General features: G+C 39.2%; 9 protein-coding genes across 17 annotated transcripts; 3 read left to right on the top strand and 6 right to left on the bottom strand.

Annotated features, from left to right (window-relative positions):
- Window positions 1–29,089: 29,089 nt before the first annotated feature.
- On the top strand, window positions 29,090–59,434 carry LOC121516994 (vasopressin V2 receptor-like). The gene is made up of 8 exons (XM_041798469.1): window positions 29,090–29,196; window positions 29,325–29,456; window positions 30,451–30,513; window positions 48,350–48,729; window positions 52,391–52,636; window positions 52,875–53,021; window positions 54,011–54,590; window positions 57,544–59,434. The coding sequence occupies exons 4-8, from the start codon at window positions 48,352–48,354 to the stop codon at window positions 57,741–57,743; spliced, it is 1,551 nt and encodes a 516-aa protein (XP_041654403.1). The 5' UTR covers window positions 29,090–29,196; window positions 29,325–29,456; window positions 30,451–30,513; window positions 48,350–48,351; the 3' UTR covers window positions 57,744–59,434.
- A 9,890-nt stretch (window positions 59,435–69,324) lies between these two features.
- On the bottom strand, window positions 69,325–72,594 carry ssr4 (signal sequence receptor, delta). Its single transcript, XM_041799455.1, has 6 exons — window positions 72,426–72,594; window positions 72,099–72,217; window positions 71,927–72,001; window positions 71,368–71,457; window positions 71,189–71,254; window positions 69,325–69,970 (listed from the first exon to the last, which is right to left on the bottom strand). Exons 1-6 carry the CDS (start codon window positions 72,472–72,474, stop codon window positions 69,866–69,868), a joined length of 504 nt encoding a protein of 167 aa, XP_041655389.1. The 5' UTR covers window positions 72,475–72,594; the 3' UTR covers window positions 69,325–69,865.
- Window positions 72,595–74,975: 2,381 nt separating this feature from the next.
- LOC121517762 (rho GTPase-activating protein 4-like) lies at window positions 74,976–92,090 on the bottom strand. Of its 2 annotated transcripts, none has more exons than XM_041799773.1 (22): window positions 91,773–92,090; window positions 90,286–90,375; window positions 89,934–90,105; window positions 89,652–89,814; window positions 89,365–89,427; window positions 89,152–89,280; window positions 88,940–89,068; window positions 86,677–86,898; window positions 86,497–86,598; window positions 84,040–84,213; window positions 83,760–83,844; window positions 83,607–83,634; window positions 83,362–83,461; window positions 83,176–83,236; window positions 81,343–81,420; window positions 81,122–81,250; window positions 80,925–81,030; window positions 78,151–78,378; window positions 77,999–78,054; window positions 76,366–76,579; window positions 76,236–76,284; window positions 74,976–75,687 (listed from the first exon to the last, which is right to left on the bottom strand). In XM_041799773.1, exons 2-22 carry the CDS (start codon window positions 90,350–90,352, stop codon window positions 75,553–75,555), a joined length of 2,490 nt encoding a protein of 829 aa, XP_041655707.1. In that variant the 5' UTR covers window positions 90,353–90,375; window positions 91,773–92,090; the 3' UTR covers window positions 74,976–75,552. The 2 variants fall into 2 exon arrangements, with proteins under 2 accessions (XP_041655707.1, XP_041655708.1); XM_041799774.1 differs by having other exon boundaries at window positions 76,366–76,540.
- A 3,258-nt stretch (window positions 92,091–95,348) lies between these two features.
- naa10 (N-alpha-acetyltransferase 10, NatA catalytic subuni) lies at window positions 95,349–98,201 on the bottom strand. The gene is made up of 8 exons (XM_041799468.1): window positions 98,014–98,201; window positions 97,763–97,861; window positions 97,581–97,639; window positions 97,456–97,501; window positions 97,230–97,345; window positions 97,103–97,147; window positions 95,961–96,045; window positions 95,349–95,875 (listed from the first exon to the last, which is right to left on the bottom strand). Exons 1-8 carry the CDS (start codon window positions 98,032–98,034, stop codon window positions 95,693–95,695), a joined length of 654 nt encoding a protein of 217 aa, XP_041655402.1. The 5' UTR covers window positions 98,035–98,201; the 3' UTR covers window positions 95,349–95,692.
- Window positions 98,202–105,908: 7,707 nt separating this feature from the next.
- On the top strand, window positions 105,909–118,394 carry zgc:158263 (ceramide kinase family protein). The gene is made up of 13 exons (XM_041799150.1): window positions 105,909–106,261; window positions 108,102–108,197; window positions 109,755–109,892; window positions 109,984–110,112; window positions 110,211–110,274; window positions 110,385–110,530; window positions 110,612–110,686; window positions 110,820–110,972; window positions 113,884–113,989; window positions 114,491–114,594; window positions 116,742–116,938; window positions 117,018–117,334; window positions 118,021–118,394. The coding sequence occupies exons 1-13, from the start codon at window positions 106,102–106,104 to the stop codon at window positions 118,148–118,150; spliced, it is 1,815 nt and encodes a 604-aa protein (XP_041655084.1). The 5' UTR covers window positions 105,909–106,101; the 3' UTR covers window positions 118,151–118,394.
- A 142-nt stretch (window positions 118,395–118,536) lies between these two features.
- LOC121517415 (glucose-6-phosphate 1-dehydrogenase-like) lies at window positions 118,537–127,522 on the bottom strand. Of its 4 annotated transcripts, none has more exons than XM_041799154.1 (13): window positions 127,094–127,522; window positions 126,442–126,479; window positions 126,209–126,317; window positions 125,903–126,120; window positions 125,653–125,811; window positions 123,514–123,639; window positions 123,336–123,429; window positions 123,053–123,239; window positions 122,726–122,961; window positions 119,804–119,880; window positions 119,626–119,718; window positions 119,474–119,539; window positions 118,537–118,802 (listed from the first exon to the last, which is right to left on the bottom strand). In XM_041799154.1, the coding sequence occupies exons 1-13, from the start codon at window positions 127,208–127,210 to the stop codon at window positions 118,790–118,792; spliced, it is 1,533 nt and encodes a 510-aa protein (XP_041655088.1). In that variant the 5' UTR covers window positions 127,211–127,522; the 3' UTR covers window positions 118,537–118,789. The 4 variants fall into 4 exon arrangements, with proteins under 4 accessions (XP_041655088.1, XP_041655086.1, XP_041655087.1 ...); XM_041799152.1 differs by lacking the exon at window positions 118,537–118,802 and having other exon boundaries at window positions 119,359–119,539; window positions 127,094–127,257; window positions 127,340–127,522; XM_041799153.1 differs by lacking the exon at window positions 118,537–118,802 and having other exon boundaries at window positions 119,359–119,539; window positions 127,094–127,257; window positions 127,359–127,517.
- A 527-nt stretch (window positions 127,523–128,049) lies between these two features.
- galnt6 (UDP-N-acetyl-alpha-D-galactosamine:polypeptide N-acetylgalactosaminyltransferase 6 (GalNAc-T6)) lies at window positions 128,050–141,125 on the bottom strand. 4 transcript variants are annotated; one of them, XM_041799146.1, is made up of 12 exons: window positions 141,043–141,124; window positions 140,640–140,924; window positions 138,876–139,383; window positions 138,205–138,377; window positions 133,766–133,915; window positions 133,374–133,608; window positions 133,166–133,283; window positions 132,858–133,058; window positions 132,547–132,678; window positions 132,343–132,444; window positions 132,082–132,240; window positions 128,050–128,606 (listed from the first exon to the last, which is right to left on the bottom strand). In XM_041799146.1, the coding sequence occupies exons 3-12, from the start codon at window positions 139,355–139,357 to the stop codon at window positions 128,493–128,495; spliced, it is 1,866 nt and encodes a 621-aa protein (XP_041655080.1). In that variant the 5' UTR covers window positions 139,358–139,383; window positions 140,640–140,924; window positions 141,043–141,124; the 3' UTR covers window positions 128,050–128,492. The 4 variants fall into 4 exon arrangements, with proteins under 4 accessions (XP_041655080.1, XP_041655081.1, XP_041655082.1 ...); XM_041799147.1 differs by having other exon boundaries at window positions 140,668–140,924; XM_041799148.1 differs by lacking the exon at window positions 128,050–128,606 and having other exon boundaries at window positions 132,144–132,240; window positions 132,351–132,444; window positions 141,043–141,125.
- Window positions 141,126–144,115: 2,990 nt separating this feature from the next.
- LOC121517296 (adenylate cyclase type 6-like) lies at window positions 144,116–201,370 on the bottom strand. 2 transcript variants are annotated; one of them, XM_041798981.1, is made up of 24 exons: window positions 201,116–201,370; window positions 198,887–199,081; window positions 197,856–198,762; window positions 166,365–166,514; window positions 165,874–165,995; window positions 162,258–162,369; window positions 161,890–162,017; window positions 161,553–161,711; window positions 161,319–161,460; window positions 161,065–161,193; window positions 157,815–157,843; window positions 157,425–157,572; window positions 157,236–157,333; window positions 157,007–157,094; window positions 156,756–156,872; window positions 153,307–153,456; window positions 152,992–153,167; window positions 150,518–150,550; window positions 150,402–150,431; window positions 150,167–150,299; window positions 149,626–149,889; window positions 149,260–149,464; window positions 148,961–149,085; window positions 144,116–146,036 (listed from the first exon to the last, which is right to left on the bottom strand). In XM_041798981.1, exons 3-24 carry the CDS (start codon window positions 198,759–198,761, stop codon window positions 145,908–145,910), a joined length of 3,573 nt encoding a protein of 1,190 aa, XP_041654915.1. In that variant the 5' UTR covers window position 198,762; window positions 198,887–199,081; window positions 201,116–201,370; the 3' UTR covers window positions 144,116–145,907. The 2 variants fall into 2 exon arrangements, with proteins under 2 accessions (XP_041654915.1, XP_041654916.1); XM_041798982.1 differs by lacking the exon at window positions 201,116–201,370 and adding an exon at window positions 200,404–200,837.
- A 5,186-nt stretch (window positions 201,371–206,556) lies between these two features.
- On the top strand, window positions 206,557–252,265 carry cacnb3b (calcium channel, voltage-dependent, beta 3b). Its single transcript, XM_041798312.1, has 14 exons — window positions 206,557–207,028; window positions 235,491–235,610; window positions 238,427–238,549; window positions 238,658–238,779; window positions 239,022–239,074; window positions 239,369–239,388; window positions 239,568–239,648; window positions 244,786–244,844; window positions 245,065–245,165; window positions 245,331–245,482; window positions 245,595–245,690; window positions 245,781–245,951; window positions 246,046–246,093; window positions 249,357–252,265. Exons 1-13 carry the CDS (start codon window positions 206,990–206,992, stop codon window positions 246,073–246,075), a joined length of 1,167 nt encoding a protein of 388 aa, XP_041654246.1. The 5' UTR covers window positions 206,557–206,989; the 3' UTR covers window positions 246,076–246,093; window positions 249,357–252,265.
- Window positions 252,266–254,723: the final 2,458 nt, after the last annotated feature.

The raw sequence follows: 254,723 nt of genomic DNA, 5'->3' as shown, positions 1-254,723 counted from the left end.
ATGTGGAAAGAAGGTCAAGAGGGGTGGCATGTAGAGAAATGTCAAGGATATAGTGTAGGGGAAGGGGGGACATGCAGGGTAGTGAGGGGTTTGGGGTGGTTAGTTTTGGTTGGGAGTGGGAGGAAGGACAGTATGACAGAAAGCTAATTTAGTTTTGACAAGGAGGGAGTTTTCTTGGCTTTGAAACACTTCATCACCATCTTATCTCTGGAAGTTAAAGGAGCGAATGCATCTGACTTTATCAGGAGCTGCACTCTACATTTCACGGGGCTACTTTAAAACACCTTGTTAGATCATAACTTAAAAATCCACACTGCTCTGCTATAAGGAAAGGGATCCTTTCTTGATATCCATGAGAACATTTTATTTTTCTAGTATCTGTTTTCTTTCATCCACTGGGGTTGCACTACTTGACATAAGGGCACTCTGGAGAACTTATGCAGGCCAACATGGTGCTTGAACCTTGGATACCACTCTAAGCCCTACATAGTAACAGTGTGCTCCCGACTCAGAGCTCATAGCCAAAACATAGTTACATATTTGAAAGGAAACATGCACACTTGTCAAGTAACTGAACCACTTATCTAGTGCCTTGTTAAAGAAATTTATAGTTCACAGGACTTCTTATTTTATCCCCAGGGGAGGAAATCTGAATCTGCAGGCATTCCTAGCGGTCTATATGTATGTATATGCAGGTATGTATATGATTTATATGATTATATACCTGCATGGCCTATATAGTGCACATCTGCATAAGCTTTCACCAGAGCAATGTTCTTCACTGCATGCACAGAAACTGATTCCACCTTTGCTACACAAGCAAGCCGTTTTCATGGTCCTGCCCTGGTATTCTGCGCTGTCACAGGTCCAGCATGCTAAAATGTTGCATGTGGTGGGGGTAGTCAGCATTGCATGTGGGGTTGCTTTATTGCATTGTGTCTAAATAGGAACCTGTCTGTCTTGCTCACTTTTCCTCAACCACGTAACACAATTTTTCCTTCCTCTCTGCGGCTCTCAAAACCTCTTGGCCAAGTATGAGTGAGGAAAGCTTGTGGGCTATTTCTGTTTGGTTTTATGTTTATGATGAATTAGCTCGTGTTGCTGGCTGGGTCTCCTGAGTAGTGTTGTCTCTTGCAGGCACAGTGCAGTGCTTTGGACGGATGTTTGCTGGAAAGGGAAAGGTAAAAGCAATGATTGATTTGTCATTGATGAGCTATTTGTTCCATCTGAAACCGTTCTTCCAGCCTGTTCAGTGTTTCCCTGCTACTCTCTCTCTATTTTCAATCTATCTCTAATGCCATTAAATGTTTTACCGTCTGTGCCCTTGCTGTGAGTTCAGGTGGCACTGCCAGAGTTACATTACATCAAGACAAGCATGCTGCACTCATGACAACCTGCATTACACTGGCCTGATGTCATTACAACTCTGCGCCCCTGAAATTGGAGCTCTTTGGCGCTTTGACAGTTCAGCAACCCCCCACTTTTCCAGCTCTGTGTTCACCGGTTCAAAAACAGTGTGTTCTCTTGGTTGCCAAAGCAAAACATATTTCCCAGCGACACTCGTGTAGTTTAATCTAATAAATCTCTTTGAGTCCCATCTACAGTTCAGCATGTAGGGTGTGCAATCTTCCATCTCCAACTTGTATCCAGACACTTTGTATTAAGAGAGTAAATATGTCATATGAAAAGACACATGTAATCCCTCGTAAACTCCCTAAAATGGGTAATAGGAAGTTTTATGTTACCCAAATCCAAATCTTTCCAACTATGTCCCATATCTTAAAGATAACAATAGCTGTTAAAAAAATAACCAGCCATTTTTCTTTATTTTCCCTGTTATGTCTCATATGATCTGGCACTACTTCCTGTTTTTTATCTGTCTTGACTCCCTCCCTTTTCCTGACTGTCTGCAGTTCTTTCCCATCTCTCTGGGGAAGCATCTCTAAAGAGATTTGATGAAAACAGATTTCTGCAAATCCACCAGAAAACACAACTTTGATTATACATTTATATTCACTGTGGCAGCCCAGCAGGATTCTTTATGCACTGCTCTCCGTAAACATGATCCTCAAGGTGGGAGAGAAGGGAAGAAGTGCCAATTTTCTTACACAACCAGAGTGGTGATCCAGAATACTTTGGCAGATTGTTCATAGTGTGTGATAAAGTTTTATTGAATATTTGTTCATTGAGGTGAATAAGCTGACTTCCCACCGTCAAGAAACTATATTTAGCACCTACAGAACTGGATTTGTTGTGCTCTTTATCCTGGCAAGCCCTAGGCTAGGCTGCAGACGTAAGGCATTGTGTGATTTTAAGTGGCAGCAGAAAGTCACTGAGCCTGTTGGCAGGATAAACAGAGACATATCTGATGTGACCTGCTGTAAAGCAACCAAGCCAAGGAGGTCATGAAAAAACATGTGATAGAAATTGTGATCACCTCATTCTGTCTTATGTTTTATGTAATTATTTTTAAGAAGCCAACCGGGTTTTTGGGTCAACCTCCTTAGGCAGGCATTACAGGGCACTGCAAACCAAAACAATCCAAAACAGAAACAGTCTCTTCCCCCTGGCGGGCACTCTGGTGGCCAATCAACAGTCATAAAGTTTCTAGAGTGGCCACTCATCAGTCACAGAGTTACTCTGATAAACACTCTACAGCAGCAGTGGAGTTAGGGGGTGGCTACATGGGCTTAAGTCCTGGATGTTTTCATAAAAGCCCCAAATCTATTTAGTCTCAGAGCGACTTGCTCCTCCTTTAAGTTATTGATTGTACTTAAATTGGGGATGGAGTGAGTGCTCTTGTCGTTCATATGCAATCTTTGGTAGACGTCGAGGCCGTGGAGTTGAAGGAAAGAGCAAAGAGGAGAGTGGATGTTCAATACAATACAAGTAAAGTTTCTTAAGTCAGATTTAGTAGACAGCATGTAACATACAGCACGTTCATTCAGCCTGAGCTCACAGCTCGTTAGTGTCATGTATCTGCTTGTGTCTGTGTCGTTTTAAGTCAGGGACTCTCTACTCTGATTAAAGCTAAAAACACAGACACGTCTGTCTGATCAATCAGGATGACTGAGCTTTAGCTGAGAAAATAGACCTGCATCTTCCATTTTTCAGACAACACTCCTTTAAGTTTTCCTCTGAGTTCTGACCATGTTTGATAAACAGTGATCTGATCCTGTGAGTCTGCTCAGTGATGCTGCTGATCCTGGGTCAGTCTGTCACACACACACACACACACACACACACTCAGCACAGTAGAGATGTTAAACATGAAGAGTCTCACTCGCTTTGGAAAAAGAGATAACTCTTCTGTCATTTTCAACAAACTCCTGTGCACACACTTTTACATGATTCAGACACAAATCATATAGAATAGAAGATGATCTAAAAAAGAAACCATGTTTTTGCTGAAGTATAGGCTGGAGTATTTTATGATCTCTTCAACTCTTTTTAGATATAAAGCACGACCTTATCCACTCTTTAAAATATTGGCAATCATGAACCTCTCTCAGGATTTGGTTTCTACTCTATCTTGGGTCTTAAACATAGAAAATATTTTGTGGCTTTTAGACATAGACTTTAGTCTGACCTTATTGACTCCAATAATGTGGAAACAGTTCACTTGAAAATGTTAATTTAGCCACTTCATTTTTAGTAAAAAACAAACAAACAAGCAAACAGTGCAAAACACACCACAATGTAGAAAATAAATCTTTTAAAGCTCAAAGATTTCTGGGAGAGGACACCCCACACAAGTCTGAAGAAAATCCTACATACCTGGCTGGTACCTATGGGTGTGGTTTACTTTTTAGTAGTTCTTAGTTAATGGAAGGATAAAAATAAATGAAGGTGCTGAGTGAAGGACAGTTGTAAAGAAAAGATTAGGAAAGGACAGTAACACCCCTCACAGCTGAAGAAGAAGATTCTACAGAAGAGGAGAGCTGATGAAGAGGAGGGAGAGAAACAACAGAAGTCAGGAAAAAAGGTAAGGAAATGTGTGGTGTGCCAAGAAAGGAGAATTAAAAGGCTGAGGCTGAATTCAGATTTGAGGAATCATGAAATATGAAGTGAGAGAAAATGTAAAAAATAGAGGAGAATTGTGTAGTAGAGAAGAGGAAGTGAAGTCGCTACTCAAGTGAAGACAAAGAGAGGCAGAAGATGAAACTGTTGATCAGATAATAGAGCTTTGTTACAGAAAAGACAGCAGAGGAGCCAAGAGTTGATGAGACTAAGATACAAGTAAAACTTGATCTTTTAATGGTAATGTCATGGTCATAAATCTAAAAGCTCATTGTTTTTCTATTTTCCTCTTTCAGTGGAGCAAACTTCCATCCAGGAGTAAAAGAGTGGAGCAGAGAGAGAAAGGGAGAGAATGAAAGAAGATTAGAGGAGGAAGAGAGAGCAGAAAATAGAGTGAGTCAGAAAGGAATAGATCACATAGTACCTATGGATGAGGCCAATTTTTAAATTCTGTTTTGTTATTTGCCTTTGGAAAAAACAAACAAACATACATAATTAGGGTACAGGTTATTCAACACTTTAAAACCATAAACACTGTTTCTAATAGGAACTTTAGGTTCTCCCAAATAAAACATGTGCATTCAATGAATACAAATTGCTTAAAATCAGTTAAAATAGTGTTTGTAAAGCAGGAAAAATCTCTTGGGGAGAATGCCCCTGGACCCTCTTGGGCTAAGCCCCTAATGTTGGCAAGGCCTAGCTCCGCCTCTGCTCTACAGGCACAGAGTTACTCTGATGAACACTCAACAGTCATAAAGTTTTTTGAATGGCCACTCTAAAGTCACAGAGTTGTTCTGATGATCACCCTACAGTCACCGTGTCAAAAAATGGATCCCTCATTTTATAAGCACCCTAGTCCTGAGTAATGTCAAATATCCTGCACTATCTCTTAATGTTTACTGTTTGTCTGTTGCTGTAAGAAGGCTCACTGTGGTAAAGTCTCACCTCATTGTCACTCATTAATCTATTTAACGTGATGATTACTAATTTCATCTGTTTACTGTAACTCAAATACCATAAGAAGGCTCTCTTTGGTGAAATGCTTCACCTTTTATCCACATTTGCACTATTCAACTATCTTATATGAGCTTATCTACCAAATATTAATCTGTCCACATCCTTGCATATTTTATACTTCTGATCATGTCTAGTCAGCATCCTTGAACCTTTTGCACATCTTGCAACCACACCATCACTGCACACGAACTTCTATATACTAGAAAAAAAATTCTACAAGAGCTTGTACATACAGTGCTTGACAAATTTATTAGACCACCCTAACCAAAGTAAGGTTTATGCCACAGCTGCCCTAGATTAACAGCATGGGTAATTACCAAAAATGAATTTTTTATGTTTCTGCAATGGTTAATACACCAATATGTAAAAGCTCTTTAACCCAAATGATATTTTTGATGCTGAAATATAATTATTATTGTTATCCATGAATTTTCAAAATTACTGATTTACCAAAAAAAAAAAAAAAATAGTAAAGCACATTAATATATCTTGATTAATATGTCAAATAATAGTTATTTACTTGCATTCCTGAACAGAAAAATGAGTTTTAGTGCTTGAATGTTATGCTTGATTCATTTCTGACTTCTCAGAGAAGCCCGGTGAGCCGGCTCAAATTTGGGTTAATTCAGTTTGAAATTCCTCATTCCTGTTCAAAAACATAAAATGACCAGAGCTCACTGAAAATGAAAGAGTCCGCATTAAAGCACTTCATGATGCAGGATGGTCTTTGAGACAAATGTGACAGGTGGTCTAATAAATTTGTTAAGCACTGTATTTAAATTCTATTTTTATATCTGTTTTTTAGTTTACTTTTTTTCATTTAATACTTAATTCCTGTACACTGAGAGCAAAGCTAACTGGAGTCAAAATCTTTTTTGGGTAAGCATACCAATAACGCTGATTCTGATTGTGATCTAGAGAGAATTATGCAGTAAGAAACTTCTACCATTCTCAGCTGACGGGCTGCCATCCCATTTTATTATTTTGGACTTTCTTTGCTGAAAGACAAAACAGTTGCAATACTTTACTTTCCATCCTTTGAAACAGATGTGGGAATGATAGAGGAGAGAATATAAATGGAATAATGCACCCAGCCAAGTTTGATGACATGCTTAATGTTGCACTCATCTTTCTTATATTAACTCAAACATACATAAATACACTGGCTTTTAAAATACATATGATTTTCACCATCCATATCCCCAAGTGCAGCTCTGTTGGTATTGGATCTGAGGGTAAAAGTTCGGCACTTAGTCCACTTTTTTCTTCCACATTCTTCCACTGCCACTGACCCGATGTTTCTTTCAGCAGCCCTTCAGATCCACATACCTGCCTGCCTCCATCCTTTTACCCACTTCAAAGCTCCCCCACCATCCTTATCCATGGCTTCCTATCATCTTATTGCCTAATCTTAGACAAACAACACACAGAGCTCACTGAAGATAAGCTAAGTGTTCAGCATATGGTTTCTTTTTGAGATTTTGCTCTGACCTCATGCAGTAATTGTCTGGGCAGTTACTGTATGTTACTTTTTCATGAATTCAGTGTTAACAGCTTGGTCTTTTTGGAGTAAAAACAAATCCTAGTGTCTGTTACAACTTTAGGTGTTTAGGTTTGAACGCATGTGGTTTTCTGGCTTATTTTAGTGTACTACAATCCAACAAACACATCGTCTACTTTTTTCCCTTTGTGTCAACACAAAAGGCTGAATCATTAAGGAGTTCAGTGAATTATAGGCAAAAAACTCTTTCAAAAGTGTGTTTTTTAAGACAAAGCAAAGGGTGCTTTAAAGATTTAGATGTGCAAAATACAGGAAAAGGATAAAAAAGGAATTGTTCTATTAGCAGGTTCAATTCAAGAAACTGAGACACAAAATGCCAAGCCATAAGAACAATCCTGAAACTTAAGTTTGTCTCCTTTTGTTCTTTTCTACGTCAGCTGCTCTTTTTACAATGTATCTATGCACCAGAACAGTTAAACTACTGTTTTTTATTTCGATGTCTCAGTCTGCCTCAGGATGCCTTCAATCTTGAGAGAATGTTGCGAAATCAGTGACAAATAGTAAGGTTTGTGTTAAAACCGTGGTTTTTCTCCAGCTGATACCCTGCATTATGACAAACATATGACTGTATGAACCATATGAGATGGTAGTTGATGTTATTCTCTACGTTAAATGAGTCCTATTGTGCTCAGAACATCCACTGAAGAGCCAGGGAGATCAGGGACCACCCTGGGATGGTTTACTTTCTAGTGAGACCCTCGCTTAAGCTGCCAATACAGCAGTTGATGCTTTCGTAATATTCTCCAAGTTGTGAAAGGATTAACCTGGCATGCCTTAAATAGAAGACATTCACTTCCCCACAGGATTCAATTATCATCCAAACACTGACAAAGACAGAGGAGGTCACAGAAACTGGTCAGTTATTCACTTTGACTAATTGATGCAGCATTCATTCTATTTGGGCTTTCTTATGAATTCAGAAGCTAAGGCCAATAAGAAGCAAGTGATAAACTAGCAACACCGTTAAAGTTGAATCTCTTTGTTGTTGGCGCCAGAATTACCAGTCAGTTAGAAAAAATTGTTAAAAATTGTAATCATTTCACAGTCCTGGTCAAATGTACACCTAACACTCACAGCCAGTGACTGGTGTACAGCCAACCACTAGTGGCCACTCTAGACGTGCTCAATTGCTAGTGCCTTGGTGCCATAATGCTCTTTAACCCGAATGTAAACAACCTTTGACTGATAGCATTGACAACAGCTCATTGGAACATGATTGTGTAGCACAATTTTGATCTGGGAAGTGGGGATAAAGTTGTGTGTTGGCTCTGTTAGGTTATCCTCACATATAACTGGAGCAATGAGTGATGACATTCAGCACAGTTAACCTGCAAAGAGGCTCAAAAGCTGGCTGTGCTATCAATGCTGACATCAGCTATGGCACAGTCTACAAACCAACTCTGCACCATTGTTTACCAACTCTGCAGTGTTCCTGACTTAAATAAAAAGTGCTCATTTTTGACTGTTTCCTGCATTTTTCCTCTATTTTAGACTGGTTAACCCATCAGATTATCATTTGCATTTAATCTGATGTGTAAGTATTTCAAAATTAGGCAGAGATGGCATTTCCAACTTGGCAACTGCAGTCATTTAACTTCATAATGCATCTTCAGAAACCACTGGGTGACATCACTGGCATTTCGTATACAACTCCAAAACCAAAAAAGTTGGGGGTGCTGTATGAAATGAAAGAATGCTATAAATTGCAAATCTCATAAACCCATATTTTATTCACAATAGAACATAGACAACATTTCAGATGTTGGAAATGAGACATTTTGCCATTTGATTAAAAATACTGGCTTATTTTGGACTTGATAGCAGTAACTCATATTAAAAAAAAAATTAAATGGGGTGACGAAAAGCTGGAAAAGTAAATGGTACTAATGAGAAACAGCTGGAGGAGTGTTTTGCAACTAATTAGGTTAATTGGCAACAGGTCAGTAACATGACTGGGTCTAAAAGGAGCATTTTAGAAAGGCAGGGACTAAGTCATAAAGATGAGCAGTTCAAAGAGGTTCACCAGTCTGTAAAAAATCATAAATCTAAATCTAAATCTAAAAATTGTGGAAAAATAATAGAAAAACATTCCTCAACGTAAAGTTGTGAAGATATTGAATTTCCCACCATCCCACTATCATCAAAAGATTATGAAAATCTGGGTAATTCTCTGTTCGCAATGGACAAGGCTGAAGGTTAATATTGGATGCTTGTAATGTTTGGGCCTCAAGTGACCTTGCCTTGAAAACAGGCATGATTCTGTTCTGAAAATCACTGCATGAGCTCAGGAACACTTCCAGAAATCCTTGCCTGTCAACAGTTTGCCGTTCCATCCACAAATGTAAGTTATGCTGTGTCACAGAAAGAAGAAGCCATATGTGGACCCAGTCAAATGCTGCTGTCTTCTCTGGGCCAAAGCACATTTAAAATGGACTGAGGCCAAATGGAAAACTGTTCTGTGGTCATACAAATCAAATGAAATTTTTATAGCAAAAACGCAGTTCATATCCTGTGGACTAAAGTGGAGAGGGACCATCCAGCTTGCTATCAACACACAGTTCAAAAGCCTGCATCTCTAATGGTATGGGGTTGCATTGGTGCCTATGGTGTGGGCACCTCACACAGCTGGAAAGGAAACATTGATGCTTAATAGAGGTTTTAGAGCAACGTATGCTCCCATCCAAACAACATCTCTGACAGAGAAGGCCTTGTACATTTCAGCAAGATAGTGTGAAACCAAATACCACATCCATCATAACAGCATGACTTCACAGCAGAAGAGTCTGGGTGCTGAACTTGCCTGCCTGCAGTCCAGATCTTTCACCAATAGAAAACATCTGGCGCATTATAAAACAAAACAAGACTAGGTTAAAACCTAGTATATGGCTGACCGCAACTATCTGGGATGCCTGTTGAAATGCCTAACTGGCAGAGTGATTTTGTCATTATTATTTTTTTTCAAGCCAAATTTGTTGTGGCTATGTAAATGTACATGCTGTCCTCTCTCTTTCTCTCCTCCTAATAAACCTCTTCTCTGTGTACAAAAAACTGTGGCAGGTTTCATGAACATTTCTAATTCTCCTCAGACAGGTGCATAAGGGTCTTTATATGTGTAAAATTAAGCTGAATTTCTACTTTAGTGTTCCTATTGTTTTTAATATCTGTTAATTATCTATAAACAGCACATTTATCATATTCCCCGAAATAAAGACATGCTAAACATTTAAGTTGCTTCTCTTAACAACGTAAATGTGGAGATTTTAACATTTATTTGTTCCCCATCAACATATAGCTAGTATTAAGGGAATATTTACCAAATATTTTTAACATACGCATACCCCTGGCTCATGCTGGCGACACAGACACACACAGCTGGAGCGCACACACACACAGCGCTGACGAGCTGGTCCTCCCTGGTCAGAGAGGAGCTTTAAGAGGAGAAAGTTCAGGTGTTTATCCTCCAGTATTCTGAAACTCTTCCCTCAACAGATAGAAGCCTGAGGTCTACACTTCCAACATGTTAGCATGCGTTTCAGTGTAGGTGTGTGCATGAGCATCGCATTTGTGTGTGTCATTGTTATGCAGCATGAAAGCAGACGAGGATGAGATGCGAGCAGCCAACGCTGCTGTGTAAAAGATGCACAAATGGTCAAATAGAAAGGGACGATAGGAGAAAGAGTGACAGGGGGACAGGAGCTCATGATGGAAATATTATAAAAACAAAGATTGTCCAGGAGTCTCAAATCACAAGTCCAAATCAAGCAAATGCAACTCTGTATTGTAAGGTGTTACGGCCTCTTAAAAATGCTTAATTTAAACCATGAAAATAAGGCTTGTACAAAAGATACCATAACATATAAATGGACACAATCAAAAGGGTTTGAATTTCAAAAATAATCCAAGCTTTATTTTAAATAAATAATCAATTAATTAATTTAAAAGTAAACAAATCAATGAAATAAAAAGGGCTGCAGCCGCCGGCCAAAAAGAACAAAAGAGGGGTGGTGGACGTGGCTGACCACGCAATGGGCCATTGGACCAGCCACCACCCCTAACTAAAACTATCTAACCAAAAAGAAAGTACCTATTAATCAAGAAAAGAAAACAACGAGAAAATAGGACTACCGACGACTACAGCCAAACTAAAACAACAAAACCCATCAATCTAAACATGCCTAGGGGAAAAAGAAAGAACGGGGAACCAAAACGCTTGGATAAACCGAATTAACTAAGAAACAACAAAAAGAGAAGGTTAATCAATATAAAACAAACCTCCTCATGGGTGAATGTGGCACGGTGTCTGGCTCAGCTCTGCCCTCTGCTCTCTCTGCTCCTCTGCCACTCTAAATACTCCCCCTCCTCCACCCTGAGTGCTAACAACACTCAGGTGTGCTGCAGCCCGCAGGTAGAGGGAGGAGGGAGACCAGAGAGCCAGGGAGAGAAAGGGCATGCAGCACTCCAGGACACACGTAACATAAGGCTTATAAATTAGCGTCACTCAGTCAGTCACTCACCTCCTTTCTTACTTACTTACTTACTCAGACACTGACATTGCCATATGTAGGGCTGACCTCAGCCAAAAGATTAGTAAAGAAGACCCGGGACTGTTGAGCTGCTAGAATCCTGCATCAGACAAGAATAGGACAGCATTCCTGGTCTTTCCACTTCCCAGATTCACAATAGACACAAACAACATCTGACATTTTGTTCATGCTCTCTTGTGAATAACTATAGCTTTACAAAGATTTGCAAATCATTGCATTCTGTTTTTTTCCATCAGACACAGCACCCAACTTTTTTGGAATTGAGATAGTATGTCTTGTTCTGTGCATAGTCTGTTACGCTGCTCAGCAGGACACAATTTGTTTCCACATTTTCTCTCTGCAAACTCTGAAACTGGAAAAGAGACCTCAGTACTTGGAGAGGAAGAGCATTAAATAGGTGTACCAAGTTTTATTTTTCTGTTCATCTCAATGGTCAAACTGTGGCTGGATTCCCTAAGCCTGTTTAGTTTCCTCTCCCTGACTGAAAGGTCATGCTCCTGTCCTCTGTGGGCACATTGCTATTAACACAGTCGCACTGTAATATACCCTCTACATTGTCATATTCAGTCTTTGTCTGATTTGTATCTTACCTGCTGACAGTTGATCATGATGTAACCACCATATGCATGTGTCTAGACATAGTCTAACAAAGTTACTCGATCGGCTTAGCAGCTTCAGTCAGGCTGACACCCAGAGCCTTATCAGGTGTTAAGACTCATTTTACACATGAGAGAGCTCCATTAAACAAACAGAAATAGGCTTGCTCATGACTTCCCATACACACACACGGAAAACTCTAAGAAGCAACCAGAACATCTCTGCATGGGTGCTAACCTGACACCTCGCTATTGCACAATGGTGACTGACACACTTAAAGTTTCATTGACTGTAACAAGAGATGAACACTATCCTAAACACCCTCTTTAATGTATGCAGGTTGTCTGTGCATCTCAAGTTAGATGTTTGCATCCTTTCTGCCTCCTCTTTCTGAATCATCCTCATAAGATGTTCTTCATTTTCTTCATTTTCTTTTTCATTCAGAAGATTTTCCACCACATGACTACATAATTTCCCCTGACACCCCAGCAAAAATACTAATTTCTGTTATCTTGATTTTCTGTTTCTACCTTTCTTTAACAGTCCTTCCATTCTGAAAAACCCTCTCCCTATTCCTTCACCTTTTGGTCTCTTAAATAAAAACAAACCGATTAAGCCAGCTCTGTAGAGGCTCTAAACCCAGGAAACACTCAGATATTTGCATATAACTCAGCAATTGATTTGCATCATTTGGATCATGCTTCAACAAAGTGCAGAACACCGTGTTCACCAGTGATGGGCTGTTTTCTGATAACTCCCTTGTTTAACACATTCTGTGTCTTATTAAGAAGATTGATTATAATGAATGGAGCATCCAGTACAGCTCATGAAAACGTGGACTAAGTGTACAAATACAGCTTTTTATAACATTGGATATGAATACAGTTGGGTTTTGTGGATTTATTACTTGTGGTTACATGTAATTTCCACCAAGCACTTCAAGTTTGGTCCGTTCTCCTATTAAATATGCCTCCACTGGTGTCTTTCAGTCCAAATTAGCATCTAGCCAAGCTTGGATTTACACCACCCCACCACATGTAGCTGGTTTGTAGGTTTGCGCTATGATAAATCACAATGGTGGTAACACACTCCCCCCTCTTAGCATAGACCAATGATTACTTACTGCATCCAATGAGCTTCTAAACGAAATTACATGCAAAAACATATCATTTCATGGTTCTTGATACATAACAGACATAATGGTACCACTTGAGGAAGTCTTGTCTTTCGAAGTTCATTCTGCGTCTCAGTCGCACACATGCACTCTAACACACAGATACGATCAATCAGCCGAGAAACCACACTGACATGTAAACACACCACAAGAGGCTCTCTCTTTTCTCTCGCTATGCACACAGAGAACTATTCACCCCTCTTCCCCTCTCTCCATCTTCCTCTCTCCCTCCTCTCTTCCTAGCTCAGGCTCGGCTCTCACACTGCACTCATTCAACCGCTGTCTACCTTTTTCCACTTCTGCAGATAAATAAACACCATCATCCTAATCATCATTAACACTATGACGTGAGCAGTCTTGTACACGCAACGCTGCACATGATAAGTATGTAACATGCATGGGAGGGCATTTAGCAGTACATACATATAGTGAATGCACGTGCACACAAATGCACTCAGACATACACCTCGGATTTAAACAGGCCCTTTTCCATAAGGGAACACAAGTCTCCTGGTATGACATAAACAAATGTTCATGTTGATTGAAAGCACAACCCTTTAAGGTGATACTAGTGTGTGTTGTGTATGCACTCCTGGATTTTTACTAAAATGTGTTTTCTGATTTCAGTCCTTGTTAAGGGAGATGTCCACAGATGGTGTACAAGCTTAATTTACATCTCCCTGATACTGTTTATGTTGCATTCATTCACTGAAACTCTTGGGTGGAAGGCTTGTCCTCAGGTTTCGACTTTGTCTGACTCCTTGTGTTTCCTGAGTGGAATTGATATACCTCTATTGTCAATGTTTGTTTTTTTCTTTCCAACCGCAGCTCTTCATCCATCTCTTCTAGTTTGTGTAATACAGTCTTACTCAGTCCATCTTTTGGGCTTTACAGAGTGATGTCCCATAATTCAGGGAGATCTGTCTAAACAAATAACTGTAGCTCATCTGGTGCTTATCTCCTCTCTTCTTCCATTCTTCTCCACACACTACTGCTCCTGATTGTTAAAAATCTGTACGAGGCAGCAGAGGCGCATGGCCAGAACAACTTGCTATAGGCAGCCTTGCAGCAAAATTGAGCTAATGGGCTCCTATTGACCCCTACTCCTCCCACTCTCTGTGCATTGTGTATACACACTCCCTTTCACCTCCAAGTATCAATCAAGTACAAAGCACACAACTGACCACACTTGGCAGCTTAATTATATTTTGCCTAGAGCACCAGCAAGCAACTATTACTTCTTTGTAGAAATACCACCTGACCTAAGGTTGACTGTGCGTTTAATGGTTATGTGATCAAAGACAAATCCATTCAGGAATATGCACAATGTAAGCACAATACCACCTAAAAGGCCTCATAACAAGTAACTCCAGATACAGGGTCTCAAGATTGGGTTATGGACGGTTAGATTTGAGTTTAATCTGCAGTAAAAGAATACACGTGTGTATGCATATACACGCAAAATATACAGTGAAACTAGTTACACTAGATATAAGCTTTGAGCTAACTTGGCCTTACTTTACACATGATAACTGATTTCTGGCTCTGGCTAGCAGCCATGTGGCCACAAACTGGAATGTTGCCATGTCTGGCCAAGAAATAGCCATAAAATAGCTTCATTGATGAGTTTCATAGGTGCATGCAGTTTGTAACTTTTGGATAGAACTGCCTTCCCTGTTTCCACTCTTTATCCCAAGCTAAGCTAACCAGCTTCAAGCTGTGGCGTTTTTATAACAGAAATAAGTATTTTGTCATCTGCAGAGAATAAAAACACTGAAAGCTGAAACTGTCATGTAAAGTCAAAGAGCCTATCATACACCCAGCTTAAAACGTCTTGGTGTGTAGTGTGGCCATCTTTCTTTCTTTTTTCCACCTGACACAACTAGCATTTTTATACCGAGTGCTTTCATTGTTTATATAAGTGAACTATTGTTAACCCTCAGGGCCATGTTTGTGTTTAAATGAGGAGTGATCAGGTGCCAATGTGGCATGGTCCTATCTTGAAAACACAAAAACGACTGCATCTTGGTCCACTTAAAGCCTGGTCTAAAGGCTAGTCTTTGGTGCAGTGTGGTACAGTGTGTGCTATTTAGAGGTTTCATCTCCAAAATGGGCATTGGTGTTTTCTCACTGCATTCTCACTGAACTTCTTACCTCCGCCAAGGAGGCTATGTGATCGGCAGGGTTTGTTTTTGTTGTTTGCAACATAACTCAAAAAGTTATGGATGGATTTTGATGAAATTTTCAGGAAATGTCAGAAATGGCATAAGGAAGAACTGATCAGATTTTGGAAGTGATCCAGATCACCGTATGGATCTAGGAATTTTTTAAAGGATTCTTCACCATGGGAGATAGGGCTAATGGTGGAGGTCTGCGCTCTCTGAGTGCTTTTCTAGTTAGACACTGAGTTTCTGATAAATTATGGTGAGTGAAAGTATTTGTTTCTGTTTGCTTTTGTTTCATTTGTTGTTTTGTTTTTTCTCTTGTCCCTCTCTTCTTCACGCTTTTCTCCCACCCCTACCCCTCCTTCTAACCTTTTCCAGCCCCAGTGCTGCTTCAGCATATGGCGGCTGGTTGGCTTGACTTTCTGGCCCTATAATATGTAGAGAGGTTTTTGTCGCCACTGTAACACGGCTAAATACTGCTAGTGCTGTGCTTATGGTGATTAACACTGGTCTTTATTATGATATGATTTATCAAAATAGCAACAATTAATGCTGGTCTGTTATGATAAGCCACAATGGAGAGTAGCCTATGGTGTAGAGCTGCCCTCCTTGTAAAGCATCTTGAGATAACTTCTGTTATAAATCTGCAGAGATTGATAGACTGACATGACCAGAATTCAGTCTATTGACGAATAAAGATTAAAATAAGCAGTTTTAATACCAACGTGCCAGCCTGCAGTTGCACTAGGCTCTTGAAAGCAATGAGAGCTGACTCTCTGATTTGGTTTAATTCGTGTTACTCCAACAACTATGTAAATCAAGCAACTTAATCCAACTGTGCCAATCCACTGTGCGCTCTGTGTTTCACTCTACAACCAGACTGTGTTACAGGTAACTAGCAGAGTGTAGCCGATGCGCTCTGAATCCCATGTGCTTTAGACACTACACTGTCAAAGAGCCCGACCTGATTTACCCTTATTGAACATTTTTATATCACAAATGTGATAGCTTAAGTAGCTACCTTTACAACACAGAGAATATAACACTCCATTTTAAACTCTTTTTAAATATTCAGTAAGGTCCTACAGTAAAGAACAGATCATAATGCAGGGAAAGGTCAAGGCTAAGCTGGACACCATTAATGTCTAGGAGTCTGTTAGGTCATCACAACCAGGATTAAGTCATGGCCAAGTATAAACAATAAGCACAACTCAAACGGATCTATAGGAAATCCCCTTAAAACACACAGAATTATCCATTTGTACATTGAGAGCAAAGCTATCTGGAGTGAGATTGCTTGTTTTCTGAGGCCTTTCTTGGCCAATAAAGCTGAGTCTGTTTTGACTCTGAGTTTTACTCAGTAAAAAGTTACATAATTGATCTGCAAATGTGAATCAAACTCAAACCTAGCTCTCTTGAGTAACATGCATGTGAAGGATTTTAATATGAAGAGTTTTCATGATAGTTGATAGTTATTTGTTTTTGTCTTTCTGTCATATGTCTAGTGTCTAAACACATTAGTTATCATCTTTACTTAATAGGGTCAGTCTTGTAGATGTTGATCACAAGAAAAATATTTGTTGCTTTGGAAACAATTTTACTGCACCAAGACACGGATACATTTTGAAGCAGAGAAGAAATTAAGTGATTAAAAACACAACGTGGCTTAATCTTTGTCTCAAAGAAAAAAAAATGAGTAGAAAATATGGTCAAATCCAAAAAGAAGAGACCACTGGATGTGTTTTGTTTCATGAGGCAGATGCACTATGTGTCTCTGATCTGCAAAGACAAAGAAGCACACAAACACACACTGCAGGTCACGAGTCCAAATCCTGCAGAGCGCTGTTGGCTGACATTGAGAAAAAGGAATAAATTTGGAGGGTAAAAAAACATCTTGTCACTGCCAGTTTGTCCAAAAGTCCCCCGAAGTGCACAGTGTGTTATTCACCACATCTGCATCTCCATCTCCATACTCACTTCTCACACTCACGCTACTCTAAACAAACTTCCATGTGTATGGAAACATGCGCCACACTGCGCTGATCACTCATGTACACATGCATGTGCACACACATCTTTTCCCACAACCATCACGTTGTGCTTACAGTTTGTTTTTTCTGGACCATCACGTTCAAGGCTCCATGCGCACAATACTCCTGAGTTGTGCACTTTGTTCCACTGTGACGTCACAGGTGTTCCCACTTCTTACTCTCTCCTCACACAGTGACAGCCCCCCCCCCCCAGACACACACACACACTTTACCCAGCTCTCTTCTTTTTGGCTAATCCCTCTGATTCTTTCTCCTCATGCTGCCTGTTTTTCTTTCTCCAGGTTGCACATATCTACCACCCCCTGGCCATCTATCCATCTTATATGCTCTACTTACAGAATATCCAGTTTTTCCTGTTTCCAACCACTTAGATTGCCTCAGACGGGATGCAGGATTAGGGAGGATGGATGGACAGAAAGCGTGTGCAGAGGAAAGAATGCAGGTAAACATTGCCCATGCAGAGAGCTTTCAGTGTTTGTTTTTGTTGCTGACTTGCTTGATTGACAGTTCAAAATGACCCAAATGTTACAAAACATTAAATAGTTTTAAATGAACACCGTCATTAGTTAAAAGAAGACATTTCACAAGCATCATCATGCTGAGTTAAAAACCATAAAAGTATTTTCCCCCCACTTTCTTCTCCCTCTGCTGATTTCCTTTAAATTCTTTCCTTGTTTATCTTTTGTGCATATTTATACCTGCTTCTTTCCTCTGCTGTCTCCTCTTTTCCATCAATGTATTTGCTTTGCTGTTTATCTTTCCCTCATCTGGGCCTTTTGTGTGTTTGCTGCGCACACAGAGAATCCATCATTGCCACCCAGCAGTACGGCATCTCTGACAGATTGGGCTGAAAGAAAAGACCAATAAACCACACAAGGGGCCACAAAGAAAAGGAGAAACACATGATAAAGATGAGACTAAAATGTTTGAATTCCTGACAGTTGACAGAGTATATATGTATCCTAGACTCTTCTGCAGGAGAGTCCAGTTCTCAGGACCCCTTTACACACAGAAAGTAAATTATGATACTTCAAATGTCCTGTTAAGACAATTTTAAAAGCATTTTCCCTGTCATTAACCTATGTAATTTACTCTTTATGAAAAGAGCGGAGTCCATGTGCAGTTATCCTGGTTTGTAGGTTATACAAAATATGAATCTACAGATTAAGATATCGCATTTCATTGCACTTTTGCAACAGTAGCCAAAACAGTCTGGCTGCAGACGGTACGACTAGTTCATATGAGACGCTGTCTCTGTCAGAACGGAAGCACCATTATTTTGCTAGTGCAATGTATTTCCAGTTTTAGGTTTTTTTTTTATTCAACTTTATCCACAAACAAAGTCTGGCAGCCATTAATGAAATGTGTTTATGAAATAAACACATTGCAAACATTACAGAGTGAACAGTATTTTATAAATAAAACAGAGAAAAAGGTCACAGGTCTAATCTGGGACTAAATTATTTATCAACCTGTTTTAGAAGTAGATGCATCAACGGTAGCTCACTTTAGCTTTGTTACCTTTAGTTAAAGATATAGCAAAGTTAGCAACATAATTAAAATTATGCTTCTAAGTTAGCTTTAGCAACATTAGCTTTAGCAATGTTAGTTTTTGCAAATGTAGCTAACTAACGTAGCTCCATAGATAATGTAGCTATGTATCTTACATAGCTGTTATTTGATATTAGCTTTTGCTACGTGTAACTACGTTCTCTAGTTAGTAAACAAAGCTATGTAAGCTATGCCTGTTGCATCAGAATGTTTTCATGGAGGACAAGCTTTTTCCTGTTAGCACACTGTTTACTTGTCTTCATTTAACGTTTTGTAATCAGGTTTTGCAGGTCACGCCACAATAGCAGCATTTAAAGACATGAATATTTTTGTGGTGCTGCTAGAACTGAAGAGGAAAGAGTCAGGAGACCAGACACTTTAAAAGAAGAGAGGCTTTGTCTTCTGATGGGGCCCGAACAAATAAAATATGACAGGCGTTTATAATGCCATACCTGCAGTCTGATTGAAGGGACAAACAGGCTGCAATTTCTCAGAAGAAATTAAAGTTTATCTAGGTGTACTGCAAAAAAAAAACCCCTAAAAGACAAAAATAAATGTATGTCATTTATGTTCTCTGCTGAAAGAAAGTATATAAAGATTATAAAATCCTGGCTCTCCTCTCAGCCTACTCAAAAATGACACCCATCATTTTAAATGCCATTGTAGCCATTTTTCCTTTTATAGAAGCATAACAGAAAACGGAAACTTATTCCCTTTTGAAAATTAAGTTAATGTATATAACAAACACAGGAGTTAAAAAAAACAAGGAGGAGAGAAGGAAGCACGAGACATATCAATATACAGCATGTACAAGCAAACATACCTGCATACATGTTCTCATATGTCTTTTCAGTAATAATATGAAATATATAGTAAATACATACCAACATGACATTTTATGAAAGAAAATTCTGAGCAAGATATTAGACCCAAAATACCTGTTCATTCATGGTTATAATGGATCCAGTTTAAGGATTATCACAAGTCCACTCTTGTTAGAGGAAACGTTAATATAACGTCAATATAATCTATAAATGGTTGCCAGACCTTTGCACATAAATCATGTTATGTTTTTAAGAACATATTTATTTTTTGCTAATAGCATTTAAATCTACATTTTATATATTAAGAGTTGTGAAAGTAGTGTCAGTGATTTTTTCTAACTACTAGCCAGATTCAGACTTGATGTGTTTCTGTAAAGGCAGGAGGTTGTTTATTGCTTATCTAGCTGTCTGACTATTCAAAGCGATTTTACACCGCAGGTCACATTTACCTGTTCATACCCATTCACTCCACATTCACATGCTGATGGCAAATGAGGCTAAGGAGATTGGCCATCAGTCTCGTTTCCATTAAGCGGTCTGGCTCAGTTTGATGCCGAACGGCAAGCATTTTTTTGCGTTTCTATAGAGCAAAAGTTGAGAAGGGTCCCAATAAACCGACCCATACCCTCCCACTTTTCGGCACCCTTCCGTAGGGGTGCCAATCTTACCTATCCATACCAAAAAGGTGGAGCTACACACACAACAATAGGGGCTGCACTGACATCACGCCAGCGCACAACTCAGCTGCTCGCCTTGGACTTCAAACACGTAAGTCTGCGCTGTGAGAAGTGGGTGAAAACAGGAGAAAAATGGACTAATATCTGCCTAAATGGGAAATATTTGGACTTGACAGAGATCCAAACTGTTGCCTAGTCTATGGATATTGGTATCTGGCCACTAATCAAGTTTTCTGACGTTTTTCGGACCTGATTTTAAGAACACAAAGCAGAGCCCAAAGGCTCACATCAGCCTGATCCATCTGTGATGGATGAGAAACTAAATTAATGCTTTTTTTAAATGCGTTTTGTGAATACGAAGCCTTAGAACAGTTCATTCTCATCTGTAACTTATTATTTTTTCTTACGTTAGATAACCTGTGAAAACATCGCTCTGTGGTTGTTCAACATGTTTGTAAAACTTCAGGCTGCAGACTATTTTAAAATGAGATTAGCGCACCCCGGATTTCTTATTTAATCTAGCTTGATTTTTAACACCAGCTGAACTTTTACTTTGTTTTCAATGCTGCAAATTCTCATAGTACAGCTCTAAACTTTCATATTTTGTCGTATAAACTGTTCTACACACAATATATACACATATAAACGTAGCGTTATGACTCAAACTGTCTCTGTACACATATTCCATCAGCTGAGGATCTGTACTGACAGCGGTTAAAACCATTAAAATGTAGTTATTTTTTTAAAAAGCACTTTCAGCTGAAATAAAGCTGTTTACTGCTCATTCCCGACTGATTTCTGTCACTCATCCTTTCTATAACTCTGCAGCTGGACCAGCAGACTCGCACTGTCTGTGACTTCACATGCATGCTTTTACAGCCCCGCCCACCCAAGTGAGAGCACGGGTGTCTGTGGAAACGCAAACTATTTTGGGGTTTAGCGTACCAAACCATACCAAACCGAACTGAATCAAACCGGACCCCCTGATGGAAACACAGCTTTACTCCCATTCCAATGTCTTGCCTAAGGACACCTTAGCATGCTATTGTAGGAGCTGTGAATCGAATTGAAATGAGAAGACCAACGCTACCTACTGATCCACAGTCCCGCTTTGTCACTTTTTACCCCATTCACTGCTTTCTTGAGTCAGTCAGACAGTAGCTCTATAATCAACACCACCTTGATTCACTCTCATCTCCCTTGGAGTAAACTAGACTCAAGCTTCTCAAGCATGACTGAAGAAAGGAAAATACTTAAAGGTGCAGTGTGTAATGTTTAGCCTAGTAGCATTTAGCTGAACAAACTTGGTAAAATAAAGCAAAACATTTCTAAGACGGTCTATCTAAATAAGTATTTAGTCATCTGAATTCAAAAATAGCTATTTGGAAAAAAACAACTCAGAATAAACCTTTAATTCATACATAGGGAGGGTCCCCTCCATGGATGCTGCCATCTTGGATTTTTGCATGTTTCCATGGTAACACAGAGGAAAAAAGGAAAAAAGGATAAATAAAGGTATTGTATTATATTGTATTCACATTACAGATACGCATTAAAATTCAACTGGTTGCCACAGTTTCCAGCAGAGAAATGCAATCTAGAACCCACTTCTAGATGTTGATATTCAGTTTGACACACTGCACCTTTAACATGCAAAGTTCAAGCACAATGCACATCAAACAACACAATCACCAGTCATTCCCTTTACTGCAAACAGAAAGAAGACAGTCTACATTTATGTTAAAGCAACATTGACCAAAGCAAGCCCCAAATAGCACACCTATTCACTCATATTTCTACATAAACATCAGTGACGTCAGCCATTTGCTAACTGAAGGAGGCTTTGAAGCCAATCTAATAGAAGCACACAAAGAGGTCATGCAGACCCTGACAAACAACTACACTGTGCTAGCTTGTATTCATATCAGCTATAGCCTGTATTATGCACAACTGGAGTCCGTTTCAAAACCAAAGTGGACGAGTTATTGAACCCCCCCGCCCCCCCATGTGAACCAAAACCAAAACTGTTTTTTTAACCAGGCTGTTTATTTCTTCTGGGAATTCATCAATTTTAACATTGAGTGTGTATTTTTCTTCCGGTGCTTCTGCACCAAGCCTCAAGTGGGCACTCAAGGAACTGCACTTTTTGCACTTCCCCACTGGCTACATGTTTCAAGCACAGTGGGTGCCACTTTTCCAAACATCAACATCCATTAGGAAGAAAAAGTAGGCTTTGTGATGGATTATTCAAAGACATATCAATCAACATGTCCTTTTTTAAAGAACTGTTTGTATTTTTCGTTCATTTTCTGACCAGCTGCTCCTCCTGGTTATTTCCAACATGTACAGGAACACAAAAATGCAACTAACTAACATGGCAATCATTCACAGACAGCAGAGCTGAGTGTAAAACTTTTCCTGGGATCAGATCTGTGCTCACAAGCTTTCATTTAAAGCTCCAATGAAGAATGTATTGTTTGTGTTGCTTTTGGTGCCCCCTGGGCCTTACATGTAACACTTCTGAAAAAAAATCTCATTCTATTTTAACTGTTAAATCTGTCTCATTATAAAGATTTGCTTTGGATAACATAGAAAATGCTGTAAATTTTTTTGTCTAACACTTTTTACATGGCAGTGGATAAAGTGAATAAATCATGATGGTCTTTTCTGCTTTTGTAGTTCATAAAGCGCTGCCAGTATTCATTTCTGTGTACCAGTTAAAAACTTCTCCCTGGGACTTTAACATCCAAATCAACAAATATGCGCATCTTTCATTCAGCTTATTTATCTCTGTCTCCTGCAGCCATTCGATTGACAAAGCACACAGAAATAACAGATGTACTTCTCCGTGAGAAATGTTTATGGCTGTCATTCTGTGACCATATGCAGGGATTACTATGATATGACAGATGGAGTCATCACTCCTGGCTTTGAAATAAACAAGTCGGTTTGAGATGAACGTAAAGTAAACAAGAGAGAAAAGGTCAGCCCTGACCTGCCCTGGGACTTTTGTTTACAAGGCTCTTGTATCTCAAAGAGCACAAATTTGATCCTCATTAACAGCATCCTGTCCTGCCCAAGCTATTCGTTAAAGAGAGCCATGAATTCCCAATATTAGTCCTGCAGCTCTTTTTCCTTCTTAAGATTCAGTTGGGGACAACGTGAAGCTTTTGTTTGGCTCATAGATACATCAGCTGGAAAAGACCAGGACAAATGCAATGAGGGAAACATCTTGCAAATGAAACTGTGCTGCAAAAAGATAAAACAAGTTATTTCCAGCAAATGCCCTGCAATTACATGCAAATCTTAAATGCAAGTAAATGAAAAACTGCCAATCAAGCATTCACAACAGAAGTGCTCCTAACCTGTGGGGGCGCTCAGTAAAACAGTTTACTGGAACAGTTTACTATTGATGGTGTTTTAATTTTTGCAGCTTGGCTGATGTTTGTGCAAGTGTTTCATTGTATTACTATTTGTCTTCTCAGTCCCAGGGTCTTTTCTTTGTTGTCTTTGTTTTTGGACTTGAGTTAGTGTTTTTGTATTTGCATAATTTTTGAATTTTTAGCACGTTTGCTGATTGGTTGTACTTGTCAGCCACCAAACATACAATGTATGGACTAAAGTGTTACCATAACACCAACAGCGACTTTAATGACGTTGTATTCAAATATATTTACTTTAATGTGGAGTCAAATACAGGTGAAGAATTTTACTTTTAAAGCTCAGATGTGCTCCACACAACACCCATATTCCTGTGTGTCCCTGTTTTAAAAGGATTATTTGATGAGGAGAATTAGCATGTCAATTTGCCACACATTCTTCCTCCATATAAAACACAGAATGCAAGTCAGCTGCTTACAGTTGGATTGAACATTTGAATTTGATATGCTCAGAGTGGCTAATGCAGCCTCAGCCAGCTTACACCATAAACACTTTGATGGGTAAAATTCAGTGGAACTACTTTCAACAAAGAAATAGTCCCTGTGTTAAGCGGCTTTGATAATTAGCTAGAGTACTTCGAAACGGAAACTGCTTATGGAAAGAGATGTTGCCATTGATTTTTAAAGATGTAATGTTCTTAAGTGCTGTCTATGCCACAGTCAAAATCACAGCACTGGAGGCAGAAAGGAAGGAAAGACACATGGAATTGTTCAAGCTTGATAAATAATAATAATAATAATAATAATAAGTATGTGACTGGGATAAATATACCCTCTCAACAAAGTAAATTAACTCAAATATCCTACTTTTTCCTCCTTACATAAGAGTAATAGTTTAAAGCCATAAATGTGAAAGGAATGTGCTTTTTAAACATAGGTGACAAGATCATAAAAGAGATTCATGCTTGTAGCATCCCATGGCAAACAGCTCAGGGGAAAAGGACAATAATAGGGCCTTTGACAGAAATAAAACCACTCTTTATTGGCAAAGTAATCAACCACAGAATCTTTTCCTGGTTTTAAGTGATTCACACAAGGAAAATACCAAATTCTTCATCTGTCTCTGTTATTCATGGGCCGACCGATAGTTAATGATTCCCTCAGATGTTCCTTAACTTTTCTGCGCCAACTTTGTCAAACCAGGTGTTGTTCTGTGCTTTCTGCACTCTCAAACACCATGGCCTACTTCAGGCTGTCCAGTGGGAAGATAAACAGCCCTGTTTGACTTTTTGTCCCTCTGAGTGAACATCCAGTTGGGCCTCATGTCTCTCGGCTGATGTTGATGGGAGCCATGTTTGAATCTGAAAGTAAGCCAAACACTTTGGACTGAAAAGTGGACTTGATTGGCTTGACTCTTTTTGGATTTGGTTCAGTTTATTCCAGGACATCCTCCATCTCTCTCCTCTCTTGGCAGAGGAGAACCCTTGAGTGACCACATGGTTGATTCACATAATCCCAGCACAAGATGTTTTATAATTGTCAACACCTCTGTTGGGATAAAGAGGTCCTTGGGAGGAGCCACTGAGGGTCTTTTCAGAAGAGACCACCTCTCAGAGGAAAACAGCTGTCATTTTTATTTCTGGCACAATACTAGGAGCTGGAAATAAGCCCTAACATGTGGGAGAATGTCCAGCCAGAAATCTCAGTGGGAAAGGTTGTCACAGATTGAGATATTTAAAGGTCTCAACATTCCTTTTAAACTTTAGTGCAGCTCTGGGGCCAATCGTGATGTGCAAGAGATGTTCTACCTGCTGATAGATAATGGTCATAAAATCCTGGTGAATGTGTTCCCAAATTGAATATTTCCTACTGGGTGGCCTTTCAATGTAAGGTGTGTTTTCATAACCTTAAAACCACTTAATATCATTGTCCAGCTAACGCCTTTTCTGCTTTGTTGCCACTCCTGCTCTTGTTCATGAGTCACCATGTGCAGCTGCTGAACCAACAAAGTGGATTAATTTTGCTGCATTGTCACAAACTGTTCTTTAAGACTAGAGGAGCCAAGATAATCACATTAGAGTGATTCTCAGGGATCTCACAGCTCCACTTCCACAGCAGCAGGGTAGAGTGGTTTGGCTGAGGGAGACATCTGATGTGAACCTGGCTGCACCGCTGGAGCAGAGCAGCCAGGTTTTCTGACATCATGGGACAATCCTGGCCCCGCTGGCCTGGGATCAATGGCTTTTGGCGAGACGGACAGAGAGGGTCTCATGGGTATAGCATGCTGTCTGTGTTTGTGTCTGTGTGTTTTATGAGCTGTTGGGGGGCACTAAATAAGAATTATGTAATACTTGTAAATAGAGTTATTCTTATTTTCACAGTAGTGTCAGTATTGGCTTCTAGTGCTGCCTTAAATGTGCTGGGTATTGGCAAGTATATCACAGTCAATGTTGTGATCTGTTACCACAGCTTTTTAATTAAATCAGCAGGGCCTGGTTGTTTAAAAGGTTTAGTCTGGGAAAGAATTATCATTTTTTTACTGCATTTATGATCAGGTAATCTGTGATCTGGATTTTTCAAAGACAAATTGACTTGACCAACTTTATCTAAATTAGAAACAAGCTCACCAAGTCTGGATGACTAGCTCTCTAAATGGGTCTTTTTACTTTATATAGGTCCAAATGAAAGTCTGCCTTATTTATTATGCCCTGGTGATGGGAGCAGTATACTAAAAAAACACAATCCCAGTCAGAGGTAGAGTTAGAAGTTTTAAACATCTGAAGCCTAGCCCAAACCCAAGAGGGTGCAGGGCCTCACTCTGTTACAAAATTTATCCTGACAGAAGATGATATGGTTAGAATAAAACATAGTGTAAAAAATTAAGCTCTAATATTTTAAAAGGAAATTATGTTACAGATGTATTTAACAGCAGACAATACATTTGACCATATACAGTGTATAATAAAAGTTGTCTTGCAGTGTGTAAACCTGTGCTTGGAATAAAGCTGTTTTATTATGTCAATTTTGCCACAAAATTACATTTTGGACTAATAAGGTACCTTCATTTTTTATCATCTACTTTTGTAGTTTCAGTATTAACCTGAAACATTTGGCACTTTTTGGAAAATATTGCTTAAAACCCCTGTATACCACCCTAGATCTGCCCATGCCCAGAACCCCTTCACTTTTTTCAATTTTGTGTGTTACAGCCTTATACTACAATCATTTAATTTTTTTTCTCTCATTAATCCATACTCAGTACCCCATCATGACAAAGTGAAAACAGAATTTGAAAATTTTGGAAATAAAAACTGAAATATCACATTGACATAAGTATTCAGACTCTTTACTCAGTACTTAGAGTAGTTGAAGCACCTTTGGCAGCAATTTAAGCCTTATGTCTTTTTGAAAATGATGCAACAAGCTTTTCACACTCTGATTGGGAGATTTTCTGCCATTCTTCTTTGTAAATCCTCTCAAGCTCAGATTGGGACTGTGGGTGGACAGCCATTTTCAGGTTTGTCCAGAGTTGTTGGGTTGGGTTCAAGTCAGGGGTTTTGGCTGGGCTTCTCCAGTACATTCACAGAGTTGTCCCTAAGCTACTCCTGTGTTGTCCTGGCTCTGTTCTTAAGAGCACCGGCATGTTGGAAGGTGAACCTTCAGCCTAGTCTGAGGTCCTGAGCACTGAAAACAAGTTTTCATTGAGGATATCTCTGTATTTACTCCATTCAGCTTTCCCTCCACCCTGACCAGTCTCCCTGTCCTTGCTGCTAAAACCCCCCCAACAGCATGATGCTGCCACCATCAGGGCTCACTGTTGGGATGGTGTTGGACAGGCGGTGCCTGGTTTCCTCCAGACACAACATTTAGAATTGAGGCCAACCAGTTCAATCTTGGTTTTATCAATCCAGAGAATCGTGTTAATCACAGTCTGAGAGTCCTTCAGGCGCCTTTTTTTTTTTGCAGACAACATGCAGGCTTTCATGTGTTTTGTACTAAGGAGAGGCTTCCATCTGGCTACTTTGCCACAAAGTCCAGATCAATGGAGGGCTGCAGTCTCCTTCTGGAACTTTGTCCCATCCCAACACAGGATCTCTGGAGCTCAGAGTGACCGTAAGGTTCTTGGTCACCTCTTTTATAAGGCCCTTCTCCCTTGATTCAGTTTGGCGGGGTGACCAGCTCTTGGAGGAGTTCTGTTTGTGCCAAACTTCTTCGATTTGAGAATTATGGAGGGTACTGTGCACTTGGGAACATTCAAGGCAGCAGATTTTTTTTGTAGCCATCCCCAGATCTATGCCTTGCACCAATTCTGTTTCTGAGCTCTGCTGGCAGTTCCTTTGACCTAGTGGCTTTGGCTCTAATATGCATTGTCAGCTGTGAGGCCTCTCTAGAGAGGTGTCTGGCTTTCCAAATCATGTCCAATCAATTTAATTTACCAAAGTTGGACTGCAGTCACATGCTAGCACATGGGAGAGATCCCCCCCCCCCCATCATATTTAAGATGAAATATCACTGGGTGGTTAACATCACACCTTCTGAAGGCACTGTGAATCAGTTTTCAAGCTAAGATATCAGAATCAGTATTCAGAAGGAGGGAACGGTATCAAACACCTTATGGAATGTCAATGGCCAACAGTTTGTCTTTTCATTTTTATTTATTCATTTCTTCGTAAAGGCAACACTAGGAAAATAAAAAGCTGCAGTATACTTTACAAACTAAATCTGACTTCATTGACACCATAAACCTGCTTAGAAGGATTTTTGTGTGCGTTTAAATGTTGAGCTTATGAATGCATGTGTTTATTTGAATTAATGAGTTCACTCTCTGTGTACACCTGCAGGTGTTCCTTTGCATGCCAAGTATATTTCAGTACCATCATGTGTGTGAGAGAGCAGTGCCATTAAATCTGGAAGACAGCACCATTTTTTGTTTCCTCTGCTCTAACCTTCACAGCTCTTTGTGTACACCAAGGGCGTGACCTGCTGCTGGCCTGGCTGACTCAGCCAATCGGCATTCCTGGAAAGGTAGAAGAGTGGTAGCTCTTGTCCACCAGCAACAAAGCAAATGAAAGAGCGCACAAACAGGAGAGAGGTTTGGATAAAAACACAAGCGGTGAGTATCAATGACTTACACCGGGCATTATTCATGACAGTGAGGGGATGGGCTTCTTTGTCTTGCCCCCTGCTCTTCCTTTTGTTACACACATAACAAGCACACACATGCACATAATAACTTCAGAACAAGTTTTTTTTTTGACATGAAGATTCAGATTCACACACACATCACGTGCATAAGTGGATAAAAATGAAAAGTATCTCCCTCTCACACACACCCTTCCTCCCCCTGTCTTTCACTTTATAGGTATGTATAACAATCTCCCTCCACTCCTGCCTGCACGCTCCACCCTCAGTCCTAGAGGACAGGCTGGTTGACCCAGGAGGAGGGGATAGAGGAGAGAGAGAGAGAGAGAGAGGGGGGAGGTAGGAGCATACAGAGAGCTCAGATTCATTTCTGCTTGGTGAGGGCTGGAGGGAACAGCACACTGCAGGAGCATAACGTGACGCACAAGGAGCCGGGACACACACATGGCTATCAAATGGATGACTGTGACATGCACTTGTGAACTCCGACACAGTGAGGATAATACTTCATGAAGCAGACACACCAAGGAGCTGTACAGACCTTTGTTGTCTCAGTGACAAATAAAAGAAAAACTTCCTGTTTTTTCTTTTCTTCTTCTGCATCTTTTCTGATTCACACAGGAGCGATCTGAGAGCAGGAGTTCAGATTGAACAGCGCTGAAGATGTGATTTTTTTTGTTTTATTATTTTCCTGTTTGGCCAAAATTGTGACAGCTTCTTGTCCCGCTGCTGCACCACTGAAGAGGATCATTGGTAAGTGCCTCTTATTTACTCTGTGCTGATACTGATAGTGCACACAGATCTATTTATAATCATTCATTTATTCTGATTATAAAAAAAATTAAACTAGAAAACCACTTAAGAGGTCAGTGCTCTGGAGGAGCTCAAACTTGTCTCATTGTGTGGGACTGGACTTGTTTACAGATCAATCTAGGTCATCTCTCTGCACATCTATGATGTCTGCATGAGACACTGATATACAACTCAGACTTACTACTATTATTTTATAAATTGTTTTCATTATGATGATTATCATAAAATCTGTATCATTAATCTAACTTTTATGTTTAGTTAAACACCCATGCTGTTAATATAACAGAGGTCAGTTTGTCATAAAATGATAAATTATGTAAACAAGAAGAAAAACAATACTGTAACAGTGCATTTGTTTTGAACATATAAATAGATCCATACTCTGATTAAAAAAGTATATTTGACCTTTTTTGCAAAAAAAAAAATACTTATAAACATGTATAGCATTTAAAACTAATGTAATAAATGCTCTTATGTATGTCCTGTTTTCTGCATTTTCTGCCTTTTATTCCAAATAAGAATCTCTTTAAGTTAATCTGACAAACAAATAAGCACATTTAACGAAAAAGCATATGGCCTTAATTTGCACACACAAGCCAAAGTCAAATTCCCACCTCATGCTTTTGCAAGCAGGCAACCAAGTATTGGCTTTTCTATCATAATCTACAGCTTTCTATGTGGTGTTGATGCTGACATTTTAAGTTAACCATACCGTTCAATCCTGATTTAGCTTGACAAATGTATGACAATGTCACTTACCCATGCTTGGTCAGAAATATTTAATGGCACACACTCATTGAAAATTCATGTGTCCCTCCAAGTTTTCCATGGAGTAAAACAGCTCAAGAGAACTGTCTGCTTGTTTATGTGATCTGCTCTTGTATGTAATGTTAATGGACTGTAATGGTGACAGCTCTTAATGCTTTTGTCCCAGAGTCACAAAGACACCAGGAGAAAAGGACACGCGTGAGAAAGCTTACCATGCACTGACAACAAGGTATATACACTCACCTTGGGGTGATCGTCTTTTATGTTTGTCTCTGTGTGTTCATGTGTGTGTTTGTGTCCTGCCTGTATTTTTTAATCGGTGAATCAAAGGTCTTAGGAGGATAAAAGCTGATTTATAGACCCAGAGCGGTATTTGTTTATGCTGAACACATCCTCAAAGATGATTGATTTATTGCCTGACTTTTAAAAGATCAGCACAACAGAAAAACAAAGTACCTGACTGATAAATAAAGATTAAAAAGTACCTTTTTTTAGTGAACCAATAATCAAGCTCAAACAATGCGGAGATGGCATATTTTAAAACCAGTCTATGGTTTGGCATTAGTCTGGTTTCACTGATTTAAAAGAAAGGGAAAAAATTTTTATCCAATTTTGGATCACTGCAGAAATAAAGCACTATAGCAAAGAGGTATGTTAATAACTAAGCATTTTTCTGTTTTGCTACATCATCTTTGAACACCGGTACAATTATATATCATAATTATTTTGTGGCATTAAAGCTCCTGCAAAGAACTTTCAGTTTATGTCATTTTGGTGCTTTCAAGCAGTACCGTATATATCTCTTAGCTTATAGTCTCCTGCAAAAATCTCATCCTGATTTCTTTAGACAGCAGTGTTAATTTTATCAACTTGCACTATGATTAAAAATGTGCGCCAACTACCTTTTTTGCCATGACAAAGATGAGACTAAGAATTGCCAGAAATAGATCTTTTAACCCTCTGGGACCATTCAAATATTTGTTACACTTAGGACTATAAACACATAATATGTGCTCCTCATATTGTCGCTATAAAAAACATTATTTATTTATATTTTATTCTGCTTTTATGGAGCTCATTTTATTCAGCTACATCTAACCTAAATATTGATAAAGAATATTCTTGCATTTTTAAAGATTTGACCCTTTAAATGCCAGATATTTGTCATGATGGCACCATGTTTTCAGATGGAAAAAGGGAAAATATGAAGTATTTTCAATATACTACATGCAAAGTAATTTTTTTGGTTTGGATTGTTCACTTAAACATGCTTTTTTGAGTTGGATATAAACAGAATTTTTAAGTATCGGAAAGTTTCCATAGGGCTGTTTAACTTAAAATGTTAAGTTAACCCAACATAAATGCACGAATAATGATTACTTAAAAAATCTCTTTTCAGTACTTAAAAACTTTGAAGTAATCAGTTAGAACATAATTTTTGAGCAGTTTCAACTTGTTCGGTTTTACAGTGTGCACACCAGAACTAGAAGGTAGAGTGGCAAGACCAAGCCTTGTTGTAGTTCAGTTTTTGTTTGGTTGGGTTGTGACTAAACAAGACTAGGTAAAAATCTTGTATATGGCTGACCGCAACTATCTGGGACTGTTTGTCACTCTTATGCAGCATGAAAGCAGACGAGAGGAGAGCAGCAGACGCTGCTGCATAAAAGACGCACCAACGGTCTAAGAGAAAGTGACAATAGGAGAAAGAGTGACAGGGGGCAGGAGATCATGATGGACAAATTGAAAACCGAAGATTGTGCAGGAGTTTCAAATCACTAAATATATTCTCTGCACAAGACAAGCTGTCAGTGTGGCTCTGTGCTCTGGTTTTAAGAAGAACAGCGGTCCAGGTTGGAGTAAACTGCAGCGGTCTTATGGCAATGTCCAAGCTAAGCCATGGCGAAACAGACTGGGAGTAGAGCAAGAACATTTTTTCTGTCACAGAAAGCTTTCAGTGTTGTTCTCTAGACTTGTTTGGATTTAGACACGTTGTCTGGTTCAGACAAAAGCTCCACTGCAGCTCAGTCCCACCTAGTGACAGGCCTGCTCAAGTCATTAGCTGGGACACAACAACTCATTAGCTGTTTGCAACAACTAACCCTTTCCCCATAACTATCACATAATTATGCGAAAGCGGGGTGGCAGAAGAGGGGCAACCTCGTTTTCTGTCGCAGAAAGCTTTCCGTGTTGCTCTCAGCGCTAACTGTGAAGAAGAAATATGTTAGTCTGGCTAAGGCCATGCTAATGTTCAACTGGCACAACAAGTAACCCTTACCCACTTTAACCATCACACATTCATGCTGTAGCGGGTTGGCAGAAGAGCAAAAACACCATTTATGTTACAGAAAGCTTTTAGTGTTTCTGTCTACTTTAGTTTTAATAAAGAAATGTCCAGTTTTAACTAAGTGCTGCTGTGACTTAGTCAGAGCTAATTGTTACATGAGCAGCCAGCATACACAAGTATTCACACAAGAAGTTACCTTTTCCCCCTCAACTATTACATAATCATGCCAGAGCAAGTCAGCAGAGGAGTAAAAAAACATCTATCCCAACATGAAAAGCTTATATGGTTGTTTAATTCTTTGTCATACAGAAATGTGGCCCAGTTCTGGTGAAACAGAGACTCAGTGTTGCCAACTCCTCAGTAAGGAAAGTAGCTATTGGCTGTGCTTAGAGTCGCCAGAAGTCGCTAAATCACCTAATTTGCATAATTGTCTGTATGGATTTAATTGTAAAGAATGCTGTAGGAGAGAGGATAAACATCATGAGAGAGACAAAAAGTGAGTAAAAAGACCCTTATTATGTGTAGAACAACTAATGAACTTGCTTCTGTTGATTCTTGTTTTTATTACGTCACAATTCCTCCTTTATCTGGGCTAGGCAAAATGACTCAAGAGATACCCTGGCAGAGTTAGTTTAAATTTTATTTTTGGTTTATCATTTATTTATCATTCTATTTTTCTTAGTAGTTTAGTTATCTTAAGTTTGGTTTAGTTTTAAACCTTATGGTCCACTTAAGAGTCTAAAACAAATCAATTCATTTTTTTTGTATACTGTCTTCATTAACAATCTAAATGGACCAAAAAGAGACAATAGAAGAAACTGTCAAGGTGCCTTCACAGCGCAGTTAATCTGTAGTCTGGACATGGAAGCGTGAGCATCTCCTGCTCTGACCGTGGCAGAGAGGGACTGCTGCGTGAGGAGTGGGCTGCCTGTCAGTGCTGTGGGACAGGGAGGGGCCCACTGCAGCACCTGATGCTCCCTGAGAGGTGCTATAACGATACATGCTTTCATGTCAGAGTTTTCAAAAGTCTCAAGTAATACCAGAAAAAGTCGCTAGATTTTTCGCTAGTCGCTTTTTGGAAAAAGAGTCGCTAGAGGGATCTGAAAACTCGTTAAATATAGCGACAAAATCACTAAGTTGGCAACACTGCAGAGGCTAAAGCTATATCTGAGGTATTTAGAGCAGTGGAGGCATCCATTAGAGGGCTTTTAGTCCCCCTAAACCCCGCCCATAGCGCAACTCTGTATGTATGGCTCTTGTTAACACAGTGGAGGCAGCAATTAGCAACAGCATTTAGCCCAAGCAAATGCAACTCTGTTATGTTAGGGCTTTGGAAGTAGGGTCACTCACTCAGTTATTCAGTCAGTCAGTCAGTATACGGACAGAGCCATATGTAGGGCTGACCTCAGCGGCCAGCCAAAAAAAGATTAGTTTCATTCATGCATGTGGGTTGGTTGTAGAGTCTGGTAACAAGTTGGCATCTTCTCATCCTCTCAGCGGAAACCATCTATCAGAGTCTTGTGACGTCATGTAAAGATTACACAGCAGCAGCTTCACACACACTGCTGGCATTATGCCTAGTGGCATCAACACAGCTTAACCCATTTTTATTTTCCTACATGAAAACCAGTCCATAACTAGCTACAAAACAGAAAAGAAACAGAGGAGTACCTCTATGTTGCTTATCATTCCTAACACTAAGAACTCAGACTAACAATAACATTTCAAACATCTGTCAAAATTAAAACAGACAGTTAAATGTTTCACTCACTGTAAGTCATGGCCCAGAAAATGTTAAAAAGACACGTTCAACAGCGTATAAACATCAAAAATGACAATGTAAAAAGATAAATCTATTTGGTTCTGTAGCTTTTACAGAGGCATCAGTAATCATTTGTTCCATAACGAGCCAAACAGTCCTCACTGCAAGGTCACTATTACTAAGTCATTCAAGTTCATGTGATAACATCAACAAGGGAAGCTGTGATTGTGAAAATCAGGTTGAGTACTGATGTATGAAATAAAAATTTAGCACAAAGCTAGTTCTACTACATGTCTGTTTTTAAAGCATCAATAAGATTTGATGTATTGAAGTTCCTCCTGAAACATCACTGGAACATGCCTTATTGCATGTTGTTTGTCAGGCAGGAGACTCTTTCCAATTAAAAAAGCCTTTTCTCTGAATCAGCAGTTAGGCACACTGTTTTGCCAGCATTATTTTGATGTAAGATAACAGATAAACATCAGCTACTGACATTGTTGAATGCCTTATGAGTTCCTGTTAGGCCAAAGTCTGTCAAAGGGCACACATCAGCCAGTGCTGATAGTTTTTCTTTAACAATCTATGTTGTCTTAGCCATATAAAGACACTTGAAGAGTTAAAATTATTTTAATGCAATCATTTCAAGACAAAGGTACCTGAGTTTTAAAAATTTAATTAGGTCATAAGGAAGTCAGTCCCTGCAGAAAAGATTTATCAATTATAGTAACATAATAGATGTCTATAGGTCGCAATTAAAAGTTTTTGTTTGCAATGAAAAAGGAGGTTTGTTAAATTAAACTGCATCAAAATTTGTCTTCCACTAGTCACACATTTCTTCTTTTAATCTTTAACTGAATCTCAAATAAACACTTAATGGCTTCCTTTTTTTTAGCTCCCTTCAGGAAAATCATCAGTTCCTCTGTAATTTACCGGTCAATTTAAGCGGTCCGGATGAAACAAGGATTCATTTCATATATTTCAGCTTGTGGCACAGATCATGACCATATCAGCTACAAACCTCTGGGCCAGTTTTCGCTGATGTTGTAACAACGTGGCCCACTTTCCATTCTTCAGGGGAAATGCTCCACATTTTTATATCACTTGGTTGGCATGAAAAGGGCTTTGCTTTGTTTAGGGCACATGCTTGTTGACAGTGTGCTGGTTAATGATACATAACCTGAAAAACAGTGGTCAGTGGTCTTATGAACTGGCTTTATCAGCACTGATAAAGGGACTTGGACCTTTGTCAACATCCGACTCGGTGGCTTCTGTCCGGCGGCTGGAGTATTGTGGAAATAAACTCGCAGTGATGTTTGTGAATACAAAACTCCAGTAGTGTGCCGAAGCACACACACACTGCGATGTGGGCCAGTAATGAGTGTATCAGCGTGTGCAATGAGGTGTGGTCCCACATGATTAACATTAATGGGTTGTTGACAGTAAAAGAAGAAAGTGTAAACTTACTTTTGCTGCTCATGTGGGCAGCAGTCTGCAGCAGAGACAAATGCTGAAAAAAAAAATATTTCAGGCATACAGAGCTGTAAATCTGATCTTTAATAAGAACAGCAGGTGCGTCCCTCCACAAATTGAAAATATAAATATGTGCATACTATCCACCTGTCATTGAATTCACTCATTCAGATGATGAATTTATGCCCAAGGGGATTGAATTTATGCATGTGAAGGTGCTGGTGGAGATCTAATTTACCAACATGTGGGGCCTTAAGGAGAAAGCACGGCCACATTCGCTTTCTCATGCAGATGAAATGCAGCGCTACCCAGAGTGTGGCACCACATGACTCACCCAGACCTTTATTGTGTAAGAATCTATTGATTGATATGTAAATAAACCCTCTAGCCATACTGAGAAAAGCAGCACCGAATACCAAAGCTAGAGTAAAGATCCAAAAGGCTGAATTTATGAGTTTATTTTCAAATGCAGATGTTTTAATCCCATTTCCTGCTGCCAAGAGGGTGATAATTGAAATGAAACCGAAATAATAAGCATGTTAGGAACCATTTCCTCTGCAGTTTTGATCCACTGAGATGGAATGAATGAAGGAAATTTGAGAAAATAGCAGGTGTGAGAGAAAAATAGAGAAGAGGAAGAAGAGCAGATTAAAGCGGGGAAATTAATGACAGCTTGTTTGGTGCTGCTAATGAGAACAGAGAGGTCTTCATTAATCAGATTGGGTCAAATCTGGCCAGTGTGGAGTTATCAAAGGACACAAGACAGAAAGGACATGATAGATCTTTCATTATGTTTGGATTACTGCACCTTGTTCTAACGCACCTGTCTATCTCTGGTGCTTGCTTTGTTTCATGTTGGATCTCTTTAAATTGGCCAGCCAGGTCATCCACCCTGCTAGGGCCTTAAATACAAATAAAGTTCTCCGTTCATGAGTGAGGGAGAGAGGTGTTTTCTTCTGCTACATAGGGTGAATGGTCAGGAATGTATTGACATTAAACAACAGGAGAACATGAAGACAGGAGGATTAATGACCCACTTATCATTTCTTCTCATCTAGAGTTTGTATATCAGTCAATCTATGTGTCTATCACAGGACACTTTACAGAGAGGGCAGGTCCAGACAGTACTCTTTGATGTATTATTATGAAGACTTAAAAAAATCTTTCTTTAAACTCTAACATTATGAAACCAATATGAGCCACAACCAATCAGGAAATGTTTTAACCAGTTTACCACATTTGATTTTTGTATTTGATCAGTAGTTCAAGAAATCCAATGCGTCCCTTTAATGTTCATATATTAAACTATACTTAGAACTCCAATTATAAGATTATTAATGATAACCTTTATTGCACACATCAAATTTGCATTATTTGTGTCAAAATCACATCATTTATGGTTTTAACATTTTAGAGTTTCAATGACAAACTTCTGGTTTGGTGATGCCCTGTCTCTTGCTGATTTTATCCCATACAAGAGTAGTTATTTTTTGACAAAAAATGCATTGTGCTGTCTTTTAACAGCCAAATATACAGTATAACTTATTAAGAATTTGTGCCGTAGTAAATGTGAAAATTGAGGCCGTATTGGCAGTCTGCAGCTGAACATTTCCTCTGATACCTAACCCTCAGCAGCAGTTTTAGATATTAAAAATATCCACAGAGAAGTCATCAGTCTTGCTGACAGTCTTTAGCCACATAACTATTCATTTTTGACTGTTTCATAACCAAATACAAACTCCTCTCAGTAGCATGCAACAAAAATGCTACATTTTTCACACGCACATTATGTAATGCAAGTTTCAAACAATAATGGTGGAAGAGCTAAGGGTGGATGCTGCTATGTGCCAGTTTCATCAGAACTTGACAATATTTCTTCATTACAAGAAGAACAAAGAACTGCACTGAGTTGTTTTCTTTTCAAAAACAACAGAAGTTACGTTCTGACATGTCTACAGTCCCCATGGTTCGCGTTATGTAGTTCTTGATGGAGTTTACTCCTTCGGTAGGGGCGCAGCTGGGTAGCGGCTATGTCATGTGTTTTGTTGCCCTTATTGGCCTGTAAAAGTGTGACAGACAGAACATTCATCCAATCACCCTCTGAGTTTTTTTCAAAGTCTCTGCTCTTTCCCAAACGCTGTCTATAGGTGGTTTACCAGATGGATGTGTGAAACAAATCCATTTGGCGTGCCAGGTTAGATGGTTTCCAGCTTGGTCACTTTCTCTCTCGATTGTAAAGAAAACCCCCTCATGAGCCTGGTGCAGGTGCCGTCTATTAGCGTGTGTTTGGGAGAAAAGGCAGTCTCCTCTTTGGCATGTTGGTGTGTATGTGTGATACAGGGGAAGTGTTGTAATGGGGGACAGGAATTAAACTGAGGCAATTGGAGCAATGGTGTGGCATGCAAATCGAGACAGACAGACACACCACTTTATAGTAAGATTAATGCAATTAATCTTGATGACCCTAATATAAACATGAATATTGAAAATATAAGTAATAGGGATGCATGATATTCAAATTTTTCTGATATCCATTATGCCAATATTTCCAAACTCATTTTTGCAGATACCAATATTGATAGCAATATAAATACAAGGTTCTGTTTAGAACTCCACTACCTTAGTGCTTCACTTCACTGAAAGGTGAAGCCTTAGGGCCTGTGTCCATAGACAGTGCTTTTTGTACTGGTGGAATCCACAACCTCAATTTCAGAGCCCTCCCCATCTGCTCTTGTTGCTGCTAGGTTATGAAATGTGACGTCTGCTTTCCTTGGTAATATCCGTAGGGTTCTTTTTAAAATAGCTTTGTGCTTTTCAAATAATAGCAAGAAAAAATGTAAAGAATGTAAAAGACTTGTGTCCTGGCTTTAGCAGCAGCTCTATGCCTGACGGGGTTCCCTCAAAAAGAAGAGTCAAGTCAGTTTCACCACTGCCATTGTTGATGACAAATCTGACATTAGAAGTGCCCCCCCCACGTTAATTTTGATTGGATAGTGAGGGAGACGTGTCATTTACAAGAGAGGCACTGTTTCAGATGTTGAACTTCCTTCAGCAGAGAGTGCAGTGACAAAAGGCAGCTGATGTATGGGATGTTTTTGCGCTCAGGATGCTTTGTGCTGAAAATGCTGATCTGCATTGGTTTTATTTTGAAAATAATGGATGCCAGGGTGTAAACCAGTGGCTATAAACACAGGCCTTTATAGTAGACTCATACATTTTGCCAATTTATGCAGCCCACATACATATCAGCTGTAGATAACTCCAGAATTGTTTGTTTCTTATACAAATTATTAACTTTTTAAGCAAATATCTGCCGATACCAATATCAGGCAGATAATGCTGTGTATTTCTAATAAATAATGACTAAGATAAAGAACCTCAGATAAAATGAAAAGGCTAAAAAGTAACAAATGTTCTTTAATCTTAATTGTTTTCAGTATGCTGCTTGAAAACATGAAGTGTTACTTAAAGAGATCTTTAGCTAATATATATTTATGGAAAAATACCCTCTTAGATTTGATTACTTTGTATACAGTATTTGTTATCAAAAAAAGCTACGAGTCCTTTTGCTAGAAAAACATTGAGGTGATGATTATCTCATCTTAAAAATGTTTTTCTCTTTCTTCTCTTTTGGCACTTCTTCAACTTCAAAATGGTTTCAGAGAACACATACGGTCTCAGCATAGCTGAAACATGATGTCGTTTCTGAAAGAAAATGACCAAAACATGTGTGAACAGAAAAATAGAGGAGTGAGATGCTGAAAGATATGAATTTTTGTTGGCTATAATTTTTTTTGTCACTATTTAACTACCTGTTTCTGTGCTCCCCGAGGCTCTGTGGGCCAGAGTGGAGGAACAACATATAGGACAGGGAGGGCATGAAAATGGATGGTTGTGCATTGCTTTGAATCTAGAGAGGGAAGAAGGTGGAGAATTGACTCCATCATTAATCATAGTGAAAGCTTTAAAGTTCAGGGAGGAAGTAACACCACACTAACTATACTAAAAGCAATGTCTACAGTTCGACCGGCACAGAGATGGAATCATTTAAGCTTGAACATTAAGCCAATCAGATGGATGGGAATGCTGTGCAGTGCTTGTGTTTCAAAAAAGAAAAAAACAGAATACATCTCCATAGATAGGAAATATGAATGAATACATTAAAGTACATTTCAGACAGCTCTGCAGATAAAATATACCTTCTCTATGGACCCACAGTTCAAGGAATTTCCTCTGAGGGCAGGAAAAATCAGTGCCAGAAGTTTAGAGCTATGCGTGGGTCTATTACTGTTTAGCTGTTGAGCAACTTGAAGACAATCAATCCTGATTTCTTGGAGACAGAAGTCATGCAAATGAGAGCATATTTAGAGGAAACACTGTGTCCTCGAGAAGTCCAGGAAAGCAGAGGCTAATACAGAAGTTGTCAGAAGAAACAATAAAAGATTAAACATACTGGGAGTTGTCTCTGAAGGAAATGCCTCACACATCTACATATTATTTAAAGCTCCTGTGAGGAACTTTGGGCCTCTATGGATTTTTGCGCCTGCCGTGGACAACATAGTTTGCCTCCCTTTGCTGATCATGTCCTGTACAAGCATCAGATTCTGTTGCTGTGACATAAAGTTAATGCGTAAGTACAAAAAACTGCAGTTCTTCAATTGTCCACCTCCAAAAACAAAGGAATCCCAATTAGGTCCTGTGTTTAAATTCCAGTTTTTACAACTGAGTAAAACATATACGAATGGTTCAAAAGGAAGTGTTTTAATTTACCCACTGCACAAAGACACGTTCAAACAATGTCTTTTCAACGTCATTTTTGAACCTCTATGTTGGTCCTCTGAAGGTGCAGACTGTTACTCCATGCGACATCTTTTTTCCGACGTCTAGCGAACGTCCATTAATGACGTCCACAGTACCGTATAGGAACTAATTGTTGTTCAAATGTGGTCTTTGTGGATGTCTTTTCTACATCAAATTTAAACTCATTGTGATGTTTGAGGAGAAGCGAACCCAAAATGCAGACCAGAATGATGAAGTTTAACAGATTTATTGGTTAACAATTTTAGTGAAGGGAGGGGGTTCCAAGTGGCAGGGGTAGTGAGGGCTCCAGAGCTGTGGCTGGGCTGTGGTAAGGCGTGGAGAGAGGCACAAGAAAAAAAGGAAAGAGGCAGGATTAGTGGCGAGGTCAAACAAAGCACTGGAATTAATCATCAACAAGAAGTCACAATAAATGAGAGAGAGCCTGAGAGCTGAGGTTACCAGCGGTGAGTAACTGGCAATACTGTGGAGCTGAGGTGAGTCTCTGCAGGCTTCTTAAAGGGAGCTTGATTGCAGAGCAGAGACAGGTGTGTCCAGTCAGCCTCAGCACCACTAGGGGAAGGGAGCAGCCTCAGAAGAAACACAGTGAAGTAAACAGCAGTCACCACAACACAGGAACCAGAAATACCAAAAGAAACTTAAGTGAAAAGAGAAACACTTCTAGTTTCTGTGCATAACTGTAGTCCCATTTCAGAAGGTGGCATACTGTTCCAGCTCATTTTCCCATAGCTTCACCTGATTTTCTCATCAGCAGATGGTAACTGGAAATGCATGCAAAGGCGTTATACATTTCCACTTCAAACCTGCTGCTGAGCCAAACGAAGCTGCAGGAAAATTAACTAGTACAGCAAACAGGTCCTCCACCTTCTGGACACATGGGACTACAGTCATGTTTACAATAAATCACAATCCAATCCTGACTGGTTTCTTCCCCATCTTTATTGCAAACATGTCACTCAAGAACCTCTTGAATTAAGTTGAGAAGTACTATCACTACTACTACTAAACAGTAGTCAGCGTAACCCACAGTTAAGTTTGTAAAAACAATAGTACTAAAATACAATAAATAAAATTACCTTATCTTTAGTCTGCACCACAAATATAAGAATAAAAATATAAAACAATAAACATTAAAGTGTAAACACTGAGGTAAAAATCCAACTGAACATAGAAAAAGTAAAGGGCTGACCAGATTATCCTAATGAAATTAAAAAATCAGTCCTGAGTGACTGTGAACCCCCCCCACTTCTTGGTGGCACATGCTTTAAATGCTCTGAAGCATGTGTCCTTATGAAGTCCTCAGTTGTAGTGTTATCAAATTGCATGACTCCATCCCCTCTTTTCGCTGAATCATGTTTAGATGTTCGGCTGCATGTGTTCAGACAGCATCTTCTTTTCCCTCCAAGTGAAACAAGTACAGCATCTTGTATTGCTTGATAGATTTTGTATTCTTGAGGGATGTTTTGTCCTTCTTCCCCTTCATGCTGAAGCAGGCTATTGGAGAACTTGTGAAGAGCCAGTGAAAAACTTCATGGACTCTGTCCTTATGGTCCAACATGAGCTAGCTGCTGCAGCTGTTGGGAACAAAATTTAAAAAACAAAAAAAAAAAAAAAAAGGAAAAGAAAAGCAACTTAAGGATCACAGTGCAGAAAGTAAGACTTAAACATGTTTTTTTTCATTTCAGTGTCAAAATTTTAGATGTTAGATCTCAGAATGCTTTGCAGGACATGTCAAAGTCTGTCGCTAGTAGACAAAATGACCTGCAAAACATTCTGGGATCTACGATTGTGGCTGCCATTAGAGCTAGCTGCAATATGCAATATTGCATAAAAATGGGGAAAATGCAATTACTATCGGATCTATGTCCATGAATTTAATTTAATTTTCATCCTATGATATTATGATAACAGCTAAGCACATACACTTACGTCTAGCAGGGCGTCTCGCTCTCACTGGCCAGGGAAAGGCACATGATCTGTGGGGGCGGGTATGATGAAGACTTGGTATGAAGTTGGACTCGCTGACAGCAACTTTTACACATACACACTCAGCATCGCCTTTCTCCTCAAAGCTTCCAAAGACTCTGCCATCACATCCCTGCTCTTCGTCATCTATATTGTTTTCTAGGTTAAAGTGCAGGACATTTGTTTTGATCGGTTTCCTCACTGCATGCACGCGCTCCCGACCATTTGTGTGGAGATGCCGCTACTACATTACACCAAAGCATAAAAAGCTGCTGATAGAAACACTTAACTGTGTCTCCCAGTGTGGTGTTAGTTATACTGAAGTATAAAACCTGCTTTCTGACTAAAATAATGTTAGTGGTGTCTCCCAGTTGAGAATTTCACCACACTGGCGTTCATGACTTAGTATCCGCCATTAACGTTTGAGTTTACTGTAAATTTGGCTAGCTGGGCTGAGCTAGTACTTGTTAGCGTTCACAATTTTTGTTTACTCCCACAAAATCGCAAAAGGTGGACACTGGTTTGCAACGACTGTTGTTGACATTATAGAACATAAAATGTAACCTGCAAACAAATACACTTACCTTTTACTTAATCTTCTATTTCTTTAATGGCCCGACCAAGTCTGTGTGTCTGCTGTTGGCAGGCGGCGCGAGCTTCCAGTTTAACAAAAGACATATGTCATTTTTCCTGCCGATGGTTTCACACTTGCGCAGATTAGCTTCTGTCATTCCGCTTGTGAGCAGTTACCTTGGTCGCTGAGGTTGCATGGTTGCCTGAGAAAACGTTTGTTTAATTTTCAGTAAATATATTTACATGTGTGTAAGAAGAAAAAACTTGTGTGAGCAGTATATTGAATAATGTCTATTTCATGCGCTTTTTAATTTATGTCAATATTCTGCACCTGACGTTTACGTCCACAAGATGTTGAAAAAAATGAGTACCCAAGCGTTCAAATATCGAGCTGCATATGAACGTCCAGGAGAGGTTGTACTTTGACGTCCAGATCCACTACTTGATTTGGAGGTCAGAATGACGTGCAGATTGGGTCCTGGACCAACCGACTTGATTTAGACCAGATCTACACGTCCTGTGGACGTCCAATGTTTAGTGGGTAACCTTCATTTAATCATTGAAAATAACAAGGTTGTTGTCATTAAGGATGACGCCAAGATTCAAGTAAAGATAAATTAAAACAAATTTAAGAAATGATGAGTCTTTGGAAAATCAGTTACACATTTAGATGAAATTATGGTATTCATTTTCTTTGAGAAGCTTGTGTCTTTATTGGTACTCAAAGTCAAGAGGGGATTTTTTTTTCAAAAGTCATCTGTGTTCATTTTTAGAGAGGTGTATTGCATTTAGATTTGAAATTTCTGTTTTTCTTAGTTGAATTCCCTCAGTTTTTTTGACACTGTGTCCTAAATGCATGCAACGCAAGCAAACGCCAGCATCTAAATCCGCTTAATTACATGACACTGCATAGAAAGTTAGATATCTAACTGGTAGTAAAACTGAAACCTGTGCGAGACTAAAACTTTTAGATTCACTGGATGGTACAGGCAACACAAAATACTTCCAGGAAACTCCAGGGCCTGCAGATTTTCTTGAAGTCCCCAAGCTTGAGACTCTTGGAAGTGACCCCTACCCCCTAAGTTTGATGGAGGCTTTTATGTTAAAATGAAAATGCTGTGATCTACGCAAATGCAAATCATTAGGGCAGGGGGAGCATGGATGCCCAAGAATGTTTACTAGCAGTAGGGGACTTACATTTAAAAAAACAAGTAAAGGTTTTCAAGGAATTATCTGTTATCAATCAGGCCTACTCAAATTAGTAGAGAGTATATTTCAGATCAAGTTATAAGTTTTAACTTTAGTATATCGCCTCATTTACATTAGCATGCTGTGTATTACAACATACAAAACAGGATTAAATTAATTTTAACTTTTGTATTATTTTAAGAACAGGACAATGTGGCGCAATAAAATTTCTTTCATGCAAAATAAATTGAAGTAGGATTTTTTTTTCTAAAAGATGGGGATTGTTAGTGGACAGCCATTTTCGGGATTCTCTATAGATGTTTGATAGGGTTCAAGTCAGGGCTCTGGCTGGGCCACTCTAGGACATTCACAGATAGTCCCTAAGCCACTCCTGTGTTGTCTTGGCTGTGTGCATAGGGTTATTGTCATGTTGGAAGATAAACCTTCAGCCCAGTCTCATGTTCTGAATACTTTAGATTAGGTTTCCATCAAGGATATCTCTGTACTTTGCTCCATTCAGCTTTCCCTCAAGTAGTAGTAGTAATAGTAAAATTTCATTAATTAAAACTTACTGATGTAGAAGTAAAAGTATTGGTCTATAAATCTACTCAGGTAAAAGTAAAGTAAATCATTCAAAGTTTACTCAAAGAACTATCTGATGCTGAACATCATGTGCTGTGAAAACCAAATGACTGGCCATTTTCTTTTTGTTGCTTCGAACTCCTCGTTTTGCCTTTTAGTGTTTATTTGATATTTTTTTACACAGTCCTTGGTGCTTTTTAAAATGCAATGAGGTATAATACTTCCCCCAAAATATACTTAGTTAAAAGTAACAATTTCACAAGGCACTCTAAAGTACACAAAAAGCTACTCAGTTACAGCAATTTGAGTAAATGCAGTTCCTTACTTTCCACTCCTGCCAGTCTTTCAGTCCCTGCTGCTGGAAAACACCCCCACAGCATGATGCTGCCACCATCATGCTTCACTGTTGGGATGGTACTGGGCAGGTGACGAGCAGCGTCTGGTTTTCCCCTGACATAAGGTTTAGAATTGAAGCAAAACAGCTCAATCTTGGTTTCATCAGTTTCACAATCTGAGAGTCCTTCACATGCTTTTTGTAAACTCTGAGAAGGCTTTTGTGTGTTTTGTACTGAGGAGATGCTTCCTTCTAGCTACTCTTTCATGAAGCCCAGATCAGCGAAGGGATGCAGAGATGGTTGTACTCCGGGGACTTTGTCCCGTCTCCACACAGGATCTCTGGAGCCCAGTCAGAGTGATCATCGGGTTCTTGGCACTACTCAGTTTGGCTGGGTGACCAGCGCTTGGAAGAGTCCTGAATTGTGGACGCCAGTGTGCTCTTGTGAATTTTTTTGCAGCCTTCCCCAGATATGTGCTTTGCAGCAACCCTGTCTCTGAGCTCTGCTGGCAGTTTGTTTGAGCTTGGTTATTGCTCTGATATGCTGTGTCTTCCTTCCATAGAGAGGTGCGTGCCTTTCCAAACCATGTCCAAACAGTTTAATTTAGCACAAGTGGACTCCAATCAAGGTGTAGGAACATCTCAGCAGAGCTCAAGAGAAATAGGAGGCACCTAAGCTGAACTTTGAGTGTTTTTCCAGTGGGTTTAAATACTTGTGTAAATGGGATATTTCAGGGTTTTATTTTTTAACTTTTAATACATTTGCAGAAATTGATGGGGTACTGAGTATAGATGAAAATGATGTATTTCGACTGTAGCATCAGGCTGCAACATAACAAAAATTTTTAAAAAGTGAAGGCGGTCTGAATACTTTGTGCATGCACTGCCTTAACAGTCAGTCTTGTCTCTTATGGAGTTGTTTGCTTTTGTAGCTCAAATAGAGGCATCAGTATTAATTCCAGTCTGTTTCATATCCTTCTAAAAACTCCTGATAAGAGCTTTAATCAAAAGATAAAGCCATTACAGAATATTCTCAGTGCCATTTAATAATCTCATTATTGCATCTCTGAATACAGTTTTGTTATATTAATCTGACTCTTCTCTTAGACTATAGATAATTCCTTTGGCCCCGCTGTGTCATTGCACCTCCCAAAGTCATCACACCTTATCTCTGCAAAGGCAGACATGAAAGGGAATTTCACATCAGAAATGAGTCACATGGGTAAATATACATAATGAGATTATATATTGGGCCTAAAGAAGCGCTGCGGCACAAAGAATCCTCTTATGAATTGTGCCGTAATTACAGAGAGGGGCAACGGGCTCCTCAGGTACTGACAAAGAGAGGCCGCAGATTCCTTGATGATAAAAGGCTTCGTTGTCTAACTCTACAGCGGTAATTTAAAAGAAAACTTAAAACGGTAAAATAATGAACAGATCATAAGAAGGAATATTGCTTGCTTTGATCCAGTGACCTTTTGGCGTTTGAGACGGATTCTTAAAACTGACGTTTTTGATGGATTTTAAGAGGAATTTAATTGAAGCTGGACTCTGAGATGCAGTTGTTGTTTCCAGGAGGGAAAGATTGACTCCAGGCAAAGACTCGGGCTTAAGAGGAACCGTTCCACTCAGATTCTCCTCCTTTCACCCGCAGCTTCTGCCGTCATGCTGGGTGGAGAGGTCCAGCTGGCCCGGCTTGTCATGCATTCATCTGAATACATTCCTCTGGCAAAGCCGGCATGCAACGCTTGACAATGTGCTCAGCTGTGTTATCTCACACACCCAGCAGTGAGTTGGCTATTACAGGCAAATTGGCCATTAGGTCTCTGAGGAGTAGTGGGAACAACCTTGTAATGTCATGTTAGTCACGCTCAATTGTTCAATACTATCACTGTAGTTGTACTCCTATTTTTAGTTTGTGGAAAATTTCCAAGATCCTTTTGAGTGTAACGTGTGTACCTAACCACTCCTTGCTCGTTAGTCAAAGTAAAACATCAGTATAAAATGTCAGTCAGCACAAAGTTAAGTAACAACACATGGCAGCTTTAGTGCGAGATTTGGCCTCTTTTCTTATCTTCCCATCCTTCTCCCACCTTTTTCTTGACTCTCTTTTTCTTCTCTCTCACTCTCAACCCTTTTCTCTTCACTCACTCTCTCATCTTGTTTTTTTAATCCTGGACCCTCTCTGTATGTGAGGTTTATTTGACCAGGGATGCCCCAAGCATCCCAAGACACTGTTCCTTAAAACTGACATCTCATTCCTATCGGCTTTCGTTTCCTTTTTAGACATTTATTTATAAGCAAAGAAAAATAAACGGAAAATTTATTGAGATGGAGAAAGAGTGTAGGGGAAGAGGAAGAAAAAAAGCATGTGTATATGGGAGAAAGTTGGAGAGGGCGATGGGGGGAACAAAAACAGGGGAAAAGAGGAATGTATGGGGCTAGCATGGGATGAAAGTGATTATGAGATCGGAGGTGAAGGCAAACTGTCAAATCAACCTTGAGAAAATATGAAAAGGAAAATAAACAATGCTGGATTTACGTCAAACAGATCCAAGAGCTTTGAAAGATGGACAAACACATGCGCTGATGACTTATTTAAAATGTGGAGACAACATCAAAAACACAACAGAATTAACATGCCTGCGTGATTGGTACAGAGTCTGGTGTTCTTTAGTTTCAGCCAATTTCCTTATGTTTGATCAAAAGAAGCTATTTATAGTGCATCATGTGAAAATATAATAAATGTATCCAGTAAGATAACATGCCCTGTGGTTAATCACTGCATTAATGTTTCTAAAATGAAAGGCCTGAATGTTTTGTTTTAGATTGTTGGCAGTGAGATAAGAGAAAAGTGCCGGGCTTCTCAGCTGACAAGTTTTAGGGCAATTGGAGGAAATTGAATATAAAGTACGATAAGAAACAGATATTTTGAAAAAAAAAAAAAAAAAACAGAAGTTGTTTATGATAAAATCTGTGAATGGTCTTATGATCCTGCACCAGTTTGACCCTCGAGGAAGACTCTGAGGAGGGCATTATTTATAAAAATATCAGCAGGTTCAGACTGGATTTCTTTGTTTGTCTTGCAGGAATGGAAAGCATCAACGTGGAAACGGACTGGGATGGGTTAGCCCTCTCTTCTCTGCTCACCACAGGAAGGAATGACTTCTCTTCCTCGCCTCTGTTCGTCTCTGAGCTCAACCCCCTCAACAGTTCTCACAGCGGAGGGTCCTTCTTCGGGATCTTCCCTGAGAATGGTTCCACCACTACACCTCACACGCTGCCCCAGCCCCGGGACCTGGGCCTGGCCCGGGCAGAGATCGCCGTGCTGGGGATCGTGCTGGCTCTCACCACCCTGGGAAACAGCTTTGTGTTATGGGTGCTGTTGAGGAGAAGGAAGCACAATGCGCCGATGCACGTGTTCATGGTTAACCTGTGTGTGGCTGACCTGGTGGTGGCCCTGTTCCAGGTCAGTTCAACAGTCACATGAAACCAGATCAGGAAAATGAGAGTGGGTGGACTAATTTTACAATTAGATTATTTTGTTTGCTTGATTTGTTGAAACATTCATCATGTGACCGTCAGAAATGTCTTTTCCAGTGAAATTATAGCTAAATTATGAATCATTAGAAGTCATTAGTTTTATCCTGCCACACTATGAGTCATCCTCAGTTTAGAAAGCCACATATGATTCTCATGTCACTTAGTGGTCAAATCTAACATAAAACAAAAAGGCTGGCAGAGATTAATCAGATTATTTGCAAATTTAATCGAAATATCTCATGAAAAGAATTTAATCGCAATAAATCGAATGTTTTATTGTACTTTTCAACACACTTGCATAAAGGCACGTCACGTCTCCCTGCAGCCATGATGAGATAAAAAAAGTCCATCACTGCTCCTTAATGACTTATCTCACGCAAAAAAACCTTCACAGACAGCTCAGTGGACAAGGCAGAAGTCATCTAAAAGTTTTAATGTTCACTCATTTCATTGTCAATTCATACTACGTTCCTTTTCCTGTGGTTGAGTTCAAGTTATAATCTTCCATCTATCTATGAAAGCAGGTATGTATTCAAACAGGAAGTTAGTTATCCTTAGTTTAAGTCAGTAGATGAATAAAAAATAACACAAAAACAGTTTGAAATGCAAAGTAATGAAATTTAAAATGCAGTAGAAAGGGTGCAATACATTGCAATTAACCACAGATATTCTGAGATTAATTGTGATTAAAAATGTGAAGATTTTGACATCTTTAATTAAAAATGCCAATCATGGAACTGCTTTTGTAACTTAAGTTCATCTTATTTATGCAAATGGTGGTCCAATGTTGTTGATAATGTTTTAAATAAATCCACTTATAGCCACTTAAAAGCTTTCTGCGGTGAAATATGTACCAAATCAGTATTAGATTGATTGGCCAGGTATGGACAGATGCACATTATATGGTATTTGAATTTGGTTTAACACTCCTTTTCATTTAAAATCATTAAAAATAAAACATCTTTGATATGTACAAGCCTACATTAAACAGTAACCTTGGAGAGGATTTAAAAGATGTTAAATTGAGTATGAAAAAAAAATGAAGAACAACAGGCTTTGTAATCAATTAATCAGGATTAATTGCATTTATGCAAAGTAAGTCATAGATTGCTTCACTAATTGCTTTAGTTTCAATCATAACATTTCATGCCTCTGAATGGCCTCTCAGTTTCTATTTTTATTTTTCTGGAGCTTTTGTAACACCAACATAGATTTGTATGAGATGTTAAAGATTACACACCAGTAGACTTATGACATGGTTTTAGTTTGGAGGACAAACTCTTAATGCATGTGCATTTCTTTGTCTCAAGAGGCAGACATGTTCATGAGGAGAAGAGAGCAATGCTGATTGGTCACTTCCTAGTTGATCTGGGAGAGTGTTGATCTTTTGTGATGAATACAATTCTAATAATTAAGAGCACAGGGGATTTTTAGCACGTGTTTGACATATAATTTAAAAAGCTACTTTGGACAGTGGTGTGATGACAACAGAGTGAATTAATCTACATACCTTTTTTGAGCTGTCATTGGTTAATTTAATTTAATCAAACATTTTGCAGAACTATTTAATTTACATTAACAATAATAATGCATTAATTGGGATGTGACTGAGATCCTTTATTAGTTATCACATGCTCAATCGTCTATTTCAACGCACTCTTTGGTTAAGTCACTGCAGCGTCTCCTAGCAGCCAAAGTGACGTGAAAAAATTACATTCAAATGTCTTATTTCACTTTAAAAACTCAAAACCAGTTCAATGGACAATCCAAGTGCATTTTGAAGACATTAAAGTTTTTCAAAGTAGGTAAATAACTATAAATAATAATAAATATGCTGTTCAATAAATAAGAACAGCATAAATCGTTGAAAGGAATAAAAAAGACATATAAGAAAAACATTAAAACAAAAACAAAAGCCATAAAACAAAAGATTAAGATTAAAAGCCAAAAAATAAAATTGAGTTTTAAGATGGGATTTAAAAGTTGGCGGCGCGTCTTGATATCCAGGTAACTCGTTCCACAATTTAGGAGCCACTGCAGAAATGTCTTTATAACCTTAAGTCAAAAGTAGTCTTTAACTTGTTATATAAATCATCTACCTTTTTACTGTTACCTTATTTCCTTTTTAATCCACAAGTTCCTTTTTCTATGGTGTGGTAATGTCTGAATCTTTAATTTGCCTTTTATCGACTTTTATTCCAAAATGAAAGCAGGTATTTTTCCAAATAGGAAGTCAGTAACCTTTGGTTTACAACAATACAAAAATCCCAAGTGAAATAAAAGCAATTTTACATGAAAAAAAGATACTCAAACTTCAACCTGTAAGGAGATTAATTGAAATGAACTAAAGAACCTCTTAAGTTATGCTCTCCAAAATCTTAATGACTTGACATCCCTACTTTTTACAGTATATTAGTACAGTACACATATTTTTTCTGTAAAAACATCTGTTCTTTGTACATTTACGTAAACCTTAAAAACTGTCTCTCTGATGTGTATGCATTCCTGGCCAGCAAATTTAATTAATTACTGGTTACAAATGTATTTGTATGCCTCTTTTTCAGCAAAAGTGGAGGCCAGAGGCATTATGTTTTCAGGATTTCTGTCTGCCCAGGCTAAACTTTGCTCAAAGGTCCACTCTGGTACAAGGATGAACTGAATCTATTTTGGGGATCAGAGGTCAAGGTTGCGGGGCCTCATGTACATCCCTTGTGTGTAAATGTGATACCTCCAAAGTAGTTTGAATGTTCTCTTTAAACTTTGCGCAAACATCTTCTCTTACTCAAGTATGAATTGATGAGATTCAGGAAGTCAGAAGTCAAGGTCATTAGGCATCATGTTTATCCCTTGCTTGTGAATGCAATATCTAAATGTCTTCTGTGGCTAAAGGATAAACTGAGATACGCAATATTTAAAGAATGCATGTTAGGACTTTTGTCGTATTTGCCAAACAATTCACTTGAACTAGAGATGAACAGATTAGATTATTCATAACAAGAGCCTTTATTTCATGTTCAATTTGAACCCTGAACACTTAACTAGCTCTCCAATCCAATTGTTAAAACAAAACATGCACCTACACCACTGAAGACATAAAGTTTCAACTAATTAATCATCAGACGAAGAAGAATGAATCAGAATGCTGGTTTTAATTTGAAGACAATACAGGCACACATGCAGGATAAGATCAACAAGGAGATAAAATGCTTAGCACAAACCAAAACTTCCATACAGGAGTGTTTAATATAAATCTGTCTTTTTTGTCCTTACAGCCTTCAAATGCAAAGAGATTCAAACTAAGTATCTGTCAGTCCATAAGTTAAGAATTTTCAATTTTTTAAAAGCTGTTTTTCCTAAAATAGCTGAGTGCTGTTGTCAGAAAACGTCATTCAGACTGGATGATTTGTTAGGGACTATTTTCAGGAGTGGATTGACACATTTCATACGTTAGAGAGTGTTTACAGCAACCGTAGGACTGTGTGTAGTAGGCCTGAGTCAAAATAAACCAAACAACTTCTAGGAAAACTCTTCAATGGCAGAAGAACCACTTCATATAAATAACTCTTTCTTATTTTATCTGTGTCCAGGTTCTTCCTCAGCTGATTTGGGACATCACTGAGAGGTTTCAGGGGCCCGACTTGCTCTGCCGATGCATCAAGTACTTACAGATAGTGGGCATGTTTGCTTCATCCTACATGATAGTTGCCATGACGGTAGACCGGCACCATGCTATCTGCTGCCCCTTACAGGCTTACCGTGGGGGGGCAATGTCCCGCTGGAACACCCCTGTCATGGTGGCATGGGGCTTGGCGCTTGTGCTCAGCATACCACAGGTGGGGAGGCATAAACACACACTTACACACACACACACACACACACACACACAAAAACACATGTTGATATAGGAAATGAGAGCTCAGAGGGTGTTCACATGCTGATTCCTACAGTAGAACTCAAGATGTTGGTTTATTTTTAGCCTGATGAGGTCAGCACAGTTCAGCTAATGGATGAGAAAACTGCCAGTCATGTCTGTGGGAGCGCTGACCACCCTCCTTTTGTCCATTCTGTCAGGTGTTCATCTTCTCCCGTTCTGAAGTGTATCCTGGAGAGTATGAGTGCTGGGGTCACTTTGCAGAGCCGTGGGGGCTGAAGGCCTACGTCACATGGATGACTGTTGCCGTCTTCCTCCTGCCTGCTTTGATAATCACCATCTGTCAGGTACAACTGCTTTCATTGGCTGGACTCTCAGTCTCTGGTGCCGCCCACAAAGACCACATGCTGTCGACAACATTATCCAACAACGTGGACATGAATGAAATCCTGTTTTGTTTTCACGGAGGGTGCATTTGGCAGGCATTGTTCGATAACCCGCAGGGACGACTGTGGTGGGTGTTATATAGCATCCCACGGCAAGGAGGCATTCTGGGCCGTCTCCCATCAGCCATGCTGCTCTATTTAGGGAAAGATATTTCCAGGGTCTAGCTATTTCCCCTAATTAACACACCACTTGGAGGACCACTGCTGAGACTGCTGCTCAGAAAATCTGCCCACTCTGAGAACCTCCTGCCAGGAGGAGGAATGTACCAGATCTCAGCCAAACATAGAAACCCTGACCTTTTTTCATTATCAAATTTCAAATCGAGAGCCCTCTTCAGACACCTTCACTGAAGGATGATATTGTTTCTGCAGAGGGAAGTAACTCGGAAATTGACTCAGCTGAATGAGTGCATGCACTTTACTCATTTATTCTCTACCGTGTCTTGTAAAGGAGGGTTTACATGCACCCTCCTAAAGCTACTTTTGAAAGTGAGAGGTGGTAGAAGAGCAAAAGTTGTCTGAAAGAGAAGTTAGGATAAGTAAAAATAGCTCAGAGTATGAAGCTATACTTTTTCTCGGATAATTGCTTTAGTTTCCTAGAAGAGCATCAAAATTATTATGCTGCCATAAAATTTTATGATGGATATTTTGATTCTTACAAAGTAGAGAAGTTGTGGTATTGAATGAAAATGTCTGATGCTGGCTTAAAGCTGATGATGAAGGCCAACACACACACTTTAAAAATTTCCTGACACTGTTAAAAACAAAGACAGGCATGTGATTCTGGCTTGTGCCACTCGTAAAACTGTGTCCTCAGACTCGCTAGGCTCTCATTTTTGGATATTATTTTAAACTGGTCATCTTCTTTGAAATATTTCCTGTTTTTTCAGATAAGAATCTTCAGAGAGATTCACAACAACATCTACCTGAAATCAGAGAGAATGGTGACAGCTGAGCTGAAGAAGAATGAAATCCTGTTCCGCTTCCACAGCTTCAAGAAGGATGAGGAACGGGCGAGGGAAAGAGGGAGACGGGCGTCAGGGGGAGGAGTGGGGCGGGAGGGCAGAGGAGGAGGACAGCTTTTAAAGGGTGTAAATAATAATCCTCACAATAACAGCCATAACAACCAAGCAGGAGAGTGTTATGATTACGTACCCTCTGCCGTTCAGTATAGCAGCTGTCGTGGTGAACCTGTGACGACAATGGCATCACCCACACAGCAGCAAACCACGACCAGTTCAGACTGTCAGGAGTCGTACGCCACCTATGAGCTGGCGTCAGGCTCACCTCGCTGCTCACTTGACTACGTCCCGCCTCACCCTCCCCCAACCCCGCCCCCCAGCATCACTAAAGCTATGTCCAAGACAGTGAGAATGACTCTGGTCATCGTGCTGGTCTACACCATCTGCTGGTCTCCTTTCTTCATCGTCCAACTTTGGGCAGCATGGGACCCCAACCCTCCAGTCCAAGGTCAGTCACGTCCGCACTTATGCTTATCCACAGTGCCCAGCAGAGTTCTGGTACAACACTATAACACTTACTTATCTCTGCAATTCATCCTCAGAGAAAAACAAAAGCAAACATCTGGGATGCAACTGTTGCCAGCTGATCACTTAAGTTGTTTTTCTTGGATGGATTTATCCTCCTAATCCCTTTTTAGCTTTTAATTGTACTTAATGAGCAATCCCTATTTGTTTTGCACCATAGGAAGCCAAAAACAAAAGCTAAACAAAAACATGTCTGGTTTATTACAACAGCTACGGTACTCTGCCTGGACATGATCGGAGTCATTTTTGTAATGACAGCCAGCCCCAGCCATGAGAACATGATGTCAAGAGCAATTATTATAGCTCATTATGGCACTGATTACAACACATATAAAAATGCTGATAAAAAGAGTGGTCTCATTAATGATTTTGAGTTAAAATGAAGCTGTATTGATGAAGCCAAAAAGGCCTGTGTATCCTTTGGGCATTATATATTAATTTCTGAAACCAATACTAAAAATGGCTAACATTTTTATGTAATAATTAACACTGAAATACAAAGTGATATTTTATGGTAGAAAACAGGTAAAAAAACAAACAAAAAAAAGCTTTTATTTATTTTATTTTATTTTTCATTAAAAAATGTTGATAACAAAAAGACAGGTCTGCTGTTGGAGCTGATGTTATCATTAATGAAGCAGTACAGCAAAAAGGATTGTGTTGCTTTACTTTCCAAAGTAAAATACCAACAACAGATTATATACAGTAAATGACAAAGACATTTTAACCATACATTTAAAAAAAAACTACAGTTTAAAAAAGTTGGGCTGCTTATTATTCCTAAATCTAAATTTCAATCAAAAATCTATTTTTAATACAGTGCATCCAGAAAGTATTCAGACCCCCTTCATTTTTTCCTTTTTTTCATGTTGCAGCCTGGGTACATCATGTCCTGAGTCCCTACAGTTAAAAAAAAAAAAAAAAAAGATTTTTGTTCTCATTGATCTACACTCAGTAGCCCATCATGACAAAGTGAAAACTGAATTTGAGATTTTTTTTTTGCAAACTCACAAGAAATAAAAAAATTAAATATCACATTGACAGAAGTATTCAGACCCTTTTGCAAAAACACTAGAAATCTCTCGCCCATTGACAGCAGGGATAGGCTCCGGACCCCCGCGACCCCCAACGGGATTAGCAGTACAGAAAATGGATGGATGGATGGATGAATGGACTAGGTGCTTCCCATTTCTCTTGATCTTTGCTGAGATATGTCTACACCTTGATTGGAGTCCCCCCGTGGTAAAATAAATTGAGCGTATGCCGAAAACTCCATGTGAAAGCCTTCATGTGTTTTGCACTGAGGAGAGACTTCCATCTAGCCATGCCTCCATAAACCCCTGATGGGTAAGTGATGGCTGTCCCTCTGGAACTTTGTCTCATCTGCACACAGGATCTCTGAAGCTCCATCAGAGTGACCATTGGGTTCTTTGTCACCTCTCTTACTAAGGCCTTTCTCCTGAGATTGCTCAGTTTGGCCCAGTGACCAGCTCTTGGAAGGGTCCTGGTTGTGCAGAACTTTCTCCATTTGAGAATTATGGAGGCCACTCCTTCTCTGAGCTCTGCAGGCACATTCTCTGACCTTGTGTCTTGGTTTTTGCTCTGATTTGCATTTTCAGTGCTGAGGCTTTCTATATAGAGTGGTGTGTGCCTTTCCAAATCATGTCCAATCAATTTAATTTACCACAGGTGGACTCCAATCAAGCTGCAGAAAAATCTCAGCAAAGATTCAGAGAAATCGAAGGCACCTTAGCTGGATCTTGAGTGTTTTGCAATGGGTCTCAATACTTGTGTAAATGCAATATTTCAGTTTTTTATTTTCAATAAATTTGCAAAAACTTCTAAAATTCTCCTTACTTTGTCATTATGAGGTACTGAGTGTAGATTATTGGGAATAAAAATGTTTTTTTGACTGCAGCATCAGGCTGCAACATGAAAAAACTGAAAAAGGTAAAGGGGGTTTGAATACTTTCTTATGCACTGATCATTTTGAAAATGAACCTAAGTCCAAACATTTCATTATTTTGCTGCTCAAAACAAAAATAAAGCAATCAAAACTTTATTCAGTGTGTTGATGTGCTGGTTTTGAATAATGAGGCCTGCCTGTTACAAATGTCAGGGCTTTTTTTTCTCCTCTGTCCGTCACAGTTGGTGTGTTTTGTGGCGGTGAGTGATGGAGCGAGTGAGGCAAATGTAGCCTTAAGTTGTTGCTGATAGTTGAGCTGAGTGGGTGTCCTCTGATCTGAAGCTGAAGACAAACATTAGAGGCCTGTGAATAACCTGTTTATATCCCATGCTGATTTTGCTACGCCGCCAGATGTTAACATTTCATCAACAATGATGCGTGCCAGCAGCTCACACACATAGTGGCAATCACACGCAGACACACGGAGCAGAAGCACACATATACACAATGTAGTCCCATGCAGATACAAGTATGTATACACATGAATGAGTAGTCACTGGCAGGCAGCTGCTATCCCTGCCACACACAAACACACTCAAAGAGCTGATCATTATCAGCTCTCTGTTCTGAATCAGTTTGTATGTCTTTATTGTCCTCGAGTGACCATGTTGAAATTAACATTTTCTAGTGTTTCATAGAGAGATGTTTATTTGCATTGAAAAAGTGGGGCAAAGAATGTATGTTGGGGATATTTATAGTCCTTTTGTACTCCTAAAATAAACAAATATGATCATGAATGGTTTATACTCAATAGTTTTTTCATGAGGGGAGAGAAAACAATGACACATACAGTGCGCCTATTTGTTTCCAGAAAAGAAAGAATTTGCATGCATCTATATCAGCTTGTCCCTGAATTTGCTTTTGTTTGTGCACCTGTCTGTAATCCGTGTCTGGATTTCTGTCCCTGCAGGGGTGGCCTTTACTATCCTGATGCTGCTGGCCAGTCTGAACTCCTGCACCAACCCATGGATCTATACAGCCTTCTCCAGCAGCGTGTCCAGAGAGCTGCAGAGCCTGCTGCACTGCCGGTCCAGACCCGGCCGCCGGGGCTCTCTGCCCGACGACTCCACCACTACACACACCTCTACCACCAAGGACAGCTTGTACTGACAGAGACTGATGCGACGCAGAGGGACATGTTTCTAAAAGACACGCATGGATGCACGTGCACATGCTGCAAGGACGTGCAAATCCGCAACAACCACCACCTCTGGCGTTGCATCCTGGGAGCAAAAATCACTGACCTCTACCAGATGTTTCCAACAACAAAGGACAGCTGTACTGTCAACAGGACCTCCATCTCCATAATCACCTGTCTCCTCTACACCCTGGAAAGTGAGCAAGGGTGTCATTGCAGATGTCAACACAACTTTATGAGGGCACTATGGAGTTTACAGTAACTGTCAGAGGAGAGCATCTGTAATGCAAAATGGCCTTGAAAGTTGCAGCAGAGAGGACCCTGTTTGTTTTTCTAATATGAGAAAAAGTCTTGCCCCACTCAGACAGAGCAGAGCTGCAGGAATGCAAGGGGGTGGATCAGTGCATTAATGGCCTTATGGCACGCCTCATCTACAAAGCAGCAGACGAAGCTGTGGATGGGGAGAAAACAAAGCAGCAGACTTGGAGAGCAAGACCGCTGCTGGACTGAGAACAGACAGGGGATGACATGGGTGTTACAGCTGTGGGAGCATCCCTGTTGAAATCTAATAATGTGAATAAACTTTGTTTAATCAAAGAAGGTGGATTAGAGACGGATGCTCGGGGCTGTATTTATATTTGTTCAGGAGGAATCCAGAACAATGGGGATTTGTTAGGAAGATTGATGGAGATTGGCTCATGAGGACGGTGCAGGCCGAGTCGAGAGACACTGCCCCAAAGAGGAACTGGAAGAGCATGGGTTAATGCAGACAGGAGGAGGGATTAGGTCTGGAAGAATACAAATGAACAATCCAGGTTTCCTCCACCGACTGGGACACAATTATGTGATTGTATTCTGTGCAAACACAGCATACGAGGTACACAAAAGTCTCTTCCTGTCGTGCTGTCCCGAAAGTACAAAACAAGAATATCAAGCAGATGACACAGGAAAAAAACAGATAGGAAACGCTCAACTTCATTCCATGTACAGAGAAGAAGAATGTATATTTATTACAAATGTAAGGCACATTGCTATATAGTATAAACGTGTTGAATGTAAGTCACACAATTGTAATGGTCCAATAGATGTAGTTGAACACATGGAGCTACCAGAGAAACCAAAGATTTTTAAGGCTTATTTCAAGTCTTAATTGTAGATACTCTAAAGCCTCACAGATGTGATGTATGAAGTGCAGAGAGGGTGAAAGTACTCCTAGTCAAACTAAGTGCCTATTATGTCAGAGAACATTTATATTAGGGGCCTCTCTCACTGGATTAATGTCTGCATAATGTCAGCTGTGTTATAGTAAGAGAGAGCTACCATCACAACTGAAATAATTGGATATGTAATATATATCACACAACGAGTCCCAAGTTCCTTTACCTTTTTATTTATTGTTGTATGAATGGAAATATACATATATGGGATGTATATAAATTTAAATTCCTCTTATTGCCTTACATATATGTACAGTTTTATATAACATTTTATTCTGCACAAAAATATCTATTATGCCCCTTAAAGCTCCTGCGAGGAACTTTCAGACCATGTCAGTTTTGGCACAGCATAGCCACCTGACACTTCACCTGTGACATCATTTCCAAAATAAATCATGTCACTTATGGTCTTGTTTGCTTTTTTAGCTCATAAATTGGAATCAGTATTAATTTCAGTCACTTTCATTATGACCTAAACACTTCTCACAGGAACTTTAACTACATTAAAGACATAAAATAGGAATATTTAATGATATTTTCTACAAAAAATGATGATATGCCATAAAACTTCAAATAAAAGTCCATCCCAATTAAAGTCCTAGTCCCCTCTTCTAGCCTGGAATTTCTCCGTTTGACAAATAACGGCAGTCTTGAATTATAGGCCCCTTGGCCAAAAAAATGTTGATGACAAAAAAAAATCACAGAAATATATTTTTTTATCTTGTTTGAAATAATCATGAAACGCTGATAACAAGATCAAATTAGTGATTTAATTTATGTTCTAATTTGTGTCTTTTTGGCGTTAATGAACTGTTCTACAGCCATTCCTATTTTTGCCATGCGGTGGTTTTGTTTTGAAATAATCAAAGCCCCGTCCCATATTGATGCCTGTCCCAAATAAAGGCAGGACCATTTCATAGACTGAAGAAAAAAAACAGGGCTATTAACAGAGGTTTTCTGGTGAGCTATTTTACCTCCAGTTGATACTGTATGAAGTAAGATGACTGTATATTTGGTTATACTCTTCATTTCAGACGTGTTCCTGGAAATGTTGGTGTTTTTAATGCAGTTATCCAAGCATGCGAGACAATACAGGGATGCTTTTGAAGCGTATCTCGGGAGTGCTCCTCTGGGTCAAAGGGAGACGCCTCACCTTTTCCTCTGTGTGGCCAGGGTGTTTGAGCTTTCAGCACACCGCTGTCAATTCATTCCCCAGACACCCTGCTCCACTTTGATTCACTGCCAGCTGTGAGGCTAGAGCAACAACGTCCCATGCCTCACTTTGTTATATCAGGAAATAGATGAACTTCTCCCAAAGCCTCTGGGTGTTCATGTATTTTCCTCTTCCCGTCAGGAAGTGAAGAGGCCAGAGGATGAAACTTCTCTTCCTGAAAGGACTGGACTTCAGATCCATCAGGCCTTTTTGATTGATGCCAAGACCCCAAACACGCTCAAGTAGTGCATTTAACTTTCCACACAGCCATTAGTGACCATTACAAAAGCTAAATAATAAATGGAGGAGCTGCTGACACACTGAGTAAACACCCACTAAAATTAGAGCCATCAGTGCAGAGACTTCTTCCCTGTGACGGTCTTATTTCCTAAAGACCTGACAGTAGTTATTATCACCCCGACCACCGTCATCCCCTGTTGTCAGAGTATGATAGATGCTCTATAGGGTGTGTCTCTGCTTTTTGCTCTTCCTGCAGTGAGTGTGTGTGTCAGTCACTGTTTATGCTGAATGTCTTGATGCTCATGGTATCTGAGCTGAAGCAAGGTTGATGTCTAAACTCAAGGTCACTCCTTCATTACAGTGGGGCAGAGCTCCTTGTGAAGGGGGGTATAAGGGAAATAAATGAGCCCTCTGTGTGGCTGTCACAAGGGCAGGAAAATGGGTGAACTTCCCTCTTCAAATCAATTTCGGGTCAGCGGAGGAGTGTATCTACTGGCTCTGAAGAATGACCCCCCCCCCCCCAAAACCCCCTCAGCCTTGACCAAAGTCGGCATAAATCAGATCCGGAGCCAGGAGCTTTACTGCACCGAGCAATGTGTCTGCATTGCTTAACTCAAGACCCCTCTGCAGACCTGATGACTGCTGAGGCTGCTGCTATAAGCTCATTCCAAGACACCGGGAGGTATATCTGACCTCCAGTGACTTGCACAACTAACTCCAGTGTCTGTGTAAGCAGAGAGCACTGGAACATCTTACTCCATAAACAGAGGATACTAAATATGCTTTCTCTCCTTTCTTTAAAACTCCTTTGAGAAACTTTAAAGTTTCTGCTGATTTGGCACCTCCTGTTGACAAAGCAGTGCCTTTTATCTTTTTGCTGATCTTGTCGTAAACATAATCTCACGCTGTTCTCCTTTTAACAGTATAATGCTCTCACTTGGTGCTGTCACATTGTATTTCTGCAACAATGCTGTACTGAAGCTGCACAGTCATTACACTTGGAGACTGCATATTGATGATGTGATATGCAGTGTCCCCGTCTGTCAGTTCATAGCGGCTGTGCGGGAGTGTGACGGAGCATGGCACAGAAGCTTTGTTTACATTTCACATTTATATTTTTAGGGCATTTGGATACCAAGTGAATGCACTCTAGTACCTGCATCTAAATACACGTTAACAACATGTTTTCAGTGATGGCCTGATATCAGAACTCACTTGTCTGCTGGTTTATGCAAACAACAGCCCATATATCATATCCATGGCTCTCTTTCTGTAGCTTTGTATCTCTACAAACCGTGTGCAGTGAAGTCAGTGAAAAGGCAGTGCCTCTTTTTGCTTTTAAAGGACATCTTGATATACTCTTTGTGATATACTCAGAGTCATGATGTGCCATTTACTGACTAGCTGAATATAAATCGTGGGTACTTTTGTAAAAACCAGGAGCTGGTGTTGGTTCCAGATGTGCTGGGATGTCAGATCTGCTGGGTATCCAGTGAAGTTGCATGTTATGACTGGCTGGGCATTGTTATTTTGTGGCACACCGTTATTGCTTGTATGTCAAAGAGTTTATGGAAGTGGTTTGGAAGGACTGAAACAACCCTCATGCTCTGGAATATCTTGCATATCACCAGGGATGTGGTAAAATCAGGTTAGTGTTAAAAAGAATAACAGAGTCCCCACCTTTTGCTTGAAGTAAGGGGTAGATGTGGAGAGTAAGCATAATGTAGGGTACTATCTTGGCAGGAAGTAGAGTTGTCAAAAGCCCCTGGTCATGCTGCAGATGGGATGGGCCGATGGTCTCCAGGCACATAATCATGGCTAAAAAAAGCCCAAACAAAAGAGATGCCATTGAGTTTGACCTTTACCTTTGGTATTAGGCTAACACCTCTAGCACAATAAAAAGGAGTGCAATGTATTTATATCTCAGTATTCCTTGCATTTTTATAGCTTAACTATACAAGGAGTTAACCTGACATGATGGAAAACCTTCAATACTAAGCATTTAGGAAAGGGCAGAGGCTTTGAAAAAAACTCAGAGTGATTGGATGAACATTCTGTCTGTCACATCTTTACAGGCCAATCAGAGCAACAAAACACGTGAAGTGGCCGCAACTGAGGTGCACATGCGCAGCCACCAAGGAATAACGCAAACCATGGTGACTAGACATGTCAGTGCATGACTTTTGTCGTTTTTTAAAAGAAACCAACTCACTGCTGTTCTTTGTTCTTCTTTTAACGAAGAAATGTTGTCAATTCAATTCAACTTTATTTATATAGGACTTTTCATACAGGTGTAAACTCAGTGTGCTTCAAAGAAGATTAAAAACAAACAGTAAAAGCAATCAGCAATTCAAGCACACACACACACATATACATGTACAGTGCAAGTCATGTACTCAGAGTACACAGGCAAAATGCTAATATATTGTACTTTATCTAACAGTCAAAGGCATAAGAGAAAAGCAGTGTTTTCAGACCACTCTTAAAAGAACTTAAAGTGTCGACCGACCTCAGGTCAGTTGGCAGCTTATTCCATAGAGCAGCACCATAGTGGCTAAATGCACCTTCACCTGATTTGTATTTTACTTTAGGCACATTTAGAAGGCCCATACCTGAAGATCCGAGTGACCTGGTTGGGTGATAGTGAGTGAGAATGTCAGAAATGTACTGGGTGCCATACCATTCGGTGATTTATAAACAAGAAGTAGCACTTTAAAATCAATTCTATATTGGACAGGAAGCCAGAGAAGATTTTTCAGAATGGGCGTGGTGTGTTCTATTTTCTTTGCTCCTGTTAAAATGTGGGCTGCAGCATTTTGGATGAGTTGGAGGTGATTTATTGTCTTTTTAGGAAGTCCAGCATAGAGAGCGTTACAGTAATCTAACTTGTTGGATATGAATGCATGGACCAGTTTTTCTGAATCAGATTGAGACATGTACGATCGAAGTTTGGAAATGTTTTTTAAATGATAGCAGGCTGTTGTGGTGATGGCAGTTATATGTTGTTGAAAATTTAAGTCTGCATCAATGATAACTCCAAGATTTCTGATGTGCTCACTGTACTTAAAAGGAAATGAAGATGAAACCGGAATGAATTCTTGTCTCAGTTTTTGTGGACCAACTAGCAGGATTTCTGTTTTTTCTGTGTTAGGGTGAAGAAAATTCTGTGACATCTAGTGGTTTATGTCATTGATGCATTTGACCAAGTGATTTATGGGATTGAGATTGCCAGGGGAGGGTGAGACATAAAGCCTGCGTATCATCGGCACATGAATGGTAGGAGACATTATGTTTCTGAATGACTGAACCATGTGGGAGCATGTAAAGGCTAGACAACAGTGGACCGAGAACTGATCCTTGTGGTACCCCACAGTCCAGACTGAAATTTACTGATGTGAAATTGCCGAGTGAAACTGAGAATGTTCTTTCCTTTAAATATGATTTAAACCAGTGAATGACGGATCCTGAGAGGCCTATGGAAGTTCTGATAAAAAACTGTGCTTTAGCAGCATCCACTCTAAGCTCTTCTGCCATAATTGCGCCGGCCTCTTGTTACTGCTTGCTTACGTCACGACTCCACTGCACCCGAAAGTACTGCCCCTCGTCGCTGATTGGTCCTGTCACTATCTAACAGGGCCCAAACTGTTCAGACAGGAACTTTGCAAGATGGATTCGTCAGTGAGAAACAAGGAAACAGGCGTATCCATCTGCTTTGCGAGGTTAGGAAGTAGTGTGACTTTGATAAACTCTGCTCTCTAAGTACTAACAGTTTACCTTAAATGTTTCTTAAACCAAAAACTTTAACATACAACCAGACTCTCGTGCAAAAAGCGCTGCTAAAACCACTTCTGTAAACTGTCAGATGTTTAACTGATCGCAATCCCATGTTATCATACCACAGTCAGTCATACTGTGTAATGTCACTAGCAGTTGTAGGACCCCTAGTGTATTGGTTCCCAACCTGGGATCTGGGACCCCCTTGGAGGGGCGCCAGAGATTTTAAGGGGGGCATCAGGGTCTATCTGCTCTAAAGTTGTTATACAGTAATTAGGTTCACTCATACTATCTAAAATCATGGTAAAACACTTATGAATCGCTCATACATGGCCTTTAGGAGAGAATACTGTTGTGTTATTTTGTTTGGCTTTAAATGAAAATAATAATAATTTAAATCATGATGTATTTTTGACAGCATCAGTGTCACTTTTTTCTGTGTGGGTCCTGGAGAACCTCAGCTCTTTGTAGATATGCGTAAGGGGGCTCAGTGGAAAAAAGGTTAGGAACCACTGCCCAAGTGGATCTGACACCTGAGCACATAACTGTCAATACTCCTGTAATTTTTATTTTTTTCCAATTTTTGTTGTTGTTTAGACATAAAAAGGTAAAACGGTATCAAATGTAGAGCTGTCTTAGATCTGCAAGACTGACTCTTACCACTAAACTGAGCCGAAAAATCCAGATCTCTAATGAGAGCTGAATTTCCCATCACACCAAACAAAACAGGACTGACAAACATAGAGCCATGCTTTCATTTATGAGAAGAATAGTAGTCTTTAATGCAGGACACATTGTGTCCACACATCTAATTCAGTCCAGATGAAGGCATCCTGCTGATCCCATTTTCGCCTCTATAAAGCCTCTGATTTCACCTCTGAAGTCAACAAATCGGGAAGATCACTTCGTTCCTCATTTAGTACCTCTGCAACATTCACAGTGAGGGCTAAATGCCACAGAGGCATAGATATTATGGTTTTAAACTGCACTATGAATTGGATTACTGCCAGTTTTCACCTCTGTACACAAAGGCATTTTGACAGAATGGTAAAGCAGCAGGTTTTCCCACAGAAATCATTTGGCCCCTGAAAAGTTTAGAACATGGGACCTCCCCGATTCCATTAACTAAACTATAAATGCATGCATGTTGTTTCTTTGGCGTTGGCCACCTGGTTAATCTTTTCCTCCTTCTTATGCCACAGGTCTCAACATAGCTATTACACTGACACCACTTTGCTGTAAATGTTTATATTACAAAAATGATACCTCATATCAGTGGTTCCCAACTTTTTTTCCTTTGGGCCCCCCTGCTTGTATATAAGAAAAACTAAGCCCACCGAGACCCACTTGGAGAAATAACAAATCAATTTAAAATGTTTTCATTAACAAAATTGCAGGATAATAGGCCTACATACATTTATTCTTGACAAAAGATCTATTAATAAAGTGTCCATTATTACGACAGTGTATTAGGACAACTCAAGAAAAAAAAATAATGAAGAGGATATGTTCATTTTCAAAAAACAAAATTGAAATTCTCGTGTTTAAAAAGTTGTAAGTTATAAGAATCTTTTACTTTAAAGGTTGTAAATATATGTGAACCTAAAGTAAGAAATTTTGAGATTATAAAGTTGAAAAATCAAAATTCCAACCCGTGTTTTCAATTTGGTTTCATGTAAATTTTCACTCTACACTTATGTAGATTCATCATTTGAAAACTAGAAATTTTTGTGTCTCTAATGTCAAAATTTAAGATTTTTTAAACTAAGACCTTTCTTTTTCCAATTAATCAAAGAGTTTTTAAACTGTTAAATTCTGAGTTTGTTTTTTGTAAAGTAGACTTTATACTCTCAACATTTCCATTCCTTTTTGCTTAAAAAAAAAACAAAAACACAAAAAAACAAAAGATGGACTCTTTTTTGTTAGCTTTTAGTGGTGCTTATACCTTGTCATACGTGTCAGGCCAAAACCTCATTTCTTCATTTTTTCCTGGTCTTATTATTATTATTATTATTATTATTTTATTTTATTTTATTTTTTTATAAATCATTGCTATTAGTCAACCTTTACATATGTCCATGGGTTTTAACCAATGTTAATTAAAACTGACTCTGGGCCCTAGAAAGCTTTACCCTTTTCCCCTATATGGGCAACCTTATCTGTCACCTACCTTCTTACAATATCTACAGGTGTAAAAATGACAATATAGAGATTATAAACCCTAATGCGTGATGGTTGTGTTTGTTTTTGAATCTCATAAAAAAAAGGCATCAGTTTCAACCTGTTTCACAAACTTATTAAAATTCCTCACGGGAGCTTTAAGTTCCTCCGCCTGTCTAAGCAGTTGGAAATTTACTATCAAAGAGTCTCTTTAGCTCAAGAATTTTTCCCTCTAAAAAGGTATTTGCTTTTATTTACAACAGTTTAGCTGCAGCTGTTTTCAAGGTGATTTCTTCCAAATATAGCCACATTTTTATTTTCATTGCTGGCCTTCCCTCATGCTTTAAGACAAGCTGAAGTATTTACTGATTTATTCGTCCAAGAGCCAGAGGCATCAAGGTGAGCTTTTATCGCTCTCACCCACCTTGTTTTCATTACTAAAAGCATGGTCGTCCTCACACCTCAACAAGAGCCAGCAATTTCCCCCTGCGTTGTAAAAGAAAAAGGCATGTGAACAGTGTGTGATAAAAATCCATTTCATGGCAGCTTATTCAACATGCTTTCAGGGGGTTTATGTGCAAAGAAATGGTTTGTTGTGATATGTCTGCTCCTGTTTAACCCGCGCTTTCTCATGGCCCCACACTAAAGAATGAGCGGTAAAAAGTCTTTGGTTGATTTTTCAATGTGAAATGGGAAGATATGATGGTTAAAAAGAAAGAAATTTCCCCTTATATGGCTTGTTTTTGACTGTTTGGTGAATTAGAGGATGCCCAAACAGGAGAGGAAGAGGTAGATGACACAGAGGAAATGACAAAAGCTTTGAACTGACTCTGACTCCATTCTTTCAGCAAACTGTTTCTACTCATGTATCATACCTGACTGTACTCACACATCCACCAAATAACCCCAACAATAACTGTTATTCAAGAGGTAGGAAACGTGAAAAGATACAGTCTGTTTTCTGATGATTGAGTTAAGTCCTCAGTTTGTTTTCCTCTTTAGAAGAAGAGTTTGAAACAACAGCGAGCAATGCAAACTTACTGCACAGACAGTGAAGTGTGACTTCATGTGAGAGTAGTTTGAGCGACGCCAGTTTCCACATTGCTGGATCTCACTAAGCCTATCGCAGTCTGAACCCTGAGCTGCTGTTTTATACACCCCTGTCAAAGCAGCTTTACTCTGCCTGGCAGCACACAGTCTCTCATACACACAAAGTAAAAATACTATCTTATGTAATAATGATACACTTATAATTATAAGCACATGCTCATCTCTCAAAAAAGTTAAAACCATGTGTTGTGTAATCTCATAAAACAAATCTATAAGATTTATTTGTTTGCATGACTTTGTGAATAAGCGTTTGAGGCAGAATTAAATCTGCAAAAACAAATCAGGACTGAATAACAAATTGAGACATCCTGTGAAATCCAGCATTCTTAAACAACAACATTGTATTTCATTATCATTATACAGTGTCTCTGAGTTTTTGAAAAGCACTTTATGAATAAAATGTATTATTATTATTATTATTATTAACAAGCAATTTAATACAGTTAATCCTACATCTGCAATAATCGGCCCCATTGTGAGGGTCTGCACTTTAAACATCACACAACAAAGAAGAGGAAGAGTCTTGGCCTTCTTTCTCTGTTTGTTTGTCCATTCCATTTATATCCCTCCATCTAGCCCCCCACCCACTTCCCACAGCCTTAATAGGTGACTCTGCAGGCATGGCCGAGGTCTGGATCCAATCCAGCTCGTGTCTGCTCTGAATTAACAACACTGTAATGTCTCTATTGTCTCCTCGCCAAGGTGACTGAAGACAAAAGCTGACACACCATGGGAGTGTGTGTTTGTGCTGACAACGCTGCAAGAAAAGCAGACATATGAGAAACTTCTGGTGCACTCTGAATGCTGTGCAGGGTTTTTGTGAGTGCAGGATCATGTTACTTGTATACAAAGTTTACATTAGTCCCGTGGGAGTTGGGGCGAAGCCGCAGCCGTGCTGATCTGTAGAGGCTAAAAAAGCAGCTCTCCCTCTGTGCAGCACAAACACTGACTACTGAAATAAACACACACAGTTCAAATCTTTCTTACAACCTAAGCATGAGAGTGAAGTAAGTACCTAATGTGACAAATTGAGTGAGATGGTTGTAAATCAGATCAGCAGCACAAAACTGCATTATGTAATTTACTGCATTATATTAGCAGCTGATACTGAACCAGATAAAAAATCACATGAGGTAATAGCTGGCCTCACTCATCAGCCAACCACAGCACAGAGAGGCAGCTCACAGCTGCCACAGTGTGTTCAGCTGGTGACACTGCAGCGCAGCAAAGAGAGATAACACACATAGCTCCACTGGCTGATTGTACACCTTTAACAAGCTCACTGATGTAAATTAAGAGGAAACAGGACAGGACATCAGCTGCTGGTGCTCTGCTGCAAAGGCTTTTCTCCTTGAAAATCAGGGAATGCTTCAGGGACACCGATGACTCTTCTCTGCGCACGAAAATAGCCACAATGTCCACTGAGAGCTCGGCCACAACATCAACTCTCATCATGTTCAGTAATAATGGGGTTCTTGGTCAACACAAATCTTATTAAGTAAGTACTTAGAGTAAGACATTTAAAATGAGGGCAATTATTCTCATGAGAGTAATATTAAATAGAAGAAGGCATTTTCCATGAGAACAGTAGGCTTGAATCTCCGTGTAGAAAAGTAGTTATTTTCTAAACACTTGTAGAGCAGTCTTCCTTCACTGCTAATTTAGTCTGCAAAACTTCTTTGAACTTGATCTCAGTGATAGTAAGAATTGTTAAATAATTGACAAAAACTACATAATTTATGTGTTGCTACGAAACAAGAAACCATGAAACTTGTGGTCCCTCTCAGAGAAAGAGGAATGTAAGGAGGAGGGGGTCTCACATGAAGCAAAACACAGCACTGGAGGAAAAACAAGCCATTTATTCAATTTAGTGGAAGAGACAAATACACTGGGCCTGTTCAGGCCAGCCAGAGCGGTCACATTATCAACATTTCATTTACACTGAGGTCATGACCTCGCTCTGTTTGTGTTCAGCAAAGTTCCACTCTGATCAGCGTGTCCACACACACGGACCATGTCTGATCTGGATGGAGCAACCAACTTAAACCAGGGCTGAACACCATCTCTCTCTATGTGTTTAATGCGATCCAGGTTTATTTTTTTACTTTATCTAAAAATTACAAAATTCTATCCACATCGAGGAGACAAACCAATGTAGAAATTCATCTGTAGAAGGAAAAATGTGATAACAAACAGACACAGTCTGAATAAAAACAAAATACAAAGACTGCAGCTCCTGCTTCTCATCTCAAAGCAGGGGGCCCAGGGGGCAGAATCCTGCTGGTTTGCCACTTCACTGGATTATTGTGGATCATTGGTTCAGTGCCACCAGAATTCAGTCTCTAATGATCCAGTGGTTTCAGAGTGATGGTGAGTCAGCTTATGCTTGGATGGTACTTTTAGCGCTGAAAGCCATGTAGTAGACCAGGATACCAATTAGGGCTGCCACCACCTCAGTGGACACCCAGGGGCCGCTCCATGCACCCTGAAGAGAGAGAACAAAAAGCTTAGCAGCAGAAGAGAAGTGAACAAACAGTGGCCAACTATATATCGAAGTTCCACTTTTTAGAAATATGCTGAAAAATGAAAAAAGTATCTGTGATCCAACATGAAGGGTAAAAAATAGCTGAGAACCAAACTACAACACACAGTCTAATGTCAAGCACGCCAGTGACAAGACTCTTGTTTGACTGATTCCCCTTTTGTGACATCAACTGATGAAAAATATCAAAATATGTTCTCAAAGCAAGCCTGTCATGGGAAGAAACCAAAATAAAACCAACATACCAGCACCTCTATCACCCTAGCTACTGACCTACTGAGCGTCTCTTTGGGAATCCAAAAATAAATTTTCATGAATATTGGAATTTTAATGGTACACAGCAAAATTATCCTTTCTCAATAAATCAAGTGCACTGCCAATTTGGTGTCATTAGATTTGATCGAGCTTCATTTGTCGTCCTTTGAACGACACAAAGTAGCAATAACTCACAAATAAATACGGGTTTACAAATAAAATGGAATTGAACATTACTCATCTATGCTGACACTTGAAAAAGGGAAAAATAATTGTTATAGATAGATCGTATCTAATGAAAGACTGTGTAGAATGCATCATATGTCTAATATGTTTAGTCTCTGAGTGGAATAGTTCATGAGTTTTGGGTCATAACTGACATTTTTGGCCTTAAGGAGCAGCAAACTCATGCTGTAAGCATGGCAATGAAATATTAAGGCATTTTTAAGTTGGCATGTGCTATGTGTTAGTAGACAGAGGGCACTACTTGCAATGAACATTGACTCACTTTAGTTGTTTTTGTCTTAAAAGTATCATTAGTAAAATAAATTTACCATTGTTTTCTGGCTGGTCCCTCAGAAGTATTACTCTTTGGAACTTTTGGGATATGAACAGGTCTCTCTCTCTCTCTCTATATATATATATATATATATATATTCAAATAGGTATTTGTTTAAGAAAGAAAAAAGACTGAACCTAGAAACAGGGCTCTAGGATCCAAAAAAAGGAGTTAAAGCTTTAGAAAGCTGATGGGACACTAATTCTTGCAAAATCCTCCGTCCCAGACACTTTAGCCTTATGATTGTGGGTCATTTTAAAAGAACTGATGAATGAACAAAATGTTCAACCAGTTTTGCAAAGGTTTAGGCACCCTCTTTGAGGCTCAGAAAGTCTAAAGAAACTCACCCGGTGGTCGATGTTGACAGAGAAGAGAGGCTCAATGGCATTCACATCTTCATTGTTTCTCTGCGCCTGGAGCCAAGAAGATTTACATCAGATCCAATTCAAATTTCATAACAAATACACAGCATACACCAAAACAAATAGAGCTCAATTAAAGAGCGCAATATGACTCAAACACTAACCTTACGCAGGGCACTGTAGGACTCTTCATCGAAGAATTTGACCTGATATGTACCAGAGCTGGCCTGTTTGTGAGGAAGACTCCAGGACACCTGAGGGGAGAAGTCATAAGTTTAAGTTACCAAAGTGGAATCAAAAGCCTTTACCCTCTTTGTGGTGAAGCCACTGACTGATATGGAATTGATTATGGTACTCTTGTGATTGAAAGGAAGAATTGGTAGGTACCCCACAGGAGTATACACATGAAAATGGCAATTTCTGACTGACTAGAGTTACCCCTGATGTGTATGTCAGGTCTATGTAGTAGTGTGTTTAAGCCCCAATTGAACAATCACACAAGAAGGAAGACGCCAAGAGAGAAGCACAAGTCTAGGTCAACGGCATACTTTAAAATAATCAGGGTGGTGCTCTATGAGAAAGAACTGACATATAGACATAGGCTAGGTAATAATCAAACTAAAACCAACTCTTGCTTTGTTCTTGTCATGAACTTTTCATTACAAAACACACCACAAGCATACAAAGAGAGGTACGCATGTAAGTATCTGATGAGCCCCATACCTGGTACTTGCCGACGTCCTGACCTCTGGTCACAGGGAATTGTCTTCCATTGACATCAGCATACAGTGTCACACTCTGAGGAGAACAGATACATTCAAATGCGAGTAAATCTCCGACCAACATCAATATGTGATCATGCTGCCAGTTTTAAATATTGGGGATGGTCTATTACCTGTGCACCGTTGGCACATGCCAGGCTGAGCTCAACGATGAAGACAGACTCTGAAGAGATGACGGCGTCTGACGTGGTGTAGGCCGACGGAGTGATGGCTGGGTCTGTGCAGCTCTCTCCTGTCACCACATAGAATGGAATAAATGTCAACTAAAATGCCTGAAACCAATACACCATCATTTACAGCTAGAAATCAACAAACACCACTTAAACTCAAACTAACCCAGATTATAAGTGGCTGTGATTTGATGCTACCGGCTAATGATGGTTAGCATTACAGGCTAATTAACCCAGCTGAATACCTTCCTTCTGTCCCCCCTGACTTACCCGAGCAGGCGACCAACAGCAGAGAGAGAAAAGCTGCTATCCGAATCATTGTGAGGTCTGAATAGTCGTCAGAAAGGTTTACTGTTCTTCCTGAGTTTCAGTTACTGAACTGCACTGCTCTTTCCTCACTGATAGAAAGGAAGAAGTCCACCTCAGCTCACCGTAGCAGCCCGTCTGCGCCTGCGCAACAATGACGTGTACTGTTACGCCGCAAAGCATGCTGGGGGGTTACCATGTCGACACCATGGTCGACACGTCATCTGAACCAGAGCCGTCTCTTTCAACTGCTCTTATCAGAGCCAGAAACCCAAACAAGAGTGAAAATTATTTTCCAAATATCAGCCAAAACAAAAGGATAAAATAGTCAGGGGGTAAAAAAAAAAAAAAAAAAAATCACAAATACAATTTAAAATGGAAATAGCCATTGTAAAACCTAAAGTATATTTTTTTAAACAGAAAAGACATCAGTGAATTGTTGTCATGTCACATTGTCATTGATAAATGATTTTTAAAAAGACTGCAGATGATAAAAAAAATTGGGCAATATCCTTCAATATTCACCAGTTGCATACATTTTACAGAACCTAAATTGTATTGAATAAACAAATAAAATGTATGTTATGTAAATGCTGGTGGTGAATGCAGTTCTGTCTTTTCTTGATCTTAGGAAAATTAAGGAACATATCCCCCAAATTTTGATATCTATATTAATATCAAAATAATATGGCTGACATCATTTATTTTAGCCCAATCCAGTCATATAATGGTTTGATTCATGTTTATTTGACGGAGTGCCTATAAAAAGTACTCACCCTGTTGGATGATTGACCCTTTAACTGATTTAATAAATCAATAACTGTTAATAAAATTAAGATTTTTGAAAAATAAAATAAAATAAAAAAAAAACCCTTCCTTTATGTCATAGTGAAAACAGATGTCAACAAAGTATTGTCAATTAAATAAAAATATATAATGGAAAATGAGTGAATATATAAATATTAACCCCCTTCAAGTTATCATTTAGTAGGTGCACCTTTGGCTGCCATCACAGCTCTGAGTCTGTGGATAGATCTCAGTCAGGCTTTTACATCTGGACACTGCAATTTTACTCCATTCTTCTTTGCAAAACTGCTCAAGCTCTATCAGGTTGCACAGGGATCAGGCATGAACAGCACTTTTCTAATCCAGCCAAACAATTTGTATTGGATTGAGGTCTTGGCTTTGACTTAGCCACTCCAAAAGATTTTCCTAATCTTTAAACCATTTCTATGTACCTTTCACTGTGTGCTTTGGGTCATTGTCTTGCTGGAAAATAAACCGTCTCCCAATCTGTAATTCTTTTGCAGACTGAATAAGATTGTTCTCCAGGATTTCCCTATTTTGTCGTATTCATTTTACCCTCTACTTTTACGTGCCTTCCAGGGCAGACTGCCAAGAAGCATCCTCACATCATGATGCTGCCACCACCATGCTTCATAGTGGGGATGGTGTGTTTGTGTTTACGTGCAGTTTTGGTGTCTGCCAAATGAAGCGTCTGGTCTGATGGCCAAAAAGTACCATTTTCGTCTCATAAGACCAAAGAACTTTCTTCCACTTGACCTTGGAGCCTCACATGCCATTTGGCAGACTTAATGAGTTTTCTTCAACAGTGGCGTTCTCTTTGCCACCCTCCCATGAAGCTTTGACTGGTGAAGAACACAGGCAACGGTTGTATGCAGTGTCTCTCCCATCTCAGCTGCTGAAGCTTGTAACTCCTTCAGAGTAGTCATGAGCATTTTGTTGGCCTCTCCCACCAGTCAGCTTCTTGCATGGTCACTCAGTTTGGGAGGACAGCCTGATCCATGCAGATTTACACATGTGCCATATTCCTTTAATATCTTGATGATGGATTTACCTGAACTCCAGGGGAATGGGAGTGCTTTGGATTTTTTTTGTATCATCCCCTGACTTACACTTTTCATTAACCTTTTCTCTGATTTGCTTGGATTGTTCTTTTTGTCTTCATGGTGTAATGGTAGCCATGAATACTGATTAACCATTGACTGGACCTTCCAGACACAGGTGTCTTTATACTACAATCACTTGAAACACATTCACTGTACTCAGGTGATCCCCATTTCACTGAATGTGAGACTACTAGCACCAAGTGGCTGGACCTCTGTTGAATTAGGTCAGTCTCTTTAAAGCAGGGTGAATATTTATGCACTTATTTTAACTCAATTATTTAATTGACATTACTTTGTAGAAATCTGTGTACAGTTTTTTTTTTTGGTTGTAATTTTTGTCAAAAAAAGATAGTTTACATTGATTATGATTGATTTGTACAGTTAATAGAAGGGTAACAAAATCCAGGGGGGTGAATATTTTTCATAGGCACTGTACGTTTATCTTTTTTATGTTTTGTATTGTCACATAAGAATTGAGCAGACCCCAGGAAGAATAACTGCTGCTAATGCAAAAACATAACCCACTAAACCATGAGAAATTTTTCGTCGCATTTGTCGTTAATGCAGGAATTTTCTCATGAAAAATAGTGGCTCCTGCCGCAAATGAAGATCAGAATACACAAAATATTTATTTGGCATTAGGTCCTGATATACAGACAAATTCAGACTGATCCAACTTACAAATAAGCAATATGTACAAATTCTTTACAGCAATAGTATTCACAGTTTTTTGATAAACCATGGGACTCCATCTCATTTGATAAACAGACACTGGATAATAAACATGTGCTTGTATGTAAATGTGTGCGCACTGATTAAAAACAGAATATTTCTGAAATGAAAACAGCTGAGTATCTACATAGACTAAGTCAAAAACTATGTAAATATTTTCAGCTGTAGGCATACATAACTATGTTTTTCAAGTAGTTTTAATATTATACTGCAGGTCTGCAACCACAGCAGGGATCTCATGTGCAAAACATGAATACCAAGATCTAAGTAAGAGGACAGCCCAAACAAATCACAAAGACCACAGAGAGCTAAAACAGGTTCAGTGATCTCACTTTCAGAAAAAGGTGTGCTGAAATCTGCAGTCAGAGCCCATCCCTTTCTCTTTTTCGTGTCTTTCAGTGATGTCAGGGCCCTTGGTTCAGTGGATCTGCTGCTTTGAAGAGCGCTGCTCATTTCCCCTTGCGCCCATCACGCCCTCCCTTCTTTTGTGCAGCTTGGGCAGTGGGCGAGGAGAAAGAAGGATCCTGTGTGACTTGCCGTGAGAGGAGCTCCTTGAAGACCGAGTCCATCTGGCGACAGACCTCCTGTGATTTGAAATAAACAATGGTGAGGAGCAAGAAAAAAAGAAGAAAAAGCCTTCTTTGTTCTGTGTTTTGGTATGCTCAAGAATATCCGTATATGTTTGTCATAAATTATTGTTGATTTGGTTCAGCCATTTGAAAAACCTTGCATTAAGATGAAGCTAAATCCTCAAGGTGTGATCAATAATTCACTAGTGCTCAATAAAAAAAAAACATATGGTCTTTAGCGTTTTGAAAGATCTTTGGTTGGCTTTATCTTTGGACTAAAAAAAGACTAATTGGAAATGTACCAATTGGACCAAAAAAGGAAACTACTTATCCTCTGGTGTGCTGTAGAACATCTGGACAAAATTTGCCTGTTGCAAAACATTCACAGCCACAAACTTGATTGATGGTTGTAAAATGCTACTAGAATTAGCTTACTGACTAAATCGTCCTATGACTCTGAAAACAAACACCCATATATCAGCTCTTAACTGCAACTCATAAACCCTTTATAAAAAAGGCTGATTTAACAATCTATCTGAGAAATAAATGAGAAACAGACAGACCTTGTCTACTTTAACAGGAATATCCTCAGCCGATGAGACCCCCTGACATCTGTATAATAAAAGATCAACATTAATGTGTTTCTCAGACTTAAAGGTGCAGGGCAAAGCTCTGACAATCAGTGATACTTACTCTCTGCGCACATGTCCAGGAGAGTGGAAACGCCGGGGTTTCCCCACTGGAATTTGCAACATTAGCTTTCCACCTTGAGCGACACTGCCACCTACTGGTCCAGCTGTCAACCTGGTTTGGTCGATAGCGCCACTGCTGTTGGATCTGGGACGCTGCACTTTTTTCTGTTTTGGTGCTGCAGATGAGCTTTCAGCTGAGTGACCCGTTTCTGACTCTATACACATCACATTGAGATATTTTTACAATGTTCAGGAACAAAACCAAAACCTTACAGCAGGGGCATGGCCAGATTTTGACTGGTATGGCCCAACTGGGGCACTGACTGATAAAGGTGTGGCATTTTTGTGCCCATGCACCAATGAATTTTATTCATTCTTTTCCATCTCCATTTACCATTACCAATATTAAGTAAAAAAAAAAACATATATACTTTATTGGTGCAATTCTTTAATCACTTAAAAAGAAAATGTTAAGTCACATTTTATTGTATTTAAAAATAACTGCTTGCAAATGGCTGCACATTGTCTAACTTGTAGAGTTACATATGTTGGCATATTTCACAACATGTTTCACAGCTCAGACCAGCACATTTTAATTCACATTTTACTAGAGATTTAAAAATGTGTGTTTTAAAATTATAATACCATTCTGAGAATTAAAAAAACATAAAATGTCAGTTTTAGCACACTAATTTGATCATGTGCCATTGTTCCCATACAAGGACAACAGCTCATCTCTAACTTGTGTGTTTCTGACACCAACAACTGCACTAGGCATGCAGCTGGGTCCTGTTACTGCTACTGAGACAAAATTAAGTTCTCAAATTGTCTCATAATGTCAACTATCATAATCATGATTTAGGATGATCAGACTTTTGTGATTGCTAGTGATTGAAGTTCACATTTTTTTGCTAAGGTGTCAAAAATGATTAGCTTAAGGGTTGAGCAACACATTAACTTAAAATTTTTGGTGAAATTAAACAAAATAGCAGTGGAGTGAGGTGTATGGGGAACACTGCATGTCATGAGCACAGGTGTTTGAATAATACAAAAGATATTGTGAAGGCAGAGAGGATGTCCAAGACAATGAACATTGTGTGCACATCAAAAACTTGAGGGTAGTTTTGAGGGGGAATGCTATTCAAACAATTAATGCTTATACCCATGCCTCAAGAGTGCAGCCTGTATGATCTATCAACTATCTGTACATTGACCCTCAAACCACTCCATCCCAACGGTAACTCTCCTGGTTCTCCAGATTAGCCACTCCAGGCCTAAGCAAAGTAAAAAGTACAAACAAAAGAAAACGCACTACTTTGAAAAGTAGGGAAAGCTGCTGGTGTCCTGTTGCTGTCAGTTTTTTTTGTTGTTGATTGTTTGGTGTTAATGCAGAAATAGCATTAACCCGTTTGTTCACTTGTAAATTTTCATTTTATGTGTGTAATTCAGTCTTCATGTTTAAAGTGACCGTAATAAACTAAACTAAACAAAACTAAACTAAACTAAAAAGCCCAAATAGCTGATTCTACCTTGAAGCCTGTCTCCAACAACCAATCATAAATACCCATGCCATCCCCTGGTCACGCCCCTGTTAGAGAGATAAAGGTAAAAAAAAAAAAAACACATCTTCTTACCATCTTTGTTCTGGATGTACTCGGCCTCTGCGTCTCCTTCCTCAATGATTGGCTCACTGAAGAAAAAGACCATCAGATAATCAGTCCTCTTCACATTATACCCATGCTCTGTTTACTGTATGTGTGGAAGGTGTGAAGTAATCTCCCCTCACCTGTCATCCTGTTGCAGTGTCATGCACTTCTCATACACTGGTCCTGGTACTTCAGCCTGACTGGGGAAGATGCTCTCATGCTGGAGGATGATGTTTTTCACCAGAGCGTTTATCAGAGGCTGAAGGGTCACCACATCATCGTCTTGTTCTCCTCTAACCAGGCTGGGGCCAAAACACACAGCCAGGTTGTAAGGCTGCATCATGTTCTCGTCGCTGTACTGAGACACACTGGAGGCATGGAGAACAATCAGAGCTTAGTGATTTACGGCTCTCAACTTACTTCTACTAAAATTTCTGCTTTCGCTACAACAATAAAATAACTCAAACTGGATTCATTTGGTTTTCTTTTTCTGCATTATATACAGTTGAAACCAGAAGTTTACATACACTATATAAAAAGGCACATAAACTTTTTTTTTCTCACTGTCTAACATGAAATCAGATTAAACTTTTCCTGTTTTTGGTCAATTAGGATTACCAAAATTATTTCTATTCGCTAAATGCCAGAATAATGAGAGAGATCATTTTTTAGACAATTTTTTATTATTTTCTTGAGAGTCAGAAGTTTACACACATTTCATTAGTATTTGGTAGCATTGCCTTTAAACTGTATGACTTGGGTCAAACATTTTGGATATGCTTCCACAAGCTTCTCACAATAGTTTGCAGGAATTTTGGCCCCTTCCTCCAGGCAGAACTGGTGTAACTGAGCCAAGTTTGTAGGCCGCCTTGCTCGCACATGCCTTTTCAGCTCTGCCCATAAATTTTCAATGGGATTGAGATCAGGGCTTTGTGATGGCCACTCCAAACATTGACTTTGTTATCCTTAAGCCACTTTGTAACCAGTTTGGCAGCAGGCTTAGGGTCATTGTCCATTTGGAAAACCCATTTGCACCCAAGCTTTAACTTCCTGGCTGATGTCTTGAGATGTTGCTTCAGTATTTCCACATAATGTTCTTTCCTCATGATGCCATCTATTTTGTGAAGTGCACCAGTCCCTCCAGCAGCAAAACAACCCCACAACATGATGCTGCCACCCCCATGTTTCAGAGTTGGGATGGTGTTCTCAGGCTTGCAAGCTTCCCCCTTTTTTCTTCAAATGTAACGATGGTCATTATGGCCAAAAAGTTCAATTTTAGTTTCGTCAGACCACAGAACATGTCTCCAAAAATTAAGGTCTTTGTCCCTGTGTGCATTTGCAAACTGTAATCTGGCTTTTTATGTTTCTTTTGGAGTAATGGCTTACTTCCTGGGAGAGTGGCCTTTCAGCCCATGTCGTACAGGACTCGTTTGACTGTTGATAATGACACACTCTCACCAGCTTCAGCCAGCATCTTCACAAGGTCTTTTGCTTTTGTTCTTGGGTTGAGATGCACTTTTCGGACCAAAGCACGTTCATCTCTGGGACACAGAACCCGTCTCCTTCCTGAGCGGTATGATGGCTGGACATTCCCATGGTGTTTATACTTGTGTATAATTGTTTGAACAGATGAACGTGGCACCTTCAGGCACCTGGAAATTGCACCCAAGGATGAACCAGACTTGTGCAAGTCCACAATTCTCTTCCTGATATCTTGGCTGATTTCTTTTGATTTTCCCATGATGTGACACAAAGAAGCAGTGTGTTTCAGGTGTGCCTTAAAATACATCCACAGGTGTGCCTCTAATTAACTCAAATGTTGTCAATAAACCTATCAGAGGCTTCCAAAGACATGACATCATCATCTGGGCTTTCCCAAATTGTTTAAAGGCATAGTAATCTTAGTGTATGTAAACTTCTGACTTTGAAGAAAGTAATAAAAATTGTCTTAAAAAATCCCTCTCTCATTATTCTGGCATTTAGCAAATAGAAATAATTTTGGTAATCCTAATTGACCAAAAACAGGAAAAGTTTAATCTGATTTCATGTTAGACGGTGAGAAAAAAAAAGTTTGTGCCTTTTTATATAGTGTATGTAAACTTCTGGTTTCAACTGTATGTGCATAAGAGAAATAACATCCTAGCTGTTTAAACATTTAAAGCAGAACAAAATAGTTTGTGTTTGGTGTTTAAGCTTCATCACTCCTCATGGATCTATTTTCATGCAGACTTTAAGGAGTGTTGAGATTGTATCTTAAAACCCCCATCCAAGCCTACAAGCAGATATTGGTTGAGGGGAGGGGGGCCGGGATTACAGCAAAAGCATCGTTCTGATGCAGGGCACAGCTGGCAATGACACTGCCGACTTAGAGGCCGTTCATCAAGTGAGTGGACAATGAAACATGTTGGGTGTACAATCAGCACAGCTCAGGTTGTCTGCCTGAACTAGTTTGGCATCCCTTTATTCCCTTGCCTATTTTTTCATGTTTTGAGTCAATCTTCATCTGTGAAATTTTGCAAGTCTTTTTGTAGTAAAGTAATCCTATTGTATTGTATAAGAAATCTATCCTAAACAAAAGAAACCATTTTCACCAAACTATGTAACAAGCCCCCCACCCCCCACCCACCCCCCCAAGAAGGGGAGATTTGTGACATAGTTTAAACAAAAGATGATTATTGAATGATGTTAAACACCAAAGTTCCTGTTTCCCATCAGTCACTGTTAGACATGAATGTCTGCACGATTTGCTTGTTTAAACAGTTGGGGCCAGTTTGTCATCTCTGACTTAAACATTGGGTCCTGGTATATTTTGTCATGCTAATGTTGAGCTCCTCACATCCAAAAAGAAAATTTGGTGTGAATGCTTGTTTAGCATGTCTATTTCTATAGACAGGTGATGAGTTAATGTACTTACTGATGAAGGAATGCAAAGAGGTATCTCATAACAATAATGACAGGCTCCGGGTATGAAGAGATGAGTATTTTAAGCTGAGCTGCTCTCTCTGCGTCGTTCTTTATTTCTAAAATGAGTAATGAAAGCAGAGATGAGCTGTCGCTATATGCTCTCAGCCACACTCATCCAACATGTCAGCACCAACAAAACACACTTACGTGCGTGCTCCAGGAGCTGGCTGGTGCTGTTGATGGGGAAAAGGGGATTCTCCAGACCTCTGAAGTAGAGCTTCAGCACCCCAGCAACAGAGTCCAGATCATATCTCTGCTCAGCCAGGGGGTTCTCTCCTGCAGGAGAAGCCCACAGCACACTTCCTCACATTATTAATGCTCCAATATGAACAGACTTGAAGCTTTACACACAAAAGATGCAAGCCTACCTCGCTCAAATGCATCCCTCAGGTTGTTGACCTCCATCTGAGACCCTGGAACTCTGAATATGCCCTCATGATGGAGACCTGATTGACAGAATATTTAACAAACAGAACTTTTATACTGTAAGAAAATACAGAAAATTTAAAGCCCACTGTTTTGTAACTTTTACAGCAGTGGTTCTAAACTAATGGGTCAGAACCCAAAAGTAGGTCATGGAAAAGTTTTTAGTGTGCATGGAAGAAAACATGGCAAAGTCTATGATGAATCAAAGACTTACATGGACATAAATCCAAAAACATTTTTTAGATACATTTTTTGTGATAATGAGTATATTTTGGTCATCTTCTCAAGATTTTGATTAATGTGTGTGCAGATAATAATACTTATTTTTGTGTTAATTTCTCAAGATCACTAGAAAACAACCAAAATGTCCATTTTATAATAGAAAATAAAGTTAAAGAAAATGTGTGCATGCATTTCTTTCCAGGACTTCTGTATCTTAGCATGTTTTCTTTATCCTGGCTCTGTGTCCAGAGACATAAAAAGGTTCAAATTGCAAAAAAAATTTCATAAATCAATTTGAGTAGGATCATTTTTAGAAATCTGGGTTGCAATTTCCTATGAAGGAAGGAAGTTGAGAACCACTGCCTTAAAGGACATACAGTACATCTATGCATGTTTTTTTGCTCCATCTTTCCATGATAATAAAAAAAAAAACCTGCATTAGCAATAACATAGATAAGCAAAGATCAAGAAATCAACCAGAAATCCCTTGTCTTCAAAGGAGAAATTGAGCATGTACCGATGCTTCAGGCAGGCCAGGGGGTCGAGTCCTGCCATATAACTGAGATCACCTGATCTCACACGTGCCCTCAGCTGACGGCCAACTGATTCGCTTCAAAGCACGCTGTTGGCTAAATGACTTGCATTCTTGCTGCTCCGTCTGCAAGAAGCTTTTTGCAACCCTCCACCACCCCAGCTCCTCCTTTTTTCTGCATCTGAATAAATCAGTGTCATTCTGTCATCACTGATGCCTGCTCCGCTCTGGGTTTTTGCTGCTTTCCTTCCTGCCTTGGGCTTCGCTTGCAGGCACAGGGAGCAAGTTAATAACTATTGATAAAATAAATATTTATAACTGTAAATTATGTGTGTTTTTGACAAAGTGGTTCTGACTGATCTATACATTTATTTTATTCAATTTATTTAAATAAAATAATACATTTAATTTATCTAAGACCACTTGGGGCTTCCATAATTTTTTGCAAACCTCCTTCACCCAAGCTCCTCCTTTTTTTCCAGCATCCGACTTAATGCCATTCTGTTATTATCAAAGCTGCTCTGCTCTGGATTTTTGTTGCTCCTCTCCCTAGCTTAGGCTTTTCTTGTAGGCACAGGGAGGGAAGGACTAGACACTCTACCAATTAAAGATAACAATAAATGCAAATTAATAACTGATAATAAAAGACAAATATTTATATCCACATATCATATGTGTTGCCCCAACAAAGTGATTCTGACTGATCTTTACATTTTATTTTACTTCATTTCAAAGCCCACATGGAGCCTCCAAAAATTTGTATACCATTAAAACATCTTTATAGTTCTACCAAATGTCATGTTTTTGCTGTGGAAATACAGACTTTTATTAAAAAAAAAAGAAAAAAAAAAAGAAAAAAGGGACAAGAAACTGACAGAGTCTGAGTTTTAAAGCTGAGAGTTTTAAATCCACGATGGGGGATTTTATTTAAACTGTAATCATGTTATACTTTGATTTATAGTTTATTTTCAAACAAGACCTGCAAATGTCCCCCTGCTGTTTTGCTGCCCTCAGTACTCACCATTGAGGTTGATGTAGCGAATGCAGCTTTCCACAATGATTGGAATCTGTTGGCCTGATGCCTGAATGAAACAAATTTTGCTCAGAATTTCACAACTTCAATATTTCTGTCATGACAAATACTTTGCCAGAACGATAAATTCTGCAGAAAAAGTGGTAATATAGTGATGTCATGATGTGAGCTCACCTCTATGAAGGACAGCATATCTCCATTGAAAAGTTTGTGGTTGTGCAGCAAATGTGTACCAGAGTGATTTCGTCTCACACGCACTGACTGTCCATTAAGTCTGTAGAGTCACATATTATAATGTCAGACACAGTCAACTGCCCTTTGTGACAGCAGAATGCATACACATTTCTGAATTATGTAAATTCCACATTTAAATCAGGAAGTGAAAAGGGCTGAGCTTTAAAAAAAATTGAAACCTGTACCTTGGCTGGTGTGCATTTGATGCTTCAGCTAGAAGAAAAAGAACCCGATTAAAAAACAACTTTGTGGGAAATAACCCAAAATGTTTTTAAATGAAACTTCTGATCAGCAATGTGTCCTCTGACTGTATTGTGTGAGAAATGCAGAAGTGATACCTTTTTCCACCGCCACTTTAAGCATATCATGTTTCGCCTGCAGTTTGGACTCCAGAGAGCTGCTTACAAGATACTCTTTAACTCTCTGTAAACAAAATCAGATGATATATAAAGCCATTATTATCACATTGACACCATCAGATGTTGTGATCATTATCATAAATGTACATTTTCAACCAAACTCTGCCGTTCAATCCTAAAACCACACATACTCATTCACCACTTGTTGATTATCTAAATATGATTGCTTTCCTAATTTGCAGCCTAAAATGAGACTCACAGTGAAGAAAAGGTTTTCTATTTCCTGTAGGTTGGCTCTGCGGCGCGCCACACTGGGTTTGACTGTCAGGTTTTCAGTGCTGCCCTCTTGAGAAGACATGTTGCCTGGCTCCAGATCATCATCACTGATGTTCTCCAGCAGGGAAGACTTGGATACTGTCATGCTCTTATTAGCCTGTATAACAGAGGCAGGGGAAATAACTGAAAAGTAATGTTTTGACTATACTGTATATGCTAACAACATTGCAAGGGGAATGTTATGCAGAGGGAGCCACAGCTTGCAGATATAACCATGACGCTACAGTTGCCCCAGTAAGATATTTTCTACAGTAATTAGGAAGAGGTGACAGTGTTGGGGACCAGCATAACAGCATAATAGACAAAGCAAAGGACTCATCATCTCAGGAGCCATTGCAGCACTTCACACAATGTTGTGAAAAGGACACATCTCTGTCTCTCATTGGAGGAGATGGAGGGAAAACCAAAAGGGTCCTTATGATGTGGCACGGGTAACAAAAGCCTCTGTGACCCACCATACCAATGCCTTCCCATTGCCTGTGGCAGCCTTGCATAGCAGCTGCCCTCCAACGTGTGCTTTTGTGCTCCAAGCTTCATCTAAAAGTCTGTACTCAACCAGCAGGTTGCTGGCTGTGCCAAAAAGTTTTCTTTCCTTCCTTCAACTGGACCGAGTCAGGAGTGATACAGAAAGCCCACCAGTATCTAAAGGAGATGCAACTCTTCTTCTGCTGGCAGAAGGATCATACCAGCCCTGCTCTAGCTAGAAAGATGATTCCTGCTGCCACAAGACATTTCACTTGCTGGAGAAGCACCCAACCCTGGTAGAAATATTAATGGACTCAACTCTGCTCACTTCTTAATCTAGTAGGACAGCATACTTTAATTACAAGTAAGAGGAAAAGTTGTAGAAGTATTGTGCATTCGTTGAAAGCTGCATTTCTTGTCTTGCTTTGGCTTATGTGTTGGTAATTAACTTTGCTGTGTACATTTATATCTACCTCAGTGCCTTCACTTGCACAAACAGTAGTATGACTGGGGTAGAATCAAAGTCTGGCCACTGGGTTTCTGTGTGGTGAAGTTACCATACAGAGTTTGTAGGTAAAAGCTAAAGTTTCTTTCCTTGCCACTCAGCTCCACCTATTGTTCACGGTCCACCATCTTTAAAGCCACATGAACGCATGTAGACACATGTGATTGTGCTGCATTGTCTCCCTCTCTCTTAAACGGACGTAGATAGTATATTTTGCTGTAGTTTGGTTTTGTTAGTTATTTCTTTGGTAAGTGCCACTGATGATAATTGCTGCTGCTTTGTTGAATAAATTTTATTCCAAATTTAAAGAGAAGTTAACACAGTATTACACATACACACTAATTGTGTGGGTGGAAGGGTCAGTGTACAATTTCATACCCATTTATTTGAATATCAATATTCATAAAATATTAATACTATACATTATCTATATTTTATTATTAGCATGATAATTTTAACTCAGAGTAATTTTTGCTTCTTTTATGTTGTTATCCCCCGCTTTCAGAGTGGCACCCAGTTATTTTTTTAATATTGATTCATAACTTTGCAAATTTTCAACCAAACATAAAAGAGGCAATATGATCAACTTAACATTTGACTGAATTTTGAATTAATGCAAACTGTCCATTTTTGTGTACACTTGTCCTATCTAGTGACCTGAGGGTGTATTTGCAAGATTTGATTCTTTTAAAGTTTGCACACAAATTTTTAAAGTTTTAAAAAGGTAACGCCTTAAGGCAGATATGTGGCGTTTACCTTACACGTACAAGCTGATCTTCACTAGACTTAAATGTACAATATATATATAAAAATTTTGCTGCCAGGGAACTTTCAATCAAAACAATATAAGATGACCCTACTTTGCCTAGTTGGGCCAAATGTTAAGAAGGAACATTAGGAGGGAAGCAATGGGGGCTGAACCCTCAGTCAGTGGCAGAAAATAGTCCATCACAAGTAAGCAGCACAAAACACAAATAAGACAAAGCAAGATAACTGAAGCTTCCTGTAGCTGTTCACACATCCTTGTAAAGCAGTCTTTCACAGAGCATACATATTCACAGCAACAGTAAATATACTGTGGTTGTCATGGCAATTCTGCTTTAGCAGCTGCTGTGACAAGACACACCCAGATATATATAGAAAATAAAAATTTACTTCACTTTACAAACTTTTGGAAATACTTGAGGAAATGTCAGCGCTCAATAAATATAAAATATGAGAAGTCGTTTTGATGGTATAGACATCTCAGTTGTAAAATTCTGTATGGATACCATCCCTTCACAGTAGAATCAAGAACACAAACAAGGAAACTGTTAAATTTACACATGGCTAAAACCATGGGTGGTGCATAAGACCCACATAAAATCTGATAGTGGTGTAATGTGGTAAGGGTTATGTTATGTACTCTACCTCCTCTGCTTCCTGGGTGACAGCTTTAAGTCTTGTTTGTATCTGCTTGAATCTGGTCTCCAGCTCACATCTCATCTCACTCTCTGCGCTGACCTCAGACACCTGAGAGACATAAGGAAGCTTAGAGTAAAAGTCAAACAGCCACATAATCTTTCACAAATATGACCCAGAAATTCTGACCTGGTCTCCATCATGGGGCTGATAGGGGAAGCGTAGCGGCATACAGAAGGTGTTATAGTGGTCCTGCAGGAGGGTGTCTCTGTCGTGGCTCTGGTCTAGACCTGACACTGTGCCCTGGAGCTGCTGCAAACCTGTGCCAAGATTCTGCTGGGCCCGCCACCGACTTGACAGGTAGGACTGCATCACCCGGCTCAAAGACAAGTGGTAGCCTGCATCTGCACACTGAGGAGAACAAGATAACTGGCATCATTTGCATCTTTCAGATCCCAGTGACATCTGTAAACATGTTTTGAAGTGCCAATCTAAATTGTAAATCTTGCACATATTATATCCTCCATTAGCCAGTGTTCTTTTGTCCAATTCCCATTTAGGAAGCTTGAAGGATGTTTTTGAAGGATAAGCATCAGGAATCAGAGAGTCCATGTCATTTTAGCCACTTTCTACTCCCTTTTCCCCTTCAAGTCAACAAATGAAGGTAATAAACAGAAAAAATGGTGAGGCAATGAGCAACAATCATACTTTAAGATAAACCAACATTGAACTTTTTAGCCATGAGACAAGTTTAGAATGTGGCAACATCCTAGCTAACATTGCCACATTACTGAGGTACATCATTCAACAGGAAATGCATCAAATACTAGTCACAGTAACATTAGTAATTAATTTGCCAGGATGTTGATGTTAGTTGTGATCAAGGCCACCCATAAGGGAGTATTACGGGGAGAGCTTTCTGAGGTCCGGCCAAACTGGGGGCCAATGGAGGTCAGGAAAATCACAGTCCAATGTAAAGTTAAGCTCTGATAACCATATTTTATTTCTAACATAAACACTAACATAACCCCTCTTATCTAAGCAACAAAAAAAAGGAATTTTTTTTTTCTGTTTTAGTACAATACAGCTTTTTTTCAAATTGTAAACCCTTCTTCTTAAACCAGAAGTACTTTTTTGGATAATGTCAACAATGTGGATCAGCACACTGATGTAAATGATTAGGAAAGTAGGGTCAGACTTCAGAGATGAGCACCGATAGGCACAACCACCTGGACACCAGAAAAGTAGAAGAAACTGAGACAGCTTTAATGGAAAATAACTGAACCGTGAAAAGAGACAAGAAGTGACTAAAAAGTGATGAAAATGTACCAAAAATGACACATAGCAGAAAAAAAGTATTTTTCCAAAAATACGTTACAGATAGGTTAAAGGTGATGAAAAGAAATGGCAAAAATGGGTTTAAAGTAGCAAATGAGGGCAATAAGCAGTAAATATGGAGTAAAAGTGGCAAAGACAAGTGACAAAAACGGGTTAAAAGAGGTAAAAAAAGTGAGGATAAGGGCAAAAAGCAGCAGCAATTAGTTAAAGGGGCAAAAAAAGTGTCAAATGAGGGCAAAAAGCAATGAAAATTCATTAACTGGTAAAAAAGAAGTACCCAAAATTATCAAAGTGTCAAAAAGTGGTAAATAGGGGCAAAAAGCAGCAAATATCGGTAAAAGAGGCAAAAACCAACATATATTGGTTTAAAGTGTCAAAAAAAGGGGCATAAAGCAGTGAATATCTGTAAAGTTGAAGATATATTCACAGAAGACCTGATGCTATTGAAAATTAATACCATTTCATTATGTATTGAAAGTGACTACTTTACTGCCCTAAATGTGCTGTGATCCACAGTGGCACAGACTAGACTAGGGGGGGTTAGCACCATTTTTACTCTCCTCTCTCCTGCATAGGTCATAATCCTGCATATCAAGAAAATGAGTGTACTGACAAATATATCAACCTTGTGGAGCACTACTTTGAGTGAAAGACTTCAATTACCGACAAGAAGTAAGCAGTGGCAGTACAATGTGCTGATTGTGTGTCTGTCATCATTGTCAAACAATCACCACAGGCTGAGAGCTTAACTACTGTATTATTGCAGGCAGAGGTGCAAACTTGATAGCAAACACAAATGGTACTGAAAGAGCCACACAGCTGCACAGAAACCACACAATGAGGACTTTTCTGAATACGATAGAAATCATCATGCAGGATGGCAATTTGAATCTTTACCCCCGGCCCAAAAATGGACTGCAGCTTATATAAAAGTGCATCTTATAATGCAGATCTTACAGTAACTGTCAAAAGGAAAAGAATTAAAAGCTACTGATGCAATTAAAGCCACCCTTTGCATCAGTCAGCATTCAGATGAGACAACTCTACAGGCACATGGTATTTGCAGAAGTTTGACCGATGAAAGCAGACACATCAGCAGACCTGATGCACTCACATCTATGAGAGTAGAGATGTCTTGGAGGTAGTACTTGTTCATGGAGGCGTTTGCTGCAGCCAAGTTAAGGAGGTACTCGTTTCGGGCCTTGCTGCACTTCAGATAGATCTCCTTGACCTTACCTTGTCTCTACAAAAACAGAAACAATCAGAATTAGAGATTGCAATATAAAAATATAGACACCATAATAGTACACAGAGTGTTTTTTTTACTTTTTCTATCAACCTCTCCAGCTTCTTAGCAGCACTCTGCTTCTGCTTTTCTTCTTGTTTCTCTGCTTCCTTCAGCTTCCCTTCTGCAAGAACAAAGTCTGAGTGGTACTGGTAGTAGGTTCGCCATGCCTGCACACAGACAAAGAAACGGATGGCAGTTTGTGTCAGTTTAACGAATGGAACATGTTTATGGGTGCTATGTTTCTCACTTACAGTCTGCAGCTCTGTGGTAACCTTGAGCAGGCCGTCTTGTAGCTGAGTGCAGATATCTTTACTCTGGAAAGTCAAAATACCACAAAATCAGATGGCACAACACGGAAGGAACAAAGTGAGCCACAAAATGTCACTCCTTTAGAGTGTGACAAGAGTTCATAAGAATATCATCAGAGAAAGTCAGGTCAAAGAGGTTGTCATTTATACTGCAACTTACAGGTGTGGACTTGTTCTACATTCATAATGAAAGACTTTGCTTTGATTGATGCCAGTGATGTTATCAATACCTTTTTTGCAAGACGTTGAGTGTATTCCAAGCAGTGTGTGAGGGGCTGGATGAGGAGGCTACTGCAGCTTTCACTTAGTCTATTGTGGTCCTTACTCTCTTGGCGGGTCTGGGACAGCAGAGCTATCCAGACCTGGGCTACAGAGTTACTGCTGGGCTCCTTCCTGAGCAAATGAGAAGAAAATGAGGAAGTGGGACAACAAATTCTGCACTAAAGTGTCTTTAAATAATTTGCTTGTTTAGTGCAATACATGTGTTGTCAAAGGCAGGATTTAGTCTCTACCTCTTGATCCTGGAGGTGAATCTTTCAGCAAGTTTATCCAGGGAGCGTGCATACTCGCTTTCAATCTCACTCCGTCGTCGAAGGTAGTCTGTCAGATCTTGCAGCTGCTGACTCTTCTGTTCCAGTTGCAGGTCCAAAACCTTCAACTGATCCACAAGCTGGCAACGCACCTCTGAAAAGAAAAGAAAAGAAAAATAAAGGAGAATTAGTCGTTGTGAAAGTCTTGTGGTGAGGGACAAACAGATCTAGCCGTTTCCTACAAAAAGGTTGCCTGCTGATCAGAGTTCAAATAGGTGTGATAAAAAGAGAGGGTTTGGAAAAAAAAAAAAGCAAATAAAAATGTATCTCTGACCTTTGATTTGTGTGTCATAATCCACAACGCCAACTCTCTCTTTCCGAAGTTTTACATGGGAAGTCATTGTTGCTCCAACTGGGTGAAATTCTGGAAAAAGGAAGTGAGTACTCACTAAAAAAAATCACCAAAAAGAATTAAAACCAGCAGCTCTGCTCTGTTGTATATTTCCAGCAGAATCGGTGTTGTTTATGTTCATGCAAGCTATTTTGATCTCCTTCACTGGACAAAGTCTACCCATAATAAAGGCCTCTGAGTCACTGTTGCACCAAAGCATGGCTTCAACACCCTGTCACACTCTTAGTGTTGCAACACACACCCCTCCAAGGGTCATGCTAACATCCTTGTGGCAGAAAAAGAGTGTAAAAAAGAGCATGTTCATCTTACTGTAACACATCTCTTCAAACTGGTCACCCTCTGCTGATCGGCAGACGACTTAGAAAACCAGTTGGCATGTGTTGCCTGCCTGCTGCACCGGTCACGCTGCAGAACTGCATGAGGTGCAAAAATAGTTCAAGCAACATCTCAGCTGCCCTAAAAATAGGGTGAACCACAAGCCGTACAACTCTGCAGGGATGTTTGCTCTGAACACTACAGGTTGGTGAACTCATGAATTAAGTTTACTAATGTTTGCCTGAGGCTGAAGATGTCACTGTGACCAGGCTCAAGAGGTTTCGTTTTCTTGCATTATGTTCATGTTGTGAGTACTATTTTGGCCTGATCTCAGCAGAATGAAGATTAAATCTTGCAAAAGAATGAATAGAGCATCTTAATGCATGACAATTGTTTAAAACCAGGATCATCTGACAGATTTTCACAACTTAGCCTCCTATGTGTGCTAAATTTCACTTATTGGGACGTTATTTAGAGCACAGAAAAAAAAAGGGAAGAGCTGTTTCTTGCTTGATCATAGCCCTTTGTACACAACCACTGCACACATTCTCTCTCTTTACCCTTTAACTTCCCCTTTTTTAAAAGCCAAACATCCCTCATCAGCATTTTGTTCTTCTGTAACATTTACCAAAAGACCTGCTGCTAAATTGAGCCTGCTAGGTTACAGAAAACCAAACACTCCCTGAAAAAAGGAGAGTGTCTCTCATTTTTCCAGCCTATGTCACCCTTTTCCATGAGTCCTTTCATTCTTGCAGAAGTGAATCACCAGCTCCCGTCATCACACAGTGCTGCAATATTTCATTAAAGCTGATCTTAACCTTAAAGTAACTGCTCTTTTCAGCATCTATTACAGTGATTGTGCATTTTTTAACTCTGGGTATACAAGTACAAACACATAGATGCTGCCTGAGTTATGAAACGGTTATGACCTGAGGGGTTTGGAGCCAACAAGAACATAACTGAAATAATAAACTTAATGGTCTATCAAAGCAGCACTTTATGAAATAAAGATGTGCTTTAGGAAGGTATAAAGTGGACAATCTGCCCATTTCAAGTGTTGATTAAAGTCTGTAAAAGTTTAAAAAGAGTCTTACCTGATGAGGAGTCTTGACTAGTCTCGTCTCCTGAGTGAAGCAACTAAATAATGCCAGTTAACAGCACAGTAAGCTCTCAACTGTTTCACCTCCCCCTCACATTGGACACGGATGGATGTGGGTGGAGAGGAACTCATCTCTCTGACTCTCTCACTCTTTTGCACACACTCACTGCTCTCTCTTTCTCACCCGTCATCTCACTCACACATTCAGTTTGAGCCATCAGTGCAAGCATTGTATGAGTAAGATGAGTGTAAACCTTTTCGAGTTTCTCTTTCATGCCTGCCTCTTGAACTCCTCACAAGTGTCTTGGTCCAATCAGACAGCAGCTGTTTCCACTGATTGGTCCCTCTGCTCAGGTTATTCACAGGCTGCTGAGTGAAATCAGCTGCTTGAGGAGAAAAAGGACAAATGAATGTTCCTATGGAGCAAGACTGCAGGATACTATAATCCAAAATTGGCTAAGATGATTAGTTCATGGTGAGTCAAGTGTCTGTAGTAATCTTGTATGCCTCAGATTAGGTCAGGATCACACAGAGGTGTCTGACCATAGAAATTGTCCCAGATATGTCCATCTCATGTTCTTTGTTAAAAGTTGCACCAGATCTCACCCACTGGTTTTGATAACAGTGGTAAACTTGTGTTGAACAGCAGCAGTGCTTTTGTCTTTCTCACCTCAGACTGAAAAGTGTTACATGGCAGCAAGGTGTGAACCTTTAAAGCAAACAGGCTAACTTTATAAAAGGTCGATCTGCATTTTCATCCGTCATGCACTTCTCTCTCACTCCTGCTTCCTTCCTCAAAAACATGATCAAATGTTTAACTAGCTTGATTTTTTTTCTATATTACTTTGATTTATTTCAAAGCTTTTTTTTTTTTTTTTTTTACCTATGATTCAATTTTAGAGCTTTTTTAAAATTACAAAAAGGGTCAAACTGTGTCAAAATAGAAGCTGCTCTCAAAGGTTATCCAAATCTTGGTCAAAGGAGACAACTGGACCTGACTGAGGAGTCCAGTTGCCCCCTTTGACTAAGATTTAAATTACCATGACCTGGATGAACGAGAGCCTAAACAGACAGCTTTCAGGGGTTGAAAATGTATAACATGTTCTACCACTGTCTTAATGCCAACACAAGGGGTCGCCAAAGTTGGAAAACTTACAATCCTTCACACGAGTAGTACTACACTTGTGGATCTGGACCCAGTAGTGAGTTGCTTTTTTCCAGTGGGTCTTCAGTGGAAAAAAATTGTTGCAAGAAGTGGAACATATACTTAAGCTGCCATACATCAATGTATTTTTAATTAAATTGTGTTTTCTACTTCCTTATGTTGTGATCCTGGAATAATGAAGCTGGTTAATACTGCTAATTTCTCGACTTCTAGAAAACAGCCAAAGTTTCTCTTTTATTATTTGGGGGTAAGCTGGCGTATTAATATGTATATCATGGCTTTTGTAATAATTTCTCTTTTATTTATTTATTTTTTAAGGTTTATTTTTTGGCATTTTGTGCCTTTGTTTGATGGGGAGGGGGACGGTGGATGGGGTTGGGGGTGGGGAGGGGAGCGGGGGGGTGCGTGTGGTGGGGGGGCCTCGGGCTGGGTTTGGGCCCGGGCCGCCCGCATACACGGGGCGTGCGCCTTATCCATTCTGCCACCTGCGCCCCAATAATTTCCCTTTAAAAATCTCTTTAATGTTTTTTTCATTAAAGCTCTGAATTGTAGCATCTTAAATGAATTTCTTAAGTTGACATTTTTCACAAATTTGGGTTGCAATTTCTTCGTGTGAAGTTTTAAAAAAGTGTTTTTTATAGGTTTGTTGTATGACAGGCCACTGATATGAACAACCAGGCCAAATTTCAGTCATGAAAAACATCTCTTAATGAAATTAAGCTTCAAAATCATGACGAATGAGGCAGTAAAATCTGCTCTGGGATGGTGTGGATATGTCATGGGCTGAAGCCACGCCCACTCACAAATTTAAAAAAAAATGCTTCTGATCTAATCTAGAAAAGGGAAAGAAGTTGTGGGTTAAGTTTACTGTTTCCTGGTACAAATCTCTCCATTATGATAATTGAATGACCTGTAGGCTACTGTTGCTGATAGATTTGAGGAATTAACCTCACAATGAACAAAAACACAGCATGTAGCCCACTGTTAACTTTCAATGAAGACAGTAACATCAGCTAACAACAGCCTGAACTGAGATGAACTGCTTTGTGATCTACTGGTGCATCTCAAAAAATTAGAATATCATGAAAAAGTTCAATATTTTTTGTCACTTGTTTCTGAAAGTGAAACCAATACATAGACCTGTTACACATAAAGTGAAGTATTTCAAGCCTTTATTTCTTGAAATGTTGATGATTATGGCTTACAGATAAGAAAACCCAAAATTCAGTGTCTCAAAAAAAAAAATTAGAATATTACATAAGATCAATAAAAAAGGATATTTTAAACAGAAATGTCAGGCTTCTGAAAAGTATGTTGATTTCTATGCCTTCAGTACTTGGTTGGGCCTCCTTTTGCATGAATTACTGCATCAATGCGGCATGGCATGGAGGCGATCAGCCTGTGGCACTGCTCAGGTGTAATGGAAGCCCAGGTTGCTTACTTTGGACTTCAGAAAACACAGTGGACCAACACCAGCAGATGCCATGGCAGCCCAAATCATCACTGACTGTGGAAACTTCACACTGGACTTCAAGCAACTTGGATTCAAGGTCCCAGAGTCTGGAGGAAGAGTGGAGAGGTACAGAATCCAAGTTGCTTGAAGTCCAGTGTGAAGTTTCCACAGTCAATGTAGCCATCTACCAGGAAATTTTGGAGCATTTCATGCTTCCTTCTGCTGACAAGCTTTATGGAGATGCTGATTTCATTTCCAGCAGGACTTGCCACCTGCCCACACTGCAGAAGGTACCAAAAGCTGGTTCAATGACCGTGGTGTTACTGTGCTTGATTGGCCAGCAAACTGGCCTGACCTGAACCCCATAGAGAATTATGAGGTATTGTTAAGAGGAAGATGAGAGACACCAGACCCAACAATGCAGATGACCAGAAGGCCGCTATCGAAGCAACCTGGGCTTCCATTACACCTGAGCAATGCCACAGGCTGATCGCCTCCATGCCACGCCGCATTGATGCAGTAATTCATGCAAAAGGAGGCCCAACCGAGTACTGAAGGCATAGAAATCAACATACTTTTCAGAAGCCTGACATTTCTGTTGAAAATATCCTTTTTTTATTGATCTTATGTAATATTCTATTTTTTTTGAGACACTGAATTTTGGGTTGTCTTATCTGTAAGCCATAATCATCAACATTTCAAGAAATAAAGGCTTGAAATATTTAACTTTATGTGTAACAGGTCTATATATTGGTTTCACTTTCAGAAAAAAGTTACAAAAAATATTGAACTATTTCATGATATTCTAATTTTTTGAGATGCACAAGTAGATCATTGCAGTGTTAGGGGGGGCATTTTTGACATTTCCCACTTAAAAACAAAGCTATAAGCAAGTAAAATCAGAAGTAAAAAATAAGCTCCTTTTGTCTAACAATGAAAGCGCAATACCAAAATTATTATTTGAAAGGTTTATTTGCAGCAAAGGTATTAAATAAAGTGAAGACTGAATCAAGAACTGAGAAACAGAGTTGCTTTCAGTTCTGCAAAAAAACAGAATATTTTGGGCCCTAACAGTAATCCAATAAAAACAATGAAACCTGTTTTTTTTGTTTGTTTCTTTTAGGTAACTTTCAGATACATGTCATCATCAAGCACTTTTGTTCACCACTGCAGTGAAACAGAGATTGAGAAAAGGAGTAAATTGACTTTGTTGAGATTTGTAAAGGCAGCGTTTCTGTCAAATACAGATAAAAAGTGGAACTGAATGATGAATTTAAAAATGTCTACTACTGCAGGGTCATTGTGAATCAGAAGAAGAATCTTTAACGTCTGTGCTTTCTGTCGCCTCGCTGACTTCACTCAGCTCTTTGCTCTCTCCTCCACTGTCTCGCTCGCTCTCTCTCTCCTGGTCGCCAGACCCTGACAGGCTCTGGCCGGATGGTGCCTCCTGACCCGACACACGAACCCCGGGCTTCCTCAGCTGCAGGGTAAAGAGAAACATTTACAATAAAAATCTTTCAATATAGAGAAAAGATTTGTAAATACGAAGTACAAAAATATGACACCTCATCGGCCATGTGGGCGAGGTCTCTCTTCATGGCGTAGGCATCCTCACCATCTGCATAGTATTTAGGCTCTACCTCGCTAATCCTGAGCAGAAAACAACAAAACACCAGACAACACATCAAAACAACTCTTAACATTAGAGACATGCCTAAACATTGGTGGAGTATCACAGTGGCTGATACTTGTTATTTCAACAAATATCAGCCTATCAGGAAAAAAATGTACCTACTGAAGAAGCAAATAAATAACTGTCTACATTTTAAAATAGTAACTGAATAATCATCACCTATTGCCATTTACTAAATAGTTTAAGCTGTTGGAAACAAGTGCTAAATAAAAAAATGTCAGTCTGATTTGTGTCTGTTATTATTGTAATTCGAGTTGTAAAGTTTCTTTCTTTCTTTCTCTTTACAATGGTGCAATAAATGCCTGAATGACTTTGGGAACAACAATTCATTTTAGAGAAACACTTGCATCTCTATCAGCCCCAATTTTCCCAATCTGTGCATCCCTAATTAACATACGACAGTGGCTTTACTGATACGAAAAATTTTAGGCAAATATTAATCTAAATCTGCAAACCATAAGAGCCAACACAGAACAAAAGGATCCCTTCAAAATAACCAGAAAAAATGAACTTGTCAGTACTCCCTAACAGACAATAACAAACACATTTTCTAAATGGCCTTAAAGATATGAATAGTAAACAACAAATAGTGTTGTGGGCAGTGCAGTGCTTCCTGCTCTATTCAAAAATAATTGAATACTGAGCCTGATCAAAGGGCTTTTTTTGAGAGTCAAAAAAAGATGCTTGCTCAGATATTTTTACATGATGGGTGTGCATTCACTTCCACTAAGTCTTGTGGTTTATTTATTCTTTCAACCACATAAGATATCTTTGGCACTTCAGTGCTGTAACTTCTTGTAACTCATTGGTCAGTATTTACCATATATACACTAATAGCAGTACATCTTCAGTCAGGTTATACAGTACATTAATATGTCAGCCTAGCCAGTGTACTGGTCTGCTTTACTGTGACCTCTTTCTCATGATTCAACTTAGGTACCTGTGCAATAACGAACATTGAGGAAACTGTGCAGTATTACTAATGCAATTCTTAAAACAGGAAATGAGCCTTACTGGAATTTGAGTGTGTTTGAGTACAGGTGGAGGGCTGCTCGGTTGCTGAAATGGAAAGAAAATGATTAAATGTTTTGAAAAGGTTCACAACGAGCTCACAATTCACTGTCTCAGTAGTTAGTGGTACCTTTTGCGAACATGAAGAGAGACATATTTAGCATTAAAATTTTCTATCATGGCCCTGCTAGCCTGGTCCATAAGCTTCTGAGCCAAGCCAAGACGTCTGTGGGAGCGCTTCACCGCCTGGAAGACACAAAGTAGGGTTTATGTTGTAGAGGAGAATATCTCAGATATAAAAACATGTCGATTTAATAATGTCAGACGTGTAAGACAAGTGCGTTGCTCAGACTTACAAGGGATGTGATGTGTCCATGGGGTACATCATCCGGGTCCTCCTCCCTAGAATAATTAAAAATCATGTTTTTAACATATTATAGCCTACATCTCACGCCAGCTTGAAACTACAGAGAAAACTCACATTTTTGCCAACACATATCCCACGATTTTTCCATTTTCATCCTCAGCAATGTATGAGAGCTGCAACAATGAAAACATGTGTCAAACAAATGCACTGATATGATGATAGGATAGCTGATAGGAGCTGATAGGCACACTTATACCAACACAAACAGGATAAAGGTAACCTGTGCAGGGACTTACCTGAGGCCAGGACAACCCGTGATAGAAATAGTATTTCATCTGGTAGTTTTCAGGAAGACACAGCAGGTTACAGTGCTGCATGTTCATAAGGTCTTCCGGCTGGAGAAAAGATAACAGGTTGTCAAAAAGGTGCCTGTTATGATGCTGTTATTTTAGCCGGCGACATTTGGTCAGCTAGTCGTCGGCTTTAGCAGTTAGCTTAGCCACCAGTTAGAAACAGCATGGCTGTCGAGGAGATGAAACACACTTACCCTCGCGTTTCGTATGTTCATTTTGTAGGCTGGTGTGTTACTGTCTGTGAAAATCAAAATCAAATATAATATAGCAATCAATTAATTCATAATAATAGCTCTTTAAAGCTTTCAACTCTATCTGGCTAGCTAGCTAAACCGACTCGCTAGCAATGGAGGGAGGGGAGGAAGGAACGTGCTGAAACAACGAATAGAGCTTCCGGTAAGAGGAATTCAAAATAAAATATTCTCCTTCTGCATGAATAACTGAACACACCAATTATTACTTTTATTTTGTAGAAATTATTCAACTTGTTCGGAAGTCGGATAAAGTGTGTTTGAGTGTTATTGCATTCTTTATAAATTTAAAGGAACCAGCCTGAGTTGTTCAAATAGGGATTTGATTATTCCTGCAGGCCCTGATCCTGGTCCCCTAAGGTTCCGGTCGGGTATGATACCTTCCAAAAAAACAAAGAAAAATTTTCTAATGCATTCAAATGCATTTTTTCTACAAATGTACGTATAAAATGACTTAATTTTAAATCAAAATCATAGTCATTAGGCAAAACTGTTGAAATTAAAGTAATATGGTCAAAAATATTTGAATTAAAGTTTTCACATTGCAACAACAATCTACATTAGATTGTTTTTTCCTACTTTAATACCTTCAAGGTGTCAGATATGAAAGTGGCCCCGCCATCTTTACATATAGACATTATTTATATTCCGCATCCAGCATTTTAAACAATAAATTGTATGTAAAATAGTCATGTTTTTAGGCTGTTTGCCCTTTTTGTGTTGTACATTATTTCGGTTCAGCCTATTGTCCCCACATAAACAATGTCATGGTATAAGCTGTGCCACCAGATGAGTATCACAAACTCATTTTTATAAGCAACTGCACAGTCAGAATTAGTCAAAGAAAAGAGCATTGGTTTCACTATAATGATGATATGGTTTGTATTGATGGAAGTTGAGGGTTTGGGGAACACACTGATTTTGTCAGTTTTGGCAAAAAAGCACAATTTGCCCTGATCTTTTGTGACCTCACTCAGACCGTCACTACGGTCTAACCATGAATGAAGCCGTCCTTGTACCTATCTATGACACCATAATAGAGTGGCGCAGACATGACGTAATTTTGTAGGCAAACCCGGAAGTTAGCGTCACATGGGTTTCCTCGGCATTGAGCCTATCGGGTTTGTCAATGGGTTTCTGGATTATTGCTGAAAATTAGATCTGTGTCCAATAAAATTTTATGAAATTTACACAATTTGCTCTTAAAGAAAATCTTAACAAATTGGTAATATAGGCATCTTATCTTGTTTGTTCATCTAACTGACAAAATAAAAAAGCTAACTTCATGCTATATTGAACTAGAACATGGTCAACTGAATTTAGTGTCATTACCTGCAGATACAAGTGAACAGCAGGCTCAGTTGCCGCGCTGTGGATGATGACATATAGTCTTCCCAACAAATACTGTCGTCCTTGTTAGCTGTTTTTTAGCAACCGCCTTTGTTAAGATATGAAGAGATACACAATTCAAAGGTGGGGCACGTTTCAGATGTATTTTATGTTGTAGGATAAACGTAAAACTCACTTGAACTTGTGCTCACCACAGACCTTGTTTCAGGCATTTAACCGAAAACTCATTGACAAACCCCATAGACTTTCAGACGAGGGAACCGGAAGTGCTAAAATGCTAACTCGCTTCCGTGTTTTAGGACTTATTCCTGCACCACTCTATAGCAACAAAGTCACGTGACTGACCTTAGAGAGTATATAGTGCATCCGCGGCAGACGCCTCCTTCTCTCTGCCTTTCTCGCCTCATCTGAGACCGGTAAATTGATTCTTTCGGACCAGTAATCCGTCACATTAATTGTGCACGTGCCTCATGTCCCTGAGGATTGTTAGCTGGTTGTTTATTGTACTGAAATCATTGCTGGCGGAGTTTTAAGTTTGGCTCCACAGCAGTTCAGTTTAACTCTGTTAAACTCTATTGTTAATTTTCCTTAGATTCCATGCGTGGAAGCTGGAATTGCCTTTTCCCCCTCGTAGGTCCCCGTACTAAGAGTGGGTGTTTTGTCTATTACCTGGCCAGAGTTTATCATTTATATCTCTTTGTGTGTGCCCCTTGTGCGCTGTTTGCAGTGCATGGGGCCTTTTTTCATGGCAGCTCAGACAAAGTATTGCCTTCTGCCCTTGTATAGTATGGCTCCCCAGGCCTGCCATTTTTGTGGGGTCACCATGGACCCACGTGATGGCCATCATGAGTGTCCTTCTTGTTTGAGAAGAGCTCATCTCCTAGATGATGTTGAAAACCCTTGCCCGGCAGCAGTTGATTTGCCCCTGGAAGAGAGGCTCAGAGGGCCAGGCTAGGGGGGCATTCCCCCCAAGCTGTAGCTCCTTTCTCTCCTACGTATAGTTGGAGAAAGGGGTGTAAACCTCAACACCAGAGGCCATTCACGCAAACATCTTGATGGGCATTCCCACGAGCATGATAAGAAACAATCCCGTGTGAATACAACTCCTCCACATTCAGCCCTGCCTGTCCCCCTGAGGATGCGCAGGATACACAGCTGCAGATACTGGCTGCCATCCAGGGCCTGACTGACAGAGTGGCCAGAATTGAGGCTCGCTCTCAGAACGCAGCCCCAGCTGAAGCGGGTCATTCTGAGGGGGTTTCCCCTGCACGCCTGCATGCATATCAAGAACAATCTGCGGTCCACCTAGATTCCATATCCCTCTATGCCCAAGGTTATTTTCTGGAGGAAAGACATCCAGACCCTATTGAGGACATGCAGGGTCATAACTCATCTCACCAGGAAGGGTCAGTGTCTGTAGATGATGGTATGAAGAATCTAGTCCCTCTGATGTGGTTTCAAGAGTTCTTAGCACTGCTAAGATTGTGGGATTGACAACCCCAGTGGAAGCCCCAAGTCCAACAGAGGGCAGGACAGGAATTTTACAAGCCAGGCCCTCAGTGGCTATCCCAGCAGCGGGGGACTATTGTCAGATGTTGAAGCGGGTCTGGGATGTGCATAGCAGTGCACCTCAGTTTAAGGCAGCTTGCAGGAAGCTGGCTAAAGCTCAGTACCCAGCTGAGACTGGACTGGGTGATATGCCACCAATGGAGAAGGAAATGGCATCCCTGACTTCTCTTGGTCCTGACAGGGTAACCTGGCCCTCATTGCCCTCGGAGGGAGTGTGATAAGACAGACCATTTGGTTTGTAAGGCCTACAATTCTGCTGCCTGTGCAGCTCGAGCTGGAAATGCTTTTGCTATTTTGTTAGCAGCTATTAGAAGGACTGCAAACACAAATGATCAGGACACAATGAATTTAACTGATGCTGCCCCCTCCACTCACTCCCAACTTACTGGGGATGTTGGTTCAGCTATGTCATCAGCCATGCTGACCCGCAGACAGACCTGGCTGGCTCAGACAACCCTCCAAGAGAACATTCGGAGGGAACTGGTCAACATGCCAGTGGAAGCGTGTGCTGGACAAAGCAGAACAAGATCATGCCATATCTCGACGATTGGCTGATCTGCGCTGCTTCTCGCGAACAAGTCATACAGGACACAGAGAGGGTTCTGGCCCACATTCAGTCACTCTGCTTCAAGGTGAACTTTGAGAAGGGCAACCTAGAGCCACGGCAGGAAACAGCCTTTCTGGGTTTGTGTCTGAATTCAGTCACAATGAAGGCATCTCTCACCCCCAGAGGGTAAGCAAGATTCTGGGGACCCTTTGCTCATTGCATGCAGACACACGCATAGAACTGGTTAGTTTTCAGAGACTGCTTGAGCTGATCTCAGCAGCAGTGGTGGTTGTTACACTAGGTCTGGCGCTTCTTCACCTTGTGTATGGCAAACCCTGCCTTCTGCCACTCAGGGCAGATCTTCTCTGTCAGGCAGCAGGACAAATCTGGCATCCAAACCCAGCTATCTTACAGCTGTGGGCCTGGCCCCTTTTCAGTCTGCCACTCAGGATCTTAATGAGTCTGTCTTGGAGACCATAAACAACGCCAGGGCACCTTCCATACGAGCTAATTACCAACAGAGATGGTAGCTGTTCTCTTCTTGGCGCCAGAACAGAGAACTGGACCCTGTCACCTGCCCTCTGGCCTCTGTGCTCCACTTTCTCCAGTCTCTCCTGGAGTCAGGGAGGGCGGCTGACACCCTGAGGGTTGTTGCAGCCATCTCTGTTTCATGAGTGGGTAGGGGGTTTTTCTGTAGGGAAGCACCCTCTAGTGTCCCAGTTCCTCAAGGGGGCCAGCCGTTTACGACCTGGTAGGTGTCTGAGAACACCATCATGGGACCTCCCTCTGGTGTTGAGGTCATTAGCTGGAGCTCCATATGAACCACTAGAGCAGACGGCTTATAAACTTCTGTTACATAAGACAGCTTTTCTCTTAGCTATGTGCTCAGCTAAGAGGGTGGGGGAACTACATGCACTCTCTGTGAGGGATGAATGTTTAGGGTGGAAACCTGAGAACCTCTCTGGCAAAATCAGTTCTTCCTACCAAAGGTAGTGAGTCATCAGACTGTGAATCGGGCTATTGATTTGGAGGCTTTTCATCCTGAACCAGACTGCCAAGGGGGAATAGCTCTCCACACCCTGTGCCTAGTACGGGCATTGAGGGCATATGTTGAGTGGATACAACAGCTGAGACAGGCACATACTCAGCTGTTTGTGTGTTATGGTGGTAGGCGCTTGGGACACCCACTTTCTAAGCAGTGCCTGTCCCACTGGCTAATTGAAACTATTTCCCAGGCCTGTACTTTTCAGGGGCTCCCAGTCCCTGAGAGCCTTGTGGCACACTACACGCAGTATGGTCACTTCATGGGCAGGTCTGAGGGGGGTGGCCCCCGGTGACATGTGTGCAGCAGCATCATGGCGCACGCCATGCACTTTTGCCAGATTTTACAGAGTCAATATGACGTCTGCAGCAATCAGCTCCACTGTTCTCATGTTGACTGCTGAACATAATGACAAGGTGGAATCTTAAGTTCCTTGCGACCTTGTTGCCATGATTCATCCATGGTTAGACCGTGGTGACGCTCTGAGTGAGGTTGAAATAGATCGTAAGCTATGTCCATAACTATGGATCTATGAGACCTAACGATGATTGTCACCATCTCTTGTCACTAGGGTTAGGGTTAGGGTACTGGAACTGGCTGAGGAGTTCCAGGCAAGAGGAAGAGGCGTCTGCCCTGGATGCATTATATGCTCTTGGGCCAGCCTCCTAAGGTCAGTCACGTGACTTTGTTGCTATTATGGTCTCGAAGATAGGTAGAAGGAAGGCTTCATTCATGGTTAGACTGTTGTGACGGTCATCGTTCGGTCGCATAGATCTATAATTATGGACATAACTTACGGCACCTGTTGACAAAGGCAATCACTCCCCAATGTGTTGCTATAGCATATTTATTTTCTTACAGCAGTGGCAGTGGTGATGTGTCATTAGTGAATGAGTTGGTTCAAATAGCCAGCTCTTTTACATGAGCGATAAGATCAGATCCTGTCTGGGAGCTGTATTTTTTTTAAAAATTGTATGTCTGTTATGTGATTGATTGATAGGTATGATCTTTTCCCCACAGGTAAAATGTACTTTGCCTAAAAATTACATATTTTAATTAATTTTAAAAAATTATGCATAATACCGACTAAATAACAGTCTAACGTCATGACATTGCTGAAGTTGGTGGGTCAAATGAAGCCAAAATGGTACCAAATGAGTCATTTGAGGAGTCCCAAAGAGCTGTTTCTTCTCAGTCTGATTGGAGCCAAATGATCCTGATCACTCAAAAGAGCTAAACTTGCCATCACTAGATGGCAGGCTGAGCACTGTGTTCCGAACAAGCTGAAAATACAGAAAATGTTGGCAGTAAATGATTATGTTAAAGTTTTTAAGCAGTGGAAATACATTTTCTGAGTATGACTCAAGTTAAAATATAACATTTACATGACTGTCATTCAAAAATTTTAAATTTTGTCAATAATGGAACCGAGTGATGTATTGTTTGTGAATGAGCTGGTACAAAGAGTTGGCACTTTTATGCTAAAGATAAGATCTGGATCCCATTTGAAAGTTGTTTCATATTATTTATCTTCTTCTTCTCCTTCTTTTTATTTCTATTATTATTATTATTGTATATGTTGTGAGTGTCTGTGTGTTATTTGATTGATTAGTAGGGACAATGTTTTCCCCACACTGCTCCACCAAAAGCACACCAGGCATTAGGGAAACAAGCGCTACGGTGAAACATTGTTTTGTATCAGGTGTGCCAAGTAGCCCAGCCAGTGAGCAGATTTTATCTAACCCACAATGTGTTTTCAGAGGACAACATATTTTGAAAAATAATTACATGATATTGTCATTAATAAAAAATTAAGCATTATTGGATTACAATACCAGCATAAATATCTATCATGTCATGACATTTCTAAATTTGGCAGGTCAAATGAAGCCATACTGGTTTCCAAATGAAGAGCTGGCTTCTCTTGGTGAGCTGAGCCAAATGACCCAGATCACTAAAACAAGCCAGAGGTCCCATCTTCAATAGCACCCAAAATAAACTACTTGGATATACTTCTAAATAACAAAGACTGAGAGCTGCACTTTCATCCGGGGAAGAGCTCTTTGACAGGTTGAAGTACATCATATCTACTATTGCTCCCCACAGTCTTTCCAAACTGATAGGGTAACTTTACTCATGATGCAAAAGTGTCTAATACCCAGTGCCATTCTGGGAAAATGTTGCATATTAAGGGATGATTATCAAATAATTTGAGTATGATGAGAAAAATGTGTAGCGTGATGGAGTGCTGGTTACTGAAAACCAAAAATGTGTTCTATCAGCTCAGAAAAATAGAGCTGATATAGCTATTTCGAGTTTTTAAGTTAAAACAACCCATTTTTTAAACACTATTTTTCTGTTCAGTCTTGCAGTGTGCTACATAGCTTAAAAAAGCATGCTCAATGGCCCTGCGATTTTCCGACATTCACCCCCCATTAAATGTATACCTTTCTGTGACAGCATTTATTATTTAGACTTAATTCACTTCAAATCAGTTTTAAACAGGTAACATTTGCACATTATTTCAAGGGATGAATCAGGTCAAGTATAAAAGTTTGGTGGCCTGGAGTGCAATACAAAATCACAAAGTCTGAAATATTTCCAAAATGTTTGAAAAATGTTAACATTAAAAAAACCTTTTTCGATTTCATAAAAAAGGTTTGCATAAGCAAACATTTCCAAAACAAAATTCCAGCCTGAGAGGCTTAACCAAAACTTAAAACAAATGTTACAGTCCAATACAAAATAAAAAACTTTAAAACAATTTTTCATAACTTGAAACAAATTACAGAAGTCCAAGACCAAATCGCAAATTTTGAGACAATTTTACAAAACTTGAAAACATTTACAGAAAGTTCAATCAAAAAATTACAAAAACTGAAACACTTACAAAATTTCTAAAAAATATTATCATTGGTATGTGACTTTTTACAAGTTTGTATGGTGAAATGTAAATGTCTTTCGTTAATGCAAATTTGTGTCAACCTTTGTAAAAGTGTTTTGGATTTTGTAATTTTGTATTGCATTTCCAGGTCACCGCAATAAGAGACAGAACCTAAAAGATGTTTCACAACAACCAAGCATAATGGTAAACGTTTACTGATATGCAACTGCAAGTGGTACCTCTGGACTTCCATCCCTCCAGTGTCAAACAATGAGCAGGTCTCGGAATCTACAAAGATGTTAAACGTCACTTTCAGTAAATGTAAGCAGGTTGTCTGGTGGCATCCAATCAATGGAGGAACATGCAAATGCAGCAGGTGTCACCAGGGAGGAACTGAAGAGGAAACGAATATTTTTAGAATAAAAACCCGTGCGCCTGACGCCGTCTGCATCACTTCACAGGGCTTATGCCATGAAAGTGTGTCATTTTAAAGATGTATCATTAAGTGTGCTCTGAGAAAGATGTAAACTTTCACTTGTGAGATAAGTACTCCGGCTTGTTGACTGATGGCGAGACCAGATTGCGAGCCCGCTACAACCTCTCGGCGATGTAGTAGTTTTTAGCTTAAAATGTGATCCTATGAGTTTCCTGAGAACCGGTAAGAGACATTTCCAGATGGAGACAGACCTGAGACTGGAGTCCAGTTTGTGGGTCGACAAGAAAAGATACCGGGCTGTCCTGACGGGCTGGTATTTCAACTGGACAGAGTTAGACAAGAAGAATCGCGCCAAGAAAACAAGTAGGTGACTTTTAAGTGTCCTAAACACCAGCTACATAAAACCCTCGTATCAGTAGTACATTACATTGTTCTTGCGTTCAGTTAGCTTGTCTGCGTGTTAAACTGGGGGAAATGATACTCACACATGAACACAGGGAAATAGAATCACACCTGTTTAAGGTCACAGCCTGCTTCATATCTGCATTTACACAAACATCCTGATAACAAACTAGATAATGTCCAGTATTCATGAATACACCTTTAACTGCACTACCATTAATACATGTGAATGTAAGTTTGGACTTATAAAGGAGGACACCATTTAATTAAGCCTATAGCTGCTTGTAGAGAACATGAAGAACAAGTTAAACAGCATTAACATGAAACACAACCCTCAGAGACAGTTTACTGAAAACACAGAGGGATCACACCAGGTGGCACAGACTAGCCTTTATCTTTATATATATTTGTGTTAATGGTCATGAAAATATGAATCATATGTCATACACAAGCTATACATTTCTCCTCTTTCCTACTCAGTGACAGTAACTTTTATTTTATTTTGCTTTTTTATGTTATTACTTGACAACAGGTTTAACTGGTGGTATAAAGAATGTCCCTGCTCCCTTTAGGAGTGCCAGCCAAACAACATGAACAATAATGATGATTCACAACACCCTTTTTGACTTGTATGAGCAGGAAATGCCCAGTGTTACAAATAGGAGTGTCTAAGGATGTACACAGTCAAATCTGATTAGTCAGATTTTACCTGCAGTCAGCTAATTTTCAAATGTCTTCTTTTGATCCATTTTTTTATTTTCCATATCAGAGATAAACCATGTAGTTATAGTGTCATAGTACTATTACACATGCTCATTTACAATTCAGAAGACTCAGCGCTAAATGAGCTCCATCATATTTGTCTGTTTTTATAAGCCATGTTACTTATAGTCAAGTTGTGTGCCAAAAGCTGTTGGCCCAGCTTATATTTGACTTTTTTGGGATCATCTTTAACTTGTTTAAAATGCCCCCACATTGATTAAGTTTCTTTTTTGTCCCTGACATTGTGAGTTATGGAAAACTAAAAAAATTTGACGACTAGCTGAGGTACTGCTGCTCTAAAAGGGTAGTCTACCTTGGATATGTTAATGCACACATTAACATACCATGTTTTCTCCAAATACATCATGATTCATGATCCACAGTATAAATATCAACCATGATGTATTTGGAGAAAACAGGCAACTCTATGAAAAAATAGACATTTAGCATCCTAATATACATGTATAAAAATGTATTCTGATTGATTGCACTCTGATGCCATCACACAACTGGCTTTGTAACCATGATTGGAACATGTAAATATTCTCTGTGCTCTTAATTTTCATCATTTTATGATAAATCCATATTTTACTGAGTAGCTAGTGGACAGTCTGCCCTAAGTCTCCACTTCTCCCATTTAAAAAGCTAGCAGAAAGGTTTGATACCATTTAGAAGCTTGTCCTTTCTGATTCTTTTGTTAAATTAGCTTTAAATCTACATGCACTCCTTCTCACATTATCAATATATGTGATTAATTGCAACTAATTTATTACAAGGCCAATAAATAATTAGATACATTTTTAATCAAATGACAGCACATTTTATTTTGTGTGTGTGTGTAAGAGTGTCAAAAAGCCTTAATAAAGATTGGAAATGTACTCTAGATGTGAGGCTTATCTTGTTTTTTTAATAGCTACATCTGTGCTCAGATAACTTAAATAGAAGTATCTTCCGGGAGTATATATCTATATGAGCGATACATTCGAATGTATGCAAAGAAGCATGTACACTGAGGTTTGTGCTGTGTGTGTGATTAAAGTTTCAGTACCTGTGGCGGAGGTGGTTGGAGTGCAGGAGGGTCGGGTAGAGATCCTGCCCAAGAAGTCAGTTGAGGATACAGACAAAGACTTCACAGGTGGGTTCTCGCGGTAGACTCTCATGTGTCACAGACTTAAGGGCACAGTAAATAAACTTCCTCATGTTGTCTTTTCACACCACACTAAATGAAAAGACTACATGAAGCAGTTTTTATCTTTGAAATGAGATGAGAGTATGGATATTTTATGTACAAGTGTATCACTTTACAGTGTATGCAACAAACAATCTTGTTGTGATATGATAAGATTTATTTGACCTTTTTCTTAATTATGCTGTGTGTCATGCAGATCCATGCAAATGTTTAATGTGCAATATGTTGTTGTGTTTGCAGTTAGATGTGCATCCTGTTTTTATGTGGATTGAGTTTATTTCTGTTATTTGTATTTTCATATTCTTCAGCAAAGGCAAAGAAATGTGTGCAGCACTTGGAGTCCAAAAAATTTTACAAATTTTACTATGGGAATGTTAAAGTGCATTGCATTGTATCATATTGTGTTGTGTTGTATCGTATCGTATCATGTTATATCGTACTTTGTCATATGCTTTTGTATCGTATCATTGGATCATATCTTATCATATCTTATTATACATATCTGTTCGTGTTGTGTCCTGTCATGTTGTGTTGTTTTATTGTATAGTATCTTACGCTACTGTTTTTTATCGTACCGTATCATATCACATTGTATCATTAGATGTGTTTTATCCTACTGAATAGTTACGTATGATACCATGTCATGTTGTGGCATAGCATCAATCGACATCAATCACAGCTTTTCATATCTAATGTATCATGTTGTATCGTACTGCATCGCATTGTATTTATTGTATTGTATTTATCTATGGTGTCGTATCTTATCATATCACACATCATATTGTATTGTATTGTGTGATATCAAATCTTATCATATCGTATTGTATCATATCTTATCCCAATAGGATGGTTTCGTATTGTGTTGAGTAGTGTACAGCCATGTTGTGTCATATGTTATTGTATCGTATTGTTTCAAATTAAATCTTATTGTTTCATGTTGTGTCATATCTTAGAGCAGTGGTTCCCAAAGCGCGGGTCAGGGCCCCCAGGGGGGTTGTGAGACAGTAAAGGAGGGTTGCGGGATGCTTTTCAAAAAAACAAAAAGAAATTTAAAATGAGTTAAAATCAATTTTTTTTTGTATTATTGTAAAGATGTTTTTAAAAGAGTTCATTTTAAATTAAAACTTAGATATCAAGTGATATTTGTGCTTAGAGTAAGTTACCAAAACTACCTAAAATTCAAATTTTATATATGATGCTTTGTGCAACATCATGCACTTTATCACCCTCAAGAGAAGGGGCGTCCCTGATCTCTGATACTGTCATTTTGGGGGTCACCGTCCCAAAAGTTTGGGAACCCCTGTCTTAGGGTATTATATTGTATTGTATCGTATCATAGTGTATTATGTCATGTCATGTCATGGTGTCTTGGATCGTGTTGTTTTGTGTTGTGTCGTGTGGCGTCCTTTCATATGGTGTCGTATCATAAAAACAATAAAACTCACGCTGTGGTTGTGATTCCACAGCATGATTTTATTTTCATTATCTGTCTTCCACCACTAGTTTTCTATGTGAAGCGCAGCAGTAGTGGAGGCTCTTATGGGCTGCTATGGAGACTGGGCCGGATCCAGTTCAGCTGCCTGAGTCGAGTCCTGCGAGATCAGTGGATAAAACACCTAAAAACTGCTCTTAAAACTCACAGTAAGGATATATGATTAGACACAGAGCTTGGCCAAAATTATGTCTGTCTTGTCCTAATGACTGTTAAAGAAGAATTTTTCCCATTTTTCAGGTCCAATGCGGCCGCACAGGTTGTTGGTGTTTATTAACCCTTTTGGAGGGAAGAAGAAAGGAAGAGAAATCTACCACTCTCTGGTTGCTCCTCTGTTTGAGCTGGCTGGTATCAGCTCTCATGTGATAGGTAAGAAACAACTGAACTTTATTTAACTGCATTCATATTCTTTGAGAAAGTAAAAGTGCACATCTTAAAGATTGCCTGAATTGTTTTTATCTGATTAGTGACAGAGCGGGCAAACCAGGCCCGAGACCACCTCCTGAAGAAAGATTTGACAGGCTTTGATGGGTGAGAGCTGTCAGTGCCGCAGTGCAAACATTGTGGTATGAGGGCATTGTCACAGCTAAGCCTGCTGGGAGGAGCTCTACTGACAGATCTCTTGTGTATGTTAATAACAGTGTGGTGTCTGTGGGTGGCGATGGCATGTTCAGCGAAATACTTCATGGTTTGATTGGGCGGACACAACAAGAGGCAGGCCTGTGTGAGAATGATCCTGTTGTCACTCTGCAGCCGTGTCCGTTGCATATCGGCATCATCCCTGCAGGTAACGCTGATAAGAAGCAACGGATGGTGGTAGATTAAGAGCCATGATAACACACTTCCTGTCACTGTGTGCCTATTACAGGTTCTACAGACTGTGTGTGCTTTGCCACAGTCGGAGTAATCGACCCTGTTACTTCAGCTTTGCACATTGTCATTGGTGAGGAACATTATCGCTCTTATCATTGTTCATTTTGGAATCAACAACATCTTAAATTGCCTGGACAATTTGTTAATTTTTAGCTCTTTGTATAAGTTTGCATGGCTTTTTTATTTCCCACAATATCTTGCAGGTGACTCTCAGCCCTTGGATGTTTGTTCAGTCCATCAAGCCTCTGCACTTGTCCGCTACTCTGTGTCTCTGCTGGGTTATGGCTTCTACGGGGATGTACTTGCTGAGAGTGAGAAACACCGCTGGATGGGACCTCTCAGATATGACTATTCAGGTATGAATGAAACTTATTTTTACTTTTGCAGAGACTGTGACTCAGATTAGATAAGACTCAGGCAGATTGTCTCACAATTATTGTAGAAGATACCCAGCTGCTGCACTCACATGTTAATGTTATATAGCAAGACACTTGGCTCCCACTAAATGGCATGTAATTCTGTATGAACGGGATCAGTTGATGCAGATGGCCACTTTTCAAAGCAGTGCTACTGTCAAAAAATATCACAGTTGTCCCCAAACACTTTGAAAGGTACACTATGTAGAATTTTTTCACTCAGATGTCTACATTAATATCTACAGAATGACTAATCCTATTACATATTGTTGAGTTGAGTACTTCCGCTACATCAGACATGATATATTTATTGTTGCTATGGAAATGCTGTATGCTACCACAGACACTACATCTATGGAAGCATGACCTACTACAGGAAGCTGCTGTCCTGTTGCTGTATCTCATTCATGTTTTGAGCCGCTTACTTGTGTTGGACCATGACCACTCTACTGAGCCAGAGGTGCTCAGTAGTCTATCGCTCAGTGCTGCTTCGCCCCCTACCCCATAATGTCGTGGCCCCACTGGAGAAAAGCTGTTAAAAGTGGCCCTCTTGGTTTGTGCCCTGAGCTACTCACAAAGCACTCAGGGATCATTTGAAGTGTTTACCAGGAAGGCCACGTTTAACTGCTTTTCTCCCTGAAACAAAAACAGTGGTTAACTGTTAAGTAAACTTAATGTACCTTATGGAGCACAGTTTTTATTGAACAGAGACCTCAATTCAGAACGAGAAGATAGCAGTGGAGGTGAGCGAAGCTGTTTAGTAGATCTGTACTTGTCATCTTTTGTTACTGTTTTTATTGAGAGCCATCTGGCTGCAGAATTTACATTCAGTGTGTTGTAGTTTCATATGATGTTCTTGTTTATTCTGTAAAATATAGTCCAAATTGTCTTGTCCAAATACGGGCACTTCTGGCTCCAAACAAAGTCTGATTTGGCAATCAAGTTGAACTTGAAGCGTAAGCGTAAGCCTAAAACAGTGAGATAGTTATTTAAACACAGGGTTCCCGCAGGTCCTTAAAAAGTCATAAATTGAACATTTGAAATTTGAAGCCAATAAAAAGTCTTAAAAATGCTTAAATTTTAGAAGGCTCTTTGACTGATCTTTGTTTGCTAGCCAATTTATTTTTATCAGTATTTTTTTGCATATATGCATATTCCCATGACAATAAATGGCATTTAGGGCAGGGCAGGCTATACATAGTCTATCTGTATTAACCATTTAGAACCAGCTTAGCACACCTGCTGAAATGTGTTATGATAATATGGTATATTCAGTGCTTTAAGTGGAAAAAAATAAGTGCCGGTACTCTGTTCTCACACAATCCCAGAACTAATTTGGGTGGTATGGAGCAAAAATCATTTCATAGTAGTAATTTAACTGAATGGCAATACATGATTCACTTGAATATTTTTAATCTAGAAAGACATGACAAAAATATTCCCCTATAAGTCAAATCCACATGGATCAAATATCCTGCTGTCACTTTTATTAACAGGAAGCTGATCATTGTCAACCTAGAAATGGAAAATTACATAAGAATAAACTGCTATTAACAATAAAGCCCCTTAAATAAAATAAGAAAAATGAAATGCTATTTACCCACTAGACTCAGCATTTGAAATAGATTATTTTGTGGTCAGTAAGCCTATTACTGTTTGTGATTCATAGTCCTTGTATTCCTGACTTTCTCTGCTTGATTCCCTCCACCATCCATTGTCCTGTCTACATGCCCTAAAATAAATCTTTAAAAAACATATGAAATAACAACTTGAAAAATAAAACAAAATCATGTACTGGGCATAAAAAGTACAAAGGCTCTTTAGTAAAATATAATATCAAATGCAGTGAATTTAATAGTTGTTCTTTGTCACCAAATGTAGAGGTTAATCAGCCCCTCCCCTCACTGACACCTGGGGTCTCTGCTTCGTCTGTGAGCTGACTTTGCCACCATATATCCAGGCCTTTTGCCTTTGTCAGTGAGTCGGCTGTTTTTTAAGCAAAACTACAGCCCTTGATCCTTTCACCAACAGTCTGCTCGGTCATTTTAAATACTGTTATTGAATGTTGTTAGTGCTGATGTCTCGTTCAGCGGCAGTACGAACAGGTGTCAGTGGAGCATCAAGCTCCTTGGCGGAGGAGGTGCTGCGCTCGCACCCGTGTGCTGTGTCACTGTCCAGGAGAGGTGAACGATTTAATCTCTGGTTTCCCTCAAACAGTGACGGGTGAGCTCACCTGGATTCGTTGTACAGATATAAACGTCACGGTACACAGTGGGAAGAGCACCGTGCGCCACAGAATGCATCTTTTTAGATGCTGTCATGAATAATCCATTAAAGCTTTCAGCTGTGGAGAGGACAGGAGATCATACCGGCAACTGAAAAAGTCCCGGTACGCTGGAGGAAGTCCCGGTGCCCAAGAGGCAAAATAAAGAAGTGCCGGTACTGTGTACCGGTGCATACAGGCCCACTTAAAGCACTGGTTATATTCATTAAATAGAGCCCTAACATATGGCCAAAATCGACAAACTTGGGCATTTGTGACCAACCTTTTTTTTGTCCTACAACATGATAAATTTGAGTTTTAAAAGTGTGTAGGAACCCTGTACATACTTCCAAAATTAGTTTTGTAATTAAATAATTAGCTATACTTTTTTATTCTGGCCTTTGCATCTAAAAGATGAGAACTGTATGTTGAAAGAAATGTCACATTGCGGCAGGTCCCCTTCTGGATAATCAGTGCTCTTTCTAACTCAATTTATGAGCCAAAGCCACATTTCCTGCATCTCCTTTTAATAAATGCAGTATAAACATGTTGTTTCTACATTAAAAAATCTATCTGTTCTCTTTCTAGGCACAGTGGTGTACCTGAGCAACAGGAGCTATGCAGGCATAGTTCAGTATCTACCAGCAGACCCTGTGCTCTCCAACCCCAGAGACAGAACACGCTGCCTTGCAGGGTAAAACTCTAATCATTGCTAACAATAAAAGTACTCTCCTGTATCTCAGAGGAGACTGGGGGATCAGTGTTCAGTACTTTAATTCACCCCTTGAGCTTTCTTATCTAAGCAACATCAGAGAATTTAACCTTGTGAACATTAAACCTATTTGGCAACAAAGAGAAAGTGTCCTAAGAGTATCGCCATTATTATTTAAAAAGTGGTTGAAATGGTTCAAATGTACTGTGTGAGGCACTGTAACTGCCACCATCTGCAGCAGGGACTCAGGTGTTGGGTGCACCTTAAGGAGGGTATAAACCAGGGCAGGAAGAACTTGATCTAGCTGAAAGGTGAGCTTTGGTGTCCTGTTAGAGTGAACAATACTTTGCTCTTTGTCTACAGTAGTTGCCTCTGGCTGTCAGCTGAAGGGCTTATAATACTCGTATGAAAAGGTGTCAAGGTCAAGGAACATGATGTTTCACAGATGTCTAACAAAAGTGAAAATTCTTTTTGTGTGTTCAGATGCAGTGTGTGCTCCAGAAGCACTGAAAGACTTTTCCCCAACTCTTCAGACTCAGGATCCCTGTACAGCTCTCACTACAGCCAGTTCAATAGTGAGTCAGAAGGTAAGAGTAAAGCTGTACACAGGAAGTAATTTCTTTGTTTTTTAAATATATTTAAACCCTTCTTACACAAACAATTTATACTTTAAATCTCCTGACAGGTTTTAGTTGCCCATGATACAGATAGAACCTAACACTTATTCCTTCTCATGAGCTACAAAAGCAAACAAGACCTTCACTAGTTAGGACAGATTATTTATATAAAGAGGGTATGCACTGACGCCACTTTTCCACCAGACTCTGACCCCTCAGTCAAACTTAGAGTTAAAACATTAATGACTGTCTGCATCATGGTAAACTGATGACAGCAGGAGTAAAACAGACTCATTCTGCTTAAATGAAGGACATCTGGACTTAACACAGATCCATGTTCACAAAAGACATAGTGGTCTAAGGATGTTGGTATGAAGCCAGAAATCAGGTTTCCTTATATTTATATGTACCTGACTTAAGATACACAAAGCAGAACCTGAAAGCATGCATATGCCTGGTTTGATCAGTGATGGATGTAAGACTGAATTAACATTGCAGTAATAGGTTGATCAGCTGTTTCTCCATATTTCATGATCCATCGATGAGTCAAATGCTAATCCATTTGCTTATTTTTCCAGTATTTTTCAGTAGTCTGTAACAAGATCGCTCTGTGTTTGTTTTAGTTGTTTGCACAGATTCAGGATGTATTTAAATTGAGATCAACTTACCCAGGTGTTCTTCAAGTATGACGCTTGTGGCACTTTTGTAACCTGATAACTGTCAATGTGACAACTACACACAGCACAACTAAATAAAAAATATGTGGAATCCCCTAAGTTTTTGGACAAATAGAGGCCAAGTCAATGTAATGATTTGTTATATTTATAACATGTTTATGGACTCTTTAACTAAACACTATCACTCTGATCATGATAGGGGTATGATGGAGGCTCCGCCCACACATCCCTCCTGATTTGAAATCTCAGTGGGCAGAACTTAGTGGAACACAGTTGACCTAACACTGACAGAATATTACAGCTTCAAATGTTTCTATAGGCATACTTTAGCTAAAGATCTATGTAGTGAACATAGTCAAGAAATAACCTCTGAAAAGATGGCACTTAAGCTAAATAAAGGTGTGCTTTTCAGGTTTAGTTGGGCTGATTCCTGTCACCAGTGTGTCATTTTTGCCATTACACTGACTAAAATTCCAGTGCCTCACCCACTGTGACATCAAGTGCATACCCTTTATAGTTAATATTAATGTCTCAAACCACTGACAGATGTCTGATACGAATGGATAGCTTGCTGTCAAAAGATTGTTTTGTACTTCTTCAATGATTAACTGTACATTTGACTGTTAAAGAAAGCAGTTTGACTTTTTTTGTTACAAAACACACCGACACATGTACAGGGCAAAAGCAGCAAAGAGATGGTTTTCTACCCTTTGATTCACCATGTAAACTCAAACTTAGAATAAAGCAAAATAAGCAAAGTATTGGAAAATGGAAGGAAATATGGAATTTGTTTTGATTAATTTCCTTGATTTTATGTATCACCTTGTGGCTCCTTTTGGCCTCTTAGATTAATCTTGTGCCCCCCTCTAGACAACCAGATCCAACCCATAGGTTTGGAAAAAATCTTTTACAATAGATGTTTTTATTCTTTTGTAAACTGCAAATGAAGTTGCAAGAATAACAGCCTTTAAATTTTATTGATATAGTTTTGTTTGTTAATTTGTAGATTATTTTAGTTAAAAATTTCTCTTTACCCAAAAAAGTTAATGAAATTTTAAAATAAATATAAAGAGACAAATATGTTTAGGGATTAAACTTTTAATTGGTATTGTTTATTATCTTTCTTTTAGACAACAGATCACAATTGATGTTTTATTCTTTTAAGAGGGAATTCTTTAGCATTTTTTGTATTTTAGTTGACGTGACAAAATGTATGGATTGCTTAAGGAAGTAATCACAGCAGTGTAAACACAACCTATTGTTTGTCTGATCCATTCAATAATCCAGAAACAGGCTGACCCAGTTTTGAAATGGGGTCTGTCAGTAAAGCATGCACGATGAGCTAAAACATGTTAAAGCAGCAGCACAGATCTCTAATTTTCACATGCTTTATGGTCGAGATAGAGCATGTGTTGAATGTCTCTTTGTCCGTCTCTTCAGGTGAGTGGGTGAGCGTGGAGGGCAGGTTCAAGTGTGTGTCTCTCACTTGTATGTCAAGCTCGTGTCCCAAGAGTCCTCTTGGCCTCTCGCCCTCTGCTCATTTGGCAGATGGCACAGGAGACCTCATCCTGGTGTGGGACACTCACCCATTGGGATTCCTGAAGTTCCTCTACAGGCACACAAGCTCCCAGGACCAGGTGTGGGCCTTTTTACATCATGACAAAGCTGCTCTCGTAATATCAGACTCTCACCAATATGATTTCTCTCCTGTTGTAGTTTGACCTCCCTTTTGTTGAGGTTCATCGTGTAAAGGCTGTCCGTTTCTTCCTCCCCCCTGGAAAAGAGGAGGACTCTTTTGATGAGATTGGGGGGAAGAACGATGGGGTTGATGATGAAGAGAGAGCCTACTCTGAGGCTGTAGGCAAGAATGGATCCCAGCAGCACCTGGCAGAGAGAGGGGCAGGAGAAGACTTGAAAAAAAAGCAGAAACCAGGAAACCCTTTTTTGTGTGGTGTGTGCTGCAGCAAAGCTCCCGCTGTGTCGGTGTGGAACTGTGATGGAGAGATTCTTACCTCCACTGAGATCCTCAGCAGGTGAGAAGATACAGCCATCCATGCTGTGCTTTGGGTATTTTCTGCTTTAGTCACCCTGCTGTTGTAATGTATCTAAGGTTTGGATGTAAAGGGCCAGTTCAGTTATCTTTAGTGAGGTTGTATGAAGTTTAACCATCTATTATCTACACCAGTGGGTCTCTAATGGTGTGGCCCTTGCCAGGTTCTACTAATCCCAAATAAGTGAGAAGAACTAAAAATACATTTCAAATCAAAGCTCAGTTCTCAGGAGGTTAAAAAAAACACAACTGACCCCCTTTTTTTAACTAAATTTTGTTGTATGTTAGCAGTAAAATGAAAGAAAGCCCCTCCATACATTACAATAACTTTGATTTCCTCTGATAACAAATAATACCTTGCTGTTTTCTCAACTCTTAAGTTACAGGTTATAAGTACTGTAAAGACATCTATTTCCAGAATAATTGTTAAATTTGTCTCACTATTTCAAGATAAAAAAAACTTGTTTTCTTAGGATCACATTATCATTTTCTGGAAATCCAGAAAACAAATCAGTAATAACATGCCATACTTCCCCATTACCCATACCAATGAGTTGTTTCATGCTTCTGCAACTACACTCTATCACAAGAAAATGGTTTAAATAAATGTATAATTGTCTGCTTAAGGCCTCCATAGAAAAAAGTTTTGAACTGTTATCCTCCTCTCAGGGTTCATGGCCAGTTGGTGCGTCTATACGCGAGGGGCATCGAGGACGGAGCAGCCGTGTTGAACTCCACTGAAGAAAATGACAAACGTGAAAGGACATCTTACACAAAAAGTCTAACGAATGTTGGATAATGGAAGAAAAGAGACAAGTCTGAGAGGCGTGACTGCTTTGTGAAAGAGATTAACCAGGCTTCCACTCTCTTCTGGCCAAAAAGCTCCAAATATTTCAGGCACTTTTAAAAGTTTTCTTATTGTGAGATAAAAATATATACATATATTTATTCTTCTATGAGTGAAAAACTGCTTCTTTAAAAATATTAAAAGCACTATTATATTGTTATATGTGCATGTTTTTCTGTACAAAACATACTTGCATTTATTGTTTGTAGGCAGGTTTTGGTGTGCTCTTTATTTTCACTTCAGTATCCAGAGATTAAATCATAGGTAGATTCAACAGAGATTATAACACAGAAAACATCATTTTGCAATAAAAAGGATGAAGCACAGTGTAATATGCTTTATTGCAGGATTTTCTCAAGTGTGCTCTCAAAGTATACACTTCCTGTCTTTCATGGAGAAGATAATGTGACTTTTACTAATAAACTCTGACATTATGACAGCACAGGGTAAGTTATAAAACAGGACAGAACAAACACGACAGCCCCAGAGTAGAAGTTGTTCTTCTATGGTGCACTTTATGTGACCCTCCTGGCAGGATCATGACATAGGAGTGTGTGTTTGTGTGTATATTTGTCGATGGCAGGTCCCAACTTAAGCCAAACACCTGGTAGAGACAGACAAAGGAATCATCAGCAGTTTAAATTAATCAAACATTATATGATAAGGTTGTGATGTTAAAAATAATTCATGTATCTTCAGAGACGAACCATTTCAGTCATTTGCTGTTTTTATACAAGCTTAAAACACCTACCTGGGAGCCATTTGTACACAAATGTTTCTCCTTTGTGAATGTTACAAAAGGAGTCACCTCATCTTACAAACCAGACCAACAAGCCCTCCCAGTATAAAATGGTACGGCATTGTTTGTGTGCATCAGTGTTGTCATGATTTAGTGATGACTGTAAGAGCAAAGAGCACACTCACATTCTTAGCATTCAACAATCATGTCCAGACAGATTTTCTAGCTCTACAAATCTCACAAATCTGACAGTGTTAGCAGGAGTCTAGTGTGTTAGAAAGGAAAGAAGTGCAGGGAGAGGAGTGAATGATTATTTTGACATTTGAACACAGGTGAACACTCACTGTTATTTCATCTCTTGTGTGATATTATATAAAACAGTTTTTTAACATGCAGACAAAATCACACAATGACACAGCAGTGAAAAATTTACATTAAGCTTTATTTTGTAAACTTGCCTACAACAGTGTGTTTGTGCATTCACAAGCCTGTTAGTGTGGGATAAAAAATATCACAACACGTGGGGCAGCACCCACTTGTATGTCCCCTTATAGCGGAATCCCACCCTCTTCACAAGATCGTCTGCCTCTTTTGGACCCCGGCTGTGGATGTAATGAGGGAAGAGAAAAAGTCAATGAAATGAAAATGTGTGCCTTGTTTGTTAAAATCTCATGAAACATGGCTATACCTTCCGTATGTGTAAGGGATGGGGTTCTTCTTCTCTGCCTCTATTTGGTGGAGGAGCGGGGTGAAGATCCTCCAGGCCTCCTGCAGCTCATCACTGACAGAAATAGGAGCAGTTACAATATACAATATCTAAAGGAAAGACCTGGGCGATTAAAGTGAGATAAAGTGGTGAAACCAACCTGCGCACAAAATGCATCTGATTCCCACAGAAGACATCCAGGATCAGACGCTCATAAGCATCTGGGAGCTTCACATTCTAGAAGTAAAACACGGATGGAAAGATTTTTACTGGTACAAAAGTGGACAATCTTTATTTTTGAGAGTATATAACTCACAAAGAGTTAGATTCTGTTCCATTATAATACAATACTTCAAACTTCCACATTTTTTACGAGACTCCTTTTTTCCTGTTACATCAAAATCTGGTAATGTTGTTCAGTTATAAAAACTTAAATAATCCCTTTAGGGGAAATTAGCTTGGAGCTGCTTGTAAAACATAGACATAAATACATAGATAGCTCAGTGACATGGCAACATTATGTGAAAGCTAAAAATATAAAACAAAACCTAAACATATTTCTGTAAAAAAAAAAAAAAGCTTATAAATAAATAATTAGACTGAGAACCAATGATTAAGTATCGGTTGATTTAAAGGATAAGAATAAGCTGAGGATAAAAAGAGTAATTTCATGTTGATTATGCCAAAGTCTGATACTCTCATCTGAATGTCACAGCAGAAATCATGCCATATCACACTAGGTAATATTTTTCCAATATTATATTTGCCAGTTTTGGTAAGCCAGTGGGAATTTTAGCCTCACTCTCTTGTTCTTAGCTGATGGGAGCGGCATCGGCTTCTATAGCCCATTTCTTTTGAGTCATTTCAGTTATTCCTGCCTTTTTATCAGTTAAATTAGTTATGCAATCTTTATTTGACCTCTGTGAACAGCAAGGCACTGCCGCTCACTTGATATTTTCTCTTTTTCAGACCATTCTCTGTAAACCCTAGAGATTGGCACCAACCACGGCACGTTCAAAGTAACTTAAATCCAGTGTTGCGGGTAACCCATTACAAAGTAATCTGTTAGAGTACTCAGATTACTTTTTTGGAGTAACGAGTAAGATAATGCGTTAGTTTTACAATTCAAGTAATCCGGTTATTAGTTACATTTTCACAAAAAGTAATCCGTTACTGAAAGAAAAATCCCAAATTTCCTCTCTCTTCCATGGCTTCAAAAAGAGAGAAATAAAGAAGCTCCTTGAAGCATCTGCTCTGTTTGTCCTTCTCTCTTCCTGTAGTCACGTTGGCACGTGCCAGTGGAAGGTAAACATTCTGTGCCATTACGCGCACATTGTTAGCTTGCTGAGCCAGTGAGATATCAAAGAGGACAGCAGGCCAATGTGGAATTATCCCCATTACGATGGATTTTTGGATAAAAGGGACAAGAACAGCATCCTGGTGAAATGTAAGTTTAAAAGCTCCGTTTGCTTTCATTGAATCAGCCGTTCCAGTTACGCGTGGTTATTACATACAACATTGGAGTGATTCTGTCTGCCTCTGCTCAGCTTGTTGTCAGATTGTGAGCATGTTAAAGAGTGTAAAGGTTTTCCTGTCTGTTAGCGGTGTTCTCAGGCTTCAGAGATACAGATTATGGGCTGTAAATTAGGCTGTACATTGGCATTAGAGTCTGCACATTCAAATGCAGATGTGCGGTTGTTATCTGTCATTTTTACAACTGCCGAGTGGAGCGAGTGGCTAAAGGGTTTTAACATTTGGTAACGCAAGAGTAATCTAACGAGTTAGTTTTAGAAGTAGTTAAAGCAATAATGTAACAAATTACTTTCCTAAGTATATAACGCAGTAATCTAACGAGTTAGTTTCAAAAGTAACGCTACCCAACACTGCTTAAATCACCTTTCTTGACCACTCTGAGGCTCAGTTTCAACTTCAGGACACTATCTTGACCATGTCTGCACGCCGAAATGCTTCGGTTGCTGCCATGTAGTTGGCTAAATTAGATTTCTATGTTAATGTAATAAAATTCACAATACTTGGGCAGGCCATCCAGGTTTATTTAAAAGCACCTCAGTATAATTGCAAACCACTGATTTTTTCCTTTTTTTTTTAAGAAGTCGTATAGCAGAGGTGGAAAAAGTACACGACTGTTGTACTTGAATTAAACCATAATTAGTCTGGTTAAATTTTACTCAAGTAAAAGTAAAAGTACTGCTCAAGTTAAAGTTAAAAGCAGTTGACTAAAAGTTAACTTTAAGTTCTGAGTAGCTACTGAGGAGTTGTACAGTAAAATAGGATCTTGGCAAGAACAAAAAGAAAACAGATCTCCAGCTGGGTTGTTCAAGTAAAGTCTCACCTCTATAATACAGTAAAACACACAGCAAAGTCAACAGAGTTAATTGAAATAGTTTAGAGTTAAATTTAAAACTTTAAAGGTGTCTATATTGGTCCATGCTACATATAGTTAAACTACTGTATATTTTTGAAAGTTCTGAATATTTTACAGTGCGGCAGAGCTGCAGTAACTACTGAAAATTTGTGGTAAGGTGAGTCTCCACTGGCAAGAACAAAACAGACAGTCAACCTCAAGGCAATGCACACTGATGAAGAATATGCTCTATGCATCCTTTACGTCCATAGCACATCTTAAGTCACAGAAGGGACACCTAACGCAGTGGATAACTTCAACCATGGTGCAAATCCACACGAAAAATGACCAAAAGAACCCCAGCAGAGATCACTGTACAACAGGAAACATCCAAGCACAACTAAACGCATATGATATACAACTGAACACTCTGCCCAAGGGCATGATGGGAAACTCTGCCCACAAATTCCCCCAGATTTGAAATTGATCAGTTGACTCTTTACAGGTTTGATCAACACTGTTAGATCAATACTGTCAAATACACTGACAACCATTTCACTCAGAATGGAGTTAAATTACACTTCTGAAGCTAAAATCAAATCAGAAATGTTTAACCCTGAGATATCAATACTTCAGTTTTTGCACAAGACTTAATGGACATTGTTGTGCTACATATAGCCTAAAGCAAAGATGCAAGCTGATGTAAGCGTGCAGCACCTTGTATCTGCTCTTGTAGGTGAGGTCCAGCTCGGTCTCCTCTGGACTAAAGTAAACCCCCGGTCTCTTGGTCATCATCTTCAGGTAGATCGCCTCGTCAGGCTGCACCCGCACCACCAGCTCGTTTCGGTGGCAGCGTTCATTAAAGATGTCTCCTGGTACATCAGTGAACTGCAGACGCACTTCTGCCTTTCGTTCGTTCAGAGCTTTACCACATCGGAGGATGAAAGGAACTCCTGGTGATGAGGTGGCAGACATAAAGGATGAAAAACATATCAAGATGGAAAAAGTAGAAGGAATGTTCTGAAGTGTGAAAAAGATGCACACCATCCCATCTTTCATTGTGAACGTAGAGCACTGCGGTGGCAAATGTTGGTGTGCAGGAGCCTTTGGGGACTGTGGGGTCATCAAGATAACCCAGCTTAGAGTGATCTTTACCCTCAGGGTCTCCCACATACTGACCAAGCACCACATCTGACACAGTCACAGGAGCTATACTCTTTAACACCTTCACCTACAGCACAGCAATAATTACAAAACAAAAGCATTTTAGTGACAGGGATCTAATTAATTATTGACAGAAAATGTTCTCAAAGGTCAAAGGTTTCACCTTCTCATCTCTCACATCATCAGGGCTGGTGGATGCAGGCTTCTCCATGGCAACCAAACAGAGCATCTGTAGGAGATGGTTCTGCATGACATCCCTACAGCAAACCATAAAGACCAGGAGTCAGGGAACAAAGCCTAGACTTTGATACTGATATTCTATTAAGTTACTTATCTCTAACCTAATGATGCCAAAGTCATCAAAGTATCCTCCCCGGCCCTGCGTACCATAAGGCTCCTTGAAGGTAAGGACCACACAGGCAACACTGTTCCTGTTCCATATGGGTCCAAAGATACGATTTCCAAATCTGGAATTAGGAGAATGAAATAAGTATAAAGTGAACACAAGAGCACAGAAAAGAGTTAATATTTACACAGTATGTGACAAGAGGGTTGCAGATGAACGAGGTGGAAAAGCAGAAAAAATATATAAAGAACTAAGAACATCATTTTTGGCAATTACATCTAAACACATGGCTTTTGATATATATTTTGTACAAAAAAATCTAACAAAATATATGCTTGCTGTTGTCATAGATTCAAAAAGACTCTAGCAAGACGATTATTGATAGTTAATAAAAACTAAGGAAACATTTTAGAAGCTGTGTATTTAATCTTATGTATTTGTTATCGTAATCCAAATGAAAATAAGAAATTTTGCAAGAAAGCGGCCCCTGCCAGATGCTGATGCTGTATGGAAGTTCTTAATCTGATATATTTTAGGAGCCTCTGGGTTAAAAGGAAACAAAATATTTTTGTTACAGGAAGTAAACTAGTTGGACTGCTGCCAACTAGGAGAGAGGGGAATTACATGCACATCAATCAAGTGCAAGGCTATAAAAAAGCATTAACAAGGACAAGATAACATTTCAGTCATATTTTGATCTTCATCTGGTCCCACTATTCACACAATAGGAATCTCACCCCTGTATTCTCTGCCAAGCAGACTAACAAGCTGCTCCTTTGCAGGTGTGGTAATCACTCAAACCTTGTATACAAAAACTAATAACTCCATAAATTGTAACACAATTTTAATTTAAGCAATAAAGACTACAGTAATACAAAAATACAGAAAATATCAAAACATTAAACTGTATGCAAAATAACAAATGCACAAATTTTCAGAAGAAAAATTCAAAGTTATTCTAAGCATTTTTATTCCCCTTTAAAATGGTGCCACATTTGTAAGGAACATGCTTTTGTGTGATGAGCTGCAGAGCTGAGCATGTGGGTTGGCATCTCCCTCACTGGAAAAATGAGACTTGTCATCACTGGAGGCCATCTCAATGCAGATGGAGACCCAGATGAGATTCTGCAAGCAGTGGAAATCCCATATCTCCACAGTCTGGGACAGAACTCCAGGATGACAACGCTCACCTCCACAGAGCAGGGTTTATCAGAGACGAACTCCAGAATTTGGGAGTGGAGAGGATGGAATGGCCTCCATGAGTCCTGACCTTAACCCCAGTGAACACTTGTGGGATCAGCTTGGGTATGCTGTTTGTGCCAGAGTGACCAACACTACCACATTGGCTGACTTTGGACAAATGCTGGTTAAAAAATGGGATGCCATCCTGCAGCAGTGCGTGACCAGGCTGGTGACCAGCATGAGGAGGAGGTGCTACTGTTGTTGCTTTGTATGGTTCTTTGAGATACTCCTGAGGCTCCTGTTTGTTGAATGAATAGATTGTTAAATTGCAATTATGTCTTGTTTCTTCAGACTCTAATCATCTAATCCTCGAAAGAACCCCAAACAAGAGTCAATTGCGAAATAAGCTGTTTGGCATTGGCAGAGAAGATTTGCCAAATTTTTCATGGACACAACCCACATACTCTGCACCACATGTTTAGGTTCCAGTGCTGAGACCAGAGCAAACAGGCCTAACAGTGAAGGGCAGTCATGGCGTTCCCCCGGCAGCCCTATGAAACCAGAGATTGGCTGCATGCAGTCTTTTCTAGATGGTCTGGGCAGAGAACTGCAGGCCGTATTGTCCTGCAAACCTTGACTGTAAAGCTACAGAACAGCCTATGATTTCTTAGTGCTGACAAGTCAGTAGCAACAGCAAAATAAGCTGTTTGGCATTGGTTGTGAAGGCATGACAAATTTTTCATAGGTGCAACCCCAACCTCAGCTCTGCTGCTCATCCCACAAATGCATGTTCCTTACAAATATGGTACTGTTTAATAGAGAAATTAATAGGCTTTCCAACTGTATAAGATTTATTGCCAAGAAGCAATAAAGCAACAAAGAAATAATCTACCAAACACAGAATCCCTTTGTTATTAGCATCAAAGAATTGACTGGATTTGAATATTGTTACCTGAGCACCATGAGGTTCTGGACCATCTCTTTGCCCAGGTAGTGGTCTATGCGATAGATCTGGTCCTCTGTGAACATGGAGGACAGATGGGCTGACAGCTCCTGTGAACTCTGGAGGTCACGACCAAAGGGTTTCTCAACTATCACCCTGTTCCAGCCTCTGTTTTTTAAACACAGCTGATAAGAATTATGTGATGAAAAAGCTAGAGAATGATTGTTTCCGTGAACATGTGAGAATTACAGATACTGACCGAGGACCCATGCAGTGGGCTCTGATGTTTCTGCTGACTTGGTGGTAGACAGTAGGTGGCAGAGCAAGGTAGAAGAGCCTGTTGGCGTCTGCCCCACCAGGCAGTGTTGAAAGATGAGCGTTGAGCTGAGAGAAGGAGCTGTCGTTGTCATACTGGCCTCTGTGGTAGGAGTTCTTACTGAAGAAGGCTGAGAGGCTCTCACTCTCTTCATCACTGACCTTATAGAAATGTGAAACAACTATTCCTTAATACACACCCTAAACAACAAGGAATCAGAAAGCAATCATGGAGCCTCAGATCTTCTACCTTCATATGGGGCAGACATGCCGTCTTGATGTCTTCGACAGTCAGATTAGATCGGGCAAAACCCACAAAGTAGGTGTCATCTGGGAGCAGCCCATCTCTGAATAACCACCTACAGAGGGTCGAGTCAGCAGTGATGGAGAAAACAGGCCAAAGGTTAAACTCCTTAGAGTACAAAGTGACCAAACAACTCAAGAGTGAGCAGACACAAGTTTCAGCAGCAATTTCCTACTCACCATAAAGTTGGGTAGATCTTCTTTTTAGCAAGATCACCCTGAGCAAAACAATGCAAACAGAGTGATCAGGAACCTCTTGTGATAAGTATTAACATGAATCAATCAAGAGTCCAAAGAGCAGATTAGCTCTGAAAATAAGCAGTCCCAGTCGAGTGGAGTGGGGAGATATGAGTGCTTTGAACACACCCTTTTTGAGGGACTCTGAGACTTAAAGATACATTAAATAAATGGATTTATTAAAAAGGCAAAGACATGTTAACACTCAAAAAGTATCCCTTTCTTTCAACAGCTGACAAAAGAAAAAGTAGATGCAGCACATGTTCACCTGACATTCCCTCAGCTCTTACACTCAGATTACCACAAAGAGATTTCCCCCAGTGAACTATGTCATTGTGTCAACTCTGTGAGGTCAACGCCACATTCAGGTCTGGTTTAACCAACCTTAGTCTGCTTTTATTTTGGTAAAAATAGAAAACTTCATAAATCAATCTGACATTAGCTAACAGGGCAGTTTGTGGACTTTTGATTGGTTCTTTAACATCTGGAACAGACTCAACACCAGGATTTTTGTTTGATTCTGTTAAGGTAAGAGTATGAGTAAGGAAAATATTTGTTAATGCCATGCTGTCAGAACTTCAGCAGTTGTACTCACAGAGGCTCCAAAGATGATGAATATGTGTGTGCTGGAGTGGCTGGACTGCCGCTCTCCATAGAGCTCCCTCCTGAGCTGTCCAAACACCTCAGAGCGACTCAGAGGATCACTGCTCATCTTCTGCTCTCACTCTGTCCTTCCTGTTCACACTCTTTTCCTTTTTACTAGTACACACAGCATGGGGGAAATTTCAACAGTCATCCTTGCGTTGCAAAAATACCGAAACAGGTAAATGCTGCCACCTACTGTTCTGAAGAGGAATTACACGAAATTCACTGCTTCCTTTTGCTGTGTAATGTACAGTAAACTCCGCTCTCCAGTCCAGCAGGTTGAATTAACAGCGCAACAAACTCAAATCTTCACCCATCAGGTTTAGATACTTAAGAGAAATCCTGCTTTTTTGACCCATACTCACATTTCAGGTCCGAGCAGACGAAGCTGAAACTAAGTGGCAGGAATGTTCTGTTACTAAACCACTCCCTCGACACGTGTTGCGCAAACATTTACACACTTCCCTCTGACTGACAAAGTTTTTTGGCTTTGTTGCAGGGCCAGCTCTATCAGTGTATTACCTTTGAGACTATAACTTTCACAGGGTAATAAAATAAGCTGTAAAAAATTCAGTGCAGAAACTTCTTGGTGATTTCATCTCTGTAGAATCAGTAACCACAACAGAGTCCGAGTTAATCATCCCTTCAGGATGTTGTACACCATGTAAATTATTATAGACCATTACTTCTTTTCTGTTTAACCAGCAGGCTAGAAAAAAATCCAGCAACAATTAAGATGTGCTCAATGCACATATTAGTGTAATTATATCAGGAGAAATATGAAGTATTTGGTTCAAACTGAAATACAACCAAGAACCCAGCTGATTCTCATGCTGTCTTATGACATCAAGTGAAATTAATTTATTCAATGATGCGACGATCGTTAGCAACAAAGAATAATTTTTATTTAAAAAACAGAAATAATTTACTCTTTTTGCACAATTTCATATTTTGACATTCATTGTCTGACAATAAAATCATAACGCATCGACTTTCCAAGCAGAGTGTCATTTCCCTGATTAAGATTTCTGCAGGTGAAAGCTTTTGATCACCGTCGATCTGTCCCACCTAGACGTAAAAGTCCACATGCCGCCTGGTAATCCCCAACCACCTTTAAATGTCTGTTCCCCAGTTTCCATAAATAAATGTAAAACAAGTCGAGGTCAACCCAAGCATCTTCAGCAGATGTCTGTCTTCACTCTGTCCTCCATCTTTATGTATCCACTCAGCATCACCCAACACCCCGAGCTCCAAGGTATGAAGCCGTCTGGATCGTTGCTCTGTTGGTTCCTCAGAGTCGAGTTTGAGGAGGGGGCACAAAGTACCTGAAGTGACCTGACAGAAAGAGATCAGCTCCAGCTCCAGTGCTGGAAAGTGTTAGCAGTATTGCAGTCGTCCATGTTAATCTGTCCTCCATTTAGTCGTAAACATTTTCCACTACTGGGATTCTGGAGAAGATTTTCCTGCAGAGACAGGTCAGAGAAACTTGAATTAACACAAATTCAGAATGACAACACTTGAACTTTAACATCTCGGTGATAAATAAATGGAAAAAAAACCCAGAGAAATACATTTACTATATATTTTTAAGCTTTCCTCATTCACAGAGATGTGATGCATCTTCTCTAACTAGCAAAATCAAAATCCTAAAATAATGACTTTTCTAATAAATTTCAGAAAACATAGAAACAACTTGCGACCTATATTAAAGTTAAACCAAATGTACCACCACACTGAACTTTGATTAATCAGACCTATGTAACATCATATATTCATTAATGTAATTGTTTTACACTTACAGTGAAAATAAACTTATTTTATACAACTAACTTTGAGTCTATTTCTTTTTTAGTTTAGTGTTATTGAATGTCAGGTACCATTTAAGCAAAAAACAATAAAATATGTTAGTCATTTCACTTCTTATGCTCAACATGTCTAGGCTGTCTCCTGGTGGTTGTGCTGGTAAACCAGGGTTTCTGTGAGCATGTACACAAAAAGGGACAGTGTTTTTTTTAGCTAATAACCAGTACAAACTTAAATAAGTCTACCAGCAGCAGATCACTTGATTTCATACACCCAGAGAAATTTATATCTAAAATATATATGCCCTCTAAGGGGGTAGGACTAGATGCAAGTCCAACATGTAGCACATTTTATGTATGTCACTCTCTCTGTCCCTCATTTCCAACTAGGGCTGGGCAATTAATTAAAATTTAGATTACATCGCATTGTACGGTGGCGTATTGCATTCACTTGAAAATAAAAAAAGAAATCCTCCTGTTTTTACGGCATAACTATCTCATAAAAACAGGATTTTTAAAATTAGTTTTTAATTTTCTAGTTTTTACGAGGTACTATCTTGTAAAAACAGGATTCCCCCTGACGCTCTCCTGCATGACTGGTTGCTGCATTTATCAGCCAGTAATTAGAGGTGTGGGGTCAATACAGGTGAGGTAGGCTTTTTAATGTGTTTTAGGTAACAGTTACAAGTTTCACGCCAAATTGTGTCAGTTAACTGTTCACTTGACCTGTTCTCTTTATGCTTGATGGTAACAGAGAAGGTAGTATCTCGTAAAAACAGGAACATCCAAAATAAATAAATTCCTGTTTTTACGAGATTGTATCTCATAAAAACAGGAGGATTTTTTATTTTCAAGTGAATACATTACGCCATTGTAGCAATGGAACCTACTGCAATATTAAAATCACAGAAGGTGCAATATTTCTTTGACCTGAAATGTGGATCATTACACAAGTTAGATATGTTTCTTTCTCAGCAGAGATGTCATGCTCTACACCAGTGGTTCTCAAATCATGGCCTTGAGGCAAGTCTTGATGTGCCGTGGGAATTGTGACACCATGCTTGATTACTACAATAATACAAAAACTCAAGATACTTATACTTTGTGTTTTCACAAGTATTTTCAACACTGTAATTTTGGTTTAAAACTTTCAATTTCTCACAAATACAAGATATCAAAAAATTGGACAACTTTTTTTGCTGGTAGTCTCATATGTACTGACTGTGCTTTTGTTTCAAAAGTACATTTTTGGATAATGTAGTGTAAAAATTACAAATAACAGGTACAACAAAGTTTTGAATTTGCTACATCAGATTACTTTGATTAACAACTGTGAATAAGGCTGATGTACCTTAAAAAATGCACATTTTAGCATGTTTTTGTATAAATCTGTTGTTCACAAAATGCACAAGAAATGTCTAGGTGTGCGTTGTGCATTTAAACAACCGTGCATTATTACTACAACAAAACATCAAGTAAAGATGACACGTTAAAGATGCCATTTACTATGTTTATATGCAGGGTTTGCCTTGAGGTTTTAGCTTGAACTTGGATGCGCCTTTGGGCAAAAAAAAAAAAAAAAAAAAAAAGAAAATCACAGCTAAGCAAATCTTGCAAACATTCAACTGTCAATTTCGAATTAGCAATATGAGTTAAAGTGACTGAAATTAGATTTTTTTTCAAAACTGTTCAGCTCTGGTTTAATCTATCTAACACTATATTGGCTAGAATATAAAATCATTTATTGCTTGTGTTTGCTGAAAAATATGCAAAATAAAGAGCTTAAAAAATAATAACATGTTAAAATGTAATTTCAATATGGGGGGGTGGTAACAATTGCATTTATATTATTTTCCTTTTTTGTAAGGGCACTGCAATATTTCTCAGTGTTTCTCATTTTAATTTGAAAAGCAGCTAAGTGGACAAGTCAGAAATCTGCTACACCTTGTGTTATAAAACAGTCACCTTTTTCTGTTCTCTTTTTTGCTTTTCAGTCATTAACAAGTTCTTTTCTTGTGGTTAAGTACATGTCATAATCTTAAATATACCTCGAGTTCCTTGTTATCATTCAAAATAAAAGCAAGTCTGTTTCCAAAAAGGAATTCAAATACCCTTAAAGTTTAAAATGGTGCAAACATCTAAAATGACACAAAACTGTTTTAAATGCAAAAAAGTGGAATTTTAAAATGTAACAAATAGGTTTGAATAATCATTATTTACTGCAGAAATTTTGAGATTAAACATCCAACTGTTTGACAGCCCTACTTTAGAAAAATATATGAAGATATTATACAAATATGAAGATTAAATTAACCCTGCTGCAATTTGCCAAATGTAGAAACAAAGACTTGCAAATATAAAAATTCACCGATTGTGTTTATGTGCAAACTAAGTCTTAATAAACTCTTCATATTATCACTTTCTAGTTATTAGTGTGAGATAGATGTGACCACTGTTCTTTCATCCAAATCTTTGTATTGTATTTACAGAAAGCCAGAGCTGAAACTGTACTTGGCTTTCTCATTACAGATACTAGTACAGGCCTCTGTGATTGGCTCTTTCTCATATAAAGACTGAAGCAGAGGCTTCAAAGCTTACCATATCCTGTCATAAAAGTACCTCAAAAGCTTGAGTGTTAGTTGTTGTTTCCATACTTGTTGCAGTACCTTCCCGGAGTTGATACTGCTTGCAACCATATTTTTGCATGTTTGCTTGAGTTGTGCTTCTGTTGAAGCTCAGTCAGCATTTCATATGTTGCCTTATGCAAATTTTATATTGCTTGTTTTAAGATTAATATTAACCGTCTACATAATGCTACTATTTGTACAATGCTGTGAAATGTTGTCCTGCTGTCTGCATGTTACTTACTTTGGTAACCTGCTTGCATGCTTTACTTATATCTGTTAATGTTTCTCAGTTTGCTTATGTCGCTCTATTTTCCTAATGCTTTCTTTTGTTTGTTTTGGATGCTTTATATGATTTTAAATTCTCTCTTCATGCTGCTTCACGTTTGTACTTCATGTAGATTTTTTCATATTTACAGAAATGTTGACTAATATGCACTGTCCCTTTGAAATAAATTAAATTAAAATGAATAACTGAATTTCCCGTCTATCCAGCCTGGAGTGTTCCTTACCTCTGTAAAGACCCACACCTGTTGTGGAGACAGGCTGGTGCCCTTTCCCTTCAGGTGACAGAGCTCTAGCTTCACCTGCTCAGGCTGAGGCGAGGCATGAAGACACAACTGTTTGCCTATATTATGACGCAGCTCTTTGTGAGATGTGTACTCAAAGTACTGAAAAGAAAAATCATCCAATCAAAAACCTGACTATCTCAGAGAACATAAAACTTTAGCATCATTTATTGATCTGATAAGAGTGAGTCAGAATTAATGTACCTGGTTACCTCCCATGTTGTGACACTGGTACATGATGACAGGTTTACCCCCCTCATTTTTCTCTCCAACATCCAGGCAGGTTCCTGATCCTTTATTTCTTAGCTTGTGCAAACACAAACACAGAATAGCATTCAGATACGTTGTAAGTCAGAATTGTGTAATGTTTGTGATATCTACATTCAGACAAAGGAAAATGTGACTCACTGCTCCAAATTTTACTGGGTTTAAATCAGGCACATACATCTCTGGGTAGATATTTTGCAAGTACCAGGTGAAATTCTTGCACTTAAGATTCTCTCTCAGATTTAGACGCTCAGAGATGTCTCCATATTTATGCTGTAAAAATTAAGGGTCTGTATTTAAAACCATGAAACAGTCAATGGCACTTTGAATTGACTAAAATATGAAGAGGATAGGATGTAAACTGCTGTCAAAAATATAGTACAATAGACATAAACAGTGATAAATCCATGTGCATTTGATATTTAAAGACTAGCACTCCCGGTCATACTGACCAGTTGTGCCATGGTTGCAGCATTCTTGTTGCGACGATAGTAGATTTTCTTGTAGTCATCCAACCAGACCTCAGCCAGGCGAACCTGGTTGCGAGTGATGACTTCTGTGCCTTTGGGGAAAGTGTGGGGGCTCTTGGTACGGAAGACATGGCCAACCACAGAACATGGGATGATCTCTAGCTGACCCCCACACTGCCACACCTGTGAAAATGCATTTAAAACCAGGAGAAATTCAGGCTCTAACTTGGTAAGGACTGAAAAACTTATCAGATAACATTGAGTTTGAAGTATAGATTAAAAAAACAAACCCTTAGAGACATCTCCACATTTTCACCACCCCAGATCTCCATCTTGTCATCGTATGTTCCAATGTGCTCAAAGTATTTTTTTGAGATCGAGAAGAGACCTCCAGCAAAAGCAGGAGTTCTGAAATAATCACAGCCAGGTTTAAAAACAGCTTCAGACACTTACTATGGTTCATAATTCTCCAGGTACAATCAACAGCTTATTTCTTACTTCACAGGGTATGTTTCATCCTTGCGCAGCTTCTTTGCGTCATCTGGGATTGGCTCCCAGCCGAAGGTGAGGCCCCAGTCAAAGTTACCTCGGTTGTAAGCACGGTTGGTGGCAACAGGCTTGCCGAAGTGAAAGTTCTCAAGGTTAATGGAGGAAATCTCTGGACTGACCACAGCGGTCGGTTCCTCAACAATGCGGGCTAACAGGGGCTCAAGCCAACCGTGGAAACATTCACCTAGAAATGAAGGACAGAGGTCAGCTGTAGACTCTTATGTTGGGTCAGAGCAAAGCTTCATCATCAAGCTGTAAAAATAAGATTAAAACTAAAATTTGACTCCTTTTAAAAAGTTGCCATTGTGTACTTTGTATTTGTTGCATGTGTGTTTTCTCACAGTGTGCATCCAGAAAGGTCAGGACCTCGCCCTGAGCAACACTGGCACCCAGCAGCCTGGCTGTGATGAGACCCTTCCTCTGCGGCTGCCTCACTACCTTCACAATCTTCAGCTGACGAACATATTCCTCAAGCTGGGTCTTGAGATGGTCTGGGGGAAATAAAATAAACATCTTCATATATTTTCTTATTTGAAACCTTGTTACACTAATAATATTTTCACTCCAGTGATTAAAAGTCTTATTGTATTGAATTCGAGTAACACATCAGGATTTACTCTGACATTATGTCTCTACAACAAACCACATCCTCCCAGCCTTATGAGTTCAGAGACGCCCTAGATTAACCACAGCAGTCAGTTAACAAATATGTTCAGACCGTTTTTTCACACCAGCAGCTAGGCTAACCCAGGGAACAAAAAGTGAAACAGTGATCATATTCATAAATATGAAACCATGGTGGGAAGAGCAGCAACCTAAAGGGAAACTGTCTTGTAAAACTGGGTCACACTTCCTTTCAACAATCATTGGCCCAGCACATGCTGTACGTCTGTCAGAAGTTTCGGTCTTAGTAAATCCACCAACTGTAAGCTTTATGAAAGCTGCTCCTGTGGTTGCAAAAAGGGAAGTTTTGGTTGAGAAAGAACTTGTAAATTTCGCTAACAGTGCATTCGTGCAGAGATAACTGACGTAGATGTAGTTCCTAGCTCAGGCAGTAAGTCATAAATTACAAACCTAGTAGTGTTTGGAGGCACCCATAACACCTTTAATACTCGTCATTAAGGTCAAATAATAGTGAATGTGTATTTAAGTAGTCAAAATGCTTTCAGCTGATAAAATATTATAAATATATAAGAAGATGGTATCTTCTCCTGAAAAAAAGATAAAAAAAAAAAAAAGATAAAACTAACGACATAATCAAAACTAAAATAAAACGTTAAATTCATTAAGTGAAACTAAAATAAAAACAAGGCTTGGAAAAACAAAACCAGCTGAAACTGTGCTTTGTGCTTACAAAATTAATTTAAAATTACAGACAAAATAACCTTAGTTCTAGTCTTTGACACAAGCATACTGTCCTTTACGATTAGTCTCAGATACAGTGATTTAAATTTTGTCTATTGCAGGAGTTAGAAATGTTTTTTTTTCTTTAATAATGTTCTTTAACTTTTTTTTCTAAGAAATATGGCACACCTGAGACACTGACTTATGCACTTGTGCAGTAGCATTACATCTGTGTGCACATGAATAGTTTGTATGTTTGTTTCACTACATTTCACCAGTAATCACATCTTTTTTAACTTTTGGTATTAAAGTTAATATGCTGAGCCACCCTACCCTTTCCCTGGCAAACCAAACCTGGGGATAAATTGGTCTGATTTAATTGATCAGTACCTCACAAAATTGCATTTTTGAACTGTATTGAAAAACCAAATTTGAATAAATAAAATGAAAAGTGAAGAGTAGCCTATGCTATTTTATTTTTCTTGATTTTATAATGACATTTTTCAGGTTATTTTGGCTGTCTCCCCTGACAGTACCCTTATTACACAGAAAACTAACAATAGGACTTATAAACTAAAAATAAACTAAAAATATTAAAAAAACAACAAAAAACTAAACCAACCTAACAAACCAGCGGTTAAAACTAATTAAAAACAGGGATGCACAATATTATCAACATGTTATTGGCATCTGCAGATATTAGCTTAAAAAGTAAATTTTCAGTGTTGGCATATATGAAGTTTTCTGCTGATGATAAAGAAGTATTCTTAGAACTGAAGTTTGTTTGTTTGTTCATTTTTATATTTAAAGTGTTTATTCAAAAAGCTGAAAATTTTAGGTCTGACCTAGGATTACAGTGAGAATTAATACATTTATTAGACCACATGTCATAAAAACAAGACAATTATTCTAGAAATCTTTCAAAAACTTTTTTTAAACTGAAAATGTTGCTGTTATTAATTTGGCAAATACACTACAACAACTAAACAGTCCTTTTTTTACACATAATAACCAAAAAAAACTAATATTTTGTATGCCTCCTTTGGCCTTAATAACAGCTTGCATTCTTGCTGGCATTGTTTTTATGTATTTTTACACAGTCTCTTTTGTTATTGAGCTCCAAATCGTTTCTAGCTGGTCAGTCCATTAGTTCCAGTATTCCAGATTCCTTTTCCTTGGTCAGAGAGTCTCTGCATAGCTATGAAGTATGCTTGGGGTCAGTGTCTTGTTGGTCTATGAACCCACAGTCAATCAGATTCAGTCCAGAAGGGATTCCATGATGCACTAAGATGTTATGGTAGACGTTCTTGTTCATGATACTGTTTTCATTTTCACTTATTTTCTGATGCCATTTCCACAGTTGGAACCCCCTACCATAAAGGGATCTCTACTGTGTTTACTGTGGGTGCATCACATCTGGCATCAAAACGTTCTCCAACTTTCCTGCTGACATACACACAAGGATGTTGACTGAAGAGTTCAAACTCTGTCCAGAGTACCTTCTTCCAGTCATTAAAAGTCCAGTGGTTGTGCTCCCTGGCAAATCTGATGTTTCTGGATGTTTGCAAGCCTCAATAATGGCTTCTTAGCAGCTATTCTTCCCTTTAAGCCTTGTTCGTCTACCTACGGTCATTCTGGAGACTTTCTCAGACTCTGATCTAGAAGCATTCATCTCTGCCTGAAGATCAGCAGTGGTCTTCCTTCTGTCCATTGAGGTGTCTGACATCTGATTCAGTTAACTTTTGTTTCCTGCCTCTTTCTTGGCCATTTTGGTAGTACCAGTCTTGGTTATGAACTCCAAAGCATACTTGACCCCACTGTAAGAACACTTTATGTCTTTCCCTGTTTGTCTCAGAGACCATCCAGCATCTTGAAGTGCTTTAATGAGGTCTATTTTTCTTTTCAGTGAGCTCTCCATGTTTTACCATTCTGAACAGAAATGAGGAATTTCAAACTGAATTCACTTTTTATACCCATATTTGAGCCAGCTCACTGGGTTTTCTCTGAGAAGTCAAGAGTTCATCAAGCCTAACATTCATCCACTAAACAAGTTAATTACTATAATTTTACATCTTAATCAAAAAATAATTGTGTGCTTTATTTTTATTGTTTTTTGCTAGAAAGAGTACTGGCTAAAATGTATTTGAAAATATAAGCATATTTTGGACACCTAGCTAAAATTAAACTGAAATTAAAAACAAGTCAAAGCAAAATAAAAATAAAAACATGAAAGGTCCAAAACTATTTTATCCTCAGTTGGCTGTTCAACATGAGTCTGGCCCTGCCTGCTAGAAAGAGATGTTTCCTGCCACTGTTGGAAAATGCTACTTAGTGCTGTCATAATGGTGGATTAGTCTTGGATTTCTGTAAGTAATGTAACGAACAGTAGCATCTAGAGATTACTAAAGATTAAATGAGTGATTGAAAACTACAAAGATTCTAAAAGGTCTTATGTATTCTAGGGGAAAGAATGACAGAAATGAAGTGACATCGGAAGCATCTCCTGCATTGTTGGTGTTGCCTGAATCACTGATCTGCATTTTAGATTAGATAAGATTCAGCTGTAGGGTTGTAACACAGGGTGTACACTAGAACATGCAGAGAAAGAAAGAGTTGAGGAAATGTAGGTAAAGTGTGCATGGGTATGTACAAACTGAAAAAACGAAGAATGCTCTGGTGCTTGTTTACAGTCACAACAAGAGTCATTACTGTTTAAAGTAAAAATAAATATTTTAAACCTTTTAAAGATCAACTGTTGCACTGTGCAAATCCAAAAACAAAGATGCAGAGTTACCTGCCTTTTATAAGGCACAAAGGATTCTCAATTATTTCTTGTGCGTCTTATCAAAGCTCAACATCTCAGACATACTTACCTAAGAACTCAAAAATTCTACTTAATAAATCACTCATAAATGCCGACTATATCACCTCTGACACATATACTCTTCCACTTTACCAAACTGCTGATAAGTAACACACCAGTTTCCAGGTGATTATCTTTTGTAGTTTTGAAAAATGTCTCACTTTAACTTTATGTGACTTGCCCCTTTTAAAACCAGATACAGGTGTTTATATTTACCTTCATATCACTGAGTCTGCCAGTACTACATAAAGAGACAGCTGTTTCCAGGTCATGTCGTATAAAATACCAAAGTTCTAAACACACATTACTTTTCTACACTCCTCTGTCTATTAAGTTAACCAAATACATATCTAAGTACTTTGCTTATCTATCAAATATATAATTTGCATACATTTACATTACTTAAACTTCACCTTCCAACTACCCAACATGTACCTGCAGACCTCACCTAAGAAGAGAAATTATTTAAGAAAACTTCACTCTATTCTTAATGTCACCCCGATCTTTTGTATTTTCTTGTCAGCGTATCTTCATCTATGTTTTACCAGGAGTGTGTGTTCATATTTTTCACACCTGCGACACTGGCATCATCTACCAGGATGATCTCTTTGAGCAGGAAAGCAGGTGACGTGTGCAGGACGCTGTAGACGGTCCTGAGCAGGGTGGACCAAGCCTCATTGTGGAAGACGATAATAACACTGGTGGTCGGCAGAGGAGGGCAACGCTGAAACTTCCTGTTTACACACCTGAGCAGCGTTGAAACAAAGCGAGACAAAACACAAAAAGGTGAAAGGCACATGTAAAGAGACACAGAAACAGACTGCTGACAATCATATTCTGCAAACTATCATTGTAAAAGTTAAGTGCAGCCATAAATAATCAGCTTAAAAAAGCTTCTTAATAGCAGATATCAGGGTCTATAAAGCCTGTGACATGCACAGGTGTCAGGTTGGACAAAAATCTGTAGTGAGTGGAAGTTTTTGCAACAGCAGAGATCGAGTCTCAGTGTCAATAATCCAGAATATAGACATGTTTACACAATAGTACTATGCACTCTATTTTTATGTGGTTATATCCAGTTTAGCTTTTGACTCAGTGATTCTTTATGAATAAAGGGTTCAAAATGGAAATACATAAAAATATTCACTAATTAGAGCATGACTTCTCTGAAATACAGAGTATTTAGCCTGCTGTGTACATACCAGCAAAGCTGTTTGTAAAACATGCTTAGAATATTTTCTTACTCTGGAGGCCTTGTGTCTTCCCCAAGACTGCGACTGAGCGAGATGCGATCACTTGCAAACTGGTTGAAACAGTGCCTCTTCATTCCCTCGTCTTTTTCTTTCTGCTCCTCTGGAGACAGTTTGTCTTTCTGAAATCCTTTCCCATCAGCCCCAGGGGCGTTTGGGTCCTGAGGAGGTCTCTCCAGGAAAGGTTTAAGGTCAACCTGTGAGTAGTAACCAGAGGGGCAGTTGGGATCCTCGGTGGCCTGGACCTGAACTGGGGGAGGTTGAGGAGCTCCGATCTGAAAGCCCATGTTATTGACAGCATCTCGGACCATGACCATCACCTTATCCCCCTTGTCCACCAGCTCTTGTAACCAGGGGTCGCTCACAGGTGATGAGCCAACATCCCTCTGGAGAACAACGAGGGCTACCATGAAGAGAGTCCCTGCAAGGAGCACCAGCTTCAGGGGGGACATACGCCGACGTGGGAACCATCGCATGATCCAGAGTAGGTGTCTTTTCAAGGCTGCAGAAAACAGGAAAATAAAACGTCATCCACATGGGCTGGCTGCAAACTGTTTGTTCATTTCACATGAAGCTGTTAAGCCATTACTGAGGAACACCTCTGTCAAACCCTTACCCTTCCTAATGAAAGAAATATCCTGTAAACCGGTTTGTGCGTCTCTGCAAGTGTCATAGCAGCAGGTATTCTAGCCACCCCTGCTCCTCCCTCCCTGTCTCTTCAGGAAACAGTCCCATAGGGTGGATGGAGTGATCACGGTGAAGAGTGCGCAAACACACCACACCTCTAAGTAAACACCTGAGAGCACCTCCTCTGGACACAGTCCTCTAGGACCCACGTGGCAGCAGGTGTGCTGCAGCACGGCAGGTTCAACCTGCATCTCCCACACAGGTTAATAAGTGACACGCTGCATACACACCTGCCTCATACACACCTCACAGATATGATCACCTCTCCTCTGCAACAGTGAGTGGAGTTTAGAGCAGTAAAGGACCTTAACTTGAAAAAAGCTTTAAGGAACATTTACCTGCTTGTGAAACAGGATATGATCTCAATGTGGGACATGTCTGTGTCCTCAGGTGATCACTGTTGAGTTAGAGACTCACTCTTACTTGGTCATGATTAATTCACCCCATTTTCAAGCCAGCCTCTCTCATAAGTGATTCAACAGGACACTCTTAGTTTGTCAGAAAAGGGGAGAAAACCGAAGTACGCTGTGTCTCTAAAGGATAACCAGTTAGTCCAGTTTGCTGTCACCTCAGTAATGACAGGAGGAAGGACATATATCTGACCAGGAATCACTAAGATTATGGAAAAGCTATTTAGCGCTGAAAAAAGAAGGCTTCTGTCGGACCTACTCCACATAAGTTGTATTCGCAAATTTGAAGTGGCTGCTATAATACCACTACATTCCCTCCTGCCTTTGGTAATTAAAAAAGACCTGAGTGCGCGTCATAACCACGCTTTAACAAGTTAAACTTAGAGGTTATTAAGAGCTCGTGCTTACAGCTCGAAGTAACTTGACACAGACAATCTGCGGTAAAGGATGATAGAAACTAGTAATAGTTGTTTGTTCACTACTGCACAGAAATGAAAGAGGAAGAGCTGACTTGTTGTCATTCAAAGTGTGTGGTCTCACTCAAAGTCGAAACGACAAATGAAGAAGACACATTATCACTCTCCAGAAAAGACGCACACGACGAATGAAGAAACTTCTAAATATTAAACGGTTCCTATGTCCTAAAAATACCGCCACTCACCTTAAACTAACAAGAGGTTGTCTGTCACCTGTTCTGGTCGCTGTGATATTCTGTTTTAGTGTGGAAAGTTGCCAATGGAGCACACTGCGAGGTCCTCTCGTTTCTTGAAGTTGTCAGACAGGAGATTTTATCAAACCAGAAAGACAGCAGTTCCGTTGCGTGTTGGGTTTTTGCTATGAATCGTACAGGTGCTGTTTGTTGAAATGATTAGCTTGAGTGAGTCCCCTGCTGGCCGCGCGCGCTCGCAATTCACTGCTTCACGGTTCGTCATCAGAGGTGGCTTTCCTTTAAGAAAAAAATAGAAACATACAGTTAAAAATTAACTAAAGTTTGTGTGAATATGGTACGAAATAAAAAAATAGACATACAAAAAAGGAATAGAAATATATCAACGGTTTCCTACCTATGTTGAAGCTACCAAAAAAGATGCCATAACATACAAATGTAGAGTAGATAAAAGTATTCTGGCGTGTGTTATGGACACGGCAGGCCTATCCGGTTGTATCATCGAGGATTAGGAGGAATTTACGTCGCTTAATTAATGTTCAGCATAAAGTGTTGTAAGTGAACACAGACACGCCCTCAACAGAAATCCATTATTCATGAGCAAGCAATTAAATACTCGCTCCTATGCCCCTGTCTTGTAACTGTAGACTGTTTTATTCAGAAAAGGAGAAGGAGGCATGTCTCAAGTTACTGTCACAGGGAGAAATCTTGATTGCACGTTGTTGATAGACATGCATGCAAAATTAAATCCAAACAATAAGAGCACCTGTAAGTAGGCTAAAACTGTACTTCATAGCACAATAAACTACAGAAAAAAATAATTAATAAAAGCTTTTTGAGTTCTACCAGTACAGTTCCCACACATAATACAAGTGCTTATGTGTTTGTCAAAAGCAGTGTTTTTCAACCTGGGGGTCGGGACCCCTTGGGGATCGCGAGACACCGACAGGGAGTAGCCAGATGTCATCCAAAAACAGAAAATATTTTAAATGATTTAAAGTTGTATATCTTACCCATTTTTAGAAAATAATTATACATACAATTAGTTAAAGAGGCTATATGTAACTTTTAGAAAAAAAAAAATCAGTGTAGAGACATGGCAGGCCATTAGAGAAACTACAGCAGTGTTGTGTTGCTTGTCCACAAAATGACTCAACAAGCTTAAACAGGCAAACAAGGAAGAAAAACAGAGCCTTGTTCTTCACATCGGGATAAAGTGCACACCAATATATACTCAACTAGAAGAAGCACTAGGAGGGCGCAGACCTCCGCCATAGCTCTATCTCCCGATGGTAAAGAATCCTTTAAAAAATTCCTTGATCCAGACGGTGATCCAGGTCACTCAGCTCTAATCACTTCTTCCTTATGCCATTTCTGACATTTCATGAAAATTTCATCAAAATCCATCCATAACTTTTTGAGTTATGTTGCTAACAAACTAACAAACTAACAAACAAACCCTGCAGGAGGTAACAATGGGAAGTGTGAAAGCAGAAATGACTTTGTTCTCTGATTTTCCTAAATAGTTGATGTAAATGACAGTCTGTGTAATTTTCAAGCCATCACTCGTTTGAGCATAATTCAGATTTTATTGAACAAACCTCCCAATGATGACTATTATTAAAAAAAATACAAAACTCAAAATGCACTGTTCCACATGATGCATAACAGAGTTTCAGAACATCTCATAGGTTGTAAAGAACTGAAAATGGTCATATGTTGAATTCGCAGCATTAGGTCATATTTACTGTAATCAAAAGCTATTTCAAAAACATCAGGCCAAGTTACATGTTAACATAGGACCCCTTCTTTGATATCACCTTCACTATTCTTGCATCCGTTGAACTTATGAGTTTTCCTTAAGTGTCTGCTTGAATTTCTTTGCAAGATGTCAGAATATCCTCCCAGAGCTGCTGTTTTGATGTAAAGTGCCTCCCACCCTCATAGATCTTTAGCTTGAGGATGCTCCAAAGGTTCTCAACAGGGTTGAGGTCAGGGGAGGATGGGGGCCACACCATGAGTTTCTCTCCTTTTATGCCCATAGCAGCCAATGACACAGAGGTATTCTTTGCAGCATGAGATGGTGCATTGTCATGCATGAAGATAATTTTGCTACAGAAGGCACTGCTCTTCTTTTTGTGCCATGGAAAGAAGTAGTTAGTCAGAAACTTTATGTACTTTGCAGAGGTCAATTTCACACCTTCAGGGACCCTAAAGGGACCTACCTGCTCTCTCCCCATGATTCCAGCCCAAAAAAGGACTCCGCCCCCTCCATGCTGACATCACAGCCTTGTTGGGACATGGTGGTCATCCACCAACCATCTACTACTCCTCCATCTGGACCATCCAGGGTTGCACGGCACTCATCAGTAGACAAGACTGTTTGAAAACGAGTCTTCATGTATTTCTGGGCCCACTGCAACCGTTTCTGCTTGTGAGCAGTGGTATTGGGTGGCTGAATAGTGGATTTATACATGACAGCAAGCCTCTGGAGATCCTACACCTTGAGGTTCATGGGACTCCAGAGGCACCAGCAGCTTCAAATACCTGTTTGCTGTTTTGTAGTGGCATTTTAGCAGCTGCTCCCTTAATCAGATGAATTTGTCTGGCAGAAACCTTCCTCGTTATGCCTTTATCCGTACAAATCCATCTGAATCAGCCACACATTTCTTCACAGTATGATGATCATGCTTAAGTTTTTGTTAAATATCTAATGTTTTCATTCCTTGTCCATGGCATTGCACTATTTGACACTTTTCAGCACTAGAGATCCCTTTTCTTTCCCATATTGCTTAAAACCTGCGGCCAGCTTAATAATGTGGAATGTCCTTCTTAAGTAGTTTTCTTTAATTGGGCTCACCTGGCAAACTAATTATCACAGGTGTCTGAGATTAATTTCAGTGATCCAAAGAGCCCTGAGCCACAATACCATCCATGAGTTTAACTGAAAAACAAAAAATTGAATGTTTATGACACTAAAATCAAATTTGCATAATAATTTGGAACAAGATGTATAAGTCTACATATGAGTATTTCTGAATATGCATGGATGTGTTAAACTATGCTTCAGCCATCTTCGGGTGTGGAGTGGACCCCTAGTCTCTAGCACCTATATTTTGGTTGTTTGAGAACCCCTGATCTAAAGAACCCATTTTTAGTTCAGCCCTCTATGTTATTGTATTTTATTTGTTATGAATATTTAAACTTTACTGTGTTCTTTACTTGCATTCTTTAGGTATCTCTGTTCTTTTCTCACTTCTCTCTTCCTTTATTTCTATCTTTAACCTGTAAAGTCTCCTATGAAAACGAATACTCTGCAATAAAAACGTACATGAAAAAAATCCATGTTAAATAAATGTAAAATAAAAAATAAAACAATAATAGTTTTTTTTAAGGTGTCACCCCTCCTTCGCAAATCCTGATGTTGAAGAGAACAATGGTAGGAGATAATAAGTCAAATGAACACAATCAATGCAAAACAGCCATTTATTAAATTATAATCCAAAGGGAAATGAAACAAATCAATTATTGAGCTTATGTTGCCATTTTTAAATAAAATGCAACAAACCTTTTTCATAAGGGGGAGAAAGGATGAGTAAAAGTGAGGATAAATATGTGGCCTATAAGGGCTGCATTGTTTTTTTAGGCTCAATGAGAAAACTGAGCATATCACCACTGGGTGTAATACCCAACTCCATATAAAATACAAGTTCACTTCTCAAACATGAAGTTCAATCAATTTGGCCTCAAGTAAAACAATTTTAACTTCCTTCTTCAGTATCTAAGGCAATGCAAAAGTGGTTTTCTTCAGTAGTAGTTTCATCATGGACAAAAATACACATTGTTACATTCATGTGGATACTGTTTAAAATATTAATTTGTGGGGTTACAAGCTTCCATGTGCCAAACACAACCATAAAGGGTCAAATACTGTTGTGTAAAGTTGTGAATATTGGTCCAGGAAGCATGTGGACCTTGGAACTGCATAATCTCAAGGCAATAAGTGTAAGCTGAAGAAGAATCCTGCATACAGAAACCAGTTTAAGTTCACACGTTCTAACACAATTGAAAATATACAGTATGTTTTTAAAGGCTTTTTTGCTTATTTAGGTCGGAATGAAATCAGTCAAAATCACAGTCCAGTAAAAGGCCCTGTAGATGTAATTCTCTTCATTTTGCCACAAGAAAAATCAGGAATGGGCACACAGCTCCAGAGAAATCATATAAAACATGCTCTGCAGCAACCAGTTTGGCAAGAAAGCACTGTTGTACAGTATCATAAAAACCTCACAGTGAAAAGTTACAGTATGCCCCCTTATAGATAAACATCAGCATCCGGCTATGTGCACACACACAATCACACACCCAAGCACCCATTCATACTGTCTACTCACACACACTTATATAAAACATGTCATAACAATTTAACAATCTCTCTTCAGTACCGTGACAATAATGCAACTCTTCATATCAGATGTCTCGTTTTTGGTGTTTTGGAACCAAAACTACATTGGAGGGAGCAGGAAGTCATTCGTACATTTCAGTGAAACATAAACAGCCTCGTAGTCTAATCACAGGCTGGAAGAAACAAACAAAAAAAGGCCCTGATAACAAACAAGGAAGTCCAAGCCAAGGTTACTGTGAGTGTTTTTTACCTGCATATGTGCGCATGTGCCTGTGTTCTCCTTCATGAGTAAGTCCACCATAAAAAAGTGTTTGTCGCTATCACTGACAGTGACATTGCCGTGGCCTTTATTGTGAAAAGATGAATAAATTAGTTAAGGTCACTGTACTTCAAACAGAATGAATAGTGTTTGTATCATATCAAACATTTGTTCTTTGGTCATTTTCATCCTTCATGTTGTCCTTGCATATTTTCTTTTAAGTAACATATTTTGCTGATATATTGATTTTTTCATCACAAAATCCATCTGAACAAAAATAAATAAGGACTCCAGAGGAAATACTTGTACTATTGCTCATAAACACAAGCATAGCCACTTCCATTCTAAGGCAACTGGGCTTCGTGATCTCTTGAGCAGCTTGGGGAGAAAAAGCCTTCACGTCATCCTACATGTGCGCGTCAGAGTCTGTGACATCATACAGACAGGCGGAGCTTCTCGCTGTTGACCTGTGTCCTCATGTCCCCGCTGTGTTCGCACTGTGCCGCGGTGCTCATAGCTGAGCTAACCGCCCAGTGTCTCTGCAGTCTCTGTCGTGTCAGTGCAGTGGGAGTCACGCTGCGGTTTTCCCCTCTCGGCGTTAACTACCTGGGGGGCCGCTGGTGAGGAAGTAAGTGGTCATCTCTCCCTTCCCCTTCACCTTGACAACACCTCTACAGTCGAGCTGGTATCCGTTGTTGACCAACACGTGGTATAAGTCCGTGGTCACCTAAGAGAGGACACGGACATTTGACACCGAGGATGTTAGACATTTTACCCTTCATTAGAAAAACACTCTAATCTATTTGACAAAGACTAATCTCCTTCAATTAACCAAGAGAAATATGTAACACAAAACATAGAATTAACTACAATTCAAAGACTTATAAAGGAGCCAGTCTGCATTAAAACAAAGAAAAAATTAAACTTTTCAACTGTAGGAACTAAAAAAAAGTCCTCCAAAATAAAACTGGATTTCTCAAATTATTTATCACCCATTGTTATTCTTATTTTAAGTGGTTTTAGCTGGATTTCTGTTTATATTACCTTGTTGAAGATTTTCTTTTGGCATACTGAGACTTAAAAATAACTTCATTGTGTTGAACTGCTTTCTCTGGATGTTCTTGTATGTTTTTTAAGACTGAATTTAATCCTGCTTTGGGTTTAAATAAAAGACAAATTATTAACTTAAAGGTGCTGCTATATACACTGGGCCTGCTTGAAAAGTAAAAAGACAATTGCATTGTCCTTCACTTTACCTCAGGGAAAAACAACAATAAATATTTTGCTCCACTTACTTTCGTAATCATGTTGAGCAACACTGCGATCACATCACAGCAATACACTATCTCTGTGTCTTGCTAACATCAGAACCCACACTGAAAAATGTCAGTGATTAAACTTCCATCACACTAACCTTTAATATCTTTAGACACCGTCACAAATGTAGTTTAAATTGCTTACTAATCGGCTAATTGGATGTTTAAATATAATAAAAAGGACACTTAGCATATGTGTGGTGAAATATTTGTTACATCTACAATATTCCTCTCCTCAGCCTCCTTTCCTCCCATTTGTCCACATGAATAAACAGTTTAACTGAATAAAAAATATTGTTTAATTCAGCAAAAAATGACATCAGTCATGTTGATTACTTGTTCTGATATGACTTGAAATAATGTTGATGCACAGAATTATGGGTTGTCTTTTCTTCTCTCTTTTCATAAAAGATGGTCCAAAATATCATCTGCTGATATTAGAGGCAGCAACTAGGCTCCTTTCCTATCTTTTAGAGCAGTTGTTCTCAACTGGTGGGTCAGGACCCAAAATTGGGTCGTGGAGCTGATTTCAGTGAGTCATGAATGTGTGCCTTGAAATAGACATTTTGGTACAAAGCCTGTGATGTATTTAATAGTAAGACACAACCATACGTTTATTTTACTCCATTGTCTTATGATAAGGAGTACATTTAGCTTGTTTTCCCAAGATTTCAACTTATTTATCTCCTTTTCTTGGATGACAAAGAGGGTGTTCCCAAAATAGTTAGGTAATTCCTCAAGAAATAATCAGATATTCCACTTTAATGGGAGAACGGAGAAAAAACAAGTGTATGGATGCTTGTCCTCCCAGGTCTTAAACTAATGTGCTTTTTAAACATTTTTGCTTTGCACTGACTTTCTCTTCAGTCATATGATGTCAAGAGTGCAAAATTTTTCAATAAATAAATATAAGTAGTTGAGAATTTTTTTTTTAATTTGGGTCACAATTTTCATTAAGCATTAAGTGGTGGGTTCTGAGGCTCAGCCAGTTCAGAACCACTGTTTAAGGAATTAAAACAGCTCTTATAATGGCCGACACTATTCAAATAAACCCACTGGGTCCGTTTGAAAGTCCTTTCTGCTTAGGAAGGTTCCCAACTGCATGAAACAATCCAGAAGTATTTCAGTGTTGGCCATGATAATGGCTGTTTGAATTCTCAAAATGATAAGGAGAGGAGCTTTACTGCTTCCTTTATAATCTCCTTTAGCATAGGAAACACTGGACCATCCTTTACCAAAGGAAAGATGAAAAGACAACCCACAATTCTTTGCGTCATCTTCATTTAAACTGACTAGCCTGTTGATCGTTCATCAAAACAAGAGATCAACATGATTGCAACATTACTCTCACTGATTTAAAAAGTGAAAATCATTGTCATACTGATTATTCATGTGATAAACGGGAGGAAATAAGGTTGAGCAGAGAAATTTTAAAGACATAACAACTACATCACTCCACACAAAATCATTTTTCTTTTCATTTTTTTTATCCAAACAGTTCATCATTCCATCAGTCAGTATTTAAAATGCATTTGTTTGGCTGTTTTGAATGTGGGGAAAGTTTATAAATCACTACCATTTCAAAGCAGGATTTCTGATGTAAGATGATGTTAAAGTCATGACGTTAAAGACTTTTCAAACAGATACCAAGTGTGTATTGTTAACTGCAATTTTATATGCAATGACTCTGTCTGTACAACAGATGGCAGCATTGTTCTGTAATCAGTCAAACAGAAAACTTCTGGATTTAATTTGGAGTAAAAAATGTCACAACCATGCTCAGCTCGTTTTGTGTTACCACAATTGTTAGCATCCATGAGTGAGATGATAAATAAAGCTGTGGAAATCATGTCCTTAACTGACCGAGTGGACTGTGATTAAAATTTCCCTTTAAAGATGGAAACAGCATGTTCAATGCAGACAGGGATTCTAGGCCGAGGGCACTCCTGCAGAGCAGATGTCTGAACCTAAATCCACTATCCAAAGGACTGTGCAGCTAGGATATGTACGTGCGTAGCAAAAGCAAATGACTCAGCCTCTTTCAGACAAAACAAACAGTTCTTGTAAATGTGCATGCTTTAGAGGGATGCACATCTGTAAGACTGGTGGAAAACATTCAGAAGTTGGGCTAGATTTGAGCAGAATTTCCTTATCACACATGGATGTTATGCCATTATATTGTGCATGCTTTTTGCACAATATAATGGCACATTCCTCACTCGGCGTACTCATTTGTTTTTTTTATTTATTCTTTTCATTTGCCAAATTGCATGACCTCAACAATAAAATACTTTTCAACGTAAAGCTGCTGAAGATGTCCTGAGCAGTATAGTACCTGGATATAGTCTGGCACTCCTGTGCTGTCCATCCGACTGGCAACATTCACTGTGTTCCCCCAGATATCATACTGGGGTTTTCTGGCGCCAATCACCCCCGCTACCACCGGCCCCATGTTTAACCCTGAGAAAACATCACCAGACTGTGTATCATTATTCCATTTTACAGATATTACCTATTGTGGATCATATCTGGTTCCCCTTTTAACTTTTTAAACAGATTTCTGCAACACATGCTAATCCATATGAGATTATAAGATAATATTTCCAGTTTATCTCAGCTATCTTTCATGCCTACCTATTTTCATCTGGAAGTTGTTGAAGGAGTGCTCATTGATGTATTTCATCTGCTCCCTGAGCCTCATGGCATAATCAGCCAGAGCCAGGATGTGTGAGCGACCCTCTCTGTCGTAGGTGGAGTCGTTGAGGCCGGAGGCTGCCATATAGGTGGAGCCGATGGTTTTGATTTTCTCCAGCTGACGGAACCGTTCCTCACTGATGATCTAGAGATGAATAATCAGCCGTGTTTTTAGAGAAAGGAATTAAGGGGAAAAAAGCAGCACTTTAAGTATAATAACTACTCAAGGAGGCCATAAACATCACATTAAAACTATGAGTAATTGTTTTACATTGATCTTTTTCTCCCAAATGTTTATGTTCTCACCTCGTCAAAATCTGCGATGATCTCGTTAAGCAGTCTCAGGCACTCCACCCCCTCGTTGTTAGCCTCCAGCTCCACGTAAAACTCTGAAAAGTTGCTGATGGAGGCGAACATGACTGCGACGCACTCACATGACTGGTAGTACAACTCGTCATTCCGACGCTCCCGTGCTAGAAAGTGGGCAGCTACGTCCTTTGGCAGGATGTTGTGAAGCAGGCGGCGATTGTACGCCTGCAGCTCCTCCATCTCCTCCTTCTCCTCTGTGGCCTAAAGTTCAACAGGAAAAATACACGGCTGTTCACGGCCTGATGTACTCAAAGCTGTTGCTAATGGCCTTCATTAAATAGATTTTCAAATGTCAGCAAGTTTTGTGTCAAAAGCACAGGTGAAAAACACATGAAAGATGGCTTAAGCAAGAGCTTATTTGGCAGGTCCATCTTCAGGGTCACTATTTCTTCTGTTTATTGCTATGAAATGGTTTTGATGGCTTTAAATGATCAGTAGTGTTAGTTTTGACTCTATTATACAGACAAATGTCCTTTACCTGCAGCTTCCAGAGGAAGTCAAGGCGTGCGGTGGACTCCACCTGTTGGCCATGCAGGTAAAGAGCCAGGACAAACACTGTCAGGATTATGGGGGTCAAGATCTTCAGGGACACCTTGGTCACGGTCTCCAGGCTGAGGAGGGAAAAGGAGAAACAGCATGAATGTCTGAGCCTTTAAGAAATAACATCTTTGAAGCCTGGACCACAAAACATGAAAAAAGTGAGAGCTACTCACCACTGTTCAGCAGTTTCATTGGAACCAGGCCTGCAAACAAAACACAAGAGGAAGTCACCAGCAGATCATATCGTTCACTGAAGTAAGGCAGTACAATACAAAACAACACAACTTACCGTGGTAGGGAGTTATTAAAGGTTGATAATTGCCTGAGGAAAAAAGGAGAACATATTTAAATTGAGAGCACGAGAAACAAGTTCTTCAAAATTATGAAAATTTTTGTCAAAAAGTAGGTCATGTTTAATGTAAACTACAGCACTGTGACAAATGAGCTTAACTTCACAGGTTGAAAACTGGGTTAACACTGGGCCTCATTCACCTATATCTTTTAAATTTTTTTCTAACATCACAAAAAAAAAAAAAAAAAAAAAAAAAATCCTAAGACAACCTATGTCGACTTCACATGTCCCTAAATGTCTGAATTGATCTCATCTGTGTCCTTCAATTGAGGAATTTTATTTGCACGTTTTTCCTAATTAGCATAGAGAATTGGCTCTTTTATGCCCATATAAGGGTATAAGACTGCAAGGCCATGTGCACACAGAAGATGCACAGTTTGGAAAGAAGAGAAGTAGAGGGATGTCAGAAGAGACAGCAAATTAAAATAGTCAAACAATAATGCAGTGATGCAAAGTTAGAAATACTGAGTTCTGAAATGGATGTAGTGCTGCTCAAAACTAAACACAAACTGGCTAATTTAATTACAGGATATTAAGTACCATAAATGTGGATACTGAGTACACTATAAACAGACACATTTGATTTTATCATGAGTTCAGACAGTACTGTCACTGGAAATGTTGTACATCACACTATTATCAGGAAAGAACTCACACCGAATCTAAGGGGGAAAATACTGCAAAACAAAAGAGTCACACTATATATATGGTAATATCTAAAATATTTTCAAAATGGATATGATTTGATGGAAACCTGCTTTCATTCTTAATGCTGACACCTAAAAAATGTAACACATTTTAAAGGCACTGAACACTTGATGGAGCAAGGAACCACACTTCCTTCGTGGCCTCCTCCAACTCTCTGTGATACAGTAGAACCAGTCTGATTTTTCTCAGCCAATCAGTGGAGGTCAGTCAACAATACAAAGAGTGACATAACAGCATCTGACCAATCAGCAACAACCTGAGCATCTCAAACTTCCTGTTTCCTCCAAAACTTTTATTAGGCCCACATTTCTTTTGGTCCTAAACAAATGGCCCAAACACCACAAATAACCATGATAAGATGATAAGATGATAAAACTCACACATTATAGAAGTGAATTGTAGTGCTTCATGTCACGATGGGTTTGGTTTGAATAGGATTTCCAGCAATTACTGAGATTTAAGCAGGAAAAATGGAGGAGCCATATTAGGGCATATGCCCGTTAAAAATGATGTCTATGTTAAAACAGCATTATTGTTAGCCTTATTTCTGCTAATATTCATTTAGAAATTCAATATTTGTGATTTTTTTGGGCTTTCTGATGGAATGATATCAACAAATAAATGGTATCAATCGCAAAGTGTATGTTATTTTGGACTGTTTACAACAATATAACAGTTTTATTAAACTAAAATTAAATAAATTATTATTTTTTTATTATTGGCCTCGTCGCTGCTATAATTAACTTAATGATTAAATATTCCGGATCATTATAACTTTCTTGTTGGAATTAGAAGATAAAACTGGTGATACCACCATGACTAGAATATTCTGAAACTAGTCATGTCTTGCCTCAAAAAGGATCAGATGCTAAAGGCAGCATCACCTACTCTAATGTCCCTGAGTCTGTCAGGAGACACTGAAGCTATCCCAGATGACTCTTGGAGGTCTAACCTGCCTCTGTTCCATGCCCCAAGTTTTATAGAAAAGCAGTATGCCCATTTGTCTTTGAAGTTTCATTATGTGCCTCAAAATAATTATGTGTATAAAATAGATACTTTGTATGTGAATATCTTTTAATGTGTGAGTAAATACTCATTTGACTTTGTGTTTATGTTTCCATAAATAAAATATCTATATGCATAAACTCTTTTTGTACCATAACCTGGCCAGCAACCACTTATGGTCACTTTGTTGACCTTGATTTTCACCATAATCATGTAAAATATATAGATAAGTGACAAAACTGTTTAAACGAGTGCCATACAAATGGTTAATGTTTTTTGTACAAAGGTGTTAAATTTAAATGAACAACTGGATCGGATTAAGATTAGCTTGCATAGCTGAAGTAAAACTTGATCAAATTCAGTCATTTATTTGAGCATGTTATTTAATATTATAAACAAAAACACAGTGAAATGAAATTCATAATTGCATGTTATTGTGGCTTTCTTCATCTAGCATATTTAACGGCTGGTAAGTGCAAAACTAATAATTTTGTCCTGTCGTATCAGATGTCAAATATGCGTAGGAGTGCTCTCAGAGTTTTTTGCCAAAAGCAAATTTCAACTAAGAAAACTTGTGTAAATGTCAGAATCTTCTTCAAAAATGCTCAGGTAGGTTTTCATTTTGTTCCTGTTGGTGACCGGGCCCCTCAGAGTATATTCGTGTTCGTGTCTGCGTCGTTGTTCCTGTAGGAACTCACAGGGTGTTGGCACGGACCAGCAAGTCTGAGTTGTTAAACAGGAAGACCTGTGGCCACTCGATCAGGAGGATGAAAGTGAGCTCGATGAGCACCATCAGAGCCAGCTTCCCGATGCTGCTGATGTGGAGGAACACGGAGCAGGCCAGCAGGGTCAGCAGTACACTGTAGCTAAAATACTGCAGCAAAGAGGGCACAGTCAGTGTGGAGGAGGAGGAGGAGGAGGAGGAGGAGGAAGAAGTTATGGCAAGTAGTCAAACATACTTTTCATGCACACAGAAACAAAATACACACATCCTTGAATGTTGTGGGACAGACCTCAGGGAAATGGCAGTGCCTGGCATCCTTGTTACACAGAATCAAACCATCCTTTGCTGTCTGGGTCAGGTTGTACAGCAGGCAGTCAGTCACTGATGTGTTCTGATTACTGACCAAACAGTCGTACAGATTCTCTCTGCTGCAGGTAAACTGGAAGACCAAGAATGATAAAGTCATTTAGCATCTTCATGTAAAACTGAGAAGCAAACACATACCACAGAAAAATAAATTTTATACATATATATATATATATATATGTATGTAGTATGCAAACAGAGAGCCACAGTTCCAAAGCATGTACATAGATTCAATTTGGCAAATTTGTTTAATTCATTGGAGTAATTGTGGCTGTTAGATACAACTTTAAAATTTTCTTTGGAAAATAGTTATTTGTACACCCCCGCAGCCTCTCTTCCCAAACAATGTTGCTTTCTTAATCTGCCAATACTATTGGTTATTACAATGTACCAACCGGTTAAATTCAAACAGTGCTTGAGAAGATCAACAATCACAGAAAACGGACTGTTTTTTAAAAATCAAAGGTTTATTCATCCTTTCTGTCTGATAAGCAGAAAATCCTTCTGTATTTTTTAACAACATCAAGTAAATCTGTCAGTCATGGCTATGGATTGGAAAATGCCACTGAGAACCCAACCAGGCTGATACTCTGCTAGCAGACAGTCCGACTGATTGATGTAAGAGCTAAAACTATGCATATAGAAAATAAGATACAAACATTCAGAAAGTATTCAGACCCCATCACTTTTTTCAGTTTTGTTATATTGCAGCATGATGGTGTAATTGTTTAAATTTATTTTTTCTCTCATTAATTCACACTCACTGTCCTGATAATGACAAGTAAGCTGGTCACCCGGCCAAACTGAGCAATCAGGGGATGCCTTAGTAAGAGAGGTGACCAAGAACCTGATGGTCACTCTTACTAAACTCCAGAGATCCTGTGCGATATGGGTCAACTTTCCAGATAGAACCAGCTAACAAAAAGGCACCTGGAGAACTTAGACCGTGAGAAACAAGATTCTCTGGTCTGATAAAACCAAGTTTGAACTGTTTGGCTTCAATTTTAACGTCATGTCTGGAGGAAGCCCTGCGCTGCTCATCACCTGCCCAATACCATCCCAACAGTGAAGCATGGTGGTGGCAGCATCACGCTGTGGGGGTGTTTTTTCAGCATCTGGTACTGGGACACTGGTCAGGGTTGTGGGAAAATGGAGTTGAGCAAAGTGCAGAGATGTCTTCAGTAAAAACCTGCAGTGCTCAGGACGTAAGACTAGGCCAAGGGTTTACCTTCCAACATGACAATGTCTCTAAGCACACAGCCAAACAACACAGGAGTGACTTAGGGACAACTTTGTAAATGTCCTAGTGGTCCACCCAGAGCTCTGACTTGGACTCTAACTGAAAAGGGTTGTCCACTGATGGTCACAATCAAACCTGACTCAGCTTAAGCAAAGTTGCTATGAAAAATGGCAGAAAATCCTCCAACCCAGGTATGAAAAGCTTGTGCAATATTCAAAAAAGACTTGAGGCAGTAATTATTACCAAAGGTGCTTCAACTAAGTACTGAGTAAAGCGTCTGAATTTTTATGTCAGCATGATGTTTCAGTTTTTCTTTTTTCAATAATTTGCAAAAAATATAATGTATAAAATTCTGTTTTCTCTTTTTTATAATTGGGTACTGGGTGTAGATTAATGAGAGAAAAAATGAACTTATTGGAAAAGTGAATGTGGGTCTGAATACTTTTTAAATGTACTGTATAAACACAAGATAACACCTGTCCAAGATCCTTTACAATCAAAGTGTTTCATTAAAATTATCTGCATTTGGTTCTATCAAAAACAGCATATAGTATAGCTTAGTATCTGTGAGTAACATTTTTCACACACTTCAACTTAAAGGTATGTATTTGTATTTTTGAAGTTAGGTTGCATAAGGTACTTGGCAATAGCAGTGCCATTAGCCTTCAGTGATTGCAGTGGCCATTGGCCCTTCAAGCAGGATGCATTTGCAGAGGCCAGCCTATGCACCATAGCAGATGGGTACAGTTTCACCCCATAATTTACCAAGTATTAAGTAAAAATGGGCCAAAAAACAATGCTGGCTAAATTTTAAACTTCTTTAAGTAAATATACATATTTTCTACCCAGGTAGCCTCTGTGTTTGGCAAAAACAGCTGTACAGATACACTGAGGCAGAAGAATACGTAGCTGGTAGCCAAAGCTTGCATTGCAAAATACGCCAAACACTGAGGCTTTCTGGGTGAAAAATAAAGCACTCCAAAATCTTTCAATATTGTGTACGATTCCTCATTGTTTTGTGGCCCATTTTTACCCAAAACTTGCTAAATTACACTGGGAAACTGTACACATCTGCTACACTGTATCACCTAGCTTCCCCAAGCACATCCTGTTTGAGAGGGTAATGCTCTCTGAAATCACTGGAGACTGATGCCACTACTACTGCCAAGTACCTCAGACAACCCAACTTTAAAAATACTGAAAAATCCCTTTAAAAAGCATGTTCTAGGATGTTGGTAGAATAAGTGAGGTTTCAGTGTTGACAAAGAGCTATGATTTAAGGATTTAATGGTTTTCAAGGCTTAAATTGGTCATTCAGTTAAGCAATAGTGGTTTTAACAAAAGACCAAATACAGACAAACATACTGTACATAATGCTAATGAGGTAAACCCTGTTTTTGTAAACCCTATTAAAACATTTAAAAGGCCAGGAATGTGCAGGTTTTTTAATATCATAAACTCTTAGTTAAAGTATGTAAGAGTTAAACAGGACATACAGTGCTTATCAAATTTTTCGTATTTGTCTCTGAGACCATCCAGCATCATGAAGTGCTTTAATGTGGACTCTTTCATTTTCAGTGAGCTCTCCACGTTTTACCATTTTGAACAGGAATGAGGGATTTCAGACTGAATTCCCCTTTATATACCCAAATTTGAGCCGGCTCACTGAGCTTCTCTGAGAAGTCAGAACTTAATCGAGCATAACATTCAACCACTAAAACTAATTTTTCTGTTCAGGAATGCAAGTAAGTAACTGTAATTTGACATATTAATCAAGAAATAATAATGTGCTTTATAATTTTTTCAGGTTTTTGTAAATCAGTAAATTTGAAAATTCATGGATAACAATAATAATTATATTTTAGCATTAAGTATATCATTTGGGTTAAAGAGCTGCTACATATTGGTGTATTAACCATTGCAGAAACATAAAAAATGATTTTGGTAATTACCAATGCTATTAATTTAGGGCAGTTGTGGCATAAACCTTACTTTGGGTGGTGGTCTAATAAATTTGTTAAGCACTTTACATAGACATTTTACTAATTTTCATTGTGAGAAAAAGTGAAAAAAAATGTTACTATATACTAGTTTTATGATACACAAATGTCAAAATAAGCTGTAGCACCTACCATGTTAGCAAAGGAGGAAATGAAGAGAAGCAGGATGGTAAGAACGCCCACCAGTGTGCTGTTTGCACGAGACTGGACGATCTTCTTGGTTAAGGTCTGCAAGGCAGCTGGGAAGATCTTAAAGCAAGACAGTGAGGAGTAGATCAGATAAGAGTGTTAATACCTTTAATGGTGCCAGTTTAAGACGTCTGCTAATGACTTTAATCTGAAATATATCTGCACAGATAGATACGAATGTATCTGTTTCTCACTTTGATGCAGGAGTAGATGGCACAGATGAAGAAAATGTTGGCAAGGATGATGAAGATGGTGATGTAAAGGCCAATCATAGGTGGTGGTCTGCAGAAGACAAGAAAAACAGACTTGTTAGGATGCACAAGTTTAATTAACTCAGCGTAAACTAATCAAATCCACATTTCCTATGCACATTTCAGAGGAACTAGGAAACTAGAGGGCAACTTATTTGAAAGAGCAACTTACAATTTGAAAATGATAATTTGGATGACACAGATGCAGCAGAAAACAAGGAGTGTGCAGGCCACATAGCCCCCAAAACGATCATCAACCTTTTTGGAGTACTGTAAATAAAAAAAACCCATGAAAAGATTCTTCTTTATAACCAACTTAAGGAGAAATCAATTCAGAATCAAATTTTGAATTAACTTTCACCTTTTTCTCAAGGTCAGCAGTCTGAAATGTGAGTAGAAACTTCTTGACATGATCCTTCCTTAGCTGGTCGATGCTACGTGCGTCTATGGCCCGTCCAAGAAACTCATCCACCTCATCCTCAGGGTTCAAGGCCTCCTGAGTGCAGCGGCTAGAGGAAAAGAGCTGATAGGTCACTGTCTGGTGAATGTTTTTATATGTGCTAATGCGTGTGAGAGAGTTGGCCTAAGCCTTGACAGGCAGGATAGCTCAGAGTTAATGTGGCATTAATTCTGCATTGGATCTGGCAGTATAAAATCAACAGTGGGCTCTAAAGTTAGACCGTAACATTGACAGTCTGCAAGTCTAATAACAAATGCTGATTTTGTAATAAGAACAGGCTAAAACCCTTACTTGTCTTTGCTTGACGCTTCATCAATGCCCTGTGAAAAAACACAGAAAGTTAAAAGTTAAAAATGTCACAAAAAACATAGAGACAAGAAGAGGGAGATTTTTGTGCAGCCACAGCTGATGTGAAAAATAGACAGAGACTCTGACATCTGCACAGCTAATCCCAAGAGCCAGTCTGATGTTTTAATTAATGCTCAGAGGCTTCAAATTACACCCTCACTGCCCCTAGGGCCAAACCCTCTGAGACTGGGGAGACAAAAGGCAGAGGAGAGGGAAAGAATGTAGGAAAGATGAGGAAATGAGACTTGAAGCTTAAAAGAGGGGAGATGTGAGAGACAGCGGGTGAGAAAGATATGGGCAGTTGCAGCCTCATCAGATTAGCTTCAGTAGTAAAGGATACACAGAGAATCCCTCAAAGTCCTGCTTGAACTCCTGTTGTTTGAATAGAATAGATCAATACTTTGCTCGCACTCTTATTATGTGTACACTAATTACTTTTGATATTTAAAAAAAGCATGTTTGTTATTCAGAAAGAAACAAGTGTATATATCCAAACTGGTCTCCATATGAGACCTATTCTGAGCAGAGTTCCTTGCACTAAAATGCATACGTGACAATAATATTTTCATGCAAAGTGTTAAGTGTGTCAACATGACAGTATTTTTATGGCAAGACATTAAGTTTAAAGGATGGTAGCTGAGGCACATCACTTAGGCACAGACAATGTTAAAAAGAATAAAAACAAACAGCAGCAAGAAAAAGATTATGCACCATGTGAAAACCTTTACAATGAACATTAGTAATGGGGCCTGTTTCCTTTTTTAATTTGACAGTTAACCTACTATATAAAGGTGCATCTTAAAAAATTAAAAAATCACGAAAGTTCATTTTTTCCAGTGATTTAATTCAAGAAGTGAAACTTTCATATAAACTAAATTATTCTCATACAAAGTGAATTGTTTGAAGACTTTTCTGTTTTAATCTGGATGATTACATCTTTCAGCTCTCAAAACTCAAAAATCTACTATCTCAAATTATTAGAATATCACAATCATTAGTCCAAGAAGCTGATTTATAATACAGAAATTATTATGTAAGTAGGTGGTTGGAGCTCCTTCTGAACAAATGACTGCATCTATGTGACATGAGATGGAGCCAATCAGTCCGTGGCACTGCTGGAGGTTATGAAGTACAGGTTACTGTGATAGCAGCCTTCAGGTCGCCTGTATTGCTGAGTCTAGTGTCTCTCATCTTCCTCTTGACAACACCTGAGAGACTCTCTACAGGGTTCAAGCCAGGCAACTTGGTTGGCCAATCAAACACAGTAATACAATGGTCAGCAAACCAGTTTCTGGTAGTTTTGGCTTCACCATTGGCAGGTGCCAAGTCTGCTGGAAAAAGATATCGGTAGCTCCATAAAGCTTCACAGCAGGTGAAAGCATGAAGCGCTCTGAAATCTCCTTTTGGACAGCTGACTGTGTTGACTCTGGACTTGATAAAGCACAGTGGGCCCGCAGCAGCAGGTGACATGGCACCTCAAACCATTACTGACTATGAAGATTGATAATAATAGATTTCAAGTACCTTGTACTCTATGCCTCTCTGATCTTCTTCCTACAGACTCTGGGACCTTGATTTCCAAATGAAAATCAAAATTTACTTTCATCTGAAATTTCCTGGACCTGTCTGTGTGGTGGATCTTGATCCAGTCACTCCAGCCTCAACCCACATCTTGTGAAGCTCCCCTAAGTTCTTGAAACTGCTTTGTTTGACAGTCCTCTAAAGGCTGAGGTCATTCCTGCTGCTGGTGCACTGTTCTTACCATACTTTTCTCTTCCAGTAAACTTTCCATAAAAATGCTTTGATACTGCCTCTAAGAACAGCCTGCCCTTTCAGCAGGGACCTGCTGTGGCTTGTTCTCCTTGAGAGGGGTGTCAGTCACTGTCTTCTGGACAATAGTCAAGTCAGGAGTTCTCCCCATGATTGTGGTTGTGTGTACCGAACCAGAGTGAGAGGATGAAGGCTCAGGAAACCTTTGCAAATTGGACTTTTCCACAATATTCTTATATTTTGACAAAATATTAGAACATTAAAAATATACAAGATTTCTGAGAAAATCATCCACGTTAAAACAAAAAAAGTTTGGGAATATTTCACTTCTTAAACTTTGCAACTTTTTGAAGTAAAGCACAGGGAAAAAAAACTTGATACTCTAATTTTTAAATTGCACTTGTAGTTGCAGATAAGCTGAAGCAATTATTGCAAAAACTACGGATTTTTACTAGACACGCATGTTGTACTCAGATTTCAAGGATTTTTAAAACACTCAAATTTAAGCCAGTGTGTTTGTCTAATTCCTGATTTAAAACTATTACATAAAGAACATCTCATGTCTTCAAATAAGATATTTATCTTGACTCACAGGGTGAATGTGTCTTAAAATAAGTAAAATCAGATATTTTTGTTTAAGGTCAAATTCATAAGCTTAAATTTGAGTTCATGCAGTTAACCCAAAAATAAATGATACAGTGTCACTAAAGGACATAAACATTATGAAACTGTATTTACTAAACTTAGTATCAACTGAGATATTACAGCCCAGACTAATTATTTGCTTATGAAATATTTATGTACTGTCTGTTCTAAGGGTCGCAACTAAACTTGGAAAAAGGGCATTTAAATATGCTGTTCCATCTGCTTGGAACAGATTACAGACCTGAAACTTAAAGACTTGTCTTATTGGATGTTATTAAGAGAATACTAAATGCCTTGGAGGCAGACACATCTGGTTGTAGATGTTCTGATTTATACTTTTAGTAACTGTAACCTAATTTTGACAAATATGTGCTTATTCAATCACATTATGTTTTTAAAAGTATTATTATGCTTGTATGTACAGTATGGCTGCTCACTGTCTCACAGTGACTGTTATTTGTAATGCCTGCTTTGGCTGAGGACACTCTTGATAAAGAGATTCTTAATCTCAATTAGATTTTCTTGGTTAAAAAAAAAACATTGCCTAAAGTAAAATAAAAAAAGATAAGAGATTGATTTAAATCTTGGTCAGAATTCTGACATAAAAACGGACCTTTGACATGCAAGGAATTGTGTATAAAAAGTTTCTTTGAGGGAATATTTTTAAAGAATATTTATGGTTTGACTTCAGAGAGAAAGAGAGAGACAAGGGCATCAGATATAGACGAGAAGAACAGGTGCCATATGCTCTACTAAGTGCTCCCTGAGCGTATCCCACCATCTGCCTGAAGACTTTGGACTCCTTAGTCCTGGAGAAGGATCTGTCGGGCACCCAGCGTGGCATCAACCCCTCAGCAGAATTTGCACGTGCTCGCTGCATCTTGGCCATCATGGCTTTCTCCTCTTTCTGAAAGGGAAAAAAAAAAAAAAACAACAGTGATAAGAGACAAGGACTTCTATGCTAGGTGACAAGAAATTACACTGCATGTGTGAAATATAGCACCAGTGTGACTTTTGGAGGAGGTCACTAACCCTCTTCTGGCTGCAGCCCAGCACCAAGAAGGTTTCAATGTTGTTCTCCTTCAGGTATGCATTCCTCTCTCCTCCGAATCCCGGCTCCACCTCGTAGTCGTCGTTCAGATATTGCAGTGTAGCTTTGGTGATGTGGATACGCCTGCGTACAAATACAGAGAAAAAAACAAAAAAACTAAACAGTTTAAAGGAGCCTACATCAGTTTGGTAGCAAGTGGAGTAGGCAGGACTTACCCCGCCTTCCCCCCGGCCTCCATTTGGTTGGCAAGCGTCACATCATTGGACCAGACATCAAACTGCCACTTGCGAAGGCCCAGCACCCCGCAGTGAACTCGCCCACTATGGATGCCCACCCGCATATTCACATTCACGCCCGTCACCTCTCTCACCAGGCTGAAAATGCACAAACACACACTGTTGTCAAAACAAGTGTCACCTTCAGCTTCACAGCATCTCTGCTACACCTGTGCTGCACAAACAAAACAATTAATCTAAACTTCACCTACACTGGTGTTACTTTTTGACTATCAGTGTTTAGATAATGTGGGTCGTTTTCATGTGTTTGACTCACGAGATAGCCTCGATCATGTCTACTCCCATCTCAACACAGCAGTGAGCGTGATCAGCCCGCGGCTCAGGCAGCCCTGACACACAATAGTAACAGTCTCCAAGGATTTTAATACGAAGGCAGTGGTTCTCCTGTGCAGAAACAACACAAACACGAACACTAAATATTAAACTTCAAATTTCACAGTTTTGTCAAGTCCAGAAGTTACAGGTTAAGATGACTTAGTCTCACTATAATCTTCCATAATGCCCAAATAAGTCATGGTGGATTTGTTATAATAACGTTAGGGCTACAGACTGTCTGTTTCATAACCAGCAGAGCTTATGTTTAAGTTGTGGTGTGAAAACAGAATGCAGAATATAAGCGCTCACCGAGGCCAACTTGTCAAAGCGGGCAAACAGCTCATTCAACGTCATGACCAGCTCCTGGGCCGTGCACTGAGACGCCAAGCTGGTGAAGCCCTCTATGTCTGCAAACAGTATGCTGCAGGAGGGGAGGAGACAAGATAGTGGAGGAGGAATGAGGGGGAAAGGAACGAAAACAGAGACACAGAATGAGATAAAGTGATGTTATAGTATTAGTAAACATGGTTAAAATCCTTCCTCTCTCCTCACCATCCAGCTGCCATGCAAAGGGAGTAAGGCAGACCTTTGTTCAACTCTGGCTCTCATAATCTAGGCCAATGTAGGTCACCTCCTCCAGCCCGCCCCCCTGAGAACACCAACACCCCACCCGTCTCCCTGTCTGCATGCCTTTCATTGCTAACTTTTGATAGTATTGAAAGGCGAGGATAAACAACACCAACAGTTCCAGTTAAGGGTGACAGATGGCACTGCTGGTCCCGGGAGGTTGTCCACTGGAGGGGGAACAAATTTTTAATTACACAAGTCCAGAGACTGACTGCATCTCCCACCCTGACTAGTGCTGTGAGCCATGATGCAACAGAGTGTCTTCAAAGGGTCATTTCACACAAATTATGAACAGCATCAGCTGGGAACAAGTGGATGTAGGTTTGGCATTCAGTTTGTGTCTTGTCATCACAGCTTTGGAGACTTTTAGCACTGACGTTGGTATTTATAGTCCTTTTAACAGTAAAAACCAATCCCAAAGAATATGGGACTATGATGTCTCTGTCTTACACAGAATGAACAGCAATTCAAATCATAAGGAATTTCATATGACATTTGTTTTTCAATGACTTGAGCTCTGAAGCAACAGAAAACAAAAGAGGCAAAATCTATCTAAACTCTCTAAATTCCCAGTTACCACAATAAGTAAGGATTCTTCCCAAAATAAAATTTTATTCATACAAAATAAAAAATAAAAAAAAAGACAAGGTCACCAACCCCCCCCCCCCCCCACACACACACACACACCCTCAAGCTGGAATCATGTTTTGATTTTGTCAATTTCATTGTTTTAAATGTATGAACTGTAGAGATACAGCTTTAGGGAAGAGGAAATAATAAGAGAAAAACTCTAGATGATTGTAAATTTGATTGTATAAGCTGCTGAAACTTATAGTTAAAACTACTTACATCAAAACTAAAGAGCTTAGTTCACACACATAATAAAATAGTAAAATGAAAAACAAAAAATAAACAAATGAGGCCCCACTTTGATGGCATAAAGCAGCAAAGCCGTCTTCATTTTCCTATCTTGCCGTCACACAGTCCAGCTGCACACCAAGGATGGATTATGTGCCTCAATTATACATGCCTGTAGTTTGGGTGTAACAACACTTAAACCAATTAAAGCATCAACTTTCATTACCTTTATGAAAGGTGTGTGCACCGGTTTGTGCATTAGCATTCACACACTGTATCTTAGTTTTTAACTGTAAAGAGACTGAACTTTGGAGAAATGCTGCTGAAGGATTTAAATTCCATTTCATGGGACTATTCTTCCAACTTTAGAAATTATCATAAAGGTGCAGTAATCACTTCTGCATTAAGCACAAACTTAATCATTATTCAAATGATCAGAACACACTGACAGGATCAGTCAGGATTTGTATACATTTTTCATCTGTGAGCTCAATGCAAACTAAAGGTAGAAATCAAACACTTACATACTGATTTTCTCTGCTAGCAATCCTTAGTATGCTCTCTTATTTCTGTGTTAAGGAAACTGGACATTCAGTATAAATATCTGTGGCATTCTGTATGTTGTAAGTAACATTTTGTTGCATAATTAAGTGACAGTTACGCGTACAATTTATCAAAAATTCACCACTACAGTGCATGACAGCGTGTGACTGCTTATGTTTCTGTGTATGTTAGATACAAAATCATAAACAAAAGCTTTACATCTTTCAGCTCTCCTAGGGATGCATGTGTTTAACCCCCTGAGCCCTGAGTTTTTTTTATTCTTTTTTTTTTACATTTTGTATCTCCTAGACTTATTGTCTTAAAAAGCTTGTAAAACATCAACCCTGTGGGGCACAGTAAAGCTCTAAACACCCTTCTTTTCAGGACAACCTGGGCTTTAAGAATATGTGTGCTTAAATTAAAAAACAAAGTTATAGGATTGTAAAGGCAAAAGAAAAAACTAAACAGAACTTAAAATTCAGAGATTATTATGTGTGACAAACAGTAAAGAATACTGACAAAGACTTATTTTTATACAAACTTGTTCTATGACAAGTCTTCAGAATACTCGCATATTTACAAAAAAGACCTTGTGCTTCTTTGTGTCAGCATTAATCATCTCATTATTCGAAGCAATTCCTCTCTAAAGTGACACACAGGGTCACATCACAGCATCTCCATTTCTCTTTCTCTCCATTATGAGCAATGAGGCTCTTAGAAAAGCTAACTTAAGGGCTACAAAGGCATGAATAGCATCATAAGAACAGCAAAAGATTTATGCTTCAAAAGTTATTTAACTTTTTGTAACCTGTCTCTCCTCTCATTGTATATGACAATGCTCTGTTATCCATTTTAAACAACCGCAAACTGCGTTAGCACTGATAGCCTCTCCAGGAACAGCTCGGTTTAGCCATATTTTGATGTAGAAAATGGGGATTAAGTTGTCCAGAGACTGTGTCAGGTTATTCCCACATAACTGAAGTACTGTCTGACTATATTCAGCTCAGGAATGAGGATGTTCACCTGAAAAGGCTGGAGATATTAGCACTGCTTATGTTACCCAGATTCTGCAATCCAACTTTGCATCATTACAGTGTGATTTTGTCACTGCTGCAGAATGAAGATGGTTTACTGAATGTATTTACTTCACTTTGCCTTTAATTGGGTAGGAGAACCATGCCTAGCAACATCACTAGTGCTGGGTAAAGTAGAATAGGAAAGACTTCTGTGCTGCGTGCTAACACCCTTTGCACCAAGTGTACAATAGGGCCTATAGAAGTAAATCTTGGTTACAATGTACACGGTGTATTTTTAGGGTCTGGGCTGTTTTAATTAAGTTTGAATCAATCACTTTAGTTGAATCCTGAATTTTGTATTCAACTTTAAACCTTGCTGAAGCACTGCAACAGTTAATCTTACTAAGTGTTTCACCAGCATCTATTCAAGTAAGTACACCTCTGAGGTAACCTTGTTTTATTCGCCTTGAACCACTTGTTCAGGCGTCAGTGTCACAGGCTGGTACGTTTAGTAGGCTAATAGATGAGGTCTTTCAATCACATTTTTGTACTGAGCAATTCCCCCCAAGGAAGTGAGATCCAGTGGTGAGGGCTGACACAGGGGGCCAGCAAACTTGAAGTTTTCCTCCTGTCATTTAGTAAAGAGAGCGCAGCAGTGGGCCTGAGTCAATATCATTACTGCAGCCACTGCTGTCAGTGTCAATAAACAACAACATGCATAATACATGCTGGCAGGGAAATAGCTGTTGGAGTGACTGTGTAACTGACACATCAGTCAGTGGAGTGAGGTCAAAGCCACTAGTGCAGAGACGAAGAGCTCCAGACATTTTCCTGAGCGTGTTTTTGTGCTGTTTTTGAGAAATGTGTTTTTCTGTATTTACCTGACATTGTCGTGTTTTTGTATGTAAATCTTGTGGAACATCATATCTTCCTTCTTGGCATTGATATCAGCCTTCATCTCCATGGCAACATGCCTTGGCAGCACAGACAGCAGTAGGCGCTCCTAAGAAATAAGGAGAAAAAGAGAAACAGAAGGAGAAATTAAAGACAGAGAGAGAGGAAGAAAGAGGGAAGCCCATTCATTTTCATTTGTTCTGTTAAGAATCTCAATGAGTCACTCTGCCTTGTTGGCATCTGCGTGGGAACGTGTTAGTCAAATAGAGAGGAGTGCAGATACGTGTTACACTTCAGAGCATATTGTTGCACTTGAAAACTGAGAGAAAAAAAGAGACCAGATGATGCAGATGCCCATTTGTTGCTCCTTTGCATTTGTGTATAGTTTTCCTACAGGACACTGGCAAGGCTGTGCCTCTTGCTTATTTGTTTGAGCATGTGTGTAAATGTGTGCAAATGTGTATGCGTGGGTGTGTACCTGCTGCTGGTTTTCCCTCTGCAGGTGCAGTCTGGCCTGGATATATCCTCTGGTCTCCTGGAAGGCTTGTCTCTGGGAGACCTCAGCAGGGTAGTGGGTGCAGATCCCGATCATGTTAGTGCACAGGAAGATCAGCACGTTGGCACTGATCTGAAAACAACAACAAACACATGACAAAGGGACCAGGAAAAAAATGAGAGTTCCACCAAACATGTCACATCACAAGCACAAAATGAACTCTGCCTGACCTGGGAGGGGTCAATAAACATAATTGATAACACTTGGTGTCCCAGGATTTACTGCGGAGAGAAAAATTCCTCAGACATCCGAGGAGCCATTAGATGTGATCTGGTTAGAGATGATGAGCGCGGCTCGTGGCTGCTCGGCAAGGGCACATTCTCGTCATGTTGCGCTCTGAGCAGCAGAAAGGAAGCCCAGAGGGTTCACTGTGATGCATGAGTGAGGACACGTGAAGCCAGTGTCCCTCATGCTTTTCGTTTTCATGAGCCTACAGTTTAATCATCTTCATGCAGCTAATCGAATCAGTTCAAAAGAGAAAACCACGGCAGATTTATCTGAAAGACAACTTAAGACTTAAAAAAACAATAAACAAATAATGTTAGCCCATGAATCACCTTTTTAGTTACATTTTATAAAAAATTACTCACATTAGCATTAGAAAATAATTATCACATCATCTTCAAAGCATTATTAACTCCTCATATGTCACTTATAAAGAGAACTTCTAATGCTTTATTAATGCACTAGCAAGGACCTGTGTCCACAGTAAGGATAAATGATTTGGGAAAACCATGTAATTTTGATATTTTTCCAACTGTTTTTCAATAGACAGCTGATGTAGTCCAGTGTTATCAGGGCTCAACACCCTAAGCATATTCTTAGTCACTAGAACAGCACTGCGCTCATCAGTGATACTTCTCTCTCACTGGCCAATCCAAATCAAGAAAGGAACTTCAACTTTTGAACCTAACCTAACAACAATAGGAGGGCTCTGAAACCAAAGCTGTGGGTGCTGCCAGCAGAAAAACAGCGACTCTGAACACAGGACCTAAAGCATTGGCTACCCTAACTCTACAGGCCCTTGCACACTGACTCAGCACTGTGATGCACAAACTTGTGAAAATACCTGAATTAAAATCTCTGTCAACTGAGTTTTATTTTTCAAGGAAGGAAAGAGTCACAGAATTATCTTCACTACTTGTTTTCTCTGCAGTTTGAGAGAATTCTTCCTAAGAGAGAATGAGAGAATGTTACAATATTTTTTTCAATGAACAGAAAAACGAACACATTGGACTCAGTGTACATTGTTTGAGTGTGTGACCTTTTTAACATTCAAATGAAAAGCCTTGTACAGGATCTTTTATTTTTAAGATATATTTTTGAGGTTTTCATGTACCAGGAGGAGGACAGTGGATAGAGTCAGAAACAGGGATATAAGATTGAGGAAGAGACATGTGGAAAAGGAGCCAGACTTGAACCCAAGCTGCCCAGTGATCCAACTTTGTCAGACATGTAAAGGCGAAAAAGCCAAACCCCCCCCTCATAGGTCATGTAGGTTTGTCTTTCTCTTGAATCCATGACGCTGAAAGTTTTCCATGTTGGTCACGGACATTGCTTTCACAAGACGCCTCTTAACTGCAGTTGAGTTTCCCTCTCTCGTCTGTTTGATCCTGAACAGTTTCTAATGCGGTTTTCGTCTGGCCATGTCAATCATGCATGCTATGCAATGATAAATTCCCTGTATTATATTTTCCAATCCATTTGATTTGCATTGGGTTTTTACTGTTGGTAAATGTGCAAAATGTACAAAATAAATCTGGTTTGAAATCTTACGGAATAGAAAGAAGAGGCATTTGTGTTAAAATGAGAAGTTGATTGAAACACTGCAGACTCAGTAAGGCACAGATGCCATAAAACTCTACCTAAATATGTCAGTGAGTTATCGTTATGTTTTCCACCTTTGAACCATGGACAGGCAGCACACAATGTCTGATACGAAACTGATAAGAAGACTTTCAATATGAACACGTACAAATATCCCCTAAGTTTGCTTACAGTTGTTTTGTTAAAATGCTCTGGAAACCCCGTACTTTCTGCAGTCATGCCAATAAAGCTTTTTCAGGCTGGTAGCATGAAACAGCAGTAGGCATTGATGTAACTTTCTGGTGCTGTAGGGTGCGCTGGTTGAACAACGAGGCTCTGAGAAAGCACACTGTAAAACAGCATTATCTGTAGCTTGAGTCACTGAGGTTTAGATATAGTGTACTGTACAATTCGCTCTGCAGGGTCATAGACCTTTAAAGCATTCCTCCACTCTGCTCCAGCAGCATTCTGTGTGTCTTTTAGATGTGTGTGGCAAGCCAGCATGTAAGTCTGTTAGAGGTTTCTCTCCTCGCTCGTTCACAGCAAAGACTGAACATCAGAAATGGAGCCCTGAGCTCTGGACTTCCCCACCCTCGGCTCACGCACACACACGCGTGCATGGACACACATCCTCTACATGCTCAGAAACACACTCCAGCCTGGGAAAGTCACTTGACCCCCGACCGGAGCACAGAGTGCTTCCTCTGAAGATGATATCATCAATAATGAGAAAAAGACATGCAGGCACAGGACACACATAAAAACTCCATTTCAATCAATCTTCTTTACAACATTTTGTCTAAAGTGAATGGCATGAAAACTCTAGTACCGGGATTTTTGAACCCTGGCTGGTATGTTGCCAAACCAGTGTGTGAATGTTTGAGTGTGTGCATGTTTGTAATGTGTTTTTTTAAAAAAGGCAGCAGAAGAGAGATGGTGGGCTGGAGATAGAGGATGACTATCTGTAATGAATATGTCAAATATTTTTCATGCTCTTGAAAACAAAAAAAAAAAACTACAAGCGTCTCATACACAAACGGATCGAAACGCTCAACAAAAGTACAAACACACCCTCAGGATTTCCACAAATGTCCCCAGAGGTTTGGACTGTATACACACAAGAACTCTCCTTATGTTGTCACAACAAAAGAGAGACAATCTCAAAGCCTTTACTTGAAACACAACATCATCAGCTTAGGGCAGAAACAGGCAAATTCCCCTGTTTACTCCAAAGAGAGACTTTGTATGGGCTTCTTATTCAATCTGAAAATAAATGTCCTAACCAGATTAGAGGCTGAGCAGTAAACAGAAATGAACACCGTGGTGTTTGCAGGTGCACACATGCTCTTGATGTATTTGGGCAAATATAAACCCCTGATGCAGAGAGAGCAACAACAGAGCATCTAAAATCCATGCTCATTTTTGGTTTCTGAGGGATACGGATCCAGCCCTCAAAGAAGTTTTTAAGAAGGAATTTTTGCTGGACTTCTTCAAGCAGGATAACAGAGAATGGTTGATGCCAACTTTCAGTCAAGATTCAAGGATTCACATCAAAGCCGTGAGATGAGACACCTGATGATCCAACTTTTCAAAACCCACATAGAATAACCAACCTTATTCCATTACTCAATTAGAGAAAAACCGGGTGTTTTAATAAATAATTGACACACCGCAGCGTTGCAATATAAGGTTGGTTATGTAGACTGTAGACCTCACACTTCTGTCTTGAGGGGCTCTGATATAACCTGATCGCATTAATCCCAAACAGATGGCTCTGAACGCAGAGCACCAGATAACTAAGTTAAGTGGCCTGTCTGAGATACATGGCCACCTGCAGTTCCCAGGACCACGCTTATATCCCCACAATACACTCAATTTACAATTCAGCCAATTCAGTTTCCCATGTGAGCGTTTAGAGATTTTAATCAGAGTAACAACTGTCCTCCATCAAATTGATTTCCAGAGTTTGGCAACAAATATAGAGCAAGCTTAATGCAGCGTAGGGCGTCACATACTTAGGATTTTCTTGCGAAATGGGAATACATACAATAGCACAGTGAAAGTATGGATACACAGCTGTTTACAAATGTGATGTAAGGGCCAATGAAGCATAATGAAACTGAGCAAAAGCCCCAAAACATGAGCAGTTACATCACATTTAGATGCTGCATTATTGCACTCAGAAACAACTGACTCTGCTGACAGGGGCAAAATAGTAATGGAAATGTTGATGCCAATGTTGAAATTCTAATTTAGCAAATTTGACCCACTGCATCAGCAAAGACCATTTATGACATAAGTGAGGGAAATGTTAAGGAAGATAATTTGCAAAATAAGAAGCTGACAGGACAACAAAGGAAAAAAAAAGACAATGAAACCATAATCTTTAAGTTTATACTTTCATATGTATTCATACATTCGTTAAGAACATGCTAGAGATGCACCATTGTATAACTGTTAAGCAATGATCATTTACTGCAGAACCCAGGTATCAAGATTTTATTTTTGTAGTGGTCCAGGTTTCATGTGCCATATAAATGCAAATTTTATTAGGGACAAGTGATGGTAAAATTTCTATGCATCCATCGATCCATCCATGCATCCATCCATCAACCCACCTATCTATCCATCCATCCATCCATCTATCCATCATCCATCCATCCATCCATCCATCTATCATCCATCCATCATCAACCCACCTATCTATCCATCCATCCATCCATCTATCCATCATCCATCCATCCATCCATCCATCATCCATCCATCATCAACCCACCTATCTATCCATCCATCCATCTATCCATCATCCATCCATCCATCCATCTATCATCCATCCATCATCAACCCACCTATCTATCATCCATCCATCCATCTATCCATCATCCATCCATCCATCCATCCATCCACCTATCCATGCATCCATCAACGCACCTATCTATCCATTGATCTATCATCCATCCATCATCAACCCACCTATCTATCTATCCATCCATCCATCCACCTATCCATGCATCCATCAACGCACCTATCCATCATCCATCAACCCATCTATCTAACAATCCATCCATCAACCCACCTATCTATTCACCCATCCATCCACCTATCCATCCATCCATCATCCATCCATCAACCCACCTATCCATCCATCCATTCATCTATCTAGATAGATAGATAGAAAATAAGACCCTAAGACAACCTAATATCTCATTTCAGTTGAAAAAATTCACAGGTAGCTCAGTTGACAAGTCAAAAGTCTTTTGCCATAATTTATTATTTTCTTTCAAAATAAAAGCACATCTGTATCCAAACAGGAAGCTAGTTATGGTTAAGACGGTACAAAAATCTAAGTATTTTTCCCAAGGGCACATTGACATGTGACTGCAGGAGCTGGCGATCACACCCATGACCTTCCATTTACAATACGTACTGACACTCAGTCGTCTCTAAAGATACGCAACACAAAGGGAGATGATCACAATTAACTACAGCATTCAGCTGTTATATACCACACTTACTGTGATAAATTCAGTATTTTACGATGTGTTTATTGTGAATGTTTTTACTGTGATAACACAATATCAATGAATTGTGCAGACCTATGTCCTACTGAACCACATCGTATCAGATTTGTGCAATAATCTACCATTTCCCATTCAAGTGTATTACATCTTAACATATTCCTTTTAACAGACTGAAAATAAACAAACTCTATTACAGGATAGAAAAGACTATTTATGAAAAATGGCTGAAAAGCCTGCCATCTGTGTTGAATGATTTTGGACAGTGCCTAAGTGACGGATTCATTTTATTCTACATTTGCAGTTACAGTGTCACAGTGACCTAAAGATGACCAAGCAAAAGAGACTTCAGCCATCCTTTAATCATTTTCAGCTGTGATTCTGACACACAACATGTCAACTTGTTAAAATGCACCCATAAAAAGCCCTGTAATTTATCACATCATGACTAACCCCTTTGAATTCAATCCTACTTACTGCATCTTGAATATTTCATTTAAAAACTGGATATCTCTGCAAAAGTGAAACGAAATGAAGTGAACACAAGCTTGTCCTACTGCTGAGGTACACTTAGTCACTGTACATTTATGGAGATTAGAAGCAGAAACTTTTGAATGGGCCTAATGTGTGTTATATGAAAGTGTGTGACTCCTTTGGACTGGCAGCTCTTTGATGTTGAAGCTGGTTCTGCCTGTTGCTGCACTCGTCTCAACCAGGCATGAAAACTAGCACAGACACCAAACAGCCATGTGGTGTAAAGACAGCAGAGGAAGCTTCTCCTCATTAGCATGCTGCTATTCTCTTTAAGCACTAAGCTAGACTTCAGAGTACTTCTACCTCTGATCATTCCTGCTGCAGATCATCTTAGCTCTGCATTTACTTATGCATGAACCTCTTGACTGCAGACTTAAGAGTCCAAACACTGGGGTATGGGCCATGGCTCTACAAAAGGTAATTCACAGAAGTTATGGCAGATGGATCACATTTGGAGGATAAATTAAAGACAGTAATGGAAAGATTTTCATTTGGCAAACATACAGAAAATATTAAAATGAGTAATGTGTTTGTAGCTAACTACAGAAGTATAAAGCACACGGTCACTTATTAGGGTTCGAGTCTCAAAGGGGGTAGAACCCTCCTGTTTTCTGTTGGTTTGTTCTCATTGTTGGAATCATGTTTATTATGCCAACGATGCTAAAATTCCAGTGAGAGTTAGCAGACAGAATTTTTGCTTTCCCTCATCAAACTCATCAAATACACAATCCAACAACTCCAAAACGCTCTCGTGGACAAGTTGTGACCTGCACATTCACCACGCTATAAAATGATCATGGAACATTATGAGACGGAGATGTTTTAAAGTTAAATGCAAAGCCGGAACTACACTCCAGACATGGCTGCTGCACTGTGTCACTCCGCCCAGTGGTTCACTCAAGAAATAGTTCCGAGTATTTGCTTCATGTATCGTAATGTTGCATAATTAGTTTAAATTAAATTATTATTAAATAGTTATTATTTGAATGTGAATGTGCAGGTCACAACTTGTTAATATCTGCCAATACTGATATCATACAGATTATATCATGCATACTAGTAAACCAACGTCATCATCAACGTCGCAGTGAGTTAAAGCATCCCTCCATGTAAACTGTTACATCTGTCAGTCAAGTGATGACACTAATTCATGGCTCTATGACTGCCTGATCTGACATAGCGATCATCATAAGAGACATTATGTGCATAAAATGCTGTTTATAGTAGTGATTTATGTGAATGTTAAATCTGGTGGTGTTGGATCTGTTTTGTTATCTTGTTCAGAAGTTGGCCTGTAAAGTTGAATCCATTTGCTCACCAAAACTAGTTCACACTCAGGGGCAAGTACTAATAAATTAATCTTATTGTAAAACACTTGGTTGATGAAAGTGGGTGTGGCCTTTCACATTTGCTTACAACTCTTCCTGCCTTTGATGAATCCTAAAGAAACTCATTTTAGACACCAAAAGTTGTATTATGAACACGAATACCACATTTTACTCTACTACAGAAAAGGGAAGACCAATGACTTAGTTTTCTTGCAGTTGATATGCTTTGAGATGAGGACATGAATGTTTGGTTGCTCTCACCCTGTCTATAAACAGAATTAAAACCTCTGAAAGCAATGCTTCTCAACTCTGTGAATTTTAAATCCCACTAGTTGTTGGTTGTGGTTTAAAGAGCAGGAACCCACAAACTGCTGCTGGAAGCAACATTTAAATAGAGGCATTTACTTGTAAGCAGTGTTTAGATTTGTCTGGGAGGATTAAAAAGCACTGCAGTGAAAGACAAATTCAGATATCAAACTAACCATCAGCTACTCTAAATCCAAAGTTAAACTTTGGAAAGGCCAGAGTTCTTCATCCCGTAAGTCAACATGCAGGCTCTGGGGACACTGACTGCTGTTGACATGGGGGCTTCTCTCCAGCTCATGACCTTTGATAGGCATCTGGAGCTTTTAAATGTCTAACAGAAAAACGTCAAACTCTGATCTTACTGATCTTACTCTGAAAACACAACATGATAGGTAAAAAATAGAAAATACAATGAGACCTTGTTGCACTTGTCCCGATCTATTTGAGTTTAATATAAAATGTAATTTCTACCACAGGAAAGAAAACATTCCTTATAAAGATAAATGTCTCACAGGGGTAGGGGTGCCTGTCGTTGCCATCTTGGGTCTCTGCCATCTGGAATCAGAGTTCTGTTTTCGTCACGGCTTGGGCCAAACCAAAATTGGTCTCAGGCGACCAGAGAGGCCCCGAAGTAATCTGTGAAACGCTGAAGTAAATTCCACAAAGCTAAATAGAGCTGGACCCAGGCCGCACATCTGTCACAAAACCAAATACTGAATTAATACTTGTCCATACATGTTTTCCAAATGTGAGGAAAATCTCCCAGCCAGCCTGGAAGTACTGACCAAAACAAACTGTAACCACTTACTAAAATTACCCACTTTGTGTCTCCAATTTGACCAGCACATTTTTCCTCAAGTAACAAGATAATAACGATCATTTATCTGTGTACTTCTGATTGTCAACCTTCAGTCCTGGATGTCTGAAGTTCAACAGTTCTAGTGAGGGCAATCTCCATCTGGCATGGTCCTTATTGTGCCACTGTGCTTCCGACCCTAACACTAAAAAGGGACTCCGAGGGCCTCAGAGAAAAGAAATGACAACAGAGGAGAAAACCTCTTTGGTCGAACAGTGCAGAGACAGAAGAGATTATTTTTTGTTGCAGTTAGACAGAAATTTGAGCTCCTTAAACATGGACACACCCCAAGTCAGAGTAGGAAAGTCTAGCAAAACTATATAATCTGTCTTTGTCCTTTCTTGTGGTGTACTTGGCTCAGCCAAATGTCTCATCCCTGTTTCACATCCGCTGCTTTTGGACATTTACCACACATCCTTTATCCCTTTCTTCACACAAATTTCCTGTCTCAGTGTAGAGAGAGACAGCCACAAAATAATCTCACAAGATTTAAAAGATTAAATCCATTTGCTTGAACTATTGCTGCTGCTCAAACCCTGTCTATTTTAATCTTTTTTCACACAGACTCTACGAGATGTTTCATTTTAATCTTGTATTGAAAACAGCTAAAATTCCCACACAGTCTTGAAACTCTATTCCTTTAAAATGTTGGTCTGATCAAGTCTTTTTATTCAGTTCATTACTATCCCGATGAATGATAAAAACTAGGGATGCACCGAAAATTCGGCCACCGAAAATTTTTGGCCAAAAATGGCCCAAAAGTGCATTTTCGTTTTTCGGCCGAAAGACTTTTATCACCGAAACAACAAGGCCAAAACACGACGTTGTGATGACGCAAGCAAAAACCGCGGCCAGCACGCGCTTGGTGCAGTGGTTCTCAAATAGGGGTATGCGTACGTGAAGGCACTCCAGGGGGTACGCGAGATTTTAAAATACATGCCGGCTATTTAAGAAAAATAGCGCCTTTCTTTGCACGTCAGGAGCAACACGTTTTTGCGAGTATATTACATACATTCTAAAATCACATTTGTGCTGCGAACGTCTGCGGTGTGTTTTCTCTGTGCTCTGACGAACAGTGATATTTATTGAAGTGGAAGATAAAAGGAGGTTTCTCCCTCTCTGTCCTTCATTCCATGCGAAACGCGGCACTTTTACGCACAGCCAGGCTGTCAGTGCCGTTTTGTTTCACTGTTTCATTCACTGTGCCAGCCAAGTTTGTAAGAGGAAGGACTGACTTTTCATTCATTCTATGTCAAATATGATCAATAAGAGTTATAATATGGCACAGCTGAGGCTCGCGGTGAGAGGAGTTAACTCTCTCCACAGCACACAGACTGGCTCACCTGTTTGTGTTCAAGACTGTCAGGAGTTATTTAGCTGGTTGATTTGGAGCTTTTATAAGTTGTATGTCTGAGGTCAGAGGAGACTGGTAGAGAGGGAGACAGGTAGCAGGCAGCCCGACATGTCCACATGAGCACAAATGCGCTACTTAAACATGCAGCAATGTCGCGCTGTGAAATGATGTTACAGGTGAGGAAGCTTGCTTTGACTCGCTACAGGTTCTAAATGTAAATATTTTGTGTAAATAATTTGCATGAAAAAAATTGCGTATAGGGTGTAAGGACCTCAAGTTTATAAAATGGAGTTAATATTTTGTATGTTATTAAATGTAATCACCCTAAAACCCCCTGAGTCTCCCCCATGGCAGAATGGTTTGACCCACACTGGAACATGCCTGTCAATCACTGTATTCACAATCACTCCATTCATAAAAAAGTTTATGATTTATTTTTTGTGAAGAAATGCTGATCTATAACTAAGTTCATGATTTCAGTTTGAGAAGAGAGAAGTCTTTTTTATAATTTGTTTATTATTTACAGGTTTTTAGTTCTTTCTAGCTCTATGTTTTTATTTCCAAATTGTTCCAGAGAGACCACTGCAGCTGAGCAGAGTTTTGCACACTTCTGGGTTTAAAGCCTTTCCAGTCACTGTTTTCAATAGCTACATTAATTTGAATTCCCACATTTAGAGATGAGAAGATGTGCCATGACTTTAGTCATGCATTTTTAACATTTAAAAATCTTTAATGTCTTTCTTTTCTCTTGCTTTGCGCTGTTTAGTGGGTACTTGGCTGAAAAAATACTTCACAGGGGGTACATGACTGAAAAAAGGTTGAGAACCACTGATTTAATGTAGACATGATTGCGGTCAAGTAAAACATTTTATTTTGTATTTTATTTTATTTTATATTGTGTATTGTTGGAATAAAGTGCTTAATAAATATTTACATAATTTTGTAATTGATTTATTCTTTGAAGCATTAATATTAATTTTTGCAATTGCAATTGATTTTAGTGAGGTTAGTACACAGTCATAGCCATAAATGCAATGGTACTAATAATTGGCATAATAATGTCTTTCGGTGTTTCAGTTTTCGGCCTTGGTTTCCTCATTTTCGGTTTTCGGTTTCGGCCAAGAATTTTCATTTCGGTGCATCCCTAATAAAAACCTCACTTTCCCAAACCTAAACCTTATCAATAATAGTCAGAGCCAGAGGCATCATGTATTCTTATTTTCTGTCCATTTGAGTGTATATGGATTAATACTGTATGTGTGTGTCTGTGTGTATATTCAGGTCATTTTTGTGAACAACATTACTCATAAACACTTTCACAACTTCTCTTTAAACTCTGGAGAAAATGTCCACTATTACTCAGTGTCAGCAATACAATGAATCAGTTTTGATGGTCAAAGGCAATGTTCATCTGTTGTTTATGAATGTGATATCTAAAAAATGCTGTGAGAGATTTTCTACAAATTTGCACAAATGTCCACTCTGATAAACAAGGATAATATTAATACCTTCTGGAGGTAAAAGGTCGTAGTCACTATGGCTTTAATCTTGTGAGCACAAGTAAAAGAAAACATTCAAAGATTTTGTCAAATTTGGCAACGACCTACACTGAGACTTTAGTTGATCTGATTAGGTTTAGGAGGTCAAAGGTCACTGCAAACTCACATACTGTGAGTTTGCTATGACCCTGTACTATATTGTAGCTTCTTAGGAGCTAAACCTTTCTTTAAACATTGTCTATTAAGTGGCCATACATTTGTCTTTTAATAAAACATGGTTCTTTTGGTTTTGTTGAGAATGTGAATGTGTACAAGAAATTTCAGTCTGTGTTTCATTGCTCTACTTTTCTTATGAACCAATTTGACCCCTATACACCTAATTGCTAACCTGACACGCCAGATGGATTTGTTTCACACATCCATCTGGGAAAGCTTTAATATGAAATGTTTGAGAAAAGGCAGAGGCTTAGGCCTATCAGGGCAACAAAACATGTGACGTAACTGCTATCGATCTGCGCATGCGCAGCTCCTGAGGAATAACACGAAACATGGTGACTATAGACATGTAAGTACTCAACATTTGTCTTTTTTGAAAAGAAAACAACTCACTGCTGTTCTTTGTCCTTCTTTTAACAAAGAAATTTTGTCAAGTTCTGATAAAACTGGCGCTTTAGCAGCTAAGCTCTTCCTCCATAACTGCACCAGCTCTTGCTGCTGCTTGTTTACGTCACGACTCTGCTGCACCTGAAAGTACTGCCCCTCTTTGCTGACTGATCCTGTCACCTTCTAACCGGGCCCAAACGGTTCAGATGGGAGCTTTGCAAGATGGATTCGCCAGTGAGAAACAAGGAAACGGGCGTATCCATCTGCTTTGCAAGGTTACCTAATTGCTCTCTAATCTAAAATTTATAATGAAACTAGGGATGTAACGATACATCACTATTGTCAACAATGATCGATGAATTCCATCGCTGACAAATTTTATTGTCGATGATTCGTTTGTTACATCCGCACACCTTTTTTTTTTTGCAGCGTATTGTTATTGTGTTTGCAAAGTTGTTTTCTCAAGCTGAGATGCATGGGAGTGAGCCATCTTTCATTTATATTATCTCTGTCGAGAGTTGCACATGCTCAACACCAGTGTTTGGAATAACGCGTTACTAAGTAACATATTACAGTCACTCCGTTACTTTTTAAGAAAATCATTAACGCCGTTACAAATACAGAGAATTTAAATCACAAGTTACTTGTTACTTTTACAGCCAACAACTCAATGATGAAGGTTAGTAAGCATCCGGTTTGGATGGTTCGTTAATATCTCCAAAAACTTCGAAGGAAACAGAAGTGGATTGCTGACATAAAATTACAAGAATAAGGGATTCATGTGAAATATGTCTGCACTTAAAGAGGCCCAGACCTATGTGCATGTTCAAACTTTTTCCATTACCCTCCTAAGTGTCACTAGTCTATGATAAACAAGAGGGTGTTTTATAAAGCAGAAATAACGATGCACTAATGTAAAAACTTTTTGTTTCTCATTGTCCTTCATATCATCATGTAAGCATTTTTGTCATCTACTTCAGGCCACAAAGCAGAGGTGAAATTTTCATCACGTCTGTTTGTCAGTGTCTTGGCTGCTCGGTGGTTGGGGTCAGTGTTTGACTGGACAGACTAAGATGGGGAGGAGGGGGCAGAGCCGGACACAACACTCTCCTCCCAGCTGTGTCCTCGCTAACCCCTCACTTCCTGCCCACTCACACCCTTGCAGGCACAGCTGCAATTACAGCGCGGCAGCTTGGAGAACACAAGATTCAGTTAATAAGCCTAACAAACCAGGCGGCCCGCCGGTCCAACACTCTGCAGGCTTGTCTCTCTGGCCAGAGCTGTGAGGGAGGACAGACCTTGAACTGTGAGACTGTGAGCTCAACATCCAGGAATTCCCATTTCAGCTGCGATTGGCTACAATTCCTTTTAAGCACAATTTACAACATGATCCTTAGGCCACCATTACACTCTGACACTGGCTGATGTAGCACAAGTCAACAACTACACAATGTGTCATTTGTTTCGAACTTGAGTGTTTTTTCTTTCTTTTACCCAGAATGACTTCAAATACGTGGAATTAGGAGAGGGAGCGTTTTACTGCATTAACAACCAAACGTGTGTGGGCCAATAAAAACACAAGAATTTTCATTCTCCACTATATAAGCATCAGCCAACATTAAAAACTCAGTTTTACCCACTGTCCTTCCCTGTTCTGACTCTTCCTGAACACAATATTGACTTTTACTACAAAGCATACAGATCAATACCCGTACAAGAACAACAGGTTATAGTTTAAACACGCACAAGCATGACAGCAGCGCGGTGGCTGCTTCAACTCAAGTTTTAGCTCCGTCAGACGATGATGAGCTCAGACTGAACTCATGTGTGTTACACATCCGCCTCCTGAGCTAACTTCAGGAAAAACGTCACATGTGACGTAGGTGTTTGTGAAGCCTGATCCATCAGCAGCATTTCATGTGGATAAAAACACACGGGTGCTGAGTTTCAACACATGGTCTAATAACTACAGCAGAGCAGAAAGTGTATATGTGACCTTTTACGTGTGATGTACCTGTTAAACTCAATACACACCAAACAAAGAGCCTTGGGAATGTGACTCAGTCACATTTAGGAAAACACACGGTCTGTTAGCTCTTTTTAAAACTTAAACATGCTCATGACACTTAATCCCAAACAAAAAAAAAACACCACATCTTCATGTCTCCTTAAAAGGAAAGGTGTTCAATTTTTATATGCAAGAGGATGAACAACACAAAACAATACGCTTTCTGAGCTAAAGGTTGTCCTTTCAGATCCCATTAAGGCAAAAGACAGAGACTAACTTCCTCTGGATTAATCAAGCGTGTGTGGAGTGTGTGAAGTTACATCATGGGACCAGAGTCTTGTTATTGTGTCTGACATCACTCACAGAAAATGTGAAAAAGGCATGCTGTGAGACACTCAGGCTGGGTGCTTAATAACTAACAGGAAAAGTGTCCACACTGACTGGTTTAAAGAAGATGGAAGGTCTGTTCTTTCCATTTAATAAGGGCGTTGAAGAAAGGTAACAAGGTTACTCAGGTTAAAGAGGGGCAAGTCATATCTGTAACGACATGGGTTGTCCCAAGAGGTGTTTGTTTCAATAGTAGGAATGTGTTTATGCGAAAGTGTCTGGAAATCACAGCTTCATTCTAGTACAAAATTGTCAAACGTTTCTGATACTATGTGTCTAGAAAAAGTACAGTACATATTAATGGTCAATAGTATTGAAAAGCACCACTGATGTCAATATTGGTATCCCACTGTGGTCAAATCTCTACCAATTTTGTCCTGTTCATACATCTTTTTATTTGGGGATTTTTTGCCCTTATTTTGATTGGACAACTGAAAAGTGACAGGAAATATGGGAAGAGAAAGTGGAGGAAACATGTATCAAGATTTAATCATGCAACTAATGTATAAAGGTCTGTAGCTTTTGTATATGGGTGCCTGCTCTAACAATTGAGCAAAGTGGCACCCATAAGTTGCGCTTTTTTGACAAAAACCTCATCCTGCTTCTTTTAACCCATTTAGACATGATGTAACATTCGTGTCCTTTTACCTTCATAATCTCATGTAGTATCAGTGTGTTTTGAATGATCTTTTAGTTTTTATGACATGTGACTGAGGAACTGCAACACAATTCAAGAAAATACATGCTGGGAGGCAGATGGGAACAAAAATATCTTGTCTTAGCCTCCATGAGAGAGAAGAGAATGATGCTCGCAGAAGAGAAGGGAGACTCTGACAGCTCATCTCCAGATTCAAACACAAAACAAACAAACTTCATGAAGCTGGCAAACGTTATAGGATTGTTGGTGCAAAAGATGATTAACATGATATGCTCTGCAATTTGCCGTTTGAACTGCCATCAGCAGCCGTCATCCATCAGTGAAGGATGGATCAAGGTATCATTTTGATCTGGGTGGGAAATATCTTTGCAATTTACAGTGTTATCTCCATTTAGCTATGGATGCACGATGTTACATTTTTGCCGATATCCGATATGCCAATATTTTAAAACTCATTTTTGCCGATACCAGTATTTAATTACTTTTTTTTTCGCCGTAAAAAACACCAATTTCATCCTGTACTAAAAATGCTTCAACTGAGGTAGTTCTCCTGATTCTGTTTTAAACAGCACAAACTAACTAAGCAACCAAGTTTAATGGGCATTTTACTGTAAACAGCTATGTGACAACACAGTGACACCCACATCTCCAGTACTGGAGACAGGACACCTACAGAGGCTGTTGATCTGGCAGTCATCAGGGTGATGGTTTTTTAGATGCAAAATTAAAGTGGTAGTGTGAAAAGCATGTTGTCAAGTCCTCCTCGTATCACATGTACTTTACAAGCGATGTTAACAACTACTTTGCTGTCTTGTTCCCACACCTCAAACTTCTCCCACACAGTCGACATGTTAAGTTTGTTGCTGGCGTATGTCTGGTGTCATCGCTTGCACTTAATTATGACGTCACATTACCGCCTGTACAGAGGTGTGTACATTTTATTATCGGCCGATTCCGATATACTGCCGATAACGTTGTGCATCCCTACATTTAATCATAATAAACACAATAAATTCCCCTTGTCAAAATGTTTGTTTACAGAATTTCCAACAGTAGCACAAGCTTGTGCTGAAACTGAGTATAAATACAGTCAATCACAAGGTTTACATTCTAATATGGGCCACATTTTGTATTTTATTTCTTTAATTTGCTCTGGGCCATTCAAAAATGGACTGTAGGCCACATTTGGCCCCAAGTTCACAGTTTGGACACCCCTGCCTGAGGGCAAAAGCAGTTTTTAACAGTTAAAACCAAAGGTCAAATCTTCCAAATGTTTTAATTTCATATCTCTATCTTCAATTTTGGCTGCTAAAGATTTTTGTAAACATCGAAATCTTGTGCAGTTGTTCAAAAAACTCTAAGGTTTACATAGGTTATTTTTGAACAATACTTGGGTTTTAGAGGGTGTGTTTTGCAGCTTTGGGTCTAAATCGGTTAACATAGAAACTAATCACACAATAAGAATATTTACAGAGCAAAACTTTGAACAAGCTGTTTTCACCAACCCTGGAGCAGCTTTTACAAGCATCAGAAATTACCTTATAGAAATAATCAATAATTCACCAATGATCTTGTTTATTTTTGCAGGTCATTTAGTGTCATCAATATTAATTACAGTCAGTTTATAAGCAGCTAAAACCTCCTTACAGAAGCACTGAAACATATTTGTAGCCTTAAATAATATTTGACTAAAAGCAGCCACAAACAAAAGAGAGCAACAGTATTAATCTTAAATTCATAGGTCAGTGATCTTACTCCAATCCATTTAGTGCCCCATAAAGATGCAAAAGCTGTGTTTATTTTTTACAGCCAGAGAGCAGTAACACAGTCAATATGTATTTGTGTAATTTAGACACTGTGCAGGAGTTTGCTTTAAAGTTTTGGTTATCAAAATAAAGAAGAAAAAAGAAACTAGCCAACATTGGGTCTATTTTTGCTGTAGTTGTATCGAAAAATATTTTGGTACTGTTTGATTTTTACTAATTTTGTATCAGGTATAGGGTTAGTAGGGACAGACCACATAATGAACATAAGTATTTAAGACAAATGTAAACATGCCTGAGTTAATAAAACTGCAAATTTACATTTGTAGTCCCTTGGCAGCTAACGCATAAAAATGACAATACAACAAAACTTACAACAGGCAAATCTCCAATTAGAAGCCAATGTAAACTCTGCTGATATAACTGCATGTTATAAATTGCTACTTTAAGTGCAAGGAGTAATTTTCCACATGTGCAGTATCATGAGGAAAAGTACTACAACGCTTGTATTATAATAACCCTTCTCTACTAATGTGTTCTCATGTAGAACAGATATATATATATATAAAGTAAATGTGATTGCAACTGGGGTAGTGGGATAACAAGACAGTTGGCTTGTCTGACTCTGACCTTTTGACAGGGAGCCATTCACCTTCCTGTCACCAGCGCTGGGATAGGGCGCTCCAAATTTAACAGGATCTCCAAAGAAAAACTGCCCTTTAAAAGCCTCTGGACTTGCGTGCTCCACAGATCAACATTTAACACCACTAATGGATTCCTAATATGTATCTCATGTCAGTTCAGCCTTAAATCCCTGTATTTACTTTTGCAGAGAGCGAAGTTGTTAGTAAACCATAAGCTTTTATTAGCAGCCTGGACTTCCTCTTCTCTGACTCACCTACTATTATTAGCCGAGCTATTATTTGCCTTATCGCCGGCTGTATTCTAAGAGCAATATTTTGCTTATCACTAATCCTAATTGCTCCCACCCATGGTGGTGGAAGCTATCTGGGTTTGTATCGTTGCCTCGGGTTGTAATACAATAAGGGGGATGAGTCACAAGCTCTCTCCCACTCTAAGTAGGAGAGGGTGGGAATAATGGGGGGATCTATTATTTGAGCTGGAGCATTGTTTGGCACCCACAGTACCTGATGATGGGTTCTCACCATTTGATAGCAGCTGAATGAGCGACTCTGATCCATGCAGACAGACGCAGATCACGCACTCCTCTTCTTGTGTCCTGTGTGTTTGGCTGGACAAAATGTGTGAACATAGGACACCAGATTCACTCAATAAAAGCCAGGCTGGGTGTCATATTAAATACTTCGAGTGCTGGGCAAAATGTGGCCGTACAATCAAATACCAATGTGAAGTAAATGTTGAATGTAGACACTGAAAGCAAATTTATCTGGTCTTTTTTTTTTTTTATCATAGTAGGCACTATTTTAATCAGGGAATAAGAAAGACCATTTTTCTTAATGCTCATCACAAATCAAAGCTAATTTTACAATTCATCTCATAAAGACTTTCTATTAGTGGTGGAACTAATAAAGACTGAACTAGAGGCTCTGATAATTCCTCAGACTGAGTTTTCTAAGCAAGATTTATGCTCGAAGATCCTTTATGGAATTTTAACGTGGTTATGAAACAGCCTAGAATTAGTTCTTAAGCTTCTTTATGAGCTACAAAAGCAACCAGGTTCATCAGCACAGAGACTGATTGCTTCAATATTGTTAATTTTAATGCCCAGTTAAAACCAAAGATCCGAGATGAGCTGAAACCCACAACTGCTGATGAGTACTCTACAACATTAAGAAAGCCTGTTAATTCACACCGCTGCAACTGGTGGCGATGACACATGTTGCAGTGACTCTCACAGTCACACGGCTTTAAGTTATTTATTTCTGAACTACCCAGTAAATGTATCACTGCCTGAAGGACAGTGCTGAACATTCACTGTTTTTTTTGTTCATTTTGTTGCCATGAAAATGCATAGCATTAAACTGTATGAGGGTGCACCAGGGTGATTTATCATTAGTTCCCCCTTTTTTTTATCACCAAAGGGTGGCAGTGCAGTTTTGCTAGCTCTGTCTGATTATGACTAAGACGAGAGCCCTGCACAGGACTCTTTTCTTAAACCTGCTCCCGCCAGATTTCTGACCATTACTGGCTACTCCAGCAGCACATGCCATCCACTCAAAAACAGGTGTGTCAATCCCACCTGCATCCTGCACGGATTTGGACTATCCATGTTAAATATTCAGAAAAAGAGACACTGTATCTAAATAAAGGCAATAACGATAAGTTCCCTTCAGCACCACCCTCATTTAAGATTCCCCCGTGAATTAAGGAAACCCTAAGAAAAAAAAACATCCTTGTCATTTCTAACTTTGCCACACATGGATTTAAAAAAGCAGCTCTGAGTCTCAGACAGATTTCACTCCTGTTATGGCTTTGTAATTACAATGTCACAATGATAATTACCACCCTTATTTACACATGACTTATCTTTAAGCCCTACATAGGTGAAACTATGTCCTGATATTTGGAAAGTTTGCACACTTCCATCAGCTCTCACAGACAGTAAGCTAATCTTTACTCCATTTATGCCATGCTTTTACCATCCTCATCATAAGATTTTTAATGCAATAAGGCCAACTTACATGGAAAGGGCCCCCCACCTAAATAACTGTACAGTAGCGCAACATTAACAGTTATCAAAACTCCCACAATTTATCTAACAAGAGAGTCTACTTTGTTCAAGTATTTGTTGCCGTTTATTGACTTTCAAAACAAGGCTTCCATTTTTCCCACCTCACATTTATCTGCTTGAAACATCCAAAAAATTGCTGTTTGCAATTTGCCAATCTGAAACCAAAAAAGCAATATCTGAAGAATTAATTTAAGCTATGACAGCTCAAATAAGATAGCTGCAACAATTGCCAGTGACACTGAATTGGTTTAATTGCATCATAAATCTTTGGTCTGAACTGAGACTGCTTCCAGTGGGGCAGATGTTGGACACAGGGATTTAACGCCCACTGCAGAAACAGCCTCTTTCATTCATTAAAACTTATCAAGTGATACAATTGACTTCTTAAAGAATAACGTTGAGTTATGTAAAAATATTAGTTATAAGCAATGCTCCACATCACTAGCAAGCCTTTGCAAACTCTGAAACAATTACATAATAAATTGCAGATTGATAATATATGAAAGATGCTATGCAGTTTTTTATTTTTCTCTACGAGAGCAGGGGGTGTCAGACACCGTAGTTTCAGAGCAAACATCATGAATAACAAAGGTCAAGGTATCCTGTGTGATTGCTTTCAGGCTCTTCCTTTCATAACACCAGTGTTCTGGCCTAAATGCATTATGCACGCATCGGACATGCCTGTAACATTTCATTGATTGGTATCTTTATCCTCCATTGTTTGTCAGAGGTCTCAGTATGTTTCCACTAGGCCCACATTCGTTGACCCCATAACAATCTGCTGAAGGAACAGGTTTTTCCTCTAGCGCCGGATCAGCACACAATAACAAAAGCACAGACATGTACCTTTGAGGCTGCACTCGTTTATTGACCTGCCTGTCAATAGCTCCTCCTCCTCCTCAGAAGACTCATTTTAGGATTTGGCTATCCAAATATATCCTGCTACGCACAAAAGGACAACTTCTGTTTGGTTCCTTGTTAATCCCTGTATGACATCTTGCACGCTGGCTGCTTCTAAATTCTTAGAACTAAACAATGACTCTGCAAGTCGCATAATCCCTGTGTAAGACATGAAGGCATATGGATACACAGCTGTTCATACTTAAGTTGGGGAAATATATATATCAAAGCAAAACTCGCTCAGCATGGTGCCAGATTCCAATCATGCTAGAGTTAGTTTTTCTCTTATCCAGCCACAGGAGAGACTGACAAACCAAAACATGAGGGACAGGTGGTCTTTCACAGGACAGCACTCAGGGGGCCAAATGATCTGTACCAAGTGATGTGCATGTGTGTGTGCTTCCCTTTGTCATATGTGTCCAAACTGCTCAGGGCTGATTTTAAATCTGATCCCAGGTAAGTGGACAAAAGTAGACCGCTGAATGGCGACACTGGTTATTGATGGCTCTTGGATGCATTAGCAAAACAACATTAAATGCTGATAATATGAGCGTGGTGTGCTTAAACTAAGGGCCATATTAGGATGATCTTACTGCCATTGAGCAGAAATGTTACTAACCCAACAAGAAAGAAATGTGACAAGAATTAACATTAACAAGCATGATGAACACTTTTTAAACCAAATGCAGTTAAAAGCTGAAGCGTGTAAAACCTCAATGAGCTAAAGGGAAGATGAGGAAAAACTGAATTGACCCCTCTGTGTTGGCAGACTGTCCAGATTTTCCAATGATTTGACCCACTTTGGAGTCAAGATGTCTCATCCAGTTCACAGTAATTCAATGAAAATATTTTAGTATTCAAATTGAAGACAGGTGCTGAAGTTTATACTACTCAAATGTACAGATCTGAATCATGCAACACAGTTTTTTTGTTTTAGGAAGATCTGCCATGTTTTCCCAGTTTAAAATCCAAAGAAAAGACTAAAAAAGGCACAGCAAGTACTGAAAGAAACAGGCCTGGAGTTGACCACAGAAAAAACTTGGTCAGCTGAGATTGAATTCACCCATCAACCAATCAATAGGTTGTTGGAGTATTAAAACCAAACTCCTTGTTATCTCTTAATCAATCTAATCATTGACATGTTAAGTGTTGTACTCAACTGGTAGTCTAAATGAACTTAAAAATAAACATAAAAAAGCTTTTCGAAGTATAATTTATTATTATATCCTCAGGTGTCTGGCTGCAGACTGTGTATCTGAGACGCCGTCTCTGTCAAAACAGAAATAGATCCTAAAAAAAAAAAAAACCTGATTAAACTTCTGCTTAGGGTAAGGGTCAGGGTTAGGATACCAAAACATAAAAGATAACAACCTGACCTTGTCTGGGTAAGCTATGGAGCTAGTAGGGGTGTAACAAACAGCAAAATAAAAAAATAATAATAAATAAAATAAAAAACAATGAAAAAAAAAGGCTAAATAAAATTCAAAGATGCATGACATAAAATCAAGTTAAAAAAACTTTTCAAGAACGCGAAGACGCAATGAGATTTGACCCTCTCGTTTGCCGTAGTAGCTTACACACCGCAGTGTTTACATGATGGAGGACGACGTGGAGATAGTGGATGCTCTGTGGACTCCTAAGTCGGTTGTGTGGAGTCATTTTGGCTTTCCAGCAATGAGGCAAGAAGATGGTGACAAGATTGTGGACTGAACTAAGACTATCAGCAAACTCTGTCGGTACAGTATGGCTTACACCGCGGCGAGCACTACGAACATGACCAACCATTTACAACGCTATCACAAAGATAAATGAATGAATTATGAATGATGAAAACGTTGATATGTTTATATTCTTAAACAAGAATATGCACTTGTTCTAGGCCAAAAATATTGCAGTTCATTTAAAGATCTAGACTGCCCAACACTTAATGAGGACATAATTTTATTTATTTTCAGGGCAATTTAATTTCTTATTTTTGTCTTTTCATTTCATGAATGGAATGGTCCTCATTGTTTACAACAAAGCACTTTTTAGTGAAGACATTGAGATTTTATGTTTGTATTTTGCATTGTAGTCTGAATAAGGAAAAAACTACAACTAATGAATTATTTCAAAGAGCATTTTATTTTGTACTGAAGACAGGCAGCAATAACTTTTGTATGTTTTATAAGTCTGCATAAGGGAGAACTAAGAAAAAAATATTTTTGCATTTACCTCTGGAGAGACAGAATTTTATGTTTGTATTTTGCAGTAGTCTTAAGTTTAACTCAAAATAACATTTTATTCTAACATCCTGCATAGGATAATGACAAAAGGTGGCAAAATACTTGCTTGTTTGTGCACATAGTTAGGAAAAGACTGAAAACCGAAAGACCAGGTTTTGTGGCCTGCCTGACTCAGGTGTTCTTTGTTTGTTTCTTAGACAATTTCTTTTTTGATGTAGTTTCAGCCTCAGCAAAGTAGTGATCTACTTGTTAAAAACAGAATTGTTGTTATGAGCTCAGAGATCTGATTTTGGTTTGTGCATTTCTAGCCAAAAGTATAAGACAGCATAAGGCCCAAAGACAAAAGCTTTCAAAACTTTTATGTTTAAGAAATGATAAAAAATAACTAGTGAGATCGGTAAATTTGTTTCCATTCTTTCTTTGTGAAGCAAAACGCTCCCTCACACTGTCTCCAACATTTGCAGTCAAATTGTTTTTCATCAACAAAAATTTGCTACACAGATCTTCACTGGGTAATTAAAAAAAAAAAAATGATCGTATCGTGAGTATTTCGTATCGTGAGCCCTATAACGTATTACGTATCGTATCGTGAGTTAACTATTTCGCTACACTCCTAATGGCTAGCATAGCTATGTAGCTAACATAGCTACCTAGCTTACATAGCTGGTTAAGGAACGTAGTTCCTCTATTAAACAGTTGCTGTTATTTTAGTATACCTCCAGATGTCACAGTTTTATTTGTTTTTAAGTTCTCTACAGCATATCTGTTGTGAAACAATCCAAAAGTATCCTATTCTACTTTAATGGTGTATATGTTTCCCTCATTCTCTCTACCTGGATATCAAACCACAGGGTTTTTGTTTTGACTGACCATTTACCAACTGATTGGAAAACGTAAGCAAAGTTTTGAACTTAATTTGGTCAGGAGAGAACACTTGTCACCGATTTCTTCCAAAACTATCAAAACTGATGCCTGCATGAAACACATTAATATTATCAGCCAGCTATAATAGCCGTATGTGTTGTTCCTTTTTGGCAGTATTAAAACCATTGAGGTTTAGTCCAAGAAAAGCCTGTGTCCAAAAAGAAAAGAAGCAAATCTTGTCTGAGAAAAATGGAATAATAGAAGTGAGATATTCTTGTTCAATGGTATAAGCTACCAGAAAAAGTTATGTTTGTTTTGTTTTTAAATAGAGTGTTTATTGAGGCTACCATGTAGTGGTCAGGAACTGAAAAAAGACCTTGTCTAATCAGAATCTTTAATTCTTACAAGATGCAGCCCATTTAGATGAATGAGCAGTGTAACTCCTGAGAACAGTTCTATCTTCATCTCTCTACGGAGCAGGGCACTGAACATGGAGATCTATGGACACAATCCCCATGAGGAGCTGAGTTTGTTGTGGAATAAAAGGCCCCTCCAAGTGAGTGGGATACTGTGAGAGTGGAATTATGACTCAGAGAAAAATTGAGGGAGAAAAAAAGAGAGAAGAGACCAGCACTTCTTGTACAGTCGGATACTTCAGCTTAGCATTATTTCACACTCTCAGTTTCTTGTCATCAATGCCCCCCCTCCACCATCGTTGCAGTCCCTCACAAAGACCCCTTTTGTCATCGCCATCATCGTTCTCACATCATCTCAGCTCTGAACCTGCATGAACGCTCCAGAGGGACGGCACAAATGAGGGAAAAAACAGACAGGCAGAGGTTGATGAGCCCCCAGAAGAAGACAAACTTTCCCAGAACAAACCAGAGTCTGGCCCTGTGACGCCATGAGGCAGAGTTTGAGTTAGCTTACATGTGTGATACAGAGGGAGTGACAGACTGAATGGAGTCCTTCTCTATTCATACAACCCTTGACCAAGCTTGGGACATATCTGTTGTGGCTGAGAGTTTACAAATGCCACATTGTTCTTCTCTTTACTTACAAAAGAAAAATGAAATACCTTCCCTCTTTTACAAGATTATCATACAGATGAGCGAAATATGGTTGATAACATCCTTTAACATAGTGTGAGGCCAACAGCCTATTATTGATTGCTCAGAGAGCTGTAAAGTACAATGCTGGGGGTCCAAACCCTCAGGCAGGGCAGCTGTCAATCATCAGAAAGCTGGCAGTCACCCCATCAAGTCTGGGGAAACTCACTACATCAGTAAAGTTATGTCAATATTGCCTCATTCACAGCACGGCTCCATATTTATCTGGTTGCTTAATAACGTTGATTGGTAGAGAAAACCAATAACAGGTCCAGACAGAGTTCAACCCATGTGTGTTCTAGGAGAAAAAACACAAAAAACTCATAGAACAAAGAATCCATGTCTAGTTTAAAACTGTGACACCATCAAGCTTTGTTATAAAGGTGAGAAGGCTACCTAGAAGCCATCATTGGATGCTAAGACTATTCAACCACAAACTTGTGAAGGTCTTGTACTGAAATACACGCTCTATGGGAGCAGGAATGATGCAGTATTCACATGAATGGCAAAAATATGTTTAGAGAGCAGCAGAGCATTCCTGTTATCCAGTGCTGTGGCTGTTATAATGAGAAGCACATGTGTAGCCAAAAGCATTAACAACACCTCAAGGATAAAAGTGCACTACCGAAGCTCCCTATTAAGCCACAACACAAGGTTAATGACAGTAAACCAGCATTAACAACACTGCGGACCCTGACATTGATGCAGCTAAGTGGAACTCAGTCATCATTGATTAATCTTATTGGTATTGCCACTGCTGCTAGTGCAGTTCCTCTGATAGCTCATAGTCTTTTTGATTAGGATCAACATTTTGAGACAGGAGTTGGGAGTCATGATTATTTTGAGTCATAATAATTTGTAAACTACTTCATTATTATCATTATTATTATTGTTGTTGTTGTTGTTGTTATTATTATACTATAGATTTGAAAGTGTCACTGAAATGATCTGTCAAAGAAATGTTCTGTTGGTTTAAATTTCTGTATAATCAGAGTTTGTAATGGAAATATTATTGGCACAAGTTAGGGCTGGGTGGTTATGGCAAAAATTAACATCACGATTAATTAAACTTTAACCTCTATTACAGCTAATGAACGATTATCCCAACCTGCCTTCCCACCACCACCCCTAACCCGGTTCTTGGTTTGTGTAATGCATAAACCTTGTGTACTTCAAGAAGAAAATTATGTGGCTAAATCTATATTATTTCAGTTTGATAAGCCAAACCGAAGTCTGGCCTGTGGCTCCTGTCCCGCATGTCTCTCCCAATCTCTCATCCATGTTTCTGAATCGATCCACAGTCCTCCCTTCTTAAAATTACAGACATAAAAAGCCAAAAATATGTGTTTAAAACAAGGGCACCAAGTCACATGACCATCTCTCACTTTAATTAAAACTAATCTTCAACAGAAGATTGTGCCACACCCTTTATTTAGCCTACTGTTGTTTATCATTTATGCTAACATGGTTTTATATTTTTAGGCCTAAGCAAAACAAAAAATATACATAAATATGTCATTATTCTGTTAATTTAGTTTCTGTGTTAAGTTTACATTCAATTGATCTAATGGTCATTATTAGCACTCTGTTCATCCCACCTTGTTAATGTAACTCATGAATAAATCAAATCATAGAAATAAAGACATTTCCTGCAGCTGTATTCTCCCTGAATCCTGAAGGAATTATGAATGATTTAAAAAATAACAAAAATCAACAACTGTTTGAACCTTTAAGGCTGGATTTGTGGTGCAAGGAGTTTTTCTTCATCATGTTTTGTATCTAATTATCAAAACTGATTTCCTGATTATAGCTCAATCCTTGTCATCACACACACTCACAAGCTGAAATTTTAGCAATTGGAGCGATTTGTGCTGCATGCAATGGCACACGTGTGTGTCTGTGCCGAGCAGGTCACTGGCCTTATAAAAATGTGACTTTATTGGGGCAAATTAGAGTGAAATATATAAGACCACAGTCAGCTCGATGGTTGAGCTTTCCTCCATGGCACTTCCATGTAGCAGACTGGATGGGGCAGTGTCACATGATTACTTCTTCTTCTTTTTAGAGGTTTCCAGGCAGGCTACATACTAGGGGTCGGAGAATTAATCGATATAGCATAGTATTATGATATTTTGTCTGGTGATATATTGCATCATCTCGCCCACCAAGTATCGATTTTTTCAAATTGATTGCTAATATGAACTAAAGTCTATGATAAAGGAAAATAAAATAAATTGTTTGGACAATTGTTTGTCCAGTGAAGTCGGCAGATGTGAAGGTCATAGAGCAGGAGAAAGTTAGTACAACAAACATGGCAGCACCAGGGGAAGGACATTAGGAATGCAAGCAGGACACGAATGAGATAGACATGACACATGAGGTTTGCAAAAGTGCTACACTGAAATAAAATACTGCGAAAATATGACAAACATGATGGCAAGACTAATGCTAAACCAACTCAACAGTTCAAAAATAGAATAGATTGCAATATAAGGTATTGCAGTACTCACTGTATTGCAAAATGTTTGAAATTGCATTAATATCAAATTGTGACCCAAGTATTGTGATAATATCGTATCCTGGGGAAACTAGTGATTCCCACCCCTACATACCTTACACCTGGCTTCCTGTCATGTGATTACAAAGCAAGAAGTGCCTTTTACGGGGATGGTGCATTAGTGGAGTGAATTTCAAGAGGGAAAAATTAAATAACTGACATGGCAGGTTTATGTCAGTTCGAGGCTCTAGATGTCAGTTTGATTATTTTTCAATAAATAGCCCAGCACTTGTGCAAACTGTTAGTAAATGCTTAAACGGATATGAAAGTGTGTGTGTGTGTGTATTAGTGGACCTAATTTCAGATTTACCAATATTTTCTTTTTGGGTTTATTTCAAGGAAAAAAATTGAGTTCACAATTTCCTGATGTTGACATGAAAATTAGCATTAACATTACACAGCTTACCTTCTTCCTACTTTTTAATTCATTTAACTGCAAATGTTTTGACTGATTAATTGCTAGACAAAACACTGATTCCAATTATGGCCCTCTAAGAGATAATTTGTTACTGTTGTTTTGGGGTGTTAGCTGATTTATGAATAGTTTTTATTCCTTAAGTAATAATCAAAAACAATCAGATATGAATCCTGTAAATGCAAAAATATTGATCAGGATAATAGTAAACAGCTGGCAATCTCACGACACTTATTAAAAAAGGATTAAAAGACAAAAGTAATGCAGAAATATTTCTATTGTGTTGAGGGCAGCTGCCATAATAAATAACTTACTCTAACTTGCTTTTATTTTTCCTACAGCCTCCAAAAAGGAGAAGTAATCATGCTGTTTTCCATCAAATTCATTGCACAATCTGAGTTTTCCACCCCACCCTGCATCACTTTACTACAATAGCCTCCTTGTTTTGAGGAATTGCGTCCTGAATGGCACCATGCTACATTATCATGATATTCCTCCACAATGCAGCTAAACGGGCTCATTCAACCCAGACGACCTTCTGCAAACCCCAACAGAAAAGCCAAAGCCACCCTACAGCACAAAAACACAGGCTCATTAAAAATCTTATTTGAAAAGCTGCTGACATCTACAACATCATCTACTTTTAGTTTAGCACCTTTGGCATAGAAAAGTGGCTGAGGAGGCCGTACAATGTTTGTCCTATATTGATGGGGAGAGAAAGTAGGGCATTTAGACGAGTGAAAACAGTGACAACATTGTGCTTGCTTGTATGGTGATAATGGTGGGCAATGATGAGCACATGTCTGAGAACTGTGTCTTGTTTTCTCATGAATGTAAATGTCCATTCTGGTTTTCAGAGATGTCGGTTTTTAAGCAGAAAGAAGGAACCAGAAAGACTTATCAACAATGAACATTTACAAAATAAAGATCTCTATGTATTAATATGTGATTTTTTTTTTATTTTTACTTCTTCTGCAGCTTATAAATGACTGATTTTTCCCTCTATCTGAACAATCCCCTATGCTAAAATGTGTATACAACTGATAGTGTATCTCTAGTCAGTGGTAGATGGGAAGAGATCTTTTCCTAATGTGACTACAGAGTGATGGGAAACTAAATCCAAAGTCCTCACTCTGTCCAAAAATGCATTATGAAGTTCAGCCAAAACTGATAAGAGGCTTCAGTGGTCTGAACTAGACTGATTAAGTGCGTATCTTCCAAAGTTTTGAACTTTTTGTGTGAATTGTGTTAAAGACCCCACACTTGAAAGAGTTCTTCTGGGGAATATTGAAGTTTCCTATCAATTTTGGCTAACTTTAGAAATATACTTTCTCACAAAATGAACTCCGTTGTTTATTTCTCCCTTCACGTATATCTAAACTGTTCCCAAAAGCAGAAAGGAGATGATAAACGATAACAACAACTCCAGCTGTATATGGCCATGTAAGATTTTTATTCAAAATTACTTGGCAAATTTGAATCATTCCTTTAAAAACTGTGGCTAGTACAACTACGTTTGCAGCTGGGTTGATTATTTGTACTTAGGTGACTGTGTACTTGATATCTCTGATTGTGTGAGAGCATTAAAAGTGATGCTGCTAATCAATAAGCAGGAATGCTTAGTGGTTATGATGGATTTTCTGCATCAGTGTTATTCAGTAATTCGATTTAATGGATGGTGAATGTGTCAAACACAGAACACGGGATAGGAATGGGACTCAAGGACTGGATCCAAATGAGAGCCGGTTCCAATTGGTTAAGTCCATCAACATAATTTACATTTAATCTTAACAATTCACTCATTGATGTCTTACTTAGGCCTTGAAAAACATGGTCTCCCAAGAGTCAAACAAAAACAGAGAAGCATGGCAGACAGTCACAAAAACAGGCTTAAAATCTGCCTTCACCTCTCAAAAAAAAAAAAAGCAAACAGCTTGACATGCGTCTGTGGAACAGTGATTTCATGCAAGGTATGCATCTTTTTGCACAAGAACCATTAATTTTGAACATTTCCATTTATTTTTAAATGTCCAGAGACCTGGGGTCCAGAGACTAGTTTTATATTTATTTTAAGGTTTTATCTTTCAAAGAAAATGAGCAGTAGTATTGTATTCTAACTGAAGTTCAATTTCATAGATTGAAGATCCATAGAGCAGTTTGTTTTCACCAAGAAATTTCCAACAAAAAGTTTTTTTTGGTATATTTTAGCATGTTCTCCTCCCGTATATTTGTCATTTAACATTATTGGTTATCAAAGCCGTTTATTAGAGCCAGTAATTGAAGTGTGGTTTTCATTGACTTTCACTGAAGGTGACATCCGTGCATCTTGTTCAGTGTTCAGAAAGAAATAGACTCCGTAGAATTTGAGTAGTTGGGGCACAGATGGCCTAGTGGTTTAAGATGACCCCATGTACGCAGATGATCTGGGTTTGAACTCGGCCTGTGGCCCTTTCCCGCATGACTCTCCCAACTCTCTCGTCCCTGTTTCCAACTCTATCCACTGTCCTCCTCTATCAATAAAAGCACAAAAAGCCCAAATTAATTCTTAAAAAAAAAAAAAAAAAAAAAAAAGAATTTGAGTTGTTAACAGTGAAACCTACATGGTCTACTTTTGGACAGGAATGATCAATTCCCATCCCTAGCACAAGACTGGTCTCACCTAGGCACCTCTGACAATTTGTGAATTACCCCCTGACATCAGTGTTTGGTGCAGTGCATTTGCACAGGATAAGTCTGTAATGTACTGAAATTTACAGAAATCTCTGAGGGTTCATACAAAAAATGCAATTTTGTGAACATCACATTCTGCAGGTGAGATTTCCTGCATATATCCTATACATAACCAGAGTGAACCAGAGTTTACAATAGACAACATGCGCTTAAGTTTTTTTCCTCTCTCTCTCTATATATTTTCAACATCATTTAGATCTGTTGCAAGCTTTCCATGACTAATGTGCTAGTGAATATCTCCTCTAACTATTCAAATAAGCATTGAGGTCGCCTAAATAACCTGTGTGTATCTGCAGCTGATCAGACAGAGGAAGAGAGAGAAAGTTGAGCATCCCTCTTATTAATGTAAGGGAAAGGGAGATGTCTGATGTTACATTTGAACCCCTTCTGTTACTTTTAACAATGTTTATGCAGTTGATGCTGTTGATGTTATTCTGTGTCACTCTAAATTTGGGATCATTACACATCCACAACAATCCTCCTTGCGGAGATTAGCTGCTGAAGCCTAATCACTGAGCAACACATTTCAAATCTTAAATTCTCTTATGCATGAAATGTACAGCTAAATGATACTAATACATGATCAGACACTTGCAAAGAAAAGCTGTAGGAAGCAGAGCAGAGGTGCTAAGCGTGTGACGAGAGCAGCAGTGCACGCACGCACATTTGGACAGCAGAATTTAAATAACTGAATTCGATTCAAATTCTTTATTTCAGACCCAGGGGGATCCATAGTTCAGGGTAAGAAAATAAGAAGAAGAAAGAAAAAAATAACACAAAGGAACAGTACTAAGTAACTAAAAATAAGTAACTAATAAATCTATTTTTACACTTAAGTTGAAATTAACTGAAAGAGAAACACTGTTTATAACCAGTATGTTTCAAAACATTGTTGACAATGTACTGCTCAGCCTCTATTATTTTTTTCAATCAGAAAAGGCCACACAGACCATAAAAAAACATAACTGCCAACCTAAACTACAGAAATGACACCCACACAGGATTAGATTTACCTGTGGACATCTGTGTGCGCTAAAATATGGTTGATAATTTTCCCTGGAATTTTTGCTCAAATTACAGACATGGTCGATTAGCTTGGGATTAGAAAATGCAGATGTCCTGCGCAATTATCACAAATTACAAGAGGTTCGTGGGTAATACTGGTCCCATGCGAATAGGACATAAGTCAGCACTTTGTATGAAGCAGAAAAAGTGTGAACAATATTTCAACAGCCAAAACTATTACTCTTTAACACTGATTTCACAATGCTGTCACTCACCTGTCTAAAAGCATATGAGTAGTCCTGGTTGCGCAGCAAGGCAGCCACTACATGTATGATGGACAGCACCGCTCCACACACCACGGCAGCTCTCATCCTGACCGGCAGCAGCGTGTAGATAATGTAGATGAAGAAAACAGTCCACCAGACACCTTCTGAGGCACTAGGGGGTTGAACTATTCGCGCGCCAAATACCTGCACCACGATAAGCACCCCGATCACCAAGTAGCTGACGATCCACATGTAGTCCTGATGGAAGCCGTTCCGATTGCACACCACCATCATCGCCAGGAAGAGAGCCATGGCAACAGAGAGTACAGAGATGTAGGCTTTATCGAGGATTGGTTCAGGGGTCGGATAGATGCAGTGAAAAGCCAGGATGACTCCACACACCACCACTAGTACCCCCATTAGCTTGGTCAGGGAGCTCTGGTTGAGCCTGAAGAAGTAGCGCTGATACAGACGCTCCAGCTTGGCAGATTGAAATTTCTTGGATTGGAAAATCCAAATGAAGCGCTTCCAGCAGTCCATGGCAGACATCACCTTACAGCCACCCTCTGCTAATTCCACCGACTCTTCGTCTTTCCTGCCTTTCAGCTCACCATCATCAAAGCCCAGGTCCACAGCCTTAAGACCCAGATCACCACCGCCACCAATCCTCTTCCCATAGTGGTCCTCCTGCCAGCCACAGCGCACACCAAAGTTCCCCCCACTGCTGCTTGCTGAGCAGTTGTAATGTTTAGAGGCCACATTAGGGGGCTCCAGGTCTTCAGGGTCCCTAAGGCAGCTCATGTAGTGTGGGTTGCAAAGTGATGAGCTGTCCTTCCTCTTTTTTCCATTTCGCTCTCCCCATGCGGTCTTTCGCTCATCCGTTCTGCCTCTGAAGAGGTCTCTGGCCCATGACATCCTGAACCGAACACATATAGAAAAACCCTTGACAGTGAAAAACTCTGGTTTTTGATCATCAAAAATCTGGTGTGGAAAAAGTCATTTTGTGAGCTAACGTTAGAGAGAACTAGGTACACTCTCACCTGTGTGGGCTTTGTTGTGTGTAGCAACACTGCGCTCTTTGGCCAGGCCACTAGTGCATCCACGCAAGCACACACCATGAGCTCAGGCGGGCCGGAGGCATCAGAGGTGCGTCTGTTTTTAAGCAGTCGTTTGTAGAAACAGTCAGCATGTCAGCCCTGTACACCGCCTGGTCCTGCCACAAACCACCTGTTTGACTGTGAAACAAGGAACAATAGAAATGAAAATGACATCACCCGGCCTAGGAAATATAGCCCCAAAACACACATCTGTAGCATCTGTTCACTGGGTTGTTTTTTTTGTTTCTGTTTGTTGTATTGTTCTCTGCTTGAAAGTTTGATGATTGGAAAATGAGATCCAGTAAATGATTAGTGCGCTTCACTTTCCCCCCAGCAGCTCAAACAACATTTCCATGGAAATTACTTTCCATTTGTTTGCAAAACACTGGATTGTGACAACAAAACCTCTTCCAGTTATTACGTCATGCAGCCGTAGGTAACAACTGCTCACTTTGCCATCAAGGCGTAAAGTTAAACACAGTCCCATTTCAACAAACTCAAAAGAGACTTTCGGCAAGAAATAACAACTGTTCTTGGTTGGACAGCGCTCTATCACTGCAATCTGTCTTGAACATCTTGAGTGGGCAGGGATGGGTGTGCTCTATTTGACAACAAAGGCCTTCTGAGTGGGCACCATCAGAGATCAAGAGCTCTCCAGTCCAGATTAAATTGTCCATGCTTCCCCCATTAGCTTTGATGACTCACTATGGCCGGCTTCTGGCAGCACATGTCAAGGACACTGCTAACCTCTAAACTTAATAAGCAAATCTCTGCTGGGCTGCCTGAGCAGAGAAAACAGCGAGAAGAGAGTGCATAAGCTGCACACATGGCCATGTTTAGGATCAACAGCAGTTTTTTAAAACACGAATTTGCCATCCACCACTTCATGAAAAGATCAGAAAAGTATTTAGGTTCTTGGAATGTTTTTTAATCCCATAAAATACTCTTGGAAAAGATTTCCTGCTTGGTTCTGGTTATAATCTGGAAACAAAGACATTGATTATGACAATAACTATGACTGACTGGGATAAAAACAAGCATTTTAACCTAAAAAGGGGGATTACTTATCATGACCCACTCTAGATATAAGTGGCCACTTCACCTCTTGCCCCAATGCTTGTCTCCTTTATCCTCGACTCACCTTTGATACATTTACGACAGGTCAGACAGCAGCATGCAGCCCTTACGTAACACAAACTGTACGTGCAAACATCCCCAATTAGAAAATTCATGTAGCCTGTAAGACACATGGGACGGATTGACTCTGCTATCCTGCACGCACTGCAACGATGGCGATGCTTTCACTTACAGTTGAACATTCCAGTGTTCTGCGTAAACCATGATGCTCTCCACCTTCATACACACACATGACACGACGTTAACCATGTTCTCCCTCTCTGTGTTCCTCTGTCACTATTGCTAACATGGACTTGATGCCAAAAAACATGTTTGGCACTTACTCGTGTAGGCCCAGGCAGGTCTTGGATGCGGGCAGTCGGCAGAAGCACATTACATAACAGGACGCTCAGAGTAGCCTACATGCGAAGTCGCTCTCATGCCTCTGTAGTCAAATGAAGCCTCCCCATAAAACACAGCACATGGACACAAAAAAAATGCACGACTTTTTACCCAGGAGTCAACATGAAGTATGCTTGCTGCAGAAAAGTGCTGCTAAACACGAACTGCCGCCTTCACCAACTTATCAGGGGTAACATTCCGTTGGGCAACTTCAGCCTTGGCAGCGGGTCTCTTCATTTATTCCACAGGGATGTTCAGACCAGCTCTCAGCTCACATACTGGGCCTGTCTTCCTCAACATAAACGTGTACGTCACTCTGTTTTTACTCCAAACAGGTCACTGGACCAGAGGGTATTGCTGAAAACAGACTTGGCTACAATGCAAACTCCAATTCAGGCAAGCTCCCTTCTCTCTGTGAAGATAAAAGCTTAATATCTGCATAGTGGCGCCGTTTAGTGTGTGGACAGTCCTGCAGAACAGTTGAGGCTCCTCAACACCGCCGCAATCATCACAGAAAAACACTGGAGAACAAACTCAGCTGCTGGCATTCAGCTGTATCCTCTTTCACTTTAGCTAGCCTGCAACAAATTAACATTGTACAGAGCAGTTTCCCAGCTCTGCCGCGGGAAGGCTGGGGGGGGGGGGTGTACTTACCATTGGACATCCTCGTTATTACAAGAGGGACTGTAAGACCGCAGTGGTGCTCCAGCTTAGCCCCGTCTTCGGTCTTCACGCAGCCGTCGTCACACGCTGCACATGCGGGTCAGTCCGACCGAGAGAGAGGGAGGCGGAGAGGCGGTTTGGTTCAAGAAGAAGCGAGGAGAAACACTGCTAATTTGGCCGGACAACCTTCGCTCCTCTCTGCCAGAGCAATACTACAATCCCACCACCTCGACCTCCCCGATACTCTGTGGCTCTCTCTCATACTCATGAGCACACAAACACACACTCTCACGAGCAGCATTCCCATTCGTCAACACATGGGTCCCCCTAGAGGTGGCGCGAGCGTGTCTCTCCCTCCCTGAGTCTGAATGATTTACACATTGCTGCAATGTTTTCCCATTGTTGTTACGCTTCTCACTCTTTCAAACCACTTAACAACATCAGAAAACTGCTAATTATAGTTACACATTAAAAAAATACTCTTTTTAAAATCCCAGGCAGCCAGGAAACAACTCGAAACACAAACATGAATATGAAACATCCCTTTCACACAGTGTAGCAGCACCACCTAGTGGAGAAAAAATATATTCACTGTTAATGTCTCCCAAAACTGTCATAAACGCACTTCTCCACATTGTTTTAATCAAGTGTTTACATTCTTTGGAAGTTACCTCTCTAATAATAGAACAAAAAGGAAAATAGCTTCAGGTTTAATGGCTGTACTTCGGCCAGACAGTAAACTGCCTGTCACACGATAATGTCACACGGTAAACCAGTAAGGCAACACTGGTGTTGACACAGACAAATCTATTTACTTTTCACGTTTTAAAACAACTACACACCCAAGCAGATCCCACTGGGGACATTAAACATTTGCTTACAGTAAGATAAAACAATTTATTGCAGAACTACTCACCTATAGTAGTTAGGTTCAAGTGTTTTTTTTTTTTTACAAGCCAAGAGTACAGGTAAATCTGAATAAAGAAACCCAGCAAAAACTGAAACAGCTGCTTATTTGAAAGAAAGGAACAAAGAAAACAAGGTGATTCTGAAGAGGTATTTATAAAAAAAATAGCTGTTCTGAGAGATAGGAGATTTTTAGCGGATTTTTTCACACAGTATCCATTCTTAAAGAGATGAATTATGCTGTTTGTCTCTATTAAGAAGAATTTGAGCAGCTTTAAAAACAGTTATTGCCCTTGAAACAGCAGTATTTTACTCATAAATAGTTCATGTATTTAGTCTAAGTATTAAAGTTCAATTAAACACTTACATATAGTCATTTTAGGGTTTGAGTGTAACTCCTTAAAGTTTTTAAAGGGCTGTCAAAATAAAGCTATTCAGAATAGAATGGATTTCAGTAGCATGATGTACGTAAATTGTATACACGATGTTCAATGTATACTGACGCTTTTTGTCGGTTTGACCAGCAGTGGGCGCCATTGTTTAAGTGGATATAACATCCAGTACTGATAGCCTATAACCACGAGCGAACAGGCCACATTAAAAGGTTTGCCATTCATCACCATTTACCTTGTTCCTATGAAGAGCTTTTAGCTGGTTATGAAAACTGGTACTGATTTAGCCTGCCAACAAAAACACAAAGTAACAAAAAAAGAAAAGAAAAGAAAAAGAAACACCAACAAGAGGAATACTTCTCTCTATCATAGTTATTTTTAATGCCTGTAGCTGCTTTGGCCTGGCAGGTATCTGATGAGACGTTTGTTAGCACTCTGCAGAAATATGCCTTTGTTTACAATTTCACAACAAAGACTCACAGTGATTGATTTGTTTGACCAATCAAAGAAAGATGGATGAAATTTATCCTTAGAAAACTCTGTTTAGACATTGAAGGACAAGACCTGAAAAGAGATAGTCCATCCACAGAGGATGCCAAAGTTGCTTCAAACATCAAGTTCTTCACAGGGTCTTTAAAGGTTGCTTGCAGTATATATGAGCTGATGGGGTTACTCAATTCTGAGAATTTACTTATGTTTTAATGTCAGCTAGCACAACGGTTCCCAACCTGGGGTCCGAGATTTTGGCTGCTCTGAGGTTGCTCAAATTAAGTTTGCATATATTAACTAAAATCATCATTAAAAAATGTTTAAATATTTTAAACAAAACTCTTTTAGTAATAAAAGTATGTTGAACTTTTCTCTTCAATTAAACAACTAAAATCGATGATATTTGATAGCAGTGGATCTTTTATGTTCTTCAGGTGAGTCAGGTTTTCTTAGGGAGGGATCAGAGATAAAAAGGCTGGGAACTACTGATTTAGCATACGCATGTGTCCAAAGTGATGTGCATGTGGGACAGGTGTTCTTTGAACTTCCCCTTGGGGGGGCCCACACGGGATACTTTTTGTGTCCTGACAGGGTTTCAAACCCACAACCCACTAAAGTAACCACTAAGCTATCCAGCCACTGCCTGTTTGAAGATCATTTTTTGGGCTTTTTTTTGCCCTCAGAGGAGAGATATGGGGAGAAATTGTGGGGAAAGACATGCACCAAGACCCAGAACTGATCCCATGACCAGCGTGTCAAGGAAAGTAGGTGGCCTCCTTAGAAACTGGTAACAAACAGTTAAACTATGTTTTTCAAACTTAAATTGATTAACTATAGCTCAAGTTAAACTAGATTTAATTGCTCATTACCAACTGGTATTACATTTTTGAAGAAGGTCCAACAGTTTTCTTTATCAATGTGCAGTTCAACTTTGTTTCAACCAGTTAACCTGTTTAGCAAGTGGATTTATCATTGGCATCATATTGTATCATACAGCCATTTTCCAGAGGACAATACTGAGGCTGCTTATACACATTGTATTAATATGTCTCCTGAATGAATGTAGCCTTTGATGCTATATGTACTGCCACGGTCGCCTATAAGGGGGATAAAGGGGAGAGCCCTCGGAGGTCTACAAAATCATGATCCATTGAAGAGTTAATCTGTGAGAACCACACTTTATTTGAACCCAAATAACCACTTTTATCATATAAAAAAAAAACAAAAACAAAAAACTTTATTAATGCTGTAGTACGATACTTTTTACACAGCCTTTTTCAAAACGTAAACCCATTTTCTTGAAACAGATTTGTCTATTTATTGGTAATGTTAACAATGTGGATGGGAACATTAAACTAAATTATTAGGAAGGTAATGTCAGACGAAAAAGCTAAGCCAAAATGTGCCAAATTTCAGGATGCTGTAAAATGAGGTAAACAACAACAACAACAACAACAAAAACGGAGACAACTTTGATAGAAATAATTGAGTAATTCTGAGAGAGGCAAAAAAGGGCAAAACTGGTATAATGGATTAAAAGAAAAAGAAGTGTCAAAATGGGCCAAAAGCAGCAAAAATTGACCTAAAGCAATAGAAATTGGTTAAAAAAAAATCTGAAAAGCAAGAAAAAAGTGGCAGTAATGTGCAAAAAAACAGCAAAAATTGGTAAAAGTAGCAATAAAGTGGGAATATGAGCAGAAAGAGGCAAAAATGGTTAAAATGTCACAAAAAACATAATAAAAATGAGCAAAAAGTGACAGTGTGCTAAGTGCCAAAAAGAAGTGGCAAAACAGTGGTAAAAATCAGTTAAAAATGGTGAAAAAAGGTGGCAAAAAGTGGTGAAATTTTGGTGGAATTGGCAAAAACTGGTTAAAAGTGACAAACAGAAGTGACAAAAATGGATGAACAGCAGTGAAAATGGGCTTAAAGCACCAAAAAAAGGGTAAAAAAGTGGCAAAAAATTATAGAAAGTGGCAATAGAGGTTAAAAGTGAAAAAATGAGTTACAAAAATGGGTAGAGAGTGGCCCTTTTATTATACTTGCAGTAGCAAAACAGTGGTAAAAATGGGCAAAAGGTGGTAACAATAGGCTAAATGTGACAAAAAGAAGTAACAAAACTGTGCAGAAAATGTGTTGAAAAGGGGTTAAAAAATAGCATGAATTAATCATTTCAACATCCTGTTAGCCAGGATGCTAGCACCAATGCTACTAAATCAACACACATGAACTGATATGATTAATAAATTACAGCTGGTGGTGGCCTATCCTCTGGGTTTTTCTGGTGCCAAGCCAACTCTGTGTGCAGGCCTGTGCACTGCACTGATAATGTATAAAGACATAAGATTAACTCACATTCAGAGGTGATCCTGATCCTGTTTACACCTTGCTTTAACATCCTCCTGTGTGACTGGATCACAAAGGGACCCTAATTTTGAATTCAGCCAGTACATCCAGGCACAAGATAAGCTATCAATCCCAATTTTAACCACTTGTGGTTGCTCAGCATGAAAATACAAAAAAGTCATGCAAAAAATCTTGAATGTCAGTGAGATATGAAAAAATATCATGCATGTTATAAAGTGGACATGGGTAAAATTCAAAGACACCAACCAAAGTGAGATCCAAACACAAGTGATTGCTGGAGACACATTGTTGATATCAAGTGTGAAGAGCCAGTCTCAAATGCTGTCCACTTGTAACCAAATTATTAAACCAGGTATTGATACCAGGTGTAGACTGGGGCTAGTATGTACTCATCCACATAAGCTGGACACTGGACAGTGTGTCCCCATAGAGGACTACCTGCAGTTTATACCCAAGGCAATGGAAGACTTATTTCTGTCGCTGTTGTCTGGTTCATTAGGAAAAGGCTTTGAACTTTGTTGAATTTCTCATGCCATATCAAGCTTTTGCAAATACTGTGCTCTATACTGGAGAATGTTTGTGTCAGGTGTGAACAGTTTCAGAACACAGTAAACTCACACAAGTTGGATGTGGAAGCATTCAGCATTATGAAAGGACTTTAAGGAGATACGTATTTCGTTCAAATGTATTTATTTATTTCTACAAAGCCTGTCTTGTCTTTTATACATCTACGCTGCCCCCATTTGTGACCCTGTCTGTGTCTATCTCTGTCTTTTTGACACTGGCAGTATACCTCTCTAGAGCGGTCGATCGTCTGTGTAAATGGAAGGAGTTTACAGGATGAGAGGGGGCCAAAGTGCTGGATCAGTGAAAACTGAGAAGACCTGCATCCCACCCCTGCCTCTCCTGTCCTCTCCTGTCCTGTGTGGACTTCTCCATCCAGCACACATGGACTTGTCCTCCTATTTTAAACTGCTTCTCTATCAAATAAACCTCAACACATGTAATAAAACACTGAGGGCTCCAATAATCATACAGTCTAAGATATTTAATTTTCTCCTCCATGTGTAATGAAATTTGGGCATAAGAAAAAGGATAATGGATTATCCCATTTCATTCATTTATTGCTAGGCAACAAATCCGGCTGAACATAGAGCTTGAGGGGCCTCATTTGTTTCAGACGTTTACTCATAAATGGGTCGAGTACACATTCAGCCGCTCTCTGAAACACTTTATATTTGTAGACAAACATCATTGCATTTAATTTATCGATACCTCAGATATGCTCAAGAGAACAGTTTACGTAAGAATTTTAAAGATGTTTGATTCCGGTTTACATGATCCAACTCGAATTTAAAAATAGAAAAGCGACAAGAAGTAGCATCAAACCTGTGCTGTGGGAAAAGTGCAGCTCGTGCATTATTTATGAAGAAAGCTGTAATCTATCCATGAGTGTGTCCGTGCGCGTGGCTTTGTGTACAGTCATTGATCATGCCGCGAGCCCACAAACGGATTTTTTGTCGGCGCAGAAGCCGCCGGAGTCCACATGAAGCGTTGAGTCTGAGCCGAGCCGTCTTCTCTCGTGTTGTAGGAATGTTTGCACGAGGCGTGGTGCTTTGCCCTTAGCTTTTATGCTTTCATGGTTAAAACTGAGCGTTTTGTTTGTATTTTACCGAAGTTGGGCTGATGTGACAGAGGTCTCCTTTAACTGCGGATGTCCCTGACCAATTCCAGCGTCTTTCTACTGAACGAGGTGGGTTGTTTACAGTTTCCCCTCTTCTGTTGCACCTCTCTTGTTGTAGTCGAGGTAATCATGACTGAACGAATTTTGACTGTCGTTTGAAACGTCGACCTGTCCTTTACGACTGTCCATGCAGACATAAACAAGCAGTACATGTAAAAGCAGCTCCTCGGTGGGATAGCACCGATGATTTAATTAGACAGGCTGACCTCATCGGGAATCTCTCACTTCGGAGTAAAGGAGTCTCAGCATGCATCGACTCTGTCAGTCTGCCAGTGGAAATTAAGAGCAGACTAAACGAAGAGGCTTTGTAATAAACATTTGGACCAAAATAAGAACAACAAGTCAGGTGGAGCAACAGATGAGAGCAATCAACCGGTCCTAAGGAACAGTGGGTGTGTTCAGTCTCCAGCTTCATATTTATCAGGGCATGAGAAAATAATTTAAAAAATCTGCTCCAGAAAAACAGTAATTGCATTGCGCACATGTATTCATGTATTCTGACTACAAGCAGCACAGCTCCCATGTTTGTTTATAACCTAGATTTAATGTCTTGAAATGTGGCACCTGCATCTTTTCTATGGTAGTTACTTCTTTCTTTCAGTTCCCTCCCTGGGATCCAAGCCTCCCAAAGAGGTGCGCCAAGGATTTGGGTGGGGGCTGAGGTGCAAGGGCAATGTCCATTCTGGGTTTGTTCATGGGGTGGTTTTTACCTTGAAATTTATTTGGTGTATCATTGAGTCAGAGTGGACATTATTACAAAGTTTGAAGAAAATCACTCCAAAAATTCTAAAGATAAAATCACAAGCAGGGGTTGGACATGAGGCCCAATAACCTTGGCATTGATCTTCTAAATCCAAAATCTAATCAGCTGTTTCCAGAGTCAGAGCAGTCATTTGGGTACAGTTTAAAGAAAATCCCTGAAATGTGATCTGATTTATAAGCAAGGGAGACACATGAGGCCCATTCTCGAGTCAGAGAGGACATTTATACGTTTGGTCCACAAACAAGAGATGAACATGAGGTCCAATGACCGTGAGTTTGACCTTGCAACTCCAAAATCCAGTCAGTTTTTTTTTTTTTTTTTTTTTTTGCTGAGTCAGATTGGACATTTGTTCAAAGTTTGAAGAAAATACCTCAGAATGATCTTAGGAAATCTTTTTCAAAAGCAAGGGATGGCCATGAGGCCCAGTGGCCATGGTCTTTTACCTACAACCTTAAGCTTCAATTAGAGTAAGAGTGGACATTTATTAAAAAAAAAATGTGAAGATTAACTCTGAAAGTTATTTGTGGATATTTTGTTTTCAAGCAAGTGATGAACATGAGGCCAAATGGCCTTGGTCTTTTACCTACAACCTTCAAGTTTATCCTTGAGTCAGAGTGGACGTTTGTAAAACATTTGAAGAAAATACTTGAAGTGATCCTTAGATATCATGGTCACAAGCAAAGGATGACATGGAGCCAAATGACTGCCAAATAATTCTTTACTGAGCCAGAGTGGACATAAATGCAAAGTTTGAAGAAAATCCCTGAAAGTGGCCGCTGGTGTGGCCCAGTGGGAGGGGTGGGTGCCCATAAACAGATGCTGTAGTCTCTAGTGCACTGGTCCAGGGATTGATTCCTGGTCTTAGCACTGTTTAGTGTACAGTATGTCTTCCCTCCACTCTTCCTCTGAATATTCCCTGTCCCTCTCTATCCATCCTATCTTAACTAGGTCAAAAAAGACCCAAAAAATCTTTTTTTTAAACCCTCAAAGTGCTCTTTAGATATTGTGTTTATAAGCAAGAAATTAACATGAGGTCCAGTGGGCTTGGTCTTTTACCTACAACCTTCAAAATCTAATCAGTACATCCTGAGAGTCAGAGTGGACATGTTTTGAAATGTTAGAAGAAGTTTTCTTAAAGTGATTTTCATATATCATGTTCTCCATTCAGTTCTTTGTCAAGTAAAAATGGTCATTTATGCAAAATTTGGAGAAAATCCATTGAAGGGATATCATAAGAGATAAGATAAGATAAGATAGGATGAGATAAGATAAGACTTTATTGATCCCCAGCAACACAACAGGTGGTAAAAATACACATCATGTTAACAAGCAGGAGTTTAACATGAGGCTTAGCGACGTTTCATTTGATCTTGTATTTCTAAAGTCTAATCAGTTTGTCCTTGAGGCAGAGTGGACATTTGTGCAAAATTTGAAGAAAATCCCTTGAAGTGATCTTAAGATATCATGCTCACAGGAATGGCCCGCACAGACATACAGTATTCAAAAAAATAGAATATCATAAAAAAAGTTCAATGTTTTTGTCACTCTTTTCTGAAAATAAAACCCATATATTGTATAGACTTCTTACAAATAGTGTGAAATATTTCAAGCCTTTGTTTCTTGAATTGTTGATGATTATGGCTTACAGATAAGAAAACCCAAAATGCAGTGTCTCAAAAAATTAGAATATTACATAAGATCAATAAAAAAAGGATATTTTAAACAGAAATGTCAGGCTTCTGAAAAGTATGTTGATTTCTATGCCTTCAGTACTCGGTTGGGCCTCCTTTTGCATGAATTACTGCATCAATGCAGCGTGGCATGGAGGCGATCAGCCTGTGGCACTGCTCAGGTGTAACGGAAGCCCAGGTTGCTTTGATAGCAGCCTTCAGGTCATCTGCATTGTTGGATCTGGTGTCTCTCATCTTCCTCTTGACAATATCCCATAGATTCTCTATGGGGTTCAGGTCAGGCCAGTTTTCCGGCCAATCAAGCACAGTAACACCATGGTCTTTGAACCAGCATTTGGTACCTATGGCAGTGTGGGCAGGTGCCAAGTCCTGCTGGAAAATGAAATTGGCATCTCCATAAAGCTTGTCAGCAGAAGGAAGCATGAAGTGCTCTAAATTTTCCTGGTAGATGGCTACATTGACTGTAAGCTTCAGAAAACACAGTGGACCAACACCATCAGATGCCATGGCAGCCCAAATCATCACTGACTGTGGAAACTTCACACTGGGCTTCAAGCAACATGGATTCTGTGCCTCTCCACTCTTCTAGGTCCCAGAGTCTGGAGGACTCCAGAATTGAATTTTGAATTTTTATCTAATTTTTTGAGACACTGAATTTTGTGTTTTCTTATCTGTAAGTCATAATCATCAACATTTCAAAAAATAAAGGCCTGAAATATGTCACTCTATGTGTAACAAGTCTATATAATATATGGGTTCCACTTTCAGAAAAGAGTGACAAAAATATTGGACTTTTTCATGATATTCTAATTTTTTGAGATGCACCTGTATTTGTACAGATGTATGGACATACAACCTGAAGACACTGTGCCATCAGGCATGGATGTAGCACAGAGGGGAAAAAGGGTATTGATTACCTGGGCCCACAGTAGGGAGGGGCCCTTGAGAAGCCTGCAATGAAAACAGTGTTTTTATTTATTTTTTTTTAGTAATAAGTGCCATTATTGAATCAAAAGCAACCAAATGAATTGGTCCACAGACTGAAATACTGGGGGGCCTCTGCTCCTCCTTTAAAAATGTTCAAATGGTGTTGTCCAGTGCTGTGAAATAATGGAAGTAAATTCAGTTTAACCATAGTAAAAATAAGGCTCATAAATGGTCAAATGATGGTTCAAAAATGCATAGATATTTGTAAAAAATTATGCAACATTTGTTGCTTGGCCAGTCGGTTAATGGCCCTGTGTGATATTCTTTCTAGGGGCCCAAAATCCCTAGCTACGCCCCTGCCTCCAGGTATAGAAATAAATATTATCTCACTTTTAAAAAATCCCTTGACTTTGTCAGCCACACTTTTAATTCAGGTAAGGATGTGATAATTTAGAATTTATGTAAATTTCAGTGATCTTTTTGTTCTGAGTGGGCTTTGTTTAAAAAATAAAAATACAGTTGGGGGCTCCTGGGACCCACTGCTATAGGCTGTTGTCAGTGCACGCAGCAACAGCAAGAGGAAAAAACATCAAACAAAAAACATCTAAAGTATAAGCAACACAACTCTCAGAGGGAAAACAAAGGGAAAAACTCAAATCTGGAATATAATTTAGTGCTGTGCTGTTAGGCCACCTTTAGATTTGGTGTTTAAGTAATACTGATATTCCAATGGTCGTATTTCATTGCATAGGAATGATCCTGAGCACATGCACTGGAGAGAAAAAGTGTCAAAGCCACCATGGAGTTCAAACCTGAATAACATTTAGACAATATGGAGTAAAACTGTCAACAGTTTCTATAATATAACATTTCCACATGCTTGAAAAAGATCAAATCTCTGTTATATGAAGAAGCAATGGTTTCTTAAGTACCAAAACTTCCAAAAGCTGCATCTGTTTCACAAGACAGAGCACACACAAACAATAGCAACATTTAAGTAAGTAAGCAGACTTCAGTTTTTGTAGCTGTGGTACTGAAACCAGCATCGACATTGCTGAATTGTTACCAGCATCATATAAAAGTCAAAAAGTGGAATAATGGGACGACTCTAGTGTGGGATTACCTGGACAGAAGATTACTCAAGAAAACCTCGAGACTGTTCCCACCTTGACCAGCTCATGAAAAAGTTAGATCACACTACCTGTAGAAGTTATTGTGGTATTATTTTATGAACTTATTTTCTGGTTGTGTGTTGATGAAGAGACTGGGTATTGCACATGTATGGTCAATAAATCTTTTCTAAAACAGCACTGCCAATTGTGGCCTGAGATTTTTGCACAGTGCTATACATTATTACATGTTTGATGGTATAAAAGCTGCAAATTATTTTGCAATATGCAATTACATGATGTCATAATACTCATCTAAATAATGCACAAGTGTTATTTTAATGTTCACAAATGCAATGATTCTGCATAATGCAAGTGGGTGAATAGAGAATAGAGATTTCCATTTTACTAAGAAGAAATGTGATGAAATATCAATGCAACAGTTCACAGAGTCTCAAACCCGTCATCTTTGATTTTCTTAGGTTGTTTTTGTGTCTTTTTGGCTGCTGTTTTGGCTGACTTTTGACCACTGATGCAGAAATGTTCTAAGACCAGAGGATGACAATCTGTTTACTGGATTTCTTTTAGAAAACATAGATTGATGATTTTCCCATACTTAATGATTAAGGTTTAAAATCTGTTGCTAATTTATGAGAGAACCGCAATCCACCCTTTGGGAGTCAATCTGCATCTCTTTGAGCTTGTCTCCCTACCAGAGGATCTAGACGCTGTTAAAGGTGCTTTAAAAGTCAAAAGTTATCATTCTGAGTATACTTCCAGCCTTTTTCCGGCTGGTAAAAGTTCCTCTGGAGGAGCAGGATGATTGCATCATTTGCTTCAGTGTGTGTCTAGCAGGCAAACTACAGGGGGTCCGGTCGGTCTCTCGGCTGTGGATTCATGCTGAGTGAAGGTTCTGCCCTTCAAATTAAACTTCTGCTCTTTGAAAGTCAGCTGCAAATAACTTGTCATGACATTCATGCCGTACATTTTTTAGAGCATATTAAGGTTTCTAAGAGGAGTTTTTTCTGGTTATGAAACAGACTGAAATTAATTTTGATGTCTCTTTATAAGCTGGAAAGCAAACAGCTTTAAGATTTTCTGCCTCTGTATAATTATTGTTAATGTCTGAACTGAAAGGTAGGGGACAGAATGACTTACAGACTTTTTTACACAGTAAAGATCGTAGTGTTACATTTGACCATAACTAAAAAGCAGATTGACATTTTGTCTGTCGAAAAATATTTCTATGTAAGATGGACAAGGAGATAAAATACACCATTTGTCCAAAGAGGGCGCCAAAATTTAAAATTTCTCACAAGAGCTTTAATAGGGTTTTAGGCTCAGATTACCCTAAATGAAAGTGAGCAGCCCAGGTAGCGTCCCCAAAAACGTTGTTGGAGCTGTACTTTTTCAGCTCACAAATAAAAACAGATGTAACGTCTGCTCAGACAGGATTTCACCTTTATTCTTTTCCTTGTTTTTTTTTTCTTTGCTCGGAAACCAATCAACATCCTTGATTGCCCTCCACATTTGTTTTTTTTCTTCTGAAGTTATGTTTGCCCACCTGAGCTTCCATCTCAGATCTCACGTCTGTCAAATCTCCACTGTGAAGTCGTCACAGGCGGCAGGTATGTGGTCTTACAGTCTGACAGAATCATCAGGACTGTGTTTGGAGGATTATAATTGAAAAATCAGTTGAAATTATCCTGATGAAATTGGCTGTGGTCTCCCACATTTTTAAAATCTTTTAAGATTTAAAAATCATCTTGTGTGTGGCCAGCCTTAGACAGGAGCTTTGGACTGTGATTTTTTTAGGAATATATTTTTTTAATGTAATTACCTTTTAAATGTCATTTTACGTGCATAACCCCTGATGTTTAGTGTCAAATACACACACACACACACAATATTTATCATACACTTCATGCAAATGAGATTTCCTTGAAAGGAATTATCACAGCCTTGATTATGTTACAAAAGAGCAAAAACTTTGATCTGTATCCATTTCAGTTTGGTGTAATGTAAAGATTTAAAATGAAGGTGGTCAAAAATGGATGCAATACATATAAATATATATGAATTAAAGATACACTTAAAATTAAATCTACCTTTTCAATTAGTTTTTAAATCAAATCATTTTTAAGGCATGTAAGACCTCAAATTCCATTTTGAGTGCAAAGAATCTGGATTCGTGTATTGCAAAAAAAAAAAAAAAACAACAACAAAAAATAAAATATTTATCATATACTACATGTAAACTTGATTTCCTTGAAGGGATTTATCACAACCTTGACTATGTTAATGATGAGCAAAAACTTTGATTTCATACATTATTATGTTTTTATGCAATTCTAAGACTTTAATATATGTTTACATTCACGTGGCAAAAATGGACGGCATACATTAAAATTAAATCCACTTTTTAAATTTTGTTTTTAAATACAAACCTGACTTTACCATAAGTATCAAATATTGATTTTTTTTTTAATTTAATGCCTTAAATTCCAGTTTAAGTGCACCCCCCCCCCCCCCCCAGTATTTTTGTCATTTACAAAACATAAAATATTTTTCATATACTACATGTATATTGGAATTCCTTGAAAGGAATTATCACAGTATTTTTTCTTTATTTTTTTGTAATTTTAAGATTTCAACAAATTGTTACATTTTAGTGGCCAAAAATGGCCGCCATTCATACACAGAAACAAAAAATACTTCGCATAGTTTTTAAATCCACTGTTTCCCATTAAGTTTTAGATCAAGATCAGACCTGATCATAAATATCATATATATATAATTTTGTTAGGTATTTAGTGTCTTAAATACCAGTTGAAGTGCATAAATCTGGATTCTTTTTAATGTATTTATCATGTACTACATGTACTTTGGATTTCCTTGATGGGGATTGTCACACCTTTGAGTATATTAATAATTAGTAAAAACTTTGATTTTAGTTTTTTTTTGTACCTTTTTAATTTTTTGGTGAATTTTAACACATTGTTAATTTTAATATATTGTTATAGTAACCCTATAGAAAACCAGGAAAGACACATGAAATTTTTCCTCATGCTCAAGTGGGGAAATGGCTAACATGTGGTCATGAAAAGGAAAAATGGCAAATTTGAAGCAAATACTCCAGAATAAAAGGCTTATATCATAAAACTCATGTTCTTTTACTGCAATGGCCAGTGGATCTAAATTGTGTTTATATGGGTTATTTTGGTCCAAACACCTGAAGTGTCCATGGCCAAAAAGTGTACAGAGCTTAAAATTGACCCATTACTGGTTCTGATAGCTCAGATTTTTAATTCAAAAGACTCTTTAAAAAAAAAAACTTACCTTCCAAAATGTATGTTGTTAGCATTAACAGTAAAAAAATAATATAGAAATAAAAGTGACCAAAGACACACAAAACAGCTTAAAAAAAACTGTAGGTAAAATAAAATGTAGAGATGCTTTTTAACTCCGATCACCAGAATGGAGACTGTCTATTTTTTTATCCTTTCAACTGTGATGGCCAGGAGAGTAATTTTGCCTTTATCAGACTCAGAATGGCATTATTATCAGTGCACAGATGTGCAGCAAAACATGGCGCTACTCCTAAGTGGTGCACACAATAAGAAGCATTTTCATAACATGGAAATTAAAAAAGATGGCTCTCTAAAGTCAGCATTGCATTTCACATTCTTACTGTTGATATTTTACTTCAACCTTTTAGGACTGCTTTAGGGCTGTTATAGCATGGGCATAGAAACATCAGTCTGAGATGTGGCTCTTAATTTTCATTTTCATTCACTGAACTTTCACATTAGGACTTTTGAGTTCAACTTAATGACAGTTTGAAGCTTGCAGCATGGATGAGCAAATCAATGACAAAATTCTGCAGTACACATCACACATCACTAGTTTTTTGTATCTTTTTAACACATCAGTCATTGCTTGTTTTTCATAAAACCTAAACTAAAGTTTATTCTTTCTTTTTGACGAGATTTATGTTTGTTGATACTCAGCTGTCAGCTGACAACATCCCTCTTTGATTTGGTCAAAGTTCTTTTCAGTGTTTTTACTAACAGCCCCACCAGACTGTAAGATCCTCCATGCATGTGTGTGTGCTTAAATAGGACATGAGGTACGGTGTCTGTGTATAAAGCTGCTCAGTGACACTCACTTCAGTGTGGTCCCCTCCAGTCTGTTTACATCCCCCTAGTCTTGAAGTTTACACTTCAAACAGTGCTCATCTCTGAGCTGGAACACAAGCTGTACCTGCATGTCTGAACCCATCAGGTAATCGTACGAACCTGGTGGAAGGATTTGGCAGCAGCCAGGTGTCATCTTCCTCCTCTCAAAAATCAAAACGCAGCATCCCCGCTGCCTTAAAATAGCCCCTCATCCATAATGCACCAGCAGCAGCAGCAGCAGCAGCAGCAGCAGTGGTTCTGCTTCATACGGGACACACTGAGACGTCTGCACTCTGTGCTTGGGTGCAGCTCTCTGGTCTCCCTGCAGAGCACCACGGAGTTTAACTTTCAAACCTCCATCCATTCATGTTTTATTCACTCTTACTGCTCATGCTGAATTCTAAAGCATGGTTCCTCCATCTTTCACTCTCCCTCCTTCTTCTTCTTTTTCTCCTCCGCCTCACTGTTTTCTGCAACCTATCCTATGAATTATAAATCTCAGCTTTGCAGGAGATTTTCACATCAGCCATTGTGGTGGTTTTATGGTGTCACAGTGGTCTGTCTTCTGATGCTTGAAGTTAATCTCTCCCTGTATCTTTTTGGGGGCTTTCTACAAACAAATTACCACTCAAAGCAGAAACATACATCTTCTTTTGAGAGGTTTAGATGGACTCTGACACCCGTAGATATCCACAATACACAGAGACTCGGAGCAGGTGTCAGAGCACAGCCAGCCATGACATCCTCCGAGAACACAGTGAAGAGAGCGCTACACTGGGGACGCCTCCACATGTCGAATAGAGACAAGTTGTACGGCTCCCATAGCTCCCATCAATACAAGACTTTCCCCAGTTTCTAAACTTTTGGTGTTTGACACACTGAAGTCCACTGAGGCTGAAAAACAGTGTGATAGGACTGTAGAAATGGAAAATTTCCCCCTTTGTGAGTTTCTCTTTGTATTTGTAACCCTAGAACACAGTTGTGTAAATCTCTTCCATACTTGTGTGCAGATTTATAGTTACTTTTCAAGGTCTGGGCTTGGTATTTAGATCAAGTGAGGGGCTGTTCTAATACTGCAGCATCTAATACTGTGATGTGTTCTGCATAAAAAATAGTCCCTTTGATTTTTATATGGAATGATTTCTGTTCAGAAGCTTTACATTTTAATCATTAATCAGACATTAACCCACAACTTTTGAACCAATAATTCTAATCTGGCTGACTGAGAATCTCTGCAGCCAGAATCTTGCATACAGTGCCTATAGAAAGTATTCACCCCCTTCCCTTTCATTGGTTTTTTAAATCAGCTATGGTCCAAATAATTTGCCTTTTTTGAAAAAATGTCAAGTAAAAACAGATTATTTTAAAGTAATGTAAATTAAATAATAATATGTAAGGTAAAATAAGACACTGCATAAATATACACCCCTGACCTAGTTCAACAGAGGGCCAGCCAATTGTTGTTAGCAGTCTCACAGTTAGTGAAATGGAGATCCCCTGAGGGCATTGAATGTATCTAAAGTGTTTGTAGTATGAAGATATCTGTGTCTTAAAGGTGTAGTCACAAGTTAACCAGTATTCATGGCTACCATTACACCATGAAGTCAAAAGAACACTCCAAGCAACAAGATTATTGAAAAGTATAAGTCAAGGGAATTAATTGATACAAATACATTTCCCAGATTTCAGTTCAATCCATCATGAAGAAATGGAAGGATTATGGCACATGTGTGAATCTGCCTGGATCAGGCCGTCCTCACAAACTGAGTTACAATGCAAGAAGAAGACTAGTGAGTGAGGCCACCAAGACACCTATGACTGCTCTGAAGGATTTACAAATTTAAGCAGCTGTGATGGGAGAGACACTGTTGTCTGGGTTCTCCAACAGCCAAAAGCTTAATGGGAGAGTTGTAAAGAGAAGCCACTGTTGAAGAAAACTCATATTAAGTTCACCAAAAGGCATGTGAGAGACTCCAAGGTCAAGTGGAAGAAAGTTCTTTGGTCTGATGAGATGAAAATGGTGCTTTTTGGCCATCAGACCAGACACTTTGTATGGCGGACACCAAACACTTCACATAACCACATACACACCATCCCCACTGTGAAGCACGGTGGTGGTGGCAGCATCATGCTGTGGGGATGCTTCTTGGCAGTCTGACCTGGAAGGCTTGTAAAGGTAGAGGGTAAAATGAATGCTTACTACATATTGAATGATTAATTCAATAAGTAATTAACTTACTTCAGTTTAAATATTGTTGTCAAATTGGCATTACCTTGTAGAAACTTTCTACTTTCTACTTTGTAGAGACCTGTTTTCACTTTGACAAAGAGGCAGCATATCTATACATGTGGTTGTGGTGTTAGACATTTGACAGTTCAAATAGGTGATGCTCTAATGTCTCAGTTTATTTTAGTCCATTTAATCTATTCAAGAATTCATAGATGTGGTAAAAATCTGAGTATGATGCAATTTTCTTAAATCATATGATCTGATTATGTGTGCTGCAACATGCAAAAACAGCAATTTTCTGTCATGTCAGAGTCCCGATAAACTTTACATGCAGTTGCAATCCAGAGTCCCACTGGACCCCTGCGAGGTGGAGATGAAGGAAAGAGATGGAGAACAGCAGCAGAGAGGGCGGGAAGGCAGGAGAGAGAGCCTCTGTGACGTAGACGAGGGTTGTGCACCGAGAGTGGTGGAGAGTCAGAGAGGAGGAGGATGAGGAGGAGGGAGGAGGGAGGGGGGTGTGGAGAAAAAGAGAGAGGGATAGACTGCTTACAAGCACACTACAGTACACTTCAGTGTTACCCAGGAGAGAGAGCACACCATGGCTGAGTAGCAGAGAGGGCAAGCAAGAGAGACGGGGAGTTTGCTCTCCTACCTCCAACTGAGTAAGTAACTTCTGCTTCACATCTGTGCTGAAAAATGCCTTGAAAAACCTTAAAAAAGATCTTCACATGGATTTAGACTGATACCATATTGGATGGAGATGAAAGATGGAGGTTAACTCTGTAGAAACAGGAACATCTTTCAACTCTGCCTTGAATTTTGCAGAAAAAGTTGCACATTTGTCTAGAAAAGTTATATTTTTTCTGTCTTTTTCCCCTCTTAATTTGACCTTTTTTCTTTTTCTTTAACAAATCTGCTCCATTGCCAAACTCCACTCCCTCTGCGCTGACATTTCTGTGCAAAGTCTGAGTTGCACTAAAGCAGAAAATGCCATTTAGCACTCATGTTTTGTGCTGATGTTGTGCGATGGAGGAGTGGTGGTGGGAAGCTGTGGGCATCCTTGCAGGCGTTCATGCTCTCTCTGTTGGTGGGGGGAAGGAGTGCATTTGGGACCGCTAGGCTTCCTGTGTGGGGTCAATTAAATACTGCATGAGACAGAGCACTAAAAGCCTGTCCCGTAAGGAGCCGAGTGCTTTGTGTGTTTGTGTGCGTGCATGCATGTGATTGTGTGTTGGAGCATCAGTGTGCAATGTCTTGATTAAATTTGATGAAGCAGCTATGTTGAGAAGGCAGATGATTGTGGCAAAAATTTACTTTTTAATGATTTAACTTAGAAAAAAGGAGCATTATTCTATTTCTTTATTTGTGGCTTTCATGGATCTTCTGTAGGATGCCTTTCTGTTTTCTTCAGCTGTTTCTAGCTGCTACATCTAACATCTGCATGACTTTTAACTCCCTTATCTGGCACTATTTTGTCAAGCACAGTGTTAACATCCCAAACTTTAGAAAGGAAAAACTTCTTCAGATGTAAAGCTGATCTTTGCAAATATGTAGGGCACCATTACATATTGATAAGTCTGACATTTCCTCAGTAAACTCATCCCACAAGTCAAGAAGCACCAATTAGGCCCCGACTCAAACCCCCAGCTTAAATCAGGTCATCTTCTGACAAACACTTCTAGTTTAATAAAGGATGCAGCAGCACTGTGCCATTCTGCGCTGCACTGAAGGTACACAGCTTTATGTGGGTTAGCTCCAGCTGCTCCACACTTTGAAGCAGTTTGGTGAAGTCAGGTTGAGGGACCCCTGGGGGCAAGAAGAGAGCCTAAGTATGCACGGCGTAGCTGGCTGGGCCGAGTCGGCAGCAAGGAAGAAAGATCCTCTTGGTCGAGCTGCTCCTCTTCCTCTGCTGTATGTCACGACACTGTCAACCCATAAGCCGATGATTCACTTCACTACATACGAGATGCCCCCCCCCCCCCTATTTTTAAACCTTCATACAGCCAGCTGTTACTGTGAGGACTTGGTGTCTTTGGTGGGGCAGCAGTAACGTGCAGCATGCTTTGAAATGACTCGATGTGCTTATTTATAGGGCTCATTAGAGGCAGGGAGAAAGTATCCTGAGGTAACATTAGAGCATGAGGAGGGTGGAGCTGCTCGGGACAGGATGGAGTATCAATCTGGGTAGCTCTCTTATTGATCCTATCTGGCCTACTCTGGTTGCACTGTCAGGAGACCTTCTCCTCTGTTTCTGCATGATCCTCCTCAGCCTGTTAATGCTGCCTCAGCTCTCACTGCGCACAGTATGAAAGGTGCCTCTCCTCATGAGTCAAAAGGTTGGAGATGAGGGCAGGTGTGTGCACAGATTTTGTGCTTAAATGTCCAGATTTGTTGGGGGCATCTGGAACTTTGTGAAACGCCCTTTTCACAAGTCACCGAGTTCCCGGAGTTTCTCAGGCGTTAGTTTGTCTCTGTGGTGCTCAGCAGAAATAAAAACAAAGGCCTCAGTTTGAAACCTTTATGGTTTTGTAGCTGCAGCTGAAATGTAGCTTTAGCAGCAGAACTGTCAAATAGTAAAGGTTAGCAATGAATGTTAACTCCATCATTAATATTAGATTAGATAGTTACTAATAGAACACATCTGCGAGATTTAAATTGGTGATTTTAGTCATGCTTGCATTGAAATTGCATTTGAAGAAAAATGGTGCCTACTCTTTAGGGCACTGAATTATGGGAGGATGTGTTGTTAGTAATATGAAATGATGATTCTTTATGAGGACTGGCATGTACTTTATCCATTTTTGTCCACATCTTCTTTGTGCACCTGCTTCCTTCTTTTTATCTCAAACCTGAAAGCTGGTGTGAACTTTGAAGAAAAGAGCTAAAAAAAGAAACCTTATGAAGTACACCTGCATCATATTACCAGGAGGATTCAACAACGCCGGCTGTAATATTACCCTGTTTAGAAGAAGAGGAAAAACATCGCTGCATAGACTGAATTCATACTAAACAGACGCCTCAGTGTCTGTTTTCTTCTTGTTGTCCGTACAGGCGCTTAGTTCACATTCAGATGGGCATATCTAGCATCAGAGAATATAGCTGAGCCAGTCTCAAATCTGCTTTGCTCTTTCTTGGGGGAATTCATCAAAACTCAGTGAACTTTGACAATCCTCCGCTCCCCTCTCCCCACTGCCAGCCCCAGTCTGTGATGGGGAGAGGGTGGGGAGCTATATTTAGACTCACTGAACTGCGAAAAATAACAAAAAGAGAAAAGATTCTGCTGTTAATCTCTGGTCCTATTCTTTCATTTTAGCAGCTCCTCATTTTTTCCTCTTAGCTGCTCTGTTTTGTCTTTTACCTTCTTCACTTGTCCTTGTATTTAGTCTTAGCTGCAGATAGAATCTGCTATGTGGGTATGCTTCCTCTCGCTCTGTCTCCAACTCTATGAATTTCATCCCCTCCCTCTCCATCTTTGGTTCCTCTCCCACTGTTTGAAAAGGCTGCAGCTTATTGGCTGCCTCATGCGCCGCACTAATGAAGAAAATAGTCCCCCTATCTTCTCTGCTTTACTGGCATCTGAGGGTTCTAGTCATTCCAGCAATATGTATGTGTGTCTTTAGTCTTAAAAAGCACAGAAACATAGCCCCGAGACATTTGTTGCTAAAAGCCCCCGCTGGAGTGCACTTAATTCTTCAGCAGCCAAAGTTGAATGAGGGTGAGCGAGCGCATGCTGCCAGTATAATGGCTGTTATAGTAGGGTCCTCTGTGCCCTGAGGGTGACTTTGAGAAGACCCGGCCTCGCATGCCAGGAACAGCCAGGCTGTCTGCCACAATGGAGACCATCTCCATCTGCTTATTATGAAGACATCTGATGGACTCTTGATGGCTGCCTGCTGACTCACTGCTGCATCTCTGGTTTGTGGGCTCATGCATCACCTTCCTGTCAGGAGGGATGGTGCAGGGGCAGCGAGACAGCCCTGCCATCCTCTAAACTCTTCCCTTCTTCATCCTTTCATCCCACTCCTCCTGCTCTGGTGTCTAACATTGAGTATTGGAAAGTTACCTGTAAGGCACGAGAAAGCCCCTAATTTGGAGCAGTTGTCTCCCAGCATTCATCTCTTCATTATTATCACTTAGCATGACTTATATAACTGCTTAGCCTTTGTTCTGTCTTATTTATAGTCAATCTGGTGAAAAATATAGTCTTAAGCATCAGCGTTAACAAGTAAATACCACTTTTAAAGATGTGTTTTGGGGAAAAAAGCCTTATTGTGATGCTAAAGAAGGATATTTTAGATTTGTGGTGGTAGTGGGAGGACTAGGAAGAGGGAAGAGAATGTAGAGAATCTCCAGTGCATGAAACCGGAGAAAAGCTTCTTTTTGAGGGCTGAAGAAAAACCCACAGACCTGAACCAGTATCCGGGCGTGTGCACACCAGTGCTGCAGTCAGGGCATCAATTTTGAATAGGAAATGGCTGTTGAGGCAGTGCAGCAACGTCAGCTGTGAAGCACTTAGTCTGAACGCGGCTTCCTCCCTCTCTCTCTCTTCCCCTGTAACCACGGGGCTGAGGAGAAGAGGAGGAGGGTTCTGTCTTCTCTGAGCAATGGGGGAGAAGAGAGTGCTGGCAGCAGCATCATGTCTGCCTCCGACTCGAGCGCTACAGGACTCATCTGTAACAAGGTACGCTGTGGATGCTGCCCGTTTTGTGAATCACACTGCATGCAAACTCAGAAGCTCTGTTCGTGTGTGCCTCGTCTGTCTGCTCTCAGACGTCTTCCTCTTCTTTTCTGTTTGACTTTAGTCTCGACAGAAGTCTGCTCTGATTCACTCACTTCACCAGCATCTCAGTCTCTCTTCCGTTGGTCCTTCTTCTCATGCTCTTTGGATGTACAGCACTGCACATGCACACAGTTTGTCCTTCTTTTACAACTCTGTTGGTGACTTTGAAGCTCTTGTTGAATCTGTACCTTGCTGAGATTCCCATCTGTTGAATGTCAGGGTTTTTGTGCCCCAGTCCTCTCCTGTCTTTGTATGAACACAATCTAACCTTTGAACACTGTATATTATTATAGTTCAACCCTTTTAGTGCATTTTGTGCTACTCTGGGTAATGGAAGTCGGTCACAACTTCTTTGCGTTCCTATTTATCCACCATCACTCTGAAAAGAAAGACAAACATTATCTTCATTGATTCACTTTTAAATATGGTGCTTTATATGAACTAGATTCTTTTCCTAATCCTGCTACTACCTGCCCCCTATGGGTTTCTGACCATACCGTCTGCAACAGGTGTGTCAATCCTGCCTGCACCCTGCATGGATTCTGACACAATCCATGTTAAATATTCAGAATAACAGTCGGTGCATTTAATTAGTTTCCTCTCTGAATGAAGAAAACTATAAAAAAAATCAACCACATACTTGTCACACAGAACGATGCCACACATGGATAAAAAAGCAGCTGGGAGTGTCAGACTGATTTAAGTCTTGGTTATGGGTTCATAATAGCAACTTCAATGTCATATATACCAACCTTATTTACACACAATTTATCATCATTTATTTTTAAGTCATACAGAGGCAAAATTGTTTCCTGATCTCTTGAAATTCTGTGTGTCATAAAAACTGCAGCACACTCCCATCAGTTCTCACAGACAATAGACTAATCTGTACCCTATGCTGAGCTATTACAGTCCTTATCATTCGATGCTTTATGCAATAAGGCCAATTCACATTGAAGGGGAAGAATTTTCCCCCAAATAACTGCATAATGGCTCAGTGTCTCTGCACGCTGAGCCATTATGCTGAGCACAATAAGGGAAGCATTAAAGTTGTGCCTTTTGACTTATTTACAAAGTTTTAGTGTATTTGATTTTTTGTGGAGCTTTAACAAAATGTCACACTGTTTGGCTGCACTGAGACAGACTCTTATTCAAACAGTGTAGCACCAGCAACTACAGCTGATGAAACAGCAATTGAACTGCTCAGTGAATGATTCTAACACTGTGTTACACATCCTGATTAAAATGAGCACTGAGAACTGCATTAAAAAGATCTGGGAACAGGTGGTTTATCTCATCCAAATATGTTTTCTTGTTGGTGTATTTCAACAAAGTCCAGCTGTTGTCCAGCTCTGTCACTTACTCTTTTCAGCTTGTAGCAAATGGGATGCATTCAACTCAGGTGTGATGCCATTTCAAGCTCCAAAATCTGACTTACGAGGTAAATGGAATGCAGCGGAAGTCCCTAAATAATGACACAGTGCAACATTTTGGTATTTTACAAAAAAATCTGTACATATTTATAATTTTTTCATGGTTCCATTTTTGAACCAGTACACCCAAGAAGTCTTCTGAGAGGTATCAAGGACAATTGCTGCAATGGTGTGGTGTGCAAATCAATACAGACAGACAGACAGACACAGAGACATGCCGCCAATTAGTAAGATTTGAGACGGTCTTTGAAGTAAAGTTTTGCACAAAACGTGCATGTAAGGAAGTGCTTTCTTGATGGCCAGTGATCAAGAGGAAGCAAACACTGTGCCACTTCACATGTGGGACTTTATGGTCTTAAATATATAGGTCTTATTTAACAAAGAAACACTTTTTAGTTTTTCAACAAACATCTTTTTCTGAAAATGTGGAGGATATGAGGAGTATTTGCTTGTTTGGCTTATCTTTTCAAGATTCTCATCATCCCTCATTTGATAGCCTCAATGAACACCCAATGTAGCCGGTGAAATGTCTTTTGTTTCTCTCCCAGGGAACAGCCTTTAGCTGTCAACACTTTAAGATTTGTCTAGGATACAATGGAAAACTGAATCTGCTTAAGTGGAGTGCACTTTGCAAGATAACTGGGCTGATTTAGGCACTACACCCCCCTTTAGACTCAAGTCAACCAAGGACCAATAACCTGACAGCTATAAAGATCATCTTACCTGATTTTTTTGGTGTGAGGTGTGTTATTAGAAGCATTGACCTCCCTGATATCCTCAGAAGATGAGGGGCCACCCCACTGTGAAATCCTAATTATTTCCCATTCAGTTTATACAATCAGAAATCCTGTTGTGTGGATGGAACATAGAAGATGGCTGAGTATGTGTACTCTATACAGATGTGCAGAATTAGAACAACCAATCATGAAGCAAGCTGACAAGTGAAAGTGTTACAAAAGATGTTGTGTTGACACACTATAAATGAGCTGACAAGGAGAGGATCAATGGATGGACAGGATGGCTAACAGCTAGCTACATTTGGCCTGTTTATTCTGAAGCTGGGTTTGACACAAGATTCTGGGCTTTGAGAGTGGAGACTGGTTGTGGGGCACACAGCACTGAGTCTGTGTGGATAGGTCTCAATCAGGCTTGCACATCTGGACACTGCAATTATACCCCATTCTTCTTTTCAAAACTGCTCAATGTTTTGTAAGGTTGCGTGGGGATCAGATGTGAACAGTCCTTTTCAAATACAGCCCCAAATTCTCTCTTGGATTGAGGTGAGGGCTTTAACTCGGCCACTCCAGAACATTCACCTTGTTGTCTTTAAACCATTTCTGTGTAGCTTTCGCTGTGTGTTTGGGGTACATTGTCTTGCTGGTATATAAATTGTCTCCCAAGCCGTAGTTCTCTTTCAGACTGAATAAGATTGTCCTCCAGGATTTTCCTATATTTTGCTGCACTCAATTTACCCTCTACCTTTACAAGCCTTCCTGGGCTCACTGCTGAGAAGCATCCCCACAGCATGATGCTGCCACTACCTCATTTCACAGTGGGGATGGTGTGTTTGTGGTGTTGTGTAGTGTTTAGTGTCTACCAAACATAGTGTCAAAAAGAATAATTTTTGTCTTATCAGTTAAACTCTAGTTCAGATTTAATATGAGTTTCCGACAACAGTGGCTTTCTCTTTGACACTCTCCCATCATCTTTTCTGCCATCTTTGTGGTAAGAGCTCAGACAGTTAAAGGAACTTTGAGATGTTTGGATTCATCACTTTGTTGATCTTCTGATCATCTAGCATACATGTTTAACCATAAAGTTATCTGACAAAATATATAATTCTCTTTTCTTATTTCATATATAACTTCTCTCCTTGGCATGAAAACTTTTTTAAAGGTTATTTTTAAAAAGGCTGCCATATCTGACACCTAACCCTCAGCAGAGGTGACAGAAGTATGAAAAAAGTTCTAAAGAAATCTTTTCTGTCATAGTGTTTATGCTTTTTTTTATCATAAAGATGCATCAGTTTAACTCAGGTCTATTTCATTAACAGCCAAAAACACCTCGAATGAGATTTATTGTTCAGATTTGTCTTTTAACACTTGAAATCAAATTGTAATGGTGTGGCAATAAACAGCTGGTCATCTTTAAATGACATGTAATTATGTAGATGGACATTGTTGTAATCATGCACCATTAGAGTGTCATGTTTGAGTGTTAGTGCTCACATTGTTGTCAGCAGTTGAGGCAACTCTTGAGAATATCGGTAGGACTTTTACCCTTAATCCCATTTGTCTGCACCTGTCTTTGGACCTTCTGCAGGCTGTGCACAACTGAAAAGCAATGAACAAGACAAAAAGAGTGGATTGTGGAAAGCGCTATAAGGCTTTTTTGTCAGAGGACCTGGACAGTAACAAAGAAAGTCTGGCACATTTGCTTTAACTTCAAGAAAACAAGTCTTCAGTTTTCTCTTGAAAGGGTAATGTATGCTTTACCCCCTTACCATCAAATAGAAAAAGTTAAAAATGTTAAAAACATGAGTGTAATTTAGAGGATGTATAGATATTTTGTGTTAAAGTGACTCAGTCTGTTCAGAATATCAGTTCTCTTCATCCATCTGCAGAACTGTGTGTGCTTTAATTAGGTTTTGTTTCTACTGCTGCTAGACTCCACAGACGCTGGCAGGCTTTGATATTCAAATGATTCCCACTAACTCTGCTCTGGATTCTGATAAAGCAATCCAGAGCAGGGAGGGGGGAAGAAGAAGAGAGGAGGGAGGAGGAGACAGGTGGGGGGAAAAAAGAGTCAAAGAAGGATGACGTTGTTATGGAGCTATATTTGGCTGTATTTTGTGGGAGCTCCTGTCTGGTTTATGAAGAGTTTTCCAGCCCTGCACCCAGATGGGACTGAAGCCACCGAGCAAGGGAAAAGGAGGGTGATGGTGAAGGGAGAGCACAAATGAAGTGAGGTTCATTAGAATGAAAATGTAAATGAGCCAGTACTTTGACATGCAGTTAGAAACAGTCTAGTTATTATTTATTATTATTAATTATAGTTATTTTGACTAAGCATTGTTTCGCCTCTTTTCCCAGATCATCTCCTGGTTGCTGGGCATTTCTCTGATACTCTCTGCAGCTAGCCAGCCATATTTAGAAGCTTGCCTTCTCTGCCTTTTAACAAAAAAAAAACAAAAAAAAAAAAAACAGCTACCTTGTTGAGTCACCTCTGTTGCCCACCTCCATCAGGTAGAGCCTCACACTCCATCCAGCCTCCCTGCATTCTTTGACCATGTCAGCACATTAGGTCCTTTTCATTTCTGTGCTGCCTCCAACCCCTCTTCCCATGGCACTGTGAGCTCCACCATCAGTGCTGATTTTCTGTCTGTAGTTAAGGCTCATAATTTCCCTGGGAAAATGGAGCTGTCTAGCTCCATCCTCCACCTCGAGTCTTCTGACAGGACCCTGGGGGGCTGGTCTTATACTGACGTAAGGTGCAGGATCACCCTGCCTGAGACACTGTTTTGTTGGCTCCCTTCTGTATTCTCTGCATTAGCTCCACTTGACCCTGACCGACCCTATGTCAATGCGACGTTACCCTCTCAGAATTTGCTTGAGAAATACATCACAACTGCTGATGGAGGTTGCAAGGGTTGATAAACCATCCTGGGATGCCCTGATGAGAAAACTGAGAAAGCTACATAAAAAGATGGAAGATGTGTCTTCTCTACTACTTCTCATTTTCTTGGTATTGGCACCTCTGCCCTTTTGTTGACAAAACTTTAATCAACAGTACATCTACTGGTCCACCAGGTTGGTACGATCACTATTTTGTTTTTTGTTTTTTGTTTTTTTTGTCTGAGTTTGAATCAGACACTTTCATTTTGGAAAGTTGAATAACTCTTTGTGTAAATGCTCACTTTTTCCTTCCATTCAACAGAGCTCTAGTTCTTGGCATGACGGCTCCTTTTAATAGTGTCAAATAACTCACTAAAATTCTTCTCAATAAAGTTAACACCAAGGCATAAAACAGCACAAAGGATCCAAAAATAGCATCAAAATAAAAATAAAAAAACAGCATTCAAAAACAGAGACAAAGGCAGAGGTAAAACACCTGTGTGCTTAATTTCCAAAGGAACCACACATCCCACAATTCATTATAATCCATTTATACATTGTTATCAAATGCTTTTAAACTTTCAAATGTAAAACTGGTTATGCCACCCTTGTCACAAAAAAGTGCATGCAAGCATTTGCAATAACTGGCAATGAGTCTATCACATCACTGTGGAGGAATTTTGGCCCACTATTCCTTGCAGAGTTGTTCTAATTCAGCTACATTGGAGTGTTTTTGAGCATCAACAGCCTGATCAAAGCCATGCCACAACATCCCAATCAGATTTAAGTCTGAACTTTGACTTTGACTTTTTTAAGCCAATCAGAGGTGGACTTACTGGTGTATTTTGCATAAAGACCAAAGAACGCTGCTGGCTCGGCCTTCTTCTTCAGGATTTGCTGGCAGAGAGCAGAATTCATAGTTCAGTCAATTGCAGACAGTAGTCCAGGTCTTGAATCAGCAAAGCAGCCCCAGACTATCACTGCCACCACCATTTTTGACTATTGGCATGATGTTCTTTTTATGAAATTCTGTGTTCATTTTATGCGTGCTGTAACACCTTCCAAATAGTTTAACTTTTTGTCTCATCAATCCACAGAATATTTTTCTCAAAGTCTTAGGGACTATAAAGATATATTGCCAAATGTGAGCTGAGCCTTTGTGTTCTTTTTGGTCAACAGTAGTTTTGGTCTTGGAACCCTCCCATGGATGCCATTTTTGTCTCTTTCCTATTGTTGAGTCATGAACACTGACCTTAACTGAGCCAAGTGAGGCCTGAAGGTCTGTAGATGTTGTTCTGGGTTCTTGGATAAGATGTTGATGCACTCTTGGAGTTATTTTGGTTGGCTGGCCACTCCTGGGAAGGTTCATCACTGTTCCAAGTTTATTCAACTTGTGGGTAATGGCTCTCACTGTGGTTTACTGGAGTCCCTGATCCTTAGAAATCGACCTTTGTAAATATTCTTCACACAGGGCCAGGTAGGTTTGGGTGGCCTTTCCCTTAATAATCATCATTTAAAAACTGCATTTTGTATTTACTCAGGTTATCTTTGTCTAATATTAGAATTTGTTTGATAATGATTAATATTAACGTTACAAAGCAGATAGATACGACTGTTTCCTTGTTTCTTACTGGCGAATCCATCTTGCAAAGCTCCTGTCTGAACCGTTTGGGCCATGGTTACAAAGTTACAGGACCAATCAGTGTCAAGGGGCAGTACTTTCAGGCACAGGGGAGTCGTGACGTAAGCAAGCAGCAACAAGAGGCCTGTGCAATTATGGTGGAAGAGCTTAGCCTGGATGCTGCTAAAGCGCCAGTTTTATCAGGACTTGATGACATTTCTTCATTAAAAGAAGAACAAAGAACAGCAGTGAGTTGATTTCTTTTCAAACATGACAAAAGTTGTGTACTGACATGTCTATAGTTGCCATGGTTCACATTATTCCTCGGTAGCTGGGCACAAGCACCTCAGTCACGGCTACGTCACGTGTTTTTTTTGCTCTGATTGGCCCATAAAGATGCAACAGAACCTTCATCCAATCACACTCCGAGTTTTTCTCAAATCCTCTGCCCTTTCCCAAACGCTTAGTATTGAAGGTTTCCCAGATGGTTGTGTGTAACACATCCATCTGGCATGTCAGGTTAGATAAATATGCAAAATAAATAAGAAATCAGGAAGGAGTCAAATACTTTTTGTCACAGAACTGTGAGCCATCATGTTGCACTCCGGTAGCTCATGTTAGTCCACCTTGGCTTGTTATGATAATATGGATATAAATCATTTTCACTATGGAGAAAATAAACTGGATTTTTATTTACAGAACTGCACTGCTGCGCTTTATTTGAGGGAAGTGTTTTTGGCCTGTATTTTTTTCAGCACTAATAAGTTTTTCATCTTTTATTTAGTTTTTAGCTTGAGGGTTGTGGGCTCAACCTACATTTCTATAGATTAACCTTGTTGAAGGTGCTTTTTGAAGCACATTTCAGTCGTTTATATATGTTTGTGCATACGGTGCATTCAGAAAGTATTCAGACCCCCTTCACTTTTTTCAGTTTTGTTATGTTACAGCCTGATGCTACAGTTGATTAGATTTTTTTCTCATTAATCTACTCTCAGTATCTCATCATGACAAAGGGAAAACAGAATTTTAACTGACAGGGAGTTACTCACTGTCAACCCTTTAACTACAGCAGTTTAGTCCTTGTAAATTTTCCGATAACTACAAAATTTAGAGTACCTGTAATTCTCAAAACCACTGGTCTTCAACCTGGGTTCCAGTTATGATAAAACACTTGGATAGTTTATACAAAGGTCTTTTTGGTATAATTTCCTCCCCCATTAAGTTTTTTTTTTTTTTTTTATCATAACTGGACCCAAAATAACATTCTACTGGACAGTCAATATGGTTTTAGAATAGCTAGATCTACCTCTATGGTGTTATTAGAGGTTGTTGAGGATAATACCACACACACCTTAGGTGTGTTTATTGACTTAAAGAAAGCTTTTGATATAATAAACCATGACGTCCTTATAGATAAGTTGGAGAGATATGGAGTAAGAGGGTTGGCTCTGGCTTGGCTTATGAGTTATATAAGTAACAGGATGCAGTTTGTACAGATGGGTCCCCACAGGTTGAAATGCCTGAGCATTACCTGTGGTGTCCCACAGGGGTCAGTACTGGGACCCAAATTATTTATCCTGTACATAAATGATATTTGTACTGTATCTAACATACTTAAATTTATTATTTTTGCGGATGACAAAAATATTTTATGTTCTGGAGAGAACTTGCAGCAGCTAGCAAAAGTGGTCAGTGAGGAGCTACAGAAACTTAAATGTTGGTTTGACAGGAATGGACTGTCTATTAATTTAAGTAAGACTAAGGTAATGTCATTTGGAAATCGTAAAACAGACAGAGTGTTTCAGATGAAAAATAGATAAAGTAAAGATTGATAGAGTGTATTAGACAAAATTTTTGGGTGTTGAATTTTAAACAAACTGCAGTACGGACAACGCAAAAAGTATGTGCATCTCGGTTTGTGGGTTAACGCTTTGGAACAGACTTGATATTAAACTTAAAATGTGCAGTAACACAAAGAATTTCAAAACCTGTTATAAGCAGGTGTTGATAGATCAGTTTATAGTTAAAGAATCTTATAGGTAGGTGGAAATGTGTGAATGAAGATGTTTATGTTTGTAGGTATGTAGGTATGTTTTGTTTATATGTGTATAATTTGTTATGTGTATACACATTTAATTACTCAGGGATTAGAATCTCTTAAAATGAAGTAATATGAATGACATATATACATGTGTGTATGTGTAGCCATGGTATATGTACACTTGTATTTACTCAGGTATCAAAATTTCTTAAAATGAAGTAATAGGGTAGGTATCTAAGATGTATGTGCATGTATACACTGTTGTGTGGATGTATGAATGCATTTACTCAGGTATTAAAATCTCTTAAAATGAAGTAATATGGTAGGTATATATGCATGTGTATATTTGTAAATGCAGACATTGTTATGTTTAGTTATTTTTGTATTTACTCAGGTTGCAAAATCTCTTAGAATGAAGTAATATGGAAGGTAGGGGCAGGTTCAGATAAGCATTCATTCTTCCATCCGTCCCTTCTCAAACATTGCTGGAGTTCTTTTATTTGTTGTTCTTCATGTTTGGTACGACAAATGATATGATTTTCATTAAGCAATGAATTGTTGTATTTTTATTGATTGTTTATGTTTGAGATAAATAAACATCAAATCAAATCAAATCAAAGTTGGAAACCAGTGGTCTAGATCAGTAGTTCTCAACTGGTGGGTCGGGACCCAAAAATGGGTCATGGAGCTGTTTCCAGTGGGTTCCAAATGCAGAGGTGTCAAAAATATTCACATTCATTACTCAGGTAGAAGTATAGATACTAGCGTTTAAAAAGACTTCTGTAGAAGTTGAAGTATCAACTCAAGCTTTTAACTCAAGTAAAAGTGTAAAAGTACTGGTTTTAAAACTACTTAAAGTATAAAAGTAAAAGTAATGTAAAGGGAAAAAAATCCATTAAGGACAAAAGCTTAGGGCCACAGGGGCTAATTCCATTCTACCATTCCATTCTATTCTAACATTCCATTCCATTCCATTCCACTATTCCATTCCATTATATATTCCATTCCATTGCATTCTACCATTCCATTCCATTCCACCATTCCATTCCATTATACATTCCATTCCATTCTACTATTCCATTCCATTGCATTCCATTCTACCATAGTGCACTACCTCACCTCCCCAAAAAACATTTTTCTAAAGGCCATAATGACTATAATGTTATATTAAAATGTTAATGTTGAAAAATTTGGGATGTACCTGTTTCAGCCGTATTTATGCCCATTGAAAATGAACGCATTTTAGTACAATGCAAACACATTCATTCCTTGCTGGAGTGTGACGTGATTTGTGTCATGTCTGAAGGTGCAATGGATCGTGTACAAACCAATAGGGTGTCAGAATGGTATTACGTTTATATTTCTCATCCAACCACAATTACATTCACTCTATCAGGATGGCGCGATTTATCTGGATATTTTTTTGTTTTTTTATTGTGTTTTTTTGAACAATGCCAAGCCAGAATGAAAACAAGCTGAAATGAAATAGGAGTAATGGGGCTATTTTTAAAATGTAAGGAGTAGAAAGTACAGATAATTGCGTGAAAATGTAAGGAGTAGAAGTAAAAAGTCGGCTGAAAAATAATTACTCCAGTAAAGTATAGATACCCAAGATTTCTGCTTAAGTAAGGGAACCAAGTATTTGTACTTAGTTACTTGACACCTCTGCCCAAATGCCTGTTGGAAAAAAAATGGTCAGAGTCTAAGAGGTGCTTTTAATGTTTTTTTTTTCTGTAGTTCAAGTTTTTGATAGAAGACAGGAAACTAAGTGCTTGACAGACATTTTTTTTAATTATTTAGGAATTTTCATGGTGATTTACTGTAAATCGTGAAATTTTCCCTATAATCTTTTTAGGGAACTGAAAGTTACTTCCCCTCAGTTTTTTAGGGATGTTTCTTTTGGCATTTTTCCAGACTTTTCCTTCAAATCAAACAATGAATAAAATAAAATAAATAAACAAGGAACCAGGAACTCATTAGAGGTTTATTTTTAGGACTTTTCACAGAATTAGCAGTCTTTCCAGGAAGTTTCCAGGAATATTTTAGGAATTTTCACTTGAAACATAAGGTAATTTTTGGGAACCTTACTGAAAAATTTGAGAAATTTTTATCTTGAATGTATTTCCAAAACTTTTGGGAATCTTCCATGATACTTTCCTGGAAACTTTGGGGTATTTTCTTCAGGCTTCAGTTCTGTTTGAGGTCCAAACAGCACTATCTTTGATTGAGTGAATCTGGTTGGAAAAGATATCAGAAATTTGGGTAGTAATTAAAAAGATAGTAGTGGGCCCTGAGTCAAGACCACTTGAGAACCACTGGTTTAGATGAAGGTTTCAGTAGGTACCTGCTATCCTTTTTTTTAAAGTTTTAAGACAACTAATTAGGACTTAACTGCTTGTTAGTTGATGGGTTGATAATGATTTAGAATTTTATAAAGTCAGGGATTACATTTAATCAAAATACTTGGCAGTTACTCAATACTGGAACAATACTTAATCCTTACTTAGTCATTATTTCCTCATTTGTGCCCTGTATTGTAAAGTGCAGCACTATACTGAGTAAATAAATCAGTTCTTAATTAATCCTTACAATAATTACCTGTTCACATCAGTAACATTTTCCACCTTGTTAGCTAGAGTTTAGTTTCTCATTCATTACCCTAACAATGTCGCCACTTAAACCTTATTTAAAGTGTTACCAACATAACTTTATTAATTCTGCAAGACCCAAATACAGAAGTATAGATCAATAATTTTCACCCTCTCGATGTGGTAGTAGGTCAATGGATGCAAGAATTCAGTGATTTCTAAATTTTTGTGGTTGTAAGTTTTTACAGAAAGGTGTTGTAAATATCTTAGTGGAACCAGGATCTCCCTGAATATTCAAATATTAAAATATTACTTGTAAAAAAAATTTTTTTTCTTCATTTTAATTAAATCCATGACAATGATCTAGAAATTGTGATGATTGCATGCAAAAATATTTCAGCCTTTTTATTTGGTTGTTCTCAACATATCTGGTTCAGGAGGTAGCACAGAAAAGCTGGTAAAACATGTAAATTCATGACCTGATTATGTGTTTATATCAGATTAAAATGTAAGTTCTAGACCATATAAACTCAGAATTATTATTAATTTAGAAACTCTCACACTTAAAGCAGCATTTTGGTCTATAAGTATACCAAACCAAGTTAAACTTGTGATTATGAAATGCAGAACTTCTAATCTAAAATGGATTTTTCATGAGAAAGATCCTTCAGCACATCCCCTGCTGATGTAGACCGACCAAGAGCCTCAGAAATGAATAAAAGATTAATTCTGTCTTGTTATCTTGTATCATTAGTACTCTTTTTAAAGCTTCTGGACTTTTGCCAACAGCTGAGTGTATTCATAGACAACAAGTGCTGTGCTGGATGTCGGTGTTGTTGCAGTTCTCACGCACATGTTGGTCCCCTGAGACGGCTGCTTTGGAAAGCTGCAGGAGCTCACTGGTCCGCTTAGACTGGATCACATGGCTTTAGTAGAGGACTGGCAGGGTCAGACATGGGCTGAACAAGGAGGAGGGCAAAAAGAGACTCAGAGGCTGATCTGTGGATCCAACTACTGATAATAAGTCCACTGTTGCTGCATTATAAGTTATCTCTATAACCAGATTCTGAGTGCAGAATTTGACATGAATTTTGGTGCCGGAAAGGGGAGGAATGCAGGCTATCCCAGCTGTGGTGATGGTCTTCTGATGAAAATTAAGCTTTGATTCATTTCTTCAAACATTCAGTGACACAAAAAATGAAGTAAATAATCTGCTTTTGGATTTCCTCTTTCCACCAACTTAACCAAGTGTTAAGTCAAACTATAAATGATGGTAACACTTGGAAAAGAAAATCTCACCTGATTCATCTTTGTTGCTAAATGGTGCCTATTATGAAAGCCCCAAAAGTTGGCTTAAGCTCTAAGATATCAAAGTCTATCAGTCCTGAAATTGTATTATATGTAATTCAGAAAAAGTAGCAGCAGCTGCTGTGAGGTGTCAGGTGGTGAATTTACAGTCTGGGCTGTTACAGTTAATTCTTTACTCTTTTCTTCAGGGTTCAGCCGATTCCTACACTAGTCGACCCTCGGATTCCGACCTGTCCCTGGAGGAGGACCAGGAGGCGTCTCGGCGTGAAGCCGAGCGCCAGGCTCAGCTGCAGCTAGAGAGAGCCAAGGTGAGAGCACGTGGGTCAGGGTCTATGCTTGTCTCTGCTTTTAGTTCCTTGTATAATCATTCAAACAGGAGGGGTTTGTTGATTTAATCCTGCTGAAAATTCCCATAGGCTTACAATGCAACTTTTAGAACAGAATCTTTAACCAATAGGAATACTCTCTTTACATATACAGATACATCTTTTATCCATCAGCTCCCCACCCGCCTCCAAACTTCCTGACATGCCCTTTTAGTATCACCAGCATCTGAGACAGAGAGGGGCAGACTGAGAAACACCTGGGCACAATTCAAGCTGTTTTTTCTGTTTTTATAACTATGACGATTGGGAAATAAGAGAGAGGGGTCTGGCTGCAGACCACAGATCTCAGACACCCCCCTCTTGCAGACCACTACAGGAAGACACCACATCTGTCAGAATAGAAGGGACGTAAATTGCCGGTACAATGCTCAAGCTGTTTTTTTTTGTTTTTTTTCCAACTCTATTCATGAAGAAAATCTGGCAGCAACAGACTAGGCAGCCATAAAACAGAGAATAAGGCCACATGGTCTAATCTGGGATTGAATTATGTATAATCCCATTTTAGATGTAACTGTGAACTGCAGCTGACTTTACCTTCGTTAGCTTTAGCTACAGCTAGCATAGCTTTGCTGGCTACATGGTTAACATTAATACAGAAGCTACTGTAGCGACGTTATGAAGCTAAAACGAGCCACCGTTTACATAACTATCCTTAATCCAGACTAGCTTTGGCAAGGTTAGCATAATCCTACATAGCTAATGTAACTTGGTTTGCGTTAGCTTTAACTGGTATTTCCACACTGCAGTTTCTATAATGAGTGGACAAGTGGGGATTAAACAGTGTTACTAATACTGCCTGCAGCAACTGCCTGAAGCCATTTTCTGTGCCGCTGTTTAGCTCATGTCTTTACAAATAAAGCATAAAGTGATGCGTATGATCGCCTGATCAGAAGTTGAGGGAAACTTTGAGTTTACAGAGTTATTCACTGCTGGTTGGGAGGACAATGATTAGCCTGGTGTGCCTAGCTGTTGTTACTAACTGCTAGTAAGCCTGGTGTTGTGCGTTGATAACGATTGTGTTTCTGTAGTGTTTACTTACTTGCAGCTTGTATGACTCATGTCCAACTCCTGACTGCTATTTGAAATAATTCAGTATGTTTGCTTTTAGCCTGCTGGCTGTAGATAAACCAAACAGCAACCTCCAGTCCTGAAAAATAAAGCCAATGCAGAAGTGCAAAAAATTGCAATACAGCAAGTGTCCACTTGAGGCTGGCAGCAGAGACACCGGAAGTTCCGTCTGGACACCTGTTAAACAGACGTTTTTTACACTATAAAAATAAACTGATTCATAGCCTGGTTCAAAAAACCAAACGTGTCTCATCAGCTAATGTCTTCATGTGCTCTCACTGTACAGGGATGAATTTTTTTGTACCACAATGGTTTAGATTAAATTTAGGAAAAGCCTCACTGTGCACTGATTGGCATGTCTCATTTGATTGACAGATAGCTTGACAGGCAGATGGTATGTTTCTGTCAACCAGAATGCTAGCTAGCTAGCTGACAGGAAGTCAAGCTTAGTGGGCTGGCTGTTAGGTTCATCCAATGTTCGGTTGAGACAACGATTTCATTATGGAAGCCATCGGGGATTGGCTTCAAAAGCAGTTTGAGTCTGCCTATTGGAAGCAGACAGCTGACACCACACAGGCTTTGTCCAGTTCTTTCTACAGTTTATGAGATAAACACTATCCATGTTCCCGGTCTGAGTACTAAGTTGTTTTGGTCTGAGGACAGAGACATGCACTGGGGCTGCACATCTATGGCTGCTGCCAGCTGCTGGCTTTTTCGTTAACTGCACCATGGGGGATGTATGTTTTAAAACTGCCGTCACAGCGTACATGGTTGTATCGATTCTGTAAAATCTGTATCAATATGTGTATTAGCAAAGTGCATGTGACGATATATTGTATATCATTTTCTTGAGCACAGGCCTAGTAGCCATGCTACCTTTATAGCTAATGTGGCCAACTTACCTTTGTTTCCTTTAGCTGTGGTTATGTTAGCTATGTAGCTATGTTACCTACATAGCTTAGGTAGCTAACATGGCTTAGCTTTAGATTTTGTGTTGTGTTTTCCTGGAGGACAAGCTTTTTTTTTCTTTTTCCTGTAACCAGACTGTTGACTTTGCTTTATCAAATGTTCTGTAGTTAGGTTTTGCAGGTCATGTTTTTTACTTTTAATTTTGGGTATCTTAACCTTACCTTAAACCCTACCCTAACTCTAACTGGAAGTCAAATCCTATTTTATTTCTGATGTTGTAGGGTGTATTTCTGTTCTGACAGAGGTGGTGTCTCACTGTAAAGGCCTGCAAGGGGGCGAGCGTCTGAAATCTGCAGTCTGTGGGAATACTCTGCATACCTGTGTATACCCTTCACTATACCACTGAGTATGCCCCTGGAAACAGTGTCCAACAAAAAACACCTTTAAAACACGCTTTCATTTTCAGCCCCTGAGTGAAAGATAAACATGCTGAAGGAAGTGTCATTCCCTCAATGTGAACACAGAACTGAGGACAACAAACCCATCTGGAGTTTGGCCTCTCCTTCCTTTAAGGAATTTATTACTTAACAATAGATATACACAGGATGTCATTTTTCATTGCTATGTTAACACTCTGGATTATGCCCTGCATATTAAGCCTTTAAGGATCTAAAGCAGACAAACAATATAAGAGTAGAAAATGGCACTGTTAAGTGTTGTACATCATGTATACATTTCTTTCTTTCTTTGTCTGTTTTCAGTCCAAACCAGTAGCATTTGCTGTGAAAACCAATGTGAGTTACTGTGGCGCCCTGGATGAAGATTGTCCAGTCCAAGGTGCCGCCATTAACTTTGAAACCAAAGACTTTCTGCACATAAAAGAAGTAAGCGGCCTTTACCACTGACATTATCATAATGCACACAGACCACTTACACAGACTGCACTTATTGCATGAATCTTAGTATTAAATGTGTTTTTCTCTGTCACACAGAAATACAACAATGATTGGTGGATTGGTCGGCTGGTGAAGGAAGGGGCAGACATCACTTTCATTCCAAGCCCGGTCAAACTGGAGGCCATGAGAATAAAACAGGAGCAAAAAGCAGCAGCCAGGTCAGTGAACACACAGCTCTGAGAGATCTCTGCGTGTCTGTTATCACTCCTCTTGACTTTCATCTATATCTCTGTCTTTCTACCCCTCTCTAATGACCTAATTCCACCAGCTTTCTGTCTCACACAGCCTTTGAAAACTTTTTAGAGGCAACTTCTTGCTCATGTGTTGCTCTGTTTTGGAAGTTCTTTGCACCCTGAGGGAATTCACGCATAATGAAGCTTTGCATTATGTTGCTCCGCAGGAAAGGAGGCAATGCTTCATCTGGAGGCTGGAGGTCCACCCCTCCATCTGCAGGTAAGACGGAGTAGAGGAGTCCTGCTGCTGTGTCTGTCTGCTCTGCCTCTCTGTGCTCTCATAGTGTCACATTTACATAACCTACTACACCTGGTCTAAAAGTCTTCGTTTAAAGTAAAACATGTTTTAATACTTAATACAAAGCTTGCCTTTTTTCACCTAACAAAGCTTACTGACTACATTAGATGACCAGTGATTTCATGGCATGCATCTTTTCTTATGGAACACTCTTACTTATTGCTATAGCCTTATTATTAGCTCAATGCTAAACGTTCATTTTGTTTATCCTGAAAGCCAAACAGAAGCAGAAACAGGTATGTTTGCCACTGTCTCTTTTTTCCATTCATCAAAGAACATCTCTAATAATTCAGCACAAACAACCATATACATGTATTACTATTATACGTTTTATAGTCAGCTCTGCACATTGCTTGTGACAAAGCAGAGTGCCTGCTAACATGCCCTATATTTCTATATATACTTCCACCTGCAGACTGAACATGTTCCTCCATACGACGTGGTCCCTTCTATGCGGCCTGTGGTGCTGGTTGGCCCCTCACTCAAAGGATATGAGGTGAGAAAGCAGCTTCTATAAGTTTAGTTTGGTTCTGTTCTTCAGGACTTTGTGTTTAGAGTCTGTACAACAGTAGATAAGGAGAATATGCTGAAGTTTTTATTCATCTTCTCATTTTTGTCTACTGATGAAACAAAGATGTTTCAGCCATGCTAGTATTTTATCACCAGAAAATCTATCAGATATATTATGGTGACATTTTACACAGACTTCATGATGGCCGGAGGACAAACTCTTCTGACTTTTGACATTTCCTCTTGTGCCACTGTGAAGGTTACATCGGTGCTTTTGAGTGAAATGTCTCCACATCTGTTGGACAGATTATAACAAAGCTCGCTCCATACATTCGTGTGGTTATTTTGGGGATCCTTGACAGCAAAAGCTAGAGTTTACTTTTCTTTTTAATTTAACTTTTATTTGACATTATCCCCTTTTATTTGAATACAGATCTTTTTTAAGAATCCTCATAACACCTGCAAATATGATAACGTGATAAACTACAAACGTAATACAGATCTGTTGCTTTTAATGTAATAATCCCACAAACCTGATAAATTAGCAGTTGCCCTCTGCAAATGTGATGACTATTTCACCTGCAGGGATTTAATACATTTGTGGTAAGGTAAAAATCACTGTCTCTCAAAACTGTGAACTTTGTTGTAGCCTTTTTATAACTGCCAGGGGGTTCAAGTCAGTTTGAGCCAAAGTCACATCAAAAACATTGACATGGTGATTTTTATTTCGCCATGAAACAGAAAGTGTTTTCCAGATACTGAAAACACTTGTGGAGCCATGAATCTTTGCACAAGATCTTTGAATGAGAAAAGGAGAGGACTGATACCAATTTTATAAAATTCTGCGGGGTTCTCCTTGAATGAAGCCCTAACCCTAACACTCCATCTGATTGAAATAGTAAAAATAATTTCAGAGTTCATAGAGAGTTAACAAAAACATCACTTTTTCTGTACATGTAACACAAACTTACAGTTCGTCTTAAACATACAGTGTACAAATTTCGTGAGACTAAAACCAAACTTTGATTGTGTCTTCATCTTAAAAAAACAATAAAACTGCCTGGATGAACAATGTTAATCTAAGTTATTTATAATTTCCTCAGAGCCCTGTTTTAAAACAAACAGTACTAATCCACTATGTTCATGGATCTACCTGTTTGCTGTTTTAAGATGTATTTTGTGGCTTTTTATGCCTTTATTTAAAAAGGAAGACAATGGATAGAGCCAGAAACAGGGATGAGAAAGTGGGGGTGAGACAATAGGGAAAGGGCCGAAGGCTGGACTTGAACCCAGGCCTCCCGTGCACATGGGGCACGACCTAACCACCAGACCACCTTCGCCCCTACCAGTTTTTTAGGACTGAAAAAAACTACTTCCTACTTCATGGCGACATTTTTTTTAATGTAACTTGAGCCACTGCTGACTTAAACCCACGCAACAAACACTTAGTTTCCATGTTTATATTACATTTTTGGGAAATAATGACAGTTTTTAAAAGACAATGTAATAAATCCCTGCAAATTCAATAGTTCTTCTGTTTGTGTGCCATTTGCTATTATGTTTGCAGTGAGCAAACTGCCATTACATTTGTGGGACATGTACTGAACTTGTGGGATAATTGCATTAAAAAATGTAGATTTGTATTAAATTTGTGTTTCATTACCTTTGTGGGCAGTTAGTATGTTTGCAGGTATAACAATCCTTAGGGTCTTGGTATTTAGCAGAAAGAATATATAGGCTAGTAATTCTGCATATTTAACGAACAACGCATGTTATGAATGTTATTGTGACTTTGGCATTTAGCCAAAGTCACAATAACATAATAAACACACCAGTGGTTTACAGCCATTCAAATCTGATAGCATGCAATCTTCTGTTAATGGTAGCAAGACAACAGTATAGATGTCACTTTATGTAACATATAAAACATCTATTACTCGTCTCAGAGTCCTAGAGTTGACATATCTGGCCATCTGAATTGATTCTGTCTTTTCTTGTCTGGACTGTCATTGTCTGATCTGCTTCACTCTAGATTGTATTTTCTCCTGCATGGACTTGGCTGGTTTGATCTAAAGGGAATCACTCTGGTATCCATTATCCCATTACAGTAACTCTGATACTAAACACCACAGTCACATCCTGATGAAATTAGAACACACACAACAGGAGTCTTAGATCCATTCCCACTCATGTAGAGCTGCATTTTTGCTCCTTTAGATCGGCTGGTTTGAGTGAACTTCTCTTTAAACATGTGTGGGATGACATGTTTGAGAAACCGTGGTGGTTAATGTTGATTCATGTTGTTTGTGAATGTGCTGGAATGTGAAAATGTAATTGAAGCGAATGCCTCTGTGCTCCAACATTTTCTCTCTCTTCTGTGACGGTGTAGGCTGTTTGCCAAGCCGTTTGTTTCGCGTGTGTGTATGTGTGTGTGAAATATTTATACATCGCTCTGGTGATGTGCTTTGGGGATGCTCCACTGGTGAAAACCAGCCTTCCTCCTCCTCTCCTCTTCCCTCTTTCTAACTGCTTTGTCTCTCTTCTACATATTGTATTCATTTGCTCCCTATTGTTCCCTCCTGTTTCCCTTTCTCTCTCTCTCTTTCTGTTACTCCATTTCTCTGCTACACTCTTTAAGAGCAACACCACCGTGTGCTTCATCTGCTATTCAAAAGGCCATTCATTTTTCAGGACGTTTTTCAAAATAGACTGCTTCCTGTCCTCCTCACAGGGTTCACAATTTGCTAGCAGCACACTCTTTGTCTCTATCTTCACATATTTCCTCCACACTTGTTTAAAGACATGAAAGCAAACTCTGCTCAGATGAAAAGTTGTTAATAGATTATTTTTTGTGGAGGGGCACTATATTTCAAGTTTTCGTATCACAGTTGTGTAAATTCACAAATTTGACCATGACTGGCTGCAAAACAATACATTTCTCATCGAAAAGTCACATTTAGAACAGCAGAGGTTAACTTTCCATTTTTCAGCAATTAAATGTGAAAACAGCTTCCTAGTGTCAAACTGCACATTCATTACTGAGCACAGTGAAGCAGAGAGAAATGGTAGTGGTAGGAGGCTTCATGTTGCTCATTTCTATCAGTGCAGGCTGGCAACAACACTACAGTCCTTCATTAGAAGAGTCATTTATTTTTAAAAAAGGTTTTGATGTCTTTAAAGGCTTTTTTATGTGAACATGTTGTAATACTGTAAAATGAAAATGTGCTTTTAATTGGTATTTTTAAGCCGTGTTGGCAGTCTAAATGCAGCAATCGTTTTTAACAAATGACTATTAAAAGTGCATGTTAGCATGCATGCATTAATCACAATTAATTTAAGTCCATTTTAATGCATTAAATGTTCTTTTATTGCTTTAAATTTTGGGCTGACTGCTGAGGTCAGCCCTACGTATGGCTCTGCCTGTATACTGACTGACTGACTGACTGACTGAGTAACTGAGTGAGTGACCCTACTTCCAAAGCCCTAACATAACAGAGTTGGGTTTGCTTGGACTGAATGCTGGCAGTGATGGCTGCCTCCACTGTGTTAACTAGAGCCATACATACAGAGTTGCGCTATGGGCGGGGTTTAGTGGGACATTTCTTTATTAAAACAAGTGAAGACAGGAACACTAAAAGCTTTCTGTAACAGAAAGGGTGTTTTTACTCTTCTGCCAAACCGCTTCAGCATGAGTGTGTGATAGTTAAAGGGGAAAGGGTTACTTGTGTGAATGCTTGTGCTTGTTACAGCCTGCTAGCCAAATGTTAGCTCAGCATTAGCCAGACCAACACATTTCTTCATCACAGTTCGCGCTGAGAGCAACGGAAAGCTTTCTGCGACAAAAAATGATGTTGTCGCTCATCTGCCGCCCCACTTTGGCATGGTTATGTGATAGGTGCAGGGACAGGGTTAGTTGTTGTAAACAGCTAATGAATTGTTGTGTCCCAGCTAATGATTCCAATAGCAAGCCTGTCATTATCTGGGACTGAGCCGCAGTGGCACTTTTGTCTGAACCTGACAATTGCTATGTCCGAATACCTACATAATTCTGAGATTAATGATCATTAACATTTTTTAATTGTTTCACAGCTATGACAGCACTTTCCTACTAAAGACACTTTACAGATTTTATATTTTCAAGCATATGTTGGATGAATGGTTTCAATGAGCGGTTGCATCTTACCCAGCTAAAACTAAGAGTCTTAACTTGAAGGATGTACCTGTACTGTTAGAGTCACTTCCTGTATATAAGGTGCCCTTCCGCTCTTTGTCTACAACACTGAAGTAGACACTACGTGTGGAAACAGGTCCGTTGTGGCCTGTTATGCCTCCATAAATGTTAAAAAGGACATTTTGAGTGCTGATCTTTTCTGCTTCCTGATAACCGACCTGGCCCACTTTTCCAGCTCAGGTTTTTTATTTTTTTTTGTTGGTTGTTGTTGAAAATAAACATAACTGGCTGCATGCAATGGTGTCTGCAGAAGTGGGTATGCTCTTAATTTATGCCCTGTATTTTTAAAGCACATCCTGCAAAAGATAAACAGCCTGTGTTATAGAAGGCATATCTGATACAAACTAAAAATCGGTGTTTTGTGTTTCACATTGATACTCAGCTTCTGCTCATTGACTTTAGGTAGTGAGAATCATTATGAAATGATGATGAGGGAAGCAAACTGGAAGTAGCACTTCCAGGGTACCTGCTCATACTCTGCCTCTGTTTGGCTTACCCTAATACCCTAAAAGGCAATAATAAATACAATGCATCAGAGGGAGACTTAATTTACCACCAACCAGGGAAAACATCTCCAACCAGCAAGACAAAGAATAACTTTCAAAAGAGCCAGAGTAAAACCAAACCAAATGCCTAGACAGGCTTATTGGGAACAGCAACTGACCGGCAGATGAGGGTGGACCTGGGGGAACAACTCAGATTCTCAGGGAACATGGTTGAGCTAAAACTTAAAGTTAAATCTTGTATTATTTTTAAACTTTATGTCATTGGGGTTTTAAAATGTCGAATATGGAGATATGCACAGTAAGTGTAAAGTACAGGTGACATTGTAGGTTTCATGGTATATTTAACTCCTCTCCATTCTTTGCCCCTCTTCCTCTCTGTCTCCCAGGTAACAGACATGATGCAGAAAGCCCTGTTTGACTTCCTGAAACACAGATTTGATGGCAGGTTAGTACATCTATATGTTTTTGCAGCAGCTCGGTTTACAGTAACTCTGTAACCACGCTGTTGAGCTCTTCTCAGGATTCTGCCTCTCATGTTTCATGGTCTATCTGAAGCATGATGATGATGACGACTTATTTTTAGCTGCCACACAGTACAAGTTCATCTCATCCTTTGAAACGGAGCAGTTTGTGGATGTGGTGTGATAAGACGCTTCTCTCTGCAGGATCTCTATTACACGGGTGACTGCTGATCTGTCACTGGCGAAGCGCTCGGTGCTCAACAAGAAGGCCATAATGGAGAGATCCAACACACGCTCCAGTCTGGGTGAGTGACGGGAAAGTTGTCTTTGATGTGTTTGTGCTAAATAAAGACTAATACCTGCTAAGAATAGATACTTTTTACTTTTTATGTCACGTCTGTACTAATCATCCGTCTGTGATAGTGCTCTGTGAGGCGTGCTAACTCCCTGTCTTCTTTGGTTTGCTCCAGCTGAGGTCCAGAGTGAGATAGAGAGGATCTTTGAGCTGGCCAAGTCTCTGCAGCTGGTCATCCTGGATGCTGACACCATCAACCACCCGGCACAACTCCTCAAGACTTCTCTGGCTCCCATCATCGTCTATGTCAAAGTCTCCTCGCCAAAAGTAGAGCACACAGAAAACAAAGACTTTTGTTTGTGCAGAAATAATCAATGATGATAAAGCAGTGCAAAACAACAAAGTGTTTGTGATCATCTTTTTTGGTCTCATCTCACAGGTTCTTCAGAGGTTAATCAAATCCCGAGGAAAGTCCCAAAGCAAACATCTCAATGTTCAGATGATGGCGGGGGACAAGCTAGCTCAGTGCCCACCTGTGAGTTATTAGTTTATTACAATAATACAGCAGGAAAGGCTACTATAAAGCTCTAACTCTGTACTTTATGTACTTCATGTCCCCAATCAGGAGATGTTTGATGTCATCCTGGATGAAAATCAGCTAGAGGATGCATGTGAACACCTTGCAGAGTACCTAGAAATTTACTGGCGTGCTACACACCTCCCATGTTCTGCCCCTGTTAACCCCTTACTGGACCAAAGTGTGATCACTCCACCCTCAGCTAACTCCAGCCAACAGGTAAGAGGAACCCACAACTAAGTCGTCATTTCTCAAAATTCCAGCTACGTTGTTCTTTACATTTTTTTCTTTTGCTTCTTGTGTTTTTCTTCAGTTTTCAGAGACTCAAGAATTGATAGAATGATTACCACCACAAACAACGGTAAGAAGAAATCAGTTTCCCTTTAAAAAAAAAAAACCTCTTTGGCTGTTTTTAAACATACCTGAAAGTTCATGACAATTTCAGAGCAACCTTTCCCTGAAAACTGTGTATTGTGTATTGAGAAATATCCCTCACAACGTGATGTTTTACTTGTTTGATGGCATGGGGAATGATATGGCATAAAGAAAAAAACCCTGCAAAAATGTAATGGTGATAGAGTCTGACAATATGAAAACAGTTTTTTTGTTTGTTAATGTTGTAGTGCAATATAAACTTTTTCAAGATGTAGATCCCTTTTCTCAAAACAGAATTACCTTTTTTGTAAATGATATGGATGGGAAAATTAAACAACTATTTTGAAAGTAGACTAATGTTATACATCAGGCTGTCACATAATAAAGAAGAGGAAAGTGAGAGTTTGAGTGGAAAAATAATTGAATTATTGCAAAAGTGACAAAATGGGTTAAAAGTGGTTCTAAAAAAGGGGTTAAAATTGGTTTAAATTGGACAAAAAATTGTGAAAATGTGTAAAAAGTGGCACAAAGGGTCAGAAATTGGTAAAACGTTTGAAGAGGTGGCAGAAATGGGTTGGGAGAAGAAGAAAAGTGGCTAGTACACTTAAAAGTGGCAAAAATAAAAGGCAAAATGAGTTCAAAGTTGCAAAAAAAAAGTGAGAAAAAGTGGCATAAATTGGTTTAGAGTAGCAAAGATTTGTGAAACCACGTTAAAAGTGGCAGAAAAAGTGGCTAATATGGTTTGCAAGTGGCAAAACATAGTTGCAAAAGTGGGCTCATAGTTGCAGAAGTGAAATGGATTGAAAGTGGCAAAATGTGGCAGAAATTGATTAAAATGTGCAAAAAGTGGCAAAAAAGGTTCAAAGTGGCTGAAAAGGGTTAAAAGTTGCAAAAAAAATTGTTAATATGGGTTTGTAGTGGAAAGGGAGATGCAAATATGTCATACTTCATTCATCCCCAAAGGGAAATTCATAAAATAAAGTGGTGAAAATGGCAAAATCAGTAACAAGTGGTGAAAAATGGCAAAATGTATGCATAGAAAAATTGCTAAATGTGTTAAAAGTGGCAAAAACGTGAGGAAAATTGGTTAAAAGTGGCAAAAATGGGTGGGAGAGAGGTGAGAAGGTGTTAAAAAGTAGCACAATTAAACAATTTCAACATCAGTCCGAACTAGAAAAGCACTCAGAGAGCACAGACCTCCACCATTAGCCCTGCCTCCCAATAATGAAGAATCCTTTGAAATATTTCTGGATCCGTCCCCATGTGGCCCCCACCACAGCATTCACCGATTACTCCCTCTTCGGTGGGGTGAATACACAGTGAGGCAAAGCATTGGCTTCAGTACAGGTGAACTGTCATGGTGGAAGCATTGCCTGCTGGTGCCAACAGATGCACTGACAGTCTCACCCATGGCCTCACTGGATGACTTGAAGTCATGGCAGAGGGTGAATATTCCTCTATTCCTCCCAGCATTGTGAGTATTCTCGCTACAATTCGCTGTCTTTCTCTCTGTTACTCTCCGACTCATCTCCTCGAGTTGGCATGTGTCTTTCAAACTCTATGAACTCCAAAACTTTGAATAGAAACACACCCAAAATGCTGCTGGGATTGAAGTTACTCATGTCCGCCATCTCCTGATGTAAAGTGGTAACAGCGCAGACCTCCGCCATTAGTCCTATCTCCCAATAGTACAGAATCCTTAAAAAAATTCCTGAATCCAGACGGTGATCCTGATCAGTCCCAAAATCTAATCAGTTCTCCCTTATGCCATTTCTGACATTTCCTGAAAATTTCATCAAAACCCGTCCATGACTTTTTGAGTTATGTTGCTAACAAACGAACAAACTAACAAACAAACTCACGAACAAATGAACAAACAAACAAACCCGATCACACAACCTCCTTAGCGGAGTTAATAATAGCGTGACAGGCTTTTCAGCTCCAGAATGACGAAACTGTTAGCCAGGATGCTAGCACCAATGCTACTAGTTTAACACACATGCATTGACAATGTAAATCACAGGTGTCAAACTCAAGGCCCGGGGGCCAAATCCGGCCTGTGGAACAGTTAAATCTGGCCCGCAAGATGATCTCACATTTCCGTTATAACTGGCCCATCAGTATGAGGTCTGCAGATTTCCTCAAGTATAAAAATGTGAACTTATCCTTGATGAGTTAAGATATCCTTGTTAGGTCATTCAATCTGAAACAGTAAGGAGTAAAAATACTTAGATAAAAAGTCAGGAATGTGGGAAAGAAATTAATTTGTGTTTTAATTTCACATTTTCAATTTAGCATCTCACAATTAGGACTCAAACTTAGGATTTTGACTTTTTATTTCATACTTTGAGCATTTCAACTTATAATTTTGACTTCTCATGTAATATTTTGAGCTTTAAGATTCATAATTCTAATTTTTAAGTCATATTTTGACATTTATCCAATTATTTTGTATTTTACCTCATATTTCAACTCCAAACTTTGATATCATAATCCCATAGTTTGACCTTCTAACTCACAATTTCAAATTTTGAATCATATTTTGGCTTTTAATTTCATGATAACAAATTTTTTTCATATTTTGACCTTTTAAACTCATGATTTTGACTCTCTTTCTAATATATTTGCCATTAAAAAACATATTTTTTCATTAATAATGTCATGTTTTGACCTTTTTGAACTAATAAATTTACTTTTCTCAGATTGTGAGCCTTTAAACTTATCTTTTTAACTTTTTAAATGTTTAAATCATTTATCATCAGTGTTAAGTTGTTTTTTTTCTTTCATATTTTATTACCGGTGAAACAAGGTTGACAGTTTATGGTAAAAAAGGTGGCCCTGTTAGGCCCTCAGATCACTCCTGAATCCGGTCCCTGCTGTGATTGAGTTGACACCCCTGTTGTAAATAAATCACAACTAGGGAGGGCCCTTTTACTGCTTTGTTTTTCAGGGGCCCAGCTTTTTCTGTGAGCAGGTCTGTTCGCACCCTTTACCTATCTTGTTCTGTATACAAGTGCCATTACCCGTCTTACTCGGGTTAAACATTTTTGAATATTTGCTGCTGTGTTCTCAAATCAACTCACACCAACTTCAAGTGAGATTTTTCAAGTGTAAGGAAAAATTCTGGATAAAGCTGGGTAAAAAAATTGTCCATTTGCGTCCATCCAGGTTTTCCTGGTTAAATAAAGGTTTAATTAAATAGATTAAAAAAAAAAAAAAAAAAACTTTCTTCCAATTTGCTCCCTGCAGGAGCTGCCTGTGCTGTTGGCTGGGGTCAGACTAGGAGGTCAAAGAGCACAGGGACCAGGGCGCCACCAGGGGGCAGCAGCAGCCCTCGTATCTCCAAAAGCCAGCCACCACCTTCTCTGGCAAAAAACAAGAGGAATGATGGTCCCTCAAGAAAGGGCTGGTGTGCTGGAGGAAGAGGAAACACACAGCCAGGGAGAGGAGAAGGAGGAGGAAGAGGAGGTGAAACTACAAGGTCCTCCACCTGCTGCCCCCTTGACAAGAGCCCCCTGCTCCCACCACCACGTGACAACTCAGGGCCGCTTTCTACAGCTGCACACCTGCTGGTGACCAAAGCCAGTGGAGCGCTGCAGTCATAGAACACCACTTTCCCCCCTCACCCATCCTGACCTCACCCAAAGCCCCTGCTTCCACTCTGGAGGCCGAGCTGAGCCAGCCCTGCTGTGATCGACACCCAGACAAATTACACACCTGTGAAGTCAGAGGATTCAAGTACTGTAGCATAATAACACAACTAAAGTAGCCCCACGGTAGGGTTTCCTCTCTGATAAAGATGGCTTCCAAAGTGTGCAGAGAGTGACACAAACCAATTATTTATTTATGTCTTCCATGTCTACAGCTCCCAGTGAGCTGTCACTCCAGTTTAACCAAATGTTTCCTTTAATATGCACAAGCTACTTTATCCACTTTCTTTATCCTGTAGCATTTCAGTTTTCATTTTATTTCCTGCAACCAAAACATTATAGCTGATCACATATCTGTATGCAACAGTAATGCAAACCTCATACATGACAAGTGCATGCTTCCACATCGTCTATATGCATCTCCTGTCACAGCCGTGAATGTATAAACGCTACTCCATCAGTTTAGGAAGGATTATTTGCAATAATCTTGATTGTTTGCAGATAGTTGGTGGCAAAACTCATAACCATCACTTGAAGTTGTCTTTAACAAAATCACTCTTCTGACACAATGAAAAAAATCACAGTTATATTTGGAATATGATTCCATGTTATCACATCTAACCATTTTAAACTACATGGTTTTATATAGATTTATCAAATTCCTCTTTCAGAGAAAATCTGATTCAGAAATATGATTTGTAGCATAACCAGATGTCAAAATGCGCACTGATATCTAATTTAAAAGATGTTCAACTTAATAAAAAAGTCCCTAATGCAATGGCCCAGCCTCAGGCTTACAGTTTTGATACTGCTACTACTCCTCATGTATTCTCTCTCTAACAAGATGTTGTAAATTATATTTTCAAAAATGTAATATCTACTCTTGTTTTGTTGTATTTTTATTGTTTTAGCATACAGGACCAGGAAACTTGAAAAAAAAAAACAGCTTGCTGAGTAGATTTAGTGTATGATTTCTACATAGAGTAGATGTATAGATTATTAACACAGTTACATGTTGCCTCAGCATGTTTGCTGAATGTAATACTTTGTGATATTAGCACTTAACTTAAAAAACATCACTGTAAGCTACACGGTCAGGATCATATCTGTCTTTATTTGATCACACCAGTAGTATTATTTAATATCAGTAGTATTTAAATGTCACATTAAGCTGCTGAGTGGAGCACTGGTAACTGAAGAAAGGATGGACTCACAGTTCATCTTTGTAGAGGCAATTTTACAAACAGCTGCACCATCTGCCACAACACCACTGTGCTTCAACACTGGAGAATTTCTCACTGTTAAAGAGACATATAAGTCTCTAAATGATTAAATCTTAAATCAAATGACCACAAGGCGTACTTCCTGATAAGCCTCGTAAATTGTTTCTTAATCATTTTGCAGGAGTTTAAGCACTGCAGACTAAAGAGTGCACAGAGGACGCCCTCTTGTGGCAAAGTTATGTAAACTACTGCAACTATACTGCAATGCAAACGTTACATGTATAATATCCATATAAATTAAAAATATACAACTTCCAGTTATAGCACTAGTACATATATTTTAATTACATTTATTTTTCTCATTGCTTCCACTGTATGTCTTACAATACAAGTGAATGCATCTCAAACAGCACTGATATTCTCCAATTAGTGCTCCTGCTTTACAAGCATAGCAACCTGCTAACATATCACATGTAAATAATCAAATATACATGCATGACATATTGTATTCCTGTTTCATCAGAAGGGCTTTTTGGGACCATCCTAACATGAGCCATTCACTCTCATAATCTACATCTACATAAGCAGTAAACATTATCCAGGCTTTATTGTACATACTGTATATTCAATATGCAGATATTATATCAACTTGCACAGAAACAAACAATGCTGACAGGAGGTGTAGGGGTTTTAGTCACAGCACATAAGTCTATATTAAATGTCTCAGAGAGCATGAGTTTCTATGTATTTTCCTCTCCTTTTAAATGATGCACTGAAGTGATTTAAGACCACGGTGAAGTTTTCTTCCACTGATGCCCACATTCATTTCTAAAGGACCAGGTTAAAGATGCATCACCTCTCGAGCACAGTCTCTTTTTTTGATTAGAGATATACACACTTGCTCCTTGCATTTGTTTGATTTCTCTTGCAGGAAATTTCTACAAACTATTCCTTAAAAAGTCCAAAGCACAATTTTTATAATTATCATTTCCTACTTCTGCATTTTACTTGCCTAAATTCTGTATGCAATACAAAGTCTATTACTGACAAGACACTAGCTGAGACTATCAAGATATCTCCTCGGGGTGATGGGGTATAATTGCACTACTTTTATTTATATGTCTGCTTTATGATGCAATAAATGCACTAAACGTTATGCTGTACCCGTCTCCAAAACTAAACAAGACATCTGGTCTAAAGATGATGCTAACAATCATGTGATAACTCTCCAACAGTGTATGATGATGATGTGTACAGGGTGCATCTTTTGTCTATAGCACATTTGAAAGAGGGGGTGAATAAAACACATTTAAGTAACATACCCTTCTATTTGTGGTGTTTTTATTTTATGTCACCAGTAGAGGGCAGTAACGGCATTTCTGTATCTTCAGGATGCCTCATGATGATCAAAGTTATCCTGCTCAGGCTGAGCAAACAGCTGTTTTAAAATACATTTTTTCTCCATTCAGACTTTTATTTTATCATAAAAAAATAATCAAAAGGGCTTTGATTTTACTTTGAACCTTTATTACCTCACAACAGAAAAGTGTTCAGTGTTAAGCAGCAGTAAAGAGCAAGAACAGCAAAAGAGAAGGGTGCACAATATATATGGTGCAGAGATGATCAAACTGTTAATGTAAGTGACATAAATTTTGCTTTTGCGCATGCACTGTTGTTTCCAAGACTAGTCATGCAAAAATGTGTTGGTTTAAAATGATTGTCAACCTACATCTTAACATCGGCCTTTGGCAAATACTGTCATGAACAAAAATCAGTATGTCAGCTATTTTCTCCATTCATTTAAAATTTGCATTTTTTTTCAATTTAGTATAAATAAAAGCTAACCTGACAAGCCAGATGTACACATCCATCTGGTAAACCTTTGATATACAGTGTTTGGGAAAGGGCAGAGCCTTTGAAAAACTCAGAGGGTAATTGGATCAACGTTCTGATGGTCACATCTTAACGGGCCAATCAGAGCAACAAAACATGTGATGTCGTAGCTTCTACCGAGGAGAGAGTGCACAGCTACCGAGGAATAAACTCCATATAGAACAGTATAACGCAAACCATGGCGACTATAGACATATCAGTGCACGACTTTTGTCGTTTTTGAAAAGAAAACAAATCACTGCTGTTCTTTGCTCTTCTTTTAACGAAGAAATGTTGTCAAGTTCTGATAAAACTGGCGCTTTAGCAGCATCTATGGTAAGACTTGTTGCACAGGTGGCATCCTATCACAGTGCCACGCTGGAATTCACTGAGCTCCTGAGAGCGACCCATTCTTTCACAAACGTTTGTAGAAACAGTCTGCATGCCTAGGTGCTTGATTTTATTCACCTGTGGCCGTGGAAGTGATTGGAACACCTGATTTTGATTATTTGGATGGGTGAGTGAAAACTTTTGGCAATATAGTGTAGCTAAAGCTCATGAAGCTAATGGATATCTATACTAAGAAAGCAAATGTAAGATATGTAGCTGCATTAGCTTTAGCTGTATTTGTTTAAGTTCTCATTGCTAATGCTAACAATTCGCTGTTCACGTTGCTACTTCTTAAATGGGTCTCTACATTTTTTAACTCCTGGGAGTTAGACCTCAAACTTTTTTCTTTCTTTTATTTGTTTATAATGTTTGCAATGTGATTATTTCATGAATGTTACTGCCAGACTTTGTTTATGAATGAAGCTGAATTCAAAATAATCTACAACTGTAAATACGATGCACTAATCTGATAGAGACAGTATCTCAGAGCAACGGTCTGCAAGAAGGAGCGTCTGAGATCTAGGAGCTGCTGCCAGATTGTGTTATCATTTCTAAATCATAATACAACATGTAATTTTCACTTTGCCACCTAAAAAAAGAATTAAAGTTTTATTACAAGGGTGGGGTAGGAATTTATGGTAAGTTTACAATTTGAATATTAAAAAAAAAGGAACATAAAATGTGGCTGGCAACAAAAACATGTGTCATTTATTGTTACATCTGTGAACAATGGGGGCGAGCCAACCTAAAACCATTTTGCTGGTAATGTCAGACTTTTATCATTTAGCATCTGACCTCTGCTATGCTCCTGTGGCTGGATGTGAACAAATCCCTGCATCCCAGTTAAAGGAGAACTTTGTAGAAACCTTCTAGACAGAGCTGAGGCAGATATACTTGGGTTTGGAGCAAAATGTTCAACAGTAATATCTGTGCAATGTTTGGAATAATTCTCACCAGAGAAAAGCTAGGCTGAGATTTCACGTTGGCTCAGTTTGCATGTTTCTCTGCCTTCACTTTGATTTTATATGATAACAAGGCCATGATGTCATAATCCTGTGACATACTCCAAGACTCTTTAATCAGTTTTAACGTGAAAGTCATCATGCACCATCTGTCACGTACTTGTAATTCTTCATGGCATGGATTGGGTAGTCTAAAACATCCATCTCCTCTGTGGTGAATCTAACTTATCGTGTGTAAATCACTGTTACATGTGTAGATCTTAAATCTCAAAGTCATGTTAGATATCATGGACCATCTGCCGATTACTGTGGAAGGCCGATAAGGCTGTCTCACGTTTCTCACCGTCTGAGCATCTTGTGAAAAGTCAGTGACTCAGCTTTTATGTGTTTGCCTTGGGCCTTGTGTGGACTGGTGTTACTGTGTTGGTGATAATTACCACTACTGGCTCTAAATAAATGGAGGTGTGATGCTTTTAGGTGTCGGTGCTTCATCCTGCCAGCTCATCCTCCCCCCTTGGT

This window comes from Cheilinus undulatus, linkage group 11, assembly GCF_018320785.1.
Source record: "Cheilinus undulatus linkage group 11, ASM1832078v1, whole genome shotgun sequence".
Lineage (NCBI taxonomy): Eukaryota > Metazoa > Chordata > Actinopteri > Labriformes > Labridae > Cheilinus > Cheilinus undulatus.
Note: the sequence above shows the minus strand (reverse complement) of the source record. Positions and strands in the feature narration are given on the sequence as shown.

Excerpts from the sequence above, each read along its gene's own strand:
- LOC121516994 (XM_041798469.1), top strand. The coding sequence starts at position 48,352 with ATGGAAAGCATCAACGTGGAAACGGACTGGGATGGGTTAGCCCTCTCT. Across the intron at positions 52,637-52,874 it reads TTGTGCTCAGCATACCACAG|GTGTTCATCTTCTCCCGTTC; the intron begins GTGGGGAGGCAT and ends CCATTCTGTCAG. Across the intron at positions 53,022-54,010 it reads TGATAATCACCATCTGTCAG|ATAAGAATCTTCAGAGAGAT; the intron begins GTACAACTGCTT and ends CTGTTTTTTCAG.
- ssr4 (XM_041799455.1), bottom strand. The coding sequence starts at position 72,474 with ATGATTCGGATAGCAGCTTTTCTCTCTCTGCTGTTGGTCGCCTGCTCG. Across the intron at positions 71,458-71,926 it reads AGGACGTCGGCAAGTACCAG|GTGTCCTGGAGTCTTCCTCA; the intron begins GTATGGGGCTCA and ends TTCTCCCCTCAG. Across the intron at positions 71,255-71,367 it reads CCTACAGTGCCCTGCGTAAG|GCGCAGAGAAACAATGAAGA; the intron begins GTTAGTGTTTGA and ends TCTTGGCTCCAG.
- LOC121517762 (XM_041799773.1), bottom strand. The coding sequence starts at position 90,352 with ATGACTTCCCATGTAAAACTTCGGAAAGAGAGAGTTGGCGTTGTGGAT. Across the intron at positions 89,428-89,651 it reads CTCAACGTCTTGCAAAAAAG|AGTAAAGATATCTGCACTCA; the intron begins GTATTGATAACA and ends TTGACTTTCCAG. Across the intron at positions 81,251-81,342 it reads GAGGGATGCATTTGAGCGAG|GAGAGAACCCCCTGGCTGAG; the intron begins GTAGGCTTGCAT and ends CTTCTCCTGCAG.
- naa10 (XM_041799468.1), bottom strand. The coding sequence starts at position 98,034 with ATGAACATACGAAACGCGAGG. Across the intron at positions 97,148-97,229 it reads TCTCTTCATGTTCGCAAAAG|CAACCGAGCAGCCCTCCACC; the intron begins GTACCACTAACT and ends TTTCCATTTCAG. Across the intron at positions 96,046-97,102 it reads TCAAACACACTCAAATTCCA|GATTAGCGAGGTAGAGCCTA; the intron begins GTAAGGCTCATT and ends TTTTCTGCTCAG.
- zgc:158263 (XM_041799150.1), top strand. The coding sequence starts at position 106,102 with ATGAGTTTCCTGAGAACCGGTAAGAGACATTTCCAGATGGAGACAGAC. Across the intron at positions 110,113-110,210 it reads TATCAGCTCTCATGTGATAG|TGACAGAGCGGGCAAACCAG; the intron begins GTAAGAAACAAC and ends TTATCTGATTAG. Across the intron at positions 110,531-110,611 it reads TATCGGCATCATCCCTGCAG|GTTCTACAGACTGTGTGTGC; the intron begins GTAACGCTGATA and ends TGCCTATTACAG.
- LOC121517415 (XM_041799151.1), bottom strand. The coding sequence starts at position 127,210 with ATGAGCAGTGATCCTCTGAGTCGCTCTGAGGTGTTTGGACAGCTCAGG. Across the intron at positions 123,430-123,513 it reads GATGACTTTGGCATCATTAG|GGATGTCATGCAGAACCATC; the intron begins GTTAGAGATAAG and ends GGTTTGCTGTAG. Across the intron at positions 122,962-123,052 it reads TCACAATGAAAGATGGGATG|GAGTTCCTTTCATCCTCCGA; the intron begins GTGTGCATCTTT and ends CCTCATCACCAG.
- galnt6 (XM_041799146.1), bottom strand. The coding sequence starts at position 139,357 with ATGCGATGGTTCCCACGTCGGCGTATGTCCCCCCTGAAGCTGGTGCTC. Across the intron at positions 133,059-133,165 it reads ATGTGGAGATGTCTCTAAGG|GTGTGGCAGTGTGGGGGTCA; the intron begins GTTTGTTTTTTT and ends GCATTTTCACAG. Across the intron at positions 132,679-132,857 it reads CTGCAACCATGGCACAACTG|CATAAATATGGAGACATCTC; the intron begins GTCAGTATGACC and ends TAATTTTTACAG.
- LOC121517296 (XM_041798981.1), bottom strand. The coding sequence starts at position 198,761 with ATGTCATGGGCCAGAGACCTCTTCAGAGGCAGAACGGATGAGCGAAAG. Across the intron at positions 162,018-162,257 it reads GCTTTGACAAGTTGGCCTCG|GAGAACCACTGCCTTCGTAT; the intron begins GTGAGCGCTTAT and ends GTTTCTGCACAG. Across the intron at positions 161,712-161,889 it reads GACATGATCGAGGCTATCTC|CCTGGTGAGAGAGGTGACGG; the intron begins GTGAGTCAAACA and ends GTGCATTTTCAG.
- cacnb3b (XM_041798312.1), top strand. The coding sequence starts at position 206,990 with ATGTCCCTGACCAATTCCAGCGTCTTTCTACTGAACGAG. Across the intron at positions 245,166-245,330 it reads CAACACACGCTCCAGTCTGG|CTGAGGTCCAGAGTGAGATA; the intron begins GTGAGTGACGGG and ends GGTTTGCTCCAG. Across the intron at positions 245,483-245,594 it reads TCAAAGTCTCCTCGCCAAAA|GTTCTTCAGAGGTTAATCAA; the intron begins GTAGAGCACACA and ends CTCATCTCACAG.